The 288358-nt window shown below is 44.2% G+C and overlaps 4 protein-coding genes across 6 annotated transcripts in view; 1 reads left to right on the forward strand and 3 right to left on the reverse strand.

Moving 5' to 3' along the window:
- Positions 1–35510: 35510 nt before the first annotated feature.
- Positions 35511–151899, reverse strand: PARN (poly(A)-specific ribonuclease). Of its 2 annotated transcripts, none has more exons than XM_044303387.1 (24): positions 151795–151899; positions 148737–148814; positions 133369–133448; positions 127661–127728; positions 127501–127582; positions 126233–126293; positions 125973–126150; positions 124438–124503; positions 123944–123982; positions 122499–122541; positions 116834–116914; positions 116404–116460; positions 115858–115935; positions 106624–106667; positions 105644–105686; positions 104151–104226; positions 102349–102459; positions 102013–102082; positions 98405–98460; positions 95081–95167; positions 84759–84833; positions 43037–43187; positions 37577–37743; positions 35511–36875 (listed from the first exon to the last, which is right to left on the reverse strand). In XM_044303387.1, exons 1-24 carry the CDS (start codon positions 151811–151813, stop codon positions 36823–36825), a joined length of 1863 nt encoding a protein of 620 aa, XP_044159322.1. In that variant the 5' UTR covers positions 151814–151899; the 3' UTR covers positions 35511–36822. The 2 variants fall into 2 exon arrangements, with proteins under 2 accessions (XP_044159322.1, XP_044159321.1); XM_044303386.1 differs by having other exon boundaries at positions 42998–43187.
- A 12976-nt stretch (positions 151900–164875) lies between these two features.
- Positions 164876–200871, reverse strand: LOC122945756 (fibroblast growth factor receptor substrate 2-like). The gene is made up of 6 exons (XM_044304931.1): positions 200838–200871; positions 177535–177605; positions 172034–172220; positions 166977–167090; positions 166241–166374; positions 164876–166130 (listed from the first exon to the last, which is right to left on the reverse strand). The coding sequence occupies exons 2-6, from the start codon at positions 177598–177600 to the stop codon at positions 165306–165308; spliced, it is 1326 nt and encodes a 441-aa protein (XP_044160866.1). The 5' UTR covers positions 177601–177605; positions 200838–200871; the 3' UTR covers positions 164876–165305.
- A 14906-nt stretch (positions 200872–215777) lies between these two features.
- Positions 215778–249803, forward strand: LOC122945152 (bifunctional apoptosis regulator-like). Of its 2 annotated transcripts, XM_044304065.1 has the most exons (9): positions 215778–215895; positions 224576–224915; positions 232724–232931; positions 233408–233577; positions 235367–235511; positions 236532–236702; positions 243715–243759; positions 246676–246878; positions 248452–249803. In XM_044304065.1, the coding sequence occupies exons 2-9, from the start codon at positions 224662–224664 to the stop codon at positions 248642–248644; spliced, it is 1389 nt and encodes a 462-aa protein (XP_044160000.1). In that variant the 5' UTR covers positions 215778–215895; positions 224576–224661; the 3' UTR covers positions 248645–249803. The 2 variants fall into 2 exon arrangements, with proteins under 2 accessions (XP_044160000.1, XP_044160001.1); XM_044304066.1 differs by lacking the exon at positions 243715–243759.
- Positions 249804–273721: 23918 nt separating this feature from the next.
- PLA2G10 (phospholipase A2 group X) overlaps positions 273722–288358 on the reverse strand; it is a 30625-nt gene continuing 15988 nt past the window's right edge. The window contains exons 2-4 of the mRNA XM_044304331.1: positions 284289–284454; positions 281426–281532; positions 273722–274940 (exon numbers count right to left, since the gene is read on the reverse strand). Coding sequence (XP_044160266.1) covers positions 274786–274940; positions 281426–281532; positions 284289–284454 — 428 coding nt within the window. The 3' untranslated portion in view covers positions 273722–274785. The remainder of the gene's footprint in view (positions 274941–281425; positions 281533–284288; positions 284455–288358) is intronic.

Here is a 288358-nt window from a genome sequence, read left to right on the forward strand (position 1 = left end):
GAAATGCGTTGTCTACCATTAAACCTGAAAATTGCAAAATACCCAGTTGTGATAGTGCGCCTTCTACTGTCCATACGTTCGACTGTCAAAGTCAAGCATCCTTTCATTTCTACTGTCTCACCCGAATGGTGGGGTGGCTCCCACCCAAGGGGTTTGGACATATCTGGGCTGCACCAACTGTGAACCATCTACATTCAGCTTCCACTGTGGTTGCACCCAATTAGGTGCAACCAGAATAGGTGAGCATAACAAAAAAACTTTTTATTGTGGATTATCCACTTATTGAACATACTCACCCTATGAGCGCCTCTCTCTACCCTCCAGCCATTATTTACAGCCTATAGGAGGCAGCGCGACCCCTTTGTTGAAATAACTGTTGTTTGATGTGAATGGAAGCCACTTCACACGGAGTTATGCGACGCTGCTAGAAGATGTAAAACGCAGTGGTGAACTATTTATATGTATTTTATTTAAAATTTTATTTTATTTTTGTTTGCATTTCTATTTTTATATATTTTTTATTTTTCTTGTTTGCATTTTTGTGAGCAACAGGGATAATGGCAGCCTTTAAAGGAGTGTCAAGAAAAGGCCATTCAAGAATTCTGGGGAGATTCACAAGGAGTGGACTGTGGCTGGAGTCAGTGGTTCAAGAGCCACCACACACAGACGTATCCAGGACATGGGCTACAACTGTCATATTCCTTGCAGAATTGTCTTAACTGGTCTAAGGAATAAAAAGGACTGGACTGTTGCTCAGTGGTGCAAAGTCATGTTTTCAGACGAAAGTAAGTTTTGAATTTCATTTGGAAAGCAAAGTCCCAAAGTTTGGAGGAAGAGCGGAGAGGTGTACGGTCCCATATGCTTGAGGTCCAGTGTGAAGTTTCCACAGTCTGATGGTTTGGGAAGCTATGTCTGCTGGTATTGGTCCACTGTGTTATATCAGGTCCAAAGTCAGTGCAGCTATCTACCAGAAAATTTTAGAGCACTTCATGCTTCCTTTTTCCGAAAAGCTTTATGGAGATTGTGTCTGTGAAGGTTCTCATTTATCGAGGTCATGGTATACCTGTAAAGAATAAATCAAGGCAACTGGACTTACTGTAGATTTCTTGAAAACGTTTCACTGGTTCTTCCAACGAGCTTTCTCAATTCTGATTGCCTAAATGGAGAAAAGCTCGTTGGAAGAACAAGTGAAACGTTTTCAAGAAATCTACAGTAAGTCCAGTTGCCTTGATTTATTCTTTACAGATATTTATAGAGATTGGTTTCATTTTCCAGCAGAACTTGGCATCTGCCCACACTTCCAAAAGTACCAATACCTGGTTTCTTAACCACAGTATCTCTGTGCTCGATTGGCCAGCAAACTTGCCTGACCTGGCTATTGTCAAGAGGAAGATTAGAAAAACCAGACCCAACAATGCAGACGTGCTGAAGGCCACTAATCAAAGCATCCTGGGCTTCCATAACACCTCAGCAGTGTCACAGGCTGATCACCTCCATGCTATCCCACATTAATACAGTAATTCATGTAAAAGGAGCCCCGACGGAGTATTAAGTGCATATACTGTACATACTGTTCAGTAGATCAACATTTCTATATTAAAAACAACTTATTATTTGGTCAAATAATATTCAAATTTTCTGAAATACCGACTTTTGGATTTTCATTAGCTGTAAGCCATAGTAACATAGTATATAAGGCCGAAAAAAGATATTTGTCCATCCAGTTCGGCCTGTTATCCTGTAAATTGATCAAGAGGAAGGCAAAAATAAAACCCTGTGAGGTAGAAGCCAATTTTCCCCACTTAAGGGGGAAAAAAATTCCTTCCCGACTCCATTCAGGCAATCAGATAACTCCCTGGATCAACGACCCAATTCTAGTAGCTATAGCCTGTAATATTATTACACCACAGAAATACATCCAGGCCCCTCTTGAATTCCTTTATTGTACTCACCATCACCACCTCCTCAGGCAGAGAGTTCCATAGTCTCACTGCTCTTACCGTAAAGAATCCTCTTCTATGTTTGTGTACAAACCTTCTTTCCTCCAGACGCAGAGGATGTCCCCTCGTCACAGTCACAGTCCTGGGGATAAATAGCTGATGGGAGAGATCTCTGTACTGACCCCTGATATATTTATACATATTAATTAGATCTCCCCTCAGTCGTCTTTTTTCTAAAGTGAATAACCTTAATTTTGATAATCTTTCAGGGCACTGTAGTCCCCCCTATTCCAGATATTACTTTAGTGCCCTCCTCTGAACCCTCTCCAGTTCTGCTATGTCTGCCTTGTTCACAGGAGACCAGAACTGTACACAGTACTCCATGTGTGGTCTGACCAGTGATTTGTAAAGTGGCAGGACTATGTTCTCATCACGGGCATCTATTCCCTAATCATCTATTCCCTAATCAACAATAAAATAAATAAACTTTTATAACAGATCCCTCTGTGTGTTATCAATCTATATAATGAGTTTCACGTTTTGAATTGAATTATTGAAATAAATTAACTTTTTAATTCTATTCTAATTTATTGAGATGCACCTGTATAAAGGTTCAACAATGAGCACCTCCACCCTAATCAACCAGGCAAAGCTAGGCAATAACCAAACTCAGATTTAGGCCTCATGCACACAACCGTTTTGTGCATCCGTGGCCGTTGTGCCATTTTCCGTTTTTTTTCGCGGACCCATTGACTTTCAATGGGTCCGTGGAAAAATCGGAAAATGCACCGTTTGGCAGCCGCATCCGTGATCCGTGTTTCCAGGCCGTGAAAAAAATAGGACCTGTCCTATTTTTTTCACGGCCAACGGTTCACGGACCCATTCAAGTCAATGGGTTCGTGAAAAATCACGGATGCACACAAGATTGTCATCCGCATCCGTGTCCGTGATCGTGTCCGTTTTTTCCTATCATTTCAATGGCAAACTTGACTTCGATTTTTTTTTATTTTTCATGTCCGTGGATCCTCCAAAAACCAAGGAAGACCCACGGGCGAAAAAACGGTCACGGATCACGGACTAACGGAACCCCGTTTTGCGGACAGTGAAAAAATACTGTCGTGTGCATGAGGCCTTAGATGCAAGGAAAATGCACACAAGCCTCAGTTTTCCACCTTTGCTTTTGGTGTATTGCAGGCATAAAAGACCCACAATCTCTGGAAAAAACCCATACATTTTTAAAAGTAGTGACAAACGTAGTATAACATACATTTATAAAAGGATTCATCTGGGTGTGTTTTAAAAAAACATACAAGGTCGTACTTCATTAATTAAAAAAATATTTGATTTAGATTTCATTTTAAAAAATCTATTTCAGCGTTTATTGATCACATTTTTCTTTTTACAAGGTCAAATATAAAGTAGAATGTATGCTTACATATATAGCTACGACAAAAGAATGTGGTGTTAAATGAGCACGGAATCTGTCCATGGTTTTGCTGGTTTGTCTTGTTTTGCTGGTATCTGTCCAAAGGCGTACATAAAAACACTAGCATGGATGAATGAGTCCTACCATTGTGATACTGCTATACATTACCATGGACACTTTGTATAAGACTATCAGTTAATAGCTGGTCAGAGAATTAATAAAAGCTTCAGTCTTTTAGAATCATAATGAAATGTGAAATAATATATCTCATATAATGCACCTACATGTATAAAGAAATTGGAGCCGACTCCCAACCACATGCTTTGTGTACTACAATATCTACCACAGTGCTCCATTTTGGCCAGGGTGATAGACATATATTAATGTTGTGGTGGTGTGTAAATATTGCATAATATATTTGGTGATCTGCCAAGTGTGCTCTTTTGCCAGAAGGGATTTCATATAGATTAAGTCACACAGTGAATGATCTGCATGAGCAATATTCAGATGTTTCCCAAGTATGTCAGACAAGAATGTTTTAACTCAAACCCTGTCACTTGCTTCAACAAGATGGTGGAGGTCTCTAAAAGAGAAGAAGGAACATTAAACCTAAAAATGTAGGCTAAATGTAAACAGGAGATTTGCTCTGCCTGATTGACTGTCTGTAGAACTTCTCTATGATCCTGACAGTCTTGTAGAAGTCCTGCAGAGAACAAAGAGGTTAGTCTCCTGCTAATGTGCTCCATCTTGGGCTGGAGACTGAGTGAGGGGTGGGACTTAAAGGGGTTATCCCTTGAAATCAGACATCATATAGTACATGACAATCGCTTTCTAACAAAGCTAGAACTAGTCCTGCACCTCACATGGATCCAAAGATCTCCCCCCAGTCATTGCTCTGCTAGGTTTATATCAAGCTGACAGCTCAAGGGGAGTGTCTTTTCTGCTGCAGTCAAGGGGGCGTGTCCATGCTCTCCCTATCACAGCTCAGGAGGCGTGTCCATGCTCTCCCTATCACAGCTCAGAAGGCGTGTCCATACTCTCCCCATCACAGATCAGGAGGCAATTGAGGGATGAAACAGATCATGTGCGGCCATATCAGTCAGCAGGACAAAGAAATAAAGAAAACAAACAAACAGGAGGTGGCGCTATACAGATACACACATGCACATTTAATAGAGGTCAAGAGTTAAGTCGAGGTGACTAACTATTTGAAAACTCAGTGGTGTCTACAATTTTCTACTGCTGAACCTTATTGTAATTCTTTAAAACATAACGTTTATTTTTGATTCACTAAGATAATGAGACAGTTTGTGTAAAACAATGCAGATGTGCACTGCTTACATGGAAGGAGGCCAGGTATTTGTTGCAGCTGCAAATTGTATATGTTGTGCGGCTATTTGTTGGAGGGGGTGCTTAGTATTTACTTGTCGTAGTGGGGGTGCTCAGCCTTAGTTCTATCCCTATATGCACTAAATCTGGACGCTGGGAGAACCCCGACAGGCTGTAATCGGAGCACCTTCCCTGAAAAGGGCGACCCCCAGCCGCTGGAACCTCGGGTCTATGACTGTCAATCCCTAGATAGGCTCCTTCCTAACATTTGAATGTCCAGTTCAATTGAACTCTGTGGCTATGCTGAATTTTTAATTACATGCAATTACAAAAGTATCCAGATCCACGGGCTGGTTTGAAAACTGTAGAATATTTTGCGTGGGACAGCCCCTTTAACTGAGAGACTTGCAGACAGGACATAGAAGAGAGGCTCCTGCTCCAGCCACTTGACTTACAGCTTGTCACAAAAAAGTGAGGAGGAGGAGGACGTGGATGACCTCCTGTGAGACAGAGGGATTTATTTTAACATGTCAGTTTTGACTGTAAGATGAGACAAAGTAGCAAAGGAAAGGAGAAAATATACTGAGGAATTTGGGGATTTTTTTTGGGGGATTTTCATTGCTCCTTTAAGAACTAAAATGCAAAAACCAAAGTTTACTTTGTAACATTCAGACGTGTGCAGCCCGCATCATGGACCCATTCACTTTAATGGGTCCAGGATCCGGGATATGAGTGCTTCCGTGGTGCTTCTGGCTGTGCCTCCGCACTGCAAAAAAAATAGTGCATGCGCTACTTTTTTGCGGTGCGGAGGCACAGCCAGAAGCACCACGGAAGCACTCTGTAGCACTCATATCCCGGATCCTGGACCCATTGAAGTGAATGGGTCCATGATGCGTGCTGCACATGGCCGTATGTAGCCCGCATCATGGACCCATTCACTTCAGCATGCGCTACTTTTTTGCGGTGCGGGCAGTCGGATGCGGATCGCGAACCCCATTCAAGTGAATGGGCCTGCGATCCTCATGCAGCTGCCCCATGGTCTGTGTCCGTGCATTGCTGATCGCGATTTGCGGTCCGCAGCACAGGCATGGCGCCCTTACATTCGTGGGCATGAGCCCAGAGTGTGTTTTTACATACTTTTATATGTACTTTCTTTTATTTGGATCTTGATTATTATTTCATTTTATCTTTATCATTTTTTACTTTTATTAAACTTGTCTGCATACATTACTTTTGCTGTTTAAACACATGCCAAGTAAATGCTGGTGCTAAATAATTGAGTCACCTGTAGAAGGAGGTACACTGACTCTGAAAGGAGGTAGAAGGAGGTACACTGACTCTGAAAGGAGGAGGAAGAAGGTACACTGACTCCGACTTGTAGCCTGCAGCGGTGTTCTGTCTCTGGCAGAGTTCACTGCCCCGGAAGTTTTCAATACCCCTCGTTACTTCCTCCTCGTTCCGACGTCTACTCTGGAAGGAGGTGCGTACTGCCGGCCCCAGTGATGTGCGTGCGCTAATACTAGTTAGCGAACACGCCCTCTCTTGCTTTGTGGAACGCAAATGTGTCCCACAGGCAAGATTCGATTTCTCTGTAGTGCAGGATGGGTCGCCGTGGGAAAGAGCCGCATTGAAGGGTCTAAAGTGCCGCTTGTGGCTCGCGAGCCGCACTTTGCCAACCACTGACCTAGACATACCAGGTTACATATACCAATTAGGACGCCTTCACACCACTTTGGCTAATCTCTGAAATGTCCATTAAATTTTTGTTTTCAAACTAAAATAGCTTTTTGGGGGCATCCATCATTGTTAAAAGTGTCTGTATGTTTCCACTAGGATCTTTTTTTTTTTTCTACAAAAGGACAGATAGAGACTGTCTACATTTAAACAAAAGGATCCAAAATGATCCGTTATTTTCTACCATGCTATGGCAACAGGGAGCTACAGGATAAGCATCATGTTGCCCCCTCTGTTTGACATTGTTTTTTTCCCCCACATGATAAGAAAAAAACTGGATGTTTCAACAGGATAAAAAAAAAAACCATGGTGTGAACCTAGGCCTGCGTATGTATTGTAAAGTGTCCAGTAATTTTACATTATGAGTGAACAAGAAGAGATTACATGACAAGATAGCAAGTGGTGTCATAACAGTTTTCAAGGGTACAAAATTGCATACATACCAAAGAGCCATAAGGCTACTATGGGGCCGCTTGAGAGTGACTCACCTCAGGTTGGCAGCTTTTCTTATTTTAAAAGTGGAGGGATCTTTTTTCCACACGCAATACAACTTTAACATAAATGTGTGGAGAATTAATTAATGGATCATGAAAAGGCAATGAGGAGCAAAGAAGCCCCAAGTCCTCCTGGTCAGATGTTTTAGGTAGTGGCGGTGTTAAGCAGCACCAAAGCAGGGCCCCAGTTCAAGGTTTACAGTCACCTACTCACTTTTGCCTCTATGTGCACGCAACTTTTTATTTTTTTATAAACTTGGCATAAATTATCACTTTGCTAATTTGCAGCAGTTAATTGGTCAGATTGATCATTAATGGTCACATCAATGGTATACTGCTCCCGTAAAAGTGGTATATAAAAACAAAAAAGTTTTTCTATGCCATTTCCTAAAATTTAAGCAAAAGTTGATCAAAGGTTTTCTTTAATCTGATCTGGAAGCAGCATTTTAGATAAGAAGATACTGAATAGCTCAATAAACAGTTTTGTGTCAAAGCATTCAGAATAACTTGGAAGCTCATTCATTTGAACCACTGCTCATTTTTGGTCTTAGGGTTCCAATGAGTGTTCCTACTCATTGACTACCAGCTAGCTTTGTGTGCATGCTCATGCAGGCAAGACTGTCTGTCAACCACGGAGTAGGACTGGATTAACAAGTATAGAAAGAGTTGATTTTCTACTACAGTATAAAGGCTCATGCACACGACCATATGTATTTTGTGGTCCGCAAAAAGTACGGATGATGTCCGTGTGCATTCTGTATTTTGCGGAACGGAACAGCTGGCCCCTAATAGAACAGTGCTATCCTTGTCTGTGATGCAGACACTAATAGGACATGTTCTATTTTTTTGCGGAATGGAAAAACAGACATACGGAAAAGAAATGCACACGGAGTAACTTCCGTCTTTTCTGTGGACCCATTGAAATAAATGGCTCTGCATACGGTCCGCAAATTTTTTTTTTACAGACACGGAAAGAAAATGCGTTTGTGTGCATGAGCCCTAAGGCCTTGTAGCCTTGTATAAGGCAAATTGTGGATTCCGGCTGTGAGCATGCCGCCCCCCCCCCCTCTCCTATCCAGAGAATTCCGCAAAACAATCAAGAACAGGACATGTCCTATTTATTTGCAGGGACGCAGAACAGACATACGGGTGTGCTGTCCACATCTTTTGCGGCCCCATTGAGATAAATGGGTCTGCACCAGATCGGCGTTTTTACTACAGCAGTGTGCACGAGGGCCTTAGTCAGAATAATCATCTCCTGCTGCTCTATAACATGGTTCAGGTTTCCTGTAAAGGACTTGTTTGCCATTTGCTTTAAGGAATCTTTTAAACATAAAACAGATCCCTGTGAATCCTAGTATTTACCTGTAATCTGCAGGAGTATCAGTAACAAGTGATCAATTCCTTTACAGAGACCACCTCAGGAAAAATTATGCATTGCATAGTGCCTATTGGTATCAATAGCGTATCTATGTAATGTGGAGGTGTTGGGTCCTCCAGAGGGGGTTCCTCAATCCAGTTAACCGATAGCAATTCTGAGTGGAGGACCACACATTAATTCAGAATGCCTTAAAGTGGTTATCTGGGAAATTTAGGATTTCTTACCGGTAATCGTTTTTCCATGAGCCCATGACAGCAACCTTGAGAGACCGCCTCTGCCCCTGTAGCACCAGTTAATTGTGAGAACTTGTCCTAAACAAACTAAAACAAACAAAATATACATTTACAAGTATTTCTGAGATATGATAATGAAAGCATAGGGTGGGAATAAATCCCAGGTGTTGTCATGGGCTCATGGAAAACCGATTAGGGGGGGGACTACCACTTGTAACTAGAGTTGAGCGAACACCTGGATGTTCGGGTTCGAGAAGTTCGGCCGAACATCCCGGAAATGTTCGGGTTCGGGATCCGAACCCGATCCGAACTTCGTCCCGAACCCGAACCCCATTGAAGTCAATGGGGACCCGAACTTTTCGGCACTAAAACGGCTGTAAAACAGCCCAGGAAAGGGCTAGAGGGCTGCAAAAGGCAGCAACATGTAGGTAAATCCCCTGCAAACAAATGTGGATAGGGAAATTAATTAAAATAAAAATTAAATAAATAAAAATTAACCAAAATCAATTGGAGAGAGGTTCCATAGCAGAGAATCTGGCTTCCCGTCACCCACCACTGGAACAGTCCATTCTCAGATATTTAGGCCCCGGCACCCAGGCAGAGGAGAGAGGTCCCGTAACAGAGAATCTGTCTTCATGTCAGCAGAGAATTAGTCTGCATGTCATAGCAGAGAATGAGGCTTCACGTCAGCCACCACTGCAACAGTCCATTGGCATATATTTAGGCCTAGCACACAGGCAGAGGAGAGAGGTCCCGTAACAGAGAATCTGGCTTCATGTCAGCAGAGAATCAGTCTGCATGTCATAGCAGAGAATGAGGCTTCACGTCAGCCACCACTGCAACAGTCCATTGGCATATATTTAGGCCCAGCACACACACAGGCAGAGGAGAGAGGTCCCGTAACAGAGAATCTGGCTTCATGTCAGCAGAGAATCAGTCTGCATGTCATAGCAGAGAATGAGGCTTCACGTCAGCCACCACTGCAACAGTCCATTGGCATATATTTAGGCCCAGCACACACACAGGCAGAGGAGAGAGGTCCCGTAACAGAGAATCTGTCTTCATGTCAGCAGAGAATTAGTCTGCATGTCATAGCAGAGAATGAAGCTTCACGTCACCCACCACTGCAACAGTCCATTGGCATATATTTAGGCCTAGCACACAGGCAGAGCAGAGAGGTCCCGTAACAGACAATCTGGCTTCATGACAGCAGAGAATCAGTCTGCATGTCATAGCAGAGAATGAGGCTTCACGTCACCCACCACTGCAACAGTCCATTGGCATATATTTAGGCCTAGCACACAGGCAGAGCAGAGAGGTCCCGTAACAGACAATCTGGCTTCATGTCAGCAGAGAATCAGTCTGCATGTCATAGCAGAGAATGAGGCTTCACGTCACCCACCACTGCAACAGTCCATTGGCATATATTTAGGCCTAGCACACAGGCAGAGCAGAGAGGTCCCGTAACAGACAATCTGGCTTCATGACAGCAGAGAATCAGTCTGCATGTCATAGCAGAGAATGAGGCTTCACGTCACCCACCACTGCAACAGTCCATTGGCATATATTTAGGCCTAGCACACAGGCAGAGCAGAGAGGTCCCGTAACAGACAATCTGGCTTCATGTCAGCAGAGAATCAGTCTGCATGTCATAGCAGAGAATGAGGCTTCACGTCACCCACCACTGCAACAGTCCATTGGCATATATTTAGGCCTAGCACACAGGCAGAGCAGAGAGGTCCCGTAACAGACGATCTGGCTTCATGTCAGCAGAGAATCAGTCTGCATGTCATAGCAGAGAATCAGGCTTCACGTCAGCCACCACTGCAACAGTCCATTGTCATAAATTTAGGCCCAGCACCCAGGCAGAGGAGAGAGGTCCCGTAACAGACAATCTGGCTTCATGTCAGCAGAGAATTAGTCTGCATGTCATAGCAGAGAATCAGGCTTCATGTCAGCCACCACTGCAACAGTCCATTGGCATATATTTAGGCCTAGCACACAGGCAGAGGAGAGGTTCATTCAACTTTGGGTAGCATCGCAATATAATGGTAAAATGAAAATAAAAATAGGATTGAATGAGGAAGTGCCCTGGAGTCCAATAATATATGGTTATGGGGAGGTAGTTAATGTCTAATCTGGACAAGGGACGGACAGGTCCTGTGGGATCCATGCCTGGTTCATTTTTATGAACGTCAGCTTGTCCACATTGGCTGTAGACAGGCGGCTGCGTTTGTCTGTAATGACGCCCCCTGCCGTGCTGAATACACGTTCAGACAAAACGCTGGCTGCCGGGCAGGCCAGCACCTCCAAGGCATAAAAGGCTAGCTCTGGCCACGTGGACAATTTAGAGACCCAGAAGTTGAATGGGGCCGAACCATCAGTCAGTACGTGGAGGGGTGTGCACACGTACTGTTCCACCATGTTAGTGAAATGTTGCCTCCTGCTAACACGTTGCGTATCAGGTGGTGGTGCAGTTAGCTGTGGCGTGTTGACAAAAGTTTTCCACATCTCTGCCATGCTAACCCTGCCCTCAGAGGAGCTGGCCGTGACACAGCTGCCTTGGCGACCTCTTGCTCCTCCTCTGCCTTGGCCTTGGGCTTCCACTTGTTCCCCTGTGACATTTGGGAATGCTCTCAGTAGCGCGTCTACCAACGTGCGCTTGTACTCGCGCATCTTCCTATCACGCTCCAGTGCAGGAAGTAAGGTGGGCACATTGTCTTTGTAGCGTGGATCCAGCAGGGTGGCAACCCAGTAGTCCGCACAGGTTAAAATGTGGGCAACTCTGCTGTCGTTGCGCAGGCACTGCAGCATGTAGTCGCTCATGTGTGCCAGGCTGCCCAGGGGTAAGGACAAGCTGTCCTCTGTGGGAGGCGTATCGTCATCGTCCTGCCTTTCCCCCCAGCCACGCACCAGTGATGGACCCGAGCTGCGTTGGGTGCCACCCCGCTGTGACCATGCTTCATCCTCATCCTCCTCCACCTCCTCCTCATCCTCGTCCTCCTCGTCCTCCAGTAGTGGGCCCTGGCTGGCCACATTTGTACCTGGCCTCTGCTGTTGCAAAAAACCTCCCTCTGAGTCACTTCGAAGAGACTGGCCTGAAAGTGCTAAAAATGACCCCTCTTCCTCATCCTCCTCCTCCTCCTCCTGGGCCACCTCCTGTTCCATCATCGCCCTAAGTGTTTTCTCAAGGAGACATAGAAGTGGTATTGTAACGCTGATAACGGTGTCATCGCCACTGGCCATGTTGGTGGAGTACTCGAAACAGCGCAACAGGGCACACAGGTCTCGCATGGAGGCCCAGTCATTGGTGGTGAAGTGGTGCTGTTCTGTAGTGCGACTGACCCGTGCGTGCTGCAGCTGAAACTCCACTATGGCCTGCTGCTGCTCGCACAGTCTGTCCAGCATGTGCAAGGTGGAGTTCCACCTGGTGGGCACGTCGCATATGAGGCGGTGAGCGGGAAGGCCGAAGTTACGCTGTAGCGCAGACAGGCGAGCAGCGGCAGGATGTGAACGCCGGAAGCGCGAACAGACGGCCCGCACTTTATGCAGCAGCTCTGACATGTCGGGGTAGTTGTGAATGAACTTCTGCACCACCAAATTCAGCACATGCGCCAAGCAAGGGATGTGCGTCAAATTGGCTAGTCCCAGAGCTGCAACGAGATTTCGCCCATTATCACACACCACCAGGCCGGGCTTGAGGCTCACCGGCAGCAACCACTCGTCGGTCTGTTGTTCAATACCCCGCCACAACTCCTGTGCGGTGTGGGGCCTGTCCCCCAAACATATGAGTTTCAGAATGGCCTGCTGACGTTTACCCCGGGCTGTGCTGAAGTTGGTGGTGAAGGTGTGTGGCTGACTGGATGAGCAGGTGGAAGAAGAGGAGGAGGAAGCCGAGAAGGAGGAGGTGGCAACAGGAGGCAAAGAATGTTGCCCTGCGATCCTTGGCGGCGGCAGGACGTGCGCCAAACAGCTCTCCGCCTGGGGCCCAGCTGCCACTACATTTACCCAGTGTGCAGTTAGGGAGATATAGCGTCCCTGGCCGTGCTTACTGGTCCACGTATCTGTGGTTAGGTGGACCTTGCTACAGATGGCGTTGCGCAGTGCACACTTGATTTTATCGGATACTTGGTTGTGCAGGGAAGGCACGGCTCTCTTGGAGAAGTAGTGCCGGCTGGGAACAACATACTGTGGGACAGCAAGCGACATGAGCTGTTTGAAGCTGTCTGTGTCCACCAGCCTAAATGACAGCATTTCATAGGCCAGTAGTTTAGAAATGCTGGCATTCAGGGCCAGGGATCGAGGGTGGCTAGGTGGGAATTTACGCTTTCTATCAAATGTTTGTGAGATGGAGAGCTGAACGCTGGCGTGTGACATGGTTGAGACGCTTGGTGACGGAGGTGGTGGTGGTGGTGTTGGTGGTACATCCCCTGTTTGCTGGGCGGCAGGTGCCAACGTTCCTCCAGAGGCGGAGGAAGAGGCCGAGGCGGCAGCAGCAGAATAGGCCGAGGCGGCAGCAGCAGAAGAGGTAGCAGGGGGAGCCTGAGTGACTTCCTTGGTTTTAAGGTGTTTACTCCACTGCAGTTCATGCTTTGCATGCAGGTGCCTGGTCATGCAGGTTGTGCTCAGGTTCAGAACGTTAATGCCTCGCTTCAGGCTCTGATGGCACAGCGTGCAAACCACTCGGGTCTTGTCGTCAGCACATTGTTTGAAGAAGTGCCATGCCAGGGAACTCCTTGAAGCTGCCTTTGGGGTGCTCGGTCCCAGATGGCGGCGGTCAGTAGCAGGCGGAGTCTCTTGGCGGCGGGTGTTCTGCTTTTGCCCACTGCTCCCTCTTTTGCTACGCTGTTGGCTCGGTCTCACCACTGCCTCTTCCTCCGAACTGTGAAAGTCAGTGGCACGACCTTCATTCCATGTGGGGTCTAGGACCTCATCGTCCCCTGCATCGTCTTCCACCCAGTCTTGATCCCTGACCTCCTGTTCAGTCTGCACACTGCAGAAAGACGCAGCAGTTGGCACCTGTGTTTCGTCATCATCAGAGACATGCTGAGGTGGTATTCCCATGTCCTCATCATCAGGAAACATAAGTGGTTGTGCGTCAGTGCATTCTATGTCTTTCACCGCTGGGGAAGGGCTAGGTGGATGCCCTTGGGAAACCCTGCCAGCGGAGTCTTCAAACAGCATAAGAGACTGCTGCATAACTTGAGGCTGAGACAGTTTCCCTGGTATGCATGGGGGTGATGTGACAGACTGATGGGGTTGGTTTTCAGGCGCCATCTGTGCGCTTTCTGCAGAAGACTGGGTGGGAGATAATGTGAACGTGCTGGATCCACTGTCGGCCACCCAATTGACTAATGCCTGTACCTGCTCAGGCCTTACCATCCTTAGAACGGCATTGGGCCCCACCATATATCGCTGTAAATTCTGGCGGCTACTGGGACCTGAGGTAGTTGGTACACTAGGACGTGTGGATGTGGCAGAACGGCCACGTCCTCTCCCAGCACCAGAGGGTCCACTAACACCACCACGACCATGTCCACGTCCGCGTCCCTTACTAGATGTTTTTCTCATTGTTATGGTTCACCACAACAACAAATATATTATTTGGCCCAATGTATTGTATTCAAATTCAGCGGGATATAAATTTGAGGCCTAGTATTTAGGCGCTGGGTGACCGGTATGGATTTAGTGACAGAATTAGACTTGGAAATGCACAGAAGCGTGTGTGTGAAGTTATTCTGAATGACCCAATGTGCACCTTGAATATTATATACCCTTTTTGGGATAGATTTCAAATAGCTCTGATATAGCAGGAACCACTAAATTATGAAATTGCTAAATTGGGAATTGTACTTCAACCCAGAACAAAAAATGTGCTTTGACGGGCACTAAATAACTTTCCCAGCTACAACAGTACAGCGGTAACGAGAGATTTAGAGGGATTTAAATTTGAGGCCTAGTATTTAGGCGCTGGGTGACAGGTATGGGTTTAGTGACAGAATTAGACTTGGAAATACACAGTAGCGGGTGTGTGTGAAGTTATTCTGAATGACCCAATGTGCACCTTCAATATTATATACCCTTTTAGGGATAGATTTCAAATAGCTCTGATATAGCAGGAACCACTAAATTATGAAATTGCTAAATTGGGAATTGTACTTCAACCCAGAACAAAAATGTGCTTTGACGGACACTAAATATCTTGCCCAGCAACAACAGTACAGTGGTGGGTAACGAGAGATTTAGAGGGATTTAAATTTGAGGCCTAGTATTTAGGCGCTGGGTCACCGGTATGGATTTAGTGACAGAATTAGACTTGGAAATGCACAGAAGCGTGTGTGTGAAGTTATTCTGAATGACCCTATGTGCACCTTCAATATTATATACCCTTTTAGGGATAGATTTCAAATAGCTCTGATATAGCAGAAACCACTAAATTATGAAATTGCTAAATTGGGAATTGTACTTCAACCCAGAACAAAAAATGTGCTTTGACGGACACTAAATATCTTGCCCAGCAACAACAGTACAGCGGTGGGTAACGAGAGATTTAGAGGGATTTAAATTTGAGGCCTAGTATTTAGGCGCTGGGTCACCGGTATGGATTTAGTGACAGAATTAGACTTGGAAATGCACAGAAGCGTGTGTGTGAAGTTATTCTGAATGACCCAATGTGCACCTTCAATATTATATACCCTTTTTGGGATAGATTTCAAATAGCTCTGATATAGCAGGAACCACTAAATTATGAAATTGCTAAATTGGGAATTGTACTTCAACCCAGAACAAAAAATGTGCTTTGACGGACACTAAATATCTTGCCCAGCAACAACAGTACAGTGGTGGGTAACGAGAGATTTAGAGGGATTTAAATTTGAGGCCTAGTATTTAGGCGCTGGGTCACCGGTATGGATTTAGTGACAGAATTAGACTTGGAAATGCACAGAAGCGTGTGTGTGAAGTTATTCTGAATGACCCTATGTGCACCTTCAATATTATATACCCTTTTAGGGATAGATTTCAAATAGCTCTGATATAGCAGAAACCACTAAATTATGAAATTGCTAAATTGGGAATTGTACTTCAACCCAGAACAAAAAATGTGCTTTGACGGACACTAAATATCTTGCCCAGCAACAACAGTACAGCGGTGGGTAACGAGAGATTTAGAGGGATTTAAATTTGAGGCCTAGTATTTAGGCGCTGGGTCACCGGTATGGATTTAGTGACAGAATTAGACTTGGAAATGCACAGAAGCGTGTGTGTGAAGTTATTCTGAATGACCCAATGTGCACCTTCAATATTATATACCCTTTTGGGATAGATTTCAAATAGCTCTGATATAGCAGGAACCACTAAATTATGAAATTGCTAAATTGGGAATTGTACTTCAACCCAGAACAAAAAATGTGCTTTGACGGACACTAAATATCTTGCCCAGCAACAACAGTACAGCGGTGGGTAACGAGAGATTTAGAGGGATTTAAATTTGAGGCCTAGTATTTAGGCGCTGGGTCACCGGTATGGATTTAGTGACAGAATTAGACTTGGAAATGCACAGAAGCGTGTGTGTGAAGTTATTCTGAATGACCCTATGTGCACCTTCAATATTATATACCCTTTTAGGGATAGATTTCAAATAGCTCTGATATAGCAGAAACCACTAAATTATGAAATTGCTAAATTGGGAATTGTACTTCAACCCAGAACAAAAAATGTGCTTTGACGGACACTAAATATCTTGCCCAGCAACAACAGTACAGCGGTGGGTAACGAGAGATTTAGAGGGATTTAAATTTGAGGCCTAGTATTTAGGCGCTGGGTCACCGGTATGGATTTAGTGACAGAATTAGACTTGGAAATGCACAGAAGCGTGTGTGTGAAGTTATTCTGAATGACCCTATGTGCACCTTCAATATTATATACCCTTTTAGGGATAGATTTCAAATAGCTCTGATATAGCAGGAACCACTAAATTATGAAATTGCTAAATTGGGAATTGTACTTCAACCCAGAACAAAAAATGTGCTTTGACGGACACTAAATATCTTGCCCAGCAACAACAGTACAGTGGTGGGTAACGAGAGATTTAGAGGGATTTAAATTTGAGGCCTAGTATTTAGGCGCTGGGTCACCGGTATGGATTTAGTGACAGAATTAGACTTGGAAATGCACAGAAGCGTGTGTGTGAAGTTATTCTGAATGACCCTATGTGCACCTTCAATATTATATACCCTTTTAGGGATAGATTTCAAATAGCTCTGATATAGCAGAAACCACTAAATTATGAAATTGCTAAATTGGGAATTGTACTTCAACCCAGAACAAAAAATGTGCTTTGACGGACACTAAATATCTTGCCCAGCAACAACAGTACAGCGGTGGGTAACGAGAGATTTAGAGGGATTTAAATTTGAGGCCTAGTATTTAGGCGCTGGGTCACCGGTATGGATTTAGTGACAGAATTAGACTTGGAAATGCACAGAAGCGTGTGTGTGAAGTTATTCTGAATGACCCAATGTGCACCTTCAATATTATATACCCTTTTTGGGATAGATTTCAAATAGCTCTGATATAGCAGGAACCACTAAATTATGAAATTGCTAAATTGGGAATTGTACTTCAACCCAGAACAAAAAATGTGCTTTGACGGACACTAAATATCTTGCCCAGCAACAACAGTACAGTGGTGGGTAACGAGAGATTTAGAAGGATTTAAATTTGAGGCCTAGTATTTAGGCGCTGGGTCACCGGTATGGATTTAGTGACAGAATTAGACTTGGAAATGCACAGAAGCGTGTGTGTGAAGTTATTCTGAATGACCCTATGTGCACCTTCAATATTATATACCCTTTTAGGGATAGATTTCAAATAGCTCTGATATAGCAGAAACCACTAAATTATGAAATTGCTAAATTGGGAATTGTACTTCAACCCAGAACAAAAAATGTGCTTTGACGGACACTAAATATCTTGCCCAGCAACAACAGTACAGCGGTGGGTAACGAGAGATTTAGAGGGATTTAAATTTGAGGCCTAGTATTTAGGCGCTGGGTGACAGGTATGGGTTTAGTGACAGAATTAGACTTGGAAATACACAGTAGCGGGTGTGTGTGAAGTTATTCTGAATGACCCAATGTGCACCTTCAATATTATATACCCTTTTTGGGATAGATTTCAAATAGCTCTGATATAGCAGGAACCACTAAATTATGAAATTGCTAAATTGGGAATTGTATTTCAACCCAGAACAAGAAATGTGCTTGAACGGACACTAAATAACTCGCCCAGCTACAGCACTAGGGACAGATTTAGCTGGATATAAATTTGAGGCCTAGTATTTAGGCGCTGGGTGACCGGTATGGATTTAGTGACAGAATTAGACTGGGATATGGCCAAAAAATGAACAGACTATTGCTGGTTAAATGCACTTGGTGTGACAGCTTCACCCTGATGTAGGCTTTAGCCAAAAAACAACCACACCATTGAGGGTTAAATGCACTTGGTGACAGGCGCAGCTTGCCCCTGATTTTGTATATGGCCAAAAAATGAACAGACTATTGCTGGTTAAATGCACTTGGTGTGACAGCTTCACCCTGATGTAGGCTTTAGCCAAAAAACAACCACACCATTGAGGGTTAAATGCACTTGGTGACAGGCGCAGCTTGCCCCTGATTTTGTATATGGCCAAAAAATGAACAGACTATTGCTGGTTAAATGCACTTGGTGTGACAGCTTCACCCTGATGTAGGCTTTAGCCAAAAAACAACCACACCATTGAGGGTTAAATGCACTTGGTGACAGGCGCAGCTTGCCCCTGATTTTGTATATGGCCAAAAAATGAACAGACTATTGCTGGTTAAATGCACTTGGTGTGACAGCTTCACCCTGATGTAGGCTTTAGCCAAAAAACAACCACACCATTGAGGGTTAAATGCACTTGGTCGCAGCTTGTGCTGGCGCACCACAAGACACAAAATGGCCGCCGATCACCCCAGAAAAATGAGACTGACAAACGGTCTGTGCAGCCTAAAAACAGTGAGCAATTGAGGATCAGCAGCTCAATGATCCACAGCTGCAGATCGATCAGTTAATCAAGTCCTTTGGAGGAGTTAATCTGCCTAATCTCGCCCTACTGTCGCAGCCGCAACCTCTCCCTACGCTAATCAGAGCAGAGTGACGGGCGGCGCTATGTGACTCCAGCTTAAATAGAGGCTGGGTCACATGGTGCTCTGGCCAATCACAGCCATGCCAATAGTAGGCATGGCTGTGATGGCCTCTTGGGGCAAGTAGTATGACGCTTGTTGATTGGCTGCTTTGCAGCCTTTCAAAAAGCGCCAAGAAAGCGTCACAAAAGCGCGAAGAAAGCGACGAACACCGAACCCGAACCCGGACTTTTACGAAAATGTCCGGGTTCGGGTCCGTGTCACGGACACCCCAAAATTCGGTACGAACCCGAACTATACAGTTCGAGTTCGCTCATCCCTACTTGTAACACTTTCCTCCCGAAGGATAAATGATCATTAAAGTCTAAATCTAATTTGCAGTGTCGAAAAAAGGTACATGGAGATTTCCAAGTAGCTGCCCTACAGATTTGCTCTAAGGATGCATTGGCTTTTTCTGGTTGAGTGAGCACTGAAACCAAACGATGGAGTTTCCCCGCCGAAGAATAGGCCAAAAGGATAGCATTTACTATCCATCTGGCTAGAGTTCTAGAAGACACCTTATTTTGCTTGTTATTTTACTCCAAACTGCACAGTCTAGAGGATTTCCTCCACTGACTGGTGATATTCAGATATTGAGACCGGCATCTTTTAACATCTAGACAACAGAGCTTCCTTTCCTTCTCATTCTTAGGGGACTGACACAAAGATGGGAGAACAATATCTTGGGACCTATGAAAAAGAGAGACCACTTTGGGCAAAAAAGATGGGTCCGGTTTAATGAGCACTCTATCCTCCAGGATGTTAGTATAAGGAGGAGAAGCTGAAAAGGCAGAAATCTCACCCACTCTCCTAGCTGAGGTGATGGCCACCAGAAAGGCAGTTTTAAAGGATAATGTTTTAATAGATAAATCGTGTAGAGGTTCAAAAGGAGGCTCCATCATCCTGAACAAAACTAGATTCAGATCCCACGGGGGAAGTGACGACCTGACTATAGGCTTAATTCTACTGACTGCTTTAAAAAAAAACTTCTTATCCAAGAATGATTAGCAATGGGGAAATGGGGAAAAAGGCACTCAGAGCAGACACCTGTACTTTAAGAGTGCTAAGTCTCAGGTTCCTATTAAGACCTTCTTGAAGGAAATCCAAAATCTTAGGCATAGGAGGAGGACTTAAAGTATCAACCAGAGCACTAGTGAACTTTAAGAAAGTCTTCCAGACCCTAAGGTAAATAGTGGAGGTTAATTCCTTCCGACAAGACAAAAGGGTAGAAATAACCTACTTGGATAGACCCCTACGCTCTAAGATTTCCCCTTCAAATACCAGGCTGCCAGATGAAGGTTCTTTACTTCCGGATGAAAGACAGGCCTCTGGAATAACATATCCTACCCGTCTGGAAGAATCCATGGATCTGCCAGGGACAGCTTTCTCAGCCAAGTGAACCAGGTTCTTCTCGGCCAGAAAGGCGCAATTATAATGAGCCTAGTCTGTTCCTGCTTCAGCTTCGGCAATACCCTCGGAAGAAGTCTTAGAGGAAGAAAGGCATACAGAAGCTGATCAGGCCAAGGCAAAGGAGAAGGCTTCTATCCCTAGCGGAGTGTTTCTTGGATTTAGGGAAAAGAAGAGACTGCACTTTTTGTTATGCACTTTTGCGAAAAGGGCTACTTGAGGACAACCCTAAAGCTGAACTATCTGATTGAATACCTCTTGATTCAAACACCATTCACCCTGATCCAAATGGTTTCTGCGTAGGTAATCCACCACCTTGTTTTCTGTACCTTTTAAATGTACTGCCTTGATAAAAGGAATATAAGGAATGATTAGTGAGAACATTTCTGCAGTTAAAGACATAAGACATTCTGATCTCGTCACTTCTTGTCTGTATAGTTAGATACTACTGTAGCGTTGTCCAAGAATATTTTTACTCCTTTTCCCTGCAATCTGGGCAGGAAAGCTCTTAGGATAGCAGAACCACTCTTAATTCCCTCACATTTGGGTTCCTGGCTTTCTGTTGGACTCCACACCCCCTGCAGAACCACCCACTGACAAAATGCCGCCCTACCCGGTTCGGACTGGCATCCGTGGTAATAGGTTACTTGTTCCTGTAGAATCCATGGGAAGCCCATGAGTCAGATTTGAATGCTCTAGCCACCAGGTTAAGGACTGTATGACCTGAGGGGTGAGAGACAGAAGGGCCTCCAGCGGGGACAATGATACCTGCCATTCTTTTAAGATCTGCCACTGAAGCGTCCTGGAGCGAAACAGGGACCAACTTACAGCTGTCATTGTGGAGATCATTCTGCTTAGTACTGCCATCCCTTGCCTAATAGCTCGATCTTTTGAGGCCATTAGGATTTGCACGTGTTTCATTATCCTGGTTATAAGGGAGGATGCACATTAGATTCACAGAATCCAGGATCAGTCCTAGAAAAACACATTCTTGTGAGGGGGTCAAGTTTGATTTATCCCAGCTTATCTGCCACCCAGGATTTACTAGAATGTCTACTACTTCTAGAAGATGAGAGGTTAGAATATCTACAGATTCTGCCACCACCAGAAGATCGTCCAAGTAAGTAATAACCAGAATGTCTTTTTCTCTTATGTGGGCCATAACCTCTGCCATTAACTTTGCGAAAAGCCTTCGGACGTTCCAAATGGAAGGGCTCTGTATTGTAAATTATGAACCTGGTCCTTCCATAGACACAACCACTCTGAGGTATTTTTGAAAGTCGACATGAATTGGGATGTGATAATAGGCATCATTTATATCTATGGTAGCGATGACACAGTCTTTGAACAGATGTTTTATTGCAGACTGTATGGATTCTATTCTAAACTTCTTGTATTTGAGGTACTGATTTAAGTCTCAGGTTTATAATCATTCTGAAAGATACGTCTGGCTTGGGTAGGAGAAATAGGGACGAATAAAACCTCCTCCCCCGAGTCTAGGACGGGAATTAGAACATTTTTCTTTAAAAGAGAAAAAACTTCTTTTAATGCTAAGAATTTCACTGAATTTTGAGCTAGATTTGTAAAATTTTTAGCCTTTCCGGTGGGGGAGAGAGAAACTCTAGACGAAAACCGTCTTTTATAATACCATTTATCCAGGGGCTTGCCTAGATTTTTCCCCAACCCCAAGAAAAAAAAAAGAGATAGTCTTCCCCGCCATGGGACAGTAACAGTCAGTGCTGACTTGGGGCCTGAAGCGGATTGGGTACTAAAGAGGAACCCCTTATCCCTTCTACCTCTGTTTTCTCTCCAATTATTTAGCTTTTTATCTCTTTTGTTGAAGACTCTCCTGTTTCTCTGAAAAAATTGCTGCCTCCTAGGTGGTTTGGAAACGGGAGACCTTTTCTTATTGTCAGAGGCCTTTTCTAAAAGGTCTTCCAAAACTGACCCAAAAAGTAAGTCTCCCTGGCACAGAATAGAGCAAAGCTTATTTTTGAACCCATGTCAGCAGACTACTCCTTAAGCCAAATTGCTCTCCTAGCTGAATTGGAAAGAGCTGCGGATCTGGCATTTAATCTTAATGCGTCAGCCGAAGCGTCCAAAATAAAGTCCACTGCTTTAAAGATGGTCGGAAATACCGCTAGGAGTTTGTCTCTGGAGGTTTTATTTTGGATATGGATTCTAGTTCCTGTAACCATAATTTTAAGGATCTGGCAGTAGAGGTAATGACTACACTAGGCTTAAAGGCCTGAGTAGAGGCCTCCCATACTTTAAGGTATAGCTCTATTCAAAAGGCAAAGCAGATCTTTTTGAAATTTTTGCAATAGGGGCATCCAACTTAGGAGGCCTATCCCAACATGACTCTCCCTCATCAAAGGGATATTTTCTTTTAACATTTCTAGGGATAAAAAAAAAACTTCATCAGGTTTTTTCCACTCTTTCTGAATTAAATATTTTCGTTTAATAAAAAAACTCTAGATTTTTTTTGTGACCCAGATCACCAAACATTATATCTTGAATGGATTTCTGTTGCATGGATTCGTCCGCCTTTATAGTGGCTCTAATAGCCTTAAGTAGGGAATCCATTTTCTCAGGGGAAAATAAAAGTCTACCAGTGGATTCTTCATCGGAGGGAGAGATTGAATTATCTAGGATTTCTCCTTGCTCATTCTCGTCGGAAGATTCGGTATCGGATAGGACATTAGAGAGGAAGGGAGGCATTTTTTAAAACATTTTGATTGAATCGGAGACTTCAGTTTTTACAATATCTTTGATACTCTGAAGTAGTGACTTGGATTCCTCCTCTACCACCTTGTTAACGCAATGCTGACATAACAACTTAGACCAGGAAGGAGTTTTTTCTTGCACACAGCACACTCTCTTCCTTTAATTTTTGCGGTAGCTTTTCTAGGGCCCTCTTTGGTATTATAAAATAAAATAAGAGAAGCCCCATTAGATACTGAAGGGAAGAATAAAAGGTGGGATTGACCCCCTTACCCCACCAGGAATACAGGTCTGTCATCATGACCCTCCTGGACATCAGTGCGCTGACTGCTCTCTTCCTCTCTCTGCCCTATATGAAAGAGGATGTTCCTAGCCTCATTTCCGGAATGCTGGCCATCCGGAACCACATGCGTTCCAAATAGCACACTCAGAAAATGTTTAGCCCTCCCTCTGCCTCCGTAAGCTTACTGGAAGCCAGGAGGAAGAAAGAGACCAGGTCCTGGACCTCCTAAACACCGGGACTGCCCAGGAACGCTGGCACAACATAGTCCGAGACCCAGAAGGATGGCCCCAGACTTGGCAGGCGGCAACTAGTGGAGTCTTACGCCGCACCAGGTAACCCCTCTCTCTGATGCACATGCGGGGAGCCTAATCTTCTACCTCTCCACTATAGGTCCAATCCCTAGGACAGAAAACAGGAACTGGTGCTACACGGGCAGAGCCCTCCTTAAGAGCTCTCCAAGAAAGTTCCTTTTTCCTGTCCTGGATGAAAGCAGTCTCTCTCAAGTGTGCTGTCATGGGCGTAGGGGAAATAATGATAACCTATCCTCAGGATAGGTCCTCATTATCATATCGGCAAGGGTCCAAGTCCAAACAGCCCCATGATCGGCTGTTTCAGGGAGCCGCAAAGCTCACCGGAGCTCTGGTTAGCGCCGCTGGTTCCCGGCAGCTTACCCACAACAATCATACATTGTATAGTGGCTGAGCTTGGCATTGCATCTCAGCTCTATTTACTTGAAAGAGGTCACGCCACCGATGTACGGCAAAGTCACTGACCTTGATAGAGGCCACGGTGCTCACCGAGTTCCTGGCCTCTTCTAATAGCTGATCCACTGACCTGTGGATACATCATCAATATATTTTCAAAGATAACCCGTTTAATACGGAGTTTAAAAACAGGTTTGGTATTGGTACTGTGTAGTTTGGTTTCAATGGAAAGCAACTAGACCTTTTGAACTTCTAATCCTGTAGCTTGTGGATCCATGATTCAAGTGTGTACTTACTGACATTATTGGACCACAGTAAAATATCTATCTATCTCTATATATATATATATATATATATATATATATATATATATATATATATATATATATAGCTATATATAGCTATATCTATATATATATATACACACTACCTGAAGGACCCGGCTTCGCTCGGGTATATTTAATCTATTTCATTTAATGTTTGTGTGTGTCGTTAAAAGATATCAACACTATCCACTATAACAGTGACATCTACAGCACCCCACCCCCTTAACAGTGACCTCCACAACCCCTCACCCCTTAACACTGACCCCCCCCCACAGTGCCCCTTCCCTTAAAATTGGACCTCCACAGCAGCCCACCCCCTTAAAGGGGTTCTTCACTTTCATTTAACTGATTATCTATCCTCTGGATAGATCATCAGCATCTGATCGGCGGGGGTCCGACACCCGGGACCCCCGCAGATCAGCTGTTTGAGAAGGCAGCGGCGCTCCAGCAGCGCCGCGGACTTCTCACTGTTTACCGCCGGGCTGCCCGCCCACTGACGTCACGACTTGTATCAACTAGAGTGGGCGCGGCTAAGCTCTGTTCACTTGAATGGAGCTTAGCCGCGCCCACTCTAGTTGATACAAGTCGTGACGTCAGTGGGCGGGCGGCCCGGCGGTAAACAGTGAGAAGGCCGCGGCGCTGCTGGAGCGCCGCTGCCTTCTCAAACAGCTGATCTGCGGGTTCCCGGGTGTCGGACCCCCGCCGATCAGAAGCTGATGATCTATCCAGAGGATAGATCATCAGTTAAATGAAAGTGAAGAACCCCTTTAACTTTGACCTTTACAGCAGCCTGTGGCTCAGTGTGACCTAGAAGTTGATTTTTAACTTCATTTTTCAATCCCTGTTGGCTGAGTGGGAGGGGGCATGGCCTAACCAGATCAGCGGCGTGTCCTTTTGAACAGCTCACTCTAAGACAGTAGCGCTGCGCTGAGTGTGAGCTGCATCGATAAAGTCACCGTCCCTCCCACCCCTGCAGCTGACATAACTTCATTTTTAACTTTGTTCTTTCAACCCCTGTAGGCCGAGGAGGGGGCATGGGCTAATCTGATCAGGAGCGTGGCTTAGTGAGACCTGGGGGCGGGGTTTTTAGTTCATCTTTTGGTGGGTGGACACATTGTGGCAGGGGGCGTGTCTGGGCTCTTTCCTGCAAGAGTGACGCCCCTCTGGGCACTTTACTGGCTCATTTACATACCAAATAAACTGGATTTTCAGAGGATAAAAACATCTACTGCTGGAAAGAAAGGCACATCTTGAAATAAAGTACAAAGTGTTATTAGGCCATGTCTCTACTTCAATAGCGATTATCCTGGTGAAAGAGTTCCTTTAACCCCTTAAGGACACAGGGCGTACAGGTACGCCCTTGTGCCCTGGTACTTAAGGACACAGGGCGTACATGTACGCCCTGTGCATTTTCAATCACCGCCGCGCGGCCGGCGGCGATCGGAACCCCGTGCCTGCTCAAATCATTGAGCAGGCACTTGGGGCAAATGCGTCGGGGGGTCCGGTGACCCCCCCATGTATGCGATCGCAGAAAACCGCAGGTCAATTCAGACCTGCGGTTTTCTGCGTTTCCGGGTTATTCGGGTCTCTGAAGACCCGATAACCCGGAACAGGATGGTGATGGTGGTGTGATTTCACTCCACCAATCACCATCCAGCGATCCTGAGTGGTGATGGTGACATCACCACTCAGGATCGCTTTCTGATTGGTCTGTGGGCGGTCCGGCGGCAGATTCAAAAGAGGCAGGCGCCCCTCTCCTCCTCCTTTTGTGTTCCGGCGCCGGAGGAGAGAGGAGCTGCCTGCACGTGTCTGCCACCGCTGCCTGCACCCCGATCTGTGCCCCCCAGGACCCGATCTCTGCCCCCAGCACCCCATCAGGTACATAGGGACAGCTAGGGAAAGTTTGGGATAGGCAGGGAAAAAAAAGGGAAAGGTAGTTTTTTTGAACTTTTATTGCATCACCCCAGTTAGGGTGTCTGGGGTCCACAGCACAGCTGTGTGACCCTAGACCCCCCCAGGGGTGCTGCCACTTGCCCCCCCCCCCCCCCCCCCCCCACCTTTTTTGGGGTGCTTTTTTTTTTTTTTTTTTTTTTTTTGAGTTCGCTGACTGTGACCGGCACTTAGCGTCCGGCCACTGTTAGCGCATCGCACACCCCACCGCTGATCAACTTCGGACGGTTGATCAGCAGTTTTGAATTTTTTTTCCTCACTTTTTTGCCCTTTTTTTAGTTAGTTTTTTTTATTTTTTTCTGTTAGTTTTAGGGTGAGTTCGTGAACACCCGTGCCCCCTCACACACGCACACCAAATAAAGAGTTACACACACGCACATATACACGCAGACACACACTCCCCTATGGCCCGCCGGACGTTCTCGGCCGAGGAGGCATACGCCCAGCTTGCCTCCGAGTCCGAGAGTCCCAGTGAGGATGAGGATGACCCCACATTCCTGTTGTCATCCGCATCCTCCTCATCATCTAGCGATGATGATGAGCCCCCAAGGCGGCGGAGACGCCGCCAGGCGGAGCAAGGGGACCGCCATGTTAGGGACCCTGTGGCCCACACTAGTACGAGCAGCTCTGGGGCTCGTACTGGTTTCCCGGCCCACCAGTTAAATCCACCGGAGCACCCTGCCGGTGAACTTGTCTGGTGTAGCCCAGAGCGATACGAGCCCGTGATTCCTGATTTCGTAGGCCAATCAGGAATCCAGATTTCCACAGTGGGCTACACTGAATATGACTTTTTTTGTCATTTTTTCAGTGACCCACTGGTAAATCTGATGGTGGAGCAGACGAATCTGTACGCCCAACAGTTCGTCGCTCAACACCCGGGCTCCTTTTTGGCCAGGCCCGGTGGCTGGACGCCGGTCAGTGCAGCCGAAATGAGGACATTTTGGGGCCTCGTGCTGCATATGGGCCTGGTCAAGAAACCCAGTGCCAGGCTGTACTGGAGTGGGGACGTCCTATATCAGACCCCACTTTACAGTACGGTTATGACACGCTCCCGGTTTGAGGCCATCCGGAAATGTCTGCATTATTCCGATAATGCAGCATGTCCACCCCGAGGTGATCCTGCCCATGACCGTCTGTACAAGATACGGCCGGTCATCGATCACTTTGGGGCCAAATTCATGGAGGCCTATGTACCTGGAAGGGAGGTCGTGGTTGATGAGTCTCTCATTGCGTTCAAGGGGAGACTCATTTTCCGCCAGTATGTGCCTTCCAAGCGGGCGAGGTATGGCGTGAAGCTATACAAAATTTGTGAGAGTACCTCAGGGTACACTTACAAATTTCGTGTATACGAGGGGCGAGATTCCCGGATTCAACCCCCAGAATGTCCCCCCACTCTGGGTGTTACCGGGAAACTTGTGTGGGACCTTATGCACCCACTGCTGGATAAGGGTTACCACTTGTACGTGGATAACTTTTATACCAGTATCCCCTTGTTCCAGTCCCTTGCCGCCAGATCCACGTCCGCTTGTGGGACCGTGCGGAAAAATCAACGCGGCCTCCCTGCCCACCCCCTCCAGGTACCTATCCCCAGGGGTGAGACCCGTGCCCTTACCACTGGAAACCTGTTGCTGGTCAGGTATAAGGACAAGAGGGATGTCCTTATGCTGTCCACAATTCATGGTAACGGCATCACCCCTGTCCCTGTGCGAGGTACCGCGGCAACGGTCCTCAAGCCCGATTGTATCGTCGCCTACAATCGGTATATGGGAGGAGTTGATCTCTCGGATCAAGTCCTCAAGCCATATAACGCCATGCGCAAAACCCGGGCATGGTACAAAAAAGTTGCGGTCTACTTGGTACAGGTTGCCATGTACAACTCTTTTGTACTATCCCGAAGCGCTGGCAGCACAGGGACATTCCTCCAGTTCTATGAGGCAGTCCTCAAGGCCCTGATCTTTTCGGACCGGGAAAGAGCAGGCCGGAGTACCTCGGGAACTGTAGGCGCCCGGATCGTCCCTGGCCAACACTTTCCAGGTGTGGTCCCCCATACTGGAAAGAAGGGACGAACCCAAAAAAAGTGCAGAGTGTGTCGCAGGAGGGGGATACGGAAGGACACGACTACTCAGTGCGACACATGCCCCGATCATCCGGGCCTCTGCATTGACGGTTGCTTCAGGGAGTATCACACTTCCATGGAGTACTAAATTTATATCCCAATTTAGCACTGACATCGGATAAAAAAAAATGGTTCTCAGACTTGAGACACCCAAAAAAACTAAAATAATTTATTAAAAGTAGACATAGGTATTGCCGCGTCGGTAATAATCTCCTCTATAAAAATGCCCCATGACCTAACCCCCCAGATTAACACGGTCCAGAAAAAAAAAAAAAGGTGCAAAAAAAGTTTTTTTTTGTCACCTTACATAATAAAAAGTTTAATAGCAAGCGATCAAAAAGTCATATAGCCCCCAAATTAGTGCCAATAAAACCGTCATCTCATCCCGCAAAAAATGAGCCCCCACATAAGATAATCAGATAAAAAAAAAATAGAAAATGACTCTTAGACTTTAGAGATACAAAATTTTTTTAGGGTATCAAAAAGGATAATATAGTCTAAAACCTAAATAATTGTAAAAAAAAAGTTGACTTATTAGGTATCGCCACGTCCGTAAGAATCTCCTCTATAAAAATACCCCATGACCCAACCCCCCAGATTAACACAGTAAAAAAAAAAAAAAAATAGGTGCAAAAAATATTTTTTTTGTCACCTTACATAACAAAAAGTTTAATAGCAAGCGATCAAAAAGTCATATAGCCCCCAAAATAGTGCCAATAAAACCGTCCGCTCATCCCGCAAAAAATGAGCCCCCACATAAGATAATTGGCTAAAAGAAAATAAAAAAATGACACTTAGACTTTAGAGATACCCAAAAAAAAAGTTGTATCAAAAAAGATAATATAGTCAAAAACCTAAATAATTGTAAAAAAAAGTAGACTTATTAGATATTGCCGCGTCCGTAAGAATCTCCTCTATAACAATATCCCATGACCTAACTACCCAGATTAACACGGTTAAAAAAAAACAAAAAAAACGGTGCCAAAACCGCTATTTTTGGCACTTTTCCATTTCAGTCCGTTTTTTCCGGTAACAAAACAAGGGTTAACAACCAAACAAAAGTTAAAATTTATTACCCTGATACTGCAGTTTACAGAAACGCCACATTTGTGGTCGTAAACTGCTGTATCCGTAAAAGGGAGGCTGCAAAAGGAAAGGACCGACATGGTTTCTGGAAGGCCGATTTTGATGGCCTTTTTTATTGACACCATATCCCTTTTGAAGCCCCCCTGATGCCCCCCTAGAGTAAAAACTCCCTAAAATTGACCCCATCTAAGAAACTACACCCCTCAAGGTATTCAAAAATGATTATACAAACTTTATTAACCCTTTAGGTGTTCCTCAACAGTTAATGGCAAATGGAGATGAAATATCAGAATTTCAATTTTTGGTAACCTTACCTCACAAAAATGTAATATAGAGCAACCAAAAATTATATTTACCCTAAAAATACTCCCCCAAAAAATGCCACCTTATCCCGTAGTTTCCAAAATGGGGTCACTTTTAGGGAGTTTCGACTCCAGGGGTGCATCAGGGGGGTTGAAACAGGACACGGTGTAAATAAACCGGTCCATAAAAATCAGCCCTCCAAAAACCAAACGGCGCACCTTTCACTCTATGCCCCGCTGTGTGGCCGTACAGTAGTGTACGGCCACATATTGGGTATTTCTGTAAACGGCAGAGTCAGGGTAATAAAGATACAGTCTTGTTTGGCTGTTAACCCTTGCTTTGTTAGTGGAAAACATGGGTTAAAATGGAAAATAAGGCAAAAAAATGAAATTTTCAAATTTCATCCCCATTTGCCAATAACTCTTGTGCAACACCTAAAGGGTTAACGACGTATGTAAAACCAGTTTTGAATACCTTGAGGGGTGTAGTTTCTTAGATGGGGTCACTTTTAGGGAGTTTCTACTCTAGGGGTGCATCAGGGGGCTTCAAATGGGACATGGTGTAAATAAACCAGTCCATAAAAATCAGCCCTCCAAAAACCAAACGGCGCACCTTTCACTCTACGCCCCGCTGTGTGGCCGTACAGTAGTTTACGGCCACATATTGGGTGTTTCTGTAAACGGCAGAGTCAGGGTAATAAAGATACAGTCTTGTTTGGCTGTTAACCCTTGCTTTGTTAGTGGAAAAAATGGGTTAAAATAAAAAATTTGACAAAAAAAAGAAATTCTCAAATTTCATCCCCATTTGCCAATAACTCTTGTGCAACACCTAAAGGGTTAACAACGTATGTAAAATCAGTTTTGAATACCTTGAGGGGTGTAGTTTCTTAGATGGGGTCATTTTTGGGTGGTTTCTATTATGTAAGCCTCGCAAAGTGACTTCAGACCTGAACTGGTCCCTAAAAATGTCGTTTTTGTAAATTGCTGAAAAATTTCAAGATTTGCTTCTAAACTTCTAAGCCTTATAACATCCCCAAAAAATAAAATATCATTCCCAAAACAATTCAAACATAAAGTAGACATATGGGGAATGTAAAGTCATCACAATTTTTGGGGGTATTACTATGTATTACAGAAGTAGAGAAACTGAAACTTTGAAATTTGCTAATTTTTCCAAAAATTTTTTAAATTAGGTATTTTTTGGTGCAAAAAAAAATATTTTTTTGACTTCATTTCACCAGTGTCATGAAGTACAATATGTGACGAAAAAACAATCTCAGAACGGCCTGGATAAGTCAAAGCGTTTTAAAGTTATGAGCACTTAAAGTGACACTGGTCAGATTTGCCAAAAATGGCCTGGTCCTAAGGTGTAAAAAGGCTGTGTCCTTAAGGGGTTAAAGCTCTCCTACAGCAGTGAAGAAAAATGGCTGGGTTGTTATGGAAACCTGGAGTTAAACTGTATGTGGAGACTAACTGCCTGCAAGATTCTATTGACCGATAAGGGTCATGTGACCAAGCTACTAATGGCTAATGCAATTTTTGGGAATCTCTCAGGAGTGGTACGTCCTAGAGAGCTAAGACCTGGTCTAAAACCTTCCCGGACACATGATGTACCTGTGTGCCAAATTGTGATTGTAAATGCGGATTCCTTACTGTGCTTTATATATTAGAATATATATATATATATATATATATATATATATATATATATATATATATATATATATACATATACACACACATACACATATACACACACACACATACACACACATTACAATAATTGAATATTGTAAAAAAAAACTTTATTGGTTAGTAGTTTACTGGTCTGTCCATACTAACAGTGGATGTCAAACTTTATTGGTCCCAGCCATAAAAATAGATAATGACAGACTGGCGACTATATTCACCTCCTAATTAATCAAGGCAGCTGTAAGGGGGCATGCACGTCTTTAATTTTAACAAGAAAGCCGAAGTATCCGGTGCCCTCTGTCTGACTTGAACATTTTGGTTGGTGGGTCTTGCTTTGAATTCAAGTGTGGTAATTGAAGGAAGCCACATGAAAACTAATGTATACCAGCATGAAACAGCACATTCGGTCAGTAAGCCAAGAATTAATGACTTCAGTCAAGATGACTAAGGGAAATTAAGCGCTGTCTGACAGGCCTTCATGCTGATAAAAAGGTTCCTTTATGATGTCATTGGAGCAGATACCACAAAATTGTATTGCAGTTAAGTTGATAAGGTCAGCATTTCCTGCCTTTTTCATGATGTCATTGACTATAATTAATCACCCCAATCTAAAATTACAAAAAGAAAAAAAAACACAAACATCTTGGATTTCGATATGCTATAAAAACACATTGCACTTTTGGGAATAAAGACAATAAGAGCTTTCTTTAAAAATGGTATGTTCATGTATTCATAGCTAGCCAATATTGTTCCATGGAGGAATATAATGAAATAAATGTCCCAGATAGCTGTTGCGATTTGAAGTATAGACCTCCACATATAAGAAATAACTAGGAGATGATATAAACTTAAGACAAGTGAAAGGTAGAAGCGTTCCTTTAAATAAAATGGCAATACACTGTCATGTGACTGGGCAAAGTAACAGGTTTATTAGAATTGTAAGATACCATGTAACCATCGCTAAGCTCATATGTACAGACGTGGACAAAATTGTTGGTACCCTTTGGTCAATGAAAGAAAAAGTCACAATGGTCACAGAAATAACTTTAATCTGACAAAAGTAATAATAAATTAAAATTCTATAAATGTTAACCAATGAAAGTCAGACATTGTTTTTCAACCATGCTTCAACAGAATTATGTAAAAAAATAAACTCATGAAACAGGCATGGACAAAAATGATGGTACCCCTAGAAAACACAGAACATAATGTGACCAAAGGGACATGTTAATTCAAGGTGTGTCCACTAATTAGCATCACAGGTGTCTACAACCTTGTAATCAGCCATTGGGCCTATATATATGGCTCCAGGTAATCACTGTGTTGTTTGGTGATATGGTGTGTACCACACTCGACATGGACCAGAGGAAGCAAAGGAAAGAGCTGTCTCAAGAGATCAGAAAGAAAATTATAGACAAGCATGTTAAAGGTAAAGGCTATAAGACCATCTCCAAGCAACTAGATGTTCCTGTGAGTACAGTTGCACATATTATTCATAAGTTTAAGATCCATGGGACTGTAGCCAACCTCCCTGGACGTGGCCGCAGGAGGAAAATTGATGACAAATCTAAGAGACGGATAATCCGAATGGTAACAAAAGAGCCTAGAAAGACTTCTAAAGAGATTCAAGGTGAACTTCATGCTCAAGGAACATCAGTGTCAGATCGCACCATCCGTCGTTGTTTGAGCCAAAGTGGACTACATGGGAGACGACCAAGGAGGACACCATTGTTGAAAACGAATCATAAAAAAGCAAGACTGGAATATGCCAAACTACATGTTGACAAGCCACAAAGCTTCTGGGAGAATGTCCTGTGGACAGATGAGACAAAATCGAAGTTTTTGCCAAGGCACATCAGCTGTATGTTCACAGACGAAAAAATGAAGCATATCAAGAAAAGAACACTGTCCCTACTGTGAAACATGGAGGAGGCTCTGTTATGTTCTGGGGCTGCTTTGCTGCGTCTGGCACAGGGTGTCTTGAATCTGTGCAGGGTACAATGAAATCTCAAGACTATCAAGGAATTCTAGAGAGAAATGTACTAGCCAGTGTCAGAAAGCTTGGTCTCAGTCGCAGGTCATGGGTCTTGCAACAGGACAATGACCCAAAACACACCGCTAAAAACACCCAAGAATGGCTAAGAGGAAAAAATTGGACTATTCTAAAGTGGCCTTCTATGAGCCCTGACCTCAATCCTATTGAGCATCTTTGGAAGGAGCTGAAACATGCAGTCTGGAAAAGGCACCCTTCAAACCGGACACAACTGGAGCAGTTTGCTCATGAGGAGTGGGCCAAAATACCTGCTGAGAGGTGCAGATGTCTCATTGACAGTTACAGGAAGCGTTTGATTGCAGTGATTGCCTCAAAAGGTTGCGCAACAAAATATTAAGTTAGGGGTACCATCATTTTTGTCCATGCCTGTTTCATGAGTTTATTTTTTTACATAATTCTGTTGAAGCATGGTTGAAAAACAATGTCTGACTTTCATTGGTTAACATTTATAGAATTTTAATTTATTATTACTTTTGTCAGATTAAAGTTATTTCTGTGACCATTGTGACTTTTTCTTTCATTGACCAAAGGGTACCAACAATTTTGTCCACGTCTGTATATTTATACTATATGCAAAGATGAGAACAATGCAAAAACAAAGTACAGGTTAGGATGGTTTCACACACAGCAGTTTTTTTTTTTTATAAAAACACCACTGCATTTTTTTGATTCAGAAGTGGATGAAGCAGTAAGTATAAGTCCTCCTTCATGTTCTCCATTAATTTTGAATTCACATCTGGCTTTGGCTCAAAAAAAAAAAACCTGCTGCAATTTTCTGAAAAATGCGTGTTAACCTACCCTAAAAAAAAAACAAAAAAAAAACACACAACTGGGTGTTACTAATCTCATTGTCAAAGGGTTGTATCCCTACACTGATTCTCCGAGCACTGATTGGGGAGGAGGCCTCCCTCCCCCAAACTGGTAACACCAAGTTGTCAATTTATTCACATTAAGTTCTAGGAGAAATAACTGACGAACAGCAAAACGTAGTGTTTTAAAAGAAACAGGACCACTACCTAAATTTCAATTTCATGCAATGAGTTAAAGGAAACCTATGAATCATAGTTTATCTGGTACAGAATTCACCCATTTAACTTGAAAAGCAGCCAACCACCCACTGCTAGTCCAGCATCCAGGAATGATTAGTGTTGTCTTAATAACCGATAGCCTCTTCAGAGTGGTCAAGGGGAATGTACATGTGGTACCCTAAACCTCGGTCTTGATTCGTGTGAGTCAACCATTAATGTCAATGAGTCAAGGCAACTAGACATAACGCAATGCTGTCTGGTGGCTTCTTGCCGAAAGCACTAAAGGAATTAATATGGATATACCATGGCATGAAATACAATAAACCTAACACTAAATTGGCAGGTTTCATGTTTGTTTAAACAGATGTGTTTGCAGGGAGCATTTGTAGGCTATTCAATTCTCAAATACAAAGAAATTCAGAATAGGAGGTCTGATAGACACCACGATGCATGGCTCTGGCTTTCAGCTGGGGCTAGATTTTAATAACCAAACACATGCATCTCTCAGCTTGGTTGAGAGTGCATGTATTGTGAATAAAGGCAATGGAATAAGCCACAGTCAGACAGGATTAGATAGGCAATACGTATTTGAGCGGTCCAACACCAGGGACTCTCGCTAATCAGCTGTTTGAGAAGGCAACGACGCTCCTGTAAGAGCCGTGACCTTCTCACAGCTTACCAAGCACAGCCCAGTCCATATGATAAGCTACTGTGCTTGGTATCGCAGCTCACCCATATTCGAGTGTCGGACCACCACTTATCAGATACTGATGACCTACCCAGAGGATAGGTAATACATAAAAGGATCTCGGAAAACCCCTTTAAGGATATGAAGAGTTTGAAAGAAATATGCCATTCCAGAAAGGAGAAAGGCCAATAGAGGTGGAGGTTAATTCTTACACATTTTAATTAAAAATCTGCAGTGAGTAATATAAATTCTTTAAAAATATGCTCATTACATTTTTCTGGAAATTTCGGAAATGTATACCATTTTCTAATCGGGTAAATCCCAGCAGCAAGAAAAACATAATATCGATAGAAACTAAAGAATGATAACATTTTGTGTTTACATTAAAAAAGAAAGCCAACACAAAAAGTTACTACAAAATGAAGTCTTTAATTTTACATTATGGAAATAAACTAGTCACTTATTTCCATGGTATAAAAGTTAAATAGTTCTGAAATAAATAGACTATTGCAAATCTATACAGCTGGTTCCATTTGTATGTTTTTATTACATATATTTTTTTTTTTCAAAATTCATATTTTCTTTTACAAAGTATTATACAAATCAAAAATGTCTTTGTACCTCACGTTCTCCAAATGTAAACTAAATATATAATATTAAAAAACAGAACACAAACAACAAAAATCACATTATGTTAAGGAAGAAATATTTTTTTCAAAAAGTTTGAAAAATCTATGAGAAAAAAAATAAATTCACATGTAGAGGAAACAGATCACATACAAGACCATCCAACCACATTTAATTTACAAAAATCTGAGGGATATTTCCATAAGTGCCAATTTGTCTTTCACCTGAAGTTTTGAGCATTCACAAAACAGACTGATTGCTGTGGACCCTCTGAAAGCATATGCCCCCCAGCAACATGTCAGTTTAAGACCACTCAGCCCTTCAGAGCAAAGCACTATGCTTACAGGATGGGGTAGAGTTAAGCAGCATTTCCCCCATCTGAGCCTGTAATATTAATCAGATTTTTCTAAAAATAAATGTAGGTTTAAAACCTTTAACAGTGAGAGTTTCCACATGGCAAAAGATGTGTTGTACATACTCAATAGTGAAGTCAATAAATACATATATATTTAAAGATGGAAATTATGGTCCATGTGCACAACCCTTGTGATATCTGGTGACAAAAACTCACTTAATAGTAAATGGAACAAGAAAAAGAAAAAAAGAAATTAAGAAATAACATACATTCACATCACACAAAACACATTACAGCAATGTTACAGTAAAAACATGTTCGAGGAGATTAAGAACATTTTATTTAGTCTTTAGGGTATCTGGATTATCTGCTATAAAACTCCAGATGAAAAGGTCCCTTTGGAGATTGTGTAGCAAAGGCCACAGTATACACCTACGACAAGATATCCATCAATGAAGACTGTAATCTACCCTAAGATAGAAAACGGCCAGCCGTAGCTTGGTGTTTTATGAAGATGTTTAACGAAAAGACCGTGCACGGTGCGAAACTACTACTAAGTCACATTTATTTTACAGGCCAAGACAGTTGTGCTTCTCAGTTGTACAAAAATGGGTGAAGGGTTATACAGTCACTGGGTGGTAATTCAGTATGACCTGCATACACATCCTAAATCATGTCCAAAAGAGAAGAAAAATATATGGCTTTCAACGCTTGTACCACTGAAGAGTGAATATTGCTTCTACCAAGCGTGCACCAGTTCAAATTCTTCAGAGGAGACGCTGTTGCTGCACTCTGGCAAAGAAAGAGAGGGGTGCAATTATTTCACAGATAATTAAAGGCAGTACAGATACAGTTGCAAGAAAATGTGAGCCCTTTTTGAAGTACCTGGACTTCTGCATTGATCGCTAATAAAATGTGTTCTGCAGTGGCACACCTCTATGGAGGCAGAACATCCAGTAGCTATGGAGCAGTGGATCAGGGGAGCCAGGGGCCATCTTCGGTCCTGCCTCACCAATTGGTTGCAATGCCCCTGCTTGCCCATCCCTGTGCATCACTTTTTCAGCAAGTAACAGTTGCTGAACATAGAGACAAAAAGGGCCAGCCAGACAGGCAGGTAGTCAGTATTGTTCATGGCCAGAAATATGCCAATAAGCAGAAGAGTTCTTAATGCCATTTACATTTTAATGTAGAGTGACTGCACAAGCATTAAAGGGGCTGTTAACGCGACAGTCCCCATTTGTGTACAGGGGGGGGGGGAAGCCGCCAAAAAGGAAACTGCCCCGTGACACATCTCCCCGATACTGTAATGTTTCCTAGTAAAAGTTGTTTGTAACAAGGAGGCCCGTCAATATATCATGCTTTCTGTGGGTCGGGTAGCACGCAGCTCCTGACAGGTGCCATTTAAGAAAAAGGGCTGTATATTATTAGCACGAAAATGGGATTGGATCCAAGTAGAAGAGGAAGGAAAACCTCTCATAGGAATGGCACTGTACCTGCTTGATCAGTGTCTATCTTGTGCTTGCTACTATTTGCCGAATCTGAAGCTGTGGGGCTGGGTGCATCTTCTCCTCCCTGGCCTTCTGATTCTTCTGGATTGACAGAGTCGGCTTCTTCCTCTACAGCATCTATAGATCTCTTTTTTGAAAAAGGTTGATCAACACTGGAAATATGGAGAGAGGGGGGAAATAAAATCAAACTAGGGTTTGCCAACAAATTCTGAAGCATCAACACAGGTGTATGGCAAGCTTTTCCTACACTAAAATGGAGGTGTGCTAATAGCCATCTCCTCCAACCTGCCCATAAACATGTGCACTCGATTTGGTTGAATGAGCATCTTCATTCAAAAGAGAATGATACAGATTTGGGAATGTTGAAATCCAGCATATTTAAAGGGGTTCCCTGGTTTGATTATTATTATTTTTTTATCTGTTAGCACTTCTATTCCCCTTTTCTCAGTATCACTGAAATCTGGCAGGATGTTAATATGTAGAAGTTCCTGTTTTTATCAGCTTCCTGATGGATTTTCTAACCAATCTCAGCATGTTTTGGTCTGTAAGGTTTCTTAGGCCTTGCTGCAGCTAGCTAACATGATGAGCGGAGGGATTGACCACTGCAAAGGAAACAGGCTGAGCAAGCCCTGTGAAACATTACTGAGCATGCTGGATTTGGCTGGAAAACACAGCAAGAAGCTGAGAAAAACAGGACGTTCTGCAAGTAAACCTCCTGGCAGGATGCAGTAATACAGAGACCAGAGGAAGTCAAGAGCCAACATGGAAGACCGGCATATAGGGCAAAGATATGCAGTGTTTTGAGTACTCTGGACAGATCAGCCCTATTCACTTCACTGACAGACATAAAAGGTGTGAGAAGGCTGTGGCACTACTGCGAGCGCTGATGCCTTCTAAAACAGCTGGATTGAGACCTGTGTGTCCAGGACATTGCTGTCTTTCCCCCTGCAATCTGGCTTGTATTAATTGTCATCTCTATCTACAGCCTGTGTGAGCCTCCTTGGCTTCATTCCTGCTCTCCACTCTGATCTGCTTCCTTTCCCCTGCCACCATCATCAACACAGATAAGGGAGGAGGAAACCAGAGAGCCATCCCAAACAGGAGCTTTGCTCTGATGGATTTATGTAAGACTTGGCAGAGCCAGCAGCTAAGTGAAGGACTTACACATATGCTGTAAAAGCAAAATGGTAGCGATTTCTTTTAATGAAAACTTAAAATATTAAATATTTAAAAAATTTCTTCATTTTGTGTTTAGGAAGCAAATGGAAAATACGATAATTAGTTCAAGCAGTACATAATGGGAATAGCATTCATCCTATGTAACAATATTTGGCCATCCTGACCGGCAGTAAGGCTAAACAATTTCCGTAATTCTGGTGCAACAAAAGTGAACTGGCAGCATGCTTTAGAATGCCTTGCCTTTATCTCTAAACTATGCAATAGGGTTCTTCACAGACTTTAATGAGCTGCCGTGTGTCTCATAGTACACATGCTGGATAATAGTTTAGATTGAAATCAATTTGCATTGCATAGATAACTTTAGTCCTTCAGAGCAAGACCCGCTGTTTTGGGCATCTCTTCGCTCTGGGACATTTAGGAGACCATCACTATTATCACCATATACTCTATTGGGAGATCCAAAAGACGGTGGATGCAGTGGTAAACTGAAGAGTTTTGTTTCGGCCAACTAGCTGCCAACAAACAAATGCTCTGAAGACAGGGGTTATACAAAACAGATGAGACCCAATGCCGCTAAGTTCTTTAGAAGGATGACTATAGCACTGTTATAGTATTTTAAAGACTTTTTTTTTGCTTTTTATAATCCTATTTGGTAGAAGGACCCCCCAAGCCAGCCATCAAATGAAACTCGTGGAAAAAAACCTAGTAGGAAATGTTCAATGGCCCCACAGCTCTGCCACAGGGAGAACAGCGTCTACTGGAGTCATCAGCTGAGCTGGGTCCTGCAGAATGAGAGGCACTCTTTATAATTGCTCTGTGTCCTGTCTAACTGGTAGAGTTTCTGAATGAATAATCCCTTCTATTAACTTAAAATGCACTACCCTAAAAGGGTATTTGAAGGGGTCCTCTAGTTCAGAAAACCCCATTTTAAACCATATATACTCAGCTATTGTACAAGTGCAGCACTGATCAGAACTACAGAATGCAGCCAGACTTAAGACTCAATATTCTCCTTCCCCTTCGTTATCCACTTTATACAAATTTATCTTTACTGTTGTACATCTGCCAGCCAGATGTTTTATTTAAAGATATAATGTTCTGTTACATAGGATGAATGCTATTCCCAGTATGGCTTGTAAGTACTTCGAGGGATAGATTAAAAAGGGAGCAACATGATTAATGGTTTCTCTAAAATGTCCAAAAACTTGGATTGTCCTCCAGAAGTATTCATTTTACCTTTTATCGGCCTAATCTGAGCACTAGCTTATTTACATTTTTGGAAAGGATTTAAAGAAACATTTTGAAAAAAGATTAAAAAAATAAAAATCCACAATTGTTAACAATTACAAGTATAGTAGCTTGAAATACTTGTTAAAGGGGGCTTCTACCTTTTCGATATCGATGACCTTTCTTCTGTATAGGTCATCAATATCAGATCGGAGGTACAACACCCAACATCCCCAACGATCACCTGTTTGCAGCAGCCAGCTGGTGTTGGAAACTTAACCAGTGGAAAGCAAAAATGATGCTTCCACTGTATACTGGCCATATTAGGTAGGGGCTGGAGAGAGCAGGTCAAACATACCTTTTGGGGAACTTTTCTCATCAGAAATAGTGTGAACATGAAGTTTTATTCTGCAAAATCCTGCTCTCTCAAGTGCCCAGGAGGTGGAGCTTCATTGTGAAGTGCTCTCCGTATTAGGGTGCTTCACACTCCAGCTGTCACTCAGAGGAGAGGGGCTGTGAAGAGACATTCTTCGCAACCGGGGAGCATAAAACTTCATGTTCACACAACTCCTAATGAGGAAAGCTCAACAAAAAAGTTTATCTTGCTCTTCCCAGCAACTTCTTGTACTATGTGAAAACCGGATGTTTGTGATAGGCCCCATGCACACGGCCGTGTTTCACAGCCGTGTGCGGGCCGTGGAACCGCGGCCTGGATCCCTCCTGAGAGCAGGAGCGCACGGCGTCACTGGTTGCTATGACGCCGTGCGCTCCCTGCTGCCGCCGCAATACAGTAATACACTGGTATGATCTATACCAGTGTATTACTGTACAGTGCCGGCAGCAGGGAGCGCATGGCGTCATAGCAACCAGTGATGCCGTGCGCTCCTGCTCTCAGGAGGGATCCAGGCCGCGGTTCCACGGCCCGCACACGGCTGTGAAACACAGCCGTGTGCATGGGGCCATACAGAGTAATAGAATTTACAATTGTTCTAACTTATATGGCCATTTAGGGTGGAAATGCACATACAGATAAGTAGTGTGTATAAGATAGGACTGTAGAGATACCTACAGCGCTGCAGTTACTCAGTCATCCCAATGCTTAAAGAATAACTACACTTTAGCAAAAACTTTTGGTATGTTGCTGTTGCATATCAAAAGGTTTTGATCGGGGGCATCCAGAGTGCCGACACTGCCAGCCCCTGGCATCGGCTAACACGATGAGTAAAAAGTACTGTTTTCTCCACAATGCTCCCCCTTTCTTCTGATGCACTTTTCTGCAGCAAGGAGAGTGCGCTCAGCTGAGTGATTCTTACTTCTTGTTTTAGCAATAGGTGATGGGTCTCAGCAGTCAGCCCTCCCCCAATTGAAGCCTTTGGTATGTCAATATTGGTGGATCGGACTTTGAATGTTGGGTCTTTGAAGATGGTGCCTGCTTTTTTATTTTTTTTTAATCGCTTTACTTCCACCAAAAATTTTCTAACAAAGTTATCCAACAGTTATGCACACCCCAAAACTACAAATTGCCCCCATAAATGAGCCCTTACACAGCTCCGTAGACCTAAAACTGAAAAACCTATGGGGGGTCAGACTATGGCGATGTAAAGAAAACATTTTTAAAGGGAACCTGTCACCGGGATTTTGTGTATAGAGCTGAGGACATGGGTTGCTAGATGGCCGCTAGCACATCCGCAATACCCAGTCCCCATAGCTCTGTGTGCTTTTATTGTGTAAAATCCGGAATTAGACTTACCGATAATTCTGTTTCCATGCAATCACCATGACGGCCCATAATTTCCTGTGTGGCCGTCATGGTGATGAAATGGAAAAAACTGATTTGATACATATGCAAATTAACCCAAGAGGAGTCCTGTCCCTGACTCATCTCACGTACAGGACTCATTTCAGGTTAATTTGCATATGTATCAAATCGTTTTTTTTACACAATAAAAGCACACAGAGCTATGGGGACTGGGTATTGCGGATGTGCTAGCGGCCATCTAGCAGCCCATGTCCTCAGCTCTATGCACAAAATCCCGGTGACAGGTTCCCTTTAAGTATTAAAATACAACAAGAACTATAAAAAATGTGGCAGCGCCATAATTGTACTGAACCAGATTCACTGTCAAGAACCTCCAGGTAGAAGTTGGAAACAGTTTTTCCTGGATGAAATGCACTGACAATCCCAAAAGTAAAGTCTAAACTGACCCCTGCCATTCTGGAGATTTCTGCTCATCTCTTAAAAGGGTATTCCAGTTGCATTAAATTGATGACCTATCCACAGGAAAATATGAAAACTTGGTGCAACTCCTTTAAATGGGTATTCTGGTTGCATGAAATTGATGACCTATCCTCAGGAAAGGTCATCAATTTCAGATTGGTGGAGGTCCAACTCTGAGCACCCTCACCAATCAGCTGTTTGGCCTGCAGCTCCATCTGGACAGGGACATTGGACCCCCATTCCCAGGAATGGTTGGGGGGGTGGGGGGGTCCAGCGTTGGTACCCCCACCGATCAGTTAGTATTCTCCTATAATGTGGATAAGGGATAACTTGAAATCTTAGCACAACCGCTTTAAATCCCTTGCTAATCCTGATGTTTCATAAGTCCCCTGCCAGTCTTTGCCTACAGCTGCAAGCAATCTGGAACATGACTGCTGCAGCCAATCAGTGGCAGCTGTGGTCACTTGCTAGTATGGATCATCAGCACTGGAGGTTTGGAAACAGGTGGGGAAAGCCAGTTCCTCTGCGCGGGATCAGTAAAGGATTGAAGAGTTAAGTACGGTCTTTTGTGGCCTTTTCACCCACAAGAGCCAGACAATCCCTTAAATATATGTTGCCCTTTTGAGCCGATTTTTTTTATTTATTTTAATTCTCCACTTTCCCTTTATACTTGTTCAAATCATTAGCTTAAATGTGTGCGATTTCATTTTCAGTCTTTTATACTTTACCAAAATTGAATGGACATGTGTTTAATATGAAGAATTCGAGAACGAGAAGATCACCTGCTTGAGTAATGATATCTTGAGTTTTGTGCAACATACGTGTACTGAGTTTTCGGCCTCTTCCTTTCAAAATCCATCCATCCATCGTCAGTACGTTTTCTTTTAACAAGGCCTGGTCTCTCTTTTTTTGCAATATACTCTGCATATGTTTGGACACAATAGCTTTCTGCAAATCTGCTGATGTTTACAGCTGCAAAGGAAAAGGAAGGAGAGTGTGAAAACAACTACATGAAGCAAACACGCACAAAAAATATATCTTCATTTACAGCCTTAGTCACACATGCAAATATACAAGAGATGCACGAGTTATACAAGTTATATACTGTGCTTCGAAGGCTACAGTTACTAAGCTGTGCAAGGTCTAGTTCTAATGGACCCATCGCAGCCTAGTCTATATACCAACTAATTACACAGCTTGTAGGCAAGTCAAAGCTGGCCATACATATTAGCTAAATGTTGGCATACTAGCCAATCTCGACAGGACCAGCTGACCATCTAATATGTATGAGGGTCTTGTGGCAGATGTCAGGGGTGGTAAGGATCTGGCAGTTAGATTTTAACTGCCTGATCTTTTTGTTCTCTGAAAGCTGCCAGAGGCTTTCTCCCCGTTTAGGACATAGGCATGCTTGGCCAAGCGAGCATGTGTATGGAGGGATTGGGAAAGTTAGCTGTCGACCAACAAGTGCATATGGTTAGCTCAAGAGTTAGAGACTATATCTTGACAACGTGTCAATAGCAACTTTAAGTGCATCAGTCTAAAAATTTCACCTACACTAAAGGATATGTACACCTTCAGGAGCAATTTTTTTTTTTTTATGACTGCATTTTACTCATTTTGGGCAAAAAATAAATAAATTTGTTGGTCATTATTAAAAATGTTCAGCCATTTGAGACACAAGGGTTAAAAAAATCTGTGTTGGCAAGCTATTACTGTCTGTTTTCTTTGAATCCAGTCATCTGACTTCTCATGTATAGCTCTAACTTCTGGCCTCAAAAACATTTAAGCCATATTCTTATCAGTTTGATAAGAATTCAGCTATAATGAGTGTATATGATGTCAGGAGATCAGTGATAAGAGCCACAAATGAGCCATCAGATGATGATATTCAAACAGGTCAGTGGCAGCCTGTAAAAAGACTGATTTTTAACCCTGGCATCTCTGAAATGGCTGAAAAGTTTTACTGATTTATAAAAAATTAAAAAAATTGTTAGCCCAAAATTAGTAAAAATGCATAAAAAAAATTTTATATTTATATCAGCCAAAACTCACATTTAAGTTTAAAACCTGGAAACGTCAAGGATGTCGGAAAAAGTTATTTTTGGCGCATCAGAAAGTTGTGCACTCCTAGTATATGTGGGCCAATGGATTTTTATAAAGTTTACTATGAAATTCCTCCAAGCAGACTGTTCCTAATATTGTTATTTTATTGGCATCTGTACATTAGGAATTGTCACAGGCAAAACATGCTTGGTACATCAGGCTTTTTTGGGATGGCTGGAAGACTGGAGTGGACAAACAACTTTAAGAAAACATGCTCCTTCCACCTTCACCTCATGCACACAACCGTAATTTTGGTCCACATCAATCGGATGCGACCCATTCATTTTATCCTTATGTCCATTTCACAGTCACACAAAAAAGATAGAACATGTCCTAGACTTGCCAGTTTTGCTGACAAGGATAGGACATTCCTAGAGGAGTTGGAAAAAAATAAAAATAAAAATGGTGGCATGCACACCACTGGGATCTGAGAACTGTAAAACAGGTATGGTCATGTGCATGAGGCTTTAGTTGAACATTTGGTCTCAAGTTAGAGTTGTCACATTAGGCTCATCCTAGTCCAAATTCTTTCACCCTACTTGATGATCGAGCCAATCATTTTTTCCCCTTTGAACCAGCCCCCCCACACTACAGTTATATTCCAGGAACGTCTCTCACACATCCCATTTATACCATCAGTATTTGCATCTACAGAACACACTGAATGTAGAAACTCAAGGCCACAATGGCCTTTTTGCGCCTTAACCAAATGGTTGACAAAGTAAAAGGAACCAGAAGATTAACACTTAAAACTTTAGGCCCAGCTGAACAGTCTCTTGGCAAGTCTGCGTCATCTCTCAAAATCATGTCAAACAACGTTTTCTTTTAATGAGCGACCATCAATTCGTCAAATACCTTCCACATTGCTCACCGGTATAAACAGATGAGGAGAATATTTTTTATGTCTTTATATAAACCAGTAGGTTTACTTTGCAATTGTGCCAGCAAACAACATTAGTGTGTCAATCTAATGTGGAATTACAGTATATGAAGATGGCGGTTTGGGGGAATACATGCACATGAAGACGGCGGTTTGGGGGAATACATGCACATGAAGACGGCGGTTTAGGGAAATACATGCACATGAAGACGGCGGTTTAGGGAAATACATGCACATGAAGACGGCGGTTTAGGGAAATACATGCACATGAAGACGGCGGTTTAGGGAAATACATGCACATGAAGACGGCGGTTTAGAGAAAACATGCACATGAAGACGACGGTTTAGGGAATACATGCACATGAACACGACGGTTTAGGGAATACATGCACATGAAGACGGCGGTTTAGGGAATATCTGAACACTAAATATACTGGTTCAGACTGGTCGATAATCAGAGCACATCAACAACAAGAGAGGCTGAAGGGTCTTCACTACACAGGGAATAACGCAATGGTGAGAGTCCAATGAAAATTGTCATTCAAGAATGTAACCTGTTGTGGTCTAAACCACATACCCCGAGGCCACCTGCACATGATGTGGGTGATAGTACATAAGATCCGCATGAATTTCAATGCGAATTTATGCGAGTTTCTGCAACATATCCACAATAAAAACTGCAATTTCTAATTGTGGATTTTGGGGTGGATAAGATTAGGTTTTGACGCAGATCTCACCCTTCATTGCAGGAATCTGTGCGGAAAAACAAAGTATATTCTGCAATGTGTGCAGGTGGCCTTAAAGGGGTTTTTCTTGAGGTCAATACTGATTTACTTTTCTTAGAATAGACCATCATTAGCCAATTTGTGGGGATCAGATTTCTGGTACTCCTGACAATCAGCTGCTGGAAAAGGCCATGGCACTTGGCCAACACTGTGACCTCTTCTTCAGGCTTTGACAACACGTCCATTGGTCACATGGTGTGTGCGCAGGGTAGAATGAGGCTCAATGACAAGCACAGATGCTATATAATGGACAGGGCTGCAGTCTCTTCAACAGCTGATCAGTGGGGGGACCGGGAGTCAGACACCAAGTGATTGGATATTGATGATCTATCTAGCCCCTTTAAAATAAGCAAAGCCAAAAACAGACCCAGACAAAATTCAAGAAGTTACATTTAAAAAGGAATGCATCACCACATTTATTTTTCTGCCAGTTAAAACCAGATATTTTTTTTTTCTAATCTTTCATTTTCTGATTGCAGATGTATTTATTCCATTTCTTGAACATGATTATGGGGGCATCCATCTTGCCTGAGCTTTTCTTAAAGGGGTTATCCAATTCTAAAAAATGCCACCCCCACAATGCCTGGGCCCCTTCTATAGATCATACTCAGCTTGCTCCCCAACACCCACGTCACTGTTATTGGGTGCACCCTCCAATGTTTTGATCCGCACAATGGGGAGATCCAGCAGCAGCCATACAGAGATCCATAGTGACACACTTTCACCAAAATGAATGGGAAGCGCACCGCGCACGCACGCACAGCCACCACTCCATTCACTTCTATGTGGCTGATGGAAAAAGCCGGCTTTTTTTCGGCGCTCCCATAGGAATGAATGGAGGGTAGCGGTACATGCGCCCTCCTTTACTTTGCAGGCTCTGTTCAAACGATGCCCCCAATGTCGGAGGTGAGACTCTGATGTCCGAGTGTTCCCTTTCAGTTATGATTTTTAACATCATTTTCGTACAGACCTAAAAAGTGGAGACTAAATTGTAATTCTGTGGAGATGGCCTCCTGTATGATCAGTATGGAAATGGCATTAACTTCACAAAGTTTGTGCACAACCTTTAAGAAAGTTAAGCAAAGCACAAGGCAAAATAATTGTTTTTCAAGCATAAATTATACCTTATAAGTTACTGCAAGGCAAAAAAGAGATCGATGTTAGGTGAGAAAGTAGGTGGCTTTCATGCCTTACCCAACACAGAATAATACTTGGAGGAAAAAGTTCTTTTTATTGCCTGCCTTCATACAGCAACAATTTACCAACATTCCTTCAAGTCCCAGCAGCTTTGCAGCTTTCAGACTTTAATCTGCAAGCCAAGCTCTGGCTTGAAGCCATCTGGAGAACGGATGAATCAGCAAAATGAATTGGCTGTCAACTAGTGTCCTCTACAGTTTCCAACTTAACCGTCTGGAATATAAAAAAAAAAAAAAAAAAAAAAAAAAAAAAACCCTCGCAGAAAGAAAAAGGGTATTGTCCACGGATTTTCTGCGAGTTAACATGTACGCATATAAAAGTAAAGTCAGCAGCACAGACTGTAAAAACGTATTAAGGCTACAAAATGCACCAGTAAATGCTAAAATCACAGTAAGGATTGGCTGGCTACTGAATCTAAAGTAACAACAGATAAGACTGCGACTAGTCACTGACTTTAGCTGCACATCTCCATGTGCTTGCATTACATGAAGTCTAAAGGCAAACGTTAAAAGGGTTTCTAAGTCTTTACAACTGTTTACCAATCCTCAGGATAGGTCAATGGTATCTGATCGGTGGGGGTCCAACACTCAGAACTCCACCGGTCAGCTATTTGAGAAGGCACTGGTGTTCTGTCAGAATACTATACCTTATCAGAATGCTATACCCTCATCACTTCCGATGACGGGGCTGCACCGGAAGTGACGAGAATCAGCTGGAGGAGGGAAAGTGCGGTGCTGCTCAAGTGCAGATCCACGGGTAAGTAAAAATTATAGCACCGCCGCGGGAGAAGCGCCCAATTAATGCGCAAAACCGGCCAGGACACACTGCACCTGGAGCCAAGGCTGGGTAGGAGAGGGAGCGCACGCGCTGCTATATACTCCTGTCGGCCACACACATCAGGACTACACAGCGCGTGCGCACTCAGGGGTAGGGAGATCTGATGCAACATTTTGCACTGAAATCTACCTACCCCTGAGTGAGCACGCGCGGTGTAATCCTTATGTGTGCGGCCGACGGGAGTATATAGCCGCATATGCACACCCTCTCCTACCCAGCCGTGGCTCCTGGCGCAGTGTGTCCCGGACGGTTTTGCGCATGCGCATTAAGTGGGTGCTTCTCAGCGCCGCCCACCCCCTTCTCCAGCTGATTCTCGTCACTTCCAGTGCGGCCGCATAACCAGAAGTGACGAGAGTATAGCATTCTGACAGAACACCAGCGCTCCTGTGAGCCCGCAGCCTTCTCCATGCTTACCAAGCACAGCGCAGTACACTGTATAGCGGCTGTGCTTGGTATCGCAGCTTGGCCCCATTCACTTCTATGTAGCTGTGCTGCACCTAGGCCACGTGACCAATGAACGTGTCGTCACTGGCCTAGGAACAGCCGAGAGGTGGTCATAGTGCTACTGCGAGTACCGCTGCCTCCTTAAACAGCTGACCGGCAGGGATCCAAGGTGTCGGACCCCCACTAATTACATCTGATGACCTATCCTCTGGAGAGGATACAAAATCCAGATTGACGGCAGCATCTCCATATAAAAAGGTTCTTTATTCACAATGGGTCCATGAAATGCATGTGTACAAACACACCAGCAAAAAATGCAACGTTTCAGCTACATGGCAGCCTCATTTGTACATGTGCTTTTCATGGAACCACTGTGAATAAAGAACCTTTTTAATGGAGATGCTGCCGTCAATCTGGATTTTGTATGCCATTCTAATGACCGAATGGATCTGAGGTCAAAGACAAGCGGATGCATTCATTAATATATCGTCAAGGTCATTGGTGCTGCTCTCAAACACAATTTTACCCTATCCTCTGGAGAGGTCATCAGTATCTGAAGACTTGGAAAACCCCCTTTAAGTTAGGGCTCATGAACACGACTGCATGTATTTTGCAATCCGCAAAAACAAGGATTCGCACAGATACGGATGATGTCCATGTGCATTCCGTATTTTGCGGAACGGAACAGCTGGCCTCTAATAGAACGGTCCTATGCTTGTCCACAATTCGTTTCAATGGATCCGCAAAAAAAAAACGGAATGGACACGGAAAGAAAATACATTTGTGTGCATTAGCCATTAATATAAGGATGGCGGACAATTCAATTAACTAAAACTTGGCTGCAAAGTCAACGCCAGGGCCCAGGGTAGTAGATGCCATTTTGGACGTCATGACGCAGACAAGAAAGCAACCTATCCCATCAACAAATATCTGGGAGTCGGACTAGGACATCACTTCATTCACCTCCAATGCATATTATTTGCTGGGACATCTGGCACAATTTTTCTAGTTGTTCGAACAGGTTATCGTTAGATATTTTTATGTCTAGCAAGTGATTAGGTATAGAAAGCCCATTTTGAGAGTAAATTAAACACCTTAATAAAGAACTATTTGTAACAATTTTCCTGGATATTAAAGCCATGCTGGTTCAAAAAAAAAATCCCATTAACTGGAGAAAGAACTGATGCCATCCCATCCTTTTAGCTACAGATCCGTAAATTCTTGTGCTCCTTTTCTGTCATCCAAGATGGCCGCACTGCTTCTTAGACCGATTGTGCATTTGGTAGCCTTGGACCGACTAGCACTACTGATGTCAACAGTGCTGGCCAATCCAAGAGCAGGGTTCAACAAGTACAAAGCGTTGACTGGACTACTGATGTTCAGTGTGTCTGAGAAGTAGCGTTGAGCGAATCGAGCTTCGGATCCAAGATTAGAAGTCAATCCGCTCAAAACTTAATTTTAATGCTGTACGGAGACCAGTCACCAAACAGCAATAAAATGTATGGCCTTCGGCGAGGTGAACAGAGTTATCACTGAAGCCGCGTGAAATTAGGTGAATAACTTCAGCATTCGATTTTTAAACTTGAAAAAACGTGTTAAAACTGGAATCTGAAGTCGGCTTCGGTACCGTTTGGTACCTCTGTACCGAAGCCAACTTCGGATCCAAGTTTTGAAATGGTTTTCAAGCTCTAAAACCTAACTTAAAATGGTTTTAAAGTCTGAAGTTATTCACCGAAATCCCTAGAGACTTCAGTGATAACGAATTTCCGTCGCCGGATGCCATACATTTGAATGCTGTATGGAGACGAATCTCCGTACAGCAGTCAAACGAAGTTTTAAGCGAATCGATTCTGGATCTGTGATCCAAAGCTCAATTCGCTCAACACTACTGAGAAGCGGTGCAGTCACTTTGGATGGCAGAAGATGATCCTGAGAATAAATCATTGTAATTGTGCTGCCTGTTCCTCAGCTAATATGATTTTTTTTTTTTTTTGTTTTAACTGCAGTGTTGCTTAAACCCTGGTACTAAAGTGCTCCTTCGTGCGGTGCACGTTTGGCGGTAATACAGCCACAATACTCAATCCGGCCCAATTTTTGTGAACCTAATTTAAAGGGGTTGTCTCACTTCTGCAAATGGCATTTGTCATGTACAGAAAGTTAATACAAGGCACTTACTAATGTATTGCGATTGTCCATATTGCTTTCTTCGCTGGCTGGATTTATTTTTCACAATCAATCAATCACACTATACAATGCTTCTATCCAGAGATTACAACCACCCTGCAATCCAGCAATGGTGGTCGTGCTTGTATACTACAGGAAAAAAAGGCCTCTCTGGTGGCTGGGACAGTGGGAGTGTGCAGTCACACGTGCAGCAGCTCCCGACCACCTCATATCTACGCTGCAACAGTGGCCATAACCCCCGAAAATGAGCAGTATATAATGCTATGGAAAAATGAATCAAAAATGAGGCAATATGGACAATCACAATACATTAGTAAGTGACTTGTATTAACTTTCTCTACATGATAAATGCCATTTGCTTATGCAAGACAACCCCTTAAAAAAAAAAAAAAAAAAAAGAAGAAAATCATTAAATAGCCCTATGGTGTTCATTATTTTTGAAAAAGGGGTTTAATGTGATACCGGCATGCTATGAGTCAAGTATTCTACAAAAAAAATATATTTCTAACCATCCTGTTCATAAGAAGCACATTTCGTCAAGATGTTTTGGCCCAATTTTCTGACTACACATACCAAAATAATTTCTGAAATGCTAGTTTTTATACTAGCCACAAGATATTTGCACTACAGATGTGCGCTCATGATGAATGGGTGGCATGGTGGCTCAGTGGTTAGCACTGGTGCCTTGCAGCGCTGGGGTCCTACTACGTTTGAATCCGACCAAGGACCATATCTGCATGGAGTTTGTATGTTCTCCCCGTGTTTGCGTGGGTTTCTTCTGGATACTCCGGTTTCCTCCCACGCTCCAAAGACATACAGATAGGGAACTTAGCTTGCGAGTCCCATTGGGAACAGCAAGTGATGCTAATGTCTGTAAAGCGCTGCGGAATATGTCAGTGCTATATCAGAAAGTAAAAGAAACATTACATATAGGTCATCTCACTTTGCGTCTTGCTGTGAAATCCAGTTTAATTCGGGGGAAACATCTCATTATCACTGAACAAGTTACAACAATATCCTTAACGCCTATAAGTTCCTGACGATGCGAGCTGTAACGTAGCAGCTATTTTTCTGTTGAAAACGTGGTTCTGTAATTGCAGTGAAGCTTTGACGTACATAAAACCTACCCCCCATTTCAATCAGGAGTATAAAACCTCCAGCGGCATAAAATCTGAAGAGAACAAGCTAAAGACCTAACAGATTATCTTAACGGATTGTATAATTTTACCACCATACGTAAACTGTATAATGTGGTCACAAATGGACAAACTATTAAGTCCTCTAGTCTTTATAATTAAAAGCTTATTATATCAACAGATACAAAAATGCAACACATGAATCACCGGATTATCAACAGGAAGTCACAATTCTCCCATACTACAGCACATTTAAAAAAAGGTACCTACTTAACAAAAACGTAACAGTTAAAAGACCGCATCGACACGTAGATAAAAAAAAATAAAAAATTCCCTGCATTAAAATACATGACCCAACTCTGCACTCCTGCCCAAGCTCCATGGTCCCAACGCAATATCTGTAAATAGTGCCCCTAATGAGGACTTCAATTATAGCACTGGCCAGTCTGAGGCTCTAGGGACCAGAAAGCCCTTTTAATGGAGGTCCCCAACAGTTTCAAGTTGACAAACCACTTTCAAAGAATATCAAAGGGAACAGGGTGTCTGAGCTGCAGGCCGCATGTTCTAGAGCAGGAGGAGCGGAGCAGATTGATATACAGTTTTGTGGGAAAAGATTCAGGAATACTTGTAATTTATGCATTTAAATCCCTGCTCATTCGAGGCTTTGAAGTCGAGGAGGCGGAGCTATCAGTGATTGACAGTCTTCCCTCTATGACTGTGTATAGAGAGATAGCTGTCAATCACTGACAGGACCACCTCCTGGACTTCAAAGCCCCAAATGAGCATAAATTTAAATGAATAAAGGCTGTATTAAACAGCCCAATTCTGCAGACTATTGTCGGGAAGGAAGCGCTCCCTCCCGGCAATAGCCTGCTCGAGAGCGGAGGAGACCCCCTGCTATTACTGCAGCGATCTCCTTCAGAACATAGGGAAGAACGATAGTTATGCCATCACTCGAGCCCATTAGGTCACAGATCGTGATTAGACGGCAAGATTTGCTGCCAGCAAACGAAGACTTTAAAACGCGCTGATTGCTCATTCATTGGCAGCAGTATTAGACTGCCAGATCATCGCAAATGAGAGCTCATACGAACATTCTTCAATGATAAACTGGCCGACAATTGGCCAGTCTAAAACATGGCTAAGTTAGGCCCCTTTCACACGAACGAGTATTCCACATGGGTGCAATAGGTGATGTGAACACACTGCGCCCGCACGGAATCCGGAGCCATTCATTTCAATTGGGCTGTGTACATGTGCGTTCGTTTTCACGCATCACTTGTGAGTTGCGTGAAAATCACATCATGTTCTATATTCCGCGATTTTGACGCAACACTGGCCGCATAGAAGTGAATGTGGCTGCGTGAAAAAGATGTTTGTATACATTCAGTTTATCACCCGCATGCAAAACGCATTGCACCAGCATCGCAGACAAAACTGAATGACTTTGCTTGCAAACTCACGCATTTTTCACTGAACGCATTCGCAACGCATCTGGATGGACACGCTAGTCTGCAAGGGGCCTTAAAAGTTGAATACTTAATATTTTCCAATAAAACTGTATATCAATCTACTCAGCTCCCCCTGCTGTATGCTGCCTGCACTTTCATGGTGACTGGTTCCCTTTAAAAGGCAAAAAGTGTATAAAAAAAAATGACCAAATTATGGCTTTTACCATAGTTGTACCTGCTAGATTTGACTTTGACCCTGATGCAAAGTTTCAGAAATGATACAACAATCCAGTACCATTAATGTCTGCAGCTGGCAACAGCAGGGGGTCCACTAATTTGGGAACGCTGCCCTAATATTACACAACTGCTTCGTCCTATTAAGGGATTCTGTCACCACAATTTTGGACTATCTGCAGTAATACAGATAAGGAGGCCAAATTACTTTTTATTTTGCTACTGCCCCCCCCCCCCCATTCAACTGCTATCAGCAACGGTGCTACAATAAAGTCCCCTCCGTTTTGTTGGCAGAGCACAACAGTTTGGACTGTGTATTTCCGCGCGCGACTGAGTGCTAATTCAGGGGGGGGGGGGGGGGGGTGTCGTCGGAAAATATGTGATTACACTTACCGGTAATCTTTTTTTCCTTGAGCTATGACAGCACCCTTGGATAGTGTCCGTCCCCTTCTCAGGACAGGAAACCTGAACCACAACAACTTTAAAAGGAGGGACCAACCCCCTACACACCAGTACCATTCCAAGAACTAAGGAAACACAAACGTCTCATAACATATTATTATTATTAAAAGGGAATTAAGCGGGTGCTGTCATAGGCTCAAGGAAAAAAAAAAAAGATTACAGGTAAGAGTAATCTCATATTTCCCCCCTCGCCTATGACCGCACCCTTGGATCTATAAGAGATCAGATTTGGCAGGGACAAATGCCTGAAGGACTTTACGTCCAAATACTAGACCCTCATTAGAGGGTAACTGAAGCCTGTAATGCTTGAAAAACGTGTGAGGAGAACGCCAGGCGGCAGCTCGACAAATATGCTCTATGGAGGCAGAGGCCCTTTCTGCCCAGGACGTGGAGACCGCTCTGGTAGAGTGGGCCCCAAATGCCGTAGGCGGGGGAACTCCTATGGAGGAGTAAGCTAAATGAATAGCCTGTCTTATCCACCTGGCTATAGTCTGAAAGGAAGCGGCCAAACCCTTTCTCTTGCCCTGAAAAGCAATGAGACGCTTAGAGGATCTAAGGTCCAATACCAACTCTATGGACTGGAGCTAACCTTGAAACTGCCGTTATAAATCTTTTTATCCAAGGGTGCTCAGCCAGCTTGAACTCAAAAAGAGCACTTAAGGCCGAAATCTGTACCCTTAAAGTACTAGGCCTAAGGTTCTTCCTCCAGCCTCTTTTTTTTTTTTTTTTTTTTTAGAAAATCCAACACTAGAGGTAAGGCTACTTTAGCATTCGGGGCTCCGCTTGCGAGTTCCGTTTGAAGGCTCTCACAAGCGGCCCGAACGCATCCGTACAGCCCCAATGCATTCTGAGTGGATGCGGATCCGCTCAGAATGCATCAGTCTGGCACCGTTTGTACTCCGCTCCGCAGGCGGACACACCAAAGCGTTCGGGTGTCCGCCTGGCCGTGCGGAGGCAAACGGATCCGTCCAGACTTACAATGTAAGTCAATGGGGACAGATCCGTTTGAAGTTGACACAATATGGCTCAATTTCAAACGGATCCACCCCCCATTGACTTTCAATGTAAAGTCTGGACGGATCTGTCTGAGCAACTTTCACACTTAGAATTTTTTCTAAACTATAATGCAGACTGATCCGTTCTGAACGGATCCCATCGTCTGCATTATAGGAGCGGATCCGTCTGTGCAGACACCAGACGGATCCACTCTGAACGCAAGTGTGAAAGTAACCTAAATCGAGCACTTCAAGAACATTTACTGATTTATTTATGAATTGACAAAAAGGCCCTCCAAACACGCAAGTAGATCTTGGACGTGACTCTTGTGACTTGCCAATAGAGTGTTGACTACCTCCTCCGATAACCCTTTCTTCCTTAAAATCTGCTTTTCAAAAGCCAGGCAGTCAAATGAAGATTCTCTACTGCTGGGTGAAGGATGGGACCCCGAGCTAGAAGTCCCGGGAAGACTGGAAGAACCGAAGGGGAGGGAGGCAACTGACATTCTGCAGAGCCAGGAAAACCAAACCCTCCTGGGCCAGAAGGGAGCCATCATGCTGACTAAAGCACTCCCCTCCCTTATCTTCTTTAGGACTCTTGGCAATAACTTCAATGGGGGAAATGTATAAAGAAGTCCCTCTCTCCATGATTGAGCTAGAGCATCCACAGCTGTTGGATGCTCTTCTGGAAAGAGAGAAGAACCTCTTTACCTTCCTGTTGACCCTGGTGGCAAAGAGGTCACTGGAAAACCCCATAAGGCAACTATCTTGCTGAATATCTGCTGGTCCAAAGACCATACTCCTTGATGAAGATGATGGCGACTTAAGTCTGCTGTCACATTGTCCCTTCCTCTTAGATGTACTGCAGAAATTGACAAAAGAGAATCCTCTGCCAGACAAAAGATCTTTTGACTGAGGGACATTAGACTAGGGGATCTGGTACCTCCCTGTCTGTTGATGTATGCCACCGTAGTCATGTTGTCTGAATAAATTGTTACATTCCTGCCTCTTATTACTTGGAGACTCTCCTTCGAGGCTATCCAGATAGCGTATAGCTCCCTGAAACTGAGATTGGGACTGAATCTCTAGATCCCAAGATCCCTGAAGGAGGGATTTTATATGGGCCCCCCAACTGTAAGGACTCTGTGGTCAGGAGCAAGACATCTTGTCTCTGCCACGGAACCCCCCCCCTGCAGTTTCGATAGATTCATCCACCACTCCAGTGAGGAGAGCATCTGGGGCGATAAATCTCAAGACAAAAGGACTCCTGTCCCAGACTTCTAGAACCTGCAGTTGAGGTCTTGAGTGGAACTGGGCCCACTCCACCCCCGGAATAGCAGCTGTCATGAGCCCCAAAACTGACATGGCTTGTCTTAGGGAAACATACTGATGGAAAAACAGGTACTGAATTCTGGATCGGATTAGACAGGCTTTGTGAAGGGGAAGCAGGCACATCTGTGACATGGAATCTAGGGTCATCCCTAAAAAGGTGCACACCTGACTTGGAATTAAACTGGACTTTTCTATGTTTAGCTCCCATCCCAATTTGTCCAATACTTCCCTGAACCATGAAATCTGCTCCTCTAGAGCTGTGTGAATGTCAGAGAGAAGGAGAAAGTCGTCCAGATATGGAATAACTACTAAAGCCTTTTCTCTCAAATGGGCCATCTCTGCTATAATCTTTGAAAATAACTTGGGGGCCTGGGACAACCCGAAGGGGAGTGCCCAAAATTGCACATGCAGGACCCTGTCCTCCAACTGAACTGCTACCCTTCGGTACTTTTGATGACTGGGATGTATAGGGACATGGTAGTAGGCATCCCTGAGATCTAGGGACGCCATAAAACAATTTGGAAACAGATTTAAAAATCACTGACTTGATTGTTTCCATAGGAAATCTTTCGTACACTAGATACTGGTTCAGAAGTTTCAAATGTATTATTGTACGGTAGGAGCCGTTCGGCTATTTTACATAAAAAGAGTTGAATAAGACCCTTTTGTTCTTTCTTTTACTGGGACTTCCAACAGAACATTCTTTTCTAATAGGGAAGATACCTCTGAAACGATGGCCGCCTGTTTGAGGACTTGAACGATAAACTGTTATAATGAATCTTTCTGGCAGCAACCTCTGAAAATTGAACTTGTAGCCCTCTCTTAGGATGGAGATTATCCATGGGCTGTTTGATATATCTTTTGCCAATGTTCTGCGAAGTGAGAAAGCCGACCTCCTACCGGGGCCCTGGCGTCATTGTGGCGGCTTTTTTTGAGGCCTCTGCTCTGGAAAAAAAGACATCCTTTAGATCTTCTGGTAGTACCTGAAGTTTGCCTAGACACCTTCTTTCTCCTACAGGTCCTTCTAAAAAAATTAGCATATTGTGATAAAGTTCATTATTTTCTGTAATGTACTGATAAACATTAGACTTTCATATATTTTAGATTCATTACACACCAACTGAAGTAGTTCAAGCCTTTTATTGTTTTAATATTGATGATTTTGGCATACAGCTCATGAAAACACAAATTTCCTATCTCAAAAAATTAGCATATTATTAGCATCCAATAAAAGAAAAGTGTTTTTAATACAAAAAAAGTCAACCTTCAAATAATTATGTTCAGTTATGCACTCAATACTTGGTCGGGAATCCTTTTGCAGAAATGACTGCTTCAATGCGGCGTGGCATGGAGGCAATCAGCCTGTGGCACTGCTGAGGTGTTATGGAGGCCCAGGATGCTTCGATAGCGGCCTTAAGCTCATCCAGAGTGTTGGGTCTTGCGTCTCTCAACTTTCTCTTCCCAATATCCCACAGATTCTCTATGGGGTTCAGGTCAGGAGAGTTGGCAGGCCAATTGAGCACAGTAATACCATGGTCAGTAAACCATTTACCAGTGGTTTTGGCACTGTGAGCAGGTGCCAGGTCGTGCTGAAAAATGAAATCTTCATCTTCATAAAGCTTTTCAGCAGATGGAAGCATGAAGTGCTCCAAAATCTCCTGATAGCTAGCTGCATTGACCCTGCCCTTGATAAAACACAGTGGACCAACACCAGCAGCTGACATGGCACCCCAGACCATCACTGACTGTGGGTACTTGACACTGGACTTCAGGCATTTTGGCATTTCCCTCTCCCCAGTCTTCCTCCACACTCTGGCACCTTGATTTCCGAATGACATGCAACAGTCCAGTGCTGCTTCTCTGTAGCCCAGGTCAGGCGCTTCTGCCGCTGTTTCTGGTTCAAAAGTGGCTTGACCTGGGGAATGCGGCACCTGTAGCCCATTTCCTGCACACGCCTGTACACGGTGGCTCTGGATGTTTCTACTCCAGACTCAGTCCACTGCTTCCACAGGTCCCCCAAGGTCTGGAATCGGTCCTTCTCCACAATCTTCCTCAGGGTCCGGTCACCTCTTCTCGTTGTGCAGCGTTTTCTGCCACACTTTTTCCTTCCCACAGACTTCCCACTGAGGTGCCTTGATACAGCACTCTGGGAACAGCCTATTCATTCAGAAATTTCTTTCTGTGTCTTACCCTCTTGCTTGAGGGTGTCAATGATGGCCTTCTGGACAGCAGTCAGGTCGGCAGTCTTACCCATGATTGCGGTTTTGAGTAATGAACCAGGCTGGGAGTTTTTAAAAGCCTCAGGAATCTTTTACAGGTGTTTAGAGTTAATTAGTTGATTCAGATGATTAGGTTAATAGCTCGTTTAGAGAACCTTTTTATGATATGCTAATTTTTTGAGATAGGAATTTTGGGTTTTCATGAGCTGTATGCCCAAATCATCAATATTAAAACAATAAAAGGCTTGAACTACTTCAGTTGGTGTGTAATGAATCTAAAATATATGAAAGTCTAATGTTTATCAGTACATTACAGAAAATAATGAACTTTATCACAATATGCTAATTTTCTGAGAAGGACCTGTATAACTATCCCTATTATACTGAGAACGGAAGTTTTTTTTAGGAAGTTGCTGACTAGTGGAAGGGAACCCTTTCTGTCTGAGGCCTTCTCAAGCAAATCATCCAAGACAGGGCCAAACAAAAATTCTCCCCGACATGGAATAGCGCATAGTTTGGCCTTGGAGGTAGAATCTCCCTTCCAATCCTTCAACCAAATGGCTCTACGTGCAGAGTTAGATAGGGAGGAAGTTCTAGCAGAAAATTTTAACGAGTCTGCCGACGCATCTGCCAGAAAATTAAGGGCATTAAAAATAGTGGGATAGAGATAGGAAGACAGCAGCTGCTCTCTAGGTGTTCCCTCCTTTATACGATTCTCTAAATCTTTCACCCAAATTTTAAAAGGGATCTAGCCACAGAAGTGGCCGCAATGGCAGGTCTAAAAGCTCCTGCCGTAGCTTCCTAGCTCTTTTTAAAATAAATTTCCGTCCTTTTATCCATGGGGTCCTTTAGGGAACCTGTGTCCTCAAAGGGAAGAGCCTCTTTTTTGGAAATCTTGGCGACTGGGGCATCTAGTTTTGGGGCCCTATCACAACAAGCAGATCCTTCTTCATCAAATGGATATTTACATTTAATGGAAGAGGGAATGAAAATTTTTCTATCTGGCTTACTCCATTCCCTACTGATAACAGCAGCAATATTATCATTCACATCAAAGCCCTTCATTTTTCTTGGACCTAGGACCTCAGTCTCGCATAGATTGTGGCGCTTTACAATCGTCTAACCCCATGGTCGCTCTGACAACTCTGAGCAGAGTGCTAATATTCCCGGGCTGAAAAAGTCTTCCCGCTATATGATCAAAGGATTCATCCGATGACAGTCTCTCCCTCTTCCTCCAATCCTGAAAGTAATTCTTGATCGCTGGAGGGTGGGATAGAGGTGGCTGCAGAGGTGCTGGGGCGACCCTCCTAGAGGGCTGTTAACAGACGCCTTTACTGACTCCTTAACTTCATCCCGGATCATCTGTCTTAGACTGGTCATAAGAGACGCGGCCTCATCCTCTAATAACTTGCCTTATACAGGCTTGACAGATAGGCTTTCCCCAGCCCGAGGGTAACCGTTTCTTACACATAGCACACCCTCTAGCTTTAGATATGGAGACCCTTCTACTCGCCTTTGAGACCTAAACACAGAAATAGCCCCATAAAAAATTGCAACCTTAGAGTTTATGGGGTATTCACCCCTCTTACCCCACCATGGTACCGATTCTTTAGTGGTTTCAGTGGGATCTGCACGCTGTGTCTGCTCCATGGTCAAACACTGTAGCAGCAGAAAATGGAGAAACCGACTGCTAGCTAGCAGTATGAGCTGGCTGAACTTAAACTATGCTGGGCGCGCACCGGCTCCCCCCACTTCCGGTCTAAAGCGTTGCACTTTCTCCTCTTGCCGAAACCGGAAGTGCGTCAAACGCCGGCAGCCAAACATACGGACACGGCCGCAGAGGTCCGCGCGTCCTGGAGGCATGCACACCTCCCGAACAGAGAAGGGACCGGAGTGGGAGGAAGAGTCAGAGGTTCAGGCTCAGCAGTGGCTCCCTCAGAAGACTTACGCCGCTGGGTAAGCCGCCCTCATAATTAAATACACGGGGGTGCCCGCAACTCTTTTGGTCATCGTTGATGTGGTCATCCAACCCTGTCCCTTAGGACAGGAAACAGAACTGGCGTGTAGGGGGTTGGTCCCTCCTTTTAAAGTGGTTGTGGTTCCTGTTTTCTGTCCTGAGGAGGGGGCGGACACTATCCAAGGGTGCTGTCATAGGCGAGGGGGGGAATAATTAGTGATTTGGACAGCATTATTCATGTATTATGGCAGATGATGGTCAAGAATCATTGTGACAGATTCCCTTTAAAAAAACAGTGCCTCAATTTGGTCATATGAGGTACACATTTCATAAAACGCTCATTTCATGGTTGTGGTGTTTTCATTACATGCATGAAGAATGAACGGTTGTCTATTTCTTTGAGTGTTTTGTCAAATTGTGATGGAAAAACTGAATTCAAGATGGAATTTCCAGTTTGAAATGTATGGCTTAATGTCTGACCCATTAAGAGCTAGTCACTGTACATGGGCACACAGTTTCTAACTTTACCAACGTCATTGATCCTTCTGTTATCACAGATGTATAGAACCTCACTGGAGGTGTGCAAGGGGACTTAGGTGACCAGATATCTCATGAATAGTGTAGGCAAGACAAAATGTTCATTGCTACCCTACAACCTCATGACAAGGAAGATGAGAGAAAATGTTCTAATAAACTTTTATTTTTTACTTTAATCAAATGATAACAAGGCTAGTCAAACCACAAATTGCATAGAGATGGTTTCTTTCTTTGTCACAGTGACTGCGGTTTTATAGAAGGTAGCTACTTGGCTGTAAAACAACCCATGTAAGGCTGTAGACGTTCATGATGCTCCACAAAAATACAACAAATCAATGGAGGAACTCCTACCAAATGAAAGAATCCACCTAAGGCAGCCTGTGGCCTTTTGGTCTATGGCCAAGACATGGCTGGAGGGAGAAGGCAAACAAGCCAAACTCTTGTCACTAAAACATATTGCTCACGTATTCACACACCTGTGCTCCAAAGTCACTCATCTGTTCCTATGAGAGGAGTGGCAGCTCCGCCCCTTCCCAGTCCTTCCTCATTAACAAGGAAACACTATTCCTTGTAGATGGGCTATACACAGATGTATATTATATTTACAAAAAAAAAAAAAAATAATGGGAAACTTCACATTATGACTTCACTTGATCAATCACTTTAGCAATGGAAAAAAAAAAATCAGTTAGGGAGACTTCACCTTTCCACGTAATGCTCTGCCTTAAAGTGCATTTGTCACCAACTTTTGTTCTGTGTAGCAGAAGCGATAATACTTTTTTTGTAATATACGGTACTTTAAGTGCTTTATGCTCTGGCATTGCTCAGGAAGCATGTATTATAAACGCCAAAAATGGTCACTGTTACATGCAGATTCAGTCTCCTCAGCCTGCCTCTAGTTTCCCTGCAGATGCCTATATACCATATGTATACACTGTATTACTCTCTAAGTGAGGTATACCTAATTTTCCCTGATTATACAGTCAGCACTGCTCTCATTGACAGTCTCTCTCTCCTCTATTACCCCGCTGTGTCCACTAACTAGTCAGGATGCAACAGGGAAATAGAGGAGAGACAGCCAATCAGTAATCCGTGCGGTCAGGGAGAAAGAGCTTTGCATGACAAACTGTAGGGACAGTTCTATACATATATTTATGCAAACAGCAGCAAGACTAAAGCCAGGCTGAGGGGCCTGCCTCTATATGCAACAGTGAACCAGCCATCTTCAGAGTGTAAAGTACATTATGAAGATGGATTTTTCATTAGCAACTCATTTACAGCTTTGCAAATTGAAAACTTTAGAGCCTGTTTTTAATAAAACGACAATAATATCACCTAACAAAGTATATCACAAAAAACGTCTAACATAGTCAGTAACTCACATGCAATGCTATGGAGCCCCAGCCTAATGAAAACCAATCACTAAAGCTCCATTCACACTTACAGGGTAACCTGGATATTTTCTGGAGTTTATCTGGAGGAGCTGTACAGTATGTGTGAATGCAAACCTCTGCAATATCTGCACTGGACTTTACGCAGATTTTTTTCTTCCCAGTTCCCTAGTACTAAAGCAGTTTTTTGTGCAACTGGGCGCATGTGAGAACACAGTGAAGGTTCCACAAAATCACCAAATATCTGCCCCATGCACGGCATGGAACATCTCTGAGCTGATACCTACATGTGAAAGGCAAACTGTGGTAAATCTCTGGACATGGTATTCCTGAAATTTTCTAGAGTGTAGGTGTGAAAATACCTTAAGACTAGTAAAACTGCCCAAACAGAAAATCCTTCTGTCACCCCACTAAAGTCTTTTTTTTTGGGCTTCTTATAATCCTTATACTGCGATATATTAATATATAATGCTATTACTTATTTTGGTTCAGTAGTAAATAAAAAAAAACTGACTTTTATAATATGTAAATTACCTGTCTACCAGCACTTGCTGGTAGCAGCCGCATCCTCCTTTCATAAAGACACCCCCTCCTCATGTTAATTGACAGGGCCAGCGAACGCGCTCGTCTTCTGGCTGGCCCTGTCTGCGTTCAAAATCTGGCGCCTGCGCCGTACCTGTCTTCAGTCGGCGCACTAAGAGGAGGACGCTCGATCGGCCGTTCCATCCTCAATGCGCATCAGCCGATGACGTCACATCTACACCCGGCGCAGGCGCACTGAGGATGGAGCGGCCGAGCGAGCGTCCTCCTCTAAGTGCGCCGACTGAAGACAGGTACGGCGCAGATTTTGAACGCAGACAGGGCCAGCCAGAAGACGGGTGCGTTCACTGGCCTTGTCACTCAACATAAGGAGGGGGCGTCTCTATGAAAGGAGGATGCGGCTGCTACCAGCAAGTAGCCGCCCTACTTGCTGGTAGACAGGTAATTTACATATTATAAAAGTCCATTTTTTGAATTAACTACTGAACCAAAATGAGTAATAGCATTATATATTAATATATTGCAGTAAAAGGATTATAAGAACCCCCAAAAAAAACTTTTGTGGGGTGACAGAAGCCCTTTAAAGAGTCACTGTACTTTCACACAACTTTACAAAAAAAAATTAAAAACATTGTACAAGCGACCTCAAACTTTGTAATATGTTTTATCAGTGAGATGTCTCGTTCTCATATTATCAGCTGTTTACCACCCCAGCTCCACAGGAGGATCATATTTCACATGTCAATACAAGTCTATGGAGCGGGTAGGGGGAAGGAGTGAGCAGCAGCACAAGTGAGACAGGACTCACTAAAGAGACTGCACAGCTACACAGATTTATATAAATCAGCACAAGTGCTAAATTCACAACTAGTACCTCTTTGTAATGTCTCATGATTCTGGGGCATACTCATGAGTAAGAGAAGCTTAGGAAGCAGCTTTTTCTCCACTTTGTGCAGTGTATGAAAGCTAGCCACTACCTGCCATCTCTGGGAGAGCTGCCAATTAGATGTTCAGCATTTACTGAAGAAAATTGCTACTAAATACAAGTAATATAGTAGCCAGGAATAGTGTTATTCCTCATGTACACACTGTACTATTGATTAATGCAATTCAGAGCTTGTTGGAAGGTTAGGCATGGTTTAAGACTTCCTCTTGCACCATTGATTGTCGAGTGGCCTGACAGATTCCATTTAAGGTTTATAACTGAAATTAAATAATAGTCCAACTTGGTGTGCACGAATCAGAATACAAGTCTACCATTTAAAAATCGGTCAAAGGGGTCATCCAGTATTTTTATATTGATGGCTATTAAGTTGGGCCATAAATATCTAGTTGGCAGTGGCCCAAGACCCTGCAGCCCTTCCGATTAGCTGTTCTGCAGTAGCTCTGGGGTCGGAACTACAACTCCGTCCATTTTAGGTTGTGGACAGAGCTGGCAATGGCAGGCTACACTGCAGGCAGCAACCAGCTCTGTCCCCTACATAAAATGTTTCAATAATCAGATATAAAAAATAGAAACACAATGCAAATAAATCTAATATATTTGCTTAAGGCCTCATGAACACAACAGTTTTTCGGGTCAGCATCCGAGCCGCAGTTTTTGCGGCTCGGGTGCGGACCCATTCACTTCAATTGGGCCCCAAAAGACGCGGACAGCACTCCGTGTGCTGTCCGCATCCGTTTCTCCGTACTATAGCGCCACAAAAAAAAAAAAAAATGCCTTAGGCATTTCAACAATGGGCCGCCTGTTCCGTTCAGCAAATTGCGTAAGGCACACGGACAGCTTCCGTTTTTTGCGGAGCCATGGTTTGCGGACCGCAGAAAAACGGAACGGTGGTGTGCATGAGGCCTAAGAAACCACTTCCCAGAAAGGTTATTGGACAAACTGCACGGATCACTTGTAGTCTACCCTATAACAGTCACCTCAGTGACTTGTTTGCTATAGAGACTTTTACTCAATTTATTACCATATCGTGACTAGTACCCTATAACAGTGAATGCAACCTCTAATGAAACATGCAAAGGGTGTTGAAACACTACAGGCTGCATACAGTCATTTCCCAGGTTTTCCAAACTATTTCTAAGAAATATTCTATACAGGATGCACACCCATTTCAGTTATTTAAACAATACTCTGTGAAACATGTTCTAGGTCAAAATGGTCATATGAATTTTTAAGCCAAAACCACAAGCCTTAAACTGTATAAAAATTTGTTACTAGTTTATTACACGTTTTCCATGTCAACTTGGATTCCGCTCCTGTTATCGGCTAAAATATATAGGAAAAATACTGACTAAAACTGCCACTGCCCTAAAAATCAAGTCCAGTTGCTATACAAACATGAAATACATTTTAATTTGCATTTTTTATCAAATTGATTTGGTAATTAATTAGCTTAGAATTTTTATTTAGAAGATGAGAGAGAAGGGCTGACACACAGAAGCTGAATGAAGCAATTTTTTTCTTTTCATAGACCGAGCAGCTGCAGAATGCCACCTGTGAGAAATCTGTCAAGACTAGTTGTGGAACTGCTCAGGCTCCAGTCCCTCTCTCTTCTCAAGGAGAGTCTAGGCGGATTTATACCCAAATCAAAGCTGAACTTTAATATGGTCATAAATCAGCTTAGAAGATCATTCACGAGAGAAAGAAGCAGGAGACCAAGCCATCAGACAGAACAGCATTCTGCAGCTGCTATGTACTGCGAAACACAGAAACTGCAGAAGTCAAACACATGCTTGTCAACAGTCTGAATTTTGCTAGGACAACCTAATCTCTCTCTCTATATCTATCTATATATCTGTCTAAAAAAATAAATAAATTATTTATTGATGTATTTTTGGCTAAAAGGTGTCTACAGCCTCTGAGTGCTGCATCACTGATTCCTACACATTGGTATCTCGGGGCTCACGCTTTTCAGGGAAATAGAATACAAACACTGCCCAAAATGGCCTCAATTACTTAATGAGTTTGAGGTAAGATGCATTTACATGGGCTGATTGAGCAAGCAATTACCGTGAAGGGACTGTTTCCCGATAACTGCCTGCTTGTCACTGGAGATAAAGAGCTGCATTTACATGCAACAACCATCTCCACCGTATGGGGACGAGTGATGGCTAAAGCAGTCGCTCATCCTCACACAGATCATAGGTTCTGGACAGCAGATCGCTATTTACACAGCACGATTTAGGTGTCCCTATAAACAATGAATTTACCTGAGGAATGAGCACTCTATTTTGCTCAATCAGGTGAGTGGGGGCAGGCAGAGGATTAACATATTTTTCACTTTACAAGATTGGGTATAATTGAAAATATTTCATTTGTTGGGGTCCTCAAATTTCTATCACACTAAATATTTTAACCCAATAATTCATAAAAATGAGGTAAAAAACAAAAACAAAGAAAAATTACATCAATCCCTATAATTCAGTATCAAAAGGATCTCGCAAGGATATATAGTTAGCTTAAAGGATAACTGTCACATTTAGACCCCAATTTCTATTTTCATATATGTAGTTACTAATAACATGATATTCCAGAATCAGTTACTATTTTTTTATTAAATAATTTTTATTGATCAAATAAAGTCAGCTTAATTTATGACAGTACATTGTCTCTTTCATTCACAAATGCAGAGTCAATATAAAGCAGTATCATATGATATCATGAGAGAATCACCATACAACGGTACACAATGTACAGAAACATAGGACAAAAATTACACAGTAAATACCCATAACCTAGCATACGCCCTCCCCCACCCCTCCCGTGTCCCCCCCTCCCCCCCATAGATCTGAGCGCAAACCCCTCCAAGATATCCTTAATCACAACACGAGTATGAGACAACCACTCATTCCATAATTTCTCAAACTTCTGAGGACAACCTCTCCTCGTAAACACGCCTCTTTCCATCGTCAACATGTCATCAACCTTCCGCACAACAGAATCAGTTCCTATTAGACTGACTTACCCCATATCAAATAAGATTCAGCCCTTAGCAACCAGTCTGCATAAAACTGCAATCTCACTATTCAGTTAAGATGGCCGCCACTGCCCTCACCCTGAGGCTGATCCCGCCACTGCCCTCACCAGCAACCCTATTTTAAGCACAGATAAAAGCAGGCAGTACAGGGAACAAAACTGTGGAATTAGGGGTAATTGAGTACACAGTGAAAAGTTGAAATAGGGACACCAAGGTGATATTAATCACCACAATCCAATACTCAAAAAAATAAATAAGACAGTTATACTTTAAAAATAAATAAAATAAATAAATCGGAGCTCCACAGTTCTACTCAATATAATCACTAGTCCAAATCTCCCATGATTGCCATCATGCAAGTATATATTCTATTATTGGTTTATATACATGATTCTCACTTCATATCCATAATGTCACAAGAAACAACGAAATTGATGTTCAGTCCGTAGCAATTGAAAATAATAAGGAGTGCCTATCCTACTTTTTGCCAAGTCATTTAATTTATTTTTGGTCTGATGAAGATTGGAGGTCTGATCTGAGATTTGATGAAGATTAATGGTCTGTTTTGGACGGGTGATACGTTTTTCTTATTTTTCTCCTATAAAATCTAGGCGTCTTGTGGTCAGGTGAGTGCGGCACTAACATTCATTCCTGATAATCGGCAAATCCCATTCATCAGAATGTTGGTGCATATTCTTGTGATATGTAATATTACGAGATGCACCCCTTTATGTCACCCTGTTACTGACAGTTTTAAGGTCTGCCACAGGCTGTGCAATGCAGCCTTGAAAAAACGCATGTGGCAAAAGCAAGCAATTATAATAATGATAATAACTGCTAGCTACACAATTCTCTAATATAACCTTTACTGTAAGTGCGATCTCCAATACAAGTAGACACAGTTAAAAGAAGAAAAAAAATAAAAAGTTCTCATGAATGTCTTTGGAACCTACTTCTGCATTCCTTGTACTCCCATAAACATAGTTCTACCCATACATTAAAATAAACTATCTACAGTTCACATTAAATAAAAGCTATAAAACAAGGACAGCTTTGAATAAAGAGTTAAAACTACTGCACTCAGGTGGCTCTGGCACGTAGAGAACAGAGAACTGACTGATCCCTCCATAAATGATAATTTACCCACGCTGTATTGTTTAATGTCAGACACAAGCATTTTAGTTTTCAGGTGTCTTAGGCGAGTCAAAGACATCAGACATGCATAATCTTATTCGGGTGCATCCTCGTTAACTAAAATATATATATATATTTTTTTTTTTTTTTTTTTTTTTTATTTACGAGACATTACCAACAGCAATATATAAAGAAGCTGCACAATTTTTTAAAAACTGTGTAATGTATTAAATCAGACAATACAATTGCTAAAGTGACACCTCACAATAGCATACTGATCACCTTTTTCCCAAGTCCTGGCCATTGTGACCTAGGGTGCCCTCAGAGACCTCATCTATCTAATCTACAATTCTGAGGAGCCATGGGCAGCTAGCAACCTTCAGTGATGCCGAAAGTCTGAAGGTGGAAAAATGATGCATTTAAAGTTTAACACTGGCAATCAACAACCCCTGAGTCAATCTAAAGGCCAATTTACATGAATAATTTTGTTTAAACCACAAAGACCTTTTGATGGTTTGAAATACAGTTCACAATAAACAGATAGTCCTCAGAAAGCAGAGATCAGTCATCATTGTTTTAAGTTTTTTTTCAAAACAGACACCGATTGTCTTCTCTCCGGATAGGTCATTATCAGATCGGTGAGGGTTCAACTCTCGGTACCCCCATGATCAGATGTTTCAGGCAACAGCTTAGTCCAATATGTAGATTCCAGCACCTGCATACTGCAGCTCAGCTACTATTCGTTTGAATTGATGAGGTCAAGTACCCTGGTACGGCCACTACACAGTGGATGTAACATTGTGAGTCTTTCTCTGCCCACTGTATATTTTCCAACTCTTACCTGAAACAGCTGATAGCTTGGGGTTACAGGTGCTGGACCCCCACCGATCTGATGCACTAACTTCATAATAGCTCATGCACAGGGCCGTGCCAGTGCTGCAATGCACGGGCACCAGCCGTGTCACCGCCGTTTGCAGACCCATTCACTTGAATGGGTCCGTGTTCTGCAATATTCTGTCTGCAAGCAAAAAATAAAATAAAAATTTGAACATGTTCTATTTTTTTGTAGTGAGGAAGCACGGACTGAAATCCCACGGAAGTGCTCCATAGTGCTTCCGTGGGCTTCTGCACCGCCCCGTAATACTGCAGACCCATCTGTGATACGGTGCCTGCTGTTTTCAGGCCAGATGTTCGTGTGCATGAGCCCCAAGGTAGGTAATCTTAATAGAATAGCAACAGACTGCTCTTCATCAGAAGAATTTAGATGGAATCTGCTTCAGATAATGGAGTTTTAAAAATTTAAATCTGTGGTCTAACGCGTTTCGGGGTGATCAAGAACCTCTTCAGACAGTAAACAGACTTCAGAATTTAATAAAAACTCCATCATCTGATGGTCATCTCTCCTCCTCTCATGTTTTGGCTTATCTGCCAAAATAGGCAGGTTCCAAATGTGTATGGTCAGCATAAAAGTACAACATATTATTAACATTTAATGATGAGTGCTGTTCACACAGCATTCTTCCATGTGCATTTTAGGGCAGATTCTGCACAGAAATCCACTCACCACCACTCTTCCATTGTTTTCAATGAGAATTCAGCACAGTTTATGATGTAGATTTTTCTGCCCACCAAAAAAAAAAGCACCATGGGGGGGGGGAAGCAACATGTCCATTTCTGGTGGGCGTTTGCATGCGGATTAGACAACTGAATGGCGCTAATTGACGATATGACAAAGTATAAATCTGCCGCAGAAAACTGAGGGTCAGCCTTGGATTCCACAGCAAATACAAGGTGGATTTTTCTGGTGTGTATTTTACCATGTGAACATTCCCTCAGACCGAGTACAAGTATACGGATTCGAAGGGGCTATATAAACCCTGAGCTTTGGGTGCCTACTTTTTAAAGACAGGAAAAATAAATTAAAGGGGTTCTGCAGTTTGTTTAAACTGATGATCTATCCTCTGGATAGATCATCAGCATTTGATCGGCGGGGGCAGTAGTGCCGCGTGCTTCTCACCGTTTACCGCTGGCCCAGTTACGTAACGACTAGTATCAACTTGCCTGGGTGGGGCTAAGCTCCATTCAAGTGAACAGAGCTTAGCCCTGCCCAGTTGATACTAGTCGTGACGTCACTGGGCCAGCGGTATACAGCGAGAAGGCCGCGGCGCTGCTGCCTTCTCAAACAGCTGATCGGTGGGGGTCCCGGGTGTCGGACCCCTGCCGATCAGATGCTGATGATCTATCCAGAGGAAAGATCATCAGTTTAAACAAACTGCAGAACCCCTTTAAAGTATATTATACAAATAAATGTTATGGCATTTAGAATAGTTTTTAATAAAGTTCCTAAAAAAAATAAAAAATAAAATCCTTTAAAAAAAAAAAAAAAAGGTCTAGACATGAGCTTAAAAATACCTATGATCCGGCACTTCAGACTAATACTTTAACCCAAATACAAAACATTAAAACCAGTCAGACGCAAACTGGCCATACAGCTTACAGGGAAATTTCCTGATGGCCAAGGGGCCGCCCGAGCCCTCCTCATGGCTGCCAGCCAGGGTCATAACGATCGGATGCTCTTAGTGCTAATTAATGCTAGGAGCACTCGGTACTTATGCGCTCATCTGGTGACTGTCCTCCTTATTTCAGCTGTGAAAGGAGCGCCAGTATTTTATTCTGCAGCGTGGTATTTTGTTCTACTTTGGCCAATCTTCATTAGTTAGACAAAACACAAACAGGTTAACAAGCTATCAAATTATAGCAGGGACATAAAGCCTCCGAGAAGCATTTGCCAAGAAAGGATGGAACATATTTCTTTCCTAGGCATCAAACTTCGTTCTGAAATAAAAGGTCAACGCGCTTAAGTTGCACTTAATGAATTCACTGCATTCTCGGTGGGAGTCTGCCGTTGCCACAAGCACATTTATTACTTGATTATTGAACCAAAAAGACAAAACTTTGCTATGGGAATAAAAGATGTGTTCCGAGGCCTGCCCTGACAAAAGGAGAATATGAATCATGAAGCTATGCGCTACAAGCGCCTTTTAAAGAAAGTCTTGCAAGTATTACTTGATGAACAGCAGGAGCCGTTATGACATATTAAGAAGTCCTGGAATATGTTCCCATCTATGGCATGTGCACAGAGCTATGCACACTACTCTCATCGTGTCAAACCCACTGGGCTTTTAGCATTTTATTTTAAAGAAAAAATGCTGTGGACTGGTATAAAATCCCAGTAATGTGACCATGGCTATAGCAGGATGAACAGCTCTGTGGCTGAACATGTAACAATAAGTCAAAGACTTTCTACGCACATGCAATTTAACTCTTAAAGGGAACCTGTCACCGGGATTTTGTGTATAGATCTGAGGACATGGGTTGCTAGATGTCCGCTAGCACATCCACATTACCCAGTCCCCATAGCTCTGTGTGCTTTTATTGTGTAAACAAAAACGATTTGATACATATGCAAATTAACCTAAGAGGAGTCCTGTCCCCGACTCCTCTCACCTACAGGACTCATCTCAGGTTAATTTGCATATGTATCAAATCGTTTTTGTTTACACAATAAAAGCACACAGAGCTATGGGGACTGGGTATTGCGTATGTGCTAGCGGCCATCCAACAACCTATGTCCTCAGCTCTATGCACAAAATCCCGGTGACAGGTTCCCTTTAAGGCTTCAGTCACACACAGGTCTTTCTGGGGGCTTTCTGCACTTCATTTTTAGTGGCCTTTTTTTTGTGGTTTGTGCAGTAAAAACACCAGCTCCTGATGTGAGCTGAAGGGTTATGGGAAAAAAATAAAATAAAAATGATAAATAAAACTATATTAAAAGTTACGTTTCATGACTTCTGTGCTCTGGTTAAGTGTGTAGCATGATTAGTCATTTAATTGTAACGTTCACGTATGTTTTATGGGGAAAATTAAATACAGGACAAAATCAGTTTTTCTCCTTTTTTCTTAATTTGCTGATGCTTTTGTCTTTTAAAAAAAAAAAAAAAAAAAGCATGCTCTAGCTCCTGCTATTTACACTATAAAAAAAAGCCACTAACAAAAAGCTAGTGAGCAAAGACACTGTGTGCAAAAATATGGTCACAAATGGCAAACAAAACAGGCAAAAAATTTGCGCCTAGGGACCCTTAGCATGCTTGTACTGCTTTCACAGGTTTTTAATGGTGTTATTTGCACCTGCCCCTGTCGTGCAACTTGCTGTGAAACCCTCAACTCAAGATTTTAGCAGACGGTCTAGGGGGAAATCTAAAACGTAGGCCACACAAGCATTTTTTTTCCGATATCCAGTAATGCATGCTATCCTAATGATCGCCATCAGCAATCGTGCAAATCTCAGAACTCAGACCCTGACCAATTAAAACGTCTAACATGTCAAAAGTTCCATGAAAAGAAAGGTACCCATTAATAGACTAATTACACAGATGTCCAAAAATGATAGTGAGAAATGGTCATAGAATTAACGCACTCTTTTTGCGCATCGCATATGGGATATCCACACTAGAGCATATTCCCGTGTACCTTGTGCAGACAGGATCAAAAATGGTGTACAAGAAAGCGAAACTCCCAAGCGTTATGTACAAGGGGGGCAATATAAAAAAAATTGTTCTCTGATGACCAATATTGACTTGTGTTTTTATTAAAGGCGTTTTCCAGGAGTTTAATATTGATGGCTTACGCCAATGGCCTTCGGCGAATTTGCTGCCGTCTCTTCAGACATTGTATAGTGGCTGTGCTTGGTACTGCAGCCGAGGCTCATTCACTTGAACGGAACAGAGTTGCAAACAGGCCATACGACCATAGAATGTGATGTCACAGGCCAAGGAAGAGGCTGCAGCCCTTTCAAACAGCTGTTTGGCAGGGGTACTGGGAGACAGACCACCAATGATCAGATAGGACAGGTCATCAATATTTTACTCCTGGAAAAATGCCTAGGGGCTGTATTAGACCTGTATTATCACAAATATGAGCGAATTTCATATTTTGAACTTCGAGTTAGTGTTATGGTATAAGCGGAATTGCGTTATGTATTCCGTTACCATGGACCATAACGCAATTCTATGACGGAATGCATAATGGCTGGCGCACGTTGCCCGTGCATTATAGACCACAATTGGAACGGTAGCACAACGGTGTGTATGAGGCCTTCGTATACTGCTAGTTGCGAGCCACTTAGGAGTACTCAGACTTCCAAGCGGCTCATTACAGAGCTCCTTTGTGGCCTCGTAGACAGAACCATTCAGGTAAAAGCCTCTTTGAAGACATACATAGCCCCCTGAATTCTCTGGCCAAAAGCTGATTTTATAATGCCTAGAGAGCAGTATGAACGTTCTACAGAAAACCAGCACCACTACAGCTGCTGTAAAGCTAAATCTTATAGAACAATTTAAGAGTAAGAGTAACTGGGCCGCTCAGGTTCCTGTAGAAAGCATGAGATGCACAGTAAAGAGTCTCCAGTTTTATATATCCGGGTGCTGACACATGGAACAGTTCAACTATATTCCCTGCCAATAAAAAGGAGGACAGTTGCTGTCCATCTGGTACATCTAAATCAGACGCATAGCAGCAAGTCAAGTGGCAGAGAATTCTGCTTTCTGTCCAAGATAAATATGACGGAACTGACCGCTTGACTTACACTTGTGAAGAGATATCCCAGGAAGTGACTGGAAGGATACTGTACATTAGCCCCGCTGCATCTGAAGCTCGGGAGTGAACCCCTCGACCAACTGCAGGTTCTCCTTCGGATGGGGAAAGTCACGCAGTAACATTTTGCTGAGCCCTGCCATTCCTAGTCATAATGTGGACCAAACCACTGACCATCTTGTCATGGAGGTCCTCATGGACATGTGAAAGAGGCCTAACTGATAGAAGTCCGGGGGGGGGGGGGGGGGGGGGGGGGGTTTGTACTGTGCTATACAGTATATCGTTGGCCTTTAGCTCTTTACTTTGCTTGTACTTGTTGAAAAAAAATCCTCTGCAGCAAATGTTTTCTAATTATGGAGTTTAGATTTTCTTTCATTTTCTTTGTCAGGTTTGGTGGTTGCTGCAAACATAAAGCTATTGATTCCGCCTGGAGAGATCCTCCTCTATATTTGCCCTTAAAGAGAGCTTAAGTTTTTTTTTTCCCCGTTTCAGAAGAAATATGTGTGCTCACTGCTGACTAAAGAAGTCTTTTCATAACCTCTCCTCTGCTAGAGGCACCTGCGAGGAGGTTTCACTTCAGGCCTGTCACATTCCTTCACTGACGGCCCCGGCATTTCACTGAAAGCCCTGCCCTCCGCACTGCGAGCACTAAATACTAACTCAAACCGAAAGAGTAGCACAACCAGCGTTACACACGCCACAGCTAAAAGACAGCAAACAGGAACACATTTCTATTGCTAAAAGAGCACTTCATTAAAAAGGAATAAAAAGCTTAAAAAGCGCCATCACCTAGAAATTCTATTGCACCAGCCGGCCTTGATCACACAGCTTTCCCAGTCTCCTTAAGTACCATATACCTAGTGACAAAGTATTCTGCACTAGATATGAAACGGTAATTAACAGTGGCCACGTTGGTGATCACTCATCTTTAGGGCTCATGCACCCGTCCGTATGTATCATGCGGTTTGCAAAAATAATGTTGAATCCGTTTTTTTGCAGATCCATTGTAACAATGGCTGTCCTTGTCGGCAAAATGGACAAGAATAGGACAGGTTTTATTTTTTTGCGTAACGGACTTACGGACATATGGATACAGAATGCAAACAGTCATTTTGGTGTTTTTTTTGAGGATCAATTGAAATTAATTGTTCCACATACAGGTCGCAAAAAAAAAAACACTAAGATTAGGAACAAATAAAATTAAACGGTGTTAAAGGAGAGAGAAGAAAGGGGGGGGGGGGGAGATAAATAAAAATAAAAAAAACACTATGAAAAGCAAGATTTGAGAACTTCTATGGCGTACACAATCTAAGGGCTTGTAAAAGCATTAACGAAACAAAAAACACTACATATCGAATAATTATTGGGGGGGGGGGGGGATTTATTAAGACTGGCATATCTGCAGGTCTTCATGTCCACAAATCAGAAGATTTTGCACAGGCAGCATATGTGCCAAAATGGTCCACTTTTTGATGGCAGCTTTCTGGCGCACAGGGTTGTTGTATGTCGCGGTGTATTCTAGGACTTTTAGGTCTTGCTCTCGTTATCTTTAATCTAGAATTTTAGATTATATAAAGTATGCCCAGAAATTGGAGAATCTACGGCCATATACATTAAAGTGCATTTTCTATGCCACTAGACACTATTTTACACCAAGTCCAAGGTCACAAACACACAGTGACAATGGTGTGAAACCGAGCCAATTCTATGCAGCTTTCCCGGTATAGACACAATAGCTACAGGTTTCCTGTAAGATCATTCCTATAGATAAGCAAAGATTAATAAATTAACAGGTTCAATACGTTAAGCTGTACATAACAGGATTAGCCCCATCGTGGATTACTGGCAAGGCCGGCCCATTGCTATCATGGGAGTTGTGGGGTACAGGGAAGGAGAAGGAAAATCTGCGCTCAGTATGGATTGCTGCAGGGTTTCACACCAGTCGTTGAGCTCGTAAGTTATCTGTTTCTCCTGTGCAGCTTGTACAGGGCCGAGGCTTGTGTTCTTTGGCAAAATGACAAATCAGATTTCTAAACCTCGATGATTCCAATTCAACTAGCAGCCCCCCCCCCCCACACCACCACCAAAAAATAAAAAATATGCAGGGTCACAGCATTTTCTCACACTTCAGCTTCGTTTTAAATACATGAGCATTGCTTTTGAATTTCCATTTAAAAAGAGTGAAAAATGCACAGGATTCAAGAGGATTCTGCCACTAACCAAGTTCACTACATGCTACAGATGCGGCAAATGTCAACATTTATCACAGTAAATACACAGTCGCAGCGAGTTTTAAACAGACACAAATAAAAAATGCGGACGAACGTGTTAAAAGTTTGCTTCGACTAATCCTGAGATTCACAACGTGTACAGACTCGTGGGGGAGATTTATCAAGACAGGCGCCTTCTGCGGCGGTCTTGATTTCCCCTGCACTGACGGCGGACGCATCACATTTATGACGAGGAACAGGCCTGGCCATAAATTAGGTGCAACCTCAGGCAATCCGTGCACCTAAATAGAAATCTCCGGAAAAAAAGATGGATGAAAAATCTTTAATTGAAAGAAGGTTACAAAAAGATCTGCCGTCCATCCCCTGATGTACCTGAACACACGTGGCCAGTTTGGACTACTGTAATGGACCAAAAGGTTATGGCCATGTCTGCAGAACGGTGGTCCACCAGATGTATGTTTGATCAGCCCTCGGCCAACTTCTACCTAATGTGTAGGGCCACCTTTAGACAGCTTTCTCACTGTGGCTGATACATTTGGCGCATTACAGTCAGTTTTATACCACCTATTAGTTGGCTTGCATCGAGGCAGAATTTTGCGCAAAAATGATGGCGCAAATTTTGGCACGCAATGCGATAATTTACACCAGCTTCACACTAGGCTGCATCCACTTACGGAACGAGTTTAATACACTTAATAAATGTGGCATGCACGCCAAAATTCTGCTACATCTGTACCTATAGAAGATTACATTTTGAAGATATACATTATACAAAACAGAAAAAAATATAATATAATATATATATATACATACACACATATATATATATATATATATATATATATATATATATATATTTGTATAGTGACTATTCTAATTAAAAGTAATTACCGAATAGGTGACTCCTGCTTTAAATGTAGAAGTTAAGCAATATTCTAAACCGATACATTTACAATACTTTGGGATGGGGGACGGACAGGTCCTCACTTCTCATCTGAGAAAACATAGGAATTCATTCCGTCTTGCATAACATGTCTGAGTGTTATTTTTTGCACCACACTTCCACCCATGTAGCCTCAGAGCAAAACATAAAACACAAAAAACACATGTATATTACCCCGTATATTTTGTATAGGCCGAAATTAAGCAAAAAATTTAAATGGACAAAAAGTTGTTTATATATTAGTTGCGATACCAAAATTTTGATTCTACTTTGAAACCATAAAATAGCATTGAGATACTCAATACCACACGGGAAAAGAAAAAAACACCAAAAATGCATTCCGCATTTTATGGAACGTTCGGCCCATAATCGAACAGTCCGATACTATTTTTAGGGGGGACAGGGTGACTAAAAAATGGCGAATAGCACTTTATATTTTTATTTTTTTCCTGTTAGGGTGTTCACCGCATAGGAGCTTTTTTTAAATATTTTAATAGTTCACACTTTTTTGGGGCGTGGTGATATGTAATGTGTTAATCGTTTATATAATTTTATATGTAACATTGGGAAAGGGGGTGATTTAAACTTAATATTTTGGCATTTAGTTTTTTTTACTTTTTTCATATTTTTTTTTTTACAGTTTATTTACCGGTAATAACTATTAGCCCCCTTAGGGGCTAGAACCTGGGATCTTTTAATCCCTTGTCCTATTTACCCTGATAGAGCTCTATTAGTGTGAATGGGACTTCACAATCTCCCTGCTACTCTGTGCATAGTACACAGCAGCAGGGAGATTACCATGGCAGTCATGGCTTCAGTAGAGTCCTGGCTGCCATGGTAACCGATCGGAGCCCCAGGATTACACTGCTTGGGCTCCGATCAGAAGCTGCCACTGCACCACCAATGAGAGTAGGTGAGGGGACTGTTTTTAGTACTGGGGGGCAAGGGTGCGCACTGCACCCCCAATGAAGATAAGTAACCTTTTAACACAAATACAGGAGACGGGTGCCGATGGCAGAATCACATAGCCAGCACCTGACCTCTATGACAGGGTACAGCGATCTGCGGCAGTTAACCCTTCAGGCACCACCTCCTGTATTTGTATTTGAGTTACTTATCTTCATTGGTGGCGCAGAGACCACAGCCCCTCCCCCACCCCTCTCTCTTCTCACTGGTGGCAGCAGCGGCACAGGATGGGACTCCTTCTCCCCTATGCTGCTGCGGAGAACATGCAGCACACGCCATGTTCTCTGATACTAGGCTGCGCAGTAGTGCAGCCTAGTATAGGTAAATGTCAAATCCAGGTATCAAATCGATACCAGTACAAAAGTATCGATTGGGTGTCGATAAGTCGATAACCGCTACAACATATACATATGTATATATATTAATTATAGTATATAATATAGCATTAAACAGTAATATTATAATTAATTCATACCCAACAGTCAAAGCAGAAATGCGTAAACCCTAAAGGGGTTTTCTGGGTGTTTAATACTGATGACCTATCCTCAGGACCCTTGCCCATCTGATGATCTATCCAGAGAATAGGCGATTAATATAAAAACTTCAGACAACTATGAGGGATAGATCAATAGATACTGTAGATAGATACGTGGATCAGAGCGATATGAGATATACAGAGTTAGAGGGGGAAAGGGAGTTGAAAAACAGGCAACACTTTAATATTACTACAAAAACTCCAATTGGGCAGCAGTATGTCCAACAGTAATTATCCCGGGGGCACATAGTTCTATCTGTATATAACTTTTGTATTTTTAAGTGCAGCTGAAATAGGTAGAAACCAAACCTACTAATAGAGCAGGCTCAGAGCATTCAGTGATTAATTGCACTGCCATAAATGGCAGAGAGATAATATTAAATTTGGTTCCCCCACTAAGATTTTCATCAGAAGGCCTAGCAACCAAGCCAAGCAGGTTCCTGAATCTACACTGCCCCCATGTGGAGTACACCAGATGTACAATCAAACTCCAAAAAGAAGGGGGGGGGGGAAACTACTTTCTACCAGCCAAACCAGAGGCTCCTCCATGAAAATAAGCTTCCATACACCACTGGATCTGATTCATGGGAACCAACGTAGACTGTAAGCCCCTGTGGGCAGGGTCCTCTCATCCTCTATACCAGTTTGTCAATTAGATCACGCTTTTGTTTTACAATATGTATGCACGCACCTTTGTATATGTACAGCACCCTGCAATAAGTGGCGCATAAATAACCTGTATGTTAATTACCTGCATATAAATCTGTTTATTCATATGCAATTGAGATGTTCGAGCACCAGGAGGCGGGCTGAATCCTTTGAGCACTGCCTTCTAACCCCCCCTGTCCTCTGCACACGCCCCGGCCCCTTGATTGAAAAGGGTTTTATAGGGGGGGCTGAGGAACCTGATGGCTCCACACACCCCTCCTAGAGCTCAAGGGGTTGCCCATAAAGGGCGCCGCAAGCCTAAAAATCCTAGTGACAAACGTGGAAAAGTGAACACACTGAACATAAAAAATAAATAAGTGAATGTGTGCTGATAAACAGCATGGACATCCGGCTGGAATTATAAAAATTCAAACAACTCAGCCCCTGGCTTTGATCTGGCAGAGCCCTTGGTCACCTACCATATGGCATTCATGGCCAAAGACGTACACCCTAGGGATGCCATGTGGATTTCTGTTCTACATCCAGGTGACCCTGTCCAACCACCAGGACACTGATCAGAACAGATAGATGTTACCCGTTCGCTTCTCTGCCTTTCGGCCATCTTCACATATGCATGTTACTGCACAGACCATTAGTCAGGGCAGAGAAAAATCACAGCTTGTTCTATATTTGTCCATATTCCTTGCAGCACTCATTCGTTTAAATAAATGGGTCTGGTGGAAAAACTGACCGCACACAGGATGCCACCAGTGTGCGGTCTGTTTAAAAACTCGGTCATGCGGAACAGGGACAAGTTTCCCATCACTCGTCTGAAAACAGGCCTAACTCCCATTATACGGGTTTACAAACTTATAGGAGTTGTAAGAAAAAAAATGATCCTACAACTGTGGTATGCGGATAACATATTTGGACCCGCAAGAAACATGAAGGATCGATATTACATTTTACAACGCAGAGACGAAAAAATAAAAAATAAATTGTGTATGACATTCAGAAAACTAGCATATTGTGGGGAAAATAAATATGGCCTTGGGAGGGGGGTAGTGGGTTAAAGGCCATCTTTTGAGAAGTTCATGCAGCCCAGAAGATGCCAGAACACCAGATCACTTCATGACTTAGGTGAATCCCGTGCTTATTAAAATTCAATGGCAATCACAAGAGCTGCAAGCTTATGAGAGAGCTGTGACCATCACATGCTTACTGCTACCAGAGCAATCACATGGTGAGCTGAAAGTGCGCTGTTGCTTACATCAATGACAATTGCAAGATAAATGATATTTTGTGGCTCTCAATAAGGACTGCAGCAAATGAAGCAGAATGTGCTACACAAAAAGTCTTTGTGGCAAATATCCATAAAAACGCAAATGCAAAAGTAGCCAGAGGAGTAATAAATAAGAACACTCAGATATAGCTGTAAGGCTTTTGTGGCGCTTTTTGGCTGAGTCAAAGCCAAAAGTGGGTAGGTTGGAAGGAAATGAAAAATATAAAAAAGGAAGGATTTACACTTCTCCTTCCTGCTAGATCCACTAATACCACCCTTATAAAAGGGTGTAGGTCATACAGTCACACACAAATACCCAACATTGCTAATGTTTATTAAAAGGCTGTCCCCCCAGAAAACACTTACGGTACACCCTATCCACAGGATAGGGGATAAGTGTCCGATTGGAGGGGCTTCAACAGCTGGGGTGCCCACCTATCATGAGAACTGGCGCGAATGCAGCGGTGAGCACAGTGCATGTCCGTCACTCTATTCAACTCTATGGGGCTGCTGGAGACAGTACATATGGGGACCATCAGACATGTTCTCTGTTCTACAGATAAGGGATAAGTTGTCATGAGACAACAACTTTAAGTGCTGTTTCACACGAGCGAGTCCATTGCGGGAATCGAGCTCCATGTGGGTGTGAACCCAGGTTCTGCACTTGCAGGAGTGCACAGCATGATCAGGATTAGGAAAGAGTGAAACATCCAAGTCGATTCGCATAAAACTTTGTTCTAATACTGTACAGAGCAGGAGCTCCATACACTATTAGACTATTGGCTCCGATGAGCCGAAGATATTGCAATAACTTCATAAATTAATTTGTACTGTAAAAAAAACATTTCCTAAACTCTGGTTTGGTTCCAAGGTACAATTACAAATTTATGAAGTTATTGCGCAAAGTCTTGCGATACTTTTCAAAGCAATAACTTCAGCTCACTGGAGGCAATACATTCTAATACTGTACGGAGCTCCTGCTCCGTACAGTATTAGGCCTCCTGCACACGAACGTTTTTTTACACGGTCCGCAAAAACGGGGTCCTGTAGGTCCGTGATCCGTGACCGTTTTTCCGTCCGTGGGTCTTCCTTGATTTTTGGAGGATCCACGGACATGAAAAAAAAAGTCATTTTGGTGTCCGCCTGGCCGTGCGGAGCCAAACGGATCCGTCCTGAATTACAATGCAAGTCAATGGGGACGGATCCGTTTGATGTTGACACAATATGGTGCCATTTCAAACGGATCCGTCCCCATTGACTTTCAATGTAAAGTCTGGAGTTCTGTTATACCATCGGATTGGAGTTTTCTCCAATCCGATGGTATATTTTAACTTGTAGCGTCCCCATCACCATGGGAACGCCTCTATGTTAGAATATACTGTCGGATATGAGCTACATCGTGAAACTCATTTCCGACAGTATATTCTAACAGAGGCGTTCCCATGGTGATGGAGACGCTTCAGGTTAGAATATACAAAAAAAACTGTGTACATGACTGTCCCCTGCTGCCTGGCAGGTGCTGCCAGGCAGCAGGGGGCAGACCCCCCCCCCCTGTTTTTAACTCATTGGTGGCCAGTGGGCCCCCCCTCCCCTATTGTTAACTCGTTGGTGGCCAGTGTGCGCACCCCCCTCCCTCCCTCCCTCTATTGTAATAATAGCATTGGGGCCAGTGTGCGCGCCCCCCCCAACCCCCCCCCCCTCCCTCCCTCTATTGTAATAATAGCATTGGGGCCAGTGTGCGCGCCCCCCCAACCCCCCCCCCCCCCCTCCCTCCCTCTATTGTAATAATAGCATTGGGGCCAGTGTGCCCCCCCCCCCGATCATCTGTGGCAGCGGAGTAGAAGATTCATACTTACCTGGCTGCTGGCTGCTGCGATCTCTGTGTCCGGCAGGGAGCTCCTCCTACTGGTAAGTGACAGGTCTGTGCGGCGCATTGCTGTCACTTACCAGTAGGAGGAGCTCCCGGCCGGACGCAGACATCGCAGCAGCCAGGTAAGTAGTGTATTCTAACTAGAAGCGTCCCATCACCATGGGAACGCTTCTGTGTTAGAATATACTGTCGGATCTGAGTTTTCACGAAGCTCTGAAAAAGCTTTTATGCAGACGGATCTTCGGATCCGTCTGTATGAAACTAACCTACGGCCACGGATCACGGACACGGATGCCAATCTTGTGTGCATCCGTGTTCTTTCACGGACCCATTGACTTGAATGGGCCCGTGAACCGTTGGCCGTGAAAAAAATAGGACAGGTCATATTTTTTTCACGGCCAGGAAACACGGCTCACGGATGCGGCTGCCAAACGGTGCATTTTCCGATTTTTCCACGGACCCATTGAAAGTCAATGGGTCCGTGAAAAAAAACGGAAAACGGCACAACGGCCACGGATGCACACAACGTTCGTGTGCAGGAGGCCTTAGAAAGAAGTTTTATGCGAATCAACTTCAGATGTTTTATTCAAACTCTATTCGCTCTTCCCTTATGATTTATAATGCTATGCGCCTCTGATACAGGATCATACTGACCAAGCTGTCACTGAATCTGTCGAAGTAAGGTCAAGCAGAGGCGCACAGCATTATAAATCAGTATAACGCCATGCACTCCTGCAAGTCCAGAATGGAGGATCACACTCACACATGGAGCGCGATTCCCGCAAAGGACTCGCTGGTGTGAAACAGCCCTAAGACTCCAATGACATCACACATCTGACAGCAACGTTTCAAGCCAGAGAGGCCACATTATCAAGCAATTGGGAGGATAAAGCAGGAGCTTCAAAATCCCCACAATACACCATACAACACAAAATACAATCTATACCAAATGTTAGGAGAGTTTGGCAATTTTTGTAATGTACTCTTAAAGGGAATCTGTCACCACAAGACTGGACTATTATCTGCAGTAATACACGAGTGGTACTGCAGATATGGAGTTCAGACCATTTTATTTTCCCACTGTTGCCGTTTCCTCACTGTCAGCGTTTAAAGCTGCGCTGAAACACATGGTCAGGTCTGCTATCCATACACAAAGGAGTCCTCTCCATTATAGCTAAAATTACTTTTGATTATCCGTGAGCAGACCAGGTAAAAAAATAAAATGAAAAAAAATAAAAAAAGAGGAAAAATCTGGTAGACCCCTATACAGAGCAATTAACACACAGTGGGGCTCATTTGCAAAGTCTTCCACACCATTTTTTGGTGTTATAAAAGTCGCAAGACCCTTTCTAAACACCCAAAAGAATTTCGTTGCACAGGGGTATTTTTACACTGTTCTCACCACTTGGCTGCGGCAGATGAAAAAAGGAGTAAAAAGCAGTGAAAACGACTCCAGTCAGGGGCTGGCATAGCTTCCACTCCAGATGCAGACTGCCGGAGGAGCGCCTAGTTTATGACTAGGTCTGCTCCTCATCATACATTAGCCGTTTCCTAGGGCAGTGCAGGGGCTATGAAAGACTGGCATAAAACGCCAGCCTTTGATAAATGATCCCCATTGTGTATGAATTTTTTTCTCAATTTGAGCGCCGACAGCGGGGGAATGGTGATAATAGGAAAATATAAAAATACAGATCTGGACTCCTTAGGCTGCATTTACCTCTCCGTTAGAGATGATCCGGCATAAATGCAGATTGTCAGCTGGACAAAAACTGCCGCGTGCAGCTGCATTTGTCGGGCCAAAACCGGGCATTTTATGCCGGAAAGCGGACGGGTCACCACCAGATCCCATTATATTCAATACGGATATAGCGGCGATCTGTTGAATCCGGCAATGCCAGAAGCCTGCCAGAAATATTCACCAGAGATGTGAATGTAGCCTTATCTGCAGTACTACTCATGTATAACTGCAGCAGAAAAAAATAAAAAAAAAAATAAATCCAAAATCATGGTGACATATTCCCATTGTTGAGATCTAAGGAAAAAAAAAAAGCCAAAACCAAATAAAATTTTGGTAATTGCTTATAGAGAAGGAAACAAAATAAATATACACACCCCCCTTATAAATCCCCAATCACCCACCGGTCTCTATATGATGACAGGTGACATCAACTAGTAACTGCTGCAATCAATCACTGTCTGCGGTGCTGAGGTCAATGTATATGGCACAAAACCACTATAGACCGTGATCGACAGCAGCTAGATTTTTTGGGGGGCTTTTTAACTACAGTTCTCAGAGTGCCGTGCCTGAAAGTCATACATACACAGCCATCAGCAGTCGGTATAATTCTTCGATTACATGCTCAGACTACTACACGTTAGGCTGGATTATCATCCTGTTTTTGTCTTACACTGAATGCATACAAAATGTATACCAAACAGAGGCATCCATCGCCATATAGTTCCATGGTGAGAAAAGTGAATTTTTCTTTTTGCCAGACTACAAAAGCGTACTGCGCTCTCGCATCTTTTTATTTTCTCAACATAAAAGTTATAAGTAGGGCAAACATGTGCCATGAACCTAGCCCTATAATAACATGGACAAGAACATTATTTCTTACCGATTTGCACTTGATCTGTCTGTGTCAGTGTTACGAAGGCTGAAGTATCATCAATCCAAGAGACCAGGATTTTACCTAGACGACAATAAGAAGAGTTAAAATCCATCAACAAAAAGAAAATGGTCTTCAAGAACGGACTTCAGGCATGTAATAAAACCAATCACCTTCCAAATGTCCTGTTTCAGAGGCCCTTTTGATCCGACTGGTTTGCAGTTGGCAAAGGTACCTTTGCACCAGTTTTGAGAAGTCTCCCCAGTAACCTTAAAGGGATTGTCTTATGAGCGACAACACCTTCCAGAATGTAGCTCCTGGGGGTGCTCAGCTGATTGTGTCAGGGTAAGCAGTTGCCAGCCAGGCATTTCCCTTGCAGCAGCCGCCATCCATCTCGATGATTCTTGTAATGCAAGACTGCTTGAATCTGCCAGTATAGGAACAACTCATACATGAGATGTGGGAGGGCACCGACAGGGGGGGCCCGATGTCCAACAGCCATATATACAGGACCTGTCTTGACAACTCACACTGGGCTTCAGTTAATCAAAACACTCTAACCACTCTGGTTGCAGCCGTTTAACAGTTTTGATAAATGAGACTTTATACGAGACTCTAGGTGACATGTGGTGGCCCCCACAGACCAATGGCTTCCTACTGTGCCGCCATATATTGCCTGAACGTAGGAGAGAATGCCTGAACCCAACCACCATGTCCAGATGTTATATGGTGACCAGTAGCAAATTATAAGACACCCTGTAAATACTGGGGCAGATTTACTAATCAAAATGGGGCAGAATTATGAAGAAATTTGTGCAGAATATTTTTTTCAAAAATTGTGTGTGCTTTGCACTACGACATGTCTGACAAGAGGGTGAGCTTCGAGAGAAAAGAGGGGGTGCCCTTGAAGGAAGGAGCATGGCTTAGTGAGCACCATAAAAAATAAAATAGCGCTAATATGGAAAGGGGTTGTCTGGGTTCAGAGCTGAACCCGGACATACCCTTATGTTCACCCAGGCAGCCCCCGAGGCTCGCATAGGAGCAGCTCGTGCTCCGATGGGTTCCCTTGCCCTGCCCTATAATGCTGTGCAGAGTAAGGTCCATTTTGTTTTCAATAACACACTGCCGGGCAGAAACTTCCGCCCGGCAGTGTGTTTGGTGACGTCACCGGCTCTGATGGGCGGGCTTTAGCACTGCCCTAGCCATTTTACTGGCTAGGGCAGCGCTAAATCCCGCCCATCAGTGCCGGTGACATCACCGGGCTCCCTGGCAGCCCCATCGAGAGCCGCGGTACATCACCGGCTCTCCAAAAAATGCCTGTCCTGCACGATTCAGCGCAGGGCAAAAGGAGAGCATCGGAGCATGAACTGATCCGATGCCCTTGTCAGGGGGGCTGCCTGGATGAAAATGGAGGGATGTCCGGGTTCAGCTGTGAACCCGGACAACCCCCTTTAAGGCTTTTTTTTTTTCTTGTAAACAAATAGATGGCACAAACTAGACCAGTGGTGGTGAACCTATGGCACGGGTGCCAGAGGCGGCACCCAGAACCCTCTCTGAACTGGAATCCTGGAATAAGTCTGTGGTGTACCAATATGCCTTAGACTTTTCCTGCCATTCATCAGCGCAGGGCGCACTATGAACAGCACAGGCAGCGCACTGAATGTAGGCAGGTTATTATAGCTAAATGAGAAAGTACATGGAAGATACACTATACTGGACTGTAGTATTCAGGGTGAATTACCGTGTTGGCACTTTGTGATAAATAAGTGGGTTTTGGGTTACAGTTTCGGCACTCTGTCTCTAAAAGGTTCACCATCACTGAACTAGACTGTCCAAAGGTGTGCCGGATTTCTCATCACGCATTACCAGCTGTGATAAATGTGCTGCAGCTTAAAACTGTTTTACACTTTACACTGCTTTAGGGCTCATGCACACAAACGTATTTTCTTTCCATGTCTGTTGCGCTTTTTTGCGGACCATATGCGGAACTATTCATTTCAATTGGTCTGTATAAAAAAATAAAAAATAAAAACTGAAGTGTGCATTTCATTTCCATATGTCCTTTCCACACAAAAAACCCCCCCCAAAAAACGAACATGTCCGATAATTGACCGCATTACTGTTCTATTAGGGGTCAGCTGTTCCGTTCCGCTAAATACAGATACCACACAGATGTCATGCATATTTTTTGCTGTTCGCAAAATACATACGGTTGTGTGCAAGAGCCCTTTTAGACCGCATTAGTAAATGTGGGCCACAGTTTTTTTTTTTTAAGTGGCATTTTAAAGTTTCTTGGCTTTTTTTTAATTTTTTTAATCAAATTGCAGAATGCTCTAGTTCAGGGATCTCAAACTGCGGCCCTCCAGCTGTTGCAAAACTACAACTCCCAGCATGCCCGGACAGCCTACAGGTATCAGCCTACAGCAGGGCATTGTGGGAGTTGTAGTTTTGCAATAGCTGGAGGGCCGCAGTTTGAGATGCCTGCTCTAGTTGCAGCTTTTCTTAATGTGTTTTCCCAATGCCACACCGAAAAACACTAGTAAAAATTTTTTTTATTATTTTTATTATTAATATTGCTGGAAAAAAATGGCTTGGTTAAAAAAAAAAAAAAAAAAATTTATTGTCCACAAAACCGCAGCATGACACCTTCCTAAACAATGAGTATTCTGCAACAAAATAAGCTTCAAACACAAAACAGAAGGTGCAATCAGCAAATGACAAAATGTGTGTATCACTAAAATCAACATTGGGGGTCAGTTACTAACCAGTGAAGGTGTTAAAAAAAAAGTGCCATCTTGACCACTAGTGAGTGTCTGGGGCATGGCATTGTGCCTGGAAAGAGGCATAAGTGTTGGCAAAAAACTACCCTAGTCAGGGGTGCCGGAGGATGTGCTTTATTTAGGACACCTTGGGCAGCGTATCAAAGACCAGTGGGGGGGGGGGGACATCATCTTTGATAAATGACCACGATTATGTCTGTCTGGTCCTACTTCAGGAGAAGCTGCCGAGCGATTTCTTAGTAAGATTTTGGAAACCTAGATGAAACCCAAATCCTGCAGCCCATACCACATCTTGTTAGGAGTAATTAACATTGAGACAGATCAGGCCCTTTAGGAAAGCGGCAGGTAAGGAATATCACAGGGAACAAAATTACCAAAACTGATAACACTGTTTGCCAAGAGCAAACCGGAGAACGGCAGTCCCAGCTGTTGCATACTTGGAAGTCACACGAGAAAGCATAAAATTAAGCAATTATAGTCTGCAACACTTTTCTTTATTGCTGGAAGTACAAGGAGACTATAGCATTACATAAGAACCTGGTCAGATTGTCTGGCCTTTCATCAGAGTCTTTGGGTGAACCAGACTAAGCCCTTTTATCCTCCACAGCCGTCTCCCTCAGTCCTGCTGGAAGGAGATGGATTACAGATCTGTCGGCTTCAGTCCAGGTGGCAAAGTCATAATAACGGACCCACTGATTAGCTCATTTCTGGTTACACGGAGCCACGAAAAAGCAGGCACGTGTTCCGGTCCATCGCAGTTTGCTTAAATACTTTGCTCTCTTCTGAAAATTGCAGCAAACTACAATAAATTGTGCTTTTTGCTGTGGGTCTGTTCTGCAGGCCATGGACCCTAATTTTTCATGTTATTCTCCAGCTTTTTAGGCCACTGTCAGAACAAGGGACCCTGTTCTTAGTCTGCACTTTTAAAGGGGTTGTGTCACGAAACACTCTACATTTTTCAAACGAGCACCTGGATCTGATTACTTTTCTAACTGAATGTAATTGAAAAATTCTGTATAGCTGCTGAGTTATTCAATAAACTATCTGTACAGCGCCACCTGCTGCTTGATCTTTTCCTTATTTTTTTTGTCCATCTCACTGAGCTGGTCGAACGTGCTCAGTTTAAATCTACAACTGCCACCAGCCATATGTTCTGTTAGAAGCTATGACAGTTACACGGAGAGAGCTGCAGCAGAAAGGACATGCCCCCTGACCTGCCAGGCTGAAGATAATCTAGCAGAACAATTGGAGCAGTGAATGTGGAGATCTCTGGACCCATATGTGGTGCAGGGCTGGTTCTAGCTTTGTTAGAAAGATACAATGTGATGTCCGATTTTCCTTTTTTACATCAATTGTGGAATAACCTCTTAAATACAGAATCGCTGCACTGCCATAGACCAATCTGATGTTTGGATAGTTAAATAGCCTGAAAGGGTTTATGCCTACTCTTTTGGACTGTGTAAAGGGGTTGTACCACCATTAAATGTTATTTTAATTTAATTCCATGTGACTTGACGCAAGGAAGCCGCTGCCCCCTTGACTTGAAGCTGACGGGCAAGATATCGCTGATGGCGCTTAAAATAACGTGTTTTTTTAAGCTTTTGAGCATCAAACTACCGGATCAAACAAATGATTATGAACAGACTGGGGGCTACTATGAGGTAATGCTGGCAGTTTTGTATGCGTTTTTGAGGTGACAGGTTCCCGTTAAAGCCTTCAGTATACATAAGGATCTTCATGTACCCCAGTATATATAAAGCCCTTAGTGCCAACTCAGTATATACAGTGGATATAAAAAGTCTACACACCCCTGTTAAAATGTCAGGTTTTTGCGCTGTAAAAAAATGACGAAGAAATCATTTCAGAACTTTTTCCACCTTTTAAAGGGACCTATAAACTGTACAACTCAATTGAAAAACAAACTAAAATCTTTTAGGTGGAGGGAAGAAAACTAAAATAACTAAAATAAAGTGATGGCATAAGTGTGCACACCCTCTTCTAACTGGGGATGTGGCCGTGTTCAGAATTAAGCAATCACATTCACAATCATGGTAAATAGGAGTCAGCATACACCGGGCATTATTTAAAGTGCCTCTGATTAACCCCAAATAAAGTTCAGCTGCTCTAGTTGGTCTTTCCTGAAATTTTCTTAGTCGAATCCCACAGCAAAAGCCATGGTCCACAGAGAGCTTCCAAAGCATCAGAGGGATCTCATTGTTAAAAGGTATTAGTCAGGAGAAGAGTATAAAAGAATTTCCAAGGCATTAGATATACCATGGAACACAGTGAAGACAGTCATCATCAAGTGGAGAAAATATGACACAACAGTGACATTACCAAGAACTGGACGTCCCTGCAGAAAGCTGCAGGAATATCTGGCAAGTACTGGCTGTGGGGTACATGTGACAACAATCTCCCGTGTTCTTCATATGTCTGGGCTATGGGGTAGAGTGGCAAGATGAAAGCCTTTTCTTACGAAGAAAAATATCCAAGCCAGGCTACATTTTGCAAAAACACATCTGAAGTCTCCCAAAAGCATGTAGGGAAAGGTGTTACGGTCTGATGAAACCAAGGTTGAACTTTTTGGCCATAATTCCAAAAGATATGTTTGGCGCAAAAACACTGCACATCACCAAAAGAACACCATACCCTCAGTGAAGCATGGTGGTGGCAGCATCATGCCAAGGGGCTGTTTTTCTTCAGCTGGAACTGGGGCCTTAGTTAAGCTAGAGGGAATTATGAACAGTTCCAAATACCAGTCAATATTGGCACAAAACTTTCAGGCTTCTGCTAGAAAGCTGAACATGTAGAGGAACTTCATCTTTCAGCATGACAACGACCCAAAGCATAAATCCAAATCAACAAAGGAATGGCTTCACCAGAAGAAGATTTAAGTTTTGGAACGGCGCAGACCTGAATCCAATTGAAAATCTGTGGGGTGATCTGAAGAGGGCTGTGCACAGGAGATGCCCTCGCAATCTGACAGATTTGGAGTGTTTTTGCAAAGGGTGAGCAAATCTTGGAAAGTCAAAATGTGCCATGCTGATCCACTCATACCCCAAAAAGACAGAGTGCTGTAATAAAATCAAAAGGTGCCTCAACAAAGTATTAGTTTAAGGGTGTGCACACTTATGCAATTATATATTTTATTTTTATATTTTTTTCTTCCCTCTACCTCAAAGATTTCAGTTTGTTTTTCAATTGAGTTGTACAGTTTATAGGTCACATTAAAAGGTGGAAAAAGTCCTGAAATGATTTATCTTTGTCTCATTTTTTTACATCACAGAAACCTGACATTTTAACAGGGGTGTGTAGACTTTTTATATACACTGTATATAAGGTCATTGTTAAAGGAGTTATCCCATGTTAGACAATGGGGGCATATCGCTAGGATATGCCCCCATTGTCTGATAGGTGCGGGTCCCACCTCTGGGACCCGCACCTACAACGAGAACGGAGCCGGGGAGAGTTGTGGCTGGAGGACCCCGGGTTTCCCAGGGTCCGTCCACCACCAGGCACAGCTCCCCGCCTCTCCCATTGAAGTGAATGGGAGCGCACTGCGCATGCACGGCCAACGCTCCCATTCATTTCTATGGGGCCGACGGAAATAGCCGAGCCGAGCAGTGCGCCCTCCTCCACTTCGTTCTCCTTGTAGGTGCGGGTCCCAGCGGTGGGACCCGCACCTATCAGACAATGGGGGCATATCCTAGCGATATGCCCCCATTGTCTAAGATGGGATAACCCCTTTAATGTACCCATGTATAAAGACCCTACTTAGTGCCACCAAGTATTTAGAAGGCCCTTAGTGTAGCCCAGTATTTTTAATGTTGGTGTGAACGTCCCCTAATACAGTGCCGGGGGGGGGGAGAGAATTACCAAAGTCACTTGCGGGGACACTCGTAACTCACTGGATGCTGTAGGACTTGTGCTCCCAGAGTGATCATGCTGGTCAGGTCCTGAATGGCCCTTGTAGCTGTTTATAACGCTTGTTAGATGGGCTCCCTTCTGTTTATATGGCCACTAATTTTGAGGACATGTGAAAAGACCATAGACTTTAATGAGGCCTTACCAGGAGAAAGTTGCAGCAGAAAGGACACATCCTCTGAGCTGCCAGCTTGAAGAAAAATAAGTAAAAGTAATGAATAAAGGGGGGGCTCTGAGTCCATGTGAGGTACAGGGCTGGTTCTAGCTTTGTTAGAGATGGTCGTGTACTATATGAGGTCTTTCATTCATTTAGCAGGTAAAAATTCTAAGGGCAGTTAGCGAGTCTATTGCAGGAATCACGCTCCGAGTGTGATCCTCCGCTCTGGACTTGCAGGAGCGCGATTCCCGAAATAAACTCGCTCGTGTGAAACAGCCCTAAATGCTTCCGACCTGTCAAAGTGGAGTCTAGGGTGATTAAATCCCCATTAGAGGACTGGGGTGCAGACACATTCACATTCTCCTATATGAAATTGTGTGAATGAACTCCTTACCCCCTTAAAGACTGGGCCAATATCATTTTTTTATTTTTACTCCTCACGTCCCAATAGCCATAACTTTTTTTTTATTTTTCTCTTCACATAGCCGTAGGAGGGCTTAAATTTTTGTAGGACAAGATGCATTTTCACAATAATAATTCACAATTCAATACAAATCATAATTTTCTTTGCATTGCCATATTCTGACAGCCATAACTCTTTAATATTTTGGTTGATAGGGTTGTTTTTAGCGTAGCAAAAACATTTTTTTATTGGTACCAATAAATAGTACCAATATTGGTACTATTTTTGTGGTATGTACAACTTTTTGATCACTGTTATTAATTTTTTTTTGGGGGGGGACAAGATTACTAAAAAAATAAAATGGCAAATCACACATTTCAAAATCTGCACAGAAAATGTTAAATAATTTTAATAGTTCAGGCATTTTCGGACGTGGCGATACCCAATGTTTTTTTTTATTGTTAAGATACTTTTATATGTAAAAGTGTAAAGGAGGGGTGAATAAAAATAATTTAACGCCAAAATATTACTTTTTTTTAAACTTTTTATTTAATAACAATTAGCCAATTGATCCCTTGTCCTATTCACTCTAATAGAGATCCATTAGGGTGAATAGGATTTTGACACTGTCTCGCGCATAGTTCAGCAGGGAGCTTACTCTGGCAGGCCTGGAAGGCTTCGGCAGCGTCCAGCCTGCAATGGTAACTGATCGGAGCCCCGCAATTAAACTGTGGGGGCTTTGATTGGAAGGCAGAGGGAGCTGCATCCCTTTGCCTAACTCCACAGATGCCGCAATCAGCGTTGGGCGCGGCATCTGAAGGGTTAAATGATGGGGTTTGGCAGGATTGCCGTTCCCCATCATTGCGGCCGGGTGCCTACTGTATGACAGTCGGCACCCGCTGCATATGGAGTATGCTCACCACAGCAGCCCACTCCATACAAATGCGGGAGCATAATGCTGTACATGTACGGAATTATGTGTTAAGGGGTTAAAGTGCTTTACACATTCCTATCTTGTTTGAGCTCGTTACAGGAGGTTGTCGTAATCCTAAAACCAATTGATATTAAGATTTAAAATTAAAAGCCTAATAAAATAAAACTGTCCCTCATATTCATACAGACCCTCAGTACAGGCCCCCAAGCCCTTCCTTACATCGCTGTGGAATATAACAGTAAATGGAGACTGTCAGACGGCTAATGTAATCAGAAGAAAATATGTCAGACGTAAAGATTAGGTTGCACAGGTTCATGCATGAGCCAACTTCTTCTAGAAATCCTATATTCCAGAAGAGGAGATGAAATAAGCAATGCAATAGCTAACTATAATACGGGCTCCAGCTGCAGCCAGCTTTTTTTTATTTATTGCACATTTATATTGATTTCTTAGAATTTTCCACCAGAAAAAAAAAACTCTGAATATATGGAGATTCACAGGCCTAAGATGTTCCCAGCAGATAGGAACATTCATTTCTGCCCAAGTACCAGCATGTTCTCCGCTCCTATAGCAGTTTCTAATATGTAATGGCCGTATGGTATATAGTGCTGTAATGTTGGCTAGTTCATATAGGGGAAAAGTAGATATTCAGAATGCATTTATAATTAAAGGGGTATTGCCACCAAATATCCGATAGGTGACGGACCCCTAATGATCAGAAAGGGGTGTGTACGGCAGCATCTATAACTCCCATAGGAGTGAATGGAGAGAACTGCACGCTTGTATGGCCATCTGTCTATTCATTCTTATCCTGCATTTTACACCTTACCAGGCAAGACAGGTGAACACGCATCCATTTAAAAAGCTGTCCCATTAAAGGACATCTGTTGGCAGATTTGTCCCTATGACACTGGCTGACCTGCTACATGTGCACTTGGCAGCTGAAGGCATCCGTGTTGATCCCATGTTCATATTTGCCCGCATTGCTGAGAAAAATGATGTTTTTATACATGCAAATGAGCCTCTAGGAGCAATCGGGGCGTTACCATTACACCTAGAGGCTCCGCTCTCTCTGCAACTGCCGCACCCTCTCCATTTTGATTGACAGAAGCAGGCAGTGAAAACGTCATCACACCTGGCCCTGTCAAAGTGCAGAGGACGCAACAGTTGCGGAGAGAGCGTAGCCTCTAGGTGTAACAGCAATGCCCCCATTGCTCCTAGAGGCTCACTTACTTATATTAAAACATAATTTTTCTCAGCAATGCGGGCACATATGAACATAGGGACCAACACAGATGCCTTCAGCTACCAAGTGCACATGTAACAGGTCAGCCAGTGTCATAGGGACAAATCTGCTGACAGATGCCATTCAAGGTAGTTTATTCCCCATCCACAGGATAGAGGATAAATGTGTTCATTGGCAGCAGGAAGGTGCCATATAGGTAATGCTAAAGCGGGGCTGGATCGAGTGATGTGTAAACAGATGAGCCCAAAAGATCACAATGGAGCAATAATAGTCATCTAAACAGTCGTCTAATGGCCGTTACAGGAGTAAATTGAGTACTGGGGAGTTACCATTTATGCTTTTTCTTAAAAAGGAATGAAGGTTTATGAAAGCAAGCAGAAATATTAAAAACTATAAAGGAGAATATATTGGAAAAATTGTATAGTTCGGTAATCTCTTGTGTGATGAGATTTCTCTGCCAAGTGGGGAGATTTAGCAGGAGCAATCTATAACTGATGGAGCTGTCCAATAGACCGACAAGCATCAGAAAAGGCAGCACTGGGGGACCGCGGGGGCGACTATGGCATCTTAAACCCTTTTAAACTAGAACAGACACGTAGGCAGGTGCAATACTGCACTGCTATATGAGCACAATAAAATGAGATAAAATTCGGAATATTACAGAGGATGTGCGCAAAACAAAGATGCCGTTTAGAATGAGCTAAATTGCCATCTCTGCAACATATAAAAGTAGGAGGGAGACTGAAAAACACCATCAGACCAAAGACCTCCACAAAGCAATCGTTCCATGGAGCAGCTTACAAATCTATTTCACTCGAGCAGTAATCTCAGCCATGAACGAGGCAAGACATAAAAATGTCAGGTCTATGGAAGTGAACAAGTCTTACCAAAGGCACTGAACAGCTGATAAAGGTCACTGGCTTTCCATTCTTTAGGAAATGTCACATGGAGGACATTATCGCGCGTGGGGAGCACTAAAATACAAAAGACACATATATTCAGCTTCCATTATAGAGTTCCACTGTAGGTCTAATGTTAAAGGGGTTGCCCAAGTCGTTTGATTTAACCTGCTGAAGCCTGCAGAGCCCTGTGTGATTAGTGCCTCTGCTCTCTGCAGCCATGACGTCCCGTATACAATCCCTGGCCTCAGCAGGCGGGCACCATACAGCGCTGAGGCGAGCGATTTGCTGCAGCGGTATACGGGATTCCACCGGCAGGTTAAATCTATAATCAAACAACTTGGACGACCCCCTTTAGAGGACAAGCAAACAAACACAAAAAGTCCACCAAATTTGAACAAGGGACAGATTTCCAGCAGACTTCTACAATTAGGACAACCTTTAAAAGGGAATCTGTCAACAGATCGGCGCTAAGTAACTAATTACATGGGTAAAGCTGCCGTCATCATACAGTTCTCATCACGTCTTTTTTCTTATCAGCCATTTCGAAGAAAATCAGCTTCATAAAATGTAACAGACATGCCCGAACGGGGCGGCTCCGCGCGATGGCCAAGTCACAGAGCTGCTGCTTGTAAGGCCTTCCACCCAGCTCTGATTGACATGCCTCCAGCTTGGCCAAATCTTGTGCATGGCCACCGCTGGAGGCATGTCAGTCACAGTCGGACGGGCAGGTTTACAGCAGCAGCTCCGTGACTTGGCGATCACACGGAGCCACTCCAGGTCCCGCAGCTCGGTACATTTTATGAAGCCGATCTATTTAAATTGGCTATGATTAGAAAAAAAATATTAGTGATGGGAACTGTATGATGAGAGCAGATTTAAAAAAAATGTGTTATATGGCGCTGATCTGATGACAGGTTCCCTTTAAAGATTTTTTTTGTCATACAGTGATGGCACTGGGACCTCTGCCGATCCCGAGAATGATACAACTTCTTCATGGTCCTTCCCCTGCACAGTGCTGCCAGCCACCACAGCATGGCCGTCTTTAGTTCCCTACACGGCCAGGTGCGTCACTGTCTGGGAAAAGAGAAGGGTGCGGCGCTCCACCAGCAGGACACATACAGCACTTGGCCATCTTTTCCAGTCCAATACAATTTGAATGGAGCACCAGTGCGTAGGCATGACTGACGCTTCGTTCAAACAGGGGACAATAGACAAATCATGACATTTGTTTTATTACCAAAAAATTTTCCTCTTAGGACTTAATGTACTAATAGTGCAGTTTGTACAAAGGAATCCGAACACACTTAATAGGGTCCCTCCAAAGACCAGCTTCTATTGTAAAAAGTTACTGGGAATAAATATACAGCGCAAAAGCATTTCCAACACATACAGTTTACACCAACGTCAGAGCCTTTATTTAAACCCGGTTTTCCGTTACCCAAGCTTAAAATAAGACATTGTATTTTTGGCTTCAGTTGTTACATTTATGTCGGAGGAATTACTCAAACTTCCAAAATTATAGCCATGATTATTGTGCATAATGAGGGATGATGACATGGAATGCATGATGTAATTCCTGGGCCGTAACAAATGCCAAAAAAAGAACTTTATGGAATTAAGTGAGGGCCTTACATGGAGTGGAGGAACTCATCACCTTGCGTAAGTTGCACTAATAAATTGCGCTAAGGAAACGGATTAATGATGTACAAAAGGACTGGACAACAATCAGGAGATTAATAGGCCTAGTGGTCAACGTAAATATTTAGGGTAACACCCCATGTATTGAGTCCACAGTTGGCAATCAGTTATTTTATAGTGGAGATGAGTCCGATGAGACTCGCTAGTCCCCGCCGCCTGATCATGGCTGGCAAATTTATTTCCTTTTACACACAGGAAATAACCCACCAGTCATGGTCAGGAGAGGGTGAGGCAAGCGAGCGTCATCGGACACATCTCCATTGCAGCTCTAGTGAGTCAGTCATGTCAGTAATATAAAAGTACTGACTGCCAGCTCAAAAGTCACAGACCACTGAAATCAGTTGGTCTGTCGCTTCACGGTGCAGCCTTCAGTGAGGCCAGCATAGTGGAGGCGACAGGTTCCCTTAAAGGGGTTGTGCAGCCAGTACATATTTATGACCCATCCTCAAAACAGGTCATCAATATCTAAAATCGGTGGAGGTCTAACTCTAGTCTCCCCCCCCGCTGATCATCCGTTTGAAGAGGAGGCAGAGCTCAAGATTACACTGATCATCGTTGCGGTATTCTTGGTGGCGCAGTGCAATTACAAGTGCTTGTTCCATTCACTTGAATGGGACGAGGACATGCAATTACACCGCACCGCTGCTGCAAGCGAGACACTCAGTGTAATCTTGCCGGGGATATGTCATCAATATGTAACGGCGGCACAACCCCTTCACATCAGTGCTTGAACTAAAAGTATACCAAAGTTTCCACATCTTGAAAAAAAAATGGAAAGAGTTGTAACTTAATCCCTAAATGTTTCAGACACAAAACTCAAGTAATTATTAGTCAGAGTAATGTACACCAGAAAGTGATCACGATGAGCCCCGAGGTTTAATATTACACTGATGTTCAGATAGCATCTTACTCTGCTTGTTGTCTCCTGCAGACATTTTTCATAAGGAACGCCAAGGCGTGGTTCCCTCACTAGCTGCTACTTGTCACCCCATCTCGCCTCAGTTCATTAAAGTGAGCTTGAGAGCTGAGCCCAGCACCAATGACCCTACGAATTCTCAAAACCTGAAAGATCTGACCAGATGCAACATTGCTTAAATGGGTCGTGCAATATCAATGCCAAAATCAGCAGGGGTCCGACTCTCAGCACCCCACAGATAAGCCGTTTGAAGGAGTCGCAGCGCTTCTGTAAGTGTTGCACCCTCTTCAATATTTAACTTCACGCCAACTAGCTTGTAGAGGCAGCGCGGCGTCATTACAACTGCTCCTTCCATTCAAGTGACCCCTACAGACTGCTGATGGGCGGTGTGCCGGGAGTCAGCCCTCCACCGAACTGATATTGATGACCTATCCTGAGGATCGTCATCAATATTCTGATACTGCACAACCAACGTTAATGGAAAATTTAATCAGCAAGATTTCACTATGCAGACTCCTCAAATGTTTAGTCATACAGCAGTCACTGATCCTCCCCATCTGCTTCTGCAGGTTTAGATGTCTAATCGCCAAAATAGAAAACTGGCAGCTGTTCTTGAAGTGCGCATCCGATTAATAATGCAAAGCTGATAACTTGTGTGCACAGTAGACAGAAGAGGTCCTCACAGAATTACTTACAGTCTGCACCGTCCAGATTGAGGTATGGGATGTCCGTAATTCTCATCAAAAAAAGCCTGAAAGAGTGACAACAGAAAAAAAAAAGTGAAGCATCTTTACAAATGATAACCGACAAGAGACAAACCCTAAAAACCACCAATGTACAGTAACACATTTAAAGAGGACCTTTCACTAGTCCTGACTTGCCCGTTTTAATAGCTTCATGCATTCCCCATGTAATAACAATTATGAAGCCTCTATTCTTATGGCTCTATGTTGTGCCACTCCTTTATTATTTCTATTAGAACTTATGAATTAATTACTAGCAGTCTGCAGTAAGGGTACAGAGGGGTGGTAAACAGTTGGGGGTGTGTACCTGCGCAGTCTGAAAATGGCAGCACCGATTGGATAGAGTGAGACTGTGCAGGTCCCCCCCCCCCCCCCCCCACTGGTTACCACCCCTCTGTACCCTTACTGCAGACTGCTAAAAGTTAATTCATAACTTAAAGTAGAAATAATACAGGAATGGCACAACATAGAGCCATAAGAACAGATGCTCCAGAATTGTTATTACATGGGGAATGCACGTACTCGTAGCTATTAAAACAGGCAAGTCAGGAGTGGTGAAAGGTCCTTTTTAAAGGGCATGCACACTGCAGCTCCATTCATTCTCTATGGAAGCACCTGAGGTAGCCAAAACAGTGGCGCATGCAGTTGTCAAGATTCCCAGCGATCAGCTAGTGATCACCTACCTCATGGATAAGGGATAGCTTAGCAACTGGCACAGCCCCTTTAAATGGCAACCAAAGGAAGACAGACAGTTGTCGTCTCCAACGCCTTGTTTTACACTGGAGGATGTCAAACTCATGGCCCTCCAGCTGCTGCAAAACGACCCGACGCTGTACGCAGTCCGGGAAGACAGGGGAGAGCAACTTCTAACGGAGGTGAAGAGGAGAGGCGGCGCAGGATAGGTAAGAAGAGGTTTTTATTTTAATCTGATCTTATTTCTGACACGGGGGTCTGAAGTGATGGCCAGACATTTACGGGGGTCTGAAGTGATGGCCAGACATTTACGGGGGTCTGAAGTGATGGCCAGACATTTACGGGGGTCTGATCTGAGGATCTGATATTAGGTCTGATGAAAATTATTTTTTTCTTATTTTCCTACTCTTAAACCAGGGGTGCGTCTTATAAAGCGTAAAATACGGTAACCGTTTCATCATCTTCCTTTACACGTGTGTGTAGGAAAGCAGCGAAGGCGCCTATGGGTACTACTGCACCCATCGGAGTCAGAGAAATACAGGGAAAGGTCCAGGGTCATCTGAACCATGTCTAATGTTGTAATCCTGAAGAACGTTTACATTGTGGTTTTCAAGAAAAATAAAAAAAGTATTTGGAGAAAAACATTTGCGCAGTTTCCTACTTAAAATAAATCAATACTTTGGTATTTAACCAAAAAATCTTTACAAATGCGCAGGTTTGTTATTCCTTCCTGCCCAGTGTTATTTCAAGTGGCCAGAATCAAAGTCACGCTGTCTTTATGGGCCGGACAGTTATCTAACAAACACGGACAGGGTCCAAGAGCAACAAGCCTCACACTAACCCTTTGTATGGTGCTTGCGTGGATCCGCTACACCACTCTCTCAGGTTGGCTGCACTAATTTACGAGGAAGCAGTTAAACCAACTTCTCGGAGCCAAGGGCACGCTATGAACTCAAAAACATTTATTTCACGCATAACTCAAATAGCGGCCCTCCATAATCATTTCAGCACACTCAGCTGCGCAGCAGGAGGCACAATTTATCACCCTACAAATGCACCTCTCGGCTTCTGCATGCCTCCCCCTCCAGCTCACAAACCACAAATAAACTTGCAGCTAAGGGATCTTCGAACTCTGAAAATCCTATACCTAAAGGTACCCCCCTGGTCAGATCAGTGCACAACTCCACAGGAAACCAAGGGTATTTATTGAGGATCTTTTTCATTCTTTTTTAAATGAATGCTCTAAATTAACCCACGCAAGTGTGGACATCGCCTATAGAAGCCAATACAAAAAAAATAAAAAATTCACTCCTTGATAAGGGCTTATTCACACAAATGTTCAGAGTATGGAGTACATGTATTCCACAGGTAAGACACTTTAAAGCCTATGGACACCTTTGGATACATTTTTATTATTGAAGTACATGTATTATGCGCTAAAGAGCAATTTTGCACTTGTTTTTTATTTAAAATGTTACACCATTTCGCTTCTCAAGCCTCTTACAATACATAGCACGCTGCTCAATGCCGCTCACTATCCATTCCATCAAACAAGCACTGACGGCTCGGTCTTCGGCTGCCTCTTCTGTCTTATCCTGAACGCTTGTCTAAGCTGAAATTTAATTAAATCGAAGTTAATCAACTCTGATTTGATCATTATTCAGCTTAAAGCCTCATTCACACGTCAGCGTTTCACGGACGTGTGCTGTACATGTTCTCCACAGGCAGCACACGTGCCCATTCATTTTAATGTGTGTATTCAGACATCAGTATTTTAGCACCGATGCATGCTCTACTTTGTCCGTGTTCATGGATCCATCACGCCCATTATAGTTTATGGGTCCATGAAAACCACAGATGCCATCCGTGTTTCACAGATCATTAAGAAGAGATTCTTTGAAAATAATTTTTCAGCTGTTTAGTGTCAGTCAAAACACGGATGCAACACAGACAGCAAAAAACGGACACACGGACCCTTTACGGACAGATTCACGGATGCAACACTGACCACCTGCTCACAGATTTGAGCACAGACGTGTGAATGAGGCTTAACTGGGCATTCAGGAGAAGACCGAAGCGGCTGGAGGCCAAGCTGTCAGAGCTAATGGATGGAGTGGATAGTGAATGGCATTAAAGGGAACCTGTCATCGAGGTTATGCTGAACTCACCGAGTACAGTATAAAGTAGTGACAGAAATGCTGATTTCAGCGGTGTGTCACTCATGAGCTAAAAGTAAGAGGTTGCTGAGAACCAGCATCACAATCATTGCAGCCCGGGCCAGGAAAAGAGTCAAATGTTCCCAAGGAAAGAGTTATTCATAAGCTCCAGCTTTTGCGGTCCGTCTTCTGATGATTGACAGTCTTCTCCTTACTTTTCTCCCTAGAAGAGCACTGTCAATCATCAGTAGATGGATGGGAAGAGCTGGAGCTTATGAATAACTGACTCCTCTTCTTAGGTACAAAGTACCTCGAAAAGGTCTTTGGAAAGAAGGAGACAAACCAATATGGTCACCATTACAGATCCCCACAGGGGCCATCGCTTAGCTTCCCAGGAGGTCTGCAAGGCATACCAGTCTAGTTATGCAGAGAAGAATCTCCAGTTCTGTATCACTGTGTAACTAGGCAGATGTGCAGTACAGGATAGCTAGATGAACATAGCCATCTCAGGGCTTCACTGGTGACTTTCCCAGCTCTGGGTAGAACAAAAAAGTGCAAGAACTTGGAGTAAGAGGACAACTCAAGCACTTGTAGATGCAGACGTACATATAGTAGATTGGTCCTTGTATCTTCTGCATAATGAAAACATTTTTCTGAAATACAATCATAATACTTTACGCCTTCATCTCGAGACTGTGGTAAGTGACTTACTTGTTAAAGAATGGGCTGATCACATCAGACTGGGCCGCAACATGAGTTTGCGGTGGGCTTAAAAATGAACCTATAGACAAAACAATGAATCAGCATCTAGCACCATGTAGAAACACAGGGGGGGATTTATCATTGCCCCCCACAAAGCAGTTTTCTGGCATAAAAAAGTCAAACACTGATTTCAGTTTAGACACATGGACTTCCGGAGGACGCACCTAGTTTAGGTCGAGACCTGTGCCCTGTCATAAATTAGTTGCATCCTCCAGCAGTGCAGGGGATATGGTAGACTGGCAAAAACACCAGTCTATGATACATTACACACAGTACCTAGATTACCTAGATAGTCTGCCATGGTGATAAAGCACAGTCCTGTGATGTAGGCATCATATCCAGCTTCATGAAGTTGTCCTGCCTTTGTATCATAACTTGGAAAATCTTCAGCACTCTCTGAAAAGGAGAAAATAAATTATTACACCAATATCCACTTGGCAAATTAGGTCTGTTTTGTCAGCGAGGTGTGTGCGCTTTTGTACACTACTTTTTAACCACATTGTAAATTAGAATGCATTTTTTGGTTAAAATGGGAAAATATGTCATATGAAAGTATGTGTTCTCAAAAAACTTGCCTTGGATTTGAAAGTACAGATGTAGCAGAGTTAACAGTCACAGTGATAACGCATTAACTAGATGTGATATGTAGCATGTATCAGGTTAAAGGGATTGGCCCGTCTCACACATTGGTGGCATACCCCTAGCCCAGGGATGGGCAAACTGCGGCTGTCTAGCTATTGTAAAACTACAAATCCCATCATGCCCTGCTGTAGGCAGACTGGACATACTGGGAGTTGTAGTTTTACAACAGCTGGAGAGCTGCAGTTTGCCCATTCCTCCCCTAGGCTATGACACCAGTGTCAGGTGAGGGTCCCTCTTCTAAGACCCGATCCTCTCTCTAGAATAGGGAAAGTGAAGGAGCGAGCACTGCGCAAGAGTAGCCATCTTTCCATTTACCTCTATGGGAGTTCCGGAAATAGCAGAGCTATTTTCAGCGCTCCCATAGACGAAGTGAATGCAGGGTGGCCGCGCTTGCACAGTGTGCCCTCATTCACTTTAGCGTCCGCGTTTTAGAGGTAGGCACGGGACCTGACATCGGTGGAATATCCTAGTGATATGCCAATGGGTGAGATGTGCCAACCCCCTTAAAATAAAACACAGAAAGTGGCTGTAAATGTAACATAATAACAAATCAAAACCACTTTCAGCATCATGTTCTGGTCCTCTCTGCCATAGTATTTTTTTTCCATGGACAGCAGCAAAGTAGTTCTGATCCCACATGTGTCCGCTGCAGCCAATCACTGGCCTGAGCGCCGACATCCTGTGTATTGCTGAGGCCAATGATTGGTTGCGCTGCAGACAACGTCAGGAGCGGGGAGCAACACTGGAAGTTGCAGGGGAGGAGAGTGGTGAGTATCACTTCCCTTATTATTTTACTTAGAGTTAATTGTAAACTCTGGCGGCAGCTGTAAATATAACAAAAGTTTTCTGGGTGTCTATAGCAGCACATACAGCAGACAGTGGGAGGCTGGGTGAGCGCTCTCCTCGCGAATACACAAGTAAAGTGTATTCCTTCTGTGCTCCTGTCGGCCTAGCGTCGGTCTTTATTTGTGCAGTGCTGGCTACTAGACGTTCAGACCTGTAGCTGTAATACGCCGCCATTACATAGGGCTACATATTAATCCGACAGATCTGCTTTACCAGAACAAACACGTACGTAATAATACACATACACAGTAAATCAATGGCAGCGATTGGCTGCAGTGGTCAAGTCAACAGAAAACTGCTAGAGCTGGGTGAACAGAGACCTGCGGGGATGCAGGAAGCACCAGCATGGGAGTAGCTGGGGATTGGTTAAGCGAGTAAACTACTCCATTACATTGTATAGTATTCTAACCGGTTAGTAACATAATTCAAAAGGCAAAACCGAGAACATCTTGACCGGGCACTGATATCCTATAAATATACTTAACAGTTTTCTAAAGCCTTCTTGAGAGCAGTTATTGAGAATGACTGGCTTCTGTAAAATAAACAGCACAGATTTTCATAGGTGGTTGACAGAAGCCAACTGGTTCTTGACATCTTACCAACTTGTGGAGGTTTGAAAGGAGGCAACTGTAATCTCTTTTCCAGTTCGGCGAGGACAGTGTGTGAAATAATCGCCTAGGAGCAGATATTGGAGACAGAACAATTAATACCAGATGTATACTGTGTGCAGTAAAACTTTAATCAACCATGCTGCCCCCTTGTGGGGGGGGAACATATAAAAACTGGTCAAAAAGAAACACATGCATTTATAAAAATCACGCTTGATAACCCATAAACAGAAATACATTCACGGCCATGAAAAAGCATGGCAGAAATGTAACGAGCGCCATCTTCTTCAAAAGCTGATAATTAGCCTTGCCTGATGCATGGAGAAGACTCAGTAATAACCTGAATTCACAGAAGACAGACAAGCCCCGTCAAAAATTAGGATCATGTCCATTTCCAGGACACCGGTGCAACAATAAAAACAAACAAAAAACAAAAACAAACACTGCCATTTGGCTAGGCGAATATCTGTGCCCACATTCTGCTTTGAGAGAAGGTAAGCGACGACTGATCACAAAAAAAGTCAAGTTTTAAATCTGTAGACGGGGGCTTAACATTTTGGTGCAGATTGAGCAGTGCATAATTAAAGGGGGTTTTGGGGCCTGAACACTTTAAACTGAAAATTAAAATGGTTCAGATATCAATGACCTCTCCTCAGTAGAGGCCATGAACATCAGATTGGTGGGGGTCCAACACCCAGCACCCCCACCGATCAGCTGTGGAGCCCAAAGCTACAGTGTAAGGAGATGGAAGCAGAAAGCTCTGTACACCGTATAGTGGCTGTGCTGGGGTACTGCAGCTCAGCAGCCATTCAAGTAACAGAGAGTTGAGCTTTACGGTCCAGTCACATGTCCGCAGTTCTGGGTCCACATCAGTTCTGCAATTTTGCGGAACGGATGCAGACCCATTAATTTGAAAAAGGGGAACACACATGTACGGTATACGGACGTGTGAATGGACCTCAAGTACGGTGCCGCCACAAACGACACTGTGTAAAGAGCCTTCCGCTTCCACTCTGTACAGCTTTAGCAGCAGGACGATCGGTGTGGGTGCATATAAGTGACCTATCCTGAAGATAGATCATCAATGTCTATAGCCCCAGGAACACCTTTAAAATGTTCCACCAGTTTCTCTCCACGGTGGTTTCACACCAGCATACGGCTACTGCAAATCCAAGCCCAACTGTGGATCTAAGGACATGAAACAATTAGCATCAGGGGGATCTACACTATTGTAGGATTTGTGGCCATAATATGGGCCACAATGTTTCATTAGAAACTGCTACACTGTAGGGGAGAACATTGGACAGATTTCTATGTACGCAGTCCTCTCCATGGACGAGGTATACATGAGTTTCGTACACGGAGCTCTACACGTGCGGCTCACACATAAAGCTGTAAGGGTAGGTGCACGTTTTAAACAATGTACATAAGTGAAATGATGTGCTGTAAAGAAACCTAACCAAGATATGGGACAAGACTACTACCTTAAAGGGTTGTGTAGAGGCCATAAGCTTAGTGTCCAGCACTCTGGAAAGCAAAAAACACACACCATAAATACTTTTGGTTTATTAAACTTAAAATTAAATTTTATATTTAAAAAAAAAAAAAAAAAAAAAAAAAAAAAAAAAAAAAGGGAAGGACATTCAAAACATAACGCTGAGTACATGCCAGATACAATTCATGATGCAGCCGATTGGTGGGGGGCCGGACAGCCACTGATCAGATATTGATGACTATGGGCCGTTTCACACAAAAGCGCCCAGTGCGGAAATCAACCTCGATGTGCGAGCGTGATCCTCCGTTCTGGACACTGGTCGTCTTGCAGGAGCACGCTGCTTTATAATGCTATGTGCCCGTGCATGGAATCATAGTATTAGGTTTATGTCAGTATGATTCTGTAGAGTAATGTCATGCAGAGGCACGCAGCATTATAGATCAGTATCATGCCATATGATGAGCAGTGTCCAGAACAGAGGATAATGCTCACACGTGGAGCATGATTTCCGGACTGCACACGCTCGTATGAAACAGCCCTAATGCTAAGGATAGGTCATCAATATCTACAGTCTGGACAACCCCTTTATTAGAATGTCACTGTATACGAGTCGTGCATTGGTAACATAACTAAGGCTACTTTCACACTTGCGGCAGGACGGATCCGACAGGCTGTTCACCATGTCTGATCCGTCCTGCCACTATTTCGTTGTGCCGCCGGACCGCCGCCCCCGTCCATTTTAGTCAATGGGGACGGAGCGGCAGTCCGGCGAAATAGCGGAAGGACGGATCCGACATGGTGAACAGCCTGTCTGATCCGTCCTGCCGCAAGTGTGAAAGTACCCTAACTGTCAACTGATACTAAATTATTTTACTTCCTTTTGTTTTAACATCAAAACAGAATAATATACTGCATATATAAACTAAACTAAAGACATTACAATGTCTAGAAAACAGCTAGTAAATTTACCTTGGTAAAACACAATTCGTCAACCTTTTAAACTCTTCCAGGTCCTAAATAAAAAGGAAGATAGTCAGTATATAATATACATATTAGCACTACCTTTTTAAACAGGGCTTCTCTTGGGAGTCTCTTCTATATTAGACAGCAGCTGACTGCTGTGGGGAGAGGGGGCAGACTATCTGCCTAGAGTTCCTGCATTAGTCTATAAAAAGGGCCAGGACAAACATAAATGGCCTATTGTGAAAAGGCTGTTTACATCACGTTTTTGTGCCACGTTTAGGTTAGGCCTACACGACGACATTTTGTGGCACAACAATTTTTATAATGTTAGTCTATGATGTCGCACTGCGACACGACAGTAGCAAAAAATCCATTCAAGATGGATTTTTCTGCGACTGTCGCAGTCACATGGCGCAGTGTGACACCATAGACCATCATAAAAATTGGCGCGCAACACATGTTGCAGTATAGTTGTTCCCCATGTGTCACATGTCGTGTAGCCCTAGCCTTACCCCTTCAGTACCGGGCCACTTTTCACCTTACATCCTAGGCCGATTTTTTCAAATCTGACATGCATCACTTTATGTGGTAATAACTCTGGAATGCTTTTACATATCCAAGCGATTCTGAGACTGTTTTCTCGTGACATATTGTACTTCACGTCAGTGATAAATTTGAGTCAATATGTTTTACCCTTATTTAAAAAATAAAAATCCACAATTTACAGAAAACTTTGCAATTTTCGTAATTTGAATTTCTTTTTAAAGCAAATAATGACCCCTCATAAAATGGTTATTTTACATTTCCCATTTGTTTGCATCATCTTGTAAATTCCATAGTATTTTTGGGGACTTTAGAAAACTTATAATTTAATATTTTTTTTTTTATGTAAACACAGGAAGGGTTAACAACCAAACAAGACTCAATATTTATCACCCCGATTCTGTAGTTTACAGAAACCCCCACATATGTGGTCATAAACTGCTATACGGGCACAAAGCTGAGCACAGAAAGGAAAGAACGCCATATGGTTTTTGGAGGGCAGATTTCACTGGGATCCGCATCCGTGATGTGGAATGCCCACGGAACGGCACCCGTGTATGGCGGATCCACAAATGCGGTCCGCAATACGGCACACGTTCATGTGGAGGAGGCCTTACCCCTGACGAAGCGAGGCGAAACCCGAGTCGGGCGTTTCATGAGAGGACGTGCACATTTTATATGAGTGTTTTATGGATCTTGTGAGTACAATAAATCACATTATTTAAACTTAGGCCTCTTTCACACTTGCGTTGTCCGGATCCGGCGTGTACTCCGCTTGCCGGAATTACACGCCGGATCCGGAAAAACGCAAGTGTACTGAAAGCATTTGAAGACGGATCCGTCTTCAAAATGCTTTCAGTGTTACTATGGCACCCAGGACGCTATTAAAGTCCTGGTTGCCATAGTAGGAGCGGGGGAGCGGCATACTTACAGTCCGTGCGGCTCCCGGGGCGCTCCAGAGTGACGTCAGAGCGCCCCATGCCCATGGATGATGTGCCATGCGATCACGTCATCTATGCGCCTGGGGCGCCCTGACGACACTCTGGAGCGCCCCAGGAGCCGCACGGACGGTAAAGTATGCTGCTCCTCCGCTCCAAGCTACACTTTACCATGGCTGCCAGGACTTTAGCGTCCCGGCAGCCATGGTAACCACTCTAAAAAAGCGAAACGTCGTATCCGGCAATGCGCCGAAACGACGTTTAGCTTAAGGCCGGATCCAGATCAATGCCTTTCAATGGGCATTCATTCCGGATCCGGCCTTGCGGCAAGTCTTCAGTTTTTTTGGCCGGAGCAAAAAGCGCAGCATGCTGCGGTATTTTCTCCGGCCAAAAAACGTTCCGTTCCGGAACTGAAGACATCCTAATGCATCCTGAATGGATTTCACTCCATTCAGAATGCATTAGGATAAGGCCCCATGCACACGGCCGTGTTTCACGGCCGTGTGCGGGCCGTGGAACCGCGGCCTGGATCCCTCCTGAGAGCAGGAGCGCACGGCGTCACTGGTTGCTATGACGCCGTGCGCTCCCTGCTGCCGCCACAGTACAGTAATACACTGGTATAGATCATACCAGTGTATTACTGTATTGCGGCGGCAGCAGGGAGCGCACGGCGTCATAGCAACCAGTGACGCCGTGCGCTCCTGCTCTCAGGAGGGATCCAGGCCGCGGTTCCATGGCCCGCACACGGCTGTGAAACACGGCCGTGTGCATGGGGCCTAATCCTGATCAGGATTCTTCCGGCATAGAGCCCCGACGACGGAACTCTATGCCGGAAGACAATAACGCAGGTATGAAAGAGCCCTTAGTTTGCGTTATTTTACCATGTTGGGCTGTCTCTTTGACTTTTAGGAGATTTGAGCATCGACCTTCGTGGGAACCAAAACTGAGGAAACACTTCGATAGATACCTTTTGCCTCCTTCAGTGTGAACTGCACTCAAGTTGAAGCAGCGCGGTTTTCTATATTATATAGGTTGATCACACCAGATAGTTGATCTGATTTAGATTCTCTTTTGTTCATTTATTTAGCATTTTGTTAATTGATAAAAATAAACTATTAACACTTTTATTTTTGAAAGTATTTTAATTTTGCAGCATTTTTCCCAAACCTGTCTAAAGCTTTTGTACATTACTGAACATTTTGGACTGCTGGAGGAGGCATTTAACCCCTTAAGGACACAGCCTTTTTACACCTTAGGACCAGGCCATTTTTTGCAAATCTGACCAGTGTCACTTTAAGTGCTGATAACTTTAAAACGCTTTGACTTATCCAGGCCGTTCTGAGATTGTTTTTTCGTCACATATTGTACTTCATGACACTGGTGAAATTAAGTCAAAAAAATATTTTTTTTTGCACCAAAAAATACCTAATTTAACAAATTTTTGGAAAAATTAGCAAATTTCAAAGTTTCAGTTTCTCTACTTCTGTAATACATAGTAATACCCCCAAAAATTGTGATGACTTTACATTCCCCATATGTCTACTTTATGTTTGAATTGTTTTGGGAATGATATTTTATTTTTTGGGGATGTTATAAGGCTTAGAAGTTTAGAAGCAAATCTTGAAATTTTTCAGCAATTTACAAAAACGACATTTTTAGGGACCAGTTCAGGTCTGAAGTCACTTTGCGAGGCTTACATAATAGAAACCACCCAAAAATGACCCCATCTAAGAAACTACACCCCTCAAGGTATTCAAAACTGATTTTACATACGTCGTTAACCCTTTAGGTGTTGCACAAGAGTTATTGGCAAATGGGGATGAAATTTGAGAATTTCTTTTTTTTGTCTAATTTTCCATTTTAACCCATTTTTTCCACTAACAAATCAAGGGTTAACAGCCAAACAAGACTGTATCTTTATTGCCCTGACTCTGCCGTTTATAGAAACACCCAATATGTGGCCGTAAACTACTGTACGGCCACACAGCGGGGCGTAGAGGGAAAGGTGCGCCGTTTGGTTTTTGGAGGGCTGATTTTTATGGACTGGTTTATTTACACCATGTCCCATTTGAAGACCCCTGATGCACCCCTAGAGTAGAAACTCCCTAAAAGTGACCCCATCTAAGAAACTACACCCCTCAAGGTATTCAAAACTGATTTTACATTCGTCGTTAACCCTTTAGGTGTTGCGCAAGAGTTATTGGCAAATGGGGATGAAATTTGCAAATTTCATTTTTTTGTCTAATTTTCCATTTTAACCCATTTTTTCCACTAACAAATCAAGGGTTAACAGCCAAACAAGACTGTATCTTTATTGCCCCTGACTCTGCCGTTTACAGAAACACCCAATATGTGGCCGTAAACTACTGTACGGCCACACAGCGGGGCGTAGAGGGAAAGGTGCGCCGTTTGGTTTTTGGCGGGCTGATTTTTATGGACTGGTTTATTTACACCATGTCCCATTTGAAGACCCCTGATGCACCCCTAGAGTAGAAACTCCCTAAAAGTGACCCCATCTAAGAAACTACACCCCTCAAGGTATTCAAAACTGATTTTACATACGTCGTTAACCCTTTAGGTGTTGCGCAAGAGTTATTGGCAAATGGGGATGAAATTAGCAAATTTCATTTTTTTGTCTAATTTTCCATTTTAACCCATTTTTTCCACTAACAAATCAAGGGTTAACAGCCAAACAAGACTGTATCTTTATTGCCCTGACTCTGCCGTTTACAGAAACACCCAATATGTGGCCGTAAACTACTGTACGGCCACACAGCGGGGCGTAGAGGGAAAGGTGCGCCGTTTGGTTTTTGGAGGGCTGATTTTTATGGACTGGTTTATTTACACCATGTCCCATTTGAAGCCCCCTGATGCACCCCTAGAGTAGAAACTCCCTAAAAGTGACCCCATTTTGGAAACTACGGGATAAGGTGGCATTTTTTTGGGGACTATTTTTAGGGTAAATATGATTTTTGGTTGCTCTATATTACATTTTTGTGACGCAAGGTTACCAAAAATTGAAATTCTGAAATTTCATCTCCATTTGCCATTAACTGTTGAGGAACACCTAAAGGGTTAATGAAGTTTGTATAATCAGTTTTGAATACCTTGAGGGGTGTAGTTTCTTAGATGGGGTCAGTTTTGGGGAGTTTTTACTCTAGGGTACATCAGGGGGGCTTCAAAAGGGACATGGTGTCAATAAAAAAGGCCATCAAAATCGGCCTTCCAGAAACCATGTCGGTCCTTTCCTTTTGCGGCCTCCCTTTTACTGATACAGCAGTTTACGACCACAAATGTGGTGTTTCTGTGAACTGCAGTATCAGGGTAATAAATATTAAGTTTTGTTTGGTTGTTAACCCTTGTTTTATTACCGGAAAAAACTGATTGAAATGGAAAAGTGCCAAAAATAGCGGTTTTGGCACTGTTTTTTTTTTTTTTTTTTACTGTGTTAATCTGGGGGGTTAGGTAATGGGATATTTTTATAGAGGAGATTTTTACGGACGCGGCAATACCTAATAAGTCTACTTTTTTTTTACAATTATTTAGGTTTTTGACTATATTATCTTTTTTGATACAAATCTTTTTTTGGGTATCTCTAAAGTCTAAGGGTCATTTTTTTTTTTTTTTTTATCCAATTATCTCATGTGGGGACTCATTTTTTGCGGGATGAGTGGACGGTTTTATTGGCACTATTTTGGGGGCTATATGACTTTATCGCTTGCTATTAAACTTTTTGTTATGTAAGGTGACAAAAAAATTATTTTTTTGCACCTATTTTTTTTTTTTTTTGACCGTGTTAATCTGGGGGGTTGGGTCATGGGGTATTTTTATAGAGGAGATTCTTACGGACGCGGCAATACCTGATAAGTCAACTTTTTTTACAATTATTTTGGTTTTAGACTATATTATCTTTTTTGATTCAAATTTTTTTGGGGGTATCTCTAAAGTCTAAGGGTCATTTTTGTAAAAAAAAAAATTATCCAATTATCTCATGTGGGGGCTCATTTTTTGTGGGATGAGTGGACGGCTTTATTGGCACTTTTTGGGGGGCTATATGACTTTTTGATCGCTTGCTATTAAACTTTTTATTATGTAAGGTGACAAAAAAAACCTTTTTTTGCGCCTTTTTTTTTTTTTTTTCCTTGACCGTGTTAATCTGGGGGGTTAGGTCATGGGGTAGTTTTATAGAGGAGATTATTACCAACGCGGCGATACCTAATATGTCTACTTTTAATAAATTATTTTAGTTTTTTTTGGGTGTCTCAAGTCTGAGAACCAGTTTTTTTTATCCGATGTCAGTGCTAAATTGGGATATAAATTTAGTACTCCATGGAAGTGTGATACTCCCTGAAGCAACCGTCAATGCAGAGGCCCGGATGATCGGGGCAAGTGTCGCACTGAGTAGTTGTGTCCTTCCGTATCCCCCTCCTGCGACACACTCTGCACTTTTTTTGGGTTCGTCCCTTCTTTCCAGTATGGGGGACCACACCTGGAAAGTGTTGGCCAGGGACGATCCGGGCACCTACAGTTCCCGAGGTACTCCGGCCTGCTCTTTCCCGGTCCGAAAAGATCAGGGCCTTGAGGACTGCCTCATAGAACTGGAGGAATGTCCCTGTGCTGCCAGCGCTTCGGGATAGTACAAAAGAGTTGTACATGGCAACCTGCACCAAGTAGACCGCAACTTTTTTGTACCATGCCCGGGTTTTGCGCATGGCGTTATATGGCTTGAGGACTTGATCAGAGAGATCAACTCCTCCCATATACCGATTGTAAGCGACGATACAATCGGGCTTGAGGACCGTTGCCGCGGTACCTCGCACAGGGACAGGGGTGATGCCGTTACCATGAATTGTGGACAGCATAAGGACATCCCTCTTGTCCTTATACCTGACCAGCAACAGGTTTCCAGTGGTAAGGGCACGGGTCTCACCCCTGGGGATAGGTACCTGGAGGGGGTGGGCAGGGAGGCCGCGTTGATTTTTCCGCACGGTCCCACAAGCGGACGTGGATCTGGCGGCAAGGGACTGGAACAAGGGGATACTGGTATAAAAGTTATCCACGTAAAGGTGGTAACCCTTATCCAGCAGTGGGTACATAAGGTCCCACACAAGTTTCCCGGTAACACCCAGAGTGGGGGGACATTCTGGGGGTTGAATCCGGGAATCTCGCCCCTCGTACACACGAAATTTGTAAGTGTACCCTGAGGTACTCTCACAAATTTTGTATAGCTTCACGCCATACCTCGCCCGCTTGGAGGGCACATACTGGCGGAAAATGAGTCTCCCCTTGAACGCAATGAGAGACTCATCAACCGCGACCTCTCTTCCAGGTACATAGGCCTCCATGAATTTGGCCCCAAAGTGATCGATGACCGGCCGTATCTTGTACAGACGGTCATGGGCAGGATCACCTCGGGGGGGACATGCTGCATTATCGGAATAATGCAGACATTTCCGGATGGCCTCAAACCGGGAGCGTGTCATGGCTGTACTGTAAAGTGGGGCCTGGTATAGGACGTCCCCACTCCAGTACAGCCTGACACTGGGTTTTTTGACCAGGCCCATATGCAGCACGAGGCCCCAAAATGTCCTCATTTCGGCTGCACTGACCGGCGTCCAGCCACCGGGCCTGGCCAAAAAGGAGCCCGGGTGTTGAGCGACGAACTGTTGGGCGTACAGATTCGTCTGCTCCACCATCAGATTTACCAGTGGGTCACTGAAAAAATGACAAAAAAAGTCATATTCAGTGTAGCCCACTGTGGAAATCTGGATTCCTGATTGGCCTACAAAATCAGGAATCACAGGCTCGTATCGCTCTGGGCTACACCAGACAAGTTCACCGGCAGGGGGCTCCGGTGGATTTAACTGGTGGGCCGGGAAACCAGTACGAGCCCCAGAGCTGCTCGTACTAGTGTGGGCCACAGGGTCCCTAACATGGCGGTCCCCTTGCTCCGCCTGGCGGCGTCTCCGCCGCCTTGGGGGCTCATCATCATCGCTAGATGATGAGGAGGATGCGGATGACAACAGGAATGTGGGGTCATCCTCATCCTCACTGGGACTCTCGGAGTCAGAGGCAATCTGGGCGTATGCCTCCTCGGCCGAGAACGTCCGGCGGGCCATAGGGGAGTGTGTGTCTGCGTGTATATGTGCGTGTGTGTAACTCTTTATTTTGTGTGCGTGTGTGTGGGGGCACGGGTGTTCACGAACTCACCCTAAAACTAACAGAAAAAAAATAAAATAAACTAACTAAAAAAAAGGGCAAAAAATGTGGGGAAAAAAATTCAAAACCGCTGATCAACCGTCCGAAGTTGATCAGCGGTGGGGTGTGCGATGCGCTAACAGTGGCCGGACACTAAGTGCCGGCCACAGTCAGCGTACACGAAAAAAAAAAAATGCACCCCAAAAAAGGTGGGGGGGGGCAGGGGGGGGGGCAAGTGGCAGCACCCCTGGGGGGTCTAGGGTCACACAGCTGCGCTGTGGACCCCAGACACCCTAACTTAGGGTGATGCAATCAAAGTTCAAAAACTAACTTTCCCTTTTTTTTCCCTGCCTAAACCAAACTTTCCCTAGCTGTCCCTATGTACCTGATGGGGTCCTGGGGGGCACAGATCGGGTCCTGGGGGGCACAGATCGGGTCCTGGGGGGCACAGATCGGGTCCTGGGGGGCACAGATCGGGGTGCAGGCAGCGGTGGCAGACACGTGCAGGCAGCTCCTCTCTCCTCCGGCTCCGGAACACAAAAGGAGGAGGAGAGGAGCGCCTGCCTCTTTTGAATCTGCCGCCGGACCGCCCACAGACCAATCAGAAAGCGATCCTGAGTGGTGATGTCACCATCACCACTCAGGATCGCTGGATGGTGATTGGTGGGGTGAAATCACACCACCATCACCATCCTGTTCCGGGTTATCGGGACTTCAAAGACCCGAATAACCCGGAAACGCAGAAAACCGCAGGTCTGAATTGACCTGCGGTTTTCTGCGATCGCATACATGGGGGGGGTCACCGGACCCCCCCGACGCATTTGCTCCAAGTGCCTGCTCAATGATTTGAGCAGGCACGGGGTTCCGATCACCGCCCGCCGTGCGGCGGTGATCGAAAATGCACAGGGCGTACATGTACGCCCTGTGTCCTTAAGTACCAGGGCACAAGGGCGTACCTGTACGCCCTATGTCCTTAAGAGGTTAAAGGGAATCTGTCAAAGGGATTTTGTGTATAGACCTGAGGACATGGGTTGCTAGATGGCCGCTAGCATATCTGCAATATCCAGTCCCTATAGCTCTGTGTGCTTTTATTGTGTAAAAAAAACAATACATATGCAAATTAACCTCAGATGTGTCCTGTACCTGACTCGTCTCAGGGACAGGACTCATCTCGGGTTAATTTGCATATATAGCAAATCAGTTTTTTTACACAATAAAAGCACACAGAGCTATGGGGACTGGGTATTGAGGATGTGCTAGCGGCCATCTAGCAACCCATGTCCTCAGCTCTATACACAAAATCCCGGTGACAGGTTCCCGTTAAGTTATGATGAGGCCTGCAGCTAGTTATAATTTAAATGTCAGCTCTGATAGCACGCTGTCCCTCAAGACTGGCATAGAACACAACGGTCTTGATAAATTAAAGCCTTTATATCCAGTTTTAGTACGACTAATAAAAAAAAACTTAAATAAAATAAATGGATGGTATAGAAATTTGCTCAACCTAGAAACATGGCACCTTCATAATGAAAGAAAGATTCTACAGGGTAGAAACTCTTACTTCAGGTAGATGACAGTAGAACTGACTTATGGTGTGCATGACGTCCAACATCATGTTGTGTCCAACCACGAGTTTACCCTACAAGAAGAGACAAGCATGTCAGATGTGCCGATTACTAACAAATACAAACTGAACGTCTGTTTGAGGCAATAAATCCTAATAGAATATGTTCATTTGAATGTAAACAGCATGTGCCCATTTTTCACATGAATAGACGCCATCATGTACCTACTGTAGTCAAAGTTTTTATTATTTTAGTTGAAAGAGGAGATGGAAACAACCGAGTGCAATACAAAGAGCAATCTGCGAGTAATTAAATCCTGCTGATCTTTAAATTACAGCATGCAGACGCATTGGGACTCCAGCTGTAAGGGGGTCCCTATGAGACCATCACAGTCGTCCTCCCCACCCCACCCCTGGCTTGACAGCTGTATACAACTTTTCTACCCCAGAGCAGGTGGTTTCCTACATTTGTACATAGATCCATAAGTGTAACGAGGTGAATTTTAACTGTCTGGTTTAATATCTGAACACTTCAATACTTACAGAGGATGAAATTGCTTGAACAACTCTAGAAAACCCAACAGCATCATTAAGGTCTTCCTGGATCAAGACAAAAGTTGATACATAGCAATATTATCATTATCAAGCATTGCTTATTAATATCAAACCATATGGGTCCATTCACACGTCAGTAGAATGGGTCCGCATCCGTTCCGCAAATTGCGGAACGGGTGTGGACCCATTCATTCTCTCTGGGGCAGGAAAGGATGCGGACAGCAGTGTGCTATCCGCATCCGCATTTCCAAAGCGCGCCCCCGATCTTCTGGTCCGCGACTAAGGAAAAAAGAAATATAACATGTCCTCTTCTTGACCACAATTGCGGACAAGAATAGGCAGTTCTATGGGAGTGCATTGCGGATCCGCAATACACTACGGACGTGTGAATGGACCCTAAGGAACATTTGAGCTGTACCTGTTCTTTGGCTTTTTTCTGCAGCTCTTTTGTCTTCCGCTCATCTTCATCTACTTTGGTAATAATCATGTGCCTTTCATTCTGGAATATAGCAGGTACATAAATCATAGATTGACATGACCGTTTAGATTACGGCAACCCTGTGGTTCTAGAAAAAAAAGGAAGGGGGGGGGGGGGAAACACTAACAGAAGAACACTTGGGCTTCATGCACATGACTATTTTCGGTCCGTGTCCAATACACTTTTTTGCAGAGTGATTCATTTTAATGGGTCTGCAAAGAGACAAAAAACAAACAAAAAAAAAAACGGACTGCATACGGATGTCATCCGTGTGCTGTCTGCATGCAGGCCCTTGTTCCGCAAAAAGATAGAACAGGTCCTATTCTTAACAGCAAAATGCAGACCAAGGACCCATTGAAGCCACAAAGAAAACGGGGGCAACACAGTCATCAGTGTTTAGCGGACCACAAAACTGATACGGTTGTGTGCATGAGGCTTTACATGGTGACCTCTTCATCTGCAGAACTGCTGATTCCCAGGATCCTCTTATGTCATCCAAGATTACCACACCACTTCTCAGACTACCTGATGCACACCGAGTCAGTAGTCTTGGACCAGCCCCGCTCTTGGACTGGCCAGAATTGATCATGTGAGCAGTGCTGGCCAACCTGAGGGACACAGGAAGCGTCTTGGGCTACCAAATCCACAGTATGCACTAGATTGTCCAAGAAGTGGGGCTGCCTTTTTGGATGGTAGCAGAGGAGCCCAGGAACTGGCAAATCTGAAGCTAAAAGATGTAAAGGAGGTCACCAGGTAAGTGTTCTGTCCGTTCCCCAATTAATGTGTATTTATTTTATTTTTACAAGAATCTTTGTAAATTGCTTTGGATACTGAATCATCTAACATCTATATTCCGAGAGGGTATTTATGTTACTTTACTCTTTTACAGATAACCCATCATGGAAACAGACTCTTAAATAAGGGCAAGTGTTCGTGAACCCCCAGAGAAGTTTCACAAACTCACATTTGGGATACTTGTAAATGCATTTGGCAGGGAAGAAAAAGAATACAATGTCTAAGATCCATTTTATTCAAATGCTTAATATGAGCACTCAATGGGTCTCTCTGGAAGACAGATGCTGCATTAAGGTTTACTTTATGGCTATGGCCTCATGCACACGGTCGTTGTTTTGGTCCGCATCCGAGCTGCAGTTTTGGCAGCTCGGATGCGGACCCAATCACTTCAATGGGGCTGCAAAACATGCGGACAGAACTCGTTGCGCCGCAAAAAAAATATAACCTTTCCTATTCTTGTCCGCGCTTTGCGTACAAGAATAGGCAGTTATATTAAAGTCTGTCCGCAAATGTGAAACACACACACAGATGCCATCCGCGGTTTGCGGACTGCAAAACACACAACGGTCGTGTGCATGAGGCCCATGACGTATGCAAATAGCTATGCTAGGGAAACCTGTTCCACAAATCCATAATATGACAGCCATAGAATTCCATGAAAAGAGTTTTTTCTTGCAGATTCCCATGAAATCATGGCATGTTGCATCTTATGATGTATTATATGAAAATAATATAGAGCACCCCAATTAAGAACCATAGGGACTGTCGCTGTACAGGCGGAGTGCACAAGGAGTTAAAGAATTTGTTCGCGTGTATACAAAATAAAAGCTTCAGGAAATGTGAACCAAGCTTTACTCGTCTCACCTTCCCAGCACTGATGCTCCTGGATTTTTTTTTGTTTGTTTTTTAACTGGATCAAGAACATATCTATCATGCTTTCAAGTGACAGATGAAGCCAATCATTGGCCTAAGGGTACTTTCACACTGAGGGGTTAACTGCCGCTGATCGCAGCTCCCTATCAGAGGCAGGGTGTCGGCACCCGCCTCCTGTATTATGTGTTAAAGACGACCTTATATGGCTCCAATTTAAGTAGCACTTACTATTATTCCTGGGCGCCGCTCCGTTCGCCCGCTGTGCCCCATTACTGTTTCCTGCTCCATATGCCAATTACTATCAGAGCAATGGGGAGGAGAGATCAGCCTCTCTCCTGGGCGTTCCTTCTCCATGCGCTGCGCTGGGATTGGACAGCGCTACAGCCAGGGAGAAGGAACACCCACTAGAGAAGCTGATCTCTCCTCCCCATTGCTCCGTTATGAGCAGGCGGGGCAGATCCGGGTAACTTCTTCCCTGCCAGACTGTCCGAGAAGTCCACGTAGAGGCGGCGGAGTGTTGGGAGCGCCCCAGATTACTGGAGGGCAGCCGTGTGAGGGCAAATACCCAGGCGCCAGGACAAAATTCCTGATCGCCATGGCGACCTGGGATTTGTCGAGCCCTGTAATAAGCATCCCTGAGATCCACTGTGGCCATGTAACAATCTGGGAAGAGGTAGTTTACTGCTGACCTGATGGATTACATCCGAAATTTTTCGTACACCAAAAAAACGGTTCAGATATTTTAAAGTTTATTACGGTACAAAAAGAACCATTCGGTTTTTTTTTTGTTTTCAAAGTTGAGCAAAATCCTCTTGCCTCCTCTTGCTTTGGAACTTCCACCAGGGCTTTTTTTGCTAATAGGTAATAAACCTCAAATAATGGCTGGCTGCCTGCCTTGCGGGGTCTGCACGATAGATTTGTGTTGACAGATTTTCTTCTGGAAGCCTGTGAAAATTTAATTTTAAGCCCTCTTTTATAATGGCATTTATCCATTTAACCACCCACTGGAGGCCTGGCGTCATTGGGGCTGCTTTTTTAGGCCTCTGCCCCAGAAAAAAGAAACCCCTTTGACTTTTTTGCCGCTCCTGTATATCGTCTAGATCTTTCTCTTCCCCTGAAAACTTCCCTGTTAAACTTTGGGGCGCAAAGTTTTTAGATGGCTGAGTGATTGAAGGAAAACCCCTCTTTTTATTAGAGGCCTTCAAGAAGATAGTCGAGGACCGGGCCAAATAAGAATTCCCCTTGACACGGAATTCCACAAAGCTTAGCCTTAGAGCTAGCATTTCCGCTCCAGCTTTTCAACCAGGTAGCTCTACGGGCAGAATTAGATAAAGCGGAAGTCCTGGCCAATAATCTTAGGGAGTCGGCTGAAAAAAAATGCGCCATAAAATCTAAGGCATTATAAAAAGAAAGAGGATAAAAACTGCTCCCGGGGGGGTACCCCCTTTAATTTGATCCTCCAACTACTTCATCCATGCCTTAAGGCAGTGATAGGCAAACTGCGGCTCTCCAGCTGTTGCAGAACTACAACTCCCAGCATGCCAAGACTGCCTACAGCTTTCAGCCTACATCAGGGCATGGTGGGAGTTGTAGTTTTGCAACAGCTGGAGAGCCGCAGGTTGCCTATCACTGCCTTAAGGGATCTAGCTACCGAAGTAACGGCAATAGCTGGTTTCAAAGGCCGCCGCTGAGGCTTCCCAATTTTTCTTTAAATAAAGGTCTGCCTTTCTATCCATTGGGTCCTTTAGAGAACCCATATCCTCAAATGGAAGCGCAATTATTTTTTTTGCCATTTTGGCCACAGGGGCATCTAGCTTAGGGGCTCTATCCCAAGAGGCAGTCACCTCCTCCTCAAAAGGGGTATTTACGTTTCACAGAGGGGGAAAAAAATAAAGATTCCCATCAAGCTTTTTCCATTCTTTAACAATAACAGCCTGAATATTTTTATGTACACCAAAGACTTTCTTCTAGGGGTCCTGAACAGACTGCGTCGGCTCTTTGTCATCTAATCCCATAGTAGCTCGCACAACCTTTACTAGGGAATTAATGTTCTCTGTATGAAAAAGTGGCTTCCTCATCAGAGGAGTCCTTTGATGAAAAGCATTCTCCCTCTTCCTCCAATCCAGAAAGTACATCACTGTCGCTGGAGGGGGAATTTGATGCAGTTGCAGAGGTACTAGGGCGGCTTTCTAGCAGACCGCTAACCGACTCCTTAATCTCCTCCCGGATCATCTGCTTGATGCTGCCCATCAGAGACGGAGCTTCCTCCTCCATTAACTTGCTCACACAAGCTTGGCAAAGGGGCTTCGCCCAGGCAAAGGGTAGTTTCTTTTTACATATAGCACACCCCTTGTCCTTAGATCTGGAGACCTTCCTAGACTCCTTAAACACCAAGACACAGAAGATGACCCCCATGAGTAAACAGCCACATGCACATACGGGGATTACCCCTCTTATCCCACCGCAGTACTGGCGTATCATTGGTGGTTTCAGTGGCTTCTGCGTGCTGAGACTGATCCATGTTCAGACACTAGATCTTCCAAATGGAGGAACTGCCCACTTCTTCAGCCAGCAGGGCAGTGAGCCGACTGGGCTTTTCTCACCCGGGCGTGCACACCAGCTTTCCCCCAACTTCCGGCTTACAGGGATAGCTTCCCTCCACTGTTGCACCGGAGGTACGTCACCGTCCAAGCTGCGATGCCTGTGCGCACGCCACTCACGATGCTAACAACCGGACAAGCGACGCGGCCGCAGAGGTAAGCCGTCCTACACACTTTCAAGTAGTTGGGGCGCCCACAGCTCTATCCATTGACGGTTTCCGACTCCCTCCAGTACCCTTAGGATAGGAAACAGAACTGGAGGTGGAGAGGGTGGTCCCTCTTTTAAAGCGGTTTCTGGTTCCTGTCCTAAAGGGTAGGAGGCGGTCTTCTCCATGGGTGCTGTCATAGGCGAGAGGGGAAAACGCATCAGTTTGGTCCCAATGCATTCTGAATGGAAAGCAATCCGTTCAGTATGCATCAGGATGTCTTCCGTTCCGTCCCTTGTACGGTATTTGACCGGACAATATACCACAGCATGCTGCTGTATTTTTTCCAACCAAAATCCCAAAACACTACTGCACTTGGTGGATCACAGCATTAATTTCGATTAAAATGTATTAATGCCGGATCCGGTACCAAGTGTTCCGGAAATTGCTGCATCGCCGTCTGGTTTTCCGATCTGCGCATGTGCAGTTCTTTCTAGCTTTGAAAAAAAATTAATAACAGGAAAGACTAATCCAGTATTTCAATGCAAAAGTCTAACGGATTCGGATAGTTTGCATACGGATTTCTGGAACGGCAACGGAACTGCCTGCCGAATTCTTCTAATGATAGTGTGACTGTACCCTTAGCTGTCACATGTCGTACATGCTAGCATCACTACAGAGGCCAGTGATTGGCTGCATCGGTAATGTGGATGTATGGCAGGTGCAGGAGCTACCGGAGCAGCAACGCTTGAGTGAAGGAGTATTCAAGTGAGCAAGGTCTACTCTGTGATTGCATAACTTTTTCTACAGCTAGTTGTATCTCTTATATTCTGAGACAAGCCCTTTAAAAACTTTCAGCATTAGAGATTTGGGAATACAAACTTCTACACCAAAAAAAAATATTAAAGATGTCAATTAAGAAAACTACATTAACAGTGTTACCCAGTGAAATACAGTAGCTTTGACCACACCATTTCTAAATGCAGAACATAGATAAGCATGCTTATGGAATCCATGTATACTTTTCTCTGGTTACTTAGAAAACAAATTATGATTGAGCAATACTGCAATTTCAGGAGCAATATCCAAAATAGCCTAAATGACAACTTTCATGGGAGTTGTTGGCCTAAACTACAAGTAGGCCTAGCTGAGTAGGCAAACATCCCCAACTCCAGAATTGGAAAAACTTACATTTGGAGACTCTACAGTTTCCACATGGGTGCCTTTAGGAAACCTGAAGAGAAGACAAGAAATGTTTTTTAGAAGTGACTACAATGCACAGCAATAATGAAGTAAAGGAATAACTAAGGCCTCTTTCACACTTGCATTGTCCGGATCCGGCGTGTACTCCACTTGCCAGAATTACACGACGGATCAGTCTTCAAAATGCTTTCAGTGTTACTATGGCACCCAGGACGCTATTAAAGTCCTGGTTGTGGCGCCCTGACGTCACTCTGGAGCGCCCCGGGAGCCGCACGGATGGTAAGTATGCTGCTCCCCACTACACTTTACCATGGCTGCCAGGACTTTAGCGTCCCGGCAGCCATGGTAACCATTGAGAAAAAGCTAAACGTCGGATACGGCAATGCGCCGAAACAACGTTTAGCTTAAGGCCGGATCTGGATCAATGCCTTTCAATGGGCATTCATTCCGGATCCGGCCTTGCGGCAAGTGTTCAGGATTTTTGGCCAGAGCAAAAAGCGCAGCATGCTGCGGTATTTTCTCCGGCCAAAAAACGTTCCGTTACTGAAGACATCCTGATGCATCCTGAACAGATTTCACTCCATTCAGAATGCATTAGGATAAAACTGATCAGGATTCTTCTGACAGAGCCCCGACGACGGAACTCTATTCCGGAAGAAAAGAACGCAAGTGTGAAAGAGCCCTAAAGCAAAACTTTTCCCTTATGTGACATGTCATCACTACGGAGGACACAAAAAAACTGCCAGAATAAGGCAGATCAGTGTGGACCGGCGCAGAATCAGTAAGGCAAATGTATTGGAAATTTGAGTTTAAACTAATAGATATTTTTTTTTAATCCTTTAGGCGTGACAGAAGGAATTAAAGGGGTTATTCCAGTATGAAGACACAGCCGACTACGTGGGCCCAGTGCCCCAGGTATCGATGGAGCTGCGGTCACAAATAGGCGCAACCACTCCAATCGACTATACTGGACGACCAGTACAAGAGCTCTGGTATCTCCAGCAGTTCAATAGTGTTGAATAGAGCAGCAATGCACATGCATGGCCGCTGCTCCATTCAAATAGTGTGACACTGGGCCCCCATTAATATGACCGATCAGACACGGTGGATAGGAGATCAGTCCTAGTAACGCAACAACTCCTTTAAGGGGGCTGTCTGTTCTTAAAAAATAAAGAAAAATGCTTAGAATGGGTAATGTAATAAAAGTAGTAATACGCACCCTCCCATTCCCCTGACGCTTTCTAGGTCATCTTTCAGTCTCTGTACCTCCTGGTACCCCTGACATGGATAATCATTTGAATGGGTTCTTTAATGATATTTACCATAAGTGGCCTGCACGCCTTTAATTTCAAAATGTCATTCTAATAACTTATAATTCAATAATCTGGCTTCAGAATCTTGAAACAGATTTATGTAGCGAAACTCCAACTTACTTCCAGTTCATTGTCTGGTAGATAAGCTTCCTCTGATACCTAGAAAGAGAGAAAAGGGGTTCATCTAACTAGAATGATATACAGACCAGGCACAGAGATAAAATACAGAGAAACACAGACAAAAAAAATACTGCAATAAGTGAAACAGAACAAAAACGCAAAAAATGTTTCAGATCTGATAACATTTCCCTTCTGTAAGCCACATCTAAACTATAACAAATAGAGGTGTAAATAAAGGACAGCACACCGCGTGCTCTTCGCATCCGCACTTCTGTTCCGTGGCCCCGGAAAAAGATGGAACATGTCCTATTCTTGTCCTCAATTGAGACAAGAATAGGCACTTCTATCATAGGGCTGGCTGTCCTGTTCCGCACATCGCCAGCCCTTAGATAACATGCTTCGGAGGGCATTCGATCAGAAAACAGCTTGGACCCCGCAGCAGTAGAGCGGGATTAATCTATAGAATATGGAAATCTGAAATTAAAGATACAGACCCAGTACAAGGTTCTAGCTGTAGAACTTTTTTCTCTTCATCTTTTAAAAATTCATCAACAGACCCTCTGGAAGAAAAAGGAAGTGATGGTTCATATGTGCAAGGAATTTCAAGTAAGATACAGACAAATTAAAACGCCATGGGTTCTGTCTTCTGTCGGCAATAGCGGGTAACTGGTATGTCAGAGAACTGAATCTCTGTGGCCGCTCCTCTGTGCGGAAGAACACTTCCATTTTTTATAGAAGCAACTCTGACATCTGAAACACGTATTTCTGCATGTGCAATTCTACATTAGAAAATCTTGGTAAAAAAAAATAATAGATTAGCAAATTGCCTCCGGGATACAGTCCTGTATGGGAAAAATCTGTGGTTAAAGGGGATGTTCAGGATTTACATATTAATGTCCTAACTTCAGAGGTCATCAATATCGGGTAGGCGGGGATCCAATTCCAGGGCCCCACCGATCAGCTGTCTAAAGAGGCCGCATGTGATTTGTGAGCACATAGGCCTCTTCCTTGGCCAGTGACATCACCGGAGCGCCGTGCGGCCTGCTCAAACAGGATAGGTCATCAACATCAGATCAGCAGGGGTCTCAGCACCCCAGGTGATGTGATACTGACTACCTATCCTGAGGAAAGGCCATCAATATGTAAATCCTGGAAAAACCCTTAAGGTGAAACCCCAGCTAAAAGTCTCTGTCTTGAACTCAACTGTTGCTATGTGTGACTTATTTTGCGACAAGTAGTGACTAGTTAAAGGGACGGTTTGGTCAGAAGAGGTTCCCTCTGTTTCCTGGTCCTGCTCGACACGAGACTATGACTGTTCAGTCAATCACTGGCAGAGCTGGGTCACCACTGTGGACAGACATTGGCAGAGCAGTTACACTTTCTATGTCGAGAGAGAATCGTCAGAACGGGAACGTCAGGGGATCGGCGAGGCGAATATGACCCCGTTCTATTTAATCTGTTGAGGGGTCAAATTTGTCACCCAGTTATCCATCACTTAGGTCTCCCTAGCAGTCACAGAGAAACCTCCCACTTGTTTGAGTTATTATGAAACTATTAGTCCACACTTTGGATAATCCCTTTAAATGTCTGACAACATGCCACGTCTAAAACATGCCCCCCCCCCCCCCCCCAATATCGGTGACGAAAGGGGGTGGTGGGGGCAATAGCAGACTGCGATGGGACGAGCTTCCCTAGCGTCACCCAAAATGCTACTAGGGAGGCTCATCCTGTCATGGCATATTAGCATTATTGGATGCTTTGATCCGCACGACAGGGAGATGCAGCACTGGCCATGCTGAGATGAGATCAGGCGTGAAGCAGGTTCCGGGGAGCGAGACAAGTATAATCTATATGAGGGGCCTGGGTATTGGGGGGGGGGGGGGGGGGGGGGTATGCTTTGGATAACCCCTTTAAGCATTCCTGATCTACAGGTTACCAAACAACAATTTCAATAGAAATCTACATAGCTAGCAGAATAGGAATGACATAGGATTCTTACAGAAATGTAAAGGTTTTATTGGACACTTACACAATGTTATCAATAAAATCTTTCTGATCCTCAGGAATGACAGGAGCGACTGGAGCCCTGGGTGCATCAGGTGACACGTACAGGTAACTCGTCGTGCTCGCACCATTTGTGTGGTAACGCTTATCCTCCTGCTGATCTCTGAGCTGTCTTTCCTCCTCTTGGTTCAAGTATGGAATACCTAGGAGGGGAAAAAAAAAAAATTGTCATTTCCCAGCACAGATTTTGCTCAGTCTTTGTAAAAGATTTCAGGGAAAACTCACCGTCACGAAATACTTTGTTAAAATCAAAACCCTGATTAGCTAGAAAATCTATGCTCGAGCTCTGGAAGACAAAAACATGAGATACACTTAATACTGTCAGAGGACCTTTGGAGGCGATAAGAAAATTAGGCCTGGTTCACATTTGCATTGTGGCCTCCATCTCTATCAAAAACAATGGTGCATAGACAAGTCACAAAACGGATAAGGCTCCATTCACACGTCTACAATTCTGTTCCGCATTTTGTAGAATGGAATTGCGGACCCATTAATTTCTATGGGGCTGCCGGATTTGAAATTGCGGATCTGCACTTCCGGGTCCGCAATTCGGTTCCAAATCAAATAAAAATAGAACATGTCCTATTCTTGTCTGCAATTTAGGCATTTTCTATTAAGTGTCGGCGATTTGCAGAACGCACATTGCCGGTGTTCGTGTTTTGCGGATCCGCGGACCCCAACATTGGCACCCAAGGAACCTCACTGACTTATGATGGGTCCATTTGGTTCTACATGTTCCTAAAATTGTACAGGATAAACTGGCCATACATTTTTCTACAAGCACCGATTTTGACTGACAGCTTGCCTCCCAAACTACTCCCTATACACATGTACACTCAGTTTAGTCAATCATGAATGTTTTCTCAATGGGCATAGAGGAATATGCCAATGCCTGACACCTCTGGCATTGGCTCATCTCCTGTGAGATCCAAAAGATAGTGCATGTTGTGTCTGGACCCCACCATACACATTAGATGGTCAAGTCCTTGATCTTTGGTCAACATTCAACTAACGCCAAATGCACACGTGCCCAACACTACTAAATTAAAAAGGTCCTGCTCCTGCACTCAGCAGGAGACAACAGAAATTGTGTATTACCAGTTCTGCCCTCTCCTGGGCTATGCAGTGAATACAGGATGCAGCTATGCCGCATCCTCTATAGGAGCTCACGATCACGTGATCGCTGTGTGTCTTGGGGGCAGAGCAGAATTGCAGGGTTTTAGCAAACCCCGATCAGCGCTGCTGTGTACAATACCCCCACAGGGGGCTGTTTAACCCTGTAACTAGTCTTTTAATGACCTGTTGGGGACGTATGTGGCAAAATTATAATAAAGGAAGAACTTCTGCTCCTCCTTCCTGCTGGTTCCACTGCTGGCTTTGGCTGAGAAACCGGTAGGAAAATCTGCCCTAACCTCCTCCAAAAGACTGTGTGAACTTAGGCCCAACGGTGTAACTACGTAACCAAATGAATCCCGCTAAAGAGTAGAACATACCTGACAAACAAACTTCTTGTCTGGCGAATGTCTATTGAATGGTCTTGGGAAAATATAAAAATTAAATGTTTTTATGATGTACCTGCAAGCACCAAAAAATTACGGTCAGCGTATCAGAAAGTAAAGGGAACACCAAAAAATGAAGTAAAAAGCAACATACTTGGCTTCCGTGTCGTCATACTTAAAGGTGCACAGCCCGAACTGAAATAACAGAAACTCCATAGAGTGCTGCAAAATTGGAAGAGAAAGTTAAAATTAGCTGCAAAACTGTAAGCAGGAGAATACACAGATATATAAAAATACATTGGAGACTGTAACCGACTACCTTAATGGGGTTTTGCCACAATTGACATTTATCAACTATCTACAGGATAGGTAATAACCGTCTGATGGCTGGGGACCCCACAGATCACTAGCACAGGGTCCCAGAGCCCCCCTTTCCTCCTGCATGGCCGCACTGAGGAGAAGTTAGAATGGAGTGTCGATCGAGCATGCACACTGCCGACTTATTCAAAGTCTATGGGACTGACAGACAGACAAGTACAGCCCTTGACCCAGAGGCTTTGAATGGTGTGGCAAGACACATGCCCAACTAGCCTGGCACCTATACATCGCCCTGCTCCCGTAAAGAGTCACCTGGACATGATCAAGATAAGGTTTTTAGCTTCAGGAAGTAAAAACCCCTTTAAAGCTGCTGCTGCACTATGACCCAGATACAACAAATGGCGAAAATTCAGGCCGCCTAGACCCGCACCAATTTTAAGGGTGCAGATTTTGTTTTTGCCCCACACAGATTTTTTTATTTTTTTTTGGGGGGACGGGGGGGGGGGGGGACACAATAAAAACAATATAAGGGCTCATGCACACGACCATATGTATTTTGCGGTCCTCAAAAAATGACATCCGTGCGCATTCCTTATTTTGCCAAAATGAACAGCTGGCCCCTGATAGAACAGTACTATCCTTGTCCGTAATGCAGACAATAATAGGACATGTTCTATATTTTTTTTCTTGCGGAACAGAAATACGGACATACTGAAACGGAATGCACATGGAGTAACTTCCGTTTTTTTGCGGATCCATTGAAATGAATGGTTCCGCATACAGTCCATGAAAAAAAAAAAAAAAAAAAAACGGGACGGACACAGAAAGAAAATGCGCTCGTGTGCATGAGCCCTAATACAGTACCAGCATGAGATTAGATAAACCTCATGAACACTTGGCTTTTTATTCTTAGGTGTGGAAATAGTGTGCATTTTTAAATCTGCAGCATGCCGAGTGCTTGTGCGATTCTGCACCTTCTGTAGAGTGGTTTTCCCCAGACTTCAATGGGGCCGTCATCATAAACAGAAAATCGGCACCAAAAATACATCAAAATTGTGGAAAACTAGTGCAGATGTGTGTGTTTTTTGTGCAGTTCTGGTGTGGATTTCATACAAATAAATCTGCACCATGTAACTGCAACCTTAGGCTACATGCACACGACCGTTCCATTTTTTGCGGTCCGCAAACCGTGGATCCGCAAAAAAACGGAAGCTGCCCGTGTGCCTTCCGCAATTTGCGGAACTGCGGCCCATTGTAGAAATGCCTATTCTTGTCCGCAAAACGGACAAGAATAGGACATGCTATGTTTTTTTGCAGGCCACAGAACGGAGCAAAGGATGTGGACAGCACACGGAGTGCTGCCCGCATCTTTTGCGGCCCTATTTAAGTGAATAGGTCCGCACCTGAGCCGCAAAAACTGCGGCTTGGATGCGGACCCGAAAAACGGTCGTGTGCATGAGGCCTTAGTCCAAGATTTTCCGTCAGAATTGTGGCACAATTTTTGTGCAGAATGGTGCATCTTAGGCTACTTTCACATTTGCGCTTTTAATTCAGGTTTTGAGATGCGGCAGAGAATCAAAACCTGCAACACGGAATGTACTCCGTATGCATTCCATTTCCATTTCTGTTCCGTTGAAAAGATAGAACATGTCCTATTGCCCACAAATCACGTTCCGTGGCTCCATTCTAGTCAATGGTTCCGGAAAAAAATTAACGCATTCGTATGTCTTCCGTATCCGTTCCATTTTTGCGGAGCCATATATTGAAAATGTTATGTAAAGCCCAATTTTTTCTATGTAATTCCTGTATAAGGATACTTTCACACTTGCGGCAAAGTGATCCGGCAAACATATGCCAACTGATGGCATTTTAAGCCTCTCCTCCTCTCCCTTCCAAGCTTCTATGGAACACCAAAAAGGCAGCCAATAGTGAAGTACCGTCATGTAAATTGGAGTAAAACTGGTTTTATTGTGCTCACAATATACAGGTATAAACGAGCAATGTACAAAGGATCAATCACCCGACCTGGGTTTCGCTCAGTCGAGCTCCGTTTATATTTATCACATTTTTACCGGTTCGGTCTGCGCATGGGACGGATCCGGCATTAATACATTCCTATAGGAAAAAATACCGGAAACTGCATTCAGGCAAGTGTTCAGTTTTTTGGGGCCAGAGATAAAACCCTAGCATGCTACGGTTTTATCTCCATCCTGATCAGTCAGAAAACGACTGAACTGAAGACATCCTGATGCATCCTGAACAGATTGCTCTCCATTCAGAATGTATGGGGATATGCCTGATCAGTTATTTTCCGGTATTGAGCCCCTAGGACGGAACTCTATGCCGGAAAAGAAAAACGCAAGTGTGAAAGTAGCCTATGCAGAACGTAAAAAAAAATGCAATGGAAAGAAAAAACTGAACTGAAAACACTGCAAAAGCCATACGGTTCTGTGAAAGAGGCCTTACATTGGTTTTAAATGCCGGATCCAGTTTGTTACGTTTTGCAAACCGGACACAAAAGGCAACTGAAATGAACTGAAAATGAATGGGGACAAAACTAAACCGTTTAAATTCAGGTTTTGAGATCCTCTGCTGGATCGCAAAACCTGAATTATAAAACGGAGATGTGAAAGTAGTCTTGGGCTACTCCCCTATCCTACAAAGCCTGTCCCTTTTCAATGAAGTCTGAAAAATTGTGCCACCAGTTACATGGCCTAACCACAGCTCAGCCGCATTGATGTGATTGGGGCCGGGCTGCAATATGAAGCACAGCCGCTGTACAACGTACTGCACTGCCCTTGGTGAGCTGAGAGCAGGCCGCAGCGCTACAGTGAGCTCCGGTGCCTTCTCAAACCGCTGATTGGAGAGGGTCCCGGGTGTCGGACTTCCACCAATAAGATACTAATGACTTATCCGAAGGATAGGTCATCAGGTAAGATCTCAGAAAACCCCTTTATAACCCTTTTCTGACGGAGCGATTTTTTGTTTTCATTTTTCAATCCCTACCTTCCTAGAGCCATAACTTTATTATTTTTCCGTTCACATAGCCGTATGATTGCTTGTTTTTCGCTGAACAAATTGTACTTTCTAATTGCAACATTTAATATGGCATAGAATGTAGTGGGAAGCTAGAAAAATTGGGGGGGGGGGGGGGGGGGAAATAAAAATAAAAAAGTTAAAAAAATGAGATCCCTGTCTATGGCTTTTGTTTTTACAACGTTCACTATGTAGTAAAACTGACCATGTCCCTTATTCTCCATGTCAGTACAACTGCAGCAATATCACATTTGTATAGTTTTAATCAGCAACCACCTCCGCAACTCCAGCTGTTCTAAAACTACAACTCCAAGGATCCACCTTTCACTTCTATGGGAATTACAAGAACTGTCGCGTAAGGGAGCATGCTGGGAATCTAGATTCAGAGCAGTGGAGTGCTGAAGGTTGCTGGTCCCTGCCCTGTACATACATCACTATATTACAATTCAGTGCTGCCACCTGCTGGCCTGAATTGTAATATACAAGTAATGAGCCTAAAAGCCTAGAACAGACTCTGGCTTATCACTTACAAGGAACACCTTCACCGATCTCAGTCCAGGGGAGGCGTTCCTGCACTGGAAACGCAAGCTTAGCTTTTTGTTGGCCTCTCATATGCTGTGGTCACATTTAACCATAACATCTAAGGGGTTAAAAGTCTGCGAATGGCATTGCCTTCGATCGCAGTCATTAGCCAGGAATGTTTTTTGTGCGAAACAGCAGGCACACTATTGCTATGGCGCCCACTCCACTCTGGAGCTGGTGCCATATTTTAAGACCCGACAGGCTACTTTCACACTAGTGTTTTTCGCTGAATCCGACAGGGCTCAGCAAAATCGCTTCCATTACAAATAATACAACCGTGTGCATCAGTTATGAATGGATCCGGTTGTATTATCTTTAACATAGCCAAGACGGATCAGTCATGAACTCCATTGAAAGTCAAAGGAGGACGGATCAGTTTTCTATTGTGTCAGAACTGTTCTTGCTCCGCATCCCAGGTCGGAAAGCAAACCGCAGCATGCCGTTTGCTCTCCACTACGAGAACTGAATGGAATGCATTTTGGAGCATTCCGTTCTGTTCAGTTACGTTTTGTCCCCAGTGACAATGAATGGGGACAAAACGGAAGCGTTTTTTCATGTATTGGGACCCTATGACGGATCTCAATACCGGAAAACATTATCGCTAGTGTGAAAGTAGCCTGCAAGACTCACTGTACTTTCACACAATTTTATTTCATTTACTAGAGAATGGTTTAACTAGCAAATTTCTAAGTAACTTCATTTAAAAAATATGCCTGTATCTACCTGCAAAAAAAAAAGCTATGAAGTAATGGCCACTGGGGTCTAACTAAGGCTACTTTCACACTCTCCTTCGGTGCGGATACGTTCAGATAATACAACCGTCTGCATCCGTTCATATTATCTTAAACATAGCCAAGACGGATCCGTCTTGAACACCATTGAAAGTCAATGGGGGACGGATCTCAGAAACGGAAACCAAAACGCCAGGGTGAAAGTAGCCTAACTCAGAAGACTGCCGAGAGGAAGTGGGGCCTGTCAGAGCCAGCTAAGATCCTGATCAAACTGCTTCTGAACATCACAGGAGCCTCCTGCCTTTCTGGAAGTGTGAGTTATCCCCCTTATCCGCTTTCTCATCTCACTAGAAGAAAACCAACATAGTGGGAAGTCAGGTCACTGCAGACAGTACTGGCTTCTGAGAGAAAGGCATTTAGCTTGAAAGAGGGAATGATATGGGTGAAAGACTTTAGGGAAGCCCAAACAAACTTTCTTCACAGTTATGATTGTACAGGGTGGACCACAAAAACGTAGCCCGCCTCCAGCAATATTATGACAAGATGAACGAGCAAGCTTTTTTTTTTTTTTTTTAGTCACCCGCAACTCACAAAAGATGCTGAAAGTGGTCCCCGCACATCCATGCATCTTTGGGCACGGCGGATTACGTTGGCTGATGCAGCTCTATTAGTGATGCTGCGCATAGTGTTTGTGATGTTTTCCAGGGGATGTAGATTGTTAGCGGACACGGTTTTAAATTTCTCCCGTGCCAGCGAGTCCCGTGGGGTGCGGCATGTTGCCCCATCTTGTTGAAAAAAGCAGGACATTTTTTCTTCTTCAGCATCACTGATGGAAGAGCTGCAAGCAGTATCAGCTAACATAACCCAACGTGCCCAAAGATGCAGAGACCTGTACGGGGACCACTGTCAGCATCATCTGTGGCTTGTGGGTAATATAAAAAAAAAAAAAAAAAAAAAAAAAAAAAAACCACACTTGTTTAGTCATCTTCTCCTATCGCTGGAGGCAGGTAACAGGATGGGCCACCCTGTACAAAGAAGCACAGCCATTATGTAAACTTTTTGGGAAAACTCAGGTACGCTTTAAAGAATGTGACCCAGCGTTTTGATCAGAAGATCAGAAGTATATGCTGCCCTCAGATATGGTATCCTAAAATGAGTGACAAATTCCATGCAAGATGTGTGAAGTTATACTGACCTCCTTCAGCTTCTTATATCTCTCCTCCGGTGTGTCCAAACTATTTGTTAAAGCTGTGAAAGATGGCCCGTCACTAATCCCTAATACACAAATGACAAGAAGGAAGATCCAGCATGTTATTATACAAGCAAACGATGCCAAGTCCCAGAGACAAGCCAAGGAACCGCACCATCGGCAGATTTAGATTTTCATGGATAAAACTAACCTGATGACATCTCATCTGACCCACTTACAATAGGCAGTAAAAGCAGGGCATGGCTTGTTTTCGGGGCCATTTTCTAATAACCTGAAATAGCTCATTAATGATGCACTAAGACCAACGTCATGTGCGCAGGGAATTGGGGGCCACAGATCTCACTTTTCCCTCTTGCAGGCATCTAACTGAGCTCAGCAGTATCAGTGCCAGCATGTAATGCAGAAAATAATGTACCAGAATTAAAAAGATCCAGCCATAATAGAAGGCTTCATGTAGAGATCTCATAAGAATGCTGCATTAAAATACGACTTTTATGAGATCATTTAATGGGATATTACTGGATCATAAAGTAGGATACGCCATCATTTTTATTATGGGGCCCAGAGCACCGCGGTATAGAGAAAACACAACAATTTATTCCTACTATTGGCGAGGGTCCCAGAGGTCGTAACCCCAATGATCAAAGTGACGGCATATCTGCAAAGTGTAGATTTTTTTTATTTTAAAGTTGCAGTTACTATGCTGGTATTGTATTATCCACAGGGTTTTGCACAAAAAAAAAAAAAAAAATGTGCAGAAAAACTGCATGTAATCCAACCGCAGTGTGTGCAGGTAGCCAAAGGGCTCCATATAAGTTCCAGGAACTAGTACGGTTTGTCTACACCAATTTTTATTACAAAATATCATAGAAGAAAATGATATATACAAATATACATTTAAAAACTAAAAGGACTCCACTATCCCACCAGGGAATACAGGTGAAACGTGAAAAATTTGAATATCGTGCAAAGTTCATTTATTTCAGTAACGCAGCTTAAAAGGTGAAACTAACATATGAGACTTATTACATGCAAAGTGAGATATTTCAAGCCTTTGTTATAATTTGGATCATTATGGCTTACAGCTTATGAAACCCCACAGTTTTGAGGTCCCCTTTGCTCAGGGGCTATGGATTAATTAGCTGACTAGAGTGTGACACTTTGAGCCTACAATATTGAACCTTTTCACAATATTCTAATTTTAAGTTGCATTACTGAAATAAATTGACTTTTGCACGATATTCAAATTTTTGGAGTGTCACCTGTATATCATCGGAAAAATCACCTATTGTTCAAATCAGGTTTCCATGTTAAAGGGAATCTGACACCAGACGATATAGGTGGCGACATGAAAAAGTCAAAATAACACCAACATTTATTTTTAAAAAAATATATATCTAAAGGGTGTTTAGATAGTGATAGTTATGATACTTCTCGATATGCAAATTATTGTATTTATTTTAGTAATACAGTGCTTCTATATTCCGCAGCGCCCTACAGACATACCGTAAGCATCCAGCTGTCCCCAACAGGGCTCACAATCTTAGTTCCCGCCTAGCAGTATGTCTTTGGAGTGTGGGAGGAAACCCACACAAACACATGGAGATGTTGCTTGCGAAGGCACCAGTGCTAACCACTGAGCCACCATGCTGCCATTTCCAAATTAGGCATTTGGTGCAATGAGGGCATCACCATTGCTGCCATGGCATGCTGCTCACATGCTGGGTTCCTTTCTGTGGCTAGTCCCTCCCTAGCTGCTTTGCCACCATTTGGCCCCGTCAATCAAAGCTGCCAGAGAGGGACTAGCCACAGAAATGAGTGAAGCTTGGGTGCAATAAGAGCAATGGTGACATCTTCATTGAACCAAAGAAATAGTATCATGACTCAGAAATGGAGCCTTTGATAAACAAAGCAAAAAAAACAACATTTTGATTAGGTGAAAACTGCGATACAAAAACCACTGGTTACTAATTCCCTGTAAACATTTTTAACCACTTTAAGTCCGCCCATAGGATATAAACGTCCTATGGGTGGACCTCTATTTCTGAAAGCACGTTTTAAAACGTCCTTTCAGAAATAGCAGCTGCACGCTAATCGTGCAGCTGCTGATCGGGTTGCCCGCTGTCAGTGACAGCAGGGCAACCCAGAGAGAAGGCAGGGACAGTGCCCAGGTGTCCCTGCCTTCCGGATCACTGCATACACAGCGCTCACCGAGCGCTGTGTCTGCAGAGCAGGAAGCGCTGTGCGCTTCCTGTTCCGGCCTGGCGGTCATGTGACCACCGGGACCGGAGAGAGCAGGAGCTGTGTGAGGTCTTAAAAGAGACCTCGATCAGCCCTGCTCTGAGGCTGTACAGCGCAGAATCACGCTGTACAGCCTCTCTGGGGGGGTGCATTTCTTCTGTAACTGGGGCTACTACTATGTCAGCCCCAGTTACAGGAGAAATCAACAGTGAAAAAGAAAAAAAGAAAAAGTGAAGCAAATGTCCCCCAGAGGTCTTGTATGACCTTATGGGGGACGAAAAGTGTAAAAATAAAATAAAAAAAATAAAGGGCTGAAATTTTTTTTTAAAAAGTTTCACATGTAAAAAAAAAAAAAAAAAAAAAGGTCCCCAAGTAAGGAATAAAAAAAAAATAATAATAAATAAAAATAGAAAAAAATAAGACATATTTGGTATTGCCATGTCCGTAAAAACCAGCTCTATAAAAATATCACATGAGCTAACCCCTCGGGTTGTTTTGATAACAGCGTCTAATATACCTGCTACCTGGTCCTCTGGTGGTCCCTTTTGTTAGGATCGACTACCAGAGGACACAGGCAGCTCAGTACAGTCGCTCCAAACACCACACTACACTACACCCCCCGCCCCCCCCCCGTCACTTATTAACCCCTTATAAACCCCTGATCACCCCATATAAACTCCCTGATCACCCCCGTGTCATTGATCACCCCCCCCCCGTGTCATTGATCACCCCCCCCCCCGTGTCATTGATCACCCCCCCCCCCCGTGTCATTGATCACCCCCCCCCCCCGTGTCATTGATCACCCCCCCCCCCGTGTCATTGATCACCCCCCCCCCCGTGTCATTGATCACCCCCCCCCCCCCTGTCATTGTCATTGATCACCCCCCCCCCCCGTGTCATTGATCACCCCCCCCCCGTGTCATTGATCACCCACCCCCCCCGTGTCATTGATCACCCCCCCCCCACGTGTGCATTGATCACCCCCCCCCCCGTGTCATTGATCACCCCCCCCCCCCGTGTCATTGATCACCCCCCCCCCCCGTGTCATTGATCACCCCCCCCCCCGTGTCATTGATCACCCCCCCCCCCCCGTGTCATTGATCACCCCCCCCCCCGTGTCATTGATCACCCCCCCCCCCGTGTCATTGATCACCCCCCACCCCCGTGTCATTGATCAACCCCCCCCCGTGTCATTGATCACCCCCCCCCCGTGTCATTGATCACCCCCCCCGTGTCATTGACACCCCCCCGTGTCATGATCACCCCCCCCCCCCGTGTCATTGATCACCCCCCCCCCCCGTGTCATTGATCACCCCCCCCCCCCGTGTCATGATCACCCCCCCCCCCCCGTGTCATGATCACCCCCCCCCCCCCGTGTCATTGATCACACCCCCCCCCCCCGTGTCATTGATCACCCCCCCCCCCCCCGTGTCATTGATCACCCCCCCCCCCCGTGTCATTGATCACCCCCCCCCCCCGTGTCATTGATCACCCCCCCCCCCCGTGTCATTGATCACCCCCCCCCCCCCGTGTCATTGATCACCCCCCCCCCCCTGTCATGCTCCATTCAGACATTTTTTTGGCCCAAGTTAGCGGAAATTTTCTGTTTGTTTTTGTTTTTTCTTACTACGTCTCATATTCCACTAACTTGTGTCAAAAAATAAAATCTCACATGAACTCGCCATACCCCTCACGAATCCAAATGCGTAAACATTTTTAGACATTTATATTCCAGACTTCTCACGCTTTAGGGCCCCTAAAAAGCCAGGGCAGTATAAATACCCCACATGTGACCCCATTTCGGAAAGAAGACACCCCAAGGTATTCCGTGAGGGGCATATTGAGTCCATGAAAGATTGAAATTTTTGTCCTAAGTTAGCGGAAAGTGAGACTGTGAGAAAAAAAAAATAAAAAAATAAAAAAAATCAATATCCGCTAAGGCTACTTTCACACTAGCGTTCGATCGGATCCGTTCTGAACGGATCCGATCAGAATAATGCAGACGGAGGCTCCGTTCAGAACGGATCCGTCTGCATTATTTTTAGCATATAACAGCTAAGTGTGAAAATAGCCTCGTACGGATCCGTCCAGACTTTCAATGTAAAGTCAATGGGGGACGGATCCGCCTGAAGATTGAGCCATATTGTGGCATCTTCAAACGGATCCGTCCCCATTGACTTACATTGTAAGTCTGGACGGATCCGCACGGATCCGCACGCCTCTGCACGGTCAGGCGGACACCCGAACGCTGCAAGCAGCGTTCAGCTGTCCGCCTGTCCGTGCGGAGGCTGAACACCGCCAGACTGATGCAGTCTGAGCGGATCCGCTCCATTCAGACTGCATCAGGGCTGGACGGCTGCGTTCGGGTCCGCTCGTGAGCTCCTTCAAACGGAGCTCACGAGCGGACCGACGAACGCTAGTGTGAAAGTAGCCTAACTTATGAAAAAAAAAAAAAATAAAAAAAAAAAAAAAATTCTATGAACTCGCCAGGCCCCTCATTGAATACCTCGGGGTGTCTTCTTTCCAAAGTGGGGTCACATGTGGGGTATTTATACTGCCCTGGCTTTTTAGGGGCCCGAAAGTGTGAGAAGAAGTCTGGGATCCAAATGTCTAAAAATGCTGTCCTAAAAGGAATTTGGGCACCTTTACGCATCTAGGCTGCAAAAAAGTGTCACACATCTGGTATCGCCGTACTCAGGAGAAATTGGGCAATGTGTTTTGGGGTGTCATTTTACATATACCCAAGCTGGGTGAGAAAAATATCTTGGTCAAATGCTAACTTTGTATAAAAAAAATGGGAAAAGTTGTCTTTTGCCAAGATATTTCTCTCACCCAGCATGGGTATATGTAAAATGACACCCCAAAACACATTCCCCAACTTCTCCTGAGTACAGCGATACCACATGTGTGACACTTTTTTGCAGCCAAGGTGGGCAAAGGGGCACATATTCCAAAGTGCACCTTTCGGATTTCGCAGGCCATTTTTTTACACATTTTGATTGCAAGGTACTTCTTACACATTTGGGCCCCTAAATTGCTAGGGCAGTATAACTACGCCACAAGTGACCCCATTTTGGAAAGAAGACACCCCAAGGTATTTCATAAGGGGCAAGGCGAGTTCCTAGAATTTTTTATTTTTTGTCGCAAGTTAGTGGTATATGAGACTTTGTAAGAAAAAAATTAAAATAAAAAATAATCATCATTTTCCGCTAACTTGTGACAAAAAATAAAAAAGTTCTATGAACTCACTATGCCCATCAGCGAATACCTTAGGGTGTCTACTTTCCGAAATGGGGTCATTTGTGGGGTTTTTCTACTGTTTGGGCATTGTAGAACCTCAGGAAACATGACAGGTGCTCAGAAAGTCAGAGCTGCTTCAAAAAGCGGAAATTCACATTTTTGTACCATAGTTTGTAAACGCTATAACTTTTACCCAAACCATTTTTTTTAGCGAAAAATTTATATATGGATGTCGTTTTTTTGCAAAATTTTACAGCTGAAAGTGAAAAATTTCATTTTTTTGCAAAATCGTTACATTTCGATTAATAACAAAAAAAGTAAAAATGTCAGCAGCAATAAAATACCACCAAATGAAAGCTCTATTAGTGAGAAGAAAAGGAGGTAAAATTCATTTGGGTGGTAAGTTGCATGACCGAGCGATAAACGGTGAAAGTAGTGTAGTGCCGAAGTGTTAAAAGTGCTCTGGTCATGAAGGGGGTTTCAGCTAGCGGGGCTGAAGTGGTTAAAGTGAAACAAATAAAAAAAAAAAAAAAAGTATACATATTAGGTATTGCCGCGTCCGTAAAAACCAGCTCTATAAAAATATCACATGAGCTAACCCCTCAGATGAACACCGTAAAAAAAAAAAAAAATGTCAAAACAAGCAATTTTTGTCACCTTGCATCACAAAAGGTGCAACACCAAGTGATCAAAAACGCGTATGTCCCACAAAATGGTACCAATAAAACAGTCACCTCATCCCGCAAAAAATGAGCCCCTACATAAGAAAATCTCTCAAAAAATAAAAAAAACTATAGCTATCAGAACATGGACACATTAAAACATAATTTTTTTGTTTCAAAAATGCTATTATTGTGTAAAACTTTAATAAATGAGAAAAAGTATACATATTAGGTATCGCCACGTCCGTAACAATCTGCTCTATAAAAATGTCACTTGACTGAACCCCTCAGGTGAACGCTGTAAAAATAAATAAATAAATAGAAACTGTGCTAAAACAACCAATTTTTTGGTCACCTTGTCCCATAAAGTGTAATAATGAATGATCAAAAAATCATATGTACCCAAAAATAGTACTAATAAAACTGGCACCTTATCCCCCAATTTCCAAAATGGGTCACTTCTTGGGAGTTTCTACTGTAAGGGTGCATCAGGGGGCTTCAAATGGGACATGGCATCTAAAAACCATGTGGAGTTCCTTTTCTTCTGCGCCCTGCCGTGTGCCCATACAGCAGTTTATGACCACATGTGGGGTGTTTCTGTAAACCGCAGAATCTGGGTAATAAATATTGAGTTTTGTTTGGCTGTTAACCATCGATGTGTTAAAGAAAACATTGGATTAAAATGGAAAATCTGCCCAAAAAGTGAAATTTAAAAATTTGATCTCCATTTTCCTTTAATTCTTGTGGAACGCATAAAGGGTTAACAAAGTTTGTAAAATCAGTTTTGAGTAACTTGAGGGGTGTAGTTTCTACAATGGGGTCATTTATGGGGGTATCCACTATATAGGCCCCACAAAGTGACTTCAGACCTGAACTGGTCCTTATAAAGTGGGTTTTGGCAATTTTCTTAAAAATTTGAAGAATTTCTTCTAAACTTCTAAGCCTTCTAACGTCCTAAAAAAATAAAATGACATTTCCAAAATGATGCCAACATAAAGTAGACATATGGGGAATGTTAAATAATAAATATTTTATGAGGTATCACTTTCTGTTTTAAAAGCAGAGAAATTGAAATTTAGAAAATTGCGAATTTCTCAAATTTTTGGGTAAATTTGGGATGTTTTCATAAATAAAGGTGAAATATTTTGACTCAAATTTATGACCATCATGAAGTACAATGTGTCACGAGAAAACAGTCTCTGAATGACTTGGATAAATAAAGGCGTTCCAAAGTTATTACCACATGAAGTGAGATATGTCAGTTTTGCAAAATTAGGCCTGGTCAGGAAGGGGGCAAATGGCCCAGATGGGAAGTGGTTAAAGACGTTTCAGTGAAGATATTTTTCATTTTTCATGACACCACCTTAGGGAGTTTCATTTTTCCAAACATGTGATTTTCATATGACTTTGCTTACGCCGAGTCTCAGTGATGTAAAAGATATATAACCAAATTTCCAGAAGATTGGACAATATTTAGGGGTTGCACACATTGATCACTTGTATTACTACTCTCACTCCTGTACCTAGGAGGTTGGTCTAAAAACAACTTCAGTTTCAGGATCCCAGGGGCTCTGCATCAGGCAAGGTGGAAGGCAATATATGCACTTAAAATTGTCCTCTTCACTAAACAGTTGAATATTCCTCAACGAGAATTGAAAGGAATGAAACAGGTTGCACATTTTGTCAGCCTCATATGTTCACTTTTTGCACGAGGCAATTTTAAGTTGATGGGCTCCAAAGAATGATTTGGATACGCTACAGCTTCTGAGCACTTACTCAGATGCAGATGTAAAAAAAAGTGCTCTCACAGTTGCTAAAAAAAATAAAATAAAAAGACACCTTTGGTATCTGTCAAAAAACAAACGTAGGATTTACTTTTTTTTAGATGAATGTATTACTCAGACTGTTAAGGAAAATAGGACTAAAAATTTTGAAACCAAACCAGCAAAGAAAAAGGAAATGAAACGATTAGGCTACTTGCGGCAGAGTAAGGCTACTTTCACACTAGCGTTCGTCGGTCCGCTCGTGAGCTCCGTTTGAAGGAGCGGACCCGAACGCCTCCGTCCAGCCCTGATGCAGTCTGAATGGAGCGGATCCGCTCAGACTGCATCAGTCTGGCGGCGTTCAGCCTCCGCTCCGCTCGCCTCCGCACTGACAGGCGGACAGCTGAACGCTGCTTGCAGCGTTCAGCTGTCCGCCTGGCCGTGCGGAGGCGAGCGGATCCGTTCAGACTTACAATGTAAGTCAATGGGAACGGATCCGCTTGAAGAGGTCACCATATGGCTCAATCTTCAAGCGGATCCGTCCCCCATTGACTTTACATTGAAAGTCTAAACGGATCCGCTCAGGCATCTTGCGCACTTAGAAAATTTTGACTGAACGGAGCCTCCGTCTGCATTAATATGATCGGATCCGTTCAGAACGGATCCGATCAAGCGCTAGTGTGAAAGTAGCCTGATCCGGCAAAACCTATGCCAACTGATGGCCTTAGCAATACTGATCAGGATCCTGATCAGTCCGAAAAACACCTGATCAGTCAGAAAAATGCATTGACATGCCAGATCTGTCTTTCCAGCGTCATCAGGCAAAACTGATCCGGCATTTTTTTTTTTTCAGGCAAGTCTTCAGTTTTTTGGCCCGGAGATAAAAATCGTAGCATGCTGCGGTTTTATCTTTTGCCTGAACAGTCAAAATGACTGAACTGAAGACATCCTGATGTATCCTGAACGGATTACTCTCCATTCAGAATGCATGGGGATAAAACTGATCAGTTTTTTTTCTGGCCTTGAGCCCTTTTGACGGAACTCGGTGCCGGAAAAGAAAAACGCAAGTGTGAAAGTAGCCTTAGAGCAGGCATCCTCAAACTGCGGCCCTCCAGCTGTTGCAAAACTACAACTCCCAGCATGCCCGAACAGCCTACAGGTATCAGCCTACAGCAGGGCATTGTGGGAATTGTAGGTTTTACAACAGCTGGAGGGACGCAGTTTGAGGATGCCTGGTGTAAAGGGTAAAAACCTAGTTTTTGAAGGAAAAGACCTGAGCCATTTTGTTACTAATAAAACAAAGACGACGTTCTTTGAATTGTTTGGGATCCACGACATGACAGAATACTGCAGTGATTCTCTAAGAAGCCACGTGAACGCTCTTAAGGTGGTCAATGGTACCGCAGAAAGAGGAATTGCTCTGATAAAGATTAACGAATCGGTCAGGGACGAACAAAAAACACGTTTTGCCTATTATACTACCTATTAATCTTAGCGTCTAGTTTTAATATTATTTTAAAGGGAACCTGTCACCGGGATTTTGTGTATAGAGCTGTGGACATGGGCTGCTGGATGGCCACTAGCACATCCGCAATACCCAGAAACTATTTGATACATATGCAAATTAACCCGAGTTGAGTTCTGTCCCTGACTCATCTCATGTACAGGACTTCTCAGGTTAATTTGCATATGTATCAAATAGTTTTTTTGTTTTTTTTTACACAATAAAAGCACACAGGGCTATGGGGACTGGGTATTGCAGATGTGCTAGCGTCCATCTAGCAACCCATGTCCTCAGCTCTATACACAGAATCCCGGTGACAGGTTCCCTTTAAGTTTGTGAATTCTAGTTCCCAATAAAAGTAATTAACATTTAAAAAAAAAAAATCTTATTTTTTGCCTACTTTTACAAAACTGATCAAAGTGTGCAACCTCTAAATATTATCCAATCTTCCTGAAATTTGGCGCATAGATCTCTCTCTAACTTTTACATCCCTGAGACTCGGGGCATAACCAAATTCTGCAAAAATTTAACATTTTATTTGTTTCCATTACAAAATGAAACACCCTACACCACCTACATGTATTTTTACCCCCATACACGTATTTTTACCCCCATAAAATGCACCTTTTTCCCCACCAAAAGGGGGGGAAATGGCAGTGCGTCTTATGGGGTGAATGCTGCACAGCGCAGCGATGTATCAGCAGGGAGGGAGGAGGAGCTGGAGGCCGGCAGCGCAGTCACTGTACTCTAAGGGTCTATTCACACATCCGTATATGTTTTGCGGATTCGCAAAACACTGCCGGTGTCCATTTGCGTTCCGCATTTTGCGGACCACACATCGCCGCCACTATAATAGAAAATGCCTAATCCTGTCCGGATGCGGACAAGAATAGGACATGTTCTATTTTTTTCGGGAACGGAATTGCGGATCTGGAAGTGCAGATCTGCATTTTCAGGTCCGGACAGCACATAGTGTGGCCCCATAAAAATGAATGGGTCTGCAATTCCGTTCTGCAAAACGCGGAACAGAATTGTGGACGTGTGAATGGAGCCTTACACCGGGCCCTGCCGCTCACAGTAGTATACATATCTAAACACTAATCCTTAAAAGGGATTCTGTCACAAAGTTTTGGGCTATAGAGATGCGGACATGCACGGCTAGATCGCCGCTAGCATGTCCGCAATATACCTGTCCTATAGGGCTGTGTGCTTTTATTTTCTTTAAAAAAAAAAAATACATTGATAGATTGATATATATATATATATATATATATATATATATCAATCAATTTTTCTCTAAATTTATTGTTCTACATGTAGCTGTTTCTAAACTATGTTACAAAAATGTGAATTTCCGCTTTTTGAAGCAGCTCTGACTTTCTGAGCACCTGTCATGTTTCCTGAGGTTCTACAATGCCCAGACAGTAGAAAAACCCCACAAATGACCCCTTTTCGGGAAGTAGACACCCTAAGGCATTCGCTGATGGGCATAGGGAGTTCATAGAACTTTTTATTTTTTGTCACAAGTTAGCGGAAAATGATGATTTTTTTTTTCCCTTACAAAGTCTCATATTCCACCAACTTGTGACAAAAAATAAAAAACTTCCATGAACTCACTATGCCGATGACGAAATACCTTGGGGTGTCTTCTTTCCAAAATGGGGTCAGTTGTGGGGTAGTTATACTGCCCTGGCATTTTAGGGTCCCAAATGCGTGCGAAGTAGTTGGAAATCAAAATGTGTAAATAAAAAATAAAAATAAAAAATGCCCTGTGAAATCCTAAAAGTGCTCTTTGGAATGGGGGCCCCTTTGCCCACCTACGCTGCAAAAAAGTGTCACATGTGGCATCGCCGTACTCAGGAGAAGTTGGGCGATGTGTTTTGGGGTGTCATTTTACATATACCCATGATGGGTGAGAGAAATATCTCAGCAAAAGACAACTTTTCCCTTTTATTTTTTTTTATTTTTATTTTTTTATACAAAGTTGGCATTTGACCGAGTACAGCGATACCACATGTGTGACACTTTTTTTCAGCCTACATACGCAAAGGGGGCCAAATTCCTTTTAGGAGGGCATTTTTTTGACATTTGGATTCCAGACTTCTTCTCACGCTTTAGGGCCCCTCTAAAATGCAAGGGCAGTATAAATACCCCACATGTGACCCCATTTTGGAAAGAAGACACCCCAAGGTATTCAATGAGGGGCATGGCGAGTTCATAGAAGATTTTTTTTTTTTGGCACAAGTTAGCGGAAATTGTTTTTTCTCACAAAGTCTCCCTTTCCGTTAACTTGGGACAAAAAGTTAAATCTTTCATGGACTCAATATGCCCCTCATTGAATAACTTGGGGTGTCTTCTTTCCGAAATGGGGTCACATGTGGGGTATTTATTCTGCCCTGGCATTTTAGGGGCCCTAAAGCGTGAGAAGAAGTCTGGAATATAAAAGTCTAAAAAATGTTACACATTTGGATTCCGTGAGGGGTATGGCGAGTTCATGTGAGATTTTATTTTTTGACACAAGTTAGTGGAATATGGGACTTTGTAAGAAAAAAAAAAATAATAATAATTTCCGCTAACTTGTGCTAAAAAAAAATAATAAAAAAAAAATAATGTCTAAATGGAAACAGGTCCGCATAGTACACCATAGAGCCAGACAGGTGTAACGGCTGCAGCATCAGAAACTGTGCAGGAACTCTTCCTATGAAGGGAGTAAGATGGCCATTTGGTGCACACTATGATAAGTATGGTGCAATGGCCACGGCAATTGGAGGAGGCCTCAATATCTCGTCCGGTAAGGGAGAGAAAATGCCACATGATACACCATAAAGCCAGACAGGAGTAACGGTTAGAGCATCCGGAGATGGTGCAGGTACTCTACCTATGAAGGGATCAAGGTGGCAGCTTGGTGCCCACTAGAACTAGACAGAGGCAATTCTACGGCAATTGAAAGTGGCCTCTATATCTCGCCCGTAGGGAGACATTTTGCCGCATGGAACACAATAGAGCCCGCCAGGGGTATTGGCAACAGCATCTGGAGATAGTGTAGGCACTCTACCTATGAAGTCACTGGGAAGTGACTGGCAATTGAAGGCGGCCTGTATATCTCGCCCCGAAGGGAGAAATAGTGCCGTATGGAACACCATAGAGCCAGCCAGGACTAACGGCTTCAGCATCTGGAGTAGGTGTAGGTACTCTACCTATGAAAAGGAGCAAGGCGGCTGGAAACAGACAGATATATTTGCTTTTTACTCACCAATGTTGAAGGGGGGGGGGGGGTTAGCCACCCCATCCAACAGAAAACCCACGTTAGACCAGGAAATGGAGGCGATAGCCCCTCCCGAGGGCCGGGCGGGGTCAGAAAAGCCCGGGAAGATCGCGGCCTAGCAGGCCCAAAAGCCAGTGCCTCGATTTATGAGGCGGACGGAAATGGCGCGAGGGGGGCGGGGCAAATGGCAGCCGACCGAGGGCCCTCCGGACCCACAAAAACTAGGTTAGGAGGGTAGGGAAGGGGGGGGGGGGGGGAGCAGCGACACCTGGGGATGGGCGGATCAGGGCAAACGGAGCACCTGGGAGCCGGGAACGGGCAATGGAAGATGAGGCAGAAGCCGGGGACTAAAGTAGCGGGAAAGGCCGGGGAGAAGACTGTGTGGCCAAGGAGGAGAGGGAAATAAAAAATAAAAAAAACACCAAGGGGGAAGAGAAAGGAGGGGGAAACAAGAATATAACACCCCCCCCCCCCCCCCTCCACCAAGAAAAGAAAAAAAGGGGGGGGTTGGCTTGGAGGAAGATGGAGACTTCTGCCTCCTACGGACACTAGACTAAAACTGAATAGCCTCCTGCCTGTGGAGAGGGTATAGCCCACCTGGGAGGAGCCAACACTTTGTGTCTAGTGCCTCCTAGTGGTAGTTGGACGTACACCCATGGTGCTGTGTCCCCCAATGCCATGCACGAGAAATGTAAATTAGTCTTGTAGGTGTCCAAGGGGCTATACGAACCTTCCTGGTGCCCAGCCACGCCCGCCTGTGAAGGAGCCCAGCACTGCCTATGTCCTCCGAATCTCTTCCTTTCATCAATGATAGATTGCCGTAATCTTGATGCGCGAGCTCACGCATGCGCAATTCTTTCCCTGAGGCTGATGCCAGCACAGGGAAGGAACACTATACTGGCACTGCGCATCGCGAGATTACGGCAATCTATCGTTGATGAAAGGAGGAGATTCGGAGGACATAGGCGGTGCTGGGCTCCTTCACAGGTGGGCGTGGCTGGGCACCAGGAAGGTTCATATAGCCCCTTGGACACCTACAAGACTAACTTACATATCTCTAAAATCCCTTTTTAAAGAAAATAAAAGCACACAGCCCTATAGGACAGGTATATTGCGGACATGCTATCGGCGATCTAGCCGTGCATGTCCGCAGCTCTATAGCCCAAAACTTGGTGACAGAATCCCTTTAACATCCAGAAACTTTAAAGCAGCGCTATCCTGTTTGTTTACTACTTACAATCAAGCTCCGGTAACAGGCAGTGACGTTACGCCGCCGCCCACTCTGCCTGTTACCGGAGCTTGATTTTAAGTAGTAAACAAACAGGATAGCGCTGCTTTAAAGTTAAAGTTACTTGAGGTTAAGGATTACTGTTTAGATATGTATACTGCTGTGAGCGGCGGGTCCGGTGTATTGGGGGGGGGGGGAGAGAGACACTGTAATGGGGAAGGGGGGGGGGGGGAATTTGTGGATGACACATATAGCATATGATGCTATATAGTGTCATCCACAGATCTCCCCTCCTCCCCCCCCCCTCCACAACAGAGTCATCCACAGATCCCCCCTTTCAGGAAATAGAATAAAAATAAAAAATATATAATAGGAAGTTTGTCAATACGTGGTTTTAACTAGCAGAACAGGTGACAGATTGCCTTTAATGGGATGCATCACCGGTTTTAGGCTGTCCAGTCTGAGAACAGTATAAGGTCTCATGCACACGACCGTAGTGCTTCCGTGGACTTTCGATCCATGCCTCCGTTCCACATCGCACAATATCTTCCGGATTGCACACCCGTTCATGTGAACGTGTCCGCATCCGTGATACGGTTTGCACACAACCAGTGCCCATATATTGCGGACATGCTGTTTGTGGGCCGCAATATGGTCCCAGGCCGCCTACGATCGTGTGCATGAGGCCTTATACTGTGTAGAAGTGGGAGGTCATGGATATGAGGACACATACAAGGGCAGTGGAAAACCAGTAAAGTGCACTGGACTATAAACTGTCCGTCCAATTTGGAACTATGGGTAATACAATTTTTGCACAATCGAGGCAAAACATCAGTTTAGTCAGGCTTGGACTGGCCCAAAGGGGAAAAGGTGAATCCCTGGCAGACCCCTGAGCAAGGTGGGCCCCTAGTCTCCCAACCTCTGCACAAGTGCACTACATATAGATAGGCAGCATACAGTATCTCAACCAGCCTATGAGCATATTAAAAAAAATTAAAAATTATATACGTTAAAAAAAACTACCTAGTTTATTAGTAAAGATGCATTTGGTGGCGGAGAAGACCTCCAGATACACAAGCAGTCCAACCAGCATCCTCTTTCCGCTGGTACCTACCCTCTCAAAGTTAATGGAGGGACCGCCATAATCAACCATCCAGAGTCTTGCTGCCGCGTGAGCAGGTAATGTTTGCATGTTGCTGTAAAGTAGGCCCCCAGAATGAATTTTACTGGTGGGCCCTTAGGCACCCAAGTCAGACACCGATATTAGGGAAAACACAATATAAAGCCAATATCTGAATAGACGCAAAATGAATCAGCACCCACACTAAGGCAGTGGGTGAAATGATTCTGCATCATTGCTCCACTCAATTACTGGTCACTTTTACAGTTACATCGTATCCAAAGTAGAATCCAAACTGGTAAAATGTCTCAAATATATAAAAATAAATACCTGAAAATTCTCCATCAATAGCCAAGAAGTCTGCCTCTGCAATAGCCTGACAAACTGTCGGTAAGTGTTCCTTAAAATCTGGAAAATAAAAAGAAAGAATGAAACTGCCCTTCTCAATCATTAACTGGAAACGCTAACAAACCCCACAATGACACAGACTAAGGAGAGATTCCCACACGGCAGATCTGTCACAGAAACGTATGCAACCGCTCCATGCATCTGAATGGGGCTTGTAGCACTGCTTTCAGATGAATTCATTGTCCGCTGCAGAAATAAATGTACCTCGTGTGAGTATACCCAGGCTCATCGGATGAGCTTCATTAAAGGGGTAGTCCGGTTTTAGGAGGAAAATGGATAGCACGGGACCCACCTGCAATAACAAAGTGATCAGTACTTACCTGTCAGATCCCGCCTCACTGCTCTGGTTCTCCTGGCCGGGGCTTTTTACCGGGATGCAGCAGTGACATGTCAACACCACACGACTGCTGCAGCCAATCACCGGCCGCTTCAGTGCACTGCTGAGGCCACAAGTGGTCAACGTGACGTCACCACTAGTGTTGAGCGAACTTGTGTTTTAAGTTCGGCGTCTAAAGTTCGGGTTATCGAAGAATCGCATTATGGATTCCAAATTCCGTTATGGTCCGTGGTAGCGGAATCAATAACGCGATTCTTCGATCACCCAAACTTTAGACACCGAACTTAAAACACAAGTTCGCTTAACACTAGTCACCACTGTAGTCGGGTAAACAGATCCCGGCCACGAGAACCAGATCAGCGGCGTGGGATCTGCCAGGGTTGTGATGATCACTTCTTTATTGCAGGCAGAAACTGGACAACCCCTTTAAACGTATCCACTATAAAAGGGTGATTTTAAGCAGGCCACAGTGGGATGGCGCCCAGGTGCGGTCTGTTTTTTTATGTTGACTCATTGACCAGAATGGTCACGTACAGTGCAAATATCTGACCAAAGTAGCACATGCTGCGATTTTCCCTGCACAGGCCGATGGTAAATTGACCCATTGACTAATGTGCCAACTTTTTCTGTCTATTCTACATCCAGAAAGCACACGGACGACATTTAGACCACCATACATGAGGCATGTAATCGGTCATTGGACAAAAGCCGCCATAATGGTCCTAGGCATCTTCTTTCTATGGAAAAAAGTAGCGCAGCAGCAGGGAATTTGGCACCCGCAGCAATCAGCAGTTTGAGGTGAGCACCGCAGCCTCCTCACAGCTGGCCAAGCATGGTGCCGTACGTTGTATAGCGGCTGTGCTTGATGTTGCATCTCAATCCAATGGAGCTGCGCCTACGGCAATGTGACAGAAGGTGACATCACTGGCCTAGAAGGTGGCCAGAATCCAATAGCCTCTTCAAACAGCCAGGAATCGGACCCCCACTGATCTGATAGTGCAGTGTTCCTCAATTACTTTGGGGGTCACCTGCCGGTCATAATTTGACGATATCCCACAGGACGAACACCTGCGGCAAGTACTGATGTATTGACTACGGATGAGCGAACTTGTGTTTTACAAGTTTTACTACAATTCCATGATGGATTCCGTTACTACGGGCCATAACGGAATTCTATGACGGAATACATATAGCGGAATTATAATAGAAGTCTATGGTCCGCATAACGGATCTGTCTGGTTTCCATTAGGCAGACGTCCTCTGTGTACTTTTTATTTTTTACAATGGAACTCTATGGTGAAAAGATCACTATATGGGATCAGTCTGAGGAATACGTATTTTGGTATACGTTAACTGGATGTAGAAAACGTGATGGGAACCCACCCTAGGGCTGCTGCTTTCACATCTGCATTTTCCTTTCGGGTTTGTAGATCCGGCAGAGGATCTCAAAACCGGAGGAAAACTCTTCAGTTATGTCCCCAGTCATCGTCAATGGAACCGGAACGGAGTGCATCAGAAGGCATTCCATTCCGTTGGGTTGCGTTCCCATGCTGGACAGAAAACCGCTGCAAGCTGCGTTTCTGTGATGCATCATGGGGTACTGATCAAGACGGATCCAGCATGAAACACAATGGGTTCCGGATCCGTTCCCGTTCCGCAATGTTGCAGAATGGGTCCAGACCCATTCATTCTCTATGGGGCCGGAAGAGATGCGGACAGCACACAGTGTGCTGTCCGCATCTCCGGAACGCGGCTCCGATCTTCCAGTCCGCAATTGCAGACAAGAATAGGCAGTTCTATAGGGATGCCAGCCGGGTGTATTGCGGATCCACAATACACTACGGATGTGTGAATGGACCCTAAGTCAATGGTGCCGGATGCATTTTTTTCAAACACAAAAAGCCCCCTGGATCGGGCGCCCATTGACTTCCAATGGTTTTAATGCCAGATCCGTCTTTATGATTTTACAGATAATACAACCAGATCCATTCTGACCGGATGTGTTTTTGCTGATCCTCTGCCAGATCCAGCAAAAAACACATTTGTGAACATAGCCCTAACGTATACTTGTAGCAGGTCTCTGACCACCGCAGCCCATTGTGAGACATGGCACAGATCAGAGATACATGCCAGGCACTCCTCCAATGTCATGTAACCCCCATACAGAGGCACAGGGCACACCAACTAGTATATAACTGACATACTATACCCATGGGCTACCAGTCTCAGCATGTCCATGCTGGGAGTCGTAGTCACACACGGCTTGTCAACCTCTACACTAGACATAAAGCAGACGCCATACACGGGGCAGCCTGCCCACAGACACACGGGGGCGCCCGCGGCAGCCTGCCCCAGACACACGGGGGCGCCAGCGGCAGCCTGCCCACAGACACACGGGGGCGCCCGCGGCAGCCTGCCCACAGACACACAGGGGCGCCCGCGGCAGCCTGCCCACAGACACACGGGGGCGCCCGCGGCAGCCTGCCCACAGACACACGGGGGCGCCCGCGGCAGCCTGCCCACAGACACACGGGGGCGCCCGCGGCAGCCTGCACACAGACACACGGGGGCGCCCGCGGCAGCCTGCACACAGACACACGGGACGCTGCGGGGCGACACGACGCACGCACGTGCTCCACTCACTGCGCCAGGTGATTTCCATGCTTGAGGACCGCACCAGCACACACTGACGGGAGCCTAGGAGGCCATGAAGCTCCGCCCCCGGGGTAACACTTCCGGATCTCAGCACTGCCCGCTCCTAGACAGACCCACTTGGAATCCGAGGCAGACCGCGCCTACCCGGAAGGCGTGGTCTAAAACGGACGACCAATCAGAGTGGGGCGACGAAATTCTCTGGTCTCAGTCCGCTATCAGAGCAGTCAGCGGTTTAGTGACTAGACGCCGTGATGCGGTGTGCAGGCTCCGGTGTGCACTTTGTATACCCTGGAAAATGCCTGTTTTTTCACTTTTTTTGTTTTGTTAATAGCACAACCTGCAATTAAAATGTATTTTTTTTTTTAATTATGTTCCCTTCTGTAACAGTCATTTTGATATATGGGTATTGATCACTGAGGGTATGACTAGAAGCCGTGCTGCTTTATTCTCTTTTAATTTTGTCTTTTACACTTTGTGCCCCCTCTCCCCATCAGGTCACCCTGGGGACATTTAAAGGGGTTATCCCATGACTAATGTAAAAAATGAAAATGGCACATCATATAGTACATGACAATCTCTTTCTAATAAAGCTAGAACCAGCCCTGTACCTCACATGGATCCAGAGATCTCCTCATTCATTGCTCTGTTAGATTTATATCAAGCTGGCATCTCAAGGGGTGTGTCTTATCTGCTGCTGCTACGGGGGCGTGTCCATGCTCTCCCTATCACAGCTCAGGAGGCATTTGAAGGGCGGAACTGAGCATGTGCTGCCTTCTCAGTGAGCAAGAAATAAGTGGGGGAAGAAACAAACAGCAGGTGGCGCTATACAGATACAGTTCATTGAATAACTCAGTGGCTATGCTAAATTTTTAATTACATGCATTTACAAACGTATTCAGATTAAGGCTGATTTCTTCTGTAATTGGGGTTGACGTATTAGCCTTGGTTACAGGTAGAATACAGACCCCAGAGAGATTGTAAATGGCTGTACATCCATCCTTACTGCAGCGCTGATCCATCCTGATAAGTCCCAGGAGCTCACACTGAAACCTGGTTCCCAGTGATCACATGACTGCTGGGACCAGAACAGGAAGCGGCACTAGGGCTGCAGCTATAGATTATTTTAGTAATCAAGTATTCTATCGATTAATCCAATGATGAATCGGGTACTCTAATAAGAAAAAAAACATTAAAAGAACGTTTTCCTTTATAAAAATTCATCAGCGCCCCCCTACCCCATGCCATCATCAGACCTCCATGCTTTCAGCTCCACCCAGCGCTATCTGCTCCCCCCAGTGCCAGTCCTCTGTGCCATCAGCTCCCCCCAGTGCCATCAGTCCCCTCCCCCCGTGCCATCAGCTCCCCTCAGTGCCATCACTCCTCTGTGGCATCGGCTCCCCCCAGTGCCATCACTCCTCTGTGGCATCGGCTCCCCCCAGTGCCATCACTCCTCTGTGCCATCAGCTCCCCTCAGTGCCATCACTCCTCTGTGGCGTCAGCTCCCCCCAGTGCCATCACTCCTCTGTGCCATCAGCTCCCCCCAGTGCCATCACTCCTCTGTGCCATCAGCTCCCCTCAGTGCCATCACTCCTCTGTGGCATCAGCTCCCCCAAGTGCCATCACTCCTCTGTGGCATCAGCTCCCCTCAGTGCCATCACTCCTCTGTGCCATCAGCTCCCCCCAGTGCCATCACTCCTCTGTGGCATCAGCTCCCCTCAGTGCCATCACTCCTCTGTGCCATCAGCTCCCCCCAGTGCCATCACTCCTCTGTGGCATCAGCTCCCCCCAGTGCCATCACTCCTCTGTGGCATCAGCTCTCCCAGTGCCACCATCTCCGCTCCTAGCCATCAGCTCCCCCCAGTGCCATCACTCCTCTGTGCCATCAGCTCCCCCCAGTGCCATCACTCCTCTGTGCCATCAGCTCCCCTCAGTGCCATCACTCCTCTGTGGCATCAGCTCCCCCAAGTGCCATCACTCCTCTGTGGCATCAGCTCCCCTCAGTGCCATCACTCCTCTGTGCCATCAGCTCCCCCCAGTGCCATCACTCCTCTGTGGCATCAGCTCCCCTCAGTGCCATCACTCCTCTGTGCCATCAGCTCCCCCCAGTGCCATCACTCCTCTGTGGCATCAGCTCCCCCCAGTGCCATCACTCCTCTGTGGCATCAGCTCCCCCCAGTGCCATCACTCCTCTGTGGCATCAGCTCTCCCAGTGCCGCCATCTCCGCTCCTAGCCATCAATCCCCAGAGCCAGTTTAATACTTACCTCTCCTGTAGGGGCGCCGCGGACACGTCACATCTCGTTTGTCCTCTTCTCCCCACGCTGCACTGTCGTCCTCATGTCACACAGCGTCAGGTCATAGTGCACGATGCGTAAGCAAGTGGCTTAAGGAGCTTGAAAGTCCTAGGGGACCTCCGTGTCATACCGGACGTTTTAGGGCACTTTGTATTCAGGCTCAATTTATTCGGATGTAATTGGATCTGACGGACAGTTTTACAGAATCAGAGCAGAAATGACTTTGGGTGGGATAGAAAAGAACGCATACAAAAAGTACAACTGCTATTTGGAATAGAGGTTTCAAGACGAAACATGACACCAATTAAAAATCAAAAACTTCTATATGTCAAAAATATCTTAAAACAACTAGAGAATATGATGCTTCTGGAAATGAGAGATTTATGGGAGATAGTATCATTAGAAAAATATTTAGAATCTGATATAATCCCTAGAGGTTTGAAAATCGATAAAACCTTATCAGGAGACATGGGAGATTATAATATAATGGAAGAGTGGAAACACATGCTGCACGACTTTGCACGGCAGACATTAGAATTTATAATCAGGAAAAGAAAACAAAGATTGATGAACACAAATGATACTATAAAACAACTATTTGAAGACCTACGTCCGTGGAAAGACGACCCCGATATTGCAGGATTAGTAGATAACATCAAGAGACGCATCCATAATAGAGAAGATGAAATTAGAGAGAAAAAAAGAAGAAAATTCAATAGAGATTACATACCTTATCAGATAGATGATAAGGAAATTCAGGGGAATACATTCCAAACGGTAGATGAATGTAGCAAAGAAATAGAAAGTATTGAAGAAGAAGAAATAGAAGAGCTCCCGTCTACCTTTACACTGCATGCAGAGGAGGAGAGCAGCCACTATACCCCCGAGATAAGAAAAGGGAGTAATAAAGAACATAGAGAAAATACTTCTGGAATAGAAGATACGAATAGGGGAAGTTTTTCAATACATACAGAAAATAGATTTGAGCTATTGGAACATGAACAGAGACAAGATAGAAATATAGATATAGAGATAAATAAAGAGCAGCCATCCGAAAATAAACGAAAATCATTTGGAGAAAATAGAGAGGAAAGACATAGTAGTAATATAAATTTAGAAAACATAAGTAACATAGATCAGGGAGAAAAGGATACAAACAGTCAAATGGAGATGGTGGTGAGACCGAAGGAAAAACGAATAACGGAATACAACAGTAGAACAAGGAGTATGAGGAAAAACAACGGTAATAGTAATAATAAAAAATTGATAAAAAAGTCAACGCAACAGGATTTTTTCAGGATTTACAAAAAAGATATACAAAAAGAGGATGTAGAGGTGGCAAACACAATAAAAGGAAAACAAGTAAACAAACAATAGTGACACAAATAAAAGAAGATGACAATACAGAAAATTTAGGACAAAAAATATATAATCTGAGTAAACATACTCTCACAAAAGCAGAGAATGATATTTTAACGAAAGGACTAAAATTTGCCCCCACCACCTATTTTAATAAATTTGAAGCTTTCCTGGGAATAAGGAAATTTATGAGAAAATTGGCGTTAAAAAGATATTATAAGAAAAAAGAGAAAAATAATACAATAAAAGGATATAATGAAGATGCTAATGAAAATATATATACACATACAAACTTGAAAATAAAATCTAGATTTGACCCACTGAATGAATATTCAATACCAATAAACACCTTCTCTAATCTAGTTACTAGAGAAATAAGAAAAACTAAAGATGTGAATAAATACAGAAAAAATTATATGGGTAATATAACCAAGGCAGAAAGAGATGCAATACGGAATATGCAACAAAACAATGAAATAATCATCCGCCCCGCAGACAAGGGGGGCGGCATTGTAATATTAAACAATGATGACTATGAGAAAGAAGTCCTGAACATCCTGGGCGACCAGAAAACATACAAACGCCTTAAAAAAGACCCCACAGAGGAATATAAAAAAGACTTAAAACAATTGATACAAAAAGGTAAAATGAAAGGCATCCTAAATAAAAATGAAAGCATATATATAGACATAAAAAATCCAAAAATAGCAATTTTCTATCAAAATCCCAAAATTCACAAAGATGTACATAAACCCCCAGGTAGACCGATTGTGTCCGGGATAGAATGTTTGACTAGTACATTATCTAAATATATAGATCAATTCCTACAGCCGTGCGCACAAACGTTACCTTCCTTTTTAAAAGATACTAATCACGTACTGCGAATTTTAAAAGATATAAAATGGAGAGAAGGATACATAATAGGTACGTTAGATGTAAAATCCTTATACTCTGTTATTGAAAATCAAAAAGGATGCGCAGCGGCCAAACATTTTTTATATCAGAAAGGAGAACTTAACAGTGTCCAAATAGACTTCATAGGGGAATGCATTTTATTTATACTGGAAAAAAATTATTTTAAATACAAGGAAGATTTTTATTTGCAGACATGGGGGGCCGCGATGGGGACGAGGTTCGCACCGGGGTTCGCAAATTTATACGTTGGATGGTGGGAGGCTGACCATATCCACCCCAACGGCGAGCTCCGGGCGGGCCTCGTCCTCTGGCGGCGCTTCATTGATGACGTCATTTTTATTTGGGATAAAGGGGAACGTGCTCTTAAACTGTTTTTAGAGGATATTAATAAAAATGATTTTTATTTGGATTTTACTTTGACGCACAGTACTAAAGAAATAAACTTTTTAGATCTTACTATTTATGTCACAGGGGACTGTATCAGCACAAAAACTTATTCAAAACCTACAGACTCGAACAGTTATATTAACAGAGAGAGCTGTCATTTGCCTAGATGGCTGGATAATATCCCTAGAAGTCAGTTCCTTCGTTTAAGAAGGAACTGCACTGAAACTATTGAATATGAAAAAGAGGCAGATATTTTAGGAAAAAATTTTTTAGCAAAGGGTTATAATATGGATATAGTGGAAGTTCACAAAAAAGAAATAAAAATGATAGAAAGAGAAAAATTAATAAGAACAAAGACAAATGAAGATGAAAAACAGAAAGAAATAGAAATGAAAGACAGAATACCACCTATTATAATACCCTATAATACACAAACCTATATCCTCAAAAGAATTGTAGGAAAATATTGGGATATTTTAAAAGAAGACAAAATTGTAGGTAACCTCATACCACCAAGACCGGTTTTCATATTAAAAGGGCAGCCAATATAGGCAACAAGATTGCCTCCACTAGTAAAGGTGCAGGAATTGTGGGCAAAAAGATAAATACAAAAACCAATCTCCTACAAGGATTTTTTCCTTGCAAAAGATGTGTCCCATGTAAAAATACAGCTAAAAATACAGTCAAAACACAGTACGTAAAAAATCCTGAGGGCACCTTTGAGCAAAAAATAAGGGGTCACATCTCCTGCAACACCGAAGGGGTTATCTACGCCATCAAATGTCCCTGTAATAAGTTGTATATTGGACGCACTAAGAGAAAATTGAAAAAACGTATTAGCGAGCATATATACAATATAAAGAAAAAATCTATAGGGCATCCCTTATCTAGGCATTTTACGGAGGAACATGGAGGACGATTAGAAGGTATGTCCTTTATGGGCATAGATAAAGTAGAACTAGACGCCCGAGGAGGAGATTATATTAAGAAACAATCAAAAAAAGAAACAGAATGGATATTTAATCTAGATACCATGTTGCCCAAAGGCCTCAACTCAGAAATTGAACTGTTTGGTTTTGAATAAGTCACGGAAGTCAGAGGGGTGGGAAGGATGGACAGCACGGACTATAAATAATAAGCTTCAACGCAGTGGATGTAACATTCCCTGAGGAAGAGTGCCGTTGCACTTGAAACGCGTAGGATTGACCTCCACTGCTACCCGTAGCATACCAACGGTGACGTCACCAGCTCAGACGTGAGCTTTAATCCAAAACAGGTAACGGGCATATTTTGCTACCGGCCGGGGCGAATTACTGCCCAATACCTTAATAACAAAAAGCCGACGCCACAGCCATCCTTCCTGGATCCACGTCTCCTGCCCTGCTTCAAACACAGAACAGACACGTGGACCATCACGGAACACCACATCGCGGCAGATACATCTGAGTAAAGGTAGGACAAACGCACAGATTTACTGCCTATAGTGTAAAAGTACGTGATAAGGAGGAGTGCGCTTTGTTTAACTTGTTTGGCACCACTTCTACCATAGCGCGCGGTGTAACATTATTGTTTCTAGAATTGGCTCATCGCTGCAGTGTGTTCATATTAGTATATTGAACTGTAGACTTATTTATTAAAAAAATGTCCGATTTTTTTTCTAATGGCTTCTTCACATCAATGTTGTGTTTTCTGTCCGTGCATCAGATGAACGGTCCGAATACCAGATACAAATGGAAGACCTTCTGTTTCTATCCATCATTCATTGACCAGAATGGATACAGACCAAGCAGAATAAGGCCCTTTTCACACAAGCGAGTTTTCCCGCGCTGGTGTAACGCGTGAAGTGAATGCCTAGCACCGGCACTGAATCCTGACCCATTCATTCCAATGGGCCTATGCACAAGTGCACATCATTTCTTTGTTCAGTGAGAATCGCAGAATGTTCTGTATTGTGCATTTTTCACGCAGCCCTGGCTCCATAGAAGTGAATGGAGCTTCAGTGAAAAACACACTGCAATCCGGATGCAATGCCTTTTCACTTATGGTTGCTAGTTTGTAAGTTTTTTTTCACGCACGTGAAAAACGCATCAAAACTGACTGAACTTGCTTGTGAAATAGTGCGCGTTTCACTGAACGCATCCTGAGCGGATCCGTATCGTTCGTGTGAAAGAGGCCTGACCCTTTGAAACAAATGAGGATTAATATAGATCAGCGTTTGTCAGAACAGAAATACAGAAGGCACAATGCTGATGAACAATCCCAAATTATCCAGAAAAAAATAAAAATAATCAGGTTGGGCCCTCTGATTTCCCCTTGTCTAGATGTTAAAAGGGTATTCCGGTTACATTAGATTATCCTGTACCCACAAGACTACTGCTGGGGCCCAGTACCCCCTGCAATTAACAGAGCGGCCAATCGGGCATGCATGCAGCCACCGCCACTCCATTTATTTCTATGGGAATTCCAAGCCAAGTACAGCGCTTTCACGGATAGATCACTTGGCTATCTTCGGCAGCCCCATAGAGCTGAATGGCGCAGCAGTGCACATGTGTTACCGCCACTCCTTTCAAACAGGGAAACATGAGCCCCCTGTTCTCCTGATCAGTGGGGGTCCAACCGTTGGGATCATTTCTCTTAGGGCTCATGCAAACAGCGGGTGCGCAATATACGAGCCCCAGTCAGGTGCACAGCGCATCATGGATGCGGATACATTTACTTGAATGGGTCCGCAATCCGGAAGGTGCTGTGGAGAACGGAGTCACGGGAAGCACTATGGAGGGCTTCCATGAGGTTTCTCTCAGTGTCCCTGCCCCACAAAAATAAAAAAATGTTTACAGTGCGGACGGTTCATTCTGGATCCATCTGCGGAATCCACACTGATGTTGCCCATGATTTTGGGACCGTAAACTGTGGTCCTCAATGCACGCAAAGGGCATGTGCATGAGCCCTTAGGCTGAGTTCACACTTCAATTATTTGATCCGTTATTTCCATCAGTTATTGTGAGCCAAAACCTACAGAGATCAGGTATAATGGAAAGATCTGCACCTGGTTTGGGCTCATAATAATGGATGGAAATAACCAACCAAATAACTGAAGTGCCTTAGCAGGACAACCCCTATAAGTGATGGCAATATCGCAAAGATATTGCCATCTCGTTATCATCAGTGCAAGTATGACATTTGGGACACCCATGATCCTCCTAACGAAGGGGCCCGCAGCTGGTTTAGCACTGTGTCCCCTTCAGTAGTTTTCCACCAGCTGTGCAGCACATTCATAGCGCGGTCCTCTAGACAATCGGGGGGCCAGGACCACCAATGTGCAGGGAAACCAGATCAGCACTGCAGCCCCATCAGGCTCAGGATTGTGAAGGTCCCAGAGTTCATAAAGTCAAGGCATATCCTAGCAATATTCCATCACTTTAGAAGACGGAGATGCCTTGTTAAGGCTACAGTCACACGACCATAGTGTTTTGCGGACTGTGCAAGGCCGCCGCTAGACTACACAATAAATGAGCCGTTGGGGTATAGGTACCTAGTGATTAAGTAAGCAAATTTGGAATAATGGTCACCGCTACCATAGAAAATACCTACTCTGTTCCTCAATTACGGACAAGAATAGGACATGCTTTATTTTTTTTGCGGGCCAAGGAACTACAGATGCAGACAGAACATGGAACGGATGCGGACACATTCATACGGTTGTGTAAATGTAACCTTAAGGGCTCAGGCACACGACCGTAAGTATTTTGCGGGGCTGCACAAAACAGATCTATATCACTTGAGGTATCTGACCCTCATGGAGCAGAATAGGGTTAGATACCTCAAGTGATAAAGAAACCAATATCCTTCTGATAGGCATTCTAATGGCCTGTGTAGCCAGCTTCTGAGTTAGGTACACCTAGGGGAGCAGTTCAGGACTCCGTGATAGTCAGTGGCAGATTACAATAGGGACGTTCGGGTCGGCAGCTCCGGGCCCAGCACTGCTGGGGGGCCCACATTGACCCGAACGCCCACATACTGCGGCGGGGCACGGGAGCGCATAGCTCCCTGTCCCTTTGCCGATCACCGCCATAGGCTTGATGCTGGGTTCAGACCTGAGCGTTTTACAGCGCGTTCCTACTTGCTGTAAAACGCTCAACAGGCAAGAACCAATGATTCCCTATGGGAATGGTTCTCACCTGAGCGTTTTACACCGCGTACGATCGCGCTGTAAAACGCCCGACGCCCCAAGAAGTACATGAGCTTCTTTGGGGCGTCTTGTCGCGCGTTCCCGTCCATAGACTTCAGCGGGAACGCGCAACAATGGGCTTTCGCTTGTCTCTGTATGTGCGATTGCAAATGCCCGTACAATCGCGCATACAGAGCGCTCCATCGCGAACGCTCAGGTCTGAACCCAGCATCAGGCTTTGTAGGCCTGAGGCCTATGCGGTAGTGAAATCCCGGCACATGTGTGCGTGATGACGTCATCGCGCGCCTGTGCCGGGACACAGCACTGTGACGCGCCTGACTCATCCCGCCTTCCTCTGCGAGCAAGCGCCTGGCCCTGGACATAGGTGAGTGTTTATCTCTTCATTTTTTGTTCATTTTATATTTTATTTTTTCATGTGCCTACTTGGGGGGGGGCACACAGGAGGCCATATTAGGGAAGATAAATCGATTACATGGGGGGGAATGTGGGGGCTGTATGGGGCCAAATTATTATGGGAGGGAATACTATGTGGGGGCAAATCACTATATGGGGCAGTGTGGGGGCAAATTGCTATGTGGGGGCAGTGTGGGGGCAAATTATTATAAGGGAATACTATGTGGGGGCAAATTACTATGTGGGGGCAAATTATTATGAGAGGGACTACTATGTGGAGGCAAATTACTAGATGGGGCAGTGTGGGGGCAAATTGCTGTGTGGGGGCAAATTATTATGGGAGGGACTACTATGTGGGGGCAAATTTCTATATGGGGCAGTGTGGGGGAAACTATTGTGTGGGGGTAATTGCTATGTGGGGACAGTGTGGGGAAATTGCTATGTGGGGACAAATTACTATATGGGGCAGTGTGGGGGCAAATTATTGTGGGGGAAACTATTGTGTGGGGGCAGTGTGGGGGAAATTGCCATGTGGGGACAGTGTGGGGTAATTTCTATGTGGGAAAATTGCTATGTGGGGGAAAATTACTATGTGGGGGCAGTGTGGGGAAAACTATTGTGTGGGGGCAAATTAGAAATTGTAGGAGAGGGAATACTATGTGGGGACAAATTACTATGTGGGGGCAAATTATTATGAGAGGGACTACTATGTGGGGGCAAATTACTAGATGGGGCAGTGTGGGGGCAAATTGTTATGTGGGGGAAACTATTGTGTGGGGGCAGTGTGGAGGTAATTGCCATGTGGGGACAGTGTGGGGTAATTTCTGTGGGGACAGTGTGGGGTAATTTCTATGTGGGGACAGTGTGGGGTAATTTCTATGTGGGAAAATTGCTATGTGGGGGCAAATTACTATGTGGGGGCAGTGTGGGGAAAACTATTGTGTGGGGGCAGTGTGGGGAAATTTACTATGTGGGAACAGTGTGGGGAAATTGCTATGTGGTGGAAATTACTATGTGGGGGCAGAGTGGTGGAAATTACTATGTGGGGGAAAGTGGGGAAAATTACTGTGTGGGGGCAAACTACTATATGGGGGCAGTTTGGGGGAAATTACTGTGTGGGGGAAAATTATTATGGGGGGATTACTATGTGGGGGCAGTGTGGTGGAAATTACTATATGGGGGTGTTGCTATTTGGGAGGCACTGTAGGGGCAATTCTATTATTTCTGGGGACACTATACAGGGATTATTACCTGGAGCACAATATAGGGTGTTATTACTGGGCGCTCTCTAGGGGACATTATAACTGCTGTAGACACTATAGGAACATTTGGGATAATTTATCAAACTGGTGTAACGCAGAACTGGCTTAGTTGCCCATAGCAGCCAATCAGATTCCACCTTTCATATTTGACAGCTCTTTTGGAAATCCAGTTTTACTTTACACCAGTTTGATAAATTACCCCAATTATATCTATCAGGGTCACTATTTTTTCAGCAGTATAGTTCCTGGGGCATTGGGGAGCACAACGGGCACAGTATTGGGGGTGGCAGCAGGATGACACTGTGGGGACACCAGGATGAGGAGGTTGATGGAAAAGTTGAGAAATCTAACGTGTCTGTGTTACAAACTGTAGAGATGAGATGCGGCTGAAAGAATTTGCCATGGTGGTCTGGGTCAAATGGAGGAGAAGAGGAAAGAAAAGGTCTACATGACAGGAGATGTCACTGGATGTAACAGGTATGTGGTGCTGTATTCTCCTCCATGTCTTTTTTATTACAATTATATGTATTTTAAATTTGACGACCAAATTTTTCAGTTTAGGGCCCAATTTGGGGTATTTTCTTAGTCTGAAGATGTCATATGGCCTAAGAAGAGACTGTGGCGCCCATGAAGCACCGCAGCCTCTTCATACAAATAAACTAAACTAAAATGGAGGGGGGGGGGGGGGGGGGGGTCCAAGTTGGGTAGACAGCCTCGGGCCTATCATGCACTTAATCCGCCCCTGGTGATAGTGGGGAACCCTGCTGAGGAGTAGCGTGTTGGGGCACCATGTATCACCAGATATACACCCGGCCGCCCTGCTGACACAATCTGCGCCCAGTCCTAGTAACTGCTCTGAGCACATGACAATTCTCAGACCTAGTGCTATTGTCATCTAGGACGGCTCATAGTTTTAACACATATACGCGAGTTAAATTGCCCACATTTTAATGTCATAATAAAAGTTATATTTTAGCGATCCATTTATTAAAACGCCATTTCCTATTGTCACCCACTCAAGATACAATTGATCTAGTGAACCACTTATGGTTTTAGCATAAAAGTACTGACCAAAATAAGTACTGTAAGAAATAATCCTAATCCCTCATTTTTTCCCCATGTTCTGCATGTAAATAAATGTAATTTTGTAAACCAACCGAACACACAGGCCATTTGAAGGGAGTCCATCAGCAGTTTTGACCATGCAGAATTGCTGGCAACGCTAGTTTGGCGCCAAGGAGAGCAGGACAGCTAAACCCGTCACAAAGCTGTTATTCTGATTAGATGTGCGAATATGACTTTTTATTGTGCCAAGCATTGCTCCGAGCGTCAACTGTAGTGGTTCCTGGTTGAATGCCACAGCCGTCACTCAGAGCAGAGGTGAGGGGCCGTGAAGCAGCCCAATCCAGAGAGCACTTCACATTAAGGGTACTTTCACACTAGCGTTATTATTTTCCGGCATTTAGTTCCGTCCTAGAGGCTCAATACCGGAAAAGAGCTGATCAGTTTTATCCTCATGCATTCTGACTGGAGAGCAATCCGTTCAGGATGCATCAGGATGTCTTCAGTTCAGTCTTTTTGACTTTTCAGGACGGAGACAATACGCTTTTATTTCCGTCCAAAATTCTCGAACACTTGCCGGAATGTCGGATCCGGCATTTTTTCCCATTAACATGCATTATTGCCAGAGTATTTCGGCAAAACAGATACTGCACATGCTCAGAGCGCAAAAAAAAAAAAAATATAAATAAATGCCGGATCCATTTTTCCAGATTACATCAGAGAGACAGATCCGGCATTTCAATGCATTTGTCAGACAGATCAGGATCCTGATCCGTCTGACAAATGCCATCAGTTTGCATGTGTTTTGACAGACCCGGCAGGCAGTCCTGGCGACTGAACTGCCTGCCGGAATCCTCTGCCGCAAGTGTGAAAGTACCCTTAGGCTACTTTCACACTCGAGTTTTGTGCGGATCAGTCATGGACCGATCCGTTTAGATAATACAACCTCCTGCACCTGTTCAGAACTGATCCGGTTGTACTATCTGTAACATAGCCAAGACGGATTCGTCTTGAACACCATTGAAAGTCAATGGAGGACGGATCAGTTTTCTATTGTGTCAGATCCGTCTTGGCTCAGTTTCATCAGACGGACACAAAAATGCTGCAAGCAGCGTATTAGTGTCCGCCTCCAAAGCGGAATGGAGACTGAACTGATGTATTCTAAGTGGATCCTTTTCCATTCAGAATGCATACCGATCCGTTTTGGACCTCTTGCAAGAGCCCTGAACAGATCTGACAAACGGAAACCAAAACGAGAGTGTGAAAGTAGCTTAAGCTTGTCCTCCTGGCCACTCTCCGGAGCAGAACCTGGCAGAATGAAACATTATATTCACACCATTTATAATAAAAGGCATGTGTACGTGGTCAAAGCACCAGAAAAATCTTTTAAAGTAGGATTAAAAAAAAAAAAAAAAAAAAAAAGTTGTCATCAGGATAAAAACACATCATAAGATCCATTGAAAGAGGTTTCCAGGTTCTTACACTTCAAGACTAAGAACAAACTGAAAAATAAGTGATGAAAGCAAGATTACATAGATCCTAGATTTCACATACAATACTACATACTCAAAGATAATAAAAAAATAAAAAAAAAAAGCTCCACTTTAACTATTAGATGGTCAAGCGGTGCCCTAGAATATCAGACTGGGAAATGTTTGCTATTATGTCTGGTTTTCCTAGTGCCATCTTCTTTGGGCCGATTTCTCTGAATAAGTGACAAAGCTGTGGTTTTTTCTAAGTCCAGTTCTGTGTAAAACTCAGACTGGTGGCATGTACTCCATTGCACAGAACCATCAGGACTTTGAGGTGTTTGAGGGTTGTCCGAGTCACAGCCACTTTCCATCTCCACCTGGATGTAATTGAGAGTTTTTGACCCCTGACAGGTCTGCCTGAGATCAAAATTAAAAGAGAGAGGCACACAGTCTTGACGTATCATGGAATCTCTTGCTGAAGACCGTTTGGATGCATATAATGGACCAAAGCCTTCATTCATGGTGGATATATTTTGCTCCAAGTCATACTGTTCCTCAAAGATGGATGGAGAAGATGGCTGGCTAGCAACACAGTCTGCTGGAATAATACTAGTGCTTTGAGAGTCTGAGCTACTAACTGAAACCAACATGCTTCGTGACCTAACACATGCTCCTGGAACTGCTGAAACATTTTCATACCCCATTCTTCTCACCCATGAGGTTTCTAGTCGGTCATCACTGTCGTAGCCAGTGTCCCATATGAGACCATTTATATCTCCAGAATGTGTACTATCAAATGTTTCTATCTCTTCATTTTCTATCATGTTCCTAACCATGTAGGCTTGGTCAAGTCTAAATCCACGACGTTCCTCTACATCAAGATAACTGTTCATATACATTTGGCTTATGCCCCCATCTGAAACCTTCTGTTCCAGAGGCAAATGGGATCCATGTGGCCTTTTCACCTCCTTACAATCAGCAGATGTGCAGCACTAGGAAAAAAAGAAATAAAAACAGACAAAGCATTAAAATCTTGGGTTTAACAGTCGGCTACAAAGAACATATAATGTGGGAAAGGTATGAAAGGCAAACAGATTCTCACTTCTGAAGATCTAGGATCAGGGATATATTCACTGCCAATAGGCTCAGGTCTATGAGACGATGATAAAATGGATGAGGCTGCTGGGAACGAGGGATAGGCTTCATATCGGTATGGTAAACTTCGCTCTGCACCTGCTGGAGACCAATATAGGGCATGAAATTCAGCAGCTTACAGAGCATCTGTCTGCATGATCAACCCTAGTAATCCAGGCATAATGCCTGGTAAGGTTGATCACACCAAGTGTAATGGCCCCTGACTTGTAGCAATCAGTTGTGTTGTTTTGGAGAAGATACTACTTTTATTTTTATGCTAATGGGATGCTTGGAGCACCAAGCGGAGGGCCTAGGCCCTCGGAGCATCACCTCCATACTTCCCCATATTTCAGCCTTAGTGTCACCCTCTTTCCCACTTATTGACGTCGGAACAGTGATAACGCCTGGCCCGGTCACTTAGCAGGGGAAAGGGAGGGACTAAGGTTGAAAGGTGAAGGAGGTAAAGCAGTGCCGGCACAAAGGATTGTTACAAGACAGAGGGCGTTGCACTCAGCATGATCAACCCTGCTAGGCAGTATGCCTGGTTTACTAGGGTTGATCATGCTGACAGATGCTCTTTAAAACTAGTTTACAATAAGAAATTTTTATGGAGCTCATAAAAAAATAAAAGTATACTGTAAAGACAACTTGCAGTCTAATAGGAGAAAAACTATTAGTAAATTATTTAGCACCCAGGTACTTACCTACTGGAGTGTCTCCATCTGTATCAGAGATGACACTTATTCGATTATTCTGCATGCATCTTTGTAATAAATTAAACAGCTCTTCCGCACGGCTACATCTAAACCCAAATATCCCTATATGCAGAAAGAAACAGTTAATGGTCAATTATTAGAAGTGGGGATACAGTGTCTGAGGTAAGCTATGGACACCACTTTGGAGAGGATATCTGGGGAGATTTGTACTGTGCATTATCGGAACTGTGTTTTGATAGTGTTGGATGTACCAGGGTTGCCAACCATCCAGAAATTTCTGGACAGTTCATATAAAAAATAATAAGTTACTTTTAATCTGTCTCTGGTAAAAAATTAGATGTGTCCATGATTTTTTTGAGGCCGTTGGTACATAAATGTGTTATTTTGGTGGTAATTATTATTTTACAGCTCGCAGTAGATGCTGGTAATGAGGACTGGGAGTTATCAGTATATTGCGCTATAGACATGTATCACTCATAATGGTTTTCCAATCTGTCTGTAAAAAATATTGGCTGTCCGTGATCTTGGTATAAAGTTGGTCAGAGAAAAAATAATTCTGGTTGGCAATCCTGGGATGTACTAAACTCCCATTGTGCACTTTAGTAAAGAGGTTTATTTTCTACGTCAGGCCTGGTTACTGACTCCTGCACTATATGCTGACCATTACTCCTCTAGACCAAACCTGCAACATCAAGGGTACCCCAACCAGGGGCGGACATACCACCTGTGCAGCTGGTTCAGCTACACAGGGGCCCAGCAAGGGAGGGGGCCCATCCCAGTGCCAGCAGAGGCGTTTTTTTTATTTTAATCTCATCATATTTTCATTACCTACCTATGCCAACAGGGTAACCTGGGCACCTTGGTGTGGAGGTGGGGAGGGGGCAGCCTGATTAGTACATACTGTGAATCTGATGCCCGTTTGTGTCTACACTCCATAGCTGAAGGACCTTCGATGACATCATAGTCATGTGATCTTTTCAGCAGTGGAAGTGGAGGTAGGACCTGTGATGAGGTCACCGTCATGTGACCAATGCAGAAAGAGGCAGCGCTCAGCAGTGGCGACCTGTGATGCCATGGAATGAATGTAAGTGTCAGAAATACTGGGAGATGTGGTTCTCCCCATTATACCTCCTTCCTGCTTAGTGGGAGGGAAATATGTTATTTCACTGGGACTGTTAGAGGGGCGGAGTGTCAGTTACATAAGACTGTATGTTATAGAAGACTAAGGCCTCTTTCACACGGGCGTCAGTTTTTTTGCCCGGATAAGAGCCGGGTGCGTTGCGGGAAAATGCACGATTTTCCCGCGCGAGTGCAAAACATTGTCATGCGTTGCACTCGCGTGAGAAAAATCGCGCATGTTTGGTACCCAAACCCGAACTTCTTCATAGAAGTTCGGGCTTGGGATTGATGTTCTGAAGACTGTATTTTCCCTTATAACATGGTTATAAGGGAAAATAATAGCATTCTGAATACAGAATGCATAGTAAACCAGCGCTAGAGGGGTTAAAAATAAATAAATAATTTAACTCACCTTAGTCCACTTGCTCGCGAAGCCCGGCATCTCCTTGTGTCTCCGCTGCTGATGAACAGGACCTGGGGTGAGCTGCTCCATTAAATACAGGTTAAGGACCTTCGATGACGTCAATCCGGTCATCACATGATCTTTTACCATGGTGATTCACCATGGTAAAAGACCATGTGATGACCGGAGTGACGTCATCGAAGGTCCTTAAGCTCTATTTAATGGAGCAGCTCACCCCAGGTCCTGTTCATCAGCAGCGGAGACACAAGGAGATGCCGGCTTCGCGAGCAAGTGGACTAAGGTGAGTTAAATTATTTATTATTATTTTTTAACCCCTCTAGCGCTGTTTTACTATGCATTCTGTATTCAGAATGCTATTATTTTCCCTTATAACCATGTTATAAGGGAAAATAATAATGATCGGGTCTCCATCCCGATGGTCTCCTAGCAACCATGCGTGCAAATCGCACGGCATCCGTACTTTCTTGCGGATGCCATCTGATTTTCACACACCCCATTCACTTCTATGGGGCCTGCGTCACGTCAAAATCGGACAATATAGAGCATGCTGCGATTTCAACTGAACGCACAAGTGATGCGTTAAAAACATTGCTCATGTGCACAGCCCCATAGAAATGAATGGGTCAGGATTTAGTGCGGGTGCCATACGTTCGCCGCACGGATCGCACCCGCATGGAAAACTCGCCCGTGTGAAAGGGGCCTAAGGGATTATTATATTTTTTTTTTACATGGGACTATGTTATAGAAGATTGGAGGGAGAGGACTGGTGTTATTTACATGGGACTGGATATTTTAGAAGACTCCGCAACTGCCGCTCCCTGTCTACTTTGACAAGGCCTGGCAGTGAAAATGTCATCCCACTGGGCCATGTTAAAGTGCAGAGAGAGTGAAGCCTCTAGGTGTAATGGTAACGCCCCATTTGTATATAAAACATAGTTTTTCTCAGCAATGCGGGCACACAAGAACATGGGACCAACACAGATGCCTTCAGCTGCCAAACGCACATGTAACAGGTCAGTCCTTTAATTGTCGAAGTGTATGAGGAGTCCTGAGGGATAGCTGAAGGCCTAGGGAGCATTTTATCATCAGCTATGGACTTCATTGGGGGGGGGGGAGAGAAAGCTGGTACTAAAGTGCCTAGGGAAGCATCAAATCTAAATATGGACCTGGCTCCACAGCAGCAGTAGGATGTAGTGTCACACATCACACTGCTAGTCTGTGTATAAGGAGGAGCGGTGCGGCCGGGAATCTGCTGTGCTCCTCCTTCTATGTGTGACACTACATCCTGGTACTGCTGTGGAGCGCCAGCGGCTGAACTGTGCTCATGAGGAACTAGGTGAGTATATATTTTTTTACTTCCTGTGAAGGGGGCACATATCTGACCATTACTACTGTAAGGGGGCACATATATGGACATAACTAACTATGTACTGGGACAAAGGGGGAATAATTACTATGTGGGGGCATTATGGGGACTGGGTGTGTAAAGTTATGCTTTGGGCAGAGTTAGAGGCGGGACCTACACACATATACAGTCCCTGACAAAAGTCTTGTCGCTTGTGTACAAATTGACCTGAAGTGCCGCTAAAATATATTTCTAATCAAGATTTTGTTACAAGAAATGGGTCATTTTAATCCCAACAGCTTTTGTAATAATGTTTCAGTGCAAAACAAAACTGACAAAAAGTATTCTAATATCCACAGCTTGGTAAAGCCCATTGAGTGAATTTTTGCCAAGACATAAGTGTTGTCGCCTTGTCATATGAGCTTCACCTGTGACTAATAAAGGATCAATTAGGTCTCAGGGGTGTATAAAAGGAACCCCAGTACACTAGACCTTGTCACCTGACCCAAGAGAGTCACAAGAACCACCCCATAAATGCACATCTGACAAATTATATATATATATATATATATATATATATATATATATATATATATATATATATATATATATATATATAGTTTATTGGACACATTAAAAATTGTCTACAATTAGAACAAGGTACGGTATGCAATATAATATATGTAACCGACACACACAGGTCCACTGGGTTGCCACAAAATGGGCATATACACTATAAACCAGCATATAAAAATCCAATACAAAGTATAAGGCAAATATAAAATGAGGTGAGACCACTAGAAATGCAAACAGTCCATGATGAGGTCTAAATTAGAGAGCCAAACCTACATAAGCCGCTGGTGCAGTGGACCTGGAAGAATGAGAAAACGCCCAACGCGTATGACCGGAGCAATCTGGCTTCCTCAGGGAACCCATGAGGAAGCCGGATTGCCCCGGCATTACGTGTTGGGCGTTTTCTCATTCTTCCAGGTCCACTGCACCAGCGCCTTATGTAGGTTTGGCACAGGCGCGTGATCACGGCATTAGGCCCGCCTGCGCCGGGATTTCACTACCACATAGGCCTCAGGCCTAAAGCCTATGGCGGTGATCGGTGGCAGGGAAGGGAACTTTGTGCTCCCGTGCCCCTCTACAGTATGTGGGCGTTCGGGTTGGCGATGGGGCCCCCCCCAGCAGTGCTGGGCCCGGGGCTGCTGACCCGAATGACCCTATTGTAATCCGCCATTAGTTATACACGCAAGATTGTTACGTCTTGCTGCATTTCCAAAAAGCCACCAAGAGAACAGCCTTTCATTCTTGAATTCTAGTAGGACACGCACATGAAATGCTGCCCTTTGGCTTCTGATGTTCTTAAATGCTAGTAATCCTGGTGTAATTATTGTTCGGTAAATGAGAAGAAGCTTTATTAACTAGGAGGTGACGTAACGGGATCACAAGACGGGTCAGCGCAGACATGTCAGTTAATAAGTTGAATGCTTATGAAAATCTGAGTCTCCCTTCCTTCTTGGATTCGCGTCCCCACTAGAGATGAGCAAATTTCATGTTATGAAATTTGTTCACGCTTTGTTTGGTAAAAGCAGAATTGCGTTATGGATTCCGTTTCCACAGACCATAACGCAATTCTATGACTGAATGCATAACGCAATCCCTTTAGAGGCATTCAGTTATCCATTCCGTCATAATAGAAGTCTATGGCCTGCATAACGAATCCGTCCCGTTTCCGGGACTTCCCTGCATAACGAAAATGGGACGGATCCGTTTTTCAGCCCATAGACTTCTATGACAAAATGGATAACGGAATGCCTCTAAAGGGAGTCCATTATGCATTCCGTCACAGAATTGCGTTATGGTCCGTGGTAACGGAACTCATAACACAATTCTGCTTTTACCAAACGAAGCGTGAACAAATTTAAAATATAAAGTTCGCTCATCTCTAGTCCCCACCTATCCCTTGGTTGAACTTGATGGACTTATGTCTTTTTTTAACCGTATTAACCTTGTAACTATATAATTAACCATGAATGATTTGTTCTAGTTACGCTTCGCAGCTTTAGAAGACGTCAGGCATTTTTGTAGGCTTTTTTCACAAGCTTTTAAAAATGCAGAATGTGAGGTTTGTGAGCGCACCAACAATCATACCTTCTCCAGTCTGACATCTCCTGCCACAGACAAAGGAAAACAGGTCGGAGTCATAGCCGTATTTCATCAGGCTGATGTATGGCCACTTCACAAAGCTTCCTCGCTTAATATGGAAAATGAGCGACGTCTCTGTAAGCTCCATGATTCCTGGACAGACATTTTTACCGTTGTCATTCACATTGATCACCTTAAAAATACAAAGAACACATCAGCATGGCTGTATTATAGCATGGGTTTGCACTACCCCACAGCACTCCAGTGAAACGGACATCAGCCCCGGTATTAGTTATTAAGGATAGGTTCATACTCCTGTTGAATGGATCCTGCAGGCGATTCCGCCAAAGAGGCCTAGCCGGATATGCCATTCACCACCGGACCACATTGATTATAATGGGATCTGGCCGCTTACCTGGTGCTGGTTTTTGGCCGGAAAAAACTTTCACTGGGAAGCGGCAGTATCCGTCTCGGCAGGATCTGGTGAACCTACCCTATATACACCACTTATGTATTTACTCTACAGCACTATTATTTAGGCACTTTATGATGGTATTATGGGGAAGTGTTATAGACTTGTGACTATTTTAGTTGAAAAATAGTCACAATTCTCCTTTTTAACTGGCTGTACAACAATATTTAGTTGCATGGCCAGTTTTATGCCAGGATAGGTCATGAATATCACATCTGCGAGGGTCTGGCACCCAGCACCCCCGCTGATCAGCTGTATGAAGGGAAGGTGCGCATGTGCCGTCTCCCCTCTCTCTTCCTTTTCACCTCTGCTTTGCCATAGACCGCAGCGGTGAGCAGGAAGAGACACAGGGTGGCCAACTGCCCAGAAATTTCTGGACAGTCCGTAAAAATAAGTGACTTTTTTCCTGTGTCCGTAAAAAAAAAAAAAAAAAAAAAAATTGATGTTTCCATGATATTTTCTGAGGCTGGTGGTACCCGACTAGAATATTTTGCAGGTAATTAGCATTTTACAGCTGACAGTTAAGGCCTCTTTCACACTGGCGTGTGCAGCCCGTTGCTGTATTGCGGGCAGCAATACAAGAGCACAGTCCGTGGGGCAGCCGCAGCAGATCGCGGACCCATTCACTTGAATGGGTCCACGATCCGGCCTTTACGCAGAAACATAGAACATGTCCTATCTTCTGGCGGAACTAAACCCCCCGGATGCACTCCGTAGTTCCGTTCCGCACCATTCGGTATCTCCTGATTTGCAGACCCATTCAAGTGAAAGGGTCCGAATCCGTGATGCGGAACGCCACCCGTGTATTGCGGATCCACAAATGCGGTCCGCAATACGTCAACGGGCTGCACACGCCAGTGTGAAAGAGGCCTAGGGGCCAATTCATATGACCGTGGTGTGGTTCCGCATCTGAGCCACATTTCTTTGCGGCTTTGATGCGGACCCACTTAAAAAAATTATAGATCATACCCTATTCTGGTCCGTTTTGCGGACAAGAATAGGCATTTCTATAATGGGCCGCCAGTTCTGTTCCACATATTGCAGAAGGCACACAGGCGGCATCCGTGTTTTGTGGATCCACAATTTGCGGACCGCAAACCACAGCACGTTCGTGTGCACGAGTCGTTTGCGTGGAAACAGGTGTAGAAGTGGACTGAATTACTTCAGGTGCCTGAACTGCTGGCGTTGCGCCTAATTTATGACAGGGCGCACACCTTGTTATAAATCAGGCGCAGAGAAAAAAAAAAAAAAAAAAAAAAAAACAACAGCATAAAAAGCCGTTTTTTTGTAAATTAACTCAGGTTATTTTATAAAATACCGTAGGCATCAATATGAGCTACCAAAAATGCTAAGAAAAATGGTTCCATATGCCACTTAAAGCAGATAAAGAAATTCTCAACTGAATGAGCCATCAACTTCCTTAAAAGGGGGTTCACCGGGCTGCAGATATTAATGACCTATCCTCAGGATCATCGATATCAGATTGGTGAGGGGTCTGACAACTGGCGCTCCCACTGATTAGCTGTGACTTTTTTTTTACGCACATTTACTACTGAAATTGTTCCAGTTTTGGAGGCTTTTGCTCTTTGTCCACCTATTTAGATTTTTTTTAAAACCTAAAAAAAACCTGTCTGTTTCACATTTTGTGTTAGGCTACATGCACATAAACGTATTTTGTTTCAGTGTCCATTCAGTTTTTTTTTTGCGGATAGGATGCGGATCCTTTTATTTCAATAGGCCCACAAAAAATGCGGACAGCACACCGTGTGCTGGCCACATCAGTATGTCCGTTCCGTTTTGCGGACAAGGATAGGCATTGTTCAAATGGATCCGCCCCAAAAAAAAAACACATACGGTCATGTGCATGTAGCCTTAAACAGATACGGCAGGCTGTTAACCCCTTCAGGACCCTGCCATTTATCACCTTAAGGACCAGCCCATTTTTTTGAAATTTGACGTGTCACTTTATGTGGTAACTTTGGAAGACTTTTACTTATCCAAGCCATTCTGAGATTGTTTTCTCGTGACACATTGTACTTCATCATGGTGGTAAATTTCAGTCAATATTTTTCATTTATTTTTTATTTTTTTATTCGCAACTTTCCAAATTTCAATTTCTCTGCTCTCAGCACCTACACCCGCCTGATCAGCCCGCCGTACATGTACGGGGCAGGTCCTTAAGTCACGTCCACCAGCTCCGTACATGTACGGTGTGGGTCCTTAAGGGGTTAAGTGCAAGGTATTCATGGATCTGTTTACCGCAAATGTGAAACAGGACTAATTTCTACTCCATTCCAGGGCTGGCATCGTTTTATTTGTCTGTTTTCAGTGGTGAAGTGTGACTTTTTTTGCATTAAAAGTCACACTTTCCTGGAGACGTCCAACTTCTCTCTGCAAAGATGCAACTTTTGTCATGTGCAAGTAAATTAGACCAGTCTAAGTGAATATGAACCTTACTGAGGTCAGACTAATAACAATAAGCCTAATCTAATTCATCAGCGACTGCACGGCTTTTAATAAATACTTGCCAAAAGAAAGATAACCAAATAAAATAAGCATGTCTACTTTTACCAGCTTGATAAATGAGCCCCATAGTGTTAGAGTGAAAGCAGAATCCGTTATGCACTGTTGGGGATATTTATCAAAGTGGTGTAAGGAAAACTGGCTAAGGCTACTTTCACACTTGCGTTCAGGGCGGATCCGTCTGGTATCTCCATAGACGGATCCGCACCTATAATGCAGACGATGGTATCTGTTCAGAACGGATCAGTCTGCATTCTATTTCAGAAAAAAGTCCAAGTCTAATTGTTAGTCAGACGGATCCGTCCTGACTTTACATTGAAAGTCAATGGGGGACGGATCCGTTTGCAATTGCACCATATTGTGTCAACTTCAAACGGCTCCGTCCCCATTGACTTACATTGTAAGTCAGGACGGATCCGTTTGGCTCCCCCACGGCCAGGCGGTGACCCGAACGCTGCCAGCAGCATTTGGGTGTCCGCCTCCTGAGCGGAATAGAGCCAGACTGATGCATTCTGAATGGGTCCGCCTCCATTCAGAATGCATTGGGGCTGTACGGATCCGTTCGGGGCCCGCTTGTGAGAGCCTTCAAACGGAACTTACAAGCGGAACCCCAAACGCAAGTGTAAAAGTAGCCTAGGTTGCCCATAGCAACTAGTCCGATTCCACCTTTCATTTTTTAGAGCTCCTTTCGAAAATTTAAGGCGAAATCTGATTGGTTATTACGGGCAACTAAGCCAGTTTTCTTTTACACTAGTTTGATAGATTCCCACCCGCCCCAGTGTAGCAGAACCCCAACATAAAGGGGCACATTTATTAAGCTCCCTTGTTTTTGGCCATAAAATTAGGCGTATATCATTCAGCTTTCTTTTGCTGAGTACGGTATTTAGTAAAAGTTGCACAGAATTAGACTAGGCGTATTATTAGTCTGACCTCTGGTAAATGCCCAAAAAAGTTGCACTCCACAAGCAGACGAAGAAAAGTACGCCAGCCCTGGAGTGGAGCAGAAATTAGACTTTTTTTGCAACAAATTCAGGCACGAAAAAAGGTGCACCAACATAAGTAGATGAGAAAAAATAAAAAATAAAAAGTTAGAAAACTCATGAATTAGGGGGAAAATAAAAAAATAGTCCCCCCAAAACAGGTGCAATTTCAGTAGTAAATGAAACCAAATAAAAATAAGACTGTCTAAGGCCTCATGCACACGGCCGTTGTGCGATTTGCGGTCCCCAATGCACAGGCAACATCCATGCGGCGGCTGGGACGGATTGAGACCCATTCAACTAGAATGGGTCCGTGATCCGTCCGCACCATAAAAAAAAATATAGAACACGTTCTATTTTTTTGTGGTGCAAGGCCCTGACAGAAACACCATGGAAGCACTCCGAAGTTATTCCATGCCTCCGGTCCACACTGCAGCTCTGGATTGTGGACCCATTTAAGTGAATGGGTCCACATCCGTGATGCAGGCAGCACACGGCCGGTGCCTGCACATTGCGGACCACAATACGGCCACGGCCGTGTGCATGAGGCCTAACCAGCTTTTTTTAGACTAAAAGCAGGCACAAAACACTTTAATAAATGTTCCCAAAAAAGTGTGCGTGACACCAGTCTTATATTTTACTTAAGACGACTGACGGCACCCACAGGCATCTCAATCAAAAGCCTCCTTCACACAAGCATATCTAAATCCATCCATGTTCTGGCACCAGTATTGCTTCAGTAAAAGGCCTCATTCACAGATCTTTCCCTTCCACCTTATTTCTGAGGAGGCTCCAGTCCTGGTTTTGGCTCACAATCACCAACGTGTGAATGAGGCTTAATTCATCCGGATTTACATGCGTATTCCTTCCTACATTTTTGATGCACTCCATTAGCCTATAATAGACACATTTGGAAGGAAACACACACAAGACATGAGGCAGATTTCTAATACTGACAGAAATTATGCGCCCATGTGAATAGCCCAATTTATGTAAGTTAGCACCGGATTCATATACAGATTGTATGTGTGCTCGTGTGAAAGAGGCCGAAGGGAAATATTTTACCACAAACTGCGAGCCCCCTAATCAGCTTTTCTGATGGAGTGGGATCTGGTACTAAATTGTAGCAAAACTGCACATTAAAGGGGTTTTCTGACATTTTTCAACTGATGACCTGTCCTCTGGGTAGAACATCAGTATCCTACACCCAGGACCCCCACCAATCAGCTGTCTGAGAGGGCACCAGCGCTGCAGCCTTCTCTCTGCTCACCAAGCACAGCGCCATACATTGTATAGCGGCTTTGGTTGGCATCACAGCTCAGCCTCATTCACTTCTACAGGGGGGGGTTGAGCTTCCCCTTGGGAACGTGACCGATGAAAATGTCGTCACTGGCCTAGAGAAAGCTGCGAGAAGGTTGTGGCGCTGCTGCCTTCGCAAACAGCTGATCGGCAGGGTGTCGGACCCCCACCGATCAGATACTGATGACCTTTAAGAACGATCTCTAAAAATGCAATTGTGTGGATACTCTCACCCGAAAGCGGTTTCCTCCATCTTCAGGATCACCATGTTTGGCCCTGCTGCAGAGGCAAAGACCCATGTCTCCTGCAAGGAAAGGAGACACAAGAACTGAGGACTGGTTCTGCAGTTTAATCTGTTACCCATTTAATGAATCATTAAGGAGGGTTAACCTGTTTGTTCAGCTAGGATTTCGGGCCAAAAGAATCAACCTGTAGTGTATACCATAGACATAAAAATGGCAAAAAATAAATAAAAATGAAACCACCTTCGTTAAGAAAAGATATTCCAATAAAAGGGTTATGTTGGTCTTTGCTGGTGTGCCTTTGAACACCGACTCCATGTGAACAGGTTTATATTGATTGGAGATGTGAGCCCACCCAGGAAATCCCCAATTAGATAAGCACACGGTCATAACAGCATGTTCACAATTCAAAGGGGCGCGTTTACTAAGGCTACGTCTACACGACGACATTTGTCGCGTGACAATAAGTCACAACTACGCTGCAACATTTGTAGCGCAACGTTTTGTTGCACCAATGTCGCACGACAATTTTTATAATGGCAGTCTATGGTGTCGCACTGCAACATGCAACTTGCTGCGACTGCGACGCAACAGTCACAGAAAAATCCATCTCGAATAGACTGCCATTATAAAAATTGTCGCGCGACATTATTGCGACAAATGTCGTCGTGTAGACGTAGCCTAAGGGACTAGCGACTATTTTATTCTTAAATCCCCTTATTTTAACTGGCTGTGCGACAATATTAAGTCATCATAGGGAGGTGGAGTGTGGGCGCATCAGGGGCCGTGCCAGGCCGGGACGCCAGCCCCAGCAAACATTTACGCCTGGAAGCAGGCGTAAGACAAGGGCTACACAGCGACATTTTTCTCTGAAAAGTCGTGCTACAATGATAGACAATGGTGTCACACTGCTACTGCAAGACGACAGTCGCAAAAATCCATCTAAGGGTACATTCACACTAGCGTTTTTATTTTCCGGCATGGAGTTCCGTCAAAAGGCCTTAATGCCAGAAAAAAACTGATCAGGTTTATCCTAATGCATTCTGAATGGAGAGCATACCGTTCAAGGATGCATCAGTTCAGTCCATCTTGCGTTTTTTGGCCAGAGAAAATACCGCAGCATGCTACAGTTTTCTCTCCGGCCAAAAATCCTGCACACTTGCCGGAAATGCATTAATGCCGGATCCGGCTCCAAGTTTTCCGGAAAAACGGATCCAACTTTGCAGTCTGCGCATGCGCAGACCTTTAAAAATGAGAAAAAAATAAATACCAGATCAGTTTTTTCCGGATGACAACTGGAAAGACGGATCCGGTATTGCAATGCATTTGTGAGACGGATCCGCATCCGGATCAGTCTCATAAATGCATCCGTTTGCGTCCGGATTTCCGGATCCGGCAGGCAGTTCCGGCGATGGAACTGCCTGTCGGAATCCTCTGCCGCAAGTGTGAAAGTATCCTAAGTTGAGCGAGAATTCCGCACGGATGCGATGCGTGAGTTGAACACATTGCACCCGCACTGAATCCCGACCCATTCACGTCTATGGGGCTGTTCACATGAGCGGTGATTTTCACGCATCACTTGTGCGTTGCGTGAAAATCGCAGCATGCTCTATATTCAGCGTTTTCCATGCAACGCAGGCCCCATAGAAGTGAATGCGGCTGCGTGAAAATCGCAAGCCTCCGCAAGCAAGTGAGGATGCGGTGCGATTTTCACGCACAGTTGCTAGGAAACGATCGGGATGGAGACCCGATCATTATTATTTCCCCTTATAACATGGTTATAAGAGGAAATAATAGCATTCTGAATACAGAATGCATAGTACAATAGCGCTGGAGGGGTTAAATTATTATTTTTTTTAACTCACCTTAATCCACTTGATCGCGCAGCCGACATCTCCTTCTGTCTTTATCTTAGCTGTGTGCAGTAACAGGACATGTGGTGACGTCACTCCGGTCCTCACATGGTCCATCACATGATCCATCACCATGGTAAAAGATCATGTGATGACCGGAGTGACGTCACCACAGGTCCTGTTCCTGCACAAAGCAAAGAAAGAAGACAGAAGTGATGCCGGCTGCGTGATCAAGTGGATTAAGGTGAGTTAATTTTTTTAATTATTTTTTTTAGCCCCTCCAGCGCTATTGTACTATGCATTCTGTATTCAGAATGCTATTATTTTCCCTTATAACCATGTTATAAGGGAAAATAATACAATCTACAGAACACCGATCCCAAACCTGAACTTCTGTGAAGAAGTTCTGGTTTGGGTACCAAACATGCGTGAGTGCAAAACGCATTTCAATGTTTTGCACTCGCGCGGAAAAATCGGGCATGTTCCCGCAACGCACCCGCACATTTTCCTGCAACGCCCGTGTGAAACCAGCCTAAATGTTAGTGAACAACTGGCCTTTATACCAGACACAAGCACTGCCACTGATGCGCCTAATTTATTATGAGGTGCATGCCTCGTAATTAAATTAGACGAATCTTACGGCAGTGCAAGGATGAAACTAAGGCTACATTTACACTCGGATCATAGGATCTCAATACTGGAGAAAATTTTTCCGTTTTGTACCCATTCATTGTCAATGGGGACAAAATGTAACTGAACAGAACGATTTGCTCCAAAATACATTCCGTTCCATTTGGTTGCGTTCCCAGACCGGAGAGCAATCCACAGCATGCTGCGGTTTTCTTTCCATCATGGGATGTGGAGCAAAACGGATCCGTCATGACCCACAATGCAAGTCAATGGGGAAGGATCCATTTTAGGCCTCTTGCACACGACTGTATGGCTTTTTCATAATTTTGCGGTCCGCAAAAAACTGATCCACAAAAGATACAGATGACGTCCGTGTGCATTCAGTTTTTTTGCAGAATGGAACAGCTGGCCCCTGATAGAACAATACTGTCCTTGTCCGTTATGCGGACAATAATAGGACATGCTCTATCTTTAAGGGTCCATTCACACGTCCGTGTGTGTTTTGCGGATCCGCAAAACACGGACACCGGAGATGAGCGTTCCGCATTTTGCCGCCACTAATAGAATATGCCTATTCTTGTCCGCAAATTGCGGACAAGAATAGTGCATGTTCTTTTTTTTCGGGAACAGAAATGCGGACCCGGAAGTGCGGGTCCGCAATTCCGGATCCAGGCCGCACATTGTGCAGCCCCTTAGAAATGAATGGGTCCACAATTCTGTTCCGCAAAATGCGGACGTGTGAATGGACCCTATACTGAATGAAAAATTGGAAATAAAGAAACGGAAGGCATACGGAGTACCTTCCGTTTTTTTTGCAGATCCATTGAAATGAATGGTTCCGTATACGGAGCGCAAAAAAACGGAACACAAACGTAAAAAAAAGGTCTAAGGGCTCGTTTACACAACCTTATGACTTTTTCAGTGTTTTGCGGGCCGTTTTTAACGGATCTGTTTTTCCTTTTTTTGTTAGTAAATGTTAGTAAATTTGACTTCTCTCTGGTAGATGGCAATCTCCAAAGATTCACACAACCTTATGACTTTTTCAGTGTTTTGCGGGCCGTTTTTAACGGATCTGTTTTTCATTTTTTTGTTTCAGTAGTGGTTCCGGTCCGTTTTTCCGTATGGCGTATACAGTAATTACATTGGTCTGGGCATAAAATTTTCAATAGATGGTTCCGCAAAAACGGATACGGAAGACATACGGAGTACATTCTGCATGTGTTCCGTTTTTTTGGCGGACCCTTTGACTTGAATGGAGCCACGGAACGTGATTTGCAGGCAATAATAGGACATGTTCTATCTTTGAACGGAAAAACGGAAATACGGAAACGGAATGCATACAGAGTACATTCTTTTTTTTGTGTGGAACCATTGAAATGAATGGTTCCCTATACGAACCGTATACGGAACGCAAAAAACGTCCCATATACGGAACGCAAAAAACGTTTGTGTGAACTCTGACACAATAGAAAACGGATCCGTCTTGGCTATGTTAAAGATAATAAAACCAGATCCGTTCATAACAGATGCAGATGGTTGTATTATTAGTAACGGAAGCGTTTTTGCTGAGCCCTGTCGGATTCCGCAAAAACGTTAGTGTGAAAGTAGCGTAAAAAGACGTTCTTAGTAAATGTGCCCCAAAAACACTCTACAAATGCATGTAAAAAATAAATAAAAAGTCAACAACTCTATGGGGGTTATTTATCAGGGGACTTGTGACTGTTTTAGGCGTAAAAAGAGCCACAAGTCCCGAAGCACATTTACTAAGACCGGCTTACACCGGCTCTGTGCTGCCGTTAGATACATCTAATTTATGACGAGGCGTGCTGCACCTCCTCAGAAATTAGGCGTATCTGTGGCAGTCCCTGCGCCTGCAGTAAAAACTGCCAAAGTTTTTAGTTAATATTTGCATCTGTTTCCAGGCGCAAATGTTAGTAAATTTGACTCCTCTCTGGTAGATGGCAATCTCCAAAGATGCAGACCTCAGCTGGCTCTCAAGAGAGAAAAGGGTTAAGGACATGAGCGCATACACATACATTTCAAAGGCCTAAGCTAAATCTAACACTACCAGGAGGGCATAGCAAGATCCCGAGTGGCATTCGTTGGTGACAGCAAGGTGGCTGCCTGTATAATCTATCTAAATGATCCCTAGCTGCTCAGCTATAGTAATGGACGAACATCGGCCGGGACGATTTGCAAACATGCATTCGCGATCAAATGTTTGCAAACCGCGTGTTCGCGGCGGGCCACATTCACTTTAATGGCAGGCGAGCCTGAAAAACCAGCAGCCAGCAAACACTTACTAGAAGTACACAAATAGTCCCACAACATACAGTGATATACCAGAGGGGGATAATTGGCAAAAATTACCACAAATAATATGTATTTTAATCAGGGGCCATTTTTATGCGTCTTAAAGGGAAACTCTCAAAAATGTGCCCTGCTGGAGCCTAGAAAAATGATATTTCCTCTCGGTCTGATGTATACAAATGTGCAGCACACCACATTTTTGTATCCTGCAGAGTCCACCAAAAAATGCATACGTTAACATAATTTTTTTTCTACCATGGAACTGTATGGTGAACGGACGCCACTGTACGGTATCAGTCTGAGGCATCTGTTAACGCATACATTTTTGGTATGCATTAAATGGATGGCAGAAATAGGATGTGAACCCAGCCCTACTGTCAGAATAAGCAGCAGTACACAGCGGAGCAGAGTGGCGGAGAGGGAGGCCGACTTGTACTGACAAAGCGCTAACTCGTCCTGGTGGTCAGGGATGGGGACTGTGTTTCCCAAGGATCATTTTCTACTGGGAAATACAGGGCACAGTATAAGACACTAGAATCTATATAATATAAAGATATTAGCTCTACCCTTGAATAATAATACAATTAGGTGGTCATTTATTATATAGAAATACGTCTATGGGTACTTTCACACTAGCGTTTTTCTTTTCCGGCATAGAGTTCCGTCCTAGGGGCTCAATACCAGAAAAAACGGATCAGTTTTATCCCCATGCATTCTAATTGGGGAGCAATCCGTTCAGGATGCATCAGGATGTCTTCAGTTCAGTCTTTTTGACTGATGAGGACAGAGAAAAAACAGCAGCAGCAATGGCCACAAATTTTATAAAGGACTCTCAGTCCACCAATTTATATGGCAGTAGTTGGCGGGCTAGCAGTTCCGACAAGCCAGCGGTTAGTTGTTGGGCAAGAGGATTATCCAGCGTCATAATTTTTTTACGCTCGAACATTTGGGCTACAGAAGCCTGCCTTGTGCCAGATGAACGTGACAACAGCATGGTGGAAGGTGGAGGACAAATGGGAGGATAGAAGAGAAGGAGAGAAGGCAGGACGTGGAGCGCCCGGGAGTGTGGCTTTTTGTGTTCTGACGGTGTTGCTCCCACTGGGCTCGTGATGGGAGGCCAGGTGCCTTCTTAAGGCGGTCGTCCCTTGGTGAGTGTTGGGCTTACCGCAAATTATGCGTTGACAGCACAGGCTGCAGATGGCAACACTATTGTCAGCAGCGGACACATTAAAAAAAGTCCACACTGCAAAGCCATTTGCCGGCATCCTGGGAGCGCCAGATGTGACCGTGCATGGTGAATGGCTCGCTCCAGATACATTTGCAGTCTGCTTTTTGCCTCCTGTGCACTGTGAGTTCTGCCTGCTTCTCCTCCTTCTCCTCCCTATCTGCTGCTCCGTCTCTCCCTCTGAACTCCCCTCCTCTTCCTCTCTTGTGGGCACCCACGTGACGTCCATCGACACGTCATCATCGTACCCTTTACCACCACTGACATTAGAGATCTCGGAGTAGGCAGCAACAGCGAGGACCACCCTCCTTCGGCTGATCTGGGTACTGTCGTCAGACAGCTGGGTGGCGGCCGTTGCTACCTCCTCTTCCTCATCCGATGCCAAGAATAGCTGTGCATCGGTAATGTCTGGGAATGGATGGGAAAATAATTCCTCTGACTCGAGTGGAGGGGCTATGGTGGTGTTGTCTTTGGGGGTGCACACAGCAGAGAGTGAGGAGGGTGCAGAAGCGGAAGGCTGAGTGAGCCACTCAACCAACTCTGGTGCGTCCTTTGAAGTTATCGCATGTGCCTTCTCCAAATTCCCACTTAGGCTCCAGCCTGGTGCACCTGCCCGACCCCTACCATCCCTGTGGAACGGTCTGCCTCTTCCGCTGCCTGTCATTTTCTAAATGACCCACTGCCTAAGTCCGTAGAGAAGAGCAGTATTTGTGGAAGAAGGTATATTACAGCCCTCAATCAGTATTTGGTGGAAAAAGGTATATAGCAATAGCACCCCTTAATCAGTATTTTCTGGAAGAAGATATATGACACCCATCAATCAGTATTTGTCGCAAACAGGTATATAGCACCCCTCAATCAGTATTTGGCGGAAACAGGTATATAGCTGTCACCGCCAGACATCTGAGAAGCTCTGACAGACGTTCTTCAGAACCTCCTGCTTAAGGTTCTTTTGTTTTGCTTTCGTTTTCTCATCTCGTTAGCCTCTCTCAGCTGTCATCTAGTTTCACTGATTGCATCCCTTTAAATCCCCTCCCATACTGCATCACTTTGCGGTTTATACAACTTCCTGGAGTGTGTGCATGCTGGATGCTCCAACTGATGCTTATACAGATAAGTCTGTTCATGTATTTGTGTTTTCCTGTTTGCTTGATCCTAGGTGACCCTGACTCCCTCCGTATTAAGTGTAGGGAGCCGGTGGTCATGTCCCCTCACTATTATACTGTGTTCAGGTGTCATACAGTCGAGGAACAAGGGTATGCAATTATCTACCATAGAGATGTTTGCCTAGGCTGAGCAGTAAGGGAGAGAGCTAGGGCTGTTACAGGGCTACCCTTTGGTTCCTTGGTTTTGGATCAAGTCAGTCGGATCTTCATTTGTGTCTTCTAGTTTTCTGTAACACCTTCCGTGACATTATAAACCGCCAAAACCGTCTCAAGCATGGATCCGGTTTGACTTTTGACTAAACACATGCAAACCACCTACTTCCCCATTCCTCTGGTGATGAGGAGCAGAGGGTAAGGATCATCATCTCGCTGCTCAGGGATAACGCTCAGTCTTGGGCCTTTTCGCTGCCTTGGGCCTTTTTTTTTTCTTCTCTTTTTGCCTTGATTAATGTCTACTAGAACTGTATCTTGGAATGTTAGAGGTCTTGGGGAAAGGGTTAAAATGCAAGCTATTATGGATGCTTTAAAAAGATATCTTCCTGCAATTATTTGCATAGTAGAAACTCATCTTACTAAAGAGACTGTGTCCCGTCTGACAACGGGATGGTATTCTCAATCTTACCATTCCACCTTTAGTAGTGCCTCTAGGGGCGTCCCAGTCCTGATCCATAACTCCATAGACTTTACTCTGACAGAATCCCATATAGATGATCAGGGTAGATTCATTTTTTTGTATGGTAAGCTTTATGGCTACAGTTATATTCTCGCTTTTTTTTTATATTCCTCCGCCATTTTCAATGTACCCACTTATCCAGCTACTGCTTTTCTTGGAAAAGAGACCAGAATGTCGGTTAGTTCTGATCGGGGACTTTAATGCTGTAATGGATCCCAAAAAAGACAGATTTACATTAGATGCAGAAGGGGGGAGGAACCTTTGCAACTCCCCGTTGCCCCAGTTTTGCTCAGAGGTTGGAGTGGTGGATATATGGGAACATCTCGGCAGAGGTAAGAGAGTATACTCCTGTGTTAGCAGGGGTGGCAGAGCAATGTCTAGGATTGACTTAGCATTCACTAATGAGAGCAATTTGAGTAATATCCGAAGGATACGATATGGAGTAAGAACAATTTCAGACCACTCACCCGTATCAATTGAGGTTCGCACCGGGGAGAACAAGGAGAACAGGGGGCTAGGATTCAAGTTGAATCCATATTGGCTTACTATGGTTAACCATCAGTCTATTAAACTACTGATATCCTCCTTTTGGGAGGTGAATCTCCCCTCTGCTAACATCAATTGTATGGGATGCGTTGAAAGCATATCTGAGGGGGATCTTTATAAGTGATATTGCCGCACTACGGAGAACATTTAAAAAAAAAGAGGAAGACCTGGCCAAGACTGCTGCATCTACAACTGAGCAATTTATTAGCCAACCCACTGAATATAATAAGGAAGAGATGCAGAAGGCTAGCTGCTCTTTGGAGAAATACATAGCCGAGAAAGCAAATCATAGAGTATTCTTTAGGGGCCTAAAGTATTTTTCGGAATCTGGACGCCCGGGTAAGCTCTTAGCCAGAATAATTACACAACAAGATAAGAAAAATAAATCTATTATCTCGATTCGTAACGCAGAAGGGGAAATTATAACAGATTCAGAAGGAATAAGGGATACCTTTTCACAGTACTTTGCTCAGATATACAGATCTTCTTCCAATTTGCCATCTGACCTGGCGTGGCGGTTTTTGGAGAGAATTCCACTTTTGACCCTAAAGGAAGCTCAAATAAAATATCTTGAAGAGGATCTGTCTCTCTTGGAGCTCCAAGAGGCTCTGGGGTCTATCTCGGGGAACCCATCGCCAGGGCTAGATGGCCTCCCATACGAATTTTACCGCAAGTATAGCAATGTGATCCTTCCTCATATGCTAGAAGTCCTTTCTCAGGCAACCCAAGGAGGGGGTCTACCAGGTTCTATGATGGAGGCCTTGATAGTCTTAATCCCCAAAAAAGATAAAGATCTGCTAGATTTGAGTTCCTACAGATCAATCTCACTAATAAATACGGATGCGAAGATATTATCAAAAGCTCTGACTAGGAGGCTCTCTCGGGTTATGTCTACCATAATCCACCCAGACCAAAACGGTTTTATGCCAAAAAGGGGTACCCATCACAACTTGCATAGGCTATTCATGAATATTCAGTCCCCCGGGGGTGGTGCCCGCTCCATCCTGTCGTTGGATGCTACTAAAGCCTTCGACAGGGTGGAGTGCACTTTTCTCTGGGAGGTGATGAAAAAAAAAAGGGTTTTGGCCCTAGATTTATGGCGATGGTTCAGTTATTATACAACTCTCCAACTGCTAGGATCAGGATCAATGACATGATGACAGAGAGCTTTGTATTAGGAAGAGGCACCCGTCAAGGCTGTCCCCTTTCTCCCTTTTTATTTAAAATTTACATAGAACCCTTAGCATCCAGCATAAGACAGGACTCGAAGGTGGTCGGTTTTGGCACAATGGGGAAGCATGATCGTGTATCCCTCTATGCAGACGATATCCTTTTTTTTATCCAACAAACAGAGAACACTCTTCCCCGTATAATGGAGCTTGTTGATCTCTTTTCTGATCCGTCTGGCTTGGAAGTCAATTGGGAAAAGACTGTTCTCCTTCCTATAGACGAGCTGCGAGGAGACTGGGATAGCCAGCTATTGATTTCCGATTCAATAAAGTACCTGGGGATAACAGTTTCTGCCAAACCTCAGGAATACTTACAACTCAACCTGATTCCCCTGCTGATAAAGTTGAGGGCTAAAACTAAGATATGGCAAAAAATCCTGCCTGCAAGAGCGGACAGAATGGACAGAATTTCTTTAATAAAAATGGTAGCACTGCCCCAGGTGCTTTATGTGCTGCGCAACTCGCCTGTATGGATTGCGGATAAGTATTTTAGACTGATAGAGCGGATGCTTAACGCTCTATTATGGGGGAGGAAGCGCGTGAGACTGAAGGTGCTCTATTTCTCTATGCCTTACAATCGGGGAGGTCTTAACCTCCCCTATTTTAGGGGTTACTTTGTGGCCTCCCAACTTTGCTTTTTCAATGATTGGGAAAACAGCCATTTCTGTAGTAGATTGGTGAGAGACTCGGGTTTTTCGGATTTCTTTACTGTATTAGAGTCCGATTATCTATCAAACATACAGACCGGTTATAAATTCTTCTGCAGATTGGCCACAAAGGCTTGGCTGGTTATAAGAAGCTGGTGTAGAGTTAAGGCATCACTCATGTGCACCCCATTGTGGCATAACTCAAAGCTTATAAATCTAGTCAACCCAAATTGTCGGCAGTATTGGAGGTCAAAAAATGTTCAGTACTTGCATCAAGTGGTCAGAGGTGGACAAATCTTGTCTCTTATGGAGCTAAAGCAAAGGGAAAACGTAGGTGAGGTGGCTTGGTATGCATATTTTCAATTGAGGCTAGCACTTTCTAATACTTCTAATAGTCACTTATTTACTATAGATACTCCTGAATTTATAGATGATTTAATTTGTAAGAAAGTTGTCACGAAAGTTAAAGTATCCCACTGCTATAGACACTTAATGAAAACATTTTTTGAGGATGTTCTCTCTCCAGGACAGAGGTCCTGGTCTTCCGTACTTTCAGAGGTGGGCCCTCCTGATTGGGAGAACATAGGAGAAAGTTTAAAGTTTGTTTCACATAACTTCAACCACACTGTCGTACAATTTAATATTTTGCACAAAATATATGTTACACCTATTTGGCTATATAGGAGAGGATTTAGAGTTTCTTCTGACTGCCCACGGTGTGGCGATCCCGAGGCAGACCATCTACATCTGCTCTGGGACTGCCCAGCGGTGGGCAGGTATTGGAGACTGGTTCAAACTAATTTGGTTCGTAAACTCAACATTGACATCCCCTTGTCCCCCAGGATATGGGTCCTGGGAGACTTATCGGAGGTTAATTGCCAGCCAATAAAATATAGACTGCTGATCAAGGTGATGTTTTTAGCCAGGCTTCTTATATCTAGAGCATGGTTTTCCTCCTCTGCTCCAGACAGCAACAACTGGCTGGGTTTGGTAGAGAAAGTGAAATGCTATGAGAGGATTCTGTATAAACAAAGAGGATCCTACTCAAAGTGGGGCAAACTGTGGAAGGATTGGGGCAGGGTCCATTAATCCGGTCTCCCTTTTTTTTTTTTTTTTCTCATGCAAGGTGGGGAGAGGGGTGGTTGTGGGGTGGGATGGGGATGATCTTACTAGTTTGGTTTTTTCTATATAAATTGTAACTTGCTGAGATGATAAAAATAAAAGGAAAATTGTAATTATAAAAAAAAAAAAAAAAAAGTGTAGGGAGCCGGTGGTCGTGTCCCTTCACTATTATAGGGTGTTCAGGTGTCATACAGTCGAGGAACGAAGGTATGCAATCATCTACCATAGAGATGTTTGCATAGGCTGAGCAGTAAGGTAGAGAGCTAGGGCTGTTACAGGGCTACCCTTTGGTTCCGTAGCTTTGGATCAAGTCAGTCGGATCTTCATTTGTGTCTTCTAGTTTTCTGTAACACCTTCCGTGACAATAGCACCCCTCAATCAGGATTTTGTGGAAGATGGTATATGGCACCCCTCAATCAGTATTTGGCACAAACAGGTATATAGCACCGCTTAATAAGTTTTGGCAGAAACAGGTATATGGAATCCCTCAATATGTATTTTGTGGAAGCAGGTATATGGTACCCCTCAATCAGTATTTGGCGCAAACAGGTATATAGCACCCTTTAATCAGTATTTGGCGGAAACAGGTATATGGCACCCCTTAATGAGCATTTTGTGAAAGCAGGTGTATCGCAGCCCCTTAATCAGTATTTGGTAGAAGAAGGTATATAGCAACAGCACCCCTCAATCAGTATTTTGTGAAAGAAGGTATATGGTACCCCTCAATCAGTATTTGGCGCAAACAGCTATATAGCACCCCTTAATCAGTATTTGCCGGAAACAGGTATATGGCACCCCTCAATCAGTATTTTGTGAAAGCAGGGGTGTCGCAGCCCTCAATCAGTATTTGTTAAAAGTAGGTATATAGCAATAGCACCCCTCAATCAGTATTTGGTGGAAGAAGGTATATAGCACCCCTCAGTCTGTATTTGGCGGAAACTGGTATAGAGCACCCCTCAATCAGGATTTTGTGGATGCAGGTGTTTTGCAGCCCTCAATCAGTATTTGGTGGAAGAAGGTATATGGCACCCCTCAATCAGTATTTGGCATAAACAGGTATATAGCACCCCTCAATCATTATTTGGCAGAAACAGGTATATGGCACCCCTCAATCAGTATTTTGTGGAAGCAGGTGTGCCGCAGCCCTCAATCAGTATTTGGCGGAAACAGGTATATAGCACCCTTCAATCAGTATTTGGTGGAAACAGATATATAGCACCCCTCAATCAGTATTTGGTGGAAGAAGGTATATAGCAATAGAACCCCTTAATCAGTATTTTGTGGAAGAAGGTATATGGCACCCCTCAATCAGTATTTTGTGGGAGCAGGTGTATCGCAGACCTCACTCGGTATTTGGTGAAAGAAGGTATTGTCACCACCAGACATCTGAGAAGCTCTGACAGATGCCTTTCAGAACCTCCTCCTTGAGCTTCCTTTGTTTTGCTTTCAGTTCCGCATCTCGTTAGCCTCTCTCAGCTGTCATGTAGCTGGACTGATTGCATCCCTTTAAATTCCTCCCCATAGTGCATTAGTGTGCGGTTTATATTTCTTCCTGGAGTGTGTGTGCATGCTGATCCTACTTCCCAGTCTTCTACAAGATAAGTGTTGTGCATTCTTTTGTCTTTTCCTGTTTGCTGGATCCCAGGTGACCCTGACTCCCTCCGTATCTAGTGTAGGGAGCCGGTGGTCGTGTCCCCTCACTATTATAGGGCGTTCAGGTGTTATTCAGTCGAGGTACGAGGATATGCGATCATCTACCATTGGGATTATTGCATAGGCTGAGCAGTAAGGGAGAGAGCCAGGTCTGATGCAGGGGTCTCCCTTTTGTTCCTTAGTTTTGGATCCAGTGAGTCGTATATTCATTTTGTGTTGTCTTGTTTCCTGTACACCTTCCGTGACAGGTATATAGCAATAGCACCCCTCAATCAGTATTTAGTGGAAGAAGGTATATAGCACCCCTCAAGCAGTATTTGGCGGAAACTGGTATATAGCACCCCTCAATCAGGATTTTGTGGAAGAAGGTATATAGCACCCCTCAATCAGTATTTTGCGGAAACAGGTATATGGCACCCTTCAATCAGTATTTTGTGGAAGCAGGTGTATCGCATGCCCTCGAATCAGTATTTGGTAGAAGGTATATAGCAATAGCACCCCTCAATTAGTATTTTGTGGAAGAAGGTATATGGCACTTCTCAAACAGTATTTGGCGGAAACAGGTATATAGCACCACTCAATCAGTACTTGGCAGAAACAGGTATATGGCACCCCTCAACCAGGATTTTGTGGAAGAAGGTATATAGCACCCTTCAATCAGTATTTTGTGGAAGCAGGTATATAACAATAGGACCCCTCAATCAGTATTTTGTGGAAGAAGGTATATATCATCCCTCAATCAGTATTTGGTGGAAACAGGTATATAGCGCCCCTCAATCAGTATTCAGCGGAAACAGGTATATAGCACCCCTCAATCAGGATTTTGTTGAAGGTATATAGCACCCCTCAATCAGTGTTTGGTGGAAGCGGGTGCATTGCACCCCTCACTCAGTATTTGGTGGAAGAGGGTAAATAGCAATAGCACCCCTTAATCAGTATTTAGTGGAAGATGGTATATGGCACCCCTCAATCAGTATCTGGCAGAAACAGGTATATGGCACCCCTCATTCAGTATTTGGCAGAAACAGGTATATGGCACCCCTCAATCAGTATTTTGTGGAAGCAGGTGTATCGCAGACCTCACTCGGTATTTGGTGAAAGAAGGTATATAACAATAGCACCCCTCAATTAGTATTTAGTGGAATATGGTATATGGCACCCCTCAATCAGTATTTGGCACAAACAGGTATATAGCACCCCTTAATCAGTTTTGGCGGAAACAGGTATATGGCATCCCTCAATCTGTATTTTGTGGAAGCAGGTATATGGTACCCCTCAATCAGTATTTGGCGCAAACAGGTATATAGCACCCTTTAATCAGTATTTGGCGGAAACAGGTATATGGCACCCCTTAATCAGTATTTTGTGAAAGCAGGTGTATCGCAGCCACTTAATCAGTATTTGGTAGAAGAAGGTATATAGCAACAGCACCCCTCAATCAGTATTTTGTGGAAGAAGGTATGTGGTACCCCTCAATCAGTATTTGGCGCAAACAGCTATATAGCACCCCTTAATCAGTATTTGGCGGAAACAGGTATATGGCAGCCCTCAATCAGTATTTTTTGAAAGTAGGTATATAGCAATAGCACCCCTCAATCAGTATTAGGTGGAAGAAGGTATATAGCACCCCTCAATATGTATTTGGTGGAAACTGGTATGTAGCACCCCTCAATCAGAATTTTGTGGATGCAGGTGTTTAGCAGCCCTCAATCGGTATTTGGTGGAAGAAGGTATATGGCACCCCTCAATCAGTATTTGGCAGAAACAGGTATATAGCACCCCTCAATCATTATTTGGCGGAAACAGGTATATGGCACCCCTCAATCAGTATTTTGTGGAAGCAGGTGTGCCGCAGCCCTCAATCAGTATTTGGCGGAAACAGGTATATAGCACCCCTCAATCAGTATTTGGTGGAAGAAGGTATATAGCAATAGCACCCCTCAATCAGTATTTTGTGGAAGAAGGTATATGGCACCCCTCAATCAGTATTTTGTGGGAGCAGGTGTATCGCAGACCTCACTCGGTATTTGGTGAAAGAAGGTATATAGCAATAGCACCCCTCAATCAGTATTTAGTAAAATAAGAAGGTATATAGTACCCCTCAAGCAGTATTTGGCGGAAACTGGTATATAGCACCCCTCAATCAGGATTTTGTGGAAGAAGGTATATAGCACCCCTCAATCAGTATTTTGCGGAAACAGGTATATGGCACCCTTCAATCAGTATTTTGTGGAAGCAGGTGTATCTCAGCCCTCAATCAGTATTTGGTAGAAGGTATATAGCAATAGCACCCCTCAATCGGTATTTTGTGGAAGAAGGTATATGGCACTTCTCAAACAGTATTTGGCGGAAACAGGTATATAGCACCACTCAATCAGTACTTGGCGGAAACAGGTATATGGCACCCCTCAATCAGTATTTTGTGGAAGCAGGTGTATCGCAGACCTCACTCGGTATTTGGTGAAAGAAGGTATATAACAATAGCACCCCTCAATCAGTATTTAGTGGAAGATGGTATATGGCACCCCTCAATCAGTATTTGGCACAAACAGGTATATAGCACCCCTTAATCAGTTTTGGCGGAAACAGGTATATGGCATCCCTCAATCTGTATTTTGTGGTAGCAGGTATATGGTACCCCTCAATCAGTATTTGGCGCAAACAGGTATATAGCACCCTTTAATCAGTATTTGGCGGAAACAGGTATATGGCACCCCTTAATCAGCATTTTGTGAAAGCAGGTGTATCGCAGCCCCTTAATCAGTATTTGGTAGAAGAAGGTATATAGCAACAGCACCCCTCAATCAGTATTTTGTGGAAGAAGGTATATGGTACCCCTCAATCAGTATTTGGCGCAAGCAGCTATATAGCACCCCTTAATCAGTATTTGGCGGAAACAGGTATATGGCAGCCCTCAATCAGTATTTTGTGAAAGCAGGGGTGTCGCAGCCCTCAATCAGTATTTGTTGAAAGTAGGTATATAGCAATAGCACCCCTCAATCAGTATTTGGTGGAAGAAGGTATATAACACCCCTCAATCTGTATTTGGCGGAAACTAGTATATAGCACCCTTCAATCAAGATTTTGTGGATGCAGGTGTTTTGCAGCCCTCAATCAGTATTTGGTAGAAGAAGGTATATAGCACTTCTCAAACAGTATTTGGCGGAAACAGGTATATAGCACCACTCAATCAGTACTTGGTGGAAACAGGTATATGGCACCCCTCAACCAGGATTTTGTGGAAGAAGGTACAGGGAGTGCAGAATTATTAGGCAAGTTGTATTTTTGAGGATTAATTTTATTATTGAACAACAACCATGTTCTCAATGAACCCAAAAACTCATTAATATCAAAGCTGAATATTTTTGGAAGTAGTTTTTAGTTTGTTTTTAGTTTTAGCTATTTTAGGGGGATATCTGTGTGTGCAGGTGACTATTACTGTGCATAATTATTAGGCAACTTAACAAAAAACAAATATATACCCATTTCAATTATTTATTTTTACCAGTGAAACCAATATAACATCTCAACATTCACAAATATACATTTCTGACATTCAAAAACAAAACAAAAACAAATCAGTGACCAATATAGCCACCTTTCTTTGCAAGGACACTCAAAAGCCTGCCATCCATGGATTCTGTCAGTGTTTTGATCTGTTCACCATCAACATTGCGTGCAGCAGCAACCACAGCCTCCCAGACACTGTTCAGAGAGGTGTACTGTTTTCCCTCCTTGTAAATCTCACATTTGATGATGGACCACAGGTTCTCAATGGGGTTCAGATCAGGTGAACAAGGAGGCCATGTCATTAGATTTTCTTCTTTTATACCCTTTCTCGCCAGCCACGCTGTGGAGTACTTGGACGCGTGTGATGGAGCATTGTCCTGCATGAAAATCATGTTTTTCTTGAAGGATGCAGACTTCTTCCTGTACCACTGCTTGAAGAAGGTGTCTTCCAGAAACTGGCAGTAGGACTGGGAGTTGAGCTTGACTCCATCCTCAACCCGAAAAGGCCCCACAAGCTCATCTTTGATGATACCAGCCCAAACCAGTACTCCACCTCCACCTTGCTGGCGTCTGAGTCGGACTGGAGCTCTCTTCCCTTTACCAATCCAGCCACGGGCCCATCCATCTGGCCCATCAAGACTCACTCTCATTTCATCAGTCCATAAAACCTTAGAAAAATCAGTCTTGAGATATTTCTTGGCCCAGTCTTGACGTTTCAGCTTGTGTGTCTTGTTCAGTGGTGGTCGTCTTTCAGCCTTTCTTACCTTGGCCATGTCTCTGAGTATTGCACACCTTGTGCTTTTGGGCACTCCAGTGATGTTGCAGCTCTGAAATATGGCCAAACTGGTGGCAAGTGGCATCTTGGCAGCTGCACGCTTGACTTTTCTCAGTTCATGGGCAGTTATTTTGCGCCTTGGGTTTTCCACACGCTTCTTGCGACCCTGTTGACTATTTTGAATGAAACGCTTGATTGTTCGATGATCACGCTTCAGAAGCTTTGCAATTTTAAGAGTGCTACATCCCTCTGCAAGATATCTCACTATTTTTGACTTTTCTGAGCCTGTCAAGTCCTTCTTTTGACCCATTTTGCCAAAGGAAAGGAAGTTGCCTAACAATTATGCACACCTGATATAGGGTGTTGATGTCATTAGACCACACCCCTTCTCATTACAGAGATGCACATCACCTAATATGCTTAATTGGTAGTAGGCTTTTCGAGCCTATACAGCTTGGAGTAAGACAACATGCATAAAGAGGATGATGTGGTCAAAATACTCATTTGCCTAATAATTCTGCACTCCCTGTATATAGCACCCCTGAATTAGTATTTTGTGGAAGCAGGTATATAACAATAGGACCCCTCAATCAGTATTTTGTGGAAGAAGGTATATATCATCCCTCAATCAGTATTTGGTGGAAACAGGTATATAGCGCCCCTCAATCAGTATTTAGCGGAAACAGGTATATAGCACCCCTCAATCAGGATTTTGTTGAAGGTATATTGCGCCCCTCAATCAGTGTTTGGTGGAAGCAGGTGCATTGCACCCCTCACTCAGTATTTGGTGGAAGAGGGTATATAGCAATAGCACCCCTTAATCAGTATTTAGTGGAAGATGGTATATGGCACCCCTCAATCAGTATTTGGCAGAAACAGGCATATGGCACCCCTCAATCAGTATTTTGTGGAAGCAGGTGTATCGCAGACCTCACTCAGTATTTGGTGAAAGAAGGTATATAACAAAAGCACCCCTCAATTAGTATTTAGTGGAAGATGGTATATGGCACCCCTCAATCAGTATTTGGCACAAACAGGTATATAGCACCCCTTAATCAGTTTTGGCGGAAACAGGTATATGGCATCCCTCAATCTGTATTTTGTGGATGCAGGTATATGGTACCCTTCAATCAGTATTTGGCGCAAACAGGTATATAGCACCCTTTAATCAGTATTTGGCGGAAACAGGTATATGGCACCCCTTAATCAGCATTTTGTGAAAGCAGGTGTATCGCAGCCCCTTAATCAGTATTTGGTAGAAGGTATATAGCAACAGCACCCCTCAATCAGTATTTTGAGGAAGAAGGTATATGGTACCCCTCAATCAGTATTTGGTGCAAACAGGTATATAGCACCCCTTAATCAGTATTTGGCGGAAACAGGTATAAGGCACCCCTCAATCAGTATTTTGTGAAAGCAGGGGTGTCGCAGCCCTCAATCAGTATTTGTTGAAAGTAGGTATATAGCAATAGCACCCCTCAATCAGTATTTGGTGGAAGAAGGTATATAGCACCCCTCAATCAGATTTTTGCGGATGCAGGTGTTTTGCAGCCCTCAATCAGTATTTGGTGGAAGAAGGTATATGGCACCCCTCAATCAGTATTTGGCAGAAACAGGTATATAGTACCCCTCAATCATTATTTGGCGGAAACAGGTATATGGCACCCCTCAATCAGTATTTTGTGGAAGCAGGTGTGCCGCAGCCCTCAATCAGTATTTGGCGGGAACAGGTATATGGCACCCCTCAATCAGTATTTTGTGAAAGCAGGTGTATCGCAGCCCTCAATCAGTATTTGGTGAAAGAAGGTATATAGCAATAGCACCCCTCAATCAGTATTTGGTTGAAGAAGGTATATAGCACCCTTCAATCTGTATTTGGTGGAAACTGGTATATAGCACCCCATAATCAGGATTTTGTGGATGCAGGTGTTTTGCAGCCCTCAATCAGTATTTGGTGGAAGAAGGTATATGGCACCCCTCAATCAGTATTTGGCAGAAACAGGTATATAGCACCCCTCAATCATTATTTGGCGAAAACAGGTATATGGCACCCCTCAATCAGTATTTTGTGGAAGCAGGTGTGCCGCAGCCCTCAATCAATATTTAGCGGAAACAGGTATATAGCACCCCTCAATCAGTATTTGGTGGAAACAGATATATAGCACCCCTCAATCTGTATTTGGTGGAAGAAGGTATATAGCAATAGCACCCCTTAATCAGTATTTTGTGGAAGAAGGTATATGGCACCCCTCAATGAGTATTTTGTGGGAGCAGGTGTATCGCAGACCTCACTCGGTATTTGGTGAAAGAAGGTATATTGCAATAGCACCCCTCAATCAGTATTTAGTGGAAGATGGTGTATGGAACCCCTCAATCAGTATTTGGCACAAACAGGTATATAGCACCCCTCAATCAGTATTTGGCGGGAACAGGTATATGGCACCCCTCAATCAGTATTTTGTGAAAGCAGGTGTATCGCAGCCCTCAATCAGTATTTGGTGAAAGAAGGTATATAGCAATAGCACCCCTCAATCAGTATTTGGTGGAAGAAGGTATATAGCACCCCTCAATCTGTATTTGGCGGAAACTGGTATATAGCACCCCTCAATCAGGATTTTGTGGAAGAAGGTATATAGCACCCCTCAATCAGTATTTTGCAAAAACAGGTATATGGCACTCCTCAATCAGTATTTTGTGGAAGCAGGCGTATCGCAGCTCTCAATCAGTATTTGGTGGAAGAAGGTATATAGCAATAGCACCCCTTAATCAGTATTTTGTGGAAGAAGGTATATATCATCCCTCAATCAGTGTTTAGCGGAAACAGGTATATGGCACCCCTCAATCAGTATTTTGTGGAATCAGTTGTATCGCAGCCCTCAATCAGTAGTTGGTGGAAGAAGGTATACGGCACCCCTCAATCAGTATTTGGCAGAAACAGGTATATGGCACCCCTCAATCAGTATTTTGTGGAAGCAGGTGTACCGCAGCCCTTAATCAGTATTTGGCAAAATCAGGTATATAGCACCCCTCAATCAGTATTTGGCGGAAACAGATATATAGCACCCCTCAATCAGGATTTTGTGGAAGAAGGTATATCGCAGCCCTCAAGCAGTTTTTTTTATGGGAAACAGGTATATCACACGCATTGCAATTAATTACTCCAATAGCGTTTGTCCTTCTATCTAGCTGCAGTAGAACCGCACACAACTGCTGCACAATACAAATACACTATAATATAATTTCTATGTTAGAAAGTATATTATATCACACCCTCTATATCACACCTATCGATAGCACACCTATATCAGACCTTAAAAGGACTTTTGTGGCCCTATTACCCTATACTGGCAAAACACATAATGTAAAATGTATCGGTGACATTTCGCGAACGAGAAAAGTTTGCAGTGAAACGACCGCCGGGCGAATCACAAGGCCATCTCTACTCATTAGAGTCCTTTGGTGTCTGCAGCACGATAAAGAAGACCTGGGTCACTCTGTGGAAATGTATAGTCCCAGTATCACAGATCCCAGTGCACATTGTGGCTTAGATTTGTTAAAGTCCTAGACAATGGGTACTTTCTTGGAACGTTGCTTGAAGAACTGGAACACAAGGTGCTCGGGTATGCTTGAGTCCGCTCCTTGAGGCACAATACTTGAAATGTAGATTATAACAGATGCACCAAGAGCTCCGGTATGGTAGAGTCTTTCTTTGGGTCGAAAGCTTAAGCAACAAAGGAGATGGAGAGGCTAAGGCGGACAGAGTAGTACCAGTAGCACCCATTACACAAAACACAGGCTAATTTGTCTGACCCTTTGATGACCTCTCTCAGGCTCTAATGCTTCTTTTCAGCAGCAGAAAGAGCTTCTGACAGGTTGTTACCACAGCCTCTTTCTTGTCAGCATCCAGATCTGCATAGCTGATATTGCTGGCTGTAATGCCCTCTGCAGCTGTAACTCCAGTAGACATTTCATCTGTGTTCCTCTTGTGACCTCATGTGGTGGAAATAGGAACTGCAGCCAAGTTTCTAGCAGGGAATCTTGCAGCCCGTCTTCTTCTTCAATAGCACCGCCTCACCTATGGCCTAGCTGGGAAGGGAGGCCTGATAAGACACCTCCTAGGCTGAACGGCGAACCAGAAGCCACAGCCATGATTGCTGCCTCAGCGGGTGCAGTCCGCAGTGGTAATGCAGGTGGCAAGCTGGATTCTTCAGCCACCAACAGCTCATCCAGAAGTTGTAACACTTCAGGGTCGTCACCCCAGCTCATAGCCAACTATAGCCAACCAGTTCGGTCTTGGACACCTCCCCACCAACCTGGAACACATGGCAGGGGAGTCACACAAAAGTTTCTGCACAGAGTTTGTCGCTCAGGGCTCAGGCAACGTTTTCTGCCCCAGCCACAGGGCTTTGATGGTCTTTAGGCAGTTTTCCGACAGGACCACATACATGGGCTGTAGTTTCCCAATCTTCTTTCTCAGTGCTCTTGGGGCAGTCCCCTGTAGGCAGAGTCTCTGTTCTCTGCTCGCTGCTCTTTCCATTAAGCATAGCAGCATTTTTCTGCTCAATAGGTAGATCTGCACTGCCTGTGACAGTGCCATCCAAGATGGCTGATTAACCCATTTTGCAGGTGCACTGCACATGGCACAATTTTGCAGCTGTAGTGTTATGGACTATTGAAACAGTATGGATACTTGCTTGTTCTATATACACTTGTGTTACACTGCTCAGACACAGCTTAGTAGAAAAATCCTGCTTCCTCGATGTACCACCAGGCACGCACACAGCTTTCCCACTATCTTGAATATAGGAGGGGGGAAGGAGAGCATTCCAAAGCCCTATATACATGTCAGTGAGGGGGCTGCATAGCTGCAATCCTAGCTGATATTTTAAGTCAGCCTGATGGAAAAGAAGTGTAAGACTAAGGCCTCTTTCACACTTGCGTTGTCCGGATCCGGCGTGTACTCCACTTGCCGGAATTACACGCCGGATCCGGAAAAACGCAAGTGTACTGAAAGCATTTGAAGACGGATCCGTCTTCAAAATGCTTTCAGTGTTACTATGGCACCCAGGACGCTATTAAAGTAGTGGGGAGCGGGGGAGCAGCATACTTACAGTCCGTGCGGCTCCCGGGGCGCTCCAGAATGACGTCAGAGCGCCCCATGCGCCCCGGGAGCCGCACGGACGGTAAGTATGCTGCTCCCCGCTCCCCACTACACTTTACCATGGCTGCCAGGACTTTAGCGTCCCGGCAGCCATGGTAACCATTGAGAAAAAGCTAAACGTCGCATCCGGCAATGCGCCGAAACGACGTTTAGCTTAAGGCCGGATTCGGATCAATGCCTTTCAATGGGCATTCATTCCGGATCCGGCCTTGCGGCAAGTGTTCCGGATTTTTGGCCGGAGCAAAAAGCGCAGCATGCTGCGCTATTTGCTGCGGCCAAAAAACGTTCCGTTCCGGAACGGAAGACATCCTGATGCATCCTGAAGGACGGACTGTCCATTCAGAATGCATTAGGATAGTCCTGATCAGTATTCTTCCGGCATAGAGCCCCGACGACGGAACTATATGCCGGAAGAAAAGAACGCAAGTGTGAAAGAGCCCTAACCCATTAAATGCTTGCTATTGCTTCCCAGTAACCAATAAAAATGCATCACATTTAGTCACCTCCCACCGGGGGGGTATATTCTGTGTGAACACTCATAATAAACTAGAGATTTTGCTTTGACCCCAGCGTGCATGTCTTTGATTAATTCCTCTGTGCACGTAAAGACAATATCTACTAATTTGGAGCAGTACATCAACCTACATGGACCAAATCCAAAACAGTTGGCAGCCCAACGTGCGGCTCGAGGATCCCCTGATCCAGCACCCCCAATGATCAGATGAGCAGGACCTCACTAACGGACACCGGGACTGCAGGCCTGTGATAAGAGGTAGAACAACGTGTTATCTTACCTCCATGTGTCCTTTGGTGTAGTCCATCCGTGCCTGTCTGAGAGAGGGGTGCCGTGTCAGCTTAGGGCGTCCTCGAGGACATGAAAGTAAGAACCCCATGTGTTTTAAAGTCTTGATGTAATGTATTTAAAAACTGTGAAGACTCTGTGGACAAGTATCACTGACTGAGAGACAGAGAATTCTCCTATTTGCCTGCATCGGAGTGCAGTCTGCTTGTCTGACTCGATCACAGAAGGGTGAAGAGCTGTCCGCAGCAGCCCAGAAGTGTGCTCGTCTGGGACTCAAAGCTTCATCAGGTACTGTGATTACTCTATACAGACGTCTCTAGACGACTCCAGTAGGTGCGAGAGACATAACGCAAGTGTCCCAAAGGGTTACTGCTCACCTGAGCAGTACGTGGCGGACAAGAGAGGACAACGATTTGTGAAAAGTCTGAGCTTTGCTTACAGAAAAGAAAGGTAGATTAAAAGATGAGAAGTTAGCGGATACAGTCCTAGTGTGGGGCTGGACTGTAGCAAGGAATTTGAACAGACGGGAGGAGAGCAAAATCTTGATGAAGCTAATGGCAGATATTATTGTACACCTGGTAATATAGGGCTGGGCCAGCCATAGCCATATAATGGTGCTGAGAAGAAAGGAAGTGGGTGGGTCTGTAATGTATGTTGTCAGCAAAATCCCACCTCCTGAGAGACGTGTTTTGCCTGTGGTGATCCATGCCCACAGTCACACCCCTGTAAGCCCCAAGCATGTCCTCGCAGTCCCTGCTACGGCGCCATCTTATTCCCAGCCGACGGCCACGGCTAGACCATTAATCTCCTTCAGCCCTGAGCCTCCCATCGCCCCCGTTAGTCCAACCAGTGGCTTTGTTATATCACATGATAAATCCAGATGGCACGTTTATGGCGCCTAGTAATCCACCTCCTGCCGCAATCATGGTAGGGGGACAGTCAGAAGCACCTGAACAAGAGAATCCGGACAGTGTTGTTGGTCCTGTAGACTCAGACACAGAGACCCCTAAGCGACCACCCCCAATAGACTATAGTGGCTCCGGCACCCAACCCTTGAGCCTGCCCAGACTAACTCTGCTCCAGAAACAGATAAATGAATTACAAAGGAATATGCAAGCTTTAGAAAGGGGTAATTTCAAAGTTGTAAAGGACCTCCAAAATATGTGTCCTTTACCCTGCAGCAGTTATTCACTTTAGTGAACCTGCTGCCAGATCCTGAAACCTATTCCATGCCCTTTTTCAGGAAACTGTCACAGGTACATCAAACGTATTGATGTACATGGTCAGACCTACAGAATATTGTGGAAAACAAGAGAGGGAAATATTCTTCACTAATAATGGACCATATCCCCACCCCTATCCTAAGGGGTCTGACCTTCAACCCTCGAGGTGGCAGGGAAGGAACTCTCATTTCTTGTAGACACCGCACTGTTTTATGTGAGACTGCAGTACCTCCTTCCTGGCTCACCCTGTTCTGGACTAGAAGGGGTCGTGCAGCATAACACCGTTACCAAGCCACTCTCAGTCACTTCCCCTGAATTCTCCCAGACCAAAGCCCCTCAGCTCCACCTTCCAGCAGGAGTCATGTCGCAATTTGTTGTCGGTCCAACATGTCCCTTCAATCTGTAAGCCTCCAGTCAGAGCAGAATATGGTAGCACAGGAAAACCTGGAACAAAAACAAGTCACATGGGACCTACTGAAACAAATGCAGAAACGGGCCACTTCCATGAAAAAGGAAACTTGGCTAAAAGAGTCATCAGCCCTCGAAGAAGAATCTGGACACAAGGAAAGAGAGTGTGCCTACCCAGAGCCCTCTATCCCTTAATAGCCTCAGTGGCCCATGGGCCCACCCACCAATCCAAAACCATCATGAAAGAACTAATTGACAAAATATGGGTGGCCCCAGGAATCACCCTGGTCCTGGTAAGACATACCCAGTCTTGCCTCATTTGTGCCAAGTGCAACCCAGGCAGGACTAAACCCACGCCCACCAAGTGCATTTTCAAAGCTCTGTACCCATTCCAAAGGATCCAAATCAACCACATCAAGATGCCAATGTGCCAAGGGTTTCAATATGTGCTAGTAGTGATAGACTTCTCTGGGTGGCCAGAAGCCTACCCCGTCCGATCAACCACCAATGCTAAGAAACTAATGCAGAACTGTTTGTAGGTTCGGGGTACCTGAGGTTATTGAGAGGGCCCAGCATTTACTGCTAGTCTAACCCAAGAGGTCTGGAAGATGTAGGATCACACCTAGCATTTCACACCCCTTACCAACCCCATACGAGATCCTATTTGGGACAGGGCCAAGAATGGGACAGTATTTTCCGCAGCAGCTACAAATGCATTATAAATCTGTTGCAAAATATGTGATAGCATTGAGCAAACAATTGTCTAACATACTGTATATGCACAAGTTCTCTCTTCCATTCCAGATCCAGACTCCCTAGAAGGAAGCTACACTCTGAAACCTGGAGAGTGAGTGGTAGTCAAGAAACACGTCAGAAGCACCCTTTAGCTACGATACGAGGGACCCTACCAAGAGCTGTTGACTACCCCAACTTCCGTGAAACTCGAAAGGAGACGCAGGGTGGGCAGATGCCCCATGATTCATGATAAACAGATCAGGACCCTCGATAGATCATAGCTCTACCCCCTGGCAAGAGGGATACTGGGCTAATGTCACATGTTTTCCTAGCTGGACACACTGTTATTGTCTCAAAGTACAAACCAAAGGCATGACATTTAGTCCACACATATACTCAGGTTGCAATGACTCAGAAACAGACAGCCATGTGCAGTGTATTGGTGTAGATGTTTTATTGAAGTTTAACAAGAAAGGCATGCTACAATATCACAAGCATAGAGGTAGCAAATCCAGGTTCAATCCCGCGCAGGGGATACAGTACAAGCACAGTAGTACAAGATGGTATTGCATTAGATCCAGTACAGCAAGGAAGCGGACAAGTCAGGTGACGTTTATAGACCATGAGATAGAAGAGGCTAGCACCTCAATAGATATAAACAATATATCACACATCAGCAGCTGAAAACATACAAGCGTTGTGCACAGTCAAAGGAGACGCACACCATTCACCCCACACTTTGTCAAACTTTTGCGGACACTTCCTGTGAATATAGACAACCTTTTCCATGCCTACCGCCTGATTGACCAGCGCCTTCCATTGACCCAGTGTAGGCGCCCTGTCATCCATCCATCTCAGGGCGACGGTCTTTCTGGCAAAAAATAGGGTTTCGCTCAGAAAAATCCTATGATGATGACCCCAAACCTCCTCATCTAGGATGCCGAGTAGGCAGCTCTTAGGGCATAGCGGAACTGTATTTGGAACTATTGCAGATAGCACCCCAACCACAGCTTCCCAGAAGCTCTTTAAGTACGAGCAGTCCCATATGAGATGCCAGAAGTCTGCCCCGTCTTGATGACATCTGTGGCACCTACTATGTGACAATCTGCCCATTTTATGCAATCGGACAGGTGTAAGATAGCTTCTATGCAAAATAAACAGTTGAATCAGCCTATTAGTGACCGACGGGGATACCCGTGTTGGAGACAGCAGTGCCTCATTCCAATCATCCGCTGATAGGGAGGGGATGGAGATTTTCCATTTCCCTTCAACAGCAAGGGGGTTCATCAGTGTCCGGTTGTTGAGCAGGTGCGTATAGAGAACAGAGATGATACCTCTCGGTCCCTGCGACCTGAGGACACCTATCAGGGGATAATTAGAGATTTTGCGACCCCCCGACCCAAACTGTGCCGCCAGCGCGTGCCTTAGCTGTAAATATCTGAAAAGGAAGGAGCGAGGCAATTCGAACTTTTCTTGCAGTTGAGAGGAGGAGCACAAGCTGCCATTAGTGTATAAATCGCTCAATTTGTTAACGCCCTGAAGCTTCCACCATCTGGCTCCCTCCAGATCTTTCAAATGGGCAAACATGGGATTGTCCCACAGAGGAATGTCATCCGGAATGTCTCTGAACGATCTCAGCTTCGCAGCTGACCATACCTGATGGGCCATTCTATGTATGGGAAGCAAGCGCATGGATATGAAACGCGGCCCTTCCAAAACCGGCCACAGAGAGGAAAGGCCCAAGTACTCCCTGAGATAGTGTTCTGCATTGGGCAAGTCCAGCTGCTGAACCCAAGGTATAAGGAACCTCAGCTGCCCAGCCAGGTAATAGAGGAAGAAGTCAGGTAAAGCAGCGCCACCTTCTAGCTTGGGCCTCTGGAGAACCTGGAGAGACAGCTTCCGTCTGGCCCCCCCCCACACAAATTTAGCCACAGACGAATGGATGCGAGCAAAAAAGCCCTGCGGTACCGGGGTGCACGCATGCGCCAGCAGATACAGCCCTTTGGGCAAAAGTGTCATCTTAACCAGATTTAATCTACCCATAATGGAGAGCGGTAGGTTCTGCCATGTCCTGAATCTATCCATAAACAGGGTCTCCAGAGGAGCAATGTTCAGGGAGTACGCCAACTGGGGATCCCTGGTGATCACAATACCTAAATATTTGAAGGAGTCCACAACTGGCAGATTACAATACTGAGGAGGCCACGTGTGCGACCACAGGGGCATGAGTGCCGATTTCGTCCAATTTATGTGCAAGCCCGAGAACCTTCCAAATTCGCCAATTATATCAATCGCTCTAGGGAGTGTCGTCTCGGGCTCGTCCATAAAAAGGAGGAGATCATCCGCATAGAGTCCGACCTTGTCCGTTCTGTCGCCCATAGAGATCCCTTTAAAGACCTGATCCTGCCGAGTTCTCAAAGCAAGGTGCTCAATGGCTATGGCAAACAAAAGTGGTGACAGGGGGCAGCCCTGTCTGGTTCCCCTGTGGAGGCTAAAGGATTCAGACATCGAGCCATTTACCAGTATATTAGCTTTAGGGAGATGGTACAGAATTTCCACCCATTCGATAAACCTAGGGCCAAAACCAAAACAGCGTAGCACCTCTAAAAGAAACACCCACTCCACAGAATCAAAGGCCTTGGCAGTGTCAAGAGATGCCATGGCCCAGCGCTTATCCCCCGCCACTCCTACCTGAGCTACAACCTGCGCCCTTCTGATGTTATCAGACGTTGATCGTCCCGGTATGAACCCCGACTGGTCTCTATGTATAACAGTGGCTATCACTTTGTTCAGTCTGGAGGCGATCAGTCTTGTAAGAATTTTATAATCCAAATTTAGGAGTGATATCGGCCTGTACGACCCGCACTCCAAGGGGTCCTTGTCCGGCTTGAGAATCACCACTATGGTGGCATCATACATCGAATCCGGGAGTCTACGCTTCTGCTGAGCCGACTGGTAAAGTTTAAGGAGCTCAGGCCCTAGAACCTCACTGTATTTCCTGTAAACCTCCACTGGGATCCCGTCAGGGCCAGGTGCTTTCCCAGTGGGTAGCTCCGACATGGCTATCTGAATTTCCTCTAGCGATATGTCAGCCTCCAATATAGTCCTGTCCTCCTCACTAAGTTGCGGATGCACGACCTGATCCAGATAGGCCCTCAATTCTCGAGCAGAGTATTGAGCCGCTGAACTATAAAGATCCTGGTAGAAGCCCTTAAATCTGTTTAGAATGCCCCCCACCGATTCCACCACCACCCCAGCTGCGTCCTTTATCCTAATAATCGGGGGAGACATGCTGTTATTACGTACCACATGAGCCAGTAGTTTGCCAGCTTGGCTGCCCAGTTCAAAGTTCTGTTGCTTCAAGAAGAACAGCTTGCGCTCGCTCTTTTCCCTGAGATGCGTCATATACAGCCTGCCTTTCAGCATCCAGTCCTGCCTATTTGCATCCGTGGGATTAGACCTGAAAGAGTTCTCAGCCGCCTTACAATTAGAATGTAGCTCTAATTCCTTACGCGCAGAATCCTTCTTAATATAAGAAATAGATGACTTAAGGCACCCTCTCAGATAGGCCTTCAGTGTCTCCCAGAGCAGCAGTCCGTCAGTCATCTCGTCCTGCATAGCAAGGAACACCTGGAGCTGATCAGGGACTCTATCATTAGAAGACAGCAAAGACAACCAAAAAGGGTGAATACGCATCTTTACACTCTGCCCAATGCCGTTGTATAGAGTAAATTGAGCTAAAACCGGAGCATGGTCCGAGGGTCCCTGTGCACCGTATTCAATACTACCAAGATCCGTGTATACAGCAGCGCTGCCAAAAATATAGTCTATTCTGGATAGTGCGCCCCTAGCGGGGGTGAAGCAAGAATACTCCCTCTGAAGGGGATTTCGCAATCTCCACATATCTAGCCACCCAAGCTCAGATGCAATTCTAGCCATAGTGGTATCTCCCGGAGTGTAACCACCCACTCTGTCCCCAGAACGGAACCTGTCCCTATCTTCGTGCATTACTAGGTTAAAGTCGCCCATGCAAATAAATTTGGCATTGGGGTATTGCGCCGCAAAGCCCATCACCACCTGGAATATGGTTGTAGTAGCCGGGGGGGGGGTTGTAGATGTTAATCACAATGTATGGGGCGCAGTTAATGAAGGCATACACCAGGATGTATTGGCCTTCAGGGTCCGCAACCGAGCGCTGAACCTCCCACCTGATGCTCCTGTGGACCAGCAAAGCGACCCCTCTAGAATGTGTGGACCCATATGCATTCATTGACCATTGAACCCAAGGCTTTTTAATCCTGTTGCCTGTCTCTGGGGTTAAATGAGTTTCTTGCAAGCCCAGGATATGAGGACCAAACTGCCTGACATGGGAGAATACAGAAATTCTCTTCTTCGGATCACCCAGCCCCCTAACATTCCACGACATAACTTTGAGATCAGCCATGGTGATATAGTAATCTAGTCTCCATGCAATACATCCACCTTCCTGCACATGAACCGTGGCTGCCCACCTCCGACCATCTCATGCACACCCCACGTGGTGCCACCTCATTTCTCACGTACCATGCCTTTAACAGTATAAACCATTTACAACTTAATAACAAAATAACGACTGAATAAGTGACTCTGTAGTCGGTGACATCTCTGTCATCCCGTTTCATGGCTGATGTATCGGGGACCTGCATAGTGCATGAAGATGAAAAACCTATGCAGGTATCCGCTCAACCCCATATCAATGAGACATATCTGGTTATAGCGAATAACATAAATCAAGACTAGAAGGGGGAAAGGGGACACAGGGAGGGGGGGGAACAGACATCAGGAGCGTGACAAGGGGGATAAAACGGACAGTCACAGTCCCAATAGCGCATGCATAAGGATGCTCTGCAGGCAACGTGTCCGCAGCTGTGCTCAACATGGGGCAATTCCATAAGACAAGTTATGGCACCAGAGTCATAGATGCCCCTATAAAACATAACGTTACCGCTCCGGAGGGCTGTAGCTGTCCCAAAATATAGAGTCCTCAGCGCGGATCCGGACGGCTTGGCCTCTTGGAGATCCATTCTTCCGCCTCCTTAGGGTCCACGAAAAAGACTGTTTTCTCGCCATCTACCACCCTGAGGCGCGCCGGATAGGCCATGGAGTACTGCAGATTCATATCACGGAGGCGCCGCTTGATAGAGATGAAGGTAGCCCTCTTCTTTTGCAGCTCCGCTGAGAAATCAGGAAATAGTGATATATTCGCGCCTTCATGTTTAATATCCCGCTTGTTTCTTGCTTGCCCTAGGATCAGATCTCTGTCCTTCCAATTAAGCAGTCGCGCCAGCAGAGGCCTAGGGGGAGCCCCAGGGGGGGAGGCCTGGCGGGAACCCGGTGAGCTCGCTCAACTGCGTAGGCACCAGAAAATGGCGCATCTGGGAACTGTGCCTTGAACCAGAGTTCCAGGAAAGTGGCCGGGTCTGAGCCTTCCGCCCTCTCAGGTAGCCCCAGGATCCTTACGTTATTGCGCCTGGCCCTGTTTTCGAGGTCGTCGCATTTTTGCTGCCAAAGGCCAACAGACCTCTCCACAGCCTGTAGCCTGCCTGCTAGCGGCCTGGTAAAGTCCTCCAGAGCAGAGACCCTGTCCTCCGTGTGGCGCACCCGTTCTCTGAGCTGCTGCACGTCCTGTCTGAGAAGGCCCAGATCCACCTTCACCTCCTCAATCTTGCAGGTAAGGGACGTCTGGCAGGTAGAAATCGCAGAGAGGAGCTGATGAGAAACAGTCTTAAGTGTCACCTCCGGCTCCTCCACTCCCTCCGCTTCCGTCTGCAGCGCTGCCTGACCTCTCGTCACCGCCGCACGCGGCGTAGCAGGACCAGCGGCGCCATTTTGGGCCTCTTGCCGGACGTATTCTTTCAGCTTTTCAGCCGCCGATTGTGCCTTGCTGGGACCCATGTCAGTCCTCCCAGGTCTTTTCTTTCTCCTCTGCACCTGCCACTCGTCCTTCTGTGCAGCCAGAATGTCAGGATGCTGAAGGATTTAGATCGGGGTACGGAGCAGAGCTCAAGTGCGTGCGCTCATGTCGGCAGTTGGCCACGCCCCCCGGTGTAGATGTCTTTAACAGAAAATACCTACCCTGTATCCACCGTACTGTACAGGACCTTATCACAGGTATATTAGCCAACACCACCGAAGGTCAATTAAAAGGATATGAGCTGGCAAAAGGAAAAATTAGCCAAATGAATTACCCAATTGTTCAATAGCACAGAAGTGGCAGTTCCAGAGGACATAATACTTAGTTTGTGGACACAAAGTGTACAAATGTTTGTCCGAGAACTTCACTGTGCACCGTTGCCAGGCTTACTCCTGCCACCTTTATAGTACCACACTCTGAAATTGACATAAATGCTATTCCTAAACACACCTTGTACCGTAGGGCCAAAGATAACACACCCAGACCAAATGGTAAGCTACATGTTGTAGAAATGAGCATTCCCAATAAAGTTCTCAGTACCCTTTTCATATATCCCATGATAGTGCAGATGTGGGATCATTTGGTGGTAGCAACTGATTATCTAGATGATCAAATATGGGAAGTGATGAGACTTATGAATACCTCGAACATCGTGCAGAACCAGTTGATCAATGTCACCAACCAACACACATTAGTTCTAGACTATGTTACAGCTAAAGATGGAGGTATGTGCCAGGTTGTGGGACCCGCTTGTTGCCATTACATAGACCCGCAGGGTAATTTGCAAGTTAAGGTGGGTCTAGAGAAAATGGCGGATCTAAGGGATAAATGGCTGGACGCACATAAAGCTGATAAAGATACATGGTGGTCTGATACCTTCTCCTTCCTTAACCCAACCAACTGGTTTAAAGGTATTGGGGGTTGGCTCATGGGAATTGTCCAAGGAATATTACAGGTAGCCCTAATACTATTGGTGATATACATGGTAATTAAGCTTGTTCTTACTTGTGTGACCCGCCTTTCAAAAAGAATGAAGAACACTAATGAGCAACCTATCATGCTTCTCTACGATGAGGAAGAACAAAAGGAAACGCCATTCAACACGGTTCCCCCTCCTCGCTATGATGCCGTGCAGCGATAGGGTAAGATGAATCCCGGGGTACTACCATAAGCCCTGAAACCGGGAGCTTATCTATTAGAGATAAGTTGTCGCCACTGCGGGTGAAGAGGATACGAAGGGTATACCAAGTGGATTCGTTATGTAGGGATAGTAGGGCTGCAGCTAACGATTATTTGAAAAATCGATTAGTTGTCGATAATTTTATCAATTAATCAGGGAAAAAACACCAAATTTTACTGGAAAAATTATGTTCAAAGGCTATATTAAAACAAATTGTGGATGGCACTGTTATGAAGGATCTGTGGATTGCACTGTTATAGAGATCTGTGGATGGCACTGTTATGGGGGATCTGTGGATGGCACTGTTATGGGGGATCTGTGGATGACACTGTTATGGGGGATCTGTGGATGACACTGTTATGGGGGATCTGTGGATGACACTGTTATGGGGGATCTGTGGATGACACTGTTATGGGGGGGTCTGTGGATAGCACTGTTATGGGGGATCTGTGGATGGCACTGTTATGGAGGGGATCTGTGGATGGCACTGTTATGGGGAGGGGGATCTGTGCACTGTTATGGGGAGGGGGATCTGTGGATGGCACTGTTATGGGGAGGGGGATCTGTGCACTGTTATGGGGAGGGGGATCTGTGGATGGCACTGTTATGGGGAGGGGGATCTGTGGATGGCACTGTTATGGGGAGGGAGATCTTTGGATGACACTGTTATCGGGAGGGGGACCTGTGGATGACCATGCTATGGGGGGGATCTATGGATTACACTATATAGCATCTTATGCTGTATGTGTCATCCACAGATCTCCCCCATAGCAGTGTCATCCACAGATACCCCTCCCCATAACAGTGTCATCCACAGATCTCCCCCATAGCAGTGTCATCCACAGATCCCCCTCCCCATAACAGTGCCATCCACAGATCCCCCTCCCCATAACAGTGCCATCCACAGATCCCCCTCCCAATAACAGCCCCGGCCCCGCTGCTCACAGCAGTATTCATTAACCGGCAGTAACTTTAAATCACAGAATCTTTATTACCTTACAGTGAAGCTCCAGTAACAGGCAGAGCGGGCGGCGGTGTAACGTCACTTACTCACGTGACGCGCCTGCTCCGCCCACTTTATGAATAAAGCAGGCGGAGCATGCAGGTCACATGAGTAAGTGGCGTTACGCCGCCGCCCGCTCTGCCTCTTACTGGAGCTTCATTGTAAGGTAATAAAGATGCAGTGATTTAAAGTTCAAGGACCCGCAGGCATAGAGCCTGACTGCCTGCTTCCGCCCGCATAGCAACGAATCGGACGATTATTCAATAACGGGATTCGTTGACAACGAATCCCGTTATCGAATATTATCGATAACGTCGATTAATCGTTGCAGCCCTAAGGGATAGCCTACAATCAAGTTTCCAAGGGGGGACTGTTATGAACTATTGAAACAGTATGGATACTTGCTTGTTCTATATACACTTGTGTTACACTGCTCAGACACAGCTTAGTAGAAAAACCCTGCTTCCTGGATGTACCACCAGGCACGCACACAGCTTTCCCACTATCTTGAATATAGGAGGGGGGAAGGAGCGCATTCCAAAGCCCTATGTACATGTCAGTGAGGGGGCTGCATAGCTGCGATCCTAGCTGATATCTTAAGTCAGCCTGATGGAAAAGAAGTGTAAGATTAACCCATTAAATACTTGCTATTGCTTGCCAATAACCAATAAAAATGCACCACACTCAGTCACCTCCCACCGGGGGGGTATATTCTGTATGAACACTCACAATAAACTAGAGATTTTGCTTTGACCCCAGCGTGAGTGTCTTTGCTTAATTCCTCCGTGCACGTAAAGACAATATCTACTAATTTGGAGCAGTACATCAACCTACCTGGTATCTTGACCAGATCCAAAACAGTAGCGTCAAATAAGTCCTTAAGGACAATAAAACAGTCTCTCCAAGGGTCCACAGCAGCTTGGCCACTTGGTATTAAAGTACAGAGGGCCCTCCTATTTGTGAAGCCATTTAATGCAGTGAGCGCCCTAGGAGCCGGAGCAGAGGATGGGAATGGTAGTGGCCCTGATGATGATGTGTCACTGTGTACTCCCTCAGGCCTTTGCTCCCTGTGGTTGGTGCAGTAAAGAGGGGTGCCCTTTGTTCCCTCGGGGCACTTCCTTGTAGCTGTGGGCTCCCTGCCTGATGGTAGTTAGGGGATGCCAATGGTGTTAATGTCCATGTTGGTGCTAGGCAGGGCATGTGATAGAAATACAATTGCCACCATGTGCCATTAAAAGAGTCAGAGACCAGGCCAGATGAAACTTAACGACAGTCTCTCTTTACTGTATGTAGGATTTGTTCTAGTACATTCAGCAGTAGTTTGTATAAAATGCAAAGTCCTCCCAGATGTCCCAGTACCAGCTAAACAGATTAATACTGCATTGGCCCTCAGATTACTCTGGCTAAAATATCTGCTGTAGTGATCTCTGGCTAATAGCTAACTGTGGTGGTAGTGCCCACTATACTAGAGTATACAGGGTGTCTTAACTTGATATCCCTCTGCAGCAGCAGGGTCTGGATCACCTTAAACTGTGTTAACTTACTGTCTCCCTCTCTTGCTATAGCCATACAAATTCTCACCATTTAGTTCTTGCATCCCCTGGAGCTTGGAGTATATGGGAGAGGAGCACATAGAGACTGCTCCTTCTTCCTCCCTCTCTACTACTCTGACTAAAAACTTTTGGAACTAAGGGGTGGAGGCAGCCCACACCCTGAGCTCCAGAGAGGGTTAGGCCAGGAATGTTAACTCTGGCCATGCCTGCCTCATGCTGGAACAACTGAGCGTGCAGTACATAGCATTAACATTACAGACAGTATATAACAAACCAAACCAGGTCTGGGGCACTGCACTCTATTAAACCAGGGTTTTGTATTTTATTCCTCTTATTTTCTGGTGTTTTTGTCCCATAGACATGCATTGGGGGTCATTTATCAAAGATCATCTCTTTATGCCAGTCTGTAATAGCCCCTGCACTCCATGGCGTCTGAGAGGGCTAAAACTCAGACGCGCGCACTGCCCCCTGGCAGAGATCAGGGAAGGCTTCCAGGCTCATTATTAGTATATCCCAGTTCAGGCCAGCAGGTGACATCACTGAACTGGGATATAGCAATTTCAGTAAAGCATAATGAAGAAAATTCCATTATTCTGTACAAGTTGCAGTCTGATGAATGCAAGTTGTGGTCCACTTGGGGACCTAACAAAAAGAAAAAAAAAGTTTTGCAAAATATAAAAAAAATATACAAATTAAAATCACCCCCCTTTCCCTGAAATCAAAATAAACAATAACAAAAATATAATGAGCATTGGCATGTGCGAAAATGCCCATACTATTATAATCAGGGGCGTAACTACCACAGTGGCAGCCCAGTTGGGATCATCCCCTCTTATTCTAGGGGTGAAAACTTGGTCAGGACTCTACCCTCTAAAGCAGGCATGCTCAACCTGTGGCCCTCCAGCTGTTGCAAAACTACAACTCCCATCATTCCTGGACAGCCTACAGCTATCAGGCTAGGTCTACACGACGACATTTGTCGCGCAACAAAAAGTCGCGCGACAGATAGGGCGCAACAGTTGTCGCGCGACATTTTGTTGCACTAATGTCGCGCGACAATTTTTATAATGGCAGTCTATGGTGTCGCACTGCAACATGCGACATGTTGCGACTGCGACGCGACAGTCACAGAAAAATCCATCTTGAATGGATTTTCTGCGACTGTTGCATCGCAGTCGCAGCATGTTGCATGTTGCAGTGCGACACCATAGACTGCCATTATAAAAATTGTCGCGCGACATTGGTGCAACAAAATGTCGCGCGACAAATGTCGTCGTGTAGACCTAGCCTCAGCCTACAGAAGGAGTTGTAGTTTTACAACAGCTGAAGGGCCGCAGGTTGAGCATCCCTGCTCTAAGGCTGGGTTCACACCTGAGCGTTTTACAGCGCGTTCCTACGCGCTGTAAAACGCTCAACAAGGAGAAACCAATGCTTCCCTATCGGCATGGTTCTCACCTGGGCGTTTTACAGCGCGTACGATCGCGGTGTAAAACGCCCGACGCCGCAAGAAGTACATGAGCTTCTTTGGGGCGTCTTGTCGCGCGTTCCCGTACATGGACTTTCGGGAACACGCAACAATGGGCGTTCGCTTGTCTCTGTATGCGCGATTGCAAACGCCGGTACAATCGTGCATACAGAGCGCTCCTTTCAGAACGCTCAGGTGTGAACCCAGCGTAAAGGAACAACTTTTAGCAAATGAGGCAGTGGAAAAAAATTGCCCAAGTGTCATTGAAAGGGGTTTAGGCCTCATGCACACGGCCGTTGTTAGGTCCACATCAGTGCCGCAGTTTTGGATGCGGACCCATTCACTTCAATTGGGCCGCAAAAGATACGGACAACACTCCGTGTGCTGTCCGCATCCGTTGCTCCGTTCCGTGGCCCCGCAAAAAAAAAAAAAATAACATGTCCTATTCTTGTCCGCGCTTTGCGGACAAGAATTGGCAGTTATATTAAAGGCTGTCCATGCCGTTCTGCAAATTGCGGAACGCGCACAGACGCCATCAGTGTTTTGCGGATCTATGATTTGCGGACCGCAAAACACACCACAGTCGTGTGCATGAGGCCTTGGACAGAAACCCTTCTGTCCTGTGTGTGTGTGAGGGAGCTGGTTTGATCCTTGCTATGGAGCCCTTACTTCTCTATATACGTCGTTGGTTATAATATAAAAAAAGTTATCCCATGCAGTGAATGGTGTAACGGAAAAAAAAAATGGCCAATTCGCAGTTTTTTCATCACTTTATCTACCAAAAAATTGAATATAAAGTGATTAAAAAGCCATAAACACCCCCAAAATGGTATTATCAAAAACTACAGATCGTCCCACAAAACTATATGCCCCCACACATCTCCGTAGGCATAACTATAAAAAAGTTATGGAGGTCAAAATATGGCTATGAAAAAAAAAAAAAAATTATTACGTTTTCTTTTTTTGAGTAAAAACTATACATATCTGGTATCGCCAGATTTGTACTGACCTGAACAATGAGAAGCACAAGTCAGTTTTACTACATAGTGAACGCTATAAAAAAGTAAAAGGGGTAAAACTGTGGTAGAATTTGATTTCTTTTCCAATTCCACCCTATTTGGAATTTTTTTCCAGCTTCTCAGTACATCCTATGCAATATTGGGAATAATGGTCGCATTAGAAAGTACAAAAACAAGCCCTCATCGGGCTATGTGAACTGAAAAATGAAAAAAGTTATGGCTCTAGGAAGGCAGTGAGGGAAAAACAAAAACGCAAAGTTTTCCTTATTATTTACATTTGTGAACAGCCCTGAAGATTTGGTGGGAAGAAGAGGAAGAGACAGCCCGTACCACGTGACCACACAAGCCTCGACCTAGTCTGACAGCTGATAATCACAAGCCTGTCAGGCGGGGCGCGCATGCGCGGAAGCTTTCCAATAGCCGGGCATGTCAGGCGGAAGGAGAAGCAGTGAGCCGCTGACGCTGGGTAAGATGGCGGCACCCTCGGGAGCTTCCAGGGAAGCGAAACAAGGTAATTGTGTTTACTGGTTACATAATCTGGTGTCCTGCCGGTGACAGGCGGAGGCAGCGCCTAGCAGACACCAGTGTGACTGCCTCTTCTCCAGGTAGGTGGCCGCGGGCAGGAAGGCTGCTGCTGCCCGGCTCCAAGTATTTATAGCTTCTTGCTGGCACCTACCATATGTCACCAGAGTAATGTGTGGACGAGGGAAGCATCTGCCGTGGGTTTATCATGCCACAGATATGCCACACATCAGTCCCATGCGGATGTAGCGGATCCCTCGCCGTTCCCATGCGGATGTAGCGGATCCCTCGCCGTTCCCATGCGGATGTAGCGGATCCCTCGCCTGTCCCATGCGGATGTAGCGGATCCCTCGCCTGTCCCATGCGGATGTAGCGGATCCCTCGCCTGTCCCATGCGGATGTAGCGGATCCCTCGCCGGTCCCATGCGGATGTAGCGGACCCCTCGCCGGTCCCATGCGGATGTAGCGGACCCCTCGCCGGTCCCATGCGGATGTAGCGGACCCCTCGCCGGTCCCATGCGGATGTAGCGGATCCCTCGCCGGTCCCATGCGGATGTAGCGGACCCCTCGCCGGTCCCATGCGGATGTAGCGGACCCCTCGCCGGTCCCATGCGGATGTAGCGGATCCCTCGCCTGTCCCATGCGGATGTAGCGGATCCCTCGCCTGTCCCATGCGGATGTAGCGGATCCCTCGCCGGTCCCATGCGGATGTAGCGGATCCCTCGCCGGTCCCATGCGGATGTAGCGGATCCCTCGCCGGTCCCATGCGGATGTAGCGGATCCCTCGCCGGTCCCATGCGGATGTAGCGGATCCCTCGCCGGTCCCATGCGGATGTAGCGGATCCCTCGCCGGTCCCATGCGGATGTAGCGGATCCCTCGCCGGTCCCATGCGGATGTAGCGGATCCCTCGCCGGTCCCATGCGGATGTAGCGGATCCCTCGCCGGTCCCATGCGGATGTAGCGGATCCCTCGCCGGTCCCATGCGGATGTAGCGGATCCCTCGCCGGTCCTATGTAGGTGTCATGGAAAGATAGATGTTTGTGCCACCACAGATGGTAACCCTCGCCCTAAGGTCTCATGCACATGACCCTATGTGTCTTGCGTTCTGCAAAATTCGGATACTGGCCGTACGCATGCAGCCATTTTCTTTCTCTTTTTTTTAAATGGAAATGTCCTATCCTTGTGCACAGAACAGACAAGTATAGGACATGCTCTATCTTTTTTGCGGGGCTGCGGAACGAAGTACGGATGCATTCATTAGTATTCGGGGTATTCCCTTATGGTAAGTTATCCACGGGATAAGGGAAAACTGTCAGATTGGTGGGGGTCCTACCACTGGAACCTTCAACAATCATGAGAATGGAGCCCCTCTGAAATTGACAGACTGCGCTCCCATAGACATGAATGGAACAGCGGCATGCCTCTCTATCCGTTTTAAGGCGGGCTCCATGGAGTACTGGGGGCCCCCCGTTCTCGTGATCGGTGGTGGTCCCAGTGGTAGGACCCCCACCGATCTGATAGTTATCCCCTCTCCTGTAGATAGGGGAGAATTTTCCATAACTGTAATACCCCTTTAAAATGAAATCCATGTGCATGAGGCTCCTGGCCACAGGTCCATCACGGAGGAGATCCTGCGACTGTAATATTGTGCCAGCCATACAGGGCACTTGGTGCCCGCAGATCAGGCTTATGTCCTCGATGGTTGTGCAGTTCTTCTCGGGCTCTGTTCACACTGTTGATGTGATCTCATAACAGAAATAATGACATAAATGACACCTGATTAACCCCATTGACGTGTAATGGGTTCCGCTGTGGCGTCTGTTTTTTGGAGGGGAAGAATAAGCCGGCTCATATCTTTCAATCTAACAGGCCTTTGGCCATAGTGTGAACTCGGGAGCCACGGACGTTTCTTCCTGTGCCAATATGTGCAGTACTAGAGAAGATGAGGGCACCAGTGTGGAGCACAGATGTGTTGTGCCCGTTAAGCCCACCCCAAGCTATCGCAATTCTGGCTACAGCTCCACACTCGGTCTTGGTTATATTCACTTGAATGGGAGCTGAGATGCAGTACCCCAGGATGGCCACAGCACGGTGGATGGAGCCTTCTGCTTCTGGCTCCGACCACAGCGGTACTTCTGGGGCCACAGCTGCTGAGAACAGATAATCGGGGAGGGTGTCAGGAGTCGAATCTCCCCTGATAGACAATTGATGACCTATCCTGAAGATGGAGCATCAATACCTAGAAAAAGAGTCTGTCCTGCAAAAAGGAAAAAAATCTTGACTTACAATTTAAAGGGGTTGTCTCACTTCAGCAAATGGCATTTATCATGTAGAGGAAGTTAATACAAGACACTTACTAATGTATTGTGATTGTCCATATTGCCTCCTTTGCTGGCTGAATTCATTTTTCCCTCACATTATACACTGCTCGTTTCCAGGGGTTACGAATAGGGATAAGCGAATCGACTTCAGATTAAACATCCGAAGTCGATTCGCATAAAACTTCGTTCCAATACTGTACAGAGCAGGAGCTCTCTACAGTATTAGAATGTATTGGCACAGATGAGCTGAAGTTGTGGTACCTTGGAACTGAATCCGAGTTTGGGAACTGTTTTTTTTTTTTTTTTTTACAGTACAAATGAAGTTATTACACGAAGTGTCGCAATTTCGGGTCATCGGAGCCAATACATTCTAATACTGTACGGCGATGGAACGGAGTTTTATGTGAATCGACTTGGGATGTTTCATCCGACGTCGATTCGCTCAACCCTAGTTACGACCACCAGGGGTGGACGGCCATAGGCCAGCAGTAAAGCCTACTCCGAGATGAGGTATAATGGAGAGATCTGCACCTGTTCCGTGCTTTTGACCCCCACCTGGTTTTGGCGCGCAATAACTGAAGTGTGAACTCAGGCGTACCTCAGTACCTTGGAGTTATCTCCCTTCCGGCCGTTACAGTGAGAGCCTGCCTATAGTCACTGGTTGCAGGTCTTTTCAGTCCCGGTCACCCATGTCAGGGTTTGGGCTCTTTCACATGAGCGGATGCCGTGCGGGTAATCCACTGCGTGAAATGAAAGAGAGCCAAGCCCCGTTCCGGACAGCAGAGACGCGGAGCATTAACGTGACTGGCTCCCTGCCTCTCTGTGATCTTTTTATTACAAAATCACGGTGACAACTTTCTCTCTGTGATTTTGTAGTAAAAAGATCACGAGAAGCACGGAGCATTATCAGTCATGTTACGGGGCGGAACGCGGCTTGGCTCTTTGACAAAGAATCCCATTATCGATAACTATACAGCATGCACTGATGCAGCGCATCAGACAAAAAAAAATTAGCTATTCAATTTTTTTTAAAACGCAATCACGTGGCTATAAAAGGGGGAACTTATTTGATTAATCTCCCAGCCCTAGAGAAGAAGGTGAAAAAATATCACTCACCATTTAAAAGTTGGCCATTCAGCGCAGCGGCTCTCTTCTCCTTTGAACTGGAAGTGATGGTTTTCCGTTACTATTCACATGAACACTGAGGCCAGTGAATGTCCTCAGAGGACAACCCCTTTAAGGAGGCTTTCGCACCATATTTTCGTTTCCAGCATGGAATTATCACGGAACTGAGTCCATTCCCACAGTCTATGGAAACTGATGTCAAATATAGGGGGCAAAAATGGCGTTTGGATTGTGTGACCTGTGATTGGTTGAATTTTGTGCCTAACTTTTGGAAAGGGATGTGTTTAAAAAAAAAAAAAAAAAAAATCGGTTAAATGGGGGGGATACTGAGGTATGCATTCTAAAGATTAGCGAATCTAATTCATTTGGCATCAGCCTTTTGGCCATGGTGCTGAAGAGACTCTCCTCTGCCTGTTTGGTCCTGTCAGTCTTGTGCCTGCGCCATTGCTCTGAACATTCGCGCGATAGCAGAGGATATGCTGCTGCTGCTACCTGAGCAGTGCACGTACGCCGCCGATTTCTGGGTACCCCCAGAAGTGGAGGCAGCAGCTTTGGACGGAGGAGCACCTCCTCTACTTCTGTGGGTACCCAGACATCAGTACTGCATTTGCAGTCGATCTCTGCACTGCTCAGGTAGCAGCAGCATATCCATTAGAATTGATGCATTGGAGATGAGTGAAATCTGTTTAACAGATGTGCCTATCGCTTTAAATTGATTAATTTCTTTTAGTGGATTGTAACAGAAAGTGCTGCATCAGTTATTTTATTTTTTTCTTCTCCTGTATGGAGTTCGGGTAGTTTCATACTAGCGGCAGGGGAGTCCGGCAGGCTGTCCCAGCGGGTACCTGCCGGACTCCCCTTCCGCTGATGTGAAAGTACCCTTACGCTTTCCCGTCCAATTAAATAATGGACTGGAATGCAAACTAGGAAAAAAATTATATATGTACAGTACAGACCAAAAGTTTGGACACACCTTCTCATTCAAAGAGTTTTCTTTATTTTCATGACTATGAAAATTGTAGATTCACACTGAAGCCATCAAAACGATGAATTAACACGTGTGGAATTATATACATAACAAAAAAAGTGTGAAACAACTGAAAATGTCATATTCTAGGTTCTTCAAAGTAGCCACCTTTTGCTTTGATTACTGCTTTGCACACTCTTGGCATTCTCTTGATGAGCTTCAGCAGGTAGTCACCTGCAATGGTTTTCACTTCACAGGTGTGCCCTGTCAGGTTTAATAAGTGGGATTTCTTGCCTTATAAATGGGGTTGGGACCATCAGTTGCGTTGTGGAGAAGTCAGGTGGATACACAGCTGATATTCCTACTGAATAGACTGTTGGAATTTGTATTATGGCAAGAAAAAAGCAGCTAAGTAAAGAAAAACAAGTGGCCATCATTACTTTAAGAAATGAAGGTCAGTCAGTCCGAAAAATTGGGAAAACTTTGAAAGTGTCCCCAAGTGCAGTCACAAAAACCATCAAGCGCTACAAAGAAACTGGCTCACATACGGACCGCCCCAGGAAAGGAAGACCAAGAGTCACCTCTGCTGCGGAGGATAAATTCATCCGAGTCACCAGCCTCAGAAATCGCAGGTTAACAGCAGCTCAGATTAGAGACCAGGTCAATGCCACACAGAGTTCTAGCAGCAGACACATCTCTAGAACAACTGTTAAGAGGAGACTGTGTGAATCAGGCCTTCATGGTAGAATATCTGTTAGGAAACCACTGCTAAGGACAGGCAACAAGCAGAAGAGACTTGTTTGGGCTAAAGAACACAAGGAATGGACATTAGACCAGTGGAAATCTGTGCTTTGGTCTGATGAGTCCAAATTTGAGATCTTTGGTTCCAACCACCGTGTCTTTGTGCGACGCAGAAAAGGTGAACGGATGGACTCTACATGCCTGGTTCCCACCGTGAAGCATGGAGGAGGAGGTGTGATGGTGTGGGGGTGCTTTGCTGGTGACACTGTTAGGAATTTATTTAAAATTGAAGGCATACTGAACCAGCATGGCTACCACAGCATCTTGCAGCGGCATGCTATTCCATCCGCTTTGCGTTTAGTTGGACCATCATTTATTATCAACAGGACAAAGAAACCAAACACACCTCCAGGCTGTGTAAGGGCTATTTGACCATGAAGGAGAGTGATGGGGTGCTGCCCCAGATGACATGGCCTCCACAGTCACCGGACCTGAACCCAATCGAGATGGTTTGGGGTGAGCTGGACCGCAGTGAAGGCAAAAGGGCCACCAAGTGCTAAGCATCTCTGGGAACTCCTTCAAGACTGTTGGAAGACCATTTCAGGTGACTACCTCTTGAAGCTCATCAAGAGAATGCCAAGAGTGTGCAAAGCAGTAATCAAAGCAAAAGGTGGCTACTTTGAAGAACCTAGAATATGACATATTTTCAGTTGTTTCACACTTTTTTGTTATGTATATAATTCCACATGTGTTAATTTATAGTTTTGATGTGTGTGTATATATATTATATATATATATATATATTATATATATATATATATATATATATATATATATATATATATATATATTATGAAAATCTACCGGCAGCACCACTAGTGAAACAAAAAGCGGGTGCAGAGTCAGAGTACGGTAACTGGAGCTTACCCACTAATAGACAATGGAAAAAAACGGACAGCACTCCAGACGGTTTCTTCAGTAAAGCAAGTGTCTTTAATCACCCATGTGGTGGCAGCAAAAAAGCAACGTTTCGGCTCTACATGAGCCTTTCTCAAGCCTTTCTTGAGAAAGGCTCATGTAGAGCCGAAACGTTGCTTTTTTGCTGCCACCACATGGGTGATTAAAGACACTTGCTTTACTGAAGAAACCGTCTGGAGTGCTGTCCGTTTTTTTCCATTGTCTATATATATATATATATATATATATATATATATATATATATATATATATATATATATATATATATATATATATATATATATATATATATATATATAGAGAATCGGACAGCACTCCAAGACTTGAAAAAAGTAGAAATCTTTATTCACCCATGTGAAAAATAATTGCAACGTTTCAGCTCACAATCGAGCCTTTCTCAAGCTTGAGAAAGGCTCGATTGTGAGCTGAAACGTTGCAATTATTTTTCACATGGGTGAATAAAGATTTCTACTTTTTTCAAGTCTTGGAGTGCTGTCCGATTCTCTGCATATATTACAAGGTGGAAAGCTCATTCCTTTGGACACAGCACCTGAGCCAACAGACTGGTGCCGCCAAATCTCCTTTTCTGATATATATATATATATATATATATATATATATATATATATATATATATATATATATATATATATATATATATATATATATATAATGTAAATTCAGGGCAGCACTCCTTGTAGCGGATGTAGGGTGCCAGCGGTATCGACACTCAACCACAGTGTCCAATAGCCAGAAGAATAAACACACCGCGGCACGTCCATAAGGGACCATTTTCAAGCCATTGTGTGTATGTGTATTATATACATATATATATACACACGTTTAGCATAAAGTAAAAAAATATGGTGTGAATGAGGCCTGTGACAGTTTGTACTTTGTAATCTACTTTATTAATGCATTTAGAATTTTTAATAGACTTTTCCCTCCCTAAGGCATCATGCAAAAAAGAGGTTCTGGTGATCCGTGCCCGTTTTTGTTTCCATGTGTCTTCATTTTATTTTTGGAGGATCACCAGACATGAAGGAAAGTTAAAAAAAAAATCTGCCAGTTTGCCATGCAAATGATAGGAAAAAAACGGACACGAATGACAATCTTGTGTGCCTCCGTGTTTTTTCATGGACCCATTGACTTGAATGGGTCCGCGAACCGTTGTCCGTGAAAAAAATAGGACAGGTCATATTTTTTTCACGGACTGGAAACACGGATCACGGATACGGATGACAAACGGTCTATTAGCCGAGTTTTCCACGGACCCATTGAAAGTCAATAGGTCCGCAGAAAACGGAACAACGGACACGGGACACAACGGTCGTGTGCATGAGGCCTAAATGACACCTTTCTCTGTGCGCCTAATATCCACTTTTCTGCACCCCCTCTGTCCGGTGTCTTCAGTCTATGAATAGGGCCGCAGTGCATGGAGTACGAACAGGAGCGCTAATTGCATCTCCTGCCTGTGCTCCCCCAGCGGTTTATTAAATGCTGGCATACCAAATGGGTACTCTGTACCCATTTTCTATGCCAGGATTAGCTGAGCGGAGGGGCTCCAGCATGTGCCTCTTTCGCTAAGCTAAAAGTCCTGCATGTCAGCTCTTAGCTTATCGAAGCAGGCACAGGCAGGAGCCGCTCCACTCAGCTAATCCTGGCATAGCACATAGGTACAGGTCCCGTCTGCTATGCCAGGATTTAGTAAACCTGTGAGGGGCACAGGCAGGAGCAGCAATGTGCGCTCCTGCCTGTACCACATGCGCTGTGGCCCCATTCATAAACTGTAGAGTTCGTACTCCGTACACCACTGAGAAGTCAGTGGTGTGCAGAAAAATGGGTTTTATTTAAGCGCACAGAAAAAGGTGCGCTTCAGGGAGGAAAAGGTGTATTAAAAAATACAAAAAACATTAATAAACTATATTACAAAAAGTATTATTAGGGCATTTAGGACATTTTACCAAAAAGTTAATTAAAAGTTTAGTTACTCTTTAAATCTGCAGCATGTCAATCTTTGCCATGGATTTAAAATAAGATCTAATGTGCAGTAGTATTGATCTGAAAACAGGAGACTTCACCAGAATTTTAACATAACAACCCCAGATGTTGAGTAAACTGCCAATAAAACATAACTTTTAATAGATCAGTCAAGTGTTAAACTATAGAAAACAGAAAATGGTTAGCCTCAAAAGTTACTGCCTCGTCAGGTATAACCAAAGAAAAAACCAAAGTCAATAATATACAATGTACAATTATTGCAGTATTAAAGATGCACGGTGACATCCAAGTGCTAAAGGAAAAGAAAAAAAAAACGTTATTTTCTATTCCTACCACCTCATCAGTTGCTGTGAGATGTGCCATGATGTTATCCGGACATTGCCTATAGAGCCTGAGAAAAGGACAGAGGCGGGTAATAGGCATGTCCTAAAATATAATAAAAAAAATATATATACACAAATTCTTTGCACCAAGATTCTCTGTGTGTGGCCACACGTGAACATACTGGATGAAGCAATTGTCTGCTGTTTTGCAGGGCTTATAAAAACTTGAGGATTTCAATGATCGTCTTGAAGACCCAGCTTCCTTATCTGAGTGGCTGACAGTCTCTGCACGGCAGCCATGGAGGAGGACGTCAAGTTAGGAAGTGACAACTGTGAGAGGAGCTCGGGAGTGAAGTTAGACCGGAACATATCTGTTAGTGAATTTTCCTGCAATTGTTGCTATGATATATTGGTGAACCCCACCACCCTTAACTGTGGTCACAGCTTCTGTAGACATTGTCTCGCCCTATGGTGGGTGTCTTCAAAGAAGACTGAGTGTCCTGAATGTCGTGACAAGTGGGAAGGGTTTCCCAAAGTGAACATACTTCTTAGGTAAGTAGAGGGTGATGCAATTCTGTAATATTTTCATGATAAAATTTATTTGAGGCAAAGATCTTAAAAGCTTAGTAGCCCATAAACAAACTGATGGAAAACTCTTCTGTTTCATATCAATTAGAAGATTGTCCATCCTGTGTTCTCTCCTGTCCTTATACTATACAATAAGCATGGAGATCAAGTGGTGATAGAAAATCAGTTCTCACCTGTCCTTATACTATAAGCAGGGTGTTCTAGTGATGAAAGATAATCAGTTCTCACTTATTTTGCTTTATACTATGAACAGTGATGAGCAGGATGTTCTAGTGCTGATAGATACAGTTCTCACCTCTCCTGTCCCTTATACTATAAGCCAGGGATGGCCAACCTGAGGCTCTCCAGATGTTGTAAAACTACAACTCCCAGCATTCCCAGACCGCCTGCAGCAGGGCATGGTGGGAATTGTAGTTTTACAGCTGGAGAGCCACAGGTTGGCCATGCCTGCTATAAGCAGGGTGTTATAGTGGGGATAGAAAATCAGTTCTCAGTTCTCACCTCTCCTGTGTCCTGTCCTTATATTATGTATCGTTATATTGCTCCAGGGCCCTTAGTTACAGTGCCTGAAACTGTGCTGCATATGCTCAGTATTAGGTTCCTCCTCTAAAGACCAGACTAGTAGGGTCACTACTGGGAACGCCTGCAGTCATCTCAGAACTGCTAGACAGAAAAGGAAGACTGTATTAAAGGAGTTACCTGGGAATAAGTAACTTTCAACAGGAACATGCCTATGCTATGGAACAAATCATACCTACTCCCTGCCACTCTGGTACTGCATGCAGACTTCTCTGTGTCCATTTTCTGGTCCACTGCTTGCTTTACTTGCCTTCAGTATGGGCATGATCATCTGCTCTGCTGCAGCCGATAACAGGCTTCAGCAGTGATATCTCTTGTGGAAACATCACTGCTGAAGCCAGCCATTGGCGTCGGAGAAGATCATTACAGAGAGGAAGTAAATAAGCTGCAGACCAGAAGATGGACAAATAGGAGTCAGTACGCAGGACTAAAGTATGACTCTTTCCATAGTGGAAGCACCTATGAAAAGTTATTTATTCCAAGAGAACCCTTTTATGGCAAGTAGGGATGAGCGAATCGACTTTGGATGAAACATCCGAAATCGATTTGCATAAAACTTTGTTTCAATACTGTACGGAGTGAGTGCTCCATACAGTATCAGAATGTTTTACCTCTGATGAGCCGAAGTTATTACTTCTCGAAGTCTTGCAAGACTTCGCATAATAACTTCAGAAATTGATTTTTACAGTAAAAAAACAATTTCCTGAACTCTGGGAGCTGACGTGCTACTTGTCTCTGCTTTCTGACCTCCTAAACATTCATTATAGCTCAGTTCTTACCTTGCTGATAAGAATGTGGTTTAAATAAGTGTTTATGATCTCTCAGGAGTTGAGATAAGGTTTATTAGATGACCAGCACAAAGTGAAAGTGAAAGTACCAGTCACACAGCTAGAAAAACAGTTAACCCTTTGTGACACAGAACAACTAAATATTGAGTTGTAGCCAAAAATGAGTAACATGAGTACATAGCCTTTAACCATACTTACCTGATATGTATGTCTTAACCAAACCGGATAACACAATCTTGCATATCTTGACAATATGAAGCTATTTATTCTTGTGATTTATTTATGAATATATGGTCAATTTGACCTTTTGTATTATAATGTTTGACAGGGGTGTTGCTAGGGTCTCAAAAGATTCGGGGCCCAAGCCCCAATGAATATGGCCCAGTTCTCTAAGTCCCCCCCCCCCCCACACACCGCATTTGGCTGTACTTGCTATATAGCAGCACATACCGGTCGCATCCAGGGCCTCCAGGTGACATCTCCTCCAATGTAGATCTTCTCTGTCATCATCTTCTCTATTTGGTCTGTATAACTTCTTTGAGCGGCCTCATCTCTGCAGAGTGTGACACACAGACATCTTAGCTTCCTCACATTTCTATCCTCATCCCCCAACCTGGAGTGTCCACAGTATTATCCTGCTGCTCGCTGTGCTCCCCAAGAGTTCCCCCATTAGTAGAAGAGCCTTCCAGTATTGATACCCTCACAGAGCCCCCAGTACAAATAAGCCCCCCCTATTGTTCCCCCAGTGGTAATAAAGCTCTCTACAGACCCCTCAGTAGTAAGGCCCCCATAGTACTCTTAGTAGAAATAAGGCGGATCTATAAGTCCCTCCTATAAAGCCCTCAGTAGTAATGAGAGCGCCTATAATGTCCCCTGGATTTCCAGTGCCCCCTCTAGTTATATTCCCGCCTCCACCATACAGTCCCATGTAAATAACATCACACCATCTCTCCTGCCCCCTCCAAAATACAGTCCTATGTAAATAACATCACTCCCCTCCCTTCACCTCCTCCAACATGCAGTCCCATGTAAATAACACTATTTCCCTCCCTCTGCTATACAGTCCCATGTAAATAACATCACCTCCTCTCCGCCGGCCACTTTCAACGTACAGTCCCACGTAAATAACCACGCCCCCTGAACATTCAGTCCCATGTAAATAACATCACTCCCCCTGCCCCCTCCAACATACAGTCCCATGTAAATAACATAATCCCCTACCACAGCCGCCTTCAACATACAGTCCCATGTAAATAACATGACCCTCTCCCCAGCCACCTCCAACACACAGTTCCATGTAAATAACATCTTTCCCTTCAGCCCTAACATACAGTCCCAGTTAAATAACCACAACTCCCAGCATTGCTCTGCCTCTCCCTTCACTTACCTCTCCTGATGGAACAGACATCACCTCAGCTGCTTCTCCTCTTCACTGCCATCCTCTCCTGCACTGGTCACATGATGGTGACCTCATCGCAGGTCCTTCTCAACCACTGACTGTTTTACTGGTCACATGACCTGTGATGCCACCACAGGTCCTTCTGCTCTTCCAGTGCATTAGATTCAATTGTATTGTGGTCCTAAGGACAGCAATACAGTTATCTCTAGCTGGCAGGCAGGACATTCGGGGCCTGGGACAAAATTTCAGGGACCCATGCCCCGAATGTTTTAACCTAGCAACGCCCCTGATATTTGATAAAGGTCTATTCTGACCAAAACGTCACATGTACATGCATCACTTGAACTGCCTTAAAAAACAAACAAAAAAAGAATGCACTAAATTCACCATATCAAAGGAGTGCTAAAGTTTTTATCTAGTTATATTAAGGGTTGGGGGCCCGATCGTTTCAATATAAAATTCTCCATCATCATACTGACCAGCAGAATAAAGATGACATGTAGTTTTTCCTGCACAGTGTACGCTGCAATAACAAAACCCAGAAACCAATGGCAGAATTGCTGCCTTCATCCTGCTTCTCAAAAAGCAAAATAAAAAGTGATCAGTCGTATGTGCCCCAAAATAGAACCAATAATAATGTGAGCTTATCCTGTAAAATAAGCCCTCACACAGCCCTGTCGAGAGAAAAATGGAAAAGCGTATGCTTCTCAGAAAATAGCTGTACTGATAACCCAGAGATTGTTGAAAACCAACACATCAAAATCGGCGGTGCAAAAGCAAAAAGTTCATTTATAGCATTTCCATATCCATTACAACTTGCCTAACACTTTAAAGGGCGTGTTGTGTCTTAGATGACAGGTCTTAATTTTGCACAGTCGCTTGCACATTATTATTTATGTAAAATACCTGTGGTGTCATAATGCTCACGCCACCCCACCCCTTAATACCTTGATGGTTGGAGTTTCCAAAATGGGGCCACTTATTGGGGGTTCCATTTATTATTTCACCCCAGATCCTCTTCCGTTGTCGGCACAAGATGTATAAATGACGACCACATTGGGCCTCAAATTATGCTCTTTTAGTCCTGTTCTCTGTTGTATTCCCAGACAAAAGATTAGTGCCGCACGTAGGGAGGTTATAAAACCAAGAAGCGCGTTATTATTATTATAATGAGAGGGCTTGTCTTTCACACTGGCACACAAAGGGCACAATATATGGGGCACTGAAATAGCATATTTGTAGAACTATTGCAGTTTTCACTTTGCACCATCTGCAGTGAATTAATTTTTGCAAAACGCATGTATCGTCAAATGCTCACTACACCACTTGGTAAATTCTGTCAGGGGTGTGGTTTCGAAAATGGGTTCATTTCTCGGGGGTTCCTTTTTTTTATTTATTTCATCTCTGCTGTTGGCCAGTGCTGTATACATCACCGAACTAGGCCTGAAATGCACATGGTGCTCCTTCTCTTCTGAGCCCTGCAGTGTGCCCAAACAGCAGTTTATGGCCATATATGGGGTGTTGCCGTATTGAGGAGAAAATGGGCAGCAATGTTTTAAGATTTTAATTGGAAACAAAAATTATTATTTTTTTATTTTCACAACCATAAATTCCACACCTACGCATCCAAAAAACATTCCAGCAAAATCTACCCTTCAAAAATGTTCCTGCCCGCCCTTCTGAGCCCTGTGGTGTGCAAAGTAAAAAATCTGAGTCATAAATATTGAGGTTTGTTTGGCTATTAACCCTTCCTGTGTTACAGGGAAAAAAATAAAATTCAAATGGAAAATCTGCAAAAAAAAGGACATTTTGAAATTTTCCTTTCATTTTGTGGAACACCTAAAGGGTTAACAAAGTTTTAAAAAATCTGTTTTGAATAATTTGAGGGGTGTGGTTTGCAAAATGAGGTTTAATTAATTTAATGGGTGGTTTCTATTATGTAAGGCCCTCAATGTCACTTCAGAACTGAATTGGTCCTTTTTAAAAAATTCCATGCCTTCCAACGGCCTAAAAAAATTAAATTACGTCTATAATATGATGTCAACATAAAGCAGACATTTAGTGAATGTTAATAACTATTTTATGAGGCATCACTATCCGTCTTGGGCTACTTTCACACTTGCGTTCAGAGCGGATCTGTCTGGTATCTGCACAGATGGATCCGCTCCTATAATGCAAACGATGGTATTCGTTCAGAACGGCTCCGTCTGCATTATATTTCAGAAAAAATCTAAGTCTAATTGTTGCCAGATGGATCCGTTTGAAATTGCACCATATTGTGTCAACGTCAAATGGATCCGTCCCCATTGACTTACATTGTAAGTCTGGACGGATCCGTTTGGCTCCCCACGGCCAGGCGGACACGAAAACGCTGCAATTAGCGTTCGGGTGTCCGCCTGCTGAGCGGAACGGAGGCCAAACTGAGCCATACTGATGCCTTCTGAGCGGATCCGCATCCACTCAGAATGCATTGGGGATGTACGGATCCGTTCGGGGCCGCTTGTGAGAGCCTTCAAACGGAACTAACAAGCAGAACCCCGAACGCAAGTGTGAAAGTAGCCTTAAAAGCATGGAAATAAAAATTTCAACAATAGCATTTTTATTTATTTATTATAGACTTAAAGGGACTCTGTCACCTCCATATGGCCATATACAGTGCTTACATTGTCCTATAGCGCACACCTTTACATGAATGTAACGGTACCTTTTAGTTCTTTTCTTTAGACTTGCAAAAGCTGGAAAAACGAAGTTTAATTCATATGCAATTGAGCACTTGCAAGTGCCCAGGGGCGGCGTTCACTGTGTAAGTGCCCAGGCTGCTCTGCCTTTTCTCATTGTTTCTCTGCCCGCCCTCCTATTCCCTTGCGTCATCCTTCAGTCCGGCCGAGATCCTGTGCACTGCCTCGCCGGGCCGGAGCATGCGGACTGTGATGCCCATTGTGGGCACGGCATCGCTTTTAAGTACTGTGCATACGCCGGTTAACGCCACACTTTTGCTGGTTTCGCTCCGGTGCATGCACAGTAGTTAAAGCAATGCCGTTCCAGCAATGGGCATCGCAGAGTGCTTGCCCCAGCCCGGCGAGGCATACGCAGGATCTCGGCCGGACCGAAGGACGACTCAAGGGTATTTGATGGCGGGCAGAGGCTGGGGCAGGGAAACAATGAAAAAAGGCAGAGCAGCCTGGGCTCCAACACAGTGAACGCCGCCCCTGGGCACTTGCGAGTGCTCAATTATATATGAATAAAAGTTTGTTTTTCCTGCTTCTGCAAGTGTAAAGTAAAAGACAAAGGTACCATTACATTCATGTATAGGTGTGCTATAGGACAATGTAAGCACTGTATATGGCCATATGGAGGTGACAGACTCCCTTTAAATTTACCAGTAATGTGAAGTGTAATGTGTCAGATAAGTAAAAGTATTCCAAAGTTATTACCGCCTAAGGGCTCTTTCACACCTGCGTTATTGTCTTCCGGCATACAGTTCCGTCGTCGGGGCTCTATGCCGGAAGAATCCTGATCAGGATTATCCTAATGCATTCTGAATGGAGAGAAATCCGTTCAGGATGCATCAGGATGTCATCAGTTCCGAAATGGAACGTTTTTTGGCCGGAGAAAATACCGCAGCATGCTGCGCTTTTTGCTCCGGCCAAAAAAACTGAAGACTTGCTGCAAGGCCGCATCCGGAATGAATGCCCATTGAAAGGCATTGATCCGGATCCGGCCTTAAGCTAAACGTCGTTTCGGCGCATTGCCGGATCCGACGTTTAGCTTTTTTAGAGTGGTTACCATGGCTGCCGGGACGCTAAAGTCCTGGCAGCCATGGTAAAGGGGAGCGGGGAGCAGCATACTTACCATCCGTGCGACTCCCGGGGCGCTCCAGAGTGACGTCAGGGCACCCCAGGCGCATGGATGACGTGATCGCATGGCACGTCATCTATGCGCCTGGGGCGCTCTGACGTCACTCTGGAGCGCCCCGGGAGCCGCACAGATGGTAAGTATACTGCTCCCCCGCTCCCCGCTACTACTATGGCAACCAGGACTTTAATAGCGTCCTGGGTGCCATAGTAACACTGAAAGCATTTTGAAGACGGATCCGTCTTCAAATGCTTTCAGTACACTTGCGTTTTTCCGGATCCGGCGTGTAATTCCGGCAAGTGGAGTACACGCCGGATCTGGAAAACGCAAGTGTGAAAGAGGCCTAAAGTGACACATGTAAGATTTGCTAAATTTAGGCCTAGTCAGGAAGGTGAAAAATTGCAGGGTACTGAAGGGGTTAATGATGCCCGTTTATAATCTGGCTAGAGAATTTACACGTTAGAAAAACGTTTGAAAGTGTTGCACGCTGTATGCAAAGTATCTGAGAAGAGCCATCTGGGCGTAGCTGCAGTGTGGAAGAGTCAGGCGGTCTAGTCCCAAAGAGCAGCACCGCCAAACAATATGAAATAAAGTACCGATGCATGCTACCGCGGCTGCAGCACCAAAGCAAACAATGTCTGCAGCAGCACACCGCCCCATGCATAAAGACACCTGCAAACACTGGAAACGTGGATAAATCAGAATTGCATTACTGCTATACTTACTATATAAGAACTAGTCCCAATCCGAATGCTTTCATAGTAACATAGGCTGAAAAAAGACATACGTTCAGCCTGTTACCCATGCATGATTGACGTCCCCTATGCCGTGCCTGAGCGTTATGTAACCTGCATTTACAGCCTGCCCGGCCACTGAACTGGATTGCTTAAATGTTGTAAATTGTACATAGCTGTAGTCCAATGCCAAGGAGACAATTAGAAGCAAATGACAAAATATTACATGGACTTCAGCAGATCTCAGCGAGACAGAACCTAGGTATGGAAAGTATTTAGATGGGGATCCCAGAGGTTTACATTTCTTATTTTCTGATGTAATGGGGACCAGATTATTTAGTGACCGCAGTAATGCATAATGTTACGTTTTCTTTGTGAATCTTGTAATGACCTCTTGGTTGATATTTTGTTTTTCAGGGACGTCATTGAAAAACTGTTTCCTGATACCATAAAAGAAAAATATGAGGACCTTGAGCAAAACACTGAAATTTCCAGAGCCCTGCAGGCCTTCAATAAGTATGGGAATGAGCAGAATCAGTCGTCTTCCAGGGAAGGACGGGCTAACCACCAGCGGGGCGGAGGTGGCTTCTTCTCAGGAGTGCTGACTGCATTAACTGGAGTAGCAGTAAGTGACCCTCCGGTATAACAGTTGTTTGTAATGTCTTTATATACATCCCATCTGTTCATGTGCCTACACGGTAATGAAGAAGGCTATGTTACTTGCCACGTTGTCGAGCCACCTCTCTAGATTTACTGTTTTAAATAGATTAGACATATGGACATCCCTTTATGAAACAGAACCGAGAACCGCTCTGTAAGACTGGCTCCTATCCTGGTGGACACAAATCTTCATCTCCTGTTCTATATCTCATGTGGAAAGGATGGCCATTTACCAGAATGGACACTATGAAGTATTCCACCTGCCAAGGTGCTGGGAGCGGCCCCCAGAGTCATCAGCTTTTTCACATGGGTTGTCTTTTATACTTTGTCATAGAAGAATAATGACTATCACAGCACCACATATTGTGAAACTACACCAAGCATATCTTGCCAAGGAAGAGTTATTCTGTTTTCTTTTAATAATTTGTCATTGTGTCTCAGGTTGTGTTACTGGTGTATCACTGGAGCAGTCGTGAATCTGAACATGACCTTTTGGTCCACAAACCAGTGTCTAAATGGACCCCTGAGGAGGTAGTCCTTTGGCTTGAGCAGTTGGGTCCATGGGCGTCCCATTACAAAGACAGATTTTTATCAGGAAGAGTAAATGGAAGGTGAGTATTTATTGGTATAGATTACTGGAAATTAATGCATCCACTAGCTATATGGCAAGTATCTAGTATCTTGGTACTCCTCTTTTAGACGCTGTAAGAAAAACAAGCGCATGTTGATTATCCATCCTCTAATCACTACACCCCATGAATGTTGTGGCCAAGTGGTGCAGTAAATTAACATACAGGCCATACTTTTTAAAGGGGTTTTCCAGTTTTAACATCTACATTTATTTGTTTGGAGAATAAGAGATATTGAATCATTTTCTAATACACACTAATTTAACGTTTTGCTCGCATACCTTTTATTGTATCCATACAATAGCCTCTCACTAAAGAAAAATAAGAACTGTAAAGTCCAATTTAATCCGGTTAAATACATCCATAGGACACCTGGATAGGAATAAACATGACGTCGGTCATGTGAGCCATCATGTGGTCCTCACAAGTATCATGTGACTTGGCTCTCAGTTAACTGTCCAGGTATCTAACAGGTGAATAGTAGTGTATTAGGAAGTGGAACATATTAACTATTACTACCTGCAGCATCTCATCCCGTCCGTCAGTGTCTGTATAAAAACAGATTTGTGTGTGTTTATTAACATGACAACATCACCTAGAGATGGGCAGCTATTTTACAACATCACCTAGAGACAGGGGACCATTTTACAACATCGCCTAAAAGACAAGAGGCCATGTAAATACACAGTGATGTAGTTACTGTAATAATCACAATAAAGTTCAGTATTCCAATACTAGTCCTAATCACTTCTCACGTGGATGTGTGCTGACCCAGCGCATGTATGTCATGTAGCACTGCTACTTTCTAAATGTTGTGGTCACATGACTGTTTCAGTTAGGCCATGGTACATTGCATAGAACTGATACAGGAGTTACACCATTCTACTGCATATAGGGGTAAAACTACCTGATATAAGAAAGGCATGTATGCAGAATTTTAATTGCATTTTATATTAGAAAATTGTATGATTTTATAATAAAGAAATACATGTAAAAACACCAGTAATACCCCTTTAAGGTTCTGTTCAGTGGTGGCACTATTGCCCTTTTGGATTATTTTCCTTTGGGCCTGGTGACAGATTCTCTTATGGTTTTTGTACACCGTGGATATTTACAAAAAATAAATAAAAAAATGTGCCGCAGACTTGGTTTGACATGTTATGGATCCACACGTAGATGTAGGTACATTCAATGAGGGTAATCCACATGTAGCCACCAACTGTGTCAAGAATTGACAAATCGAGGTATCTCAAATTTAAGTCCGTGGTGAAAAAAAGCTACAAGCATGTGAACGTCCATGTGGATTTCTAATTGAAGTCGATGGGGCGTGTAGATTTTGTCACGTGAAAATGCCCCCATGGGGTCTTACCCTTACAGAGTTTATACAGGATTAGAAGAGCATGGTTGCCTTCTTCGGTGTCATGCTAGCTGATCTGATCACTTACATCGGTGATACCTGCCTTGTCGTCTTGCTGTTTACTGCAGTGACCAGAGTAGAAAAGATGCTTACGGATGTAGTAGAGTTAGCACATTTCTGTGTTGTGTTATCTAATCTAAGCAAACGCCTTCAATTGCTTTTCAATGGCTTTTGTCTCAAGATAACGCGATGAGTTAGGAAATTTGAGTTAAGAGCTGGAGCACTAACCCTGCTACATCTGTAGGTCGGATAAGGAAACTTACATGGAGTTTGTGCACATGTGTAATTTTTGAGGGTAGATACAGGTTGTATTTTAGGCTTTTATGAGCTGCTGATTTCTACTTTTATTAACAGGCTTCTACTGACACTGGCTGAGGATGAGTTTTCAAAAGAGCCATACAGTATAGAGAGCACCAGTCACAGGAAAGCCATCATCATGGAGCTGGAGAGAGTGAAGACGCTTGGGGTGAAGCCACCTCAGAATTTGTGGGAATATAGGGTAAAGCACTTTGTCCACTGTGATATTACTGCGTCTTTACTTGTAGGTTCTGCACCTACAGTATATATAATGATGTTGACTGTTATATTCTGTGATTGGTGTAAGACGTATGGTTCATTTGGCTAGGACCCTAACCAATGATCCCTTCTTAGAACCCTGATGCTTTTGTATTATTCCTGATCATTTTTGTCAAAGGGACGTGTCCCTGCAGTTTGACACTGTCAGCACTGGTTGGACTGTGTAGGGACACTGCCTGCAACTAGTAGCACACAATTTATACATACATTTTAGGAATAACAGAGGAACAGTACAACATAGACCATGCTCTGGGATTGTTATTTTATGGGAATACAATCCGATATCTCAGAAGAGCTGACAGGTCTACTTTAGGAAATTCTAGCTGAAACCTACAAACGTCCGGTATTTAACATTTGGGATTGTCTGTCTATTTTTCACAACACCATTAGTTACTTTGGTCTACTGGTAATGGGCTGATCGAGGGGCCCTGCTTCTGGACCCCGTTGCATACTTGCATAGGTCATATGTAGTGTTGAGAAAACTTTGTGTTTTAAGTTCGACGTCTAAAGTTCGGGTTCAGGTTATCGAAGAATCACGTTATGGATTCAAAATTCTGTTATGGTCCGTGTTTGTTTAGCGGTATCTTGTAAAAGCCCCTTTTTTATGGCCTGATGTAGCAAGTCATTGTCGGAAAGGAAGAGTTTCTTCCCGACAATCTTTTGCTTGTCAATGGAGGAGAGAGCTGCATTTATGTGCAGGGATCTCCTCCGCAGTACAAGGAGGATCTATCGCTAATGCCAATGTCCCCATACATAATCCTTGCTTGCCGGCAGCAGAGGCTGTTTAGATGGCACAATCTGCTGCCGGCAAATAATCATTGTGGTGTCCGCACTAACAATCCTGTTACTTGATGAATCGGGTAACAGCACCTTTACACACGCAGATGATCTCTAACCAGCAGTGTAATGCACCCTTAAACCTTCTTCTTTCGCCTTCTCTTAGGCTGTGAATCCTGGAAAATCCCTTTTCCTGTTGTATGCCCTGAAGAGCTCCCCGCGGCTTAGTATGTTATACATGTATTTGTTTGATTATTCAGAGACCTTTTTACCGTTCATCCACACCACATGTCCTTTGCAGGAGGAGGATGAAGAAGATATTATAACCAAATATATAGTAAGTTTTCACTGACTTCTAACACCTTCCTCTGTATCACTTGGAAGACTTTACGCTAAATTTGCAGAAGTGTTCTTAGTTAACGGGTTCCCTTTTGTTTAAAGGGGTTGTCAAAGAAATGTCTTCAGTGGTGCAGACAGACTTATAAAATAAAGAGAAAAGGGTATACTCAATTGCTTAAAGGGGTTCTCCAGTATAAGAAAAACATGAGCGCCCTCCCTGTCTACAGGTTGTGTTGCAGCTCTGCCTGTATGACACCACTGGAACCAAAATGCTATATCAGGCATAAACCAATGGACGAGGGTGGTGCTGATTTAGGAAAAAAGCAGACATTGTTTTTGTAATCCTGGACCACCCCTTTAACTATTGCTGTAGTGGCTGCCATGGGGCCCGTACCACCAGTGGGCCAGGGCTGCCAGGCTTGAGACAGCAGTCACGGCAGGAGGACTGTTTACTACAAGGCCCTCCACAATGGGCCCTGTATTAACACTTGCCCTCTGGCAATCGTTGCTGCCTGCCAATATATAAAATATTCATCAGCAGCATAGTAGCACTTGAAGCAAGAGGTGAGATGATCTTGATATGACTGTCATCTTGGCCTCTATTATTGCAGCAGCACCACAGGGCCTATCTTCCTTCACTGTGTGCCTCTCTCCCTGATCTTATTCCCTACGTATGCATGCGTCGTCAGTGTTGCGATGCACACAGATAGGGAACATCTCCACCGCCTGACCATATTCTGGATCGGTGCAAAGTGCGGTGGGATTTCACTGTGGGCAAGCCTGCTACAGGTCCCTTTGTTCCAGCGCTGCAGAGTAAAACAGAATGTCTGCAAATGCACCGAAACTGAAAGCTGTAGAGCAGGCATGTCCAAACTGCGGCCCTCCAGCTGTTGCAAAACTACAACTCCCAGCATGCCCTAATAGCTGTAAGCTTCCCAGGCATGCTGGGAGTTGTAGTTTTGCAACAGCTGGAGGGCCTCAGTTTGGACATGCCTGCTGTAGAAGAAAAACAGTTGGAATAGCGCAAAGTACCGAGATATTCTTAATGAAAAACTGATCCAGAGGGCTCTGGACCTAAAGCTGGGCTGAAGGTTCACCTTCCAACAAGACAATGATTCTAAGCACACAGCCAAGACAACACAGGAGTGGCTTAGGGACAACTCTGTGAATGTCCTTGAGTGGCCCAGCCAGAGCCCTGACTTGAACCCAATAAAAAAAATCTCTGGAGATCTGAGAATGGCTGTCCGCCGACAGTCCCCATCCAACCTAACACAGCTTGGGAGGATCTGCAGAGAAGAATAGCAGCAAATCCCCAAATCCAGATGTGCACACTTTGTGGCATCATATCCAAGAAGACTGGAGGCTGTAATCACTGTCAAAGGTGCTTCAACTAAGTCTTGAGTAAAGGGTCTGAAATATTTAGTTTTTCCTTTTCTATAAATTAGCAAAGATCTGTAACATTCAGTTTTCACATTGTCATTATAGGGTGCAGAATGATGGGGGAAAAAACATGAATTATTTTTTATTTTAGCACAAAGCTGCAGCATGATATGTGAAAAAAGTGAATGGATTTGAATACTTTCTGAATGCACTGTAATTTGTATACCTAGTAGCGTTGAGAACACCTGCCATACAACTCCCTGTATGGGTGGGGAGCTGATCAGAGTACACAAAGCCATGTCAGCGGCCTTCACCCAGTTGAGCCCATTAGCCAAAAGCCACTCTTAGATATGAACTGCGTGTACTTTATGCCTTATTTTGAGGTGTGAAATTTAAAAGGATTTCTCGCCCATATTCATTGGGGGGCACAGAAACCATGGGTATAGCTATGTCCTCTAGGAGGCGTCGACACTAGTAAAAGCTGTTAGCTCCTCCCCTGGCAGCTATACCCCCTCCAGCCTGGAGAGAGATTCAGTTTTTCTAGTGTCAATAGGAGGCAAGACCTCCCTGTTCTCCTGAGGGGAGCACGCCAGCGTTGGCTCACCATGCTGCCTCCTTCCCCCACGTGAAGACAAGGTGGACAAGGGCAGCCTCGCTCCCCTGTATCCCGCCAGTCAAGGGGTCACCTAGGTCCGCCAAAGAGAAGACCCTCCTGCCACTACGGTGCCAGCTGCTGAGGAGGTGACCCTGCTTGAAAAGGTAACCTTATGGGCCCACTTAGGGAGGGTGAAGAGAAGAGGAGGAAGATGGGTGAGTACACGAGACTAGGTAAGTATGTTAACCCTCTCCCTCCCTCCATATTTGGCAAAGCACTGGGCTCCCTGCTTCCCCCTCCCTCCCCCTGGGCCAGACACCGAGCTTCATTTATCCTAACCCTGGACCTCTGGTGGATTCCCTCTCCTCTCCCTTTGTGCCGAAACTACACGGGCACATAGGTGGTTAATGGCCCTATCTCTTGCAGGCACTGTTAGGCACAGCGGGCGGCCGAGTCCACTGCTGTGCTCTAATTTTTTATTATTTTTTTTTTTAACATCGCTACAGGAGCGGAGGAGGCTCCGGCTCCCCAGCACCATAATCCGCCCTTCTAGGGAGCGGGCGCCAAGCACTGTGTCCCGGCGCCGTTAAATTTAGACCCTGGCTTCACTTTTGGCCTACCCCTTCCTTTCTTCCACTGGCCCGCGCGGCGTTCTCCACGGCCGGGGTGCGCAATGCGGGCGCATTCTAATGTCACTTCACGTCCCTCTGTGCCCCTGGCTGGCCTGACTGTAGAGCGGTGGTTCATTCCGGTCAGCCGTGTCCATAACTTAGGCCCCGGCTTCGCAGCAAGTCCTGCCCCCTCAGGGCCTCATTGCCGCATGACCGCCCTGTTTGTGTCAGACTGGGTCAATGTCCTAGCACGGACAGAGAAGGACCTCTCAGTTCCCAATCCACCCTCCGGGGTCGCTTGATTGGTATTCTCAACCTGCGTAATCCAATGGTGGACCTCCGGAACTTCCCAATCACCCTCTGGGACGTTTGGTTGATAGGCACCACCTGCGCAATCCAATGGTGGACCTCTGGACCTTCCCGATCACCCTCTTGCGTCGTTTGGTTGATAAGCACCGCCTGCGCACTCCGGTGAGTGAACCTCTAGAAGTTCCCATTCCACCCCCGGGTAGTTTGGTAATAACTCCCACCAGCGAGCCTGCGACTGCCATAGGGAGGATTCTGAGTTAAGACTGCACACAGCGGGCCAGAGCAGGATATATTCTTCTTCGGTCACCTCCACACCCACACCCCCACCCTTCCTCCCTAGGGTCACGATCAGACGTACCCTTTCTCCCTGGAGAGGTTCTGTCCAAAGGGGGGGGGGGGGAGAATCAGTGGTACGATCTCTGCCGTGATTCCGGTGCGATCTTCCAAGATGGCGTCCGAGGTAGACAGCAGTACTTCCTTTGGATATTACCTCCCTCTATTGGGGTCTAACCGCACTAGAACTGTTTCAGTGCCGGCAGTAGGCGTTCCCCCTATAGTAGGTGGCGGAACTGCATTCCCACTGGGGACAGTACTTGCTGTATGCATTAGCCTCTTCCATAGGTACGCTATGGCATTATCCCTGGTTCAGTGTTTACTGTATGTCTTACCCACTTACATAGGTGGGGTATTGATACGGGACTCTCCATATGCCTTGCCCTTTCCGTAAGAGCCGTATTCTCTGTACTTGGATTCAGTTCCTCCTAGATGCATTAATGCATTGCCACCCTTCATGGTGGAGTACTTGCACTACCACTGAGTGCAGTGCTTGCTGTAGGAATTACCCCCAATTACCCCCTCTCATTGTGTGTCTTTTTTTTTTTTTTTTTTTTTTTTTTCCCCCTCTCTCCAGTATTGTTCCGGACCGACTGTTGGGCTGTGACGTTTTCCATATCCATCCTTCAACAGGTGAATCCTACCCGTTGGTCCTGGGTGTACTACCTGTGTCTACAACTACCTCTCCTAAAGGGGGTATTATCAACTCGCTTTTTGATACTTGCCTGCTTCTGGCCCGCTGTCCACTTCCTGGTTTCGGCACTCGGCAGGGGGCGGGCTCCATCTTGATTGATTGTCTTTCTCCCGGCCGGGCCACGCGCTGTACTGAACGTGCACGCCGAGGCCGTGCATGCGCCCTGGTGACTTCTTCCTGGCAAGTATACTATACTGGCCAGGAAGAAATTACCATAGTGCATGCGCGACCTCGGCATGCGCGTTCAGTACAGTGCGCGGCCGGCCGGGAGAAGAGAAGAAGACGTCTGCGCACACGCTGCCACCGTGATTCCTGAGGAGAGCGGTGGCCGTAACCAGGGGAGACGGAAGACAACAGTCAGGTAAGTATGTGTTTATTTTCTTCTAAGGGGTGGGAATTTGTTAATTAAATATATTTAGAAAAATTATCACTGTTAAATCATTAACAGATTTAACAGTGATCATTAAGATGGGAATACCCCTTTAAGGCCGAGTTCACACGAACTTGTGTGATCCGTGGCCGTATTGCGGCCCGCAGATTGCAGGCTGCAATACAACGCCACAGTTCCGTGTGCATTCCGCATAACGGATCCGGACGCATTCTCCTTAATGGGTCCGCAAAAACGGAATTGCGGAACAGGACCCCTCGGAAGCACTACGGAGTGCTTCCGTGGGGTTGCGTCCCGTACTTCCGTTCCGCAAAAAGATAGAACATGTCCTATCTTTTTGTGGAACGGGCGGATCGCGGACCCTCTAAAGTGAATGGGTCCGCGATCCGATGCGGCTGACCTACGGCCGGCGATCGTGCATTGCGGCCCGCAATTTGCAGCACAAACTCGGGTCACAAACTCTGCCTAAGACTTGACTAATGACTGCCATGTCAGTCCGATGGTAGTCATGCCTTTTCACTGCACATTCCGTGGCTAGACTAGGAGGCTCTCCACGCCAGGCGGAGCGGGGGGGTGCTGTCACGCCTAACCACCGTTGATAGTTTCGTTCCTGGAACCGAACACCCCTTCTATTCTTCCTCCTCGAGGCAGGAGTTTTTCTCTTATCTTGGTCTGGTCGAAATTTCCGGCGAGCAGCGTTGCTACACCGTCAATACATGTTTGCTGACAGAACTCCTCACCGCCGGTGATTCTCATATAGTCTTTAGTTCTACCTATCCATTGTATTGATTCCTTGGCTTGCCGTTGGACATGCCTCATTCAGGCGTTTTTTTTTGTTTTTTAGTTATTTTTTTCTCTGTAGTTTATCAGCCAGCTTCTCAGTCTCCCCACAAGCCTCTTCGGCTCTGGGGACATCGGTGGACCAATTACCGTTTCCGTGGAGCGCTTCCCTTTTAGCAGAGGTGGATCCTGCAGTCCTGGGTTTTTGGTTTAGCCCTTGCTTCCTTGATGGGTCAGGTTCGGCGCTTTTTATCCTTTTCCAGCGTCCTCTGACTCACCCGGGGCCCATAATAACCTTCCTTCAGGGAATGGCACATACGGTACCTCCGTACCATCCTCCTTTTACCGCCTTGGGATCTGAACTTGGTCCTTTCAGCGCTCCGGACTTCTCCCCTTGAACACTTGCGGGAGATGTCTCTCCGACTCCTGTCCTGGAAGGTAGTTTTTTCTTGTGGCTATCACATCCATCAAACGGGTGTCCGGGTTGGGGCGTTCTCTTGCAGAGAACCTTCCCGGTTCTCCGGCCCGTTCCTTCCTTTATCCCGAAGGTGGTCTCTGATTTACATTTCAATGAAGAAATTGTCCTTCCATTACTGTGTCCTTCGCCTTCACAACCTAGGGAAAGGGACTTACACCATTTGGATGTTGTCAGAGCTCTGAAGATTTATTTGCCAGCCTCCAGTTCCTTCTGGCATACGGACTCTTTTTGGTCATCCCGGAGGGTCCTCGCAAGGGATTGGTGGCCTCCAGGGTGGCAATTGCACATCTGCAATTGCTGAAGCATACTGCACCCGGGGCAGGGTTCCGCCTTTCGGTGTCACGGCTCACTCCACCAAAGAGGTGGGCGCTCTTGGGCTCGGAGGATTCAAGGTTCGGCCGTGCAGTTGTGCAAGGCGGCTACTGTCCTTGCACACATTCACAAAATTTTGCCAGGTGCATTGGCGGGAGCTGCCTTGGGCCGCATGGTCTTGCAGGCGGCAGTTACTTAGCTGCCTGCAAGGGGCGCTTGCTCCATGGGTCTGTTTTTGTTTTTTTTTTTTTTTTTTTTTTTTTCTCCCCCCCCCCCCCCCCCCCCCCCTCCCTCCCTGTGGACTGCTTCTGGACATCCCATGGTTTGTGTGTCCCCCAATGGATATGGGCGAGAAAACAAGATTTTTGTAAAACTTTACAGTAAAATCTTTCTCGCTTTTCATTGGGGGACACAGCACCCATCCAGTATTGTTGTTTGGCCACAGTTGTGGCTGTTGCTGGTTAGAACCTGGTTCGGTTCTTGGCATTGTTGGTGTTCCACATTCTTTCGTTGGTTTACTTGCTTCTCCTACTACTTGTACACAAACTGAAGCTCTCTCTCCAGGCTGGAGGGGGTATAGCTGCCAGGGGAGGAGCTAACAGCTTTTACTAGTGTCAACACTCCCTAGAGGCCATAGCTATACCCCCGGTTCCTGTGTCCCCCAATGAAGAGCGAGAAAGAGATTTTACTGGCAAGTTATACAAAAATCTCGTTTTCCCGAGGTTTATTGTGGATGACCTATCCTCTGTATAGGTCATCAGTATCTGATTGGTGGGGATCCAACACCGGGACACGTATTAGCTGTTTGAGAAGGCACCTGCCCTCCCTGTGAGCACCGCGGCCTTCTCCCTGCTCACCAAGCACAGCTCTGAACATTGTATAGTGAAGTACATTGAAGTGAATGGGGCTGAGCTGCACCTAGGACACTTGACAGATGAATGTGTCATCACTTGGGAAAGCTGCAAGAAGGCTCCGGTGCTACTGCGAGCCTCGGTGCCTTCTCAAACAGTTTATTATTAGTGTATATATAGTAAGACTCAAAAACCCTTTTTGATGTAAAATGTCTAATTGTGTTATATCTAACGGATAGAATGACAATGGGAGATTTTTATATATTATACAATCTTCAGGTGTCTGTAGCCTTGAGTGCACTACGTGGCAGTTCTGTCATACGGGTAAGCTGGTATTACTGCTAACCTCTTGTGGTGTTGAGCATCAGATGAGTACTAACAAAAAACTAATGTTTTAATAATTAATATCTAATGTGGTTGACTTTTTTTTTTTTTTTTTTTTGGTGATCAGTAACCTTTGCAGTAGAATTAACACTGCCGTCTATTTTAAGGAAAACACATTACATTTCCTCTACATTATCAGTTATAGCTCTGTCTTAAAGGGGACATGCCAAGTACTAGTTATCCCATATCCACTAACTGATCGGTGGAGATTTGACCACTGCGACCCCCCTACCTGTCTCGAAATTGGGGTCCCATTCTCCCCATTCTGGTGGAACGGCAGGTGAAGTATGTTCCCTTCCACTCCATTTATTCTCTGTGGGTCTTTCAGGAACAGCCGAGCGCTGTACTCTATTATCTGCAAGAGTTCCATAGAGAATGAATGGAGTGGCAGAGTACATGTTTGACCTGCCGTTCTATCAGGACGGGGTTAAAGGGACCCTTGATTTTGGGGGCAGGTTTCTGCACAAAAAGCTTACAATCTTAGAGAACATTTGGGAGCACAAGGAACGTATGGCAAACTATAACGAGGAGGCAATGTGATCAGATCTGACAATGAAGACCTGTATTAGACCTTAGGATTATGGATATAAATAAATGGTTTGTGTTAATCAACAAAATAATCAAATTAATATTTTTACTTGAAAAGTTTTCTGTATGACTTCCTGTTGAAGTGCATGAATTGTGTAGGCTTCCGCACAGTGTGCCTGCCCACAAATACAATGCAGAGCCACACTGCAAGCATCAACAATTTTTGCTAATTAGTTGTGTTACTGCATTTTTTATTTTATTATAGACTTTGCATTGTGGTTAGGGCTCTTTCACACTTGCGTTCTTTTCTTCCGGCATAGAGTTCCGTCGTCGGGGCTCTATGCCGGAAGAATCCTGATCAGGATTTCCCCCATGCATTCTGAATGGAGAGAAATCCGTTCAGGATGTCTTCAGTTCAGGACTGGAATGTTTTTTGGCCGGATAAAATACAGCAGCATGCTGCGCTTTTTGCTCCAGCCAAAAATCCTGAACACTTGCCGCAAGGCCGATCCGGAATTAATGCCCATTGAAAGGCATTAATCCGGATCTGGCCTTAAGCTAAACGTCGTTTTGGCGCATTGCCGGATCCGAAGTTTAGCGTCCTGGCAACCATGGTAACCATTCAAAAAAAGCTAAAGTCCTGGCACCCATGGTAAAGTGTAGTGGGGAGCAGTATACTTACCGTCCGCGCGGCTCCCGGGGCGCTCCAGAGTGACGTCAGGGTGCCCCACACGCATGGATGACGTGATCGCATGGATCACGTCATCCATGCGCATGGGGTGCTCTGACGTCATTCTGGAGCGCCCCGGGAGCCGCACGGGCGGTAAGTATACTGCTCCCCCGCTCCCCACTACTACTATGGCAACCAGGACTTTAATAGCGTCCTGGCTGCCATAGTAACACTGAACGCATTTTGAAGACGGATCTGTCTTCAAATGCTTTCAGTTCACTTCCGTTTTTCCGGATCCGGCGTGTAATTCTGGCAAATGGAGTACACGCCGGATCCGGACAACGCAAGTGTGAAAGAGGCCTTACATTAAAAACACCAAAAACATATACGCAAAATTCTTTATTAAATACAATATTAAAATGTACATAAAACGCAATAGTTAATGGTGGTGAAGAAAATCAAGGATAAGATGCCCTGACAGGTCATGTGGATCAGTTATAAGGGTAATCGCATATTATAGGCTACACATATTGAAAACATAGTGTATATACTGGATATAAAGTGCTAAGCCATTGGGGTTATCTGTTTGCACTATGTCATCCCAGCAGCAGCCGTATCCGTAACAAGAGTAACAGCATATAAATGTATCATACCAGCCACGTGTCCTGTGCCCCGACGCACGTTTCGCTCAAAGCTACTTCAGGGGGTGAAGAAGCTTTGAGCAAAACGTGCGTCGGGGCACAGGACACGTGGCTGGTATGATACATTTATATGCTGTTACTCTTGTTACGGATACGGCTGCTGCTGGGATGACGTAGCCATTGGGGTAATTATCTGTTTGCACGAAGCACTTTATATCCAGTATATATGTATATACGCTGTTTTCAATATGTGTAGCCCGTAATATGTGATTACCTTTTATAATTGATCCACGTGACCTGTCAGGGCATCTTATCCTTGATTTTCTTCACCACCATTAACTATTGTGTTTTATCTATATTTTAATATTGTATTCTAATAAAGAATTTAGCGTATATGATTTTGAGACTCTGGCAGCTATTTTTGGTGTTTATATTCGGGCATGTGCCGAAGCAATGGTTTAGCCCACCATATATGATTGGTGTTTATTGTGGTTACATTGTATGCCCTTCTACATAGGAACATCCTATGTCAGCAGACATGAGGTTTTTCAACAGCTTGCGTCTGCTGCTCCTTTGTAAAAATAGACCTGCATACATTAAAAGACTTGTCCACTTATTGTCTTGACCTATACTCAGGGTAGGTCATTAATATCAGATCTGACTGGCACCCCCACCAATTAGCTGTTTGAAGAGAATGCAGAGCTTGTACGAGCGCTGCCTTCTCTACACGGTTTACCTGCATGCCATCGACATTAAGCGGCAAGCAGGTGTTATTATAACTCTGCCATTCACTTCAATTACACCTGCTCACCTCTACAATGTCGATGGCATGCAGGTGAACAGTATAGAGAAGGCAGTGCTCGTACAAACTCTGCGTTTCCTTCATTGATGGGCAGGGGTGCCGGCAATCAGCCTCCCGCTGATCTGATATTGATGACCTATCCTGAGAATAGGTCATCAATATTAAAACAAAAAAGCGTACAGCCCCTTTTAACCGTACCTATATGCTGTTTTCAGGATTTACAGGATCCAACATGGACACAATGGCGTGAGTTCCTTGTCAAGTACGTGTTTCTTCCATATCAACTTCTTGCTGAGTTTGCATGGGACTGGCTAGAAATTCATTACTGGACTTCTCGATTTATAATTGTAAATGCCATGCTGCTTTCAGTGCTGGAATTATTTTCATTTTGGAGACTGTGGTCGACCAGCCAGCTACGGTAAGTGATCACACGAGATGATGGTGGGTTTTCAGAAAGTATACTCAGTTAATTATAATTGAAGAATACTAATACAATACACCTTCAATATTGGGTTGGTAGGTCATCAGTATCAGACCTGCTCACCATCAACATCGCAGCAGTAAGCAGGTGTAATTACAAGAAGCCGTCCCATTCACATCTGTGGGACGGCTCCTTCCTAGTCAAGCAAATAGGGTTGGCCTCCACCAACCCAATATTGAAAGCCTGTCCTAAGGATAGGCCATCAGTTTTAAAAGGCTTCTACAACCAGAAATACTGTTATGTAGCTGACTGACATTAGCGATGCGCCCATGTCAGCACTACATAACAGTATGTTTCTAACATTAGTCCCTGCAGCCGTTTTTGTAAAAAAATAAATAAAGCACTTTTATTATATGCTAATGAGACTCTAGGTCAGGGATGCTCAACCTGCGGCCCTCCAGCTGTTGTAAAACTACAACTCCCACAATGCCCTGCTGTACGTTGATAGCTGTAGGCTGTCCGAGAATGCTGGGAGTTGTAGTTTTGCAACAGCTGGAGGGCCGCAGGTTGAGCATGCCTGCTCTAGGTGCTATGTGGGCGTAAAATCAGCACCTAGAGGCTCAGTCTACTCACGCTTTATCCCGCCCAGGTCCCCTGTTCTGCCCGCCCAGCTCCTCTTGATGGCACGGTCCACCGCATCGTTGATGAAATACTGCGCTGTTCACTTCTGTCTTGGGCGCAGGCGCAGTGAGTGAAGGCCGCTCTCCTGATGCCGGCTTCCTCACTGTGGCGTAGTCGGCGCAGGCGCAGTGAGGAATCCGGCACCAGGAGTGCATCATTCACTCACTGCGCCGAAGACAGAAGTGAACGGCGCAGGCGCGGGATTTCGTCAACGTTGCGGTGGACCGTGCCATCAATCGAGAGGAGCTGGGCGGGCAGACCAGGGGACCTGGGCGGGATAAAGCATGAGTAGACGGAGCCTCTAGGTGCTGATTTTACGCCCACATAGAACCTAGAGGCTCATTAGCATATTATAAAAGTGCTTTTTTTTTTTACAAAAAGATGGGTGAACCCCTTTTAATTCTGGAGCGTGTTTATTACTAAGAATTTTGTCTCCTCTTACATCCACTAAACATGATATGTAAAGCTAGACTTCTTGAAGCAGAAATTTTATTACCCATTGTAAGAAGCTGGACTGGATGTCCTCCATCAGTGTCAGACTCGCTCATCTTTGTTTGCAGGTCTAGGGCTAAGTTCACAGTAGCGTTGTGAATCCTTTAGCCTGATCCGATGGACTGGTCCTGCATAAATGCTGGCTGTTGGTTGGACAGAAATAATTGCATGCAGCGGTATTTGTACTGCCGAAACCTGGCCTTTATGCCAGATCCCGTGATAGTCCATGGGGATTCGGCAGTACACGGTCGTATCAGGCAATGCCGGATATGGTGAGTTCCGTTAGCCTTATCCACAGTCAAATCAGGCTACCAGAATTCAAATGTAACTTTGAACGGGGCCTAAAAGTGAGCTTCATAGACATTCTATGGTAATACATTTCCATGAAATCTTTCAGGTCCATCCCTCGACTTATGTGGGGCCATTTCTGGAAGATATCAACTCAAGGACTTCTTGTTGCCATTTTCTGGCCTGTCATCCCACAATTTGTCTGCAACTGCTTGTTTTACTGGGCTCTGTATTTCAACCCAATCATTAACATTGACTTAGTGGTGAAAAAAATCCGAAGATTGGAGACGCAAGCAATGTGAGACGTGCTAGAGTTCCTTCCCGGGATTGGACACAAGTTGTGACGTTGAATTAAAAGATGAAGATTGCCCCCCCCCACCCATTTCTACAGTCACTGTGTGATCCATATATTTTAAAAAGACTATTACAATCCCAGAGGCACTATTAAGGTCAAAATATTTTCATACTTTTTTATGTGTAATGATATAGTTTTTCTCTCCATGAACATGAAATCCTTTCATCACTTTGTCTTATTTTAGAGCATTTGCTGTTAAAGAGATTTTCAATGACTTTATGGTTTACAGCCTGCCTGGGAATATTGTGCAGCGAGTGCAATCATAAGACTGCATTCACACGGGGAAAAATTGTGGTTGATTTCCTACTTATTAGTTTAGCACAGAAGCCAGTTGAATTGCCGTAGGGCACGTTTTAGGATCATTTCTAATTCTTTCAATCAAATTAACTGACATATGCTTATTGCAGGAAAGCCAAAATAATTGTATAGACCCTTTTGATGCAAAAGTAGGACAATTGAGACCCTCCATACTATACCCTAAGGCTGGCGGTGCACTGTAGATGGCAGTCAGCCGAACACTCATTAGACAGTTGGCTGTTTTCCCATCCCCTCTATACACATGCATGCTCAGCCAAGCATGTATGTGTCCTGAGAGGGGAGAAAGCAGCTGCCAAACATTCCTTATGCCCCCGACATCATTGGAGAGTCAGGAGGCCTTGATCCACGGTTTGTCTGTGGTTTATCAGCCCAAACCTCTGCTCCCAGCTACAAGTAGTTCTGAAATGAGTTACCGTTTATTGTGAAGGATTTTTTTAATCTCGTCCGCAAAGTAAGTGCAATATATCTTCTCATAAATGCTTTACTCTTTGATATTGTAGAAGTCTCACATTAAGAAAGTCCATCTGATGAACTCACATTTTCAAGTGCCCATTAGATAGTCCTGCGTTCTAATTTGTCCTCCGTATGGAGCAGGGAATAAGTCCCTACCGAACGCCTCTGGTGGCAGCGTATCTCCTGTGCGAATAGAGGATCATGACCTTTACCTTTTTAAGGCTACTTTCACACTAGTGTTCGGGGCTCCGCTTGTGAGCTCCGTTTGAAGGTTCTCCCAAGCGGCCCCGAACAGATCCGTCCAGCCCTAATGCATTCTGAGTGGACGCGGATCCGCTCAGAATGCATCAGTCTGGCAGCGTTTGTCCTCCGCTCTGCTCAGCAGCCGGACACCCGCACGCTGCTTGCAGCGTTCGGGTGTCCGCCTGGCCGTGCGGAGGCAAACGGATCCGTCCAGACTTACAATGTAAGTCAATGGGGACGGATCCGTTTGAAGTTGACACAATATGGCTCAATTTCAAACGGATCCATCCCCCATTGACTTTCAATGTAAAGTCTGGACGGATCCGTCTGAGCTACTTTCACACTTGGAATTTTTTTAAAAATATAGTGCAGACGGATCCGTTCTGAACGGATCCCATAGTCTACATTATATGAGCGGATCCGTCTGTGCAGACCCCAGACGGATCCGCTCTGAACGCAAGTGTGAAAGTAGCCTAAGGCGTGTGTTTACCCACTAACTCCGTTGTACAGCTTATAAATTGAATCTACATGAAATTTTAGGAAACGTTTATAAACCTATTGCATTATTCATCTTGTGGAGACTCCTAGTGTCCGTTTTTATAAAGAGGAGCTGCAGTCACAATTCTCCTGGCTTCAGAGCAGAAATCTCCCTCCGCTTTAAAGAGAACTTGCAGCCTCCCCTGACATGTCTGTCTTGGTACCTGAGGCAGAGTCTAAAATGAACCACACTGGCAGTAGAATTTATTTTGGTCAACTTTCAGAAAAGACAAATACATAATCTGCTGCTGTTCAATACTTTGTCCATCTGTCAACAAGCTTTCGCATTACCTCGTTCAGGCCCATTTCAAATGAGTGTGTCCTGTGCAGAAATCGTGCTCCATGTGCGAGTATGATCTCCCGTTATGGATGCTGCTCTTTTCACAGCGTTATCATTTATAATGCTGTGTGTTTCTGCCTGACCTTACTCCTATAGAATTCTACTGACCTTATTATATCAGTATAATTCAGTACATACAGGTTATGCAGAGACACACAGCATTATAATGCTGGGCACTTTTGCAAAACGTGTCCGTAATAGGAAATTCCACTTACACCCGGAGCACGCTTTCCACACAAGACACGCTCATCTGAAAGAGGCCTAAACATTTTTTAGGCTGAGCTGACATCCGTGAATGTACCGCTATCTTCACCTCTTCATCAGACGTGACTCTCCTGCTTCTTGCAAATGATCTGCCACATAATCCACTGTCACTCGTCCACCCAATAGAATCTGTTTATGTGCACGATCAATGTTGTCATCGGTCATGGACAGGCGTCCGGCTCCCTCTTCATAGATGACAATTGTGCGAGCTTCCTTGATCTTCTCTATCCATTCATACGCCCTTCTTTGCGACAACTTTCTCCATACAAAGTCTTCGATAAACATCCCCATCAGGCACACCCTCAGACCTCAAAAGGCAAATCACGGCACGCTGCTCTTCTTCCATGCAAATCGCAAGCGGGGCAGCCATTGTTTCTCTTACTGCAGTCAGATATGAGTGACTGGGGATATTGTGCTGAAATATGATGTATTGGTCAGCTATGAAAGTTGATTAAAATCAATTCTACAGCCAGAGTGCGGATCATTTTCTAGTGATGGGAGTAACAAAAATGCAGTGTGTGCACATAACGTATCCATATTTTGTGGATCCATGATTTGTGGACTGCATCATGGATATGGTGGTGTGCATGAGGCCTTACTCAGGAGCAGTACAAGATAAATAACGCGGTGTGTTCACTAAGTTAGGCCACTTTTATATTGGCATTAACTGATCCGTTCCCGTTGACTTACATTGTGTGTAAGGACGGATCCGTACTGTTTCACGGACAGAAAAACTCTGATTGCAGCGTTTTTCTTTCTGCGATGGTGACGCAACCAAACCGAACGGAATGCATTTTGTTGCATTCCGTTTCGTTCAATTCAGTTTTGTCCCCATTGACAATGAATGAAACGTTTTCTTCCGCTATTGAGATCTCAATAGCGGAATTGAAAGCGCTAATGTGAAAGTAGCTTACTCCATGTTTTAATAGATTACATCTACATAGAAATTGTAGAAATGGTGTTCGGAGGTAGATATATGGTTTATAGAAGTTGTCCCATAGTTAAATATTACATATCTGTGTTAGATCATGCAAAGCAGAAAACATTTTCAGTTGAATCCAAGCTTCTGTGTCTAGATATTGCTGTTATGTGGCGCCTCCGGCTGTTTTATGGATTCCCTCTCGGGAACCTCCACCCCTAATGTGTCCGTCCTTCTGGACCCTCTTGTGCTCATGCCACTAAGAAGCAGCACACTAGAAGCGACTTCTCACCAGCACAAGGAACAATTAGGGGGATGTTCTGAGAGGAGGAGGACACCAGGGGGCGCCATAACAAGTATCTAAACAAACAAGCATTTTTAAAAAAATAATTCTAATTGAATAATTGTTACTATTTAATAATGGGACATGCCCTTTAAAGAGTAACTAAACCTTTGTATGAAATTTTAATATGTCCCTAATGCACTAATAAAACTTTTTCAAATATTTTATTAATTAAATTATTTTTTTTTTCTTAGTCTGTTACCTGCCTAAAGCGCACCATTCATTGTGCGCTTAAAACCCAGTTCTCTGTACAGAGTACGGGCTGTGAAATTTATGAATGGGCATTAGCGCTGGGAGTACGGGCAGGAGCACTCATTGCTGCTCCTGCCTGTGCTCCCCAGAGGATTACTCTGTACCCATGTACTGTACCAGGATTAGCTGAGCGGAGCGGGCTTCTGCCTGCGCCGCTCAGCTAAGAGAACTGCATGTCAGCTCTTAGCTTAGCAGGCAGGAACTCGCTTCGCTCAGCTAATCCTGGCATAGTACATGGGTACAGGGTGCTATGCTAGGAGCTAGTAATCCTCCGGGGGGCAGGAGCAGCATTATGCACTCCTGCCCGTACTTTCTGCGCTGCATCACAATTCATAAACTTCACAGTCCGTACTTTGTACACTGCTGAGAAGTCAGTGGTGTGCAAACATGTCAGTTTTAAGCGCACAGGGAATGGTGCACGTTACATAGAGAAAAGACTAAGAAAAATACAAAATTATTCAAGTGTATTAGAAAGTTTTAATAGGGACATCATATTAAAATGTCATACAAAGGTTTATTTACTCTTTAAAGGGAACCTGTCATCAACTTTATGCTGACCTCACTGAGGGCAGCATAAATTAGTGACAAAAATGCTGATTTCAGCGGTGTGTCACTCGTCAGCTAAAAGTGGTTGCTGAGAACGAGCATCATAATCATTGCAGCACAGGCCTTGAAAAGAGTCACGGCCACCTGAGAAGAGTCCTGGTTATTCATAATCTCCTGCCCACCTGCTGATGATTGGCAGTTCTCTCCTAGAAAGAAAGGGAGAAAACTAGGTAGAAGACTGTCAGTCATCAGCAGGAATCCATGAATAACTAGGACTCTTCTCAGGTGGCCATGACTCTTTTCCAGGCCCAGTCTGCAATGATTGTGATGTTGGTTCTCTGCAACCACTTACTTGTAACTTATAAATGATGGACCGCTGAAATCAACTCGCGTGTCTCTCTACTTTATTCTGCTGTTAGTATGGGCAGCTTAAAGTTGATGACGGGTTCCCTTTTAAGGGATGAATGTAGAACTGTATAGTATTTTACAAAAGGTGTTTTACTTAAATCATGTTTTTTCTAGATTTGACATTTTGCCTTTTTCTTGTAATTTCTATTTCTTCAGCACACTAGTCTGAGACATAGCTTGGCGGCAAGGCATCGGTATGTCATCACTTGTTTTAGGCTCCATTCACACATCCGCAATTCCATTCCGCATTTTGCAGAACGGAATTGCGGACCCATACATTTCGTGCGGCCCCGATCCGGAATTGCGGACCCGCACTTCCGGGCCCGCAATTCCGATCGGACAAGAATAGGCATATTCTCTTAGTGCCGGCAATGTGCGGTCCACAAAATGCGGAACGCACATTGCCGCTGTCCGTATTTTGGGTATCCATGGATCCGCAAAACACACACAGATGTGTGAATGGACCCTTAAGGTGATGAGCGCTAAACTTAGGGCATTCAGCTAGTTAAATGCTGGTTAATACTTCTATAAACTACTCGGATCCAGTAATTGCTTAATCCTAAAAAATTATGACAAAATACATTCAGGATACTACAGGTTATAAAAGAAAACTCCAAGGGTGGGGAAGGGGGTTAGTACCCATCAATACCAGACACAACCCATGGACTATAAGTGGCATTATTTGTTCAAAAAAAAATATACACTTGTCCTATAATCCCATTATATGTGGAAAGTAGGTTCCCACACATGTACCGAAATATGGTTTTGTGTTATGCCCTCATTTAACCATTAAAGGGGTTAGCTTCTTAAATAGAATTGAGGGGCAGGTTTATTAAAATCGGCTTTTTGTACAGCAGCCTTAACCAACATTCTGTTGGAGTAAATTGCACTAAGTTTGAGTCTATTAATTTGGCACATCTTTAGTGCCAAATTCATCTTTTTAAAAGAAGGCATAGATGAAATTTTAAACTGGCGCCATTTTGTGTCTTTACACTAGATGAATTTGTCGGATGTTTCTGGCTATGCCCTCTCCCAGGATAACCTCTCCACTGTTTTCACCACTTTTTAAAAGCAGCAAGAAGGGGAAAAACTCTCAAATCTTAGCGCCAATAGCGTGTGCACCAAAATGTGTGACTTTCATACCAGAAAACTGGTATAAAACTTTAATAAATGCCCTTCTTCAGGTGTAACATCTATGCGGTTTACAGTTCACATTTTAATCCTGCCCTGCTGCTGAGTTTCAGCACTGCACATACTTCTAACTCGTCCTTCACTATACATCATATTTGCCATAAAACCTGTAGCAATTTACTGTTCCATCTTTTTGTCAATGTTATGCATTTCCTTTTGTATGTATGTAATTTATTAAATACTCGCAAATCGAGCTTATTTTAAGTGACTGCAATGTTCGGTCACTGTGACTGCACATCCACCTATCGGTCTCCCTTTTTGTATGCAAGAACTGTGAAGATGAAAACCGATAATACAGAGTTTTGTTTTCCTTTTAGTATTTGGTTTAAATTAAATCAAAAAAGGTAATTGTTGGTCTTTTTTTTTTTTGAATGTCATATGATGTTTGAGAAAACCTTTCTTGAAATTACCAAGTTAATAAAATGTAATTTTTGGAGTGACTGGAATGTAATGGCCTCACAATTGCACTAATCAATTGTACTCAGAATAAACAAACTAGAAAACATATTGTCATTCATAGTGTTTAGTTGGCATCTGGAGCATCACACACGGTATAGCTTTGCTTTCAGTTTTTAATCTAAACCCTACGGGCCGAAATGAAAGGGATTTTCTATGATTGAAATATTGATCAGTAATCCTCAGGATAGGTCATCACTATCTGATCAGTGGGTTTCTGACTCCTCTCACCCCTGGCAATCAGCTGTTTGAAGAGTCTGTGGTCCTTGAGTCAAGCCTTTTGACACTTCACGTCCATCGGTCACATGGCTTTTGTGCATCTGAGTTTCATTCAATTGAATGGTATTGAGTTGCAATATCAAGCACAGCCGCTCTGTGAAATGCTGTGCTTGGCTTAATATAGAGAGGCCCCTGATTGACAGTGGTGCCAGGAGTCACACCGCCACCAATTAGATATTGATGACGTTTCCTGAGGATTGGTTATTAATTATTTTATTCCCGAAAAGCCCCTTTAAACTTTATCTTTCATCTTGAAATGGAAAGAATGGTAACTGTGTACGGTCTCTCAGATAAGAGGGTTAATAAAAAGCACAAACGGATCTCAGTGTTGTGTAGAAACTTTAAGGCCTGAAGGTTTCAGATTGCACAGTTTTGTTGCCAGGAGCACACTTATGGTCACTAAAGCGGACCAGATACTACAGATTTTGAATGGCCTGAAGCCAAATCTGTTGGTAAGCACATGGTGCCACACCCACTGCTATATACTTTAGTGATGAGCGAGCATGCTAGGCCGAATACCTGTTCGGCTCGAGCATCGCTATGTTTGGCAGATCCGAGTGCTCGGCCGAATAATTTGGGTGCTTAAATACAATTTAATATAATGGAAGTCATAGGGAGAACACCAGGCACCTCCTGCTCGGAAGCAAAGAGGGTGTCTGGTTCATAAAAAAAAAAAGGTTAGAAATTGATGGTAACCCAATCAAAAAGGTTTGGCAACAGCATTAAGAGGATAGCTGGATGCATATTAGACTCCTATTATGTACGACATACAATAGACAACCACAGAAAGGCTATATGCCAAAAGCCAGGTATGTACAAGCCATCAATCTATCCATGAGACAGAAAACAGCCAGCATACCTTACAATAGCAGCCTTGTGCACTATGAGATATTCCAAACCAGCTTTCATCTGACTGAGAACCAGTAAACCTCAGTCATTTTCCATCTGTTGGATGGCTTGGGTGGACCTGCACACCTAGATCAATATCATTCGGGTGACAAAAAGTTTTCAGATTGGCCTAACATAATATTCAATAACCTTTCTATACAGTTTTCTCATGTAAAAACATTTGCGTAAACGTGGGCATATGGGAAAGAGATATGGCATATGCAAATGAGCAGAATCTGCCTTGTTTTTCAGCTGTCATAAGACTATGAAAACCAATAGATGACGCTATTGAGTTATGAATAGCGCCCACTATTGGTTTTACAGTCTTATGACAAGACAAATATTCTTGTCAGAAGACTATGAAACCAATAGAGGGCGCTGTTCATAACTCAGTAGCACCCTCTATTTGTTTCATAGTCTTCTGACAAGAATATTAGACTGAGTCTTATAACAAGCTCATTAGTGTAGCCTTTTGCATGGAATATTCGCGATCTACACTAGGATGATAGCTGACAATGGGTAAGCTGGGTAATAACTTGTGATCTACACTGAGTTATTACCCAGCTTTCCCAGTGTCGGATATCATTCTAGTGTAGATCTCGAATATACTAATCGTGAATTTTCCATGCAAAAGGCTACACTAATAAGCTTGTCATAAGACTCAGTCTAATATTCTTGTCAGAAGACTATGAAACCAATAAAGGGCGCTATTGAGTTATGAGCAGCTCCCTCTATTGATTTCATAGTCTTCTGATAAGAATATTTGTCTCGTCATAAGAAAACCAATAGTGGCCGCTATTCATAACTCGATAGCGCCATCTATTGGTTTTTATAGTCTGACAGCTGAAAAACAAGGCAGATTCTGCTCATTTCCATGTCTTTCCCATATGCCCATGTTTATGCAACTGAGTTTTCAATTTCATCCACTACGACTGCCACAATGAGATTGACCCTTGACCTCTGTAGGGGCAGGAACACATGAAGAGAGTTTAAATTCCCCCCCACCTCCTCAGTGCTTTCCTGCCCCTACAGGGGCTAACGTGGAGAGAGCCCTCCTGTCGGGAGGGTTGAAGTATCCTATTCAAGATTGTTTCCTACAGGAATCTCCTCCTGTCCTCCCGCGGCAGGGGCTAAGGCTGGACAGCATGGAGCAACAAAGACCCTCATCCCGGCCTATGCTGGGGCCTGCGTTCCTCCCTTACCTCGAGACCTCCTTCCTCGCATCAGGAAGCAGTCTGGGGTGTCGGCTTCACACGGAGGTTCGCGCGCTGTGTTCGTTGTCCTCCTTGCATCCACGTGACCGGCCAGGGGAGTAGGTGTGGAGCACTGAGTGCAAGCATTAGGATGCGGGCCAGGCCGACGCACGCACTTATACAGAGGTTGGTGCGATGCAGGCACATGCCGACAGCCCAGGGCGCAGCTTGATGACTTCAAACGCCGGGGCTGCTGAAGAGATCGCAGTTCCAGCTAGCATTTGCCTGCAATCACCACAATGTCAGACACCTACTCACCGCCAGGAAGCTCCTGATCACTCTGCCGTCAGTACTGTGAGTCCCTGTCACCTCTCATAACACAAATTCAGATTTTAAACCAGTCATGCTCCACAGATTACCTTGAATCAGCTTTGCTGTTCTATACTGTAATCCATCCAGTAGTTTTGCTGAAAAACGACTTTTATAATTATGCTAATTAATCCTGACGGTGCCCAGAGGGGCCTTATGTTTCACTTTGTGTGCCCTTATCTTCGCTGAGAGGGCATAACAATCATTCCATACCTCGACGACTTTCTGATTCTTGGCAGGACAGAAGAAGAAAACCTATTGGCAACTCACGGGTTTTCGGAAACTTTAACGCATCTCGTTTGGATTATAAACAAAAAGTCGTCCACACTCGCTCCATCCAGGAGAATAAGGTTCCTAGGGGTAGAACTGGACTCAACCTTACAAAAAACCTTTCTTCCTCGGGACAAAACAGATATTCTGATAAAGAAGGTTGTGGAGTTTGAGATCACAGATGCTCCATCAGGGAAGCCATGAGCTTATTTAGGAAGCCTAACCGCCTGGCTACCTTCAGTACCTTGGTGCCAGAACCACACAAGAAGAACCCAGGGCTGGATCCTGAGGGAATGGAATGGAAGACAGGGAGACCTGGACAGACGGATCTGGATACCACAGTCTGTGAAATCAGAGCTCAACTGGTAGAAACAAAGGAAAAGACTACTCAATGGACTGGATTGGCGGAACCATCCAGAGGTTCAAGTAATAACGGACGTAAGTCTCGAGGGCTGGGGAGCCAAAATAGACCATTTTTTTTAAGGATATCTGGCCATAGGACATAAAAAGAAATTCATCCAACTTCAGAGAACTATACGCAGTTCTCAAGGCCATATCAAAAGGAGAAGGTTTGTTAAAAGATCAGCATCTAAAGATCCTGTCCGACAACACCACAACGGTGGCATATCTGAGACACCAGGGAGGGACAAAGTCCAGCCTGCTAGGAGAAGTGGCAAAAAGAATCTTCTTTTGGGCAGAAAGAAACAGACCTTGGGTGATAGACGCTCTATCAATATGCTGGAAATGGAGACTAGCGTACGCGTTCCCTCCAATACCTCTTATACCTCGAGTCATCCAGAAGTTCCTAGGAGAACCAACACTCTAATCCTGATAGCTCCTCTACGGCCAAAAAGGAGCTGGTTTTCCACACTGAAACAGCTGTCGTTGGAGGGTCCTTGGGAGATCCCCTTTCAGAGAGACATGCTAGTCCAGGGCCCTCTTCTACATCCCAACCCAAGAATATTCAGACTAGCTGTTTGGATCCTGAGAGCGAGACCTTAAGAAGTAGAGGCCTTTCAGATAGAGTAATCCTCACCCTCAAAGCCAGTAGGAAGAAAGTTACATCTTCATCTATCTTAAAATCTGGAAAAGATACTGTTCCTGGTTAGGGGTGGATCAGCCTGACAACTCCTCTCCTCCCATCAATAAAATCTTAGATTTTCTTCAGAACGGTTTGGAATTAGGGTTGAGACCCAGTACCCTTAAGGTACAAATATCGGCTCTTAGCACTTTCTACGACTCCAGCCTAGCCAATCACAGGTGGGTCAGGAGATTCACCAGAGCAGCAATCAGACTAAGACCTACTCTTAAATCTAGGGCTTCCACTTGGGACCTAAACACCGTCCTAGAAGGTTTAAAAAAAACTCCCTTTGTGCCGCTGTCTGATATTTCTTTAAAGCACCTTTCCCTAAAAACAGCTTTCCTTATGGCAATAACCTCAGCCAGACGTATTGGAGAACTTCAGGCTTTTTCCTGCAAGGAACCGTATCTCCAGATCAAAGAGGATCACATTAGTTCAAAGCTCAATCCCGGGTTCCTCCCTAAAGTGGTCTCCTCCTTCCACCGTGACCAGGAGATGTTTCTACCCTCCATTACCAGGTCCCAGGATAGAGGGACAGATGATAAAATACGCCTATTCGATGTCAGAGATAGTCATTCAATATCTTGAGACTACCCAGGAATTCAGGAAAGATAATAATCTTCTAATACAGTTCTCAGGGAGAAATAGGGGAAAAAAGCTCTCTAAATCCTCCATAGCTAGGTGGATTAGATCCACCATTGAGTGTTGCTATTTGATTCTGTGCAAATCCAGCCCTGGTTTCATTAAAGCCCATTCCACTAGGGCCACTGCCTCCTCTTGGGCTGAGAAAGAAGGTGTCTCACTTGACCAGATCTGTAAGGCTGCAACCTGGTCAAGTGTAAATACCTTTGTGAGACACTATCGTCTTAGTCTTCTGGACTCTAATGAGACTCTTTTTGGCCGGAGGGTTCTCCAGACGATATCCCCACCCACTTAGTCATTTGTTACCTCATTGTGGCCGTCATGGTGGATGAAATGGAAAAACCGCAATTAGACTTACCGGTAATTCCGTTTCCTTGAATCCACCATGATGGCCCGTACTATTCCCCCCCCCCCCCCCCCCCCAAAAAAAAGAGAAATTATAATAAAATAAAAATAATAAATATATATAATATATGGGGGAAGATATAGATGATAATATATTAGGGGATATGAATCAATATCCTTTATTATGTTCCACCTTTTCGCCTAATTTGTAAAGCACTGAGGAGGTGGAGGGGTGGGGGGAATTTAAACTCTCTTCATGTGTTCCTGCCCCTACAGAGATCAAGGGTCAATCTCATTGCGGCCATCATGGTGGATTCAAGGAATTTCCGGTAAGTCTAATTGCGTTTTTTTACATGACAAAACTGTATAGAAAGGTTATTAAATATTATGTTAGTCAATTCGGAAAACTTTTTGTCACTAATGATATTGATCTAGGTGTGCAGGTCCACCCAAGCCATCCAACAGATGGAAAATAACTGAGGTTTACTGGTTCTCAGTCAGATGAGAGCTGGTTTGGAATATCTCATAGTGCACAAGGCTGCTATTGTAAGGTATGCTGCCTGTTATCTGGCTCATGGATAGATTGATGGCTTTCACATACCTGGCTTTTGGCATACAGCCTTTGTGTGGTTGTCTATTGTATGTTGTACATAATAGAAGTGTAAGACACATCCAGCTATCCTCTTAATGCTATTTCCAAACCATTTTGATAGGGTTTCCATCAATTTCTAACCTTTTTCTTTATGAACCAGACACCCTCTTTTCTCTTCCAAGCACACTCCTCACTAATATACGGATGTAGTAGAGTCAACACTCATGATTTATGAGACGTGTTTTCTAAACTAAATGCGTTAAGCAAACACCTTCAATTGCTTTTCAATGGCTTTTGTCTTAACTCAAATTTCTTAACTCATCGAGTTATCTTAAGAGCTTGAGTGCTACATCTGTCTGTGTGTGTGTGTATATATAATTAGCAGAAGGACCCGGCTTTGCACGGGTATATTTCATTTTATGTTTTTGTATGTCGTAAAAAGATATTGACAGTTTCCCCCATAACAGTGACCTCCACAGTGGCCACCCCTTTAACAGTGACCTCCACAGTGGCCGCCCCTTTAACATTGACCTCCACAGTGGTCGCCCCTTTAACATTGACCTCCACAGTGGTCGCCCCTTTAACATTGACCTCCACAGTGACCGCCCCTTTAACATTGACCACCCCTTTAACATTGACCTCCACGCTGTCCGCCCATTTAATAAGTGACCTCTAAATTGCCCGCCCCTTTAAGCAGTAAAGAAATATGGCTGGGTTATTATGGAAACCTGGAGTAAAACTGTGTTTATAGCATATGGGATTTGAAGAAAAAGACTTGCAGCTTGTATTGGTGGGCTCATTTTTTGGGAATATTTTAGGAACGGTACGTCCTAGAGAGCTGAGACCCGGTCTAAAACCTTCCCGGACACCTGATGTACCTGTGTGCCAAATTTAGTGAAGATCGGTCTAGTCGTTTGGTCGTGCATAAGGAATGTCTAGACAGACAAAAACTCATTTTGATATATATGATATATATATATATATATGATATATATATTTTTTTTTTCTATATCCACTCACCTAAAGAATTATTAGGAACACCATACTAATACAGTGTTGGACCCCCTTTTGCCTTCAAAACTGCCTTAATTCTACGTGGCATTGATTCAACAAGGTGCTGATAGCATTCTTTATGTTGGCCCATATTGATAGGATAGCATCTTGCAGTTGATGGAGTTTTGAGGGATGCACATCCAGGGCACGAAGCTCCCGTTCCACCACATCCCAAAGATGCTCTATTGGGTTGAGATCTGGTGACTGTGGGGGACATTTTAGTACAGTGAACTCATTGTCATGTTCCAGAAACCAATTTGAAATGATTCAAGCTTTGTGACATGGTGCATTATCCTGCTGGAAGTAGCCATCAGAGGATGGGTACATGGTGGTCATGAAGGGATCGACATGGTCAGAAACAATGCTCTGGTAGCCCGTGGCATTTAAACGATGGCCAATTGGCAATAAAGGGCCTAAAGTGTGCCCAGAAAACATCCCCCACACCATTACACCACCACCACCAGCCTGCACAGTGGTAACAAGGCATGATGGATACATGTTCTCATTCTGTTTATGCCAAATTCTGACTCTACCATTGTGAATGTCTCAACAGAAATCGAGACTCATCAGACCAGGCAACATTTTTCCAGTCTTCAACAGTCCAATTTTGGTGAGCTCGTGCAAATTGTAGCCTCTTTTCCTATTTGTAGTGGAGATGAGTGGTACCCGGTGGGGTCTTCTGCTGTTGTAGCCCATCCGCCTCAAGGTTGTGTGTGTTGTAGCTTCACAAATGCTTTGCTGCATACCTCGGTTGTAACGAGTGGTTATTTCAGTCAACGTTGCTCTTCTATCAGCTTGAATCAGTCGGCCCATTCTCCTCTGACCTCTAGCATCAACAAGGCATTTTCGCCCACAGGACTGCCGCATACTGGATGTTTTTCCCTTTTCACACCATTCTTTGTAAACCCTAGAAATGGTTGTGCGTGAAATACTGAGCACTGAGCAGATTGTGAAATACTCAGACCGGCCCGTCTAGCACCAACAACCATGCCACGCTCAAAATTGCTTAAATCGCCTTTCTTTCCCTATCCTGACATTCAGTTTGGAGTTCAGGAGATTGTCTTGACCAGGACCACAACCCTACATGCATTGAAGCAACTGCCATGTGATTGGTTGACTAGATAATCGCATTAATGAGAAATAGAACAGGTGTTCCTAATAATTCTTTAGGTGAGTGTATGTTATATATATAAAAATGAGTTTCTGTCTGTCTATCTATCTCTCTGTCTGTCTGTCTAGACGTCTGTCTGTCTGGACCGATCTTCACCAAATTTGGCACACAGGTACATCGGGTGTCCGGGAAGGTTTTAGACTGGGTCTCAGCTCTCTAGGACGTACTGTTCCTGAGATATTCCACAAAAATGAACCCCTCACCCCAAATACAAGCCTGCAATTCTTTATCTTCATATCCCAACTGCCATAAACAGTTTTACTCCAGTTTTCCATAACAACCCAGCCATATTTCTTTACTGCCTAAAGGGGCGGTCACTGTGAAAGTCAGTTAAAGGGGCGGTTACAGTAAGAGTCACAGTTAAAGGGGCGGTCACAGTTAAAGGGGCGGTCACAGTTAAAGGGGCGGTCACAGTGAAAGTCACAGTTAAAGGGGCGGTCACAGTGAAAGTCACAGTTAAAGGGGCGGTCACTGTGAAAGTCACAGTTAAAGGGGCGGTCACTGTGAAAGTCACAGTTAAAGGGGCGGTCACTGTGAAAGTCACAGTTAAAGGGGCAGTCACAGTTAAAGGGGCGGTCACAGTGAAAGTCACAGTTAAAGGGGCGGTCACTGTGAAAGTCACAGTTAAAGGGGCGGTCACTGTGAAAGTCACAGTTAAAGGGGCGGTCACTGTGAAAGTCACAGTTAAAGGGGCGGTCACTGTGAAAGTCACAGTTAAAGGGGCAGTCACAGTTAAAGGGGTGGTCACAGTTAAAGGTGCGGTCACAGTGAAAGTCACAGTTAAAGGGCAGTCACAGTGAAAGTCACAGTTAAAGGGGCGGTCACAGTGAAAGTCACAGTTAAAAGGGCGGTCACAGTGAAAGTCACAGTTAAAGGGGCGGTCACTGTGAAAGTCACAGTTAAAGGGGCGGTCACAGTGAAAGTCACAGTTAAAGGGGCAGTCACAGTTAAAGGGGCGGTCACAGTGAAAGTCACAGTTAAAGGGGCGGTCACAGTGAAAGTCACAGTTAAAGGGGCGGTTACAGTTAAAGGGGTGGTCACAGTGAAAGTCACAGTTAAAGGGCAGTCACAGTGAAAGTCACAGTTAAAGGGGCGGTCACAATGAAAGTCACAGTTAAAGGGGCGGTCACAGTTAAAGGGGTGGTCACAGTGAAAGTCACAGTTAAAGGGGCGGTCACAGTTAAAGGGGCGGTCACAGTGAAAGTCACAGTTAAATGGGCGGTCACTGTGAAAGTCACAGTTAAAGGGGCAGTCACAGTTAAAGGGGTGGTCACAGTGAAAGTCACAGTTAAAGGGGCGGTCACTGTGAAAGTCACAGTTAAAGGGGCAGTCACAGTTAAAGGGGTGGTCACAGTGAAAGTCACAGTTAAAGGGGCGGTCACAGTGAAAGTCACAGTTAAAGGGGCGGTTACAGTTAAAGGGGTGGTCACAGTGAAAGTCACAGTTAAAGGGGCGGTCACAGTTAAAGGGGCGGTCACAGTGAAAGTCACAGTTAAAGGGGCGGTTACAGTGAAATTCACAGTTAAAGGGGCGGTTACAGTGAAAGTCACAGTTAAAGGGGCGGTTACAGTGAAAGTCACAGTTAAAGGGGCGGTTACAGTGAAAGTCACAGTTAAAGGGGCGGTTACAGTGAAAGTCACAGTTAAAGGGGCGGTTACAGTGAAAGTCACAGTTAAAGGGGCGGTTACAGTGAAAGTCACAGTTAAAGGGGCGGTCACAGTGAAAGTCACAGTTAAAGGGGCGATCACAGTGAAAGTCACAGTTAAAGGGGCGATCACAGTTAAAGGGGCGGTCACAGTGAAAGTCACAGTTAAAGGGGCGATCACAGTGAAAGTCACAGTTAAAGGGGCGATCACAGTTAAAGGGGCGGTCACTGCGAAAGTCACAGTTAAAGGGGCGGTCACAGTTAAAGGGGCGGTCACAGTTAAAGGGGTGGTCACAGTGAAAGTCACAGTTAAAGGGGCGGACACTGTAGAGGTCACTGTTATGGGGGAAACTTGATATTCTTTTTACGACACACGGAAACATAAAATGAAATATACCCGTGCGAAGCCGGGTCCTTTTGCTAGTCTCTTATATATATATAAAAATGAATTTCTGTCTCTGTCTGTCTGTCTAGACGTTCTTTATGCACGACCAAACGACTGGACCGATCTTCACCAAATTTGGCACACAGGTTTATCAGGTGTCCGGGAAGGTTTTAGACCGAGTCTCAGCTCTCTAGGCAAATACAAGCCTGCAAGTTTTTCTCTTCAAATCCCAACTACCATAAACACAGTTTTACTCCAGGTTTAACAACCCAGCCATATTTCTTTACTGCATAAAGGGGCGGTCACAGTGAAAGTCACGGTTAAAGGGGCGGTCGCAGTGAAAGTCACGGTTAAAGGGGCGGTCACAGTGAAAGTCACGGTTAAAGGGGCGGTCGCAGTGAAAGTCACAGTTGAAGGGGCGATCACAATGAAAGTCACAGTTAAAGGGGCGGTCACTGTGAAAGTTAAAGGGGCGGTCACAGTGAAAGTAACAGTTAAAGGGGCGGTCTCTGTGAAGGTCACTGTTATAGGGGCAGTCACAGTTAAAGGGGCGGTCACAGTCAAAGTCACAGTTAAAGGGGCAGTCACAGTGAAAGTCACAGTTAAAGGGGTGGGTACAGTAGAGGTCACTGTTATGGGGGAAACTGTTGATATTTTTTTACGACACACGGAAACATAAAATGAAATAGATAAAATATACCCGTGCGAAGCCGGGTTCTTCTCCTAGTATATATATTCAAAAATAAGGCAGCACTCCAAAATAAAGTGAAGATAGTGGACCCATTATTGACCTCTCTGCAACGTTTCAACCGCTCAATGCTGTCTTTATTAAGCAACTTGATTGAGACTGCATTGAGCGGTTGAAATGTTGCAGAGGGGTCAATAAAAGGTCCATTGTCTTCACTTTATCTTGAAGTGCTACCTCGTTTTTGGATTCATATAATCTTGCATTGACTGCTGAGCCTGTGGTTTTGAGGATCTGCACCCGTAGTCTATTGGACTAGTGCTGCTGCTTGATTTTTTTGTTAGATTATATATATAATCTTTCCTTGTTTATATATATATATATATATATATATATATATATATTCTATCTATTATAATTTCTGTCTGTCTAGACGTCTGTCTGTCTGGACCTTCTTTATGTGCGACCAAACAACTGGACCGATCTTCACCAAATGTACATCAGGTGTCCGGGAAGGTTTTAGACCGTGTCTCAGCTCTCTAGGATGTACCATTCCTGAGATATTCCCCAAAAATGACCCACATTAGCCAATACAAGCCTGCACGTCTTTCTCTTCAAATCCCAACTGCCATAAACACAGGTTTCCATAACAACCCAGCCATTTTTCTTCACTGCTTAAAGGGGCGGGCGCTGTGGAGGTCACTTATTAAAGGGGCGGGCACTGTGGAGGTCACTGTTAAAGGGGCAGTCACTGTGAAAGTCACTGTTAAAGGGGCGGGCACTGTGAAGGTCACTGTTAAAGGGGTGGTCAATGCTAAAGAGGCGGCCACTGTGGAGGTCTATGTTAAAGGGGCAGCCACTGTGGAGGTCAATGTTAAAGGAGCTGCCACTGTGGAGGTCAATGTTAAAGGGGCGGCTACTGTAGAGGTCACTGTTATGGGGGGAAAATGTCGCTATCTTTTTACGACACACGGAAACATAAAATGAAATAGAAGAAATAAACCCGTACGAAGCCGGGTCCTTCTGCATATATATATATATATATATATATATATATATGTATGTATGTATATGACATTCTCCTACTCACTGCTGTTCAAAGCTAAGCTAATACCGTATATATAAGAACACAGCTCCTTGGTACGTTATTCTTTCTTTATACCGTTCCTGTGAAGTTCTGGAATGGGACCCGTCTCCCATTACACAGAATCAATAACAAGCGCAATACCGCTGAGCAGCTAGTTTAGGGGATTACATATCTGAGTAGGCGCCACCTACGTCCCAGTACCCTTACAGTACCACATGGCACTTAATAGTCAACGCGGGTCTAGCCTCCTGCTTCCATTTCTTCTTGAATTAAACTGAGGGTTCAGGCAATTAACCCTCTCTAGACCAAGCAGCGAAGCACTCCACTGAGTGTTTATTTTAGTGTAGTACATTCTCTCCCTCTTTGTTACGTTAGCGGGGGTATCGTTGAAAATATATATATATATATATATATATATATATATATATATAGTATTGTATAGAGACAGTCTCCTAATTGCTGCTGTTCAAAGCTAAGCTAATACTTTATATGTAAGAACACGGCTCCTTGGTACATTATTCTTTCTTTGTACCGTTCCTGTGAAGTTCTGGAATGGGACCCGGCTTCCAGATCCATGGACATTGGATTTTAAACCAACCTGTGTGGTGCTTTATGCGATCCTATCTGAGAGAGAATCTAAGCTCTCTGATATATAGGTTTGTATAGGAGCAGGCTAAGTAAATACTGACAGGACTAGTAGAAAATACAGTGAGAGTCCTGATTAAACTCCACCCACACAGGAAAAATGTGTATAGACAAGGCTGTGTGGGTGGGGTAAGCAGGACTCTCATTGCCTCTCTTAGGAGTCCTATCATGATTTACTTAAAAATCACAGGTTTGCTTTTAGACTGCAACTGGGTTGTATGAGATTATAAAAATTTGGCTGCTTTCTTGCAGAAACGGTGCCACTTGCTCATTGGCTGTGTCTGGTATTGCAACTCAGATCCAAAGAGATTTCGCTTGGATACTGACCTAACTCAGGCATGCTCAAACTGCGGCCCTCCAGCTGTTGTAAAACTACAACTCCCACAATGCCCTGCTGTAGGCTGTTCGGGCATGCTGGGAGTTGTAGTTTTGCAACAGCTGGAGGGCCGCAGGTTGAGCATGCCTGGCCTAACTATTGCTCTTCAGATGTTTGTTCCTTTGCACATGAGTTCTTTATTTTTCATTTCAGTGACTCTAAACACCACAGCACGCTACTTTTATTACACTTATGTTTTTTTTTGTTCTAGTCTCTGGAAGTGTGCAGTACATTAACATACGCAGTTTTGGGTTCCCAATGTTACTTATAACAATATTTTTTGTGTTTGTTGCTTTAATCTTTTGAAATATGACAATTGTGTTTTTTCCATGTTGTGACTACCATTTTTGAGAGATTGGGCGGTCTGCATTTGTGAGTGGTGTGCATTCTTGCAGGGATTGTGATATTGCATTAAAGGGGTTATCTGGTTAGGTCATCAATATCAGATTGGCGGGGGAAGGGGGGGATTCCGATACATATTCATCAGTTACATTGCCTAGTTTCCTTCAGGGACCCTTTGGACCCGGGATTTTCAATTTATTATGGTTCAAGTAGCCTTGCGGCTAATAGGTTCCCGTTTGCGGTCAGATTTAAAAAATAACGTTTATTATATATTCCTTTAAAAAGATATACGGGAAGACAAAAAGAAAAAAGATGTGTCTTAAAATTAAAGTGCCCGTGTGCTTGCAGCAATAATTGTTTTCTTTTTCAGCGGTTACTGCTTATGTTTGCAGTCTCTGATTATAATGTATCTGCCACTCTATCTACGGGATTTGTCTTTGTCTATTTCCCTACTCTGGTTTCGTAGGGGTGTGACGAGATAACTACTCTCTGTCAGCCCTACATCGGAGTAGCTGGAGTGTGTAAAGCTCTACGCCTTTATTCCCCCTAGTAGATAGAGTGTTGCTGTTATTTGTATCGGCTTACCCGGTGTCTGCAGTGCACCGGGAGCCGAACATCAAGCACAAGCGTCACTAATTTAAAACCTAACTAGCAGCTCCCCCGACATGTTTCACCACGGATGTGGCGTCTTCAGGGGCAATGGAGCTACTACCAACACGATCGCCATATCAGTTGATGTTTAAATGTGATAGGGGTGGATCTTTCCTTTCCAATTTTCCAATGCATTTGCGGCGATCGCATGATAGTCACATCGTTAGGCCAATAGGTTCCATTTTTAGTCGGGGAACTCACCAATGTTAGTTGAGGGTAGGCGCCTGCGTAGCGTCTCCTGCCTTTATCCCGTCTTTTCCAGCTACAGCGCATGTCCCTGATAGATTCTTTGCACGAACACTAAGTCGGGGCGCTTGCGCACTACACTCCATGTCACTTTCTCACGATCTATCCCTACTGCGCTTGCCCACCGACTTTGTTCCTGAAATTAGAGCTTGATCCTCAGGTAAAATGCATTACACGTACGTCCGTACATAATAATTCCTGAGGTCCCGACTTCCACTGATCTTCTTATCTGCACATTCAGAGTAGGGGTACACGCGTATATGCTCCCAACGGTCTGACAGGTTTTTCCTCCTCTGCGTGACCACCGACTTTATCTCTGAATGTCCACATCTCTCCCAGATAAATACTCCACTCTCCTCTATGTCCTCACTTCAAGGTTTTAAATATGTAATTTCAGTATGTTCTTTACAATATTTTATTTATCTCCATATTGCATCTGGAAGATTCCAGATAGATAGAATTTATTCTCCCATTTATTCTCATATAAGGGAGCTTTCCAATATAGATGGAAATTATCAGGTAATTTCCTGGGTAGATGAAGGAGGAAGGGGGGGGAGGTGGAGATAGAAGGAAGTCTTTTGTGGATGTCTTATTTTTGATCTTATTTACAGGAGTATTTTTTGTTTACTATTTTATCTTGTTATATTTTTATGAGCTGGAAAATATATCTCCATCCTATTTACAAAAGAGGACGGAGGAAGGGGGGAAAAAAAGGGGGGGGAGATTTATCGTGTTGTTATATTTCATAACCTATATTCCATGATCTTATTTCTAATCTTCTTATATAGATTTTTTATATTTATTATTAATGTATTTCTATTATATTTAATAATCTATATCCATGATCTTATTTCTTTTTATATAGATTTTTTTGTTTTTTTATTATTATTTATTATTATTTTATTGTATTTCTTATCCTCAATATAGGTTATAAATATAGACTACACTACTGAGAATCCTCTCAACAGTACTGACCTAGATGGTAATTGGCCTTACTTTTGTCTCTTTTTCACTCTTCCTTTTATTTCTTATATTTAGATCTCTTGTAATAAATACATATGTATTTTTATATACTAGGTTTCCTTTTTCTATACAGATATAATTTCAAACTAGATGAATGCTGCGAATGAAAACCCTTCATTCAGTCCATGGGGACTCATAGTATTTAGTCTATCAATCCACCTGGCCTCACATTGTAACAATTTCTTATCTAGATTACCACCTCTTGGTCCCATGGATATCTTTTCTACTCCCCAGAATCTGAGTATCGAACTCTGGTTTCCATGTATGTATTTAACATGTCTAGCCAGAGGGGTATCTTTATCTGTTTCAATTGTGCTTAGATGTCCTGAGATCCGGCGTCTCAACTCCTGTATAGTCTTACCCACATACAGTTTTGAGCATGGACAGGCAGCTATATATATAACTCCTTTTGTTTTGCATGTTATTAGTTCTCTAATTTCATATTCCTTTTTGTCCCCAGGGTTCGTGAATTTCTTGATGCGAGGTATGTATTTACAAAAGGAGCAGTTCCCACACGGTGATGATCCTTTGTATCTTTCTCTTTTTTCAACAGATTGAATTTTTTCTTCTACCAGATGACTATGGACCAACTTGTCCTTAAGATTCGGACCTCTTCTGTATGTTATGGATGGATATGGGGTAAGGACCTTCCCTAGGTCTCTATCAGATCGTATTATGTGCCAGTGTCTTTTGATTATACGGCATATCTCCTCATTATATCCATCGTAGGTTCCAATGCATCTGATGATATCACTTTTTTTCTGAATTGGTGTTTTCAGCAGTTCTTCTCTGCTCGTATTTCTAGCTCTGTTAAAGGCTTTCTTAAGGGGTCTTGTCGGATATCCTCTCTTTTTAAACCTTTGGAATAGTTGTTCACTTTCTCTTCCAAAGGATATTTCGTCCGAACAATTCCTACGTGCCCTCAAGTATTGGCCAGTTGGTATTCCCCTTTTCAGGGGAGGTGGATGCCAGCTGCTCCAATGTAAGTAGCTGTTTGTTGCAGTCACTTTTCTATATACCTCTGTAGTCAGATGACCCTCTTCTGATTTTTTTATTTTGAGATCAAGAAATACTATCTCCTCATTTTGAGCCTCAGAGGTGTATCTCATCCCTATCTTGTTATTATTAAGCTTCTGAGTGAATTCCTGAAACAGTGCGTGACCGCCATCCCATAATATGAGGATGTCGTCAATATATCTGCCCCAAAATAAAATGTGGCAGATATATGACGACATCTCATCCGTGAAAACAAAATTATTTTCCCACCACCCTAAAAATAAATTTGCATAGGTGGGGGCACATGACGTCCCCATCGCGGTCCCATTAATTTGGTGATAGAAGTGTTCCTGAAACATAAAATAATTGTGCTCCAAAATAAATCTAAGTGCTAATAAAACAAACTCATTATGTTTTTGAAAATTTTGACTTTTTGTATTCAGATAATACTCCACCGCGTGTATTCCTAGTGAGTGCTGAATATTGCTATAAAGTGACTCGACATCTAGACTTGCTAGAATTGTATTAGGTGTAACAATAATATCATTAATTTTTTGAAGTAAGTCTTTAGGGTCTCTAATATATGAGGGCAAGGCGGTCACAAAGGGTCTCAATATTTGATCAACATATTCGCTCAGAGCTTGCGTCAGGTTTTCATTCCCCGATACTATCGGTCTCCCAGGGATGGGTTTCTTTTTCTTGTGCACCTTTGGTAAGGCATAAAATGTGGAGATAGTAGGGCTTTTATTAAACAGATACTGGTATTCATCTTTGGAGATGATATTTGCCTGACGTGCATCTGTAAGAAGATTTTTTAATTCCCCCATATATTCATTTGTAGGGTCATGAGACAGGACTTTATACGTTTTCCTATCTCTGAGGAGTCTAAGAACCATATCCACAGTCATTTTTGTCTTGTATGACTATGTTACCCCCCTTATCACTTTGTTTTATTATTATATTACTATTTTTCTTTAGGGTCTCTAGGGCTTCATGTTCTTGATCACTCAAATTGGAGCTTATATGATCCTTCCTCATTTTTAAAGATTTTATATCTTGGGTCACCAGTTGCACAAAAGTCTCTATCTCCTGAAATTGTGTAAAATTTGGAGTAATTCTCGACTTTGGTTTTAAAGTCGAGAATGGTGGATCTGGGATAATCTGATGCCCTTCACTCTCTCTTAATAGATCTTCTAAAGTCTCTACACATCTTTGTTCATTTTCAAATGTCTTTCGTACATCATTTTGTTCTTGTTTGTGTAGGGCTAGTTTCCGGGCGAAGAGGTTTATATCCTTTATCCAAAGAAACTTGTCGCACTGTGGGACTGGCGCAAAGGTGAGACCCTTACTTAAAAGTGTTTGTTGTGAGGTGGTTATCATATGGGTAGACAAATTTATGATCTGTTTTTCATCTAAACTCATCTCTGTCAAGGATTCAGTCACTTGCTGTACCCCCATTTCTCCTTGTCCCGCAAATGGGCCCCTGGATGCCCTAAAAAAAGGGGGGCAATAGGGGGAGTTCTCTCCTTCGAGCCCATGTTGGTCTGAGATGAGGACATAGGAGTCTGGGATGGAATGCCAGGGGGCTGATAGACCATTTGATTCTGACCCATGTTCCCCCCCTGAGATAAACCAAAGGAAAAGGGTTGTGAGGATAGTGATGGATAAGTTGTCATAGAGTTTGCATTTGTATTGGCTATAGAGAAGCTCAGATTTGCAGTAGCTTGTTTCCTTATTGCTCCTTCCGAACATGATTGGAAGGATTCTCGTCTCTCTAGGGGTTGTTTTTTTGGAGGATATTGTCTTTTTTTAGTTTTCCGTTTGATACCCTTAGCTCTATTTCCCTGAGTACTTGAGCTATAATTTGAACCCTCTGTACCCGAGGTCTCTGTTTCAGAATTTTCAAAGTATCTACGCTGTGGGGTCCTAGTTTCAGCTCAGCCCCATTAAAGTGAATGGGACTGAGCTGCAATACCAAGCACATCCGCTATACTATGTACGGTGCGGTGCTTGGTAAGCTGCTAGGAGCCCACAGCACTCACCGGAGCTCCAGTGAGCGCAGCGGCTCTCTAAATGATTGGCGGGGGTGCTGGGACTCGGACCCTTGCAGATATGATAGGTTATCATTATCATATTTTTAACCTGTTTAGGATAATGCACCTGTAGGTAATGAAAATGCTTGTGGGCTTTAAAATCACAAAATTATACAGTTTGGATTTAAAGCTCCTGTTACTGAAATTTAGCAGAAGCACGTCTGGTGCAAGACTGCTGGAGACACCAGCCATGTCACTGCCTCTATTGAACCTGATGATCACATGATTACCTGGTGCCCCCTAGCATGGCAGAGCTGCAGGTAACTTACACAGGTAAGTTCTGCTAGTTACTAATGTCACATCAGAGGGCTCTTCACCCTAGTAGTTGCAATAGAAGGGTGCAAAATAGGAAAAAAATATGAAGAGTAAATAAATGTGCCCCCGAGGTCACTTACAACTTTTTGGGGGACATATGTTAAAAAAAGAAAATGGAGAAAAAATGCCAAAAAAAACAACACAGCACAGGCCAACCCATAAAAATGCTTAGCTGTCCCGTGCATCTAAGACTATACATAGTGTAAATAATTATATATATTTTTTTTTTTTTTACATTTTACTTTAATAAAATGAAAGAAAATAAAGTCTATAAAAACAGGTCTATGTGTCATGAAAATTTGGCTCCAAATATTTTTTATTGAGAAGTCCAAAACTGTATGAAATATTTGGGCACCGCTAACAAGTGAGAGTCAAAACTTCTTAAGATCTTTGTTAAAAAATAAAATAAACACAAGTTTCCATGGATTTTCCAACTAGAAGAATCTAATCAATCCCATATATGAAAAATAACAAGGTATACCAATACATATAGTACCTGCCTAAAGGTAAAGATGCAGCCAAACTTAATGGTTAATGTGTTAAGTTAAAAAAAAAAAAAAAAAGGAAACAAAAAGATAACTAACTTTTCAATGGCTTTTGTCACGAGATAACCAAGATAACACTGTGCCATGTGTTTTCAGAGTCAATTTTAGTGATTAGAGGCGGTGGTGTTTATGACCATGTTTAGCCTAGATCTTCGAGAACTGAGTGTACTCAGACAAAAATATTTTGACCTTTATTGGAACTCAGAACTGAAGCCAGATTTTTTTCAAATCAACATTCTCTTCTTGAAAGAAGACATTTTTTAATACATTTTTCTTTAGGATTCAAAGTATGAAAATATACATATAATTGACGATCAATTCCATTACATTTGAAAATTGCAATGTATAATATGATAAAACATCATACCACTTTGCCCTGGCAAAGTGCAGAGGGTGCGGCAGTTGCAGAGAGAGCAGAGCCTCTAGGTGTAACAGTAACACCCCCATTGCTCCTAGAGGCTCATTTGCATATATTAAAACATCATTTTTCTCAGCAATGCGGGCACATGTGGACATGGGACCAACACAGATGTCTTCAACTGTCACATGCATGCAACAGGTCAGTCAGTATCATAGGTACAAATCTGCTGACAGATGCCCCTTAATTACTTGATTAATGTAATTTGCATAATTAACTTCCAGACTGCAACAAAGTCAATGGAATAAATAGTAAAGAAAAAGAAAACTTAAAACCGTTGCCACTCTTATTTTGCTGGTGTTCTTTATCTCTATAGGTGCGCAGATTCTCTTTTAAAGTGTCTCCAAACCGGACCGTAGCTATTAATGAGAGTTCCTCCACCTACAGCAGTTGCGAGTATTGATCCACATATTTCTTCTTTTCAGGTGGAGGTTTTTGGAAATGTTACAGATTTCTGTGTGAAAAACTTCTTTTCCACATGTATCACTCTTTATAATACGTGCATTTTGGGTCTTCTCTCCCACATAAAAAATTTGGATACATAGCGTACCTTGCGTTATAAGGTGCTTTCCGAAGGCATTTTGATAACTCTTTGTCACATTTGCAAAGCATTTTTTGGCAGAAATCCCTTGTGTAATCTGAAAAAAAAATATTTAGTCAGTGCCCAGTGACTGCTGCCAATACAACTTATCCCAATGCAAGGGGAGAGAGACCCGGCAGCCCAACAGCACCCTTTTATGCCAAGCTAAGTCTCCTTGACTCCGGGCCACATGGAAAGGTGACCCATCTTGATCCTTTCATGTGGTGTAGAGCTGTGTAATAGCTGTGGTGGGATGTGGCCCTGAGGCAAGAGGGTGATGCATTGTGGAGGTGATGGCCAACCATCCAGTGCTGCGCCCAATAGAATACAGACCCATTTTAAGGGGTATTCCGTTAATTTCAAGATATCCCTTATCCACAGGAAAGTGGATAACTATTAGGTCAGTGGGAGTTTGACTAGTGGGACCCCCAATGATCACAAGAACGGGAGCCTGTCCCCACAGGGTTCCCTGAAATACATGGAGTGGGAGGTCGAACATGTGCACCCCGGATTCATCTCTATGGAACTACCAGCAAGAGCCAGAGATGAATAGAGATGCAATGTGCATGCTCAACCTGCCACTCCATTCATTCTGGGGGCTCTGCAGGGTACCGTGTTCTCATGATCAGTGGGATCTCAGAACTAGGACTCCCACCTATATAATAGTTATCCTCTATCCCAGGGGTCAGCCCCCTTCGGCAATCCAGCTCATCAATCTACAGTATGCTCCATTCAATTCTATGGGAGTTCCAAAAACAGCCAAACAAGTGTGCATTCTAAGAGTTGTAGTTTCACCACAGCTGGTGTGATGAACATTGGTGATCTCTGCCATATGCTGTGAATAGGAAATAACTTAAAATGATCACAATAAGGGTCCATTCACACGTCGTTGTTTCTTTCCTGATCTGTTCAGTTTTTTGCGGAACAGATCAGGACCAGTTCTGGACCCATTCATTTTCAATGGGTCCTGGAAAAAAATCGGACAACACAATGTGTGCTGTCCGTTTCCGTTGTTCCGTTCCGCATGTCCGATTAAATATAAAACTTGTCCTATTCTTTTCCACAAAAATCGGATCCTGGTACAATACAAAGTCAATGGTTCCGCAAAAAACGGATGACATTCGTATGTCATTACGTATGTCATCCGTTTTATGCGGAATCCGTTCCTGGAAATTAAATCCTGCCCACAGAAATCACTTATTCACTTTTTTTTTTTCAATTTTTTTTTCAAAGAAATCCAAACAACTTTATTTGCTTTGTGAAATTTATACATGTTTCCGTTTTTTGCAGATCCGCAAAAAACGGATGACATACGGAAACATTTCCAGGAACAACGGATCCGCAAAAAACAGACCGAAATTCGGGATATAGAAAAATACTGACGTGTGAATGTAGCCTCAAAGAGGTTTTCGTGGCAAGTGGGCTTATATTTTGACCTTTGAGTTTGTGTTGTGGTATAAGCTGAATTGCGTTATGGATTCCATGACGGAATGCATAACAGAATGCCTTTAGAGGCATTCCGTCATAATAGAAGTCTATGGCCAGCATAACGGATCCGTTATGCAGGCCATAGACTTCTATTATGACGGAATGAATCCATAACGCAATTCAGCTTATACCACAACACAAACACAAAGGTCAAAATAAGAAATTCGCTCATCCCTAATCATTATAACATATCTAAAGTTTTTGGAAGGTGTAGTTACTCTCTAATAATTGTGATGTTAGCCTTGAGGGTATTCATTTCAGACTTTTTTTTCCTGAAGGATTGGACTCACAGCAGAGATGCTATATAAGATACCAAATTAAAATATGAAAGGATGGAAAGGAATATAGGGCTATCTGAGTATAACCACATTCTTACAAAACTACATGTTTGTCATCAAAATGAACTGTAATTACAATGATCGGTTTCCTTTTCTGTGGACTGAATGCCTCTCACAATAAACCATATGGAAGTGCTTTCTATAAATGGTCCAGAAAGCCATGTGTTTGGAGATATAAGTGAAGATAAAATTGCTGGGAGTGTAAGTACTAATGTGTTATGGGCGCTAAAGCCTAAATTGCCATGTGTTCACGTCAGCAGAGCCATACTGACTGAACCTAATGACTTTTAGGGTATAGGCACTTGGCAGTGTAGCTTATGCAGATTTTTCTGCGTTTCCGTACCAGATCCACACTAAAATCCATCACTTGCACATTTTGTCATCAATTTGCCCCCAGATCTCACATTTTGCATTGCAAAGGGTGAAATGTGCACTAAATTCTGCACAAACAATTGACATGCAGGGATTTCAGGATCCATTCTGCACTGAGTACATGAGATTTTAAAAATCTTATCAACTTTAGCTGGTGCTGTATTATGCTACACGTAATCCGCACTGTGTGCCTGTACCGTTAACCAGGTTTGGTATAGACCTTCATATAGTGGTAATGCTAAGAACATTGCTTAGATGGGTTCTTACTTGATTAAAAAAAAAAATTTGGGGACCCTGACATTTTTTGAAGGAGGGTGAGAATGCTCTAAAATGAAAAGGAAGCTTTATCTGCTCAATCTCCTTCCATGCCCACGCCTCTGCCCTGGTGATCATTGTTTCTGGCGCTGCCTCACTAACTACTCCATCTGATCGCTACAGTCAGTCACTGAAGGGGACTTGGAGAAGTTCAGCGATGCAAACTTTGGGGGATTGAGCATGTAAGTAAGGCTTCTGTTTTTATTTTACAGTATTCCCAGCCTTCTGCAGAACTTTTGGTGGTCACAAAAAAACCCTTTAAATTTGAAATACTTTCTTATTTTGAAGTATAAACCAAAAAAGCTGCAGTGTCTAGATCAGTTGTTTTCGGCCTTTTCACATAAAGTACCTCCTAGTAACAAGAAGTTTGAACCAAGTACCCCCAAGGAAGCGAACAGTGATAAATGTTAACCAAATAAGGCTATTCTCACACCGCGGTCATAGGCTCTGTTAGCAGTTCCTTGAGATTTTACAAAGAATAGCACAGCATGCAGCACTAATCTTCCAGTCACAATTACAGACACCACATTAAGACCCATGGCTAACTATTACTTTTTAATTCATGAATTTAATTCTGTGCTACCAAACATACAGGAGAACACAGCACATACTGTACCTACTACATCTAGTGATGTCTCTTCTTATATATAAGGCTACTTTCACACTTGCGTTTGGTGCGGATCTGTCATGGATCTGCACAGACGGATCCGTTCAGATAATACAACCGTCTACATCCGTTCAGAACGGATCCATTTGTATTATCTTTAACATAGCAAAGATGGATCTGTGTTGAACACCATTGAAAGTCAACGGAGGGCGGATCCGTTTTCTATTGTGCCAGATTGTGTCATAGAAAATGGATCCGTCCCCATTGACTTACATTGTGTGCCAGGACGGATCCGTTTGGCTCAGTTTCATTAGACGGACGCCAAAATGCTGCAAGCAGCGTTTTGATGTCCGTCCCCAAAGCGGAATGGAGACTGAACTTACGCAAACTGATGCATTGAACGGATCCTTATCCAGTCAGAATTCATTAGAATGCAAACTGATCCGTTTTGGACCGCTTGTGAGAGCCCTAAATGGAACGAAAGTAGACTATGTTCTCTGTCCTCATCTTCTTCATTTGGATCAGACCGCCATGATGACTTGTTTAAGCCATGTCTCTTTGCTCCACAGTTTGTTACACAGCTAAACTAGGTTTCTACTTTCCCACCTTCTAAACAGCCCATCCTGCCACCCCCAATACCATACTGCAGAAACAGATAGTCCCACTGAAAATACTAGTCCCATGCAAATAGTGCCATCTTTAATAATCATTGACACACAGTGACCTCAAAAACAATGGCGCCAAGCAAATAGCACTCCTGAGAGTAATAGTACCTCTTCTGTAAATTTAGTGTCCTCCATTGTGCTAAGCTGATACTGTGCCAGGGTGCCTGCACAGTAATAGTGCTCCCAAAAGTCCACTAAGGCCTCTTGCAAACGAACAATGTGCATCCGTTCTATTTTTTGCGGTGCGGATGGATCACGGACCCATTCAAGTTGAATAGGTCTCGATCCGTCCCGGCCGATGCACGGACATTGCCCGTGCATTGGGGACTGCAAATTGCTGTCCCCATAGCACGGAACTGAACCACAACGGACGTGTGCAAGAGGCCTAATAGTAATAATTGTCTCCCAGGGTGCCTTTAGTTGTAATAGTGCCGCTAAAGCGCCAAATAGTAATATTGTCCCCCAGCTATAATAAAGCCCAACATGATACCCTCAGTAGTAAAAAAATGACCCCCATAGTGCCCCCAGTAGTAATAAAGCCTGCCATATGCCCTTCAGTAGTTATAAATCCCACCATAATACCCTTAGTGGTAAATATACCTCCTAAAGTGCTTTACAGTAGTAATGATACCCATCTCACAGGAGTAATAAAGCCCCCATAATGTATGCCAGTAGAAGAAATTTGAACAGGGCGCACAGGAGTTTGCAGCTATTTTTTTAAACCCCCCCCCCCCCTCCCCAAATACATATTTTACTGTTAGACTGGGCTCACCAGATCATCACATTCCGTTGTTCTATTCCGTTATAGGAGCAGAACAAATAAAATTATGGAAATGCTGGATTCAGCACATAACTGAAACTAACCCAGCTGAATGGACTCCATTGACTGCAATGGGGTCCATTCAGTTTCTGTTCGGGATGCTGCTGCTTTTTTACCGGACAAAAAAAAAATCCTGCATGCAGGTCTTTTTTGTCTGGTCTTTTTACCAGAATCTGTGACAGAGGCCCCGAACTGAGCCTCCAACAGGGGCAGACTGGGAAATTAAAGTGGTCCTAGAAAAAAATTTAAATAAACGTGTCCCCATGTTGTAGAAAGGTCCAGTTTGACCGAACATGGGGCAACACAAGATGGCAGGGCAAACTCAAGTAGGCAGGAACAACAAATGTAATGCAGCGCAAAATATGGACCCAGCAGAACCAAATATCACAGTACAGTACAAAGTTGTGCCACCCTAGCCTCAGTATTCAACTGTATATCTCTCCTGAGGATATCGATACAGTTTAATACAGGAGGACACTCTGAGAGCATCAGATTAATATGAACCCAGCCATAAGGGGAGCAGTGGGGGCCCCTTGGGCATTGGCCCAATGAAAATGTGAATAGATTGAATAGATAGTATCTGATCAAAGTATAGCATCTGATCCAAGTTTAACTCTCAAATACCAAACAAAAACCAAGAACGCTACAAAAATACAGCACTGGAACTAAACATCGTCCATACGTAAAGACCCAGAACCAAGCTCATAACACAAATACAGCACCAGAACCAAGCTGTCAGAAAAACAGTACCAGAATTAACCTCAGTACATACAGTATATACAGCTCTAGAACCAAGCATAGTGCATATATGTACCACAGCTTAAAAAGATCAATACAGATACCATTTGCATACTCAGCTTAGCCCTTTCCATATAAGTTTCTACGGTGTAAAACTATAGCTCCTATTATGGCCTGAACAGTTTGCTACTGAAATAGAATGCTACCACCCATCATCAGCTATAGACCATACAAGTGACTACTGCACTGATCAGACAGCAGCAGAACAAACATTTCCATTTAGTGATTTAAGGGTGATGTCTCCTCCAGACTTATTCTTCATCTGGTTGATGACTTCTGACATCAAGACTTCTTCTGGCCACACCTTGTCTATATAGGGTTTGCAGCCCAGATGTCTTCAGCTTCTCACTTTGCCAACAAATCTGCACCCCATATATATATATAGTGCCCCCTTTATATGGCAGGGCAGGTGACCTAGAAATCAGGTGAATTGACCCAGTGACTGGGCCTCCCCCACCACAGTAATAATGCAGAGTGGGACCTGGAGCAAGTGCTCCAACTGCACCAATGATGATCATGCCCTGTCCCCAAGTAGTACTAATGCCCCTGTATAATGTGTGCCAGTAGAGAATAATGCCCCATTATAATGTTTACTAGTAGAAAAAACGTCGCTTATAATGCCCCCAGATAGATAGTGCTGTCAATGAGAAGAAGCCACTTCTTGTGCGGCTGATCTGTACATTAGCAGGAATCATTCTGCCTCTATATAAGGATCAGGGCAGTGGGACTGAGCTACTGGGCATGTGTGACCACCGACACTGGACACATTTGGACAAATTTGTGGCTAAATCCTCAGTAGAAAAACTCAATTTCTGGTCTCATGGCACCATTTACAGCATCTTATATTCTATTTATGGACAAACTGGCCTACGCTTCTGTAAAACAGCTTGTGTCCACTGATGGCCTGATTGGTTACACACCATGGCCTCCATGATCTGTTCTTGTGGAAAGCCATTTCATTCATTGGTATATATTAAAGGATTGCTGTTTACTTTCCTACTGCTAACTGCACATAACAGTAATGCTTGTTATACCCTGTTAGATCCTGAGCATTTACAGGTCTTTTGTCTCCACCCAGCAGCTCAACCCCCACCTGTTACATAGAAATTGTGCACTATGACAATTTGTACATTTTCTTACCACATTTTATGTAATGACTGATGCATTGCCAGTTATATGTATGGCTCTTAGGGTAGCACCCAAAATGTTCTGCATTTCCATAGCAACAATCGTGCTTGTAGCAGCACCTATGAAAAGAGAAAATATGATTAAAATACGAAAAATGGGATTGATGTCCACTAGAAGAATGAGGCTACATTCAGATGGCTGTGCCGTGTTTTGCCGTCTGCAAATTGCGGATGCTGCTCATATGCGTTCCGCAATTTGCGGAATGGAATGGGCGGCCCAGTATAGAAATGCCTATTCTTGTGCTCAAAATGGACAAGAATAGGACCTGTTCTATTTTTTTGGCGCTGGGGCCACGGAACGGAGCAACAGATGCGGACAGCACACAGAGTGCTGTCTGCATCTTTTTGTGGTCCCAGCTGCCATGTGAGGTGCCAGGTGGGGAGAGGTCCCATACTCTAGTGTTGATCCACTGTGCACTGGAGTGATATATGTCTAATTTATTAAAGGGATTTTCTGGGAGGAAAATATTGATGACCTATCTTCAGGATAGGTCATCAATATCTGATCGGTGGAGTTCCGATTCCTGGCATCACCACCAATCTTTGAAGAGGCCATGGGACTCTGGTGAGCATTGCAGCATCCTCGGAGCTTACCAAACACAATGCCATATATTGTATAGCGTCTGTGCTTCAATGGGACAGAACTGCGCCTAGACACATGATTGATTAATGTGTCGTCACCGGCATAGGAAGAGGCCGCAACGCTCATTGAAACACTGCAACCTCTTCAAACAGCTGATCGGTGGGAGTGTCTGGAGTCAGGTCCCCACCAGTCATATATTGATGACCTATCCTGAGGGTAGGCTGGAAAATTTCTTAAATTAAGTGCATATCTATCCTTCCGAGTAAGAGAAACTCAAATCTAGGCCAGGTAGGAGCTGGCGTAGACGTGAGCAGTTTCTGGCATAAGGTTGTAGTAAATTTAGTGGGCTTCGTCCTCCACTAGGCGCCAACCTTTTCCTTCTACTTAAAGGCTACATTCACATGTGTAACACCCCAGAGTGGCATTACCACTTCTTCACCCCGCTACTGTCTTTACTGGCTAACCTCATGTCATCATGTGTATTTATTTCAGGTCCAAACACTGTGCATTTCCTATTTTGTAACTGTTTATGCTCATGTGTAATGTGCCTGGTTCACCTGTAGGTGGCAGCAAACACGACAGAGCTACAGGTATATAGAATAGAGCTTTCCATTCCATTATAACCACCTTCTGTGGAGAAGTGGATGAGTCCCACTTCCTGCAGGAAGGGTGGGTCCAAGTTTAGTTGCAGTCTAGCTTACCCCCAGCTAGGGGAAGGAAGCAAGTGCTGGGAATGTCTCTGCTGGACATGCCCAGGCCAAGTAAAGCCAAGCCTGCCAGAGCACCTTCAGCTCTGCTGGATATGGAGGCCACAGTTTGGAGCCTCAGGAGCCAGGAGGAAATTTCCCTGGCCTAATTAAGAGACAGACTACAAAGAGAGAAGTTGCAGCATAAAGAAGAAGCCAAGTTACCAAGTCAGCCTGTCAGTAAAGCAGTCAGAGAGCAACAGATGTAGAAGAGTTGAGTTTGCCTGCCAGAGTTTAATGCTAAAGCCTGCTGGGACCAAGGCAAAGTTTAAAGACTGTTTTTGATGACCGTTTATTCAAGTAATGCTGCTATTGAACTTCATACAATATTTGTCTGCTTCGGAGCCAACGCCTGGGGTTTCAGCTGTATCCATGTAGGAGCACCGTGACACTCGCACTCAACATAAACAGACATTTTAGGACACCCTATACCACTTGGCCATTCCTACACCTGGGTACTCGGGTCATCTTTAGGGCCCCAGGGGGTGGCCCGCTGCACATGTCAGTGAAAAAAATCATCCATTAAAAATGGATAAACTGTCAGTTTTAATGGACTTTTTTCACTGATGCCCAATTTTATGTTGGTCAGTGAAAGCGGTCAGGATAGAACATGTTATATTTTTTTATGTCTGTTATTCACTGGCTGTCAAAAAGTGCAGTGTGAATATCCCCATAGACTACCATTGTTCTTAAAATAGACGTGTGACAAACGTTAAAAAAAAAAATGTCTGTCATACATCTGTTTTTCACTGACGTGTGAATGTAGCCTAAAACAGTTGCAAGAAGCTCAAAAACGTATGCCACAAATGTGGAGTGCGCCAACATTTGCAACAAAAGTGTTTCTGTGCTCCTTTCTATGGCCCTTTCCTGGCTGCTTTGCCACTACCTGGCCCAGTCAATCAAAGCAGTGTGGGTGGAGCTGACCACAGAAAGGGTCAAAGCTTGGGTGCAACAAGAGCAATGGTGAAATCTTCATTGCACCTAAGGCCTAACTTACATGTACATATTAAGAAGCATCATACCTTGAGAACGGAACCTCAGATTGACAAAAGAAAAGCTGCTTTTTAATCCGGTGAACCACAGCTATGTGTCTGTGTAAACAGTTGGATAGGGAGGTCACTGGTCAGATTTGGTTAAACAGCTGCTTGGCACTAGGGATGAGCGAACTTCTGTTTTTAAGTTCTGCTTACAAGGTTCGGGTTATCTAAGAATTCCGTTATGGATTCCGCTCCCACGGACCATAAGTTATAGTCCGTTGCAGTAGAATCCATAACGAAATTCTTAGATAACCCGAACTTTGTACGACGATCTTGAAAACAGAAGTTCTCTCAACACTACTTGGCACCTCTGCTGTTTCTTATCCCTGGATTTACATTTGATTGTACAAAACAAAATGTAAAATAAGGTTGGTGACATTTAAGTCACAGCACCGCCCACTTTAACAATTCATCATAGTCAGCATGTAAGATAGCTATGAAATAAAATACCAGTCTGTCTTGTCTTTTGGTGTCCCTTGTCCTCCTATACCACAGTAACATCCATATCCAAGATACAACAGAGACGATCTGCCAGTTCCACACTTAATTGCTCCAGCTAATTCAATGATTCCTCTTTTCTGCCTTATCCGAGAACCACCCTGGTCACCATTCGAACCTGCAAAGGAGAAGCAAGATCTTGATAGCACATTTGGTACATGCAGTACTATGTTATTATGTCTGTCTGCATCAATGAGTAAAGGTAATCATTAAAAGTTACCAGTATCAGGGATTTACGGTATGCGGAAATATGTCAAGGGTTCAAGGACTTGGATGTGTATGTACAGTACCCAGACCTGGGGGTATCTGCAATTGTTTAATGTTCTGTATGTAATTTTATGTATTTTTCATTGTTGTGGCCGTATGTTCCAGTAAAGGGAGGAGTGGATGGCAAAGATTGGCAGGAACAGAGATAACAACCCCTTTCCTCCCCTCTTCTAGAATGCAAAATGAAAGATCCAGACCTCATCCTCCCAGAATCAGAATGTGGGTAGCAGCACCAGCCATCCATGCAGTAGTAGTATTAGTAGTACACAGGTCTCCCTGGCTTCTGAAAAGCACAACATTATTATTGAGGACAAAGAGGATGATATTGTGGACTGGATGCCTACTCCTCCTCTCAGTCACAGAAGGATGACGTGGAGGTCACTTCTAAGTCTGACACCATGCCTTGGAGCCAGGGGTCACATCATTCCTCCTGTTCCTCCTCCTTGCAACCCCAGAGAAGCCTTTCAGTGGCATCATATCTGTCATTATTGCCCCCTCCTAGTGTGGCACTTTTTTTCTCATAAGAAAAGGCAACAACATTCCACCCTGCACTATGGTAAATAGTCAAGAGAGTCTCTCTTTTGATGAACAGTAAGCGTTTGAACTGCCATGAGGAGGAAGTTCAGGGGAAGGTGGGGGACCCCATCCATAACTGTGTTAGTGGTGGTAGTAGTGGCAGCCATAGCCATGGTGGTGATGATAGGAGCATTGGTAGCGAAAGTTGCTCGCTGGGCAAATATAGAGCAGGGAATCAGGAAAAGGGCAAAGGAGCTCCCTGTCACACATCACAGTCTGAATAAAGTGATGGGGAGAGTGAGAACTCTGATTGTGTGTTGGACAGGACCTGGAAGCAGGATCTGGGTGCTGAGGAGGAGGTAACATCACAGGAGGAGTGAGATGGCAGCGGTAGCAATAAAGAGCAGGTACAGTCAGAACCTCCCAAAGAACTGCCAGAGCCAGATCTGCTTCGGAAACTGGTGATGCCGCTGATACTGTGGGTGCAGGGCAAAACATGCCAGACCTAAGCCAAGCTCAGCTGCCGCCAGCTCTGTGCGAAGTTTGAGAGTATGTCCCATCTGGCAGTTTTTCTGCACACTGCTGGAAGATGAAAGAATTGTCATGTGCAAGATCTGTAGCATGAAAATAATCCATGAAACTGAAACATAGGCACCGTGATTCTATTGCAGCAGATGAAGCAGCATCACCGGTTACTGTGGGGGAAATAGAAGTGGCCGCCAGCTAGCACAAAAAGAGTGTCCTCCTTCTCCTGGTCTCCTTTGTGGCAGTGCAGTACAATGTCATTGTCATCCTTATCTTCACTAACTGCTTCTCCCGCTCAGATTACTCCTTCTATTTCATTCCACCATCAGCCATCGATAATGGAATACGTGGCCAAGAAAAAACTAAATGCCCCCAGCAATCCACTGGTGCGCAGGAGGTGGTGCAGTCACTGCCGTACCACTTAGTAAATTCATCTGCGTTTATAGAGCTGATGGTGTGTGTGCAGCTTCACTGGAAAATACCTAGTCGGCATTTACATCTCCAAAATAGCCATCCCTGTCTTGTATTGTCACGTGACAGAGAACGGTGGCTGCTCCTTTCAATTCTCACTGTGTTGGAAATGCAGGCCACGGCTTACACTTGGAGCAACTGGTACTGGCAGGGACAGTACATGTCTTTCACAGCCCACTGGGTCAATATTTTTCACAGCGTGGCAGCACCACAGCAACAAAGCCAGGACCAAAGCCGTGACACCTCCACATTTCTGTTGGTCTGGTTCTCAGGTGCTTATCCATCTCCTCCACATACACTTCCATTGACATCCTCCCATCCCCATCAGAAGAAGAGCAGAGCATTGCTCCCACTCCCCATCCTATAATATGTGTAAAGTGAACTGTATTGACATGCAGTCTTAGAGCTGATTGGCCTGGGCGAGTGTGTAGCCACACAACCGATCACTTGCTAAAGTGTATGAAGCAGCTTTCTCCCTGCCTTCTAAAACTGACCAAGGTGGTCAGTGACATCGGCAGGAACATTGTGGCTGTGCTGCATTTGGGAAAAAAAGGACATGCTCCCTGCATGGCACACTGGATAAATTTAGTCATGCAACACTTTTTAAAATAGTACAGGGGCTTGCAGAGGGTGCTGGCTATTCTTATGTGGCAAGGAATTCCCTCCTGGACTTGCAGTGACAGAACGGCCTGCTGTTACACTGCTTGATCCGTAACTTTCCTACTCACTGGAATTGCTAGAGCATCTATATGAGCAGTGTAAAGCACTTGAATGATTTTGTCATACCCCAGGCCACCCGCGTACTGAAGCTCTTTGAAGGATGCAGAACAAATTGTACAATCCCCCTGATATTTATCTTCGAGTAGATGCTCATACTGACTCAATAAGGGACCGTGTAAGATTTTGCTAGTCACCCTGTAGCTGTTTGGGACCCAAATGGAGACAGTTCCATGGAGGATGTGGAAGCCGTGTATTCGGGTGGGCTTCCCAGGATACAGCGAAGTCACGAACGAGAAAAGCAACTCTGACACCAGCTTTTGTAAAACAGACTTTTTACAGTAACGGGTTATCAAACACAGCCCCAATTGCAGTGAACATAAGTTTGGATTACATGTACACAGCCCGGAGGCTGAGACCCCTGTGTCGCACAGCACGGCGCCCTCCGATGGTAGCTGGAAAACACTTGTGCAATGTACCTACTGCAAGCAGAGCTAACTCTGCCTCGCTATAGCGGTTATTACTCTGAAGAACAGGAACAATCGTGTGTGTGCGAGATACAGGCTAGCCCGTGGTACGACACAGTAGCCCACAATCCTACCAGCCACTACAGTATTTTCCCCCTCCCTTTTACTCAAAACTGGTAATGTGGCACGTGCCTAATATATATCACTCCCGATAAACACGCTGGGATAACTGGAGATTATGGTGAAGACCTCTCTGTTCTCCGGAGCGAACCACAACTTTAACTGTTAGATCCTTGTGATAACTAAGCAGCAACTCTTTGTAGCCTGCCACACAGCAACACTAACTAACTATTTACCGGCAGGTTTGATCTCAGTCTCTAGTACTTTAGGCACCAATCCTATATTGAGGTGCGTGCACGATCTGTCTTACCGACCCGAGTATGTTTTTCATCCGATGATGTTGTTAATATGGAGCGCAGCAAGACACCTCAGAACACTAATTTTACAATGTGCCCTTCCTGCCTTTGATATCCTAACAAGGGACACAATGACCAAATGGCTACTGGCCATAATGATATCACTCAATAGGTGAATACCACTGGATATAAATATACACTATATCCAATTATTAGGCATATTTGTGTGGTCATTAGGCTGAGGTTCTGGCTAAGAGCCATATTTTCCTGTAACAGGGACCAGTCAGCTTTGCACTGAGAACTGCACATGTGCGTAGGGGATAGGGAAGTATGTAGTATACCTGTGGATATGAACTCTAGAACTGAATCAAGGAGGACGAGAAGGTAACTAGATGAATGCTTGCCCATTTATGTTGAACTTCATTCACCTAAAGTTGTGGAAAGTTTGTAAATGCACGTAGCAAGGATGGGGAACATAGTTGTACATTTCCATAATGCTAGTTATACTGAATGGATACGTTATGCTGCAGTTTGAAAAATCTTCAGAAAGCACTTCAAAGGTCACACAGTATTGGTGCTTTTTTCTGCTGTTGAATAAACACCATATGAAGGGAATTTTACTGCATGATAGGAAAGTCCAATC

Source organism: Bufo gargarizans, chromosome 8 (genome assembly GCF_014858855.1).
Source record: "Bufo gargarizans isolate SCDJY-AF-19 chromosome 8, ASM1485885v1, whole genome shotgun sequence".
Classification (NCBI taxonomy): Eukaryota; Metazoa; Chordata; class Amphibia; order Anura; family Bufonidae; genus Bufo; species Bufo gargarizans.

Bases quoted from the DNA above. Each gene is read 5' to 3' on its own strand.
- PARN (XM_044303386.1), bottom strand. The intron at 122,542-123,943 runs GTAAGTTGGAGT...TCTTCTCTTCAG, and splicing joins TACCAGACAATGAACTGGAA to GTTTCCTAAAGGCACCCATG. The intron at 37,744-42,997 runs GTGATCTTCTCG...CCATATTTCCAG, and splicing joins AGATATCATTACTCAAGCAG to TGTTGATCAACCTTTTTCAA.
- LOC122945152 (XM_044304065.1), top strand. From the start codon at position 224,662: ATGGAGGAGGACGTCAAGTTAGGAAGTGACAACTGTGAGAGGAGCTCG. The intron at 232,932-233,407 runs GTAAGTGACCCT...ATTGTGTCTCAG, and splicing joins CTGCATTAACTGGAGTAGCA to GTTGTGTTACTGGTGTATCA. The intron at 236,703-243,714 runs GTAAGTTTTCAC...TACAATCTTCAG, and splicing joins ATATTATAACCAAATATATA to GTGTCTGTAGCCTTGAGTGC.
- LOC122945756 (XM_044304931.1), bottom strand. From the start codon at position 177,600: ATGGGTCTTTGCCTCTGCAGCAGGGCCAAACATGGTGATCCTGAAGAT. The intron at 167,091-172,033 runs GTATGATTGTTG...TTCTGCATATAG, and splicing joins GAGATGTCAGACTGGAGAAG to GGATATTTGGGTTTAGATGT. The intron at 166,131-166,240 runs GTGAGAATCTGT...TTTTTTTCCTAG, and splicing joins CTGATCCTAGATCTTCAGAA to TGCTGCACATCTGCTGATTG.